The sequence below is a fragment of the Rhinoderma darwinii genome, chromosome 4, assembly GCF_050947455.1.
Source record: "Rhinoderma darwinii isolate aRhiDar2 chromosome 4, aRhiDar2.hap1, whole genome shotgun sequence".
NCBI lineage: Eukaryota > Metazoa > Chordata > Amphibia > Anura > Rhinodermatidae > Rhinoderma > Rhinoderma darwinii.
In genome coordinates, this window is record NC_134690.1 from 354,846,039 (window position 1) to 355,068,007 (window position 221,969).

General features: G+C 42.5%; 3 protein-coding genes across 7 annotated transcripts; 1 reads left to right on the forward strand and 2 right to left on the reverse strand.

The window, feature by feature from the left end:
• The first annotated feature begins 1,338 nt into the window (after nt 1-1,338).
• Nucleotides 1,339-28,825, forward strand: CFAP36 (cilia and flagella associated protein 36). Of its 4 annotated transcripts, none has more exons than XM_075864501.1 (11): nt 1,339-1,682; nt 15,657-15,721; nt 19,499-19,600; nt 21,352-21,466; nt 21,615-21,702; nt 22,378-22,420; nt 22,564-22,639; nt 22,833-23,000; nt 24,900-25,057; nt 25,352-25,501; nt 28,631-28,825. In XM_075864501.1, the coding sequence occupies exons 1-11, from the start codon at nt 1,580-1,582 to the stop codon at nt 28,718-28,720; spliced, it is 1,158 nt and encodes a 385-aa protein (XP_075720616.1). In that variant the 5' UTR covers nt 1,339-1,579; the 3' UTR covers nt 28,721-28,825. The 4 variants fall into 4 exon arrangements, with proteins under 4 accessions (XP_075720616.1, XP_075720615.1, XP_075720617.1 ...); XM_075864500.1 differs by having other exon boundaries at nt 1,345-1,682; nt 28,628-28,825; XM_075864503.1 differs by lacking the exon at nt 1,339-1,682 and adding an exon at nt 13,464-13,560 and having other exon boundaries at nt 28,628-28,825.
• A 24,344-nt stretch (nt 28,826-53,169) lies between these two features.
• On the reverse strand, nt 53,170-107,809 carry PPP4R3B (protein phosphatase 4 regulatory subunit 3B). Of its 2 annotated transcripts, none has more exons than XM_075862981.1 (16): nt 107,239-107,809; nt 91,882-91,937; nt 90,877-90,975; nt 89,294-89,917; nt 78,615-78,692; nt 78,193-78,309; nt 77,450-77,566; nt 69,569-69,718; nt 69,148-69,250; nt 66,132-66,173; nt 64,738-64,896; nt 63,584-63,753; nt 61,892-62,031; nt 60,728-60,912; nt 55,721-55,923; nt 53,170-53,869 (listed from the first exon to the last, which is right to left on the reverse strand). In XM_075862981.1, exons 1-16 carry the CDS (start codon nt 107,378-107,380, stop codon nt 53,771-53,773), a joined length of 2,484 nt encoding a protein of 827 aa, XP_075719096.1. In that variant the 5' UTR covers nt 107,381-107,809; the 3' UTR covers nt 53,170-53,770. The 2 variants fall into 2 exon arrangements, with proteins under 2 accessions (XP_075719096.1, XP_075719097.1); XM_075862982.1 differs by having other exon boundaries at nt 69,587-69,718; nt 107,239-107,808.
• Nucleotides 107,810-114,521: 6,712 nt separating this feature from the next.
• PNPT1 (polyribonucleotide nucleotidyltransferase 1) lies at nt 114,522-184,443 on the reverse strand. Its single transcript, XM_075862983.1, has 28 exons — nt 184,228-184,443; nt 179,544-179,604; nt 176,797-176,871; nt 170,626-170,731; nt 169,238-169,287; nt 169,076-169,139; nt 168,392-168,439; nt 164,391-164,504; nt 163,856-164,042; nt 160,032-160,083; nt 154,393-154,450; nt 153,515-153,611; nt 153,324-153,426; nt 152,111-152,181; nt 146,017-146,053; nt 144,904-144,970; nt 143,005-143,094; nt 135,100-135,153; nt 130,673-130,782; nt 127,953-128,024; nt 127,784-127,847; nt 126,481-126,564; nt 124,829-124,912; nt 123,251-123,357; nt 123,111-123,166; nt 119,812-119,890; nt 119,007-119,054; nt 114,522-114,794 (listed from the first exon to the last, which is right to left on the reverse strand). The coding sequence occupies exons 1-28, from the start codon at nt 184,389-184,391 to the stop codon at nt 114,648-114,650; spliced, it is 2,349 nt and encodes a 782-aa protein (XP_075719098.1). The 5' UTR covers nt 184,392-184,443; the 3' UTR covers nt 114,522-114,647.
• Nucleotides 184,444-221,969: the final 37,526 nt, after the last annotated feature.

A 221,969-nucleotide genomic window follows, 5' to 3' on the forward strand; every position in this document is an offset into this window, starting at 1 on the left:
ATTGAGTGATATGAGGGCTTATTTTTTGCAGGGCAAGTTGTAGCATCTATTGGTACAATTTTGGGGTACATGAGACATTTTGATCACTATTTATTCAATTTTTTGTGTGACTCTGGCATCTTAATTTTTTACGCCGTTTACCGTGTGGACTAAATAATGATATATTGTAATAGTTCAGACTTTTATGGAAGCATCGATACCAGTTATGTTAATTTATTTTTATTTTTTTTACATTATGCTTGGGGGAAAATGTTTGTTGGGAGTGTAAATAGACATTGCGTTCTGGCTGGAGGTGATGTCTATTCACTCTCAAGACACTTCGGTAACGTTAATGTGGGTGTATGTGACAGCACATCATGATCACACTGTGCTGAGTACAAATGGACATGAATGGACAGAAGTGTATGACGCTGATCACTGATTGGTCAGCGTCATACACTTTTCTCCACAACGCCCACTTGGTCAAAACGTAAAATCGCCCAGTTGTCCATTAAGAAACTAATTAGCATAAATCGAAAATTGCTCATAACTTGAACAAAAATGATCGTTTTTAAAAATAAAAACCACTGCTGTTATCTACATTACGCGCCGATCAGATTATGTAGGAGATAGGGCACTTATAATCTGGTGACAGAGCCTCTTTAAACTGTGGACTTCTGTACAAGGCATTATTCTCTATTTTGAAGTGAGAGAGAAGAAAAACACCACTAACCCCAAAAATGGCACACACCAAAACCCTGGGGGAGAATTATCAACTGTTCTGCGCCAGTTTCTGGCGTCAAAACGTTGCAAATTTGGAAATAGCACAAATGTGGGTGCAGCTTAGTAGAAAGGGACACATTTACAATAATTTATGCCAGAATATGGTGTCAATTATAGTGCAAATCTATTTCAACCGGTGGCGTACGGTTATCCAAAGATGGAACAAATGTATCAGGAGTGATGCGTCTCTTAAAATCCACATCTTCTGTGCGCCGCTGAGTAAAAATCCCGGTAGCCCCATAGAAAGTGAATGGAGTGGTGGCCGAGGATGCGCAGAATCACTCCATTTATAAGGGGCGCATAGGGATGGCCAGGTAAGAGTGATATCGGGATCGTGGGGGCTCCAACGGTCGGACCACCACCCAAAAAATATTGATTATGGGAAAACCCCTGTAAGACTGCCGTATGAAACGCCAGTATTTATAAATCCCCCCCCCCCCCTAATGTATGTAGAAATTCTCATATTTTACTCTAGACCTTCCATTAACATCTGGCCAAAGCTGCTATCAGGAAAACACAGCTACACACATAGCAGAGCTCTACGTTTCAGTTTCTTTATTATTATATGATGACAAGCTCAGCTCTGCTACTTCTGCAGTTCACACACCACATCAGGCAGAGATTGCAGGATGCGCGTTCCCGGCTTTGTTTAGTACATCGCGGTGACGCCGGTCGTCCTGGAGACGCACCCGCCCTCAGCCCCTGCGCGCGCACGGTCCATCACACTTCATCCGGGGTCCTGACTCCGGTGCCACAGCCAAGCGATAGAGGAGGAGCCGGTAGGCCGGCCCGGTGTGAGGCTGAAGAGTGCTTCTCAATGGCCGACGACGTAGAGTGGGTGCTGGAGAGTGTGCTGGCTTACCTCAGTTGCCCCGCCTGGACTGCGCCAGTGTGCGGCTTCATAGAACACAAATGCTCAGGTACCGGAGCGCGTCCCTCTCCCGTGATGCTTTGCTGGGTCATGTCTGACTGTACAGCTGTGTGTACACCGAGTAATGAGTAGAGGGGGCGCTACTGGGGCTCTGTGCCCTGCATGCCCATGGTCTACCTATGCCTGGGGTAGTAAAGCGTGAATGTACGAGAGGGGCAGTGATTATGGTATAACCCTAACAATCCTGTGGCTTGTATATCAGTCTGTGTATGAAGATAAACGCCATATTTACTAACATTGCGCCATTTCTAGCTGAATGCTGAGATCTTCACAATGGATTACTACTTGAAAGAGGGGCCAGGGGTTGTCTAGTAGTTATATGGATGTAATGGGGGAGGGGGGAGCAGCTCTTCTGGTCACTTCTGTGTTTTACAGTAGGTGCTGTGTGATGCTTCAAGGGGGTCCCCCAAAAATCATCTGTGCACTGGGGATCAGGAGGAATAAATGTCTAGGACATGATGCCTTTTATTACCGCGACGCAGTTTTTTTACTCGTGGAAAAAAAACTCGTCCAACTCCCATTGAAATCAATGGGAGGCATTTTCGGGCGTTTTTTGAGTTTTGTTGTGCGGTTTCCGCGTCAAAAAACTCAGTGTGAACAGGGCCTAAGGGGACACTTGTTATTGTGTTCCTACCATTAGATTTGGAACAGTCTCATAAAGGCCACACTATCCATACAGCCTAGGACGGCCGGGGGTTTCTGAAGCTGGACCCCCGGTGATTAACTGTTGTCTGGGCCGGCTTCAAATCAATAAGTGATTGTCTTCATGAGAGATTTGAATGGGGGTAATGAAAATAACCAAATTCTTTGGCTATATCCAATGTCCCCATTCACGTCTGTGGCGGTAACTTCGGTGCTTTCCAGAGGTTCCCATTATCTGTGTTCTTCAGACTCCTTTATCAATGTAGAGCTTGATAGATCGCACCCAAATAACTTGGGGCAATGTCTAGCAACCAGCGGGGGTGACCATTCTGAAGGAGAAGAATTGTGTAATACTGGTCACTTTCATACAGAAGAAGTGATGCCAACTCCACCAGGACCCATAAACCTTCCGAACTAGATGGTGCTGGATCTGTATATGTTAGATGAGTAATAATACTAGTAGTAGTATTAATATTGGGTAGAGGGGGGACAGGCAGACGTGACCTTATCTCATCTTTGTGGAGGAAGAGTCCTTCCTTAGTAAATGAAGTATCCATGGTAACTACTTGGTAGCCATCAGCTGGCCATTTGGTGTACTACTAGAAAATACACAAACACGGTGACCTCTATAGTGTTGATCTCAGTGACGATTAAAGGAGATCTCCTTCAAGAAGCATTCACATATCCATAAGGCCTTATTCACACAAACTTATTTTACGTCCGTGATACGTGCGTGAAAATCACGCGCCTCGCATGGACCTATGTAACTCAATGGGGCCGTTCAGACAGTCCGTGATTTTCACGCAGTATATGTCCGCTGCGTAAAACTCACATGTCCTATACTTTGCCGTTTTTCGCGCATCACGCACCCATTGAAGTCAATGGGTGCGTGAAAATCGCGCACGGAAGCACTTCTGTGTGCCGCGCGTAATTCGCGCTACAGTTGCATGAATGAAAGTAAAAATAAAAGCACCTCCTTTTATGTTTCTAAACATAAAAACGGAGTGTCCTAACGATGCTATATGCGCGAAAATCACGAAGGCACGCAGCAAATACTGCTGACACACGGAACTGCTACGCGCGCAAAACTAGTTTTTTGCACGCGCAATACGCACACGTTTGTGTGAATAAGGCCTAAGAAAGGGTATAAAAATGAAGAGGCCCCCCCCCCTGTATTCTTCTCTATATACCGCGCATATGTGGCCAAGTCTTTCGCGAAATCATTTATAGGGAATTCATTCTTATGATGGATGGGAATCCCAGTGGTTGGATCTATGATTGTTTCTCATGGGAATACCCTTTTAAGGTATCTAAATTGTTGCATTTTATAGGTCTTAGGCTGGATTTACACGAGCGTGTGCGTTTTGCGCGTGCAAAAAACGCTGCGTTTTGCGTGCGCAAAAGGCACTTAAAGAGGCTCTGTCACCAGATTTTGCAGCCCCTATCTGCTATTGCAGCAGATCGGCGCTGCAATGTAGATTACAGTAACGTTTTTATTTTAAAAAAACGAGCATTTTTGGCCAAGTTATGACCATTTTCGTATTTATGCAAATGAGGCTTGCAAAAGTACAACTGGGCGTGTTGAAAAGTAAAAGTACAACTGGGCGTGTATTATGTGCGTACATCGGGGCGTGTTTACTACTTTTACTAGCTGGGCGTTGTGTATAGAAGTATCATCCACTTCTCTTCAGAACGCCCAGCTTCTGACAGTGCAGATCTGTGACGTCACTCACAGGTCCTGCATCGTGTCGGCACCAGAGGCTACAGATGATTCTGCAGCAGCATCAGCATTTGCAGGTAAGTAGCTACATCGACTTACCTGCAAACGCCGATGCTGCTGCAGAATCATCTGTAGCCTCTGGTGCCGACACGATGCAGGACCTGTGAGTGACGTCACAGATCTGCACTGCCAGAAGCTGGGCGTTCTGAAGAGAAGAGGATGATACTTCTCATCAGAAAGCCCAGCTAGTAAAAGTAGTAAACACGCCCCGATGTACGCACATAATACACGCCCAGTTGTACTTTTACTTTTCAACACGCCCAGTTGTACTTTTGCAAGCCTCATTTGCATAAATACGAAAATGGTCATAACTTGGCCAAAAATGCTCGTTTTTTTAAAATAAAAACGTTACTGTAATCTACATTGCAGCGCCGATCTGCTGCAATAGCAGATAGGGGCTGCAAAATCTGGTGACAAAGCCTCTTTAACCCCTTAAGGACGCAGCCTAGTTTGGGCCTTAAGGCTCAGAGCCCATTTTTCAAATCTGACATATTTCACTTTATGTGGTAATAACGTCGGAATGCTTAAACCTATGCAAGCGATTCCGAGATTGTTTTCTCGTGACACTTTGGGCTTCATGTTCGTGGTAAAATTTGGTCGATATATTCAGTCTTTATTTGAGAAAAATTGCAAAATTTAGAGAAAATTTAGAAAAAATAGCATTTTTCAGAATTTAAATGCATCTGCTTGAAAAACAGACGGTTATACCACCCAAAATAGTTACTAGTTCACATTTCACATATGTCTACTTTAGATTAGCACCTGTTCAGTTCTGAAGTGGCTTTGAGGGGCCTATGTATTAGAAACCCCCATAAAGCACCCCATTTTAAAAACTAGACCCCTCAAAGTATTCAAAACAGCATTTAGAAAGTTTTTTAACCCTTCAGGCATTTCACAGGAATTAAAGCAAAGTGGAGGTGAAATTTGCAAATTTCGTTTTTATTTCTGAATTTCAATTTTATTCTATTTTTTTTCTGTAACAAAGAAAGTTTTACCAGAGAAACACAACTAAATATGTATTGTCCAGATTCTTCAGTTTTTAGAAATGTCCCACATGTGGCTCTAGTGCGCTCGTGGAATAAAACACAAGCCCCAGAAGCAAAGAAGCACCTAGTGCATTTTGGTGGTGCTTTTTTATTACCATATATTTTAGGCAGCATGCCAGGTTTGGAGAGGTGTTGAGGTGCCAAAACAGTAGGAATCCCCCAAAACTGACCCCATTTTGGAAACTGCACCCCTCAAGGAATTAATTTATGGTTATTGTTACCATTTTGACCCCGTAGTTTTTTCACAGCGCGTATTTGAATTGGGCTGTGAAATTAAAAGAATGACAATTTTTCCAATAAGATGTCATTTTTGATCAGAATTTCTTATTTTCACAGGGAACAAAATGCCCCATTTTGTTGCCCAATTTGTCCTGAGTGCGGCAATACCCCATTTGTGGTGATAAACTGCCGTTTGGGCCCATGGGAGGCCTCAGAATGAAAGGAGCGCTATGTGTTTGTTGGAGTCCAGATTTTGCTGTATTGGTTTTCGGGTGCCATGTCGCATTTGCAGAGCCTCAGAGGTATCAAAGCAATGGAAACCCACCAAAAGTGACCCCATTTTGGAAACAAAACCCCTCAAGGAATTTATTTATGGGTGTTGTGACCATTTAGACCCCACAGTTTTTTCACAGAACTTATTTGAATTGGGCTGTGAATTTAAAAAGAAAAACTTTTTTCCAATAAGATGTAGTTTTGGCTCAAAATGTCTTATTTTCACAACGAATAAAATACCCCATTTTGTTGCCAAATTTGTCCTGAGTGCGGCAATACCCTATTTGTGGCCATAAACTGCCGTTTGGGCCCATGGGAGGTATTAGAAGGAAAGGAGCGCTATGTGTTCTTTGGAGCAGAGATTTTGCTGGATTGGTTTTCGGGTGCCATGTCGCATTTGCAGAGCCCCAAAGGTATCAAAGCAATGGAAACCCACCAGAAGTGACCCCATTTTGGAAACTACACCCCTCAAGGAATTCATTTATGGATGTTGTGACCATTTAGACTCCACAGTTTTTTCACAGAATTTATTTGAATTGGGCTGTGAATTCAAAAAAATGAAATTTTTTCCAATAAGAGGTAGTTTTGGCTCAAAATTTCTTATTTTCACAAGGAATAAAATACCCCAATTTGTTGCCCAATTTGTCCTGAGTGCGGCAATACCCCATTTGTGGTGATAAACTGCCGTTTGGGCCCATGGGAGGCCTCAGAAGGAAAGGAGCGCTATGTGTTTGTTGGAGTCCAGATTTTGCTGTATTGGTTTTCGGGTGCCATGTCGCATTTGCAGAGCCTCAGAGGTATCAAAGCAATGGAAACCCACCAAAAGTGACCCCATTTTGGAAACAAAACCCCTCAAGGAATTTATTTATGGGTGTTGTGACCATTTAGACCCCACAGTTTTTTCACAGAACTTATTTGAATTGGGCTGTGAATTTAAAAAGAAAAACTTTTTTCCAATAAGATGTAGTTTTGGCTCAAAATGTCTTATTTTCACAACGAATAAAATACCCCATTTTGTTGCCAAATTTGTCCTGAGTGCGGCAATACCCTATTTGTGGCCATAAACTGCCGTTTGGGCCCATGGGAGGTATTAGAAGGAAAGGAGCGCTATGTGTTCTTTGGAGCAGAGATTTTGCTGGATTGGTTTTCGGGTGCCATGTCGCATTTGCAGAGCCCCAAAGGTATCAAAGCAATGGAAACCCACCAGAAGTCACCCCATTTTGGAAACTACACCCCTCAAATAATTTATTTATGGGTGTTGTGACCATTTAGACCCCACAGTTTTTTCACAGAATTTATTTGAATTGGGCTGTGAATTAAAAAAAAAATTATTTTTTCCAATAAGAGGTAGTTTTGGCTCAAAATTTCTTATTTTCACAAGGAATAAAATACCGCATTTTGTTGCCCAATTTGTCCTGAGTGTGGCAATACCCTATTTGTGGTGATAAACTGCCGTTTGGGCCCATGGGAGGGCTCAGAAGGAAAGGACCACCATGTGGCCTACTGGGAATTTTCTGGTGCTAAGTCGTGTGTGCAGAAGCCCCTGAGGTATCAGTACAGTTGAAACCCCCGAGAAGTGACCCCGTTTTAAAAACGACACCCCTTAAGGAATTCATCTAGAGGTGTAGTGAGCATTTTGACCCCACAGGTATTGTGTAAAAGATAATGCGCAGCAGATGGTGCAGAGTGAGATTTGCAATTTTCTATATATATGCCATGTCAGTGTCCGATATATTGTGCCCAGCATGTGCCACCGGAGACCTACACCCCATAAACTGTAATGTTGGCTCTCCCGGGTACGGCAATACCCTACATGTGGCTGTTATCAGCTGCCTGGGCACACAGCAGGGCTCAGAGGGGAAAGATGAGGAGGGGTAAGCTGTGCGAAGTGGATCAGAGCGAGTAAAACTGGGGTAAATTAAAAATAAAGGGATGGATGATAAATTTGAAAACACTCTTTCATACAGAGCTCTGGTTTTTCGGGACACGCGTCACATTGATATATTGTGTCCTTCCTTATCCCCCTCTTATAGCAGACTCTGCACCTCTTTTGACTTTTTCCCTTCTTGCCAGTTTGGGGAACTTCTCCTAAAAAGTGTTGCCCTGGTATGATGCCTGTGGCCCCGCTTCCAGAAGTACTGTAAGGCTTCAGGACTTGATCTGACAAGTCCACCCCTCCCATGTACCTATTGTAGTCCAGGATGCAGTCTAGTTTGGGGGTCCCTGTACTGGTACCTCGTACAGGTACATGGGTACTGGTGTGGCATCTCCCTGGTCTTGTACTTGACACACAATATGTTGCTGCTAGATTGTGCCCTGCTCTCACCCCTTCTGAGTGTTTGCCCAAGCAGAGTCGTAGGGAGGCCTCTCATGTTTCTTCTAGCAGTGCCGCATGCCGCAGGACTTCTGGAAGCGAGGCAGTTGAAGAGTGGGACGCTGGTATAAAAATTATCCAGGTAGAGGTGGTAACCCTGGTCCAGCAGTGGGTGCACCAAATCCCACACAATTTTTGTATTAACTCCCAGTAAGGGGGGACATTCTGGGGGCTGAGAACTGGTGTCCTTCCCTTCATATATCCTAAATTTGTAGGTATACCCTGATGCACTCTCGCACAGCTTATACATCTTCACGCCATACCTTGCCCTCTTACCCGGCAGGTACTGGCGGAATTGAAGCCTCCCTTTAAAATGTACCAAGGACTCATCATTAGAAATACACTTCTCGGGGGTGTATGCTTGGGCAAACCGGGCACTGAAACGGTCTAATAGGGGTCTCCGTTTATACAAACGGTCAAAACTGGGGTCATCTCGGGGTGGGCACGGCTCATTATCAGTATAATGTAAGAAGCGAAGTATTGCCTCATTTTTATTTTATTTTTTAGTTTCCAGCTCAGTTCTGAAGTTGCTTTGAGGGGCCCATATATTAGACACCCTTATCAAACACCCCATTTCAGAAACTAGACCCCTCAAAGTATTCACAACAGCATTTAAAAAGTTTATTAACCCTTTAGGCGTTTCACAGGAATTTAGAGCAAAGTAGAGGTGACATTTAATTAATTTAATTTATTAGGCACCATGTCCGGTTTGAAGAGGTCTTGTGGTGCTAAAACAGTGGAAACCCCCCAAAAGTGACCCCTTTTTGGAAACTAGACCCCTTGAGGAATCCATTGTAGTTTTCTTGGGGTGCATGCGGCTTTTTGATCAGTTTTTATTCTATTTTTAGGTGGCGTGGTGACTAAAAAAACAGCAATTTTACTATTGTTTTTTATTAAATTTTTTTTACAGCGTTCACCGTGCGCTATAAATGACATATTCACTTTATTCTGCGGGGCGATACGATTACGGCGATACCAGATGTTTATAGTTTTTTTTTATGTCTTATGGCGTTTGCACAATAAAATACATTTTGTAAAATATAATTTATTTTTTGTGTTACCTTATTCTAAGAGCCATAACTGTTTTATTTTTCCATCAGGAAAGCCGTGCGAGGACTTATTTTTTGCGTAACGAACTGTAGTTTCGATCAGTACCATTTTTAGGTACATGCGACTTTTTGATCTCTTTTTATTCCATTTTTTGGGAGGTGAAGTGACCAAACAATTGTGATTGTGGTACGGTTTATTATTATTTTCTCTTACGGCGTTCACCGCGCGGGATAAATAACGACATCGTTTTGTAGTTCAGGACGTTACGGACGCGGCAATACCAATTATGTATAGTTTATTTGTTTATTTATATATTTTTATTAATAATAAAGAACTGATAAGGGAAAAAGGGGGACTTTTACTTTTATTACTTTTAAATCTTTTATTTTCTTATTTTTACACAACTTTTTTTTACTTTTTCACACTTTTTTTACTTTGTCCCACTAGGGGACATGAGAGCAGGAGGCTCTGATCGCTATTCTAATACACTGCACTACATGCGTAGTGCAGTGTATTAGAGCTGTCAGCTGTTCGCTGACAGCAAGCATAGTGGGTCCTGATTTTGTCGGGACCCACTAGGCTTCCGTCGATGGCGTAGCCAGAGTCCATTGTTAGGATTCTGGTTGCCATAGTAGCCATCACGGCCCGCTATCGTGTAGCAGGCCGGCGATGGCAGCTTAACCCCTAAGAAGCCGCGATCGCTATTGAACGCGGCTTCTAAGGGGTTAATCGGCGGGGACCACCGCGATCGGTCCCTGCACACTAAGCTGTGATAGCCTGCTGTCGGAAACAGCAGGTATCACAGCTCAGACATGCGCCGGGGAAAGATGGCGCCGTGTTTACTAAGGTCAGTAATAGTACTGACCTGAGCGCGAACGTTCTACTTAGCAGGACGTACTATTACTGACCTGAGCGCGAAGGGGTTAAGTGTGTTATCACATAGGATGTGCGGCTGCGTGCTTTTCGCGCAGCCGCCATCATTATGACACTCTGTTTGTATGTTTGTAAACAGAAAAGCACGTGGTGCTTTTCTGTTTTCATTCATACTTTTTACTGCTGTTGCGCGAATCACGTGTGTCCCACGTGATGTGCGAGAAACGCACAAATATAGGACATGTCGTGATTTTTACGCATCGGGAACACGCTGCATAAAAATCACGGACAGTCTGCATAGCTCCATAGACTTTTATATAGGTCCGTGCGAGGCGCATGAAAACCGCGCGCGTTGCGCGGACGTATATCACGTTTGTCTAAATAAGCCCTAATTCACATAACGTTTTTGGCCTTCGTTTAATGTTTACAGACAAAAAAGGCGTATACACTAAACATAGGCTGCGACGGATGCCTAACAGTGGCTTCAATCACCTATAGACTTTTTCATCCGTTTAACATATACATCATAAAATGATCATGACTTATATGTTAAATATGCCTGTGCCGGATGCTATACGGTGGCATGAGTCTCCCATAAGCACCCAAAAATGGGCAAAAATCGTGGCAAAAGCCACTAATTGACTGCGACGTGTGAACACAACCTAACCCTATTCAATAATTGCAATCCCCTAATCTAATGTGATTTTTTTTTTTTTTTGTAGAACTAGTTGGAAAATATTGTTTACGACGACTGTCGGTGGCTTCAAGTTTTGTTTCTGACGGACGGAAATCTTTCTCATCCATCAGAAATGGATTAGGGCTTGTCCGTTACGGATGAAAGCAGAAAATTTCCACAGCATTTACGCATCAACTAGCAGACGATGCACTGCAGAAAATTCGCACCGTTTAATGCATTTTTAACTGCGGAAATTAGTGCGGATTTCTGCTGGTTTTTTGTTGTTTTTTTGGTGCGTTTTATTTCAAGGGCTGTGTGATGGTGATATTTCTTTTTCCTGTTATGTAATTTCCACCCCCTGTAAGAAATTCTGCAGCAGGTTACGGAGTACATCAGAAAAACGCAGGAAATCAGTCCACTTTCCACAGCAATAATTGACCTGCTGCGGAACAAAAATTACGCACCGCAGATTAATTTCTGGACTGAATTTTTACACCGCGTGTGGATGACATTTGTTAAATCTCACCCACTTTTCTGCTACTGTATTTCGCTGCATATTTTCCATCCGCAATTCCGGAAGGAAAATACACAGCAATTCCGTTACGTGTGGACAAGCCCTTAGACATTCCTCTCAAGTGATATTCATTATCCCGATGACTAGTGTGTTATGGGTATTGCTACAGAAGCGGTCAGCAGATTTTAAACTAAAGACCTGGTGTGGACAGGATAGAGACAGTGTAAACTTCATTGATGTTTGAGTGTGTGCGTTTGGTTTGACTTTTTTTAAGCTGCGATCCGGTTGCTGGTAAATGTTTGGGTTGTAAAGTCAATAAATGGCTGAATTAAGTGCAGAGGTGTTATTAGATTCGCTACTGCTCCTCTTCTTGCTTTAAAAATAAAGTACCAATCCATATGTAACTCAGGGGGTAATAACCTGAACTAAAGTTTCCAACCCATGGGGTCATCTATAGTCATACAGGGTCAGAAGGAGGATAACAGATTCTCCACCCCTCCCTGTATGTCACCAGCTTGTCCCTCGCTGCTCTTCCTCTCCTCCTTTACACAGGTGGAAGTGAGAGCTGCAAATATATGCACTTCCCACTTCAACTTACTCTAACTCCGGCTCGATCGCAGAATTATCGCAATCTATGTGGCAAATTTACTAAGACTGGAGTGTCGTACTCCAGTTTTATCTCTCTGCTCCGCTGAAGTAAGATGCGACAGATTTATTAAGAGGCGCACACCTGTTCATAAATCTGTTGCATCTTTAAACTGGCCATGTGGCGCAACGACTCTGGCTATGCGCCATCCATCCTCACCGGATAAAAAATACTCATACCAACTTCACCGCTCCTCTTCTCCCCTCCAGCTCCCTCAGCGTGCGGCGGCATCAGCAGTTCTGCATCGCATACAACGTCCTGACGTTGCCCGCAGTCAGGACCTTGTATGAGCTGCCGAACACTGGGAGAGTATGTAAAGAAGTGGTGCGGTGAGGTTTTTTTTTTTTTTTTAGCATAATCTATAATTTGTCAGACCTCTGTGTCTGTCCCCTTTTGCAGAGCCATATCTTCTTCCTTAAAGTGGCGAGGACAGTATAAAAGGGCAGAAAGTCCCAATTTACAATGCAAATTGTGACTTTTGAACACTTAGCGATTTTATTTACGGCAGAAAACTGGCAAAGAGACGTTAGTAAATGACTCCCTATGTCTTGTTTTAAAGCCAAGAGCTCTAGTTGCGATCTAGTGTGAGCTTATAGGCACAGTCTAAAGGTAGAGCTGCAATTATATGCAGCTCTTACTTCAACCTGTTACAACTCGGGCTGGATCGCAGATTCTTGGCTTTAAAACAAGATCCAGATCACATATCTCTTTGCAATCTAACCTTAGCTAGAGCCTTTAGTAGTAAGAACGTATCAAGTATAAACTTTGCTACTGAAGTGCCTCCCTGCAAGTAAGTATGAGATATGTACTTGGCAGGGAAAGTACGGGAGTATCTTTTTTTTTTTTTTTAATAAACTTTCATCTCACATGCTCTAGTATGGTACATTTGCGTTGTTCCAATGCTTTGTTTGCCCTCTAGTGCTACTGTAGGGAATAATTACCAATGTGGTTACCTCTCCCCTAAATCGCCCTTCCACCGAGGAAGCCTACTATCCACACATTATATTCAAACATGCTATTTCTCATGGGTCCGTCTTAGGGCTGGGCAATTAATCGATGAAAAAAAAAAAAAAAAAAAGCTGAAATTCAATGCAATTAACCGACGTCATCTTACGCGTTTTCGCTTTTTTCTTTTCCCCCGGTTTAAACTATATCTGCATCTTCAGGACGCAGACACAGTTGAATCGAATGGTGGAGCAGGGGGCCTTAAGGACCTTGCTCTACCATTCACTATGTATTGCCGAACGCGAGGCAGTGATATCTTTGCGCCGAGCTGCACAGACTGGATGACCAGAGGGATCTCCTCCACTCCACGGAGTTAGGCGAGTATGTATATAACTATTTTTATTGGGGCTGTGTGGGGGCATTCTACAGCGTGGGGGCAGCTATGGGGCATTTATATTGTGGTGACCGCTATGGGGGGCATTATACTGTGTGGGGGGCAGTGTCATGGGGTATATTATATACAGTACTACACAGCAGGCTCAGGGGATAAATATTAATTTAGTGGCATGCAAAAGGGGTGTGGCCTAAATAATCATTCATTAGTTGTAATCGAGGTTACATGTTCAATTAATTGTGATTTTTATTTCGGACATCATCGCCCAGTCTTAGTCCATCTATTTTTTTATTTTTTTTACAGATATAAAATGATAAACACCATATTCCCCTGGTCATAATCCTACATTTTCTTTTGTAATTTGGCACCACTTCAGCTGAATCCAGTTGAGACAACTAATCTTGAAGGAATTGTCTTGTTTACATCGTGTCTATGGTAACGTGTTTCATTGTGTAACCTTATGAGCGCCCAAATTAAATAGCAGCACTTTAGGCTGTTTTGACTGGGGAGTTAATAAGTGTAGAGGTGGATGAGTAGAAATGAGATTTTATATATATATATATATATATATATATATATATATATATATAATCTCTCTCTCTGCGGTGACTTGTAGAATATACATTAGTGGGTGAGTCCACACAGGGTAATAATCCTACTACTAATATTATTAAATTTAGGAGGTGGTGGATGTAAATTTACTACTATTATCTGGCCAAAATTATGTGGACAACTGACCATCACACCTATATGAGCTTGTTGGTCATCCCATTCTAAAATCATGGGTGTTAACAGTCTCCACTCTTCTGGGAAGGCTTGCTACAAGATTTTGGAGTGTATCTGTAGAAATTTGCCCATATATCCAGAAGAGCATTTGTGAGGTCAGGCACTGATGTTGGACGAGCGGGCCTGGCTTGTCATCGGCACTCCAATTCATCCCAAAGGTGTTTGGTGTAGTTGAGATCGGGGCTCTGTATGGACCAGTTAAGTTCTGCCACACCAAACTCACCTGACCATGTCTTTATGGACCTTGTTTTGTGCACTGGTCATTCTGGAACTAAAAAGTGCCGTCCCAAAACTGTTCCCACAAAGATGGAAGCGTACAATTGTCCAAAATGTCTTGTATATGCTGTATCATTAACATTTCCCTTCACTGAAAATAAGGGCCTAGACCAAACCCTGAAGAACAGCCTTAGACCATTATTCCTCCTCCACCAAATTTTACGGTAGGCACTATGCATTCCTTTAGGTAACGTTCTCCAGGCATCCGCCAAACCCTGATTTGTCCATCAGACTGCCAGATCGTGAAAGAGAGCCATCACTCCAGAGAATATGTTTCCAGAGTCCAGTGGCGCCGTGCTCTACACGACTTCAGCCGACGCTTGGCATTGCGGATAGTGATCCTGGCCTTGTGTGCATCTGCTCGACCATGGAAACCCATTTCTTGAAGCTCCTGACGCTCACTTTTTGAGCCGATGTCCCTTCCAGAGGCAGTTTGGAATTCTGTAGTGAGTGATACAACTGTGAATAGGAGAGGTTTCCCCTCACACATTTCAGCAGTCTGCGCCCCTCCTGTGTGAATTTGCGCAGTCTACCTACCGTTGCGTGGTTGGGTTGTTGTTACTCCTCAACGCTTCAACCTCAGAATAATAGCACTTACATTTGACTGGGGCAGATCAGAAATTTCACAAACTGAATTGTAACAGAAGCGGCCAAAACCACGCCGACATGTAGATCGGTGCGTTTGTTAAATTGACTGCAGGTAAAAGCACTTTCATTGTTAATGGCCCCGCGGTAAATTGCTATTCATCTACATAACTGCATGGCCATTAAAAATGAAAGTGCTTTTACCTGCTGTCAATTCGCGAACCGTCCTGATCTACATGTCGATGAGGTTTTGCCTAAAAGCAAAGCCTTGTTTGCGACCTATAATTGCTAAACGAGAGGGGGAGGGTTATAGTGAAGAAACAAGGATGTAAACACATTTATAAAATTAAACTTTTTAAAACCGGTGCAAATCAGAAAAATAATGACTTTTCCACTCCACATGGACCCTGGCGTTGAAAAAGTGCCATCATTTTAGCCAGTGTGAAAGTTAATGGCATTGATGTATGTTGTGACAGATTTATCACGTAAGGGCCTATTCACATGTGCAGTGGCAGCTCCGTTAGGCCCCCCCCCCCAGATCCGGCCCAAAATACCGGAAACAAGTGCGCAGCGGAAACCTTTTTTATTTTTCACTCTTTTGATGCATTGATCTGATCTAATGTAAAGGAGTTTTTATAGGGTTTAATAAATGTTTTCGATCATATTATTTGTTTAACTAGGTCCCCGAGAGCTGATGTCGGGGGGGAGGGGAGGGGGGGGGGGCTTCATGCAGGGATGATGTCTGTACAGAGAAGCTTTATGGATGATCACTCCTTTAAGATTTTCATCGGATCTATTTGTGACCATGAATTACTAATATTTCTGTATATTACTTTGTCCATTATATACTGGATCTGCTGACACCCTGACATTTCTGATTGCAGTGTTTGATGATGAAGAAGAGAATAAGTTGTCGTACACAGACATTCACAATGAATACAAGGAACTGGTAAATACAAATCCATTACTACTGAAATAGAAATAATGATATGTTTCTTTTAGTTATTAGGAGCCCTGCTGCTATAGCTGTGCGTAATGTAGTTCATTTCTAACCTATAGGTTATTTGAATATATAATATTTCTATATGTGCAGATGTCCAATGATTTCTTAGTAATCATAAAGAGTTTTAAAGGAACACACCAGGAAAAACTGATACAGTTACATAGTTCGTACGGTTGAAAATAAGACCAAGTTCAACCAAGGGAAGGGAAAAGGGAAGGTAAAAATTTCTACACATTGGAGCTAATATTTTTTTGTTCTAGGAAATTATCTAACCCTTTTTTTGCAGCATCTACTGTCCCTGCTGTGACCAGCTCCTGCGGTAGGCTATTCCATAGATTCACAGTTCTCACAGTAAAGAAGGCTTGTCGCCTCTGCAGCTTGAACCTTTTTTTCTCCAGACGGAGGGAGTGCCCCCTTGTTTTTTGAGGGGGTTTTACACGGAACAGGATTTCACCATATTTTTTGTATGTGCCATTAATATATTTATATAAGTTAATCATGTCCCCCCTTAGTCGTCTTTTTTCAAGGCTAAATAGGTTTAATTCTTTTAATCTTTCCTCATAACTTAAATTCTCCATGCCCCTTATTAGCTTCGTTGCTCTTCTTTGTATTTTTTCCAACTCCAGGGCATCCTTTCTATGAACTGGAGCCCAGAACTGAACTGCATATTCTAGATGAGGCCTCACTAATGTTTTGTAAAGTGGTAATATTACATCCCTGTCCCGCGAGTCCATGCCTCTTTTAACCCCTTAGTGACCAGCCCATTTTAGGCCCTAATGACCAAGCTATTTTATTCGTTTTTCTATAGTCGCATTCAAAGAGCTATAACGTTTTTATTTTTTCGTCTACATAGCTGTATGAGGACTTGTTTTTTGCGGGATTAGTTGTGCTTTTTAATAGCACCATTTTTGGGTACATATAATTTTTATATTAACTTTTATTAACCTTTTTTGGGGGGGATTATAAACAAAAAACTGAAATTCCGCCATTGTTCTATGCGTTTTTAAATTGACGCCGTTCACTGTGCAACGTAAATAACACATTACCTTTATTCTATGGGTCGGTACGATTACGGCGATACCACATGTGTAGAGGTTTTTTTTATGTTTTACGACTTTTGCACAATAAAAACACTTTTGAACTAAAATTATTTGATTTTGCATCATCGCTTTCCAAGAGCCGTAATTTTTTTATTTTTCCATCAATGTAGTGATTTTTTGGGCTTGTTCTCTGCGGAACAAGACGTAGTCTTGAATGGTACTGTTTTGGGGTGCATGGGACTTATTGATTCATTTTTATTATGACTTTTTTGGGGGGCAATGGAAAAAAATTGCAATTTTCGCCATGGTTTTTTGCGTTTTTTTTTTACGGTGTTCACTTTGCGGTTTAAATTACATATTAACTTTATTAATGGAGTCATTCCGGTCGCGGCGATACCACATATGTGTACTTTTTTTTTTTTTTTTTACACTTTTACTAAATAAAACCACTTTTTATGGAAAAAAATGGTTTTATTTATTTTTTTACTGTACTTTTTATTGATAATCTTTATTTCACTTTGATGACTTATTTTATTAGTCCCACTAGGGGACTTTACTGTGCGATGTTCCGATTGCTGCTATAATGCTTTGGTATACTTCGTATACCAGAGCATTATTGCCTGTCAGTGTAAATCTGACAGGCAATCTGTTAGGACGTGCCTCCGGCGCGTCCTAACAGGAATATGTCCAGGGCAGACCTGGGGGCTTTTATCAGGCCCCCGACTGCCATGACACCCCATCGGAGACCCGCGATTTCATTCGCGGGCCGCCCATGGGTGACAGAGGGAGCGCACTCCCTCTGTAAACAAAGTTAAATGCCGCGGTCGCTATTGACGGCGGCATTTAACGGGTTAAACGGCCGCGATCGAAGTAAACTTCGATCGCGGGCGTTGGAGCAGGAGCTCAGCTGTCATCAGACAGCAGAGCCCCGGCTCCTGCCTGCACGGGAGACCCGTGCAGGACTTAGACTAGGCTGACGTGAAAAGGCGTCAGCCTAGCCTAAAGCCCATTAGTGAATCACGTAAAAAGGCGTATTGGTGGTCACTAAGGGGTTAATACACGACAATATCCTGCTGGCCCTTGAAGCAGCTGATTGACATTGCATGCTGTTATTTAGTTTATGATTTACAAGTACACCCAGATCCTTCTCAACAAGTGACTCTTCCAGTGTAGCTCCCCCTAGGACATATGATGCATGCAGGTTGTTCGTACCCAGATGCATAACTTTACATTTATCTACATTAAACTTAATTTGCCAAGAGGACGCCCAAACACTTAGGGCTTATTCAGACGAACGGGATATACGTCCGTGTAAATCGCGTGATTTTCATGCGCGTCGCACGGACCTATATTAGTCTATGGGGCCATGCATACAGTTGCGTGATTTTTACGCAGCGTTAGTCCGCTGCGTAAAAGTCATGACATGTGCGTTCTTTGAGCGGTTTTCGCGCATCATGCACCCATTGAAGTCAATGAATCGTGAAAACCACACATGTCACACGGAAGCACTTCCGTGTGACCAGCGTGATTCGCGCAACAGCTGTGAAAAGGATGAATGAAAACAGTGCTTTTCTGTTTACAAACATCAAAACGGAGTGTCATAATGATGGCGGCTGCGCGAAAAGCATCATATGCTGAGGCCACGCGGAGCTGTTAAGTGTATTTTGCACACGCAAAATGCCGCGTTTTTTGCGTGTGCCAAACGCACACTCTCGTGTGAATCCAGCCTTAGTTTGTTTAAATCCGCTTGCAATTCATGCCCAGTGCAGGGTCTTTGGGGGCGATTCATAATATTCAAAGATTTCCAAAAAACTGTCATTTGGCGAACTGCAATAAGAATAACCGTGCATCAGTTTTTCCAAGATTGTTTGTTAAATCTTTTATAAGGTCTGTTTTAGGTAGAAACTTCTGCTTGGAAAAAAGGGCCACGCAACTTTTATCACATGTTTCTTACATTAGTATTATGGCTTTTTTCTTTTTCCTTAGTTGCAATTTTCTAAACGTAAAAAAAAAAAAAAAAATCTCCACTGTCGCAGTTGCACAAAATTTAGGTCCATTAAACTATAGGCACTTGAGGCGGTATGGTGCGACAGATCTGAAAATTGTTCCATGCAAACGGCTCCAAGCAGGACTGAAATGACAGATTGCCCCAAGCACTTGTAATTGTCTGGGAGTGCTGCCTTTTCTAATTAAAAAATGATTATAATATAGTCCAGCAATGTTTTCGGCTTCAGGAGATGTACAACTCAGAATAAAATATCCACAGTAACCCCTGTTGGATAGTAAAATGTTGTGTTTGGCATATCAACTGTAGTATGATGGTAAGTGGTAGAACATATTGGCTTCCTCCACTGTGGCTTGTTTTTGCTGTACATAGATCCCCGCTATGGAGGAATGTGGTTTCCTACTGTACATTGTAAGTATAAGTAAAAGAAAATGCCTGTGAAGACCATTGTGGAGAATCCTCCTGATATTGTGCGGCGTCCTTAAAGCTGCCAAAGTAACGTACGTGTTTCACTAGAGCAGAGAACATCACAGAAAATGCAAAGACTAAATCTTCTACAATGACTTGGGTCTTGTGTTATTCCAGATGAAATAGCAGTTCTGTGCCCGATCATTAGATTTAATGTGTCTCACGATTTATGTAACAAACCTTTCCCTGGAATTCCTTCTAATCTTGCAGGTGGAAAAGCTCATACAAGAACATTTGACTGAAATGGGGATTAGTGAGGAGCAGTTTCAACAAGCGTGCTTATCTTCTATTGCGCATTCTCCTGACATTAAGGTGACCATTTGCTTAGAATTCTCTCCAGCGTTTTATAAACCGTTTATAATGGTCTCCGTCATTTTGCCAGACAAAATGGCTATATACAGGGTGGGCCATTTATATGGATACACCTAAATAAAATGGGAATGGTTGGTGATATTAACTTCCTGTTTGTGGCACATTAGTATATGGGAGGGGGGAAACTTTCCAAGCTGGGTGTTGACCATGGCGGCCATTTTGAAGTTGGCCATTTTGTATCCAACTTTAGTTTTTTCAATGGGAAGAGGGTCATGTGACACAACAAACTTATCGAGAATTTCACAAGAAAAACAATGGTGTGCTTGGTTTTAACGTTACTTTATTCTTTCATGAGTTATTTACAAGTTTCTGACCACTTATAAAATGTGTTCAAAGTGCTGCCCATTGTGTTGGATTGTCAATGCAACCCTCTTCTCCCACTCTTCACACACTGATAGCAACACCGCAGAAGAAATGCTAGCACAGGCTTCCAGTATCCGTAGTTTCAGTTGCTGCACATCTCGTATCTTCACAGCATGTGTCGGGGTGTTAGGTCCGAGCATTCCTAGATGAACAGTTTCCTAGAAAGTGGATTGGTAGTCGTGGGCCAGTTGAATGGCCCCCTAGGTCTCCCGATCTGACCCCCTTAGACTTTTATCTTTGGGGTCATCTGAAGGCAATTGTCTATGCTGTGAAGATACGAGATGTGCAGCAACTGAAACTACGGATACTGGAAGCCTGTGCTAGCATTTCTTCTGCAGTGTTGCTATCAGTGTGTGAAGAGTGGGAGAAGAGGGTTGCATTGACAATCCAACACATTGGGCAGCACTTTGAACACATTTTATAAGTGGTCAGAAACTTGTAAATAACTCATGTAAGAATAAAGTAACGTTAAAACCAAGCACACCATTGTTTTTCTTGTGAAATTCTCGATAAGTTTGATGTCACATGACCCTCTTCCCATTGAAAAAACTAAAGTTGGATACAAAATGGCCGACTTCAAAATGGCCACCATGGTCAACACCCAGCTTGAAAAGTTTCCCCCCTCCCATATACTAATGTGCCACAAACAGGAAGTTAATATCACCAACCATTCCCATTTTATTTAGGTGTATCCATATAAATGGCCCACCCTGTATATATATATATATATACATACAGTGGCAGAATAGAATAATACTCTATTATAATAATAATGAAGGGTACATCAGGCAAAAGGATCAAATGTACAAATCTTTAGTCCAACATCCGTGGTGCGGTGAGTGTTAAAATATAAACGTCAACGCGTTTTGAACAGACAAACTGTCCTTAATAATGACATAATGCAAATGACAAAACCGTTTACATTTCTCTAAAAACCTACCAATAAAAATCAGTATAGGTGAACACATGACTCCAGGAGACCTAGAAAACAAGGTTCAGGAATATTTTAAAAATAATATTTAATAATAAATATGTATTGTTTCCAGTGATGATGAGGCAACGTATGCCGTGTTTTCTCTTGTCATAAATCTTTCCGGACAGTCTTTGAAGGATAATGTAGATTAAGAGATAATACAACTGTAATCCTCCTATTGACCTTAGGTAAATTAATCTACGCGGAAATTGGTGTGTGCCGCTGCTTTCTGAACTGCCATAAACAAAGCTTTAATTGATGTGAGCGGGAATTATTGTAGAATAGACGTAAACTTCATTTTCGTGTCCCAATAACTTTAGTGGATGAACCTAATTTGTCTTGTCCTTCTTTGTAGAATATGTTGCAATCTGTGGTAGCTGTAGAAGATTTTGTGGTCTTTAAAGAAATGATGCTGCAGAAGAATATTGAACTGCAGATACAAGCAATTCAGATAATACAACAAAAGAATGGTAATACATGGAGATGTCCGCTGTTTATTTGTGCTTTTCCTTCAAAATGCAACGCATTCTCTATATTTCTCCCTCCAAGGCTCTAATCTTTTATTTTACCATGTTTCCAATATACAGGTATAACAGTTTTAATATATTTTGGATATAGGTGACCTTCCAGAATGCCTGAAAAATGGCGCAGATTTTATTTCTGACCTTGAACAACAGGAGATAAAAATGATCACTGAAGCTTTAAGGTAAACAGGATAGCCCTAATCTTTTATACTATACATCTATTTGGCTTGGATTAGACCCTAAGCACCATGAAAGATTGGTACTGGGGTAGAATTATATACCTGCAGATAAGAACATGGGTCATACTGTATAGCAGAGGTAAATGAATTTTGGGGGAAGCAGTACAATTAATATTTCATGTCTTAATTTCTATTAAAGGCTGGTTGGCTACATAGGGAGTAGGTCATGTGTCAGATCTGCCACATTGCTATAAGCTAGTGGCTAGTCATCTTAAAGTTTAGAGGTCACAGCTTTAAAGTGGTTGTTCCATCGGGATACCACTTTTTAAAATGCAGACTCGCTAGTATTGGATACCCCTGGCAAACAGCTGATCTTGCTGGTGGAAGTTGCACACAGCCACACATTTCCCCTGCAGTAGTGTTACAAAGTGGCCACATGATTGGATGATCGACTAGTGTTTTGGCTCTGGCTATGAAGTCCATTTGCCGTAATGTGGATATTGAAATGTTTTGTACTGATGGAGCAACCCCCTAGCTTCTAAATACGTGTCATTTACTTTTTCTATACATTGTGTCTGTTGATCTACTTACCAATGTACTGAGTAAAAATGTGGACACGGGATGAAAGTAGGTTTATTGAAATTAAGTAGTGAATTTATACTGGTTTTTTTTTTGTAGGATATCAAGAGAGGAATACGAACAGGAACAGTTGCGCAGAAAGGTTTGGAAATTCCTCCATAATTTTTTTTTTTAATTAAAAATTATAATTTCGATTGAATTATGAGCTATAATGCAAATGCCGTGCAACTCAGACATTTTTGTAACTTTTGCAAAGAAAATTATTTAATTTTTTTTTATTTACAGGAAAGAAGTGAAGCTAACGTAAATAAAAATCTCCCCAAATATTCCACACATGACAAAGTGACAACTCCAGAGACAGGTAATAGTAGAATATTTTTGATATCCCGGCAAAGCAGTGCTTGAAAATAAAAGAAGCAATCCAGAAATCGGACAATAACCTAGTGCTGCCTCTCCAGGCACACAGATACACATCGAACATATTTTTACCATGGTTAAGGTGCAAATGCACTTTAACGAAACCCTCAGACTTGTTCTCTAATATTGATTCCCAGATACCGGAGTGTCAAAAATAAGAGCTGATAGTGTTAGGAGGGCGAATGCAGTTTACTACGTTCTCCTTCACCTAAAAGACATGCATCCGTTTTGTTGGCTGGAAGATTATCAGATGACATTTAAAATTAGTAATCCCAAACTAAAATACAGTAATCCCAAAATAAAAGGTGAGCGGCTGCCAGTCATATTTAGCATTGTTTATATTCGTGAAAGGAAGGTAGAGATTTAAAGCTTCCCTCAGTGATCCACTTTAAAACCTCTTTGGATATGCACCTTTGTGGGTAAATTCAAGTTTCTAATCTAGAAGTAGAAATGAAATGCTCTATGCTGATTTTTAGCTTCATTTTCTCACAGGCTACATACTCCATTCATTTCAATATGTGAGTAGGAGAAGACTTGAATTACTTCAGCCCTTTACTTCCTCCCTTCTGAGAGCGAGAGATATATCTCAATTAAAGGGGGTGTTACGCTGGCCGATTATCGGGCAGACGAGCCTTCATAGAATTCCGATTGCCCTGTGTTAAACAGGGCAGTGATCAGCAGATGAACGAGCAAACGCTCCATCTGCTGGTCATATAGTTTTAAAAAAAGTAAAAGATTATCGTTGTCGGTAGCACAGCAAACAGGGAGATGCACTGCCGACATGATAATAATGTATGGGGTCGAGCGATCGAAGTAAAGACTGCTCATCCATCCATAGCTCCGTGTGAAAGGAAACTTGTAATTCTTTGTTTAATAAAGTTCAGTTGTACTTCCTACTTCACTGAGGGAGGATCTTTACCAACAACTCTCTGTCTGGTATATTCCATGCATGCCCTCAGTTTCCAATTTACAGAGGTGGTTATTCGATGTGGAAAGGAACCGTGTCAACAGGAGCAAGCGAGCTCCGATCAACGTTGCCTCGTTGGCCGATGCAGCGAGCGCCGATCAAGTGTCAGCCAGTGTAAAAGGGCCTTAACTCACCCGGATATCATACCCATACAGGGAATTACAAGCTATCTGTAGAGGGAACGTGTTATATAATAACGTCTGTAATCTACGCAGCCTCTGTCTTTCTGCAGTATGAGGGAGGGGGAAGTGTAATGTGAATTGGCAGGCTTGTAGGCAGTGACTGGTGAACGAGCTGCTGCTTTACTGTAAGGCTCTGTTCACGTATGTGTTCAAAGCCTCCTTCAGGGTTTACATCACCTCCTTTTGATGGCAAGTGTAGCGCAGCATACAGCTGTCAAAATAACTGCAGCTCCCATAGAACTCTGACAAGTTAAGTCAGTGGGGCCTGCTGGTAATCATCTGGATCGGTCACCGCATAATGGGTTGCGTTATAAATGGGAGACAGAATGCTAGTGTGAACAGAGCCTTACATGGCAATGATAACAACTTCCTGTTGTGAGTCAGAAAGAAGTAAAGGTCTGCAGCATCAGACACCGCCAGACACATTCGATATTCTGTAGGTCCCTCCAAAAACCGCAGGGTATTCTGACGGCCATATAATGTTGTTTGGGGGGACCTAAGGCTGCATTCAGACAGCCGTAGTATGTTCTGCGCCATATTTTTAGTGCCAAAAATGTGATCATATCCTGTCGGGACAAAGCAGCTAAAACTTTTCCCAAAGGTTTTGTTTGGGGAAGTTCTCCCTGCTTGGTCCTTATTGGATTGGATCCCACTCTTGCCGCTAAATATACCGCTTCCATATGAAGCTGTATCACAGAGGTTCGAATATGGCCTTCGTCCTTTCCAAATGCCATATTTTTTTTTCTTTCTTTTTTTTTTTTTTCTTTTTTTTTCTTTACAGACCTTTTGAGTTTATGTGCAATTGTATGAAAATATATTCTCTAGGTTTGAAGTAAGTGCCTAAATTGTGGCATAAGTATCTGACACTAACTCTATGAAATAAAACCATGTGGCAGCATGGCAGGATTCGTCTATTATATAAGAATACATTGGTAACTAGACATCATTTTCCAAAACCTTTTTTTTTTCGTATTTGTCTGAAACCTAATTTTAAATGTACTTTCTATTTTCACGTGTCACTTGTACTATACATTCATTGCACTACTTATCTCCAGAACAAGTCAAACCTCTTCAAGCCAAGAAGCAGTCCTTAAAAGAAGAACTTCCATACAAACCACCGTCTGTCCGATTTAAAGAGCATAGTAGTACAGAAGCAGCTGAGGCCTGGATGGAGCAAGCTAGGAAAGAAGCCGGCATACAGGGCACTTTAACTGTAAGTACTTTACATTTAAAAAATGAATTCATTAATGACATCATGAGGACTAAAACCGCGGTAGTCCCTTAGGTAAAAATGACCAAACGTGCACTGCCACCTCTTTATTGAAGTTTGGAAATCTACAACTGACTGCACGTGTTTGTTCTCAACATTGTGACTCATAATATGTCTAATTGAGATTCTGTAATAGGAAGACCCTATTAACCATGTTTATTATTGATTTAATTGCCCATTGTGTATGTCATTAAATATGACTGTCTCAGACTTTCATGATAAAAAATAATTTTCTAGAGCTTGACGCAGACAGAGAAGGAACAACTCCGAGAACGTGCAGAGTATCTCAAGCAAAAAAGAGCAGAACTTTTAGCGCGGAAAGGGGATTCGAAGAAAGAAATCCTAAATTCTGAAGAGAACACAGAAAAAGCATCATGCTCAAGACAGGTAACCTGCTTGTACTGGTAGTTATCAAAGGAAGATCTATCCACTCCCAAAGGTTTCTACACTTAAAGAGCACATCTTTAAAGAGAATCTGTTAGCTATTTTGAGACTTAAAAAAAATGCTGAAAGAGGGATACAGGGGAGTGCATTGTAAACATATATTTTGTCTCAGCCATGCAAGTTGCATGACGGAGAAACCGATGTTTGATTACATGGCGCAGTGGTCGCAAGTGCCACTCTGCTGAGTGACTGCTCTAACGGTCAATCAAAAGACTGTTAGAACCGTCACTCAGAGCAGAGGGGCAAGGCTGGCAGCGTCTAGTCAGGAGAATCCCAGGAGCACTTCTACATCAGGTGCCCACCTCAGTGGCACTTGCAACTGCATCGCCACACGAATTACACATCAAGTTGCATGACCGAAACAAAAGGTATGTTTACAATACTCTCCACTATATCGCTCTGTTAGCAGTTTTAAGGCCTCAAAACTGCTGACAGATACCCTTTATATTAGGGCCTATTCACATCACCGTTTGCTTTCCGTTCCGTCTGAGGTTTCTGTCGGGTGAACCCCGCAACGGAAAGTAAAACTGAAACCACATTTTCTGTTTCCGTCACCATTGATATCAATGATGACGGAAACATTGCTAATAGTTTCCGTTCGTCACCATTCCGGCAGGTTTCCGTTTTAACGACAGAATCAATAGCGGAGTCGACTGCACATTCCGTCGCGATGTTTCCGTCACCATTGATATCAATGGTGACTGAAACGGAAGCTATGGTTTCAGTTTCACTTTCCATTGCAGGGTTCACTCAGACGGAACCCCGGAACGGAAAGCGAATGGTGATGTGAACAGGCCCTTCGGCCATGTGCTCGTTACTAGAGGATGAATCCGTTCCCCAAATTGAATGTAAAAATACCATAGAACAGAGTAACGGCACCAGGACTTCAGAGTAGATGAAATCGGTTGGATTTATTCACCTCAAGTGAGCGACATTTCGGTTAGTCACAGAACCTTAGCTTGAGAAAGGTTCTTTGACGAACCGAAACGTCGCTCACTTGAGGTGACTAAATCCACCCTATTTCATGTACTCTTAAGTCCTGGTGCCGTTACTCTGTTCTATGGTTTATATATATATCTTACATTAGTTGCATGTCGGGTGAACCCACCAATTTCGGCGGGACTGACCTTCTAATGTGCATGGCGGCGTCCTGATTCTTCCTCCAACGGCAGATGTTGGGGGAGAGAAGGGTCGGTCATGTTGGATTCCAACATGCCCGATCCTTCTGTTTGCAATGACATAAGCCACTGCGAGAGGAGTCTGTCAGCGGCCTTACTCCTTCTCCCTATTGAGAACACATGCGTGCTTGGCCGAGCATGGGGAGTCGGTAGGACTAGATGTCGGCCAAACGACACCACAGGAAAACTTTAAGCATTACACAGTTCTATTTCAGGTCAATGGATGGCCTGTGTAATGTAGGACAGGACAGGTCCTCTAGAACGTGAGACGTCCTTTTAGCCACTCTCCACTCCGGCCAATAGATAGGTGTCCCATGTTCAGGATCCTTATCTAATAACCCAGGACCATGCTATTTTTAGTTTAGAAGTGTTGTGTACTGATTTTGCTAATAAAGTTACCTGTATATTTTATGTAATAGCGCCTAGGTGAAATCCTTTATCTACACTGGGAAACACAGCGTGTCCCGTATCCTGACGAGTGGACTCATCGGGCACCCTTCCGCTAGCGTGTATATTCACATCCTTTTACGGAACGGGGTTAACCCAGAATTTCCCTTATAGGGTATATGAAAACTGTTTTTCTTAAAGGGGTTATACCAGAATCGACAATTATCTACTACTTACAGGATAACTGATATGTCTGATCCAAGGGACCCCTACCGATCTCGAACGGGTGTCCTGAACCACCCATTCCTCCTGACTGCTAAACCTCAGTGAGGAAAACTTTAAATGGAGCGGCGGTTGAGCATTCGTCCGCTGCTGCTCCATTCAAAGTCTTTGGGACTGAAACAGTCGAATACAACGCTCCTCTGTTTCCATCAGTCCCTTTAGACATTGAATGAAGTGACAGGCACGTCCATTCAAATTCTTCCTTTGCAGTGAGGCGAAACGGGGGTTCAGAACCCTCGTTCTCCTGATCAATGGGGTCCAGGAATCACACACTTAAGATAATTATAAAACCTAAAGAAAAAGACGCCAATGAACTAGAGATGTAAGAAAATAGAAAATACTTTATTGAGAATAACAAATGAATGTACAATGATTAAAAAGAATCCACAACCAACAGGTTAAAAAAAGACATACAAGTCATGCAACTCACTGCAATGAGCAAGCCATATAGGCAGAGGATAATAATAGATGCCTAGTGGCAAGACCGAACACTATATGCATCAATGGATTATATCATGTCCGCAATAATTAAACGGAATTAAATGAGCATGTGCCATATGAAATAGTATAAAAGTAAGTAGCACAATGCATGTGGGAATGACACCAAAAAGTAGATAATGTTAGCACATGAAACAATATCAAACCAAATTGCAGCAATAAAGCATACCCATGATAGGTCCAGGACTGAGTGCACAGCAAGATGTCTGCACCAACGCGCGTTTCGGCGCAAATGCCTTAATCTGGGGGTCACTTAAGATAATTGTTGATACTGGTACAACATCCTTAAGAAGACAACCCCTTTTCATACGCAATGAATACCCACCTAGGTCCTACTGACAATCCGGTGGGTAGGGAGCAAATTGGATAGTCATAATATCCTCATCCACAAATCAACTCTTGTGTTTTGGAAGCAGGGGCTTTGTGGCATGTTCTGATGCCACCACTGCTAATACTGCAGTTCATTAGATTGTATATTTTGATTGCCCTTAGGCTTTGCCTCATCAGATGAACAGCCTTGGCAGCGTGTCTGGTGGTAGGCGCTAGTCCTTGAATGTCAACCCTAAATTTTGGCACTAATTTAAAGCCGATCATCTTTCTCAACAGCAGAGGCATTCGGGCATTGGGATCAATAAAGGCTTGTGACTCACTTTCTTTGAAAAAGCTTCTTGTCTGGAAAAGCCCTTATTCCTAGATTTGTCTTTCATTTTTTTATTTTTTGCAGCAGCAAAATGAGATGACTGAAGAAGAATTGAAGAACTTGCAAAAAAGAAAGCAACTTGCAGAAAAGCTTAAAGAAGAAGTAATTAACAAGTGAAATTCTGCGGCTGATTTGCACATTCTTCCATTTTAACTATTTGCCAAAGCTATTCCACATACACATTTTATAAGCCTTAAATAAATACTTAGTACCACCTCTAAATAGACTAATTTTGGAAGAAACGAAGCACCTGATGGACTGTTTGGAGCAAAACAAAATTTACATTAGCTTAAAACATACTGTGTCTTTTACAATTTTGAGCTTAGACTAAAGCTAAAATTTTTGTCATGGAACAGGAGCGCTTTATCTTCCGCCTTCAGATCAGACAATGTTTACTGTCAGCACTTTGTCCAACAGGGTGACTGACATTAAAAGTTGCTTTAAGGAGGCTCTGTCACCACTTAATATTGTACATGATACTATAGCAGACTTAAAGAGGCTCTGTCACCACATTATAAGTGCCCTATCTTGTACATGATGTGATCGGCGCTGTAATGTAGATTACAGCAGTGTTTTTTATTTAGAAAAACGATCATTTTTGACGGAGTTAGGACCTATATTAGCTTTATGTTAATGAGTTTCTCAATGGACAACTGGGCGTGACCAAGTGGGCGTTGTACAGCGGAGTGTATGACGCTGACCAATCCGTGACCAATCAGCGTCATACACTTCTCTCCAGTCATTTACACTGCAGATAGCGATATAGCTATATCGCTATGTACAGCCACATAAACACACTAACGTTACTGCAGTGTCCTGACAATGAATATACATTACCTCCAGCCTGGACGTGATGTGTATCCAGAATCCTGACCACTTCTGTAGCGTCTGTGTGAGACTACAGCACAGCACAGCAAGATCTCGCTGTGAATGACATCTTACAGCGTAATCTCGCGAGACGACGCCTGCTATGCTGTAACTCACAGAGACGCTACAGAAGTGGTCAGGAGAATGAATACACGTCACGTCCTGGCTGGAGGTAATGTATATTCACTGTCAGGACACTGCAGTAACGTTATAGTGTGTTTATGTGACTGCACATAGCGATATAGCTATATCGCTATCAGTGTAAATGAATGGAGAGAAGTGTATGACGTTGATTGGTCAGCGTCATACACACCTCCTGTACAACGCCCACTTGGTCAAAAAGTAAAACACGCCCAGTTGTCCATTAAGAAACACATTCGCATAAAGCTAAAATAGGTCATAACTCCGTCAAAAATGATTGTTTTTCTAAATAAAAAAACACTGCTGTTATCTACATTACAGCGCCGATCACATTATGTACAAGATAGGCCACTTATAATGTGGGGACAGAGCCTCTTTAAGTCTGTTATAGTATATCCACAGGATATGCCATAAATGTCTGATAGATGGGGGGGGGGGGGGTCCTAACCGTCGGGAGAACAGGGGGTCCCTTGTTTCATATTCTGCAATGCAACCAACTGCCACCTCTCCATTTTGTCTACTCCTATATACACTTGGTGCCGAATGGCTCAAATTGATGAACAGAGGTCAGGGGACCTGAATGGTCAAAGGGTGCCAAAGCCGTGAAATACGCTACATGTCCTTTTACAGGGGAGCTTTGACCAAGGCTCACTTGAGACAATTTCCCCATATGACCTACTTGCTCTGGCAGTTCAGCATTGGCAGCAGTACATTGTGTGGATCCAAATTCACCAAAAACTCTTTTGCTGCCAGGTGTTCTGGACATTTTGCTCCTTGGGTAGCCAGGACAATTTACACTTTTGACATCTACAAATAACACCTATAAAAATCATACTAAACCACCATATATTTTGGGAATGTAGAAGATACCTGACATATTGTCAAAATGCTCTTTATACACACAGGCACCTTTGTGCAATTTTGTATCACATTGTAATTTTTTTGTTAAAAAATCATATTTGTGGCTAGAAGTGAGACTCCAGCAGAAAATTCGATACACAACACGTCCTAAAAGTAAAAGTTCAATATATGCAATGTTCATACATGCCACTTATGTCCATTCACCGATCTTCCTAAAATTACCAGAACTAGAGACCAAAAATCTGGTTTTAACTTGGAAATTTAAAAAAGTAAAAACATATAAATCAAGGGCTCGAAAAGTGAGTGTATCCCTCAAACCCTGTTTATTTCCTGAAATCCGACAACCTTACGATTGCAGTTGTCTTGCCTTCCTGTTAACAGCCATCTCCACCTTCATGTAACTTTGTACCAAACAGGAATTGTATTATTTATTTATTTTTAAATGCATTAAATCATACATTTGCACACTTCGCAAAAAACATTGAAAATACAGAGCTGTTTTCAAGTGAAAACAGCCTCTGATTTTCAGGCGTTTTTGAAGCTGAAAATGAAGCTTCTTTTAATGTGGAGCTTTTTAAGCTGTGTTCACACAGAGTTTTTTTGCAGGAGGAAAATTCCTCCTGCAAAAACTACTCCAGACGGTTTTTGCACAGTGGTTTGACAAAAACTCGTCAAAACACTCGTCGAGGCGGTTTTTTCCTCTTTGATTGAAATGGGGTTTTTGGAGGCGGAAACCGCTTCAAGATGGGTCATGACGCTTCTTTTTACCGCGACGCGTTTTGTTTTTTTTACTCGCGGTAAGAAAACTTGTCCAACTCCCATTGAAATCAATGGGAGGCATTTTCGGGCGGTTTTGTGAGGAGTTTTGCGGCGCGGCTTTTGTGTCAAAAAACTCAGTGTGAACAGTGAGTCTTCTTTTCAGGTGTTTTTTTGAGGCGTTTTTCATAGTGTTCAATGGAAAATCAGCTCCAAAAAAATGCCTCAAGAAGTGACATGCTACTTCTTTTTACGGAGCGTCGTCTTACACGCCCCGAAATACGCCTGAAACCACTGCGTGTGAACATACCCTTACACTCACAAGCTCCACGCTGTGGTTTTGCCACGTAGCTTTGCATGGTGGACAGCTATTACATTTACTGTAGTGCATAGAGCAACGTACAGAATTAACCCCTTAAGGACGCAGCCTAGTTTGGGCCTTAAGGCTCAGAGCCCATTTTTCAAATCTGACATATTTCACTTTATGTGGTAATAACGTCGGAATGCTTAAACCTATCCAAGCGATTCTGAGATTGTTTTCTCGTGACACTTTGGGCTTCATGTTCGTGGTAAAATTTGGTCGATATATTCAGTCTTTATTTGTGAAAAATTGCAAAATTTAGAGAAAATTTACAAAAAATAGCATTTTTCAGAATTTAAATGCATCTGCTTGAAAAACAGACGGTTATACCACCCAAAATAGTTACTAGTTCACATTTCCCATATGTCTACTTTAGATTGGCATCGTTTTTTGAACATTCTTTTATTTTTCTTGGACGTTACAAGGCTTAGAACATAAACAGCAATTTCTCATATTCTTAAGAAAATTTCAAAAGCCTTTTTTTGAAGGTGCCAGTTCAGTTCTGAAGTGGATTTGAGGGGCCTATGTATTAGAAACCCCCATAAAACACCCCATTTTAAAAACTAGACCCCTCAAAGTATTCAAAACAGCATATAGAAAGTTTTTTAACCCTTCAGGCATTTCACAGGAATTAAAGCAAAGTGGAAATTAAATTTCCAAATTTAATTTTTTCTGCTGAATTTCAATTTTATTCAATTTTTTTTTAGTAACAGAGAAGGTTTTACCAGAGAAACACTACTAAATATGTATTGTCCAGATTCTGCAGTTTTTAGAAATGTCCCACATGTGGCCCTACTGCGCTCGTGGACTAAAACACAAGCCCTAGAAGCAAAGAAGCACCTAGTGCATTTTGAGGCCTCTTTTTTATTAGAATATATTTTAGGCAGCATGCCAGGTTTGAAGAGGCGTTGAGGTATCAAAACAATGGAAACCCACCAGAAGTGACCCCATTTTGGAAATTACACCCCTCAAGGAATTCATTTATGGTTTTTGTTATCATTTTGACCGCACAGTTTTTTCACAGCACCTATTTGAATTGGGCTGTGAAATGAAAAAAATGATATTTTTTCCAATAAAATGTCATTTTTGATCAAATTTTCTTATTTTCACAGGGAACAACATACCCCATTTTGTTGCCCAATTTGTCCTTAGTGCGGCAATACCCCATTTGTGGTGATAAACTGCCGTTTGGGCCCATGGGAGGGCTCAGAAGGAAAGGAGCGCTATGTGTTTGTTGGAGTCCAGATTTTGCTGGATTGGTTTTCGGGTGCCATGTCGCATTTGCAGAGCCCCAGAGGTATCAAAGCAATGGAAACCCACCAGAAGTGACCCCATTTTGGAAACTACACCCCTCAAGGAATTCATTTATGGTTTTTGTTATCATTTTGACCGCACAGGTTTTTCACAGCACCTATTTGAATTGGGCTGTGAAATGAAAAAAATTATATTTTTTCCAATAAGATGTCATTTTTGATCAAAATTTCTTATTTTCACAGGGAACAACATACCCCATTTTGTTGCCCAATTTGTCCTTAGTGCGGCAATACCCCATTTGTGGTGATAAACTGCCGTTTGGGCCCATGGGAGGGCTCAGACGGAAAGGACCACCATTTGGCCTACTGGAGCTTTTCTGGTGCTAAGTCATGTGTGCAGAAGCCCCTGAGGTACCAGTACAGTTGAAACCCCCGAGAAGTGACCCCATTTTAAAAACTACACCCCTTAAGACATTCATCTAGAGGTGTAGTGAGCATTTTGACCCCACAGGTACTGTGTAAAAGATAATGCGCAGCAGATGGTGCAGTGTGAGATTTGCAATTTTATATATGTATATGCCATTTCAGTGTCCAATATAGTGTGCCCAGCATGCGCCACCGGAGATATACACCCCTTAAATTGTAATGTGGGTTCTCCTGGGTACGACAATACCCTACATGTGGCTGTTATCAGCTGCCTGGGCATACGGCAGGGCTCAGAAGGGAAAGATGAGGGGGGTAAGCTGTGCGGAGTGCATCAGGGTAAATTGAAAATCAAGGGATGTATGATACATTTTAAAACAATCTTTTATACAGAGCCCTGGTTTTTCGGGACACGTGTCACATTGGTATATTGTGTTCTTCCTTATCCCCCTCTTATAGCAGACTCTGCACCTCTTTTGACTCTTTCCCTTTCCACCGGTTTGGGGACCTTCTCCTGGAAAGTGTTGCCCTGGTACGATGCGCCCCCCCTTCCTGGTCCCTAAAGATTAGATCTTGAAATTCCAGGAAAGTTCCCCTCTGGCCTGCACATCGACGTAGCACATACGCATTGTACAAAGCCATCTGTATGATGTGCCCGGCCAGCTTCTTATACTACACCGCATGGCGCTGTAGGGCTTCAGGACTTGATTTGACAAGTCCATCCCTCCCATGTACCTATTGTAGTCCAGGATGCAGTCTGGTTTGGGGGTGGCCTTTCCTTCATATATCCTAAACCTGTAGGTATACCCTGATGCACTCTCGTACAGCTTATACATCTTCACGCCATACCTTGCCCTCTTACCTGGCAGGTACTGGCGGAATTGAACCCTCCCTTTAAAATGTACCAGGGACTCATCAATAGAAAAACACTTCTCGGGGGTGTATGCTTGGGAAAACCGGGCACTGGAACGGTCTAATAGGGGTCTCCGTTTATACAAACGGTCAAAACTGGGGTCATCTCGGAGTGGGCACGGCTCATTATCAGTATAATGTAAGAAGCGAAGTATTGCCTCATTTATTTATTTTTTTAGGTTCCAGTTCAGTTCTGAAGTTGCTTTGAGGGGCCCATATATTAGAAACCCCTATCAAACACCCCATTTTAGAAACTAGACCCCTCAAAGTATTCACAACAGCATTTAGAAAGTTTATGAACCCTTTAGGTGTTTCACAGAAATTTAGAGCAAAGTAGAGGTGAAATTTACTCTTTTTATACCATTTTTTTTATAACACAAAAGGATTTATCAGAGAAACGCAACTCAATACTTATTGCCCAGATTCTGCAGTTTAGAGAAATATCCCACATGTTGCCCTCGGGCGGTAATGGACTGAAGCACCGGCCTCCGAAGCAAAGGAGCACCTAGCGGATTTTGAGCCCTCTTTTTTTATTAGGCACCATGTCCGGTTTGAAGAGGTCTTGTGGTGCCAAAACATTGGGAACCCCCCAAAAGTGACCCCAATTTGGAAACTAGACCCCTTGAGGAATCCATTGTAGTTTTCATGGGGTGCATGCGGCTTTTTGATCAGTTTTTATTCCATTTTTAGGTGGCGTGGTGACTAATAAACAGCAATTCTACTATTGTTTTTGTATACTTTTTTTTTTACAGCGTTCACCGTGCGCTATAAATGATATATTAACTTTATTCTGCGGGGCGATACGATCACGGCGATACCAGATGTTTATAGTTTTTTTTTATGTCTTATGGCGTTTGCACAATAAAATACGTTTTGTAAACAATCATTCACTTTTTGTGTTGCCTTATTCTAAGAGCCATAACGTTTTTATTTTTCAATCAATAAAGCCGTGCGAGGACTTATTTTTTGCGTAACGAACTGTATTTTCCATCAGGACCATTTTTAGGTACATGCGACTTTTTGATCTCTTTTTATTCCATTTTTTGGGAGGTGAAGTGACCAAACAATTGTGATTGTGGTACGGTTTATTAATATTTTTTTTTACGGCGTTCACCGTGCGGGATAAATAACAAAATAATTTTGTAGTTCAGGCCGTTACGGACGCGGCGATACCAATTATGTATAGTTTATTTGTTTGTTTATATATTTTTATTAATAATAAAGGACTGATAAGGGAAAAAGTGGGACTTTTACTTTTATTACTTTTAAAACTTTTATTTTCTTATTTTTACACATCTTTTTTTAACTTTTTTTTTACTTTATTACTTTGTCCCACTAGGGGACATGAGGGCAGGAGGCCCTGATCGCTATTCTAATACACTGCACTACATGCGTAGTGCAGTGTATTAGAACTGTCAGCTACTCACTGACAGCAAGCATAGTGGGTCCTGACGTTGTCAGGACCCACTAGGCTTCCGTCTATGGCATAGCCGGACGCCATTGTTTGGTGTCCGGTTGCCATAGTCACCATCGCCGGCCGCTATCGCGTAGCAGGCCGGCGATGGCAGCTTAACCCCTAAAAAGCCGCGATCTCTATAGAACGCGGCTTTTAAGGGGTTAATCAGCGGGGACACAGCGATCGGTCCCCGCTGTAGGAGCTGTGACAGCTGCTGAACAAGACAGCAGCGTCACAGCTCCTGTATGTGTCGGGAGGACGGCCGAAACGGCCGTTACTCCCGAGACGTACTATTACGGCATGGAGCGCGAACGATACAGCTGCCATGACGTAATAGTACGTCAAGGAGCGGGAAGGGGTTAAAAACTACTTATAAGCCACATGGGTCCATTTGTGGCTCATCTGTACTGTTCTCCACCTGTGCATGGGCGCTTTGGTCCGCACTATGTATACACCGCACACTGATAGCAAAGCAGTCTTCACGCGTTTATTAAAATCAACTATAAGATCCAGCACCCAGTTTGTATCGTGTTTGGCTAGCCTTCATTTTAAGTGCTTCACTGTGATCAACTGTATTCTGACACCGATGAGTAAGGGTATGTTCACACACACTAATTACGGACGTAATTCGGGCGTTTTTGCCCCGAATTATGTCTGAAAATAGCGCCTTAATAGCGTTGACAAACATCTGCCCATTGAAAGCAATGGGCAGACGTTTGTCTGTGCACACGAGGCGTAATTTACGTGCCTCTGTCAAATGACGGCGCGTAAATAGACGCCCGCGTCAAAGAAGTGACCTGTCACTTCTTTGGCCGTATTTGGAGCCGTTATTCATTGACTCCAATGAATAGCAGCGCCAATTACGTCCGTAATTGATGCGGCGTTCAAGCGCCTGCACATGCCGTTACGGCTGAAATTACGGGGATGTTTTCAGGCTGAAACATCCCCGTAATTTCAGCCGTTACGGACGCCCTCGTGTGAACATACCCTAAGGGTGCCTGACACCTAAAATGTGGGAGCGTTGTATTTTGTCTTGTGCTGGATTTTATGATGGATTTCAGTAAACTCTTAAAGATAGCGTTTGCCAACCGTGTATTACTATTTACCGTGTACTCTAAAAGTGGCAATTACAGGGGTATTCCCATGTTCTAATATTACGATATATCGACCGGATATGCCATAACATGATGGGTGGCCCCCACTCCTACCTAAAACAAAGAGACGTTCTCCTGCACAGTGGCACTCCCTGCTACCCGCTCTCTTGGGAACTGCAACGCAACTCCAATTTAGTGAGTGTGGCTGTGTTTCCTGCACAGAGGGTGACCAGGAGTGTCAATGTTTGGGGAAAATCAGTGAAGGATTCTTAGCATAGGCCATAACTTTCTATAGTGGGAAGATATGGAATTGATAAGGATGGGTATTTGGATCTATACAATGACACTTCTCAATGACCAGTTTACTCTGCAACATCAAATACAAAGTAAAGAGGGATTTTGAGAAATCTCCATTTAAAGCAAGATATGCTTCATATGGTCTAGGATGATTTGATAAATATAATATACAGTATATAATCACAACACCAAGAGTAATATGTTCTTGTTTTCAGCATGAGCTGCCTGTTCTGTGACGCCATTTAAAATCACATTTATTAGAGTGGATACATATATACATATAGTTATATTTTAGCTACATTTTTAAATATACAATTCCCTTTTGAATGTGATTTAAAGTAATATACTAATACATATCTTTCTTACATTACTAAATGCATCGTGTAAAAGATAATTGGTGTAAATGGATGTAGTTCCAAAAATAATTCTTGCTGGTTTTATTTAATATAAATGTATCTTTACATTTATTTTTATTTTCTATTTTTAAGACCTCATGGATTGTATATGCACACAAGCAATAAATCTACAGCATACTGTAATGAGCAGATGGTTTTGTTTTTTTTAGACGCAAAGGTTTTTGGTTTTTTTCTTATACTTATAGATTTTAAAGATGTTCTAGTACTGCACAATGTACCAGAAAAAGACAAATATTCCTATTGCTCATGTTTCAAATTATCCCAGAAATTGTAAAATTTAGACTTGACTTCCGAAAATGACCTGCGGTGAAGAGTTTTATTCGGCAGTATGTGAGTTGTATTTGTGTAAACGATGCTTATTTGTTGCGGGTTTTCCCCATTGAATTCGCAGCGATTCCATGGCAAAACCCGCAACTCCATGGAAAAAAATAATCTTATACTTACCCAGAAGTCTGTGTTCCTCCAATCCAATCACAGGCTGCAGCTGTCTCCTGGGATGAAGTTGCCTAAGTGCTTCAGTTTTTCGCAGCGGACAATCCGGGCGAAAAACTGCACCACAATTTGGTGCGATTTTTTTTTTTTTGCCTGGAATTTCCTGCGGCGCACAGGGTGGATATGCTGGGTGCTTTTGCGCAGAATATTCCCCCCCCCCCACCCGTGTGAACTCAGCCTCAAACTGACAATGATGAAGGTTGTCAGCAGACATCGTGTGGTATATCACCTGTATTGTGTTGGTATAAAACCAGTCATTTATTGGGTTTGCACTTTTGGAAGGTATCAAATTATAAATTCTCTACCTTGTGTTGTTTCTTTCACGTGTTGAAGCTGATGACTGAAGATAATGACAGGCAGCAAATATTAGTATAAAGTATACCTCCATAGTGGTACAAGCATATAAAGAAAAAAGCAGATGAGGTAAGTTTTATATCAATTCTATCAAAACAAACAAGTTTACATTATTTGATTTCAAAATCCTAAGCAACAACATGGACAGGTCAACGTGGCCTTGGTCTTTTGGGTGATCCGTGTTAGTGTGTTTTTGTTTTTATTGGATCGCTTGTTGGGTCTTGGCCACTGATGAAACCATATCCCCAACATTAACATTAGCCTCCTATTTCTCCTCTATAATAGCACGAAAGGCTAAAGAGTGGAACCAGGAGGCTGGTGGGGGCTATACTAACTGACGGAAGCCCCCACAAGCATTCACCCTCTGCTTAGGCTGCAGGCAAGCTGGACAGCTGGGTCAATATGTCCAATGCCGGCAAGTGTGAAAAGTTGAGTATAACCCTGCCGGCCTCCCAATATCACTTTCCAGCGGTTTTTTTCTGCAGAGGGCAAATGAGGCATTTTCTAACGCAAAACTAGTCTTCAGGTCTACAGAGAAAACGGCATGTCGTGAGAAGGGGTTGTTGTTGGGTGGAAAGGTTCCTATGGAAACCGTAGAATGGCCAGGCTTTACCTGCATAGGTAATCACTTCGCACAAATCTCATACCTATGTCAACTGTACACCAAACCTGCAATCTTATTGGGCAATACTACCAAATAAATTCAAATCACTTTATTATTAAACACAAAGTCTCACAGGACACAAGTATTTTGGTGGGAAATAGAGGTCTCAACCACCTACATAGGTTGCTAGAGATAAGGACTCTAACGATAATATATATAAACTAGAGAAAAAAGGGTTCCATTACTATCAGTTTTAACAAAAATGGAAAATTTCTTTATTGTAAACAAAATAGAGAATCTAAAAAACAAGTCTATATCTGGATCAACGTTTATATGCACATTGTCAAAAACCTGTACAAAGAGTATATATCGCATGATTTTTATATCCGGATTAGAGATGTATTTACTCAAGTAGATACATGTCAGAAGAGAGAGTGAATAACTTATAGTGAGAGTTGAGTAGTTAAGTAGCGCTACCTCACCTTCTGGGTCACGTAACCACGCCACTTAGCATGGGTAAGTGTACTACCAAGGTCTTGTTGGGTCCTATATATATACCTACCGTACCTGTCACTTTAACTACTCTTAAACTCTCACTATAAGTTATTCACTCTCTCTTCTGACATGTACCTACTTGAGAGAATACATCTCTAATCCGGATATAAAAATCATGCGATATATACTCTTTGTACATGTTTTTGACAATGTGCATATAAACGTTGATCCAGATATAGACTTGTTTTTTAGATTCTCTATTTTGTTTACAATAAAGAAATTTTCCATTTTTGTTAAAATTGATAGTAATGGACTCCTTTTATCTCTAAATCACTTTATTAGCACGCAAAAAATAAAAAAACATTGCGTATCACTATAATTCATAATAAATACACATCATAAAGGAATGGACAAAAAAGCCATATAATAAACCATTAAAATATAGTCCCTCTGTACTGTATATAGTAGAAAAAGTCACAATGATGCAGGTAATGTGATCTAAAAAAAAAAAAAGCCTCATTGATATCACAATCCGTGTGAAAAAAACACTGAAAAGTTGCGCAGAATTACTGTAATTAATGTTACTAAAGCCCATAACAGTCACAATCATTCCCAATGAGAAATATAAGTGGTTCACGACTTCCAAAAAGGCTAAAGAACAATTTATTTCACATGTAGTTTCACAGGAACAGTACAAATAAGGGACTTAAAATCCCATAATTTACCACATAATTTTCCGTTACTGCCATTGACTTCTATGGGAGTTCCGAAAATAGCGTAGCTCAGTGAGCTACGCTGTTTTCCTGATCACATGGTCACAAAGGTAGAACGGGGTTTAGGGGGACCCATTCTTGAGATAGATGCATGTCCAACCTCTGTGACCCACACCTATCTGACATTTGACATATCCAGTGGATATGCAAGAAAGGGGTTTGCCCATCAGGGACATTTAAGAGGTAAATTATGGGATTTTAAGTCTCTTATTTGTACCCTTCCTTCGAAACTTCATGTGCAATAATTTGTTCTTTAGCCTATTTGGAAGTTGTGAACCAACTTCCAAAAAGGCAGTGAGAACCAGGAAACTTAGAATGGGGTTTAGGGGGCCACGTTCTAGAGATAGGTGTGGGACCCGCACCTATCTGACAGTTATGGCATAACCTATGGCTATGCCATAGATATTGCTGATGGGCAAACTCCTTTAAATTCATAATGCAAAATGACCACAGCGATCCACAAAGGCAAAGACTGCAAAACAGCTTTACCTGCATAGGTGCTCAGGAGGCCTGTTTATCCAACAGTTTCAATTTCGGCCCTGTGCACATCACATTTTTGGCCTACGTTTAATGTGTATTTTGGTAAAAGCCTCCAACAGATACCTTGAGGGTAGGAACACACTAGGCAGATACGCTGCGTAAAACTACACATTTCCGCCCTGAAACCGGCAGGGAATTCCATCTGAAAAAAACGCACAAAATTGTGGTGCAGTTTTTATGGGCGACATGTCTGCTGTGGAAATCCTGCAGCAATAAAAAAAAAATGTATACTTACCCTGGCTGTATTCATGGCGACGCATTCCTCTCTTCTGAGCGTAGCCTGCCCTCCTGGGATGATGCTGTAGTCCTTCTGACCACTACTTCCTTTAAATGGCTGCAGCAGTCACATGGCATGAAACGTCATCCCAGTAGAGCGGGCTGTGCTCAGAATAGAGGACTGCATCGCTAGGACTATGGCCAGTGGTAAGTATAAGTTTTTGTTTTTTTTTTAATTATTTGAAATAAAAAAAAAAATAGCTTTTATTCTGCAAAAGTCGCAACACCTACCTCTCTGTTGCGGTTTTACCTTCTTACTGAATTTAATTAGAGAGCAGCGATTCCACAATGGAATCCGTTAGGGTAGGAACACACGTAGCATAAACACTACTTTCTAGATCAGTGGCATCTTTCACCATAGGGTTTAATGGTATTCGTTAAACGTATATGTCATGAATTCTCATGACCCTGTTCATCATGTATACATTAAACAGATATCATTATAGTCTATGGGCGACCGATGCCACTATTAGGCATCCGTTTAATGCATATGTCGCCCGTAGACTACAATGGTGTCTGTTTAACGTAAACGTCATGAAAGGCTCTTGAAAAGCCCATGACCTATACGTTGAACGTGTGTGTGCGTGCGTGCGTGCGCCATACAGTGGAATGCGTCACTCAGGATTCCATATTAAAAAAAAATGTATACCGTGCAGAATCTCTTGCAATGGAAAACTATTCTACTATGCTATTCCATCCTCCAATAAAAAGGTATACCGACATGTACCAGCTCGACAGAGGTCAAAAGGATACGCTTTTTGTCCTCTATTGGGCTAATGAAGTCCTATGGACACATTTAGCGTGTACGTCAGGAGCTTTCCCGACATACATGTTAAACATAGGGCCAAAACGTGATGTGCAGATCTGCTCAACTATCAGACTGCCACCCAGCATTTTTAAGTGCATAGCTGAAGTCAAGTGTAGCTCCTTATCAACACTTCAAGGGTTTATTCACACGTTGTCATAATGCAGTTTTTTTCTGCTATTTTAGCTAAATAACAGTCCCTACTATTGAATAACATTCATAAAGGGTCATTATAATTTTCGACAACCAGTGTGTGAACTGAGAGCATCGAGTGCCTTTCAATCATACAGGTAAAAATGCGGGCGGTATGTAGAGAGCCTTTATAAAAACCTGTTGGATTATGCTAAGAAATAAACAATTTTGCATTGATCCAATGCTTTAAATATTCAACTATTAGCACAACTCCATTTCATATTATATGAAAATAGAGATAATTGAAAACAAAAAATTTGGGCAGTCCTGATGGATGGAGGAAGTTAGGGGGTAAGAACAGGAACAAAATTGGGAGAAGGATGTGGCATGGAGAAGGAGCACTATGGAAATGGAGCACTATGGAAATGGATAGGGTCAGTTTGGGTGGAGGTGATGCACAAGAGGAGCATCCCTAAGCCTGGCCACAGCCTAGAGTTAGGCCCCATGCACACGGATGTAAAAACGCCCGTAATTACAGGCCCATAGACTTCTATTGGCCACGGGTACCTTGCCGTTTGCTTACGGAAGGTGCGCGGGCCGTTGAAAAATATAGAACATGTCCTATTTCAGGCCGTAATTACGGCGTGGGCAGGCCCATAGAAGTCTATGGGGCGCCTGTAATTACGGGAGTGTTGCTACGCATTGTACTCACTGTCCAGGGTGCTGGAAAAGTTAAACGATCAGTGCTGGATAGAGCATAAGGGCTGCACTGATCGTCACGCTTTCAGCACACTGAATACGGTCGTGTGCATGTGGCCTTATTCCAGGCATTGGGTTTGCCGTAACAAAAACATAGGATACAAAATCACTCTGGACTCTGGGTTGCGTCTGGTGACAGCAAGATGTGTTCTGTATACGAAAAAATCCATGTCAACCCTCTGGAAAAGAGGAGAGAGCCTTGCTTTCTATTTTTAAGCTGCCTCTTCATTATCCAGAGGGTTCTTCTACTGCGGATATCGAGTGGCCATAATTAATGGTCCTGCCAGATCTTCTGGTTCCCCCTGCAGTTTTGTTTCCTCTGTAGCTTGTTTTGGGGGTGGGTGGCTTTTCCCCTTTGCTGCTGTTCCTCTTCCACTTCTGGAGGCTTTGACAGGCAGTTGCATAAACGATAATGGCCTTCAGATCTACAAAACAAAGTAAAAAATAGAAACAAAATTTGGATGAGGGACGTTACTTGAAAAAAATGTATCATTTATCTAGGGCAGTGACAAGGGATTGTAATCCTACTTACATTCAGGGTTTCTGAGGACATTTTGGTAGTCAGGAGCGACAGAACACATTTCTTTCCTTAGTGCCGAGGCACTTGGAGAACAGATCCCACACAGTTTTCCACCTTGTCCGCACATCTTTCCATAGAAGTTTTAAAAAGATCTATAAATACAGTCAGGTCCAGAAGTATTTGGACAGTGACACAGTTTCTATTATTTTGCTTCTGTACATCACTGAAATAGATTTGATACAGAGCTTTTAAGATGTAATTGAAATGTAGACTTTCAGCTTCAATTACTGCCTGAAGTCTGGAACTCATGGACATCACCAAATACCAAGTTTCCTCCCTTGAAATGCTTTGCAGGGCCTTTCTGCTACCACCTTCAGTTGGTTGGTTTGTGGGCCATTCAATGAGTCAAGTTGTCTCATTGATTAATATAATTCATTTATTTGCCTTAAAAAGCTCTCGGGTTGCTATTGCAGCATGTTTAGGGCCATTATCCATCTGTACTGTGTGTATTGACAAAAGTATTGGGGCAGCTACAGAAGCTTTTATGACATCCCATTCTTAAGCCATAGGCATTCATATGGAGTCCCGTCCCCCCTTTCTATAAAATTTTGGAGACCCTGATGTTGGACGAGGGTGCCTGGGTCGCAATATCCATTACAGTCCATCCAAAAGGTGTTCGATGCAGGCCAGTCAAGTTCTTCCACACCAAACCATGCCTTTATGGACCTTGCTTTGTGCACTAGGGCACAGTCATGCTGGAACAGAAAAAGGCATTCTCCAAATTGTTGCCACAAAGTTGGAAGCCTACAATTGTCCAAAGTGTCTTGGTATGCTGAACATGAAGATTTCCTTTCACTGGAACTAAGGGGGCCTAGGCCAACCCCAGAAAAAAAACAGCCCCATAGCGTTAGCCCTTCTCCGCCACGCTTTAGAGTTGGCATAATGCAGTCAGGCAGGTAACGTTCTCCTGGAATTTGCCAAACCCAAATTTGGCCATCAGACTGCCAGATAGAGAAGCGTGATTCGTCACTCCACAGAACACGTTTCTACGGCTCCAGAGTCCAGTAGTGGCAACGTGCTTAACACCACTCCATCCGAAGCTTGGCATTGTGCTTGTTGATGTAGGGCTTGCATAGCTGCTCGACCATGGAAACCAATGCCATGAAGCTCCCAACACAGTTTTTGTGTAATGTTAATGCCAGAGGAGGTATGGAGCTCTGCAGTTATTGAAGCAGCAGAGCATTGGAGACTTATGTACTATTTGCCTTTTTACTTGACGAACTCTCTCTGTAACTTCACGTGGTCTGCCACTTTGTGTTTAAGTTGCTGTGGTTCCTAAACGCTTCCACTTTGCAATAATACCATTCAGTTGATCGTGGAATATCTTGGAGGGAAGAAATTTCACAAACTGACTTGTTGCAACAGTGGCGTCCTATTAGGGCAAAGCCCCACGTGGCAGAATTGCTCTGGAATTCCGCTGCGGACACTCCGCAGCATTAATCCGCAGCGGACCCGTTTCTCCATTGCCTTCCACTGCTTTTTAGTAGTGTTCGTTTAGACTATGTGGAAAATTCCGCTGCGGAGCATAGGCTGCGGTGCGGAATTTGGTGTCCGCAGCATACAATGGATGTTGCAGACTCATTGCAGAAGTTCTCCATTGACTTCAATGGAGATTCAAAATTCCGCAATGAAGTCCGCAGATGTAATGTACATGGTTATGTGTGCTGCGGAGCGTATTGGTTTTTTAACTTGACATTTCTTAATTCTGGCTGGACCTATGTATTTCTAGGTCTACAGCCAGACTGAGGAAGTCAATGTGGCTCCCGTAATTACGGGTGACTACGTGTGTGCGTGTGTGTGTGCACACCCATAAATACGGGTGACTATGTGTGTGCACCCGTAATTACGGGAGCGTTGCTAGGCGGCGTCAGTAAATAGTCACTGTCCAGGGTGCTGAAAGAGTTACGCGATCGGCAGTAACTGTTTCAGCACCCTGGACAGTGACTTCTGATCACAATATACATCAACCTGTGAAAAAAACAGAAGTTCCTACTTACCGAGAACTCCCTGATTCTTCCTCCAGTCCGGCTTCCCAGGATGACGTTTCAGTCCAAGTGACGGTTGCAGCCAATCACAGGCTGCAGCGGTCATATGGACTGCCGCGTCATCCAGGGAGGTCGGGCTGGATGCCGAAAGAGGGACGCGTCACCAAGACAACGGCCGGTAAGTATGAAATTCTTTTACTTTCACTAGGGAAAGTGCTGTCCCTTCTCTCTATCCTGCACTGATAGAGAGAAGGGAAGTACTTTCACCTCAATACGCAACGGCCAGTCCGCATCAATTTACTGCACATTTTGGGCAGATCCGCAACAGAATCTGCAACGCAGATTCTGTGCGGCATTGATGCAGCAGAAATACGCCACGTGGGGCTATGCCCTTACAGTACCACGCTGGAATTCAGCAGAAATGGTACAGACTTACGCTGATCAGCCATAAAATTAAAACCACCTGCCTAATATTCTGTAGGTTTCCCTTGTACCCCCAAATGAGCTCTGAACTGTTGCGGCATAGACTCCACAAGACCTATGAAGGTATCCTGTGGTATCTGGCACCAAGACGTTCGCAGCAAATGCTTTAAGTCCTGTAAGTTGGGTGTGGGGCCTCCATGAACTTCCATCAACACCTTAAACTCTGTCATATAATTCCTGAACAATTTTTTGCAGTGTTGCAGGGCACATTATCCTGCCGAAAGAGGCCACTGCCATTAGGGAATACCGTTATCATGAAGAGGTGTACTTGGTTTTGGTAGGGTAGCTAGAATATCCACATGAATGACAAGACCCAAGATGCAAAATCAAATTTGGCATTAAAAAATCTATTTGATTATTTCGGATTAAGAAAAATTTTGAAAGCTTTAAACCTACTTACGGTAAAAATCATTCAAATGTGGGCGACATTAAAGCGTAAACAGTTCAACAGAACATATTACACCCTGCACCTAGTCACTTACAGTCTAAAAGAAGTATTCCATTAACATAGCAAATACATTTCCTCTGTCTAGCGATGTCTTGTGAAGTGTAGGTGTCTCGTGATGTGTTGGGGTCTTGAGAAAGTCTTGGTGTCTGATCTCAGGAAATCTTATAAAGAAGGTACTATGCACACCAGTGGGAGTCATTTCCAAGAAAGGTATTTATTATTTTGCCAGTAGTGGTGCAACGTTTCGGTCAGATCCTTGACCTTCATCAGGCACTATAAATTCATGGATATAAATTAAACCCCATGTACAACAAATCATAATGTCAGTAATCGTGTAAAAATAGCTTATATAGTGTGTAATTATACAATATACAGCACTTCTCATCCAGAGAAGTAAAATGCACTCTGTCACAATATGCATAAAAGATAGCAGTACATGCTAAATGGTGCACGTAATACAGAGGAAGCTACAGAGAACAGGAAAAAAATTGCAGAAACTGGCATATCAAGGAGTCGTGCTCAAACCGCGGTCCATCTCTTTGAAAAATTACATCTACGGATAATTGTGGCTCCTGTATTGCGTGTACCATTTAGCATGTACTGCTATCTTTTATGAATATGTACCAGACGTCATAGTAGTGCCATATATATGTGTTATGGATTCAACAAGATCGCTTTTTCATTTTTATTTTTTTGAAGGGAACCTGTCACGTTGAAAATGCAGCCCAATATGGGAGCAGCATGTTATAAAGCAGGAAGAAATGAGCAGAAAGATGTTTATTTTTGTAGCAAAAGATTCAGTATAACTTGTCATTTATTTAAACCTCTACTCATTCTGGGCCTAGGTGTCCAGTGGGCGGTCCTAGTGATTGGAAGCTATCCAACAGCCTTCCCTGTAGGAGTGTGAATACAATCAGTCATTAGGACCACCCACTGGACACCTAGGCGTAGAATGAGTAGAGGTTTAAATTAATAGATTACAAGTTATACTGAATCTTTTGCTACAAAAATAATCAATCTGCTGCGCTCCTCCTGCTGTATAACATGCTGCCCGCATTACCAGTGTGACAGGTTCTCTTTAGGCCTGGATAACCCTTTTAAAGAAACTGCAGCTGCTTTCACAAAAATCAGGGTGAGAAGCTCCCATACATACCCGGGGTATCCTCCTCATGATGTCACGCACAGGTTTGAGAGCTTTATATAAAACCAGAAAAGTTGAAGATCCAACACATAACGAAGCTACATTCACACAAACTCAAAAACGTCTTAAAATACAGAGCTGTTTTCAAGGGAAACCAGCTCCCGATTCAGACGTTTTATTAAGCCACTCGCATTTTTCGCGGCCGTTCTTGAAACTTTTTTCGATAGTCAATAAAAAACGGCTCCAAAAACGTCCCAAGAAGTGACCTGCACTTTTTCGCGGCCGTTTTTTTTACGCTTAAAAAAACACTCCATCGGAACAGAATGCTGTTTTCCCATTGAAATCAATTGGCAGATGTTTGGAGACGTTCTGCTCCAGATTTTTCGGCTGTTTATGGCCCAAAAACGTCAGAAAATAGGCCGTGTGAACATACCCTGACAAACCGCAATGCACATGTAGCTAAAAACAGCCATGCAGTTTTGAGGACAGATTTTAATGCAAATCCGCACCAAATTTGCAGATTTTGTTTCAGACTTCGCAGCGGATTTGTCACAAGTTGTAGCATATGCATAGCACAGGATGAAATCCAACAGCACGATTTGCTTTCATCGTGGATTTTTTTTCTGGTACATGTTAATGGGGTTTTTAAAACCCCATCCGCTTGTATTGTACTGTAAATTTCTGCAAATCTGCGATGCAGATCCCGCATGGAAAATCTACCACGTCTGAACGTGCCCTAAGGAACGAACAAAGCTTTACCAGGGCAGCTGATCAGAAACAAAAAACAAACAATGGACTATATATGGACAGGGACATCAGGGGCTCCCTCTAGGTGCGGAATCTCTGGATAGAATGTCGGCAACGCTCTGGCCGGGAATTCCGCTCCTGGAAGAGCCATGACGGAAGCGTAAAGCACCCGGTGGTCGAGTTTCTGAGTCGGCGTAGTATTTATTTATTTTTTGTAATGAAACCATTTTGGAGTACGTACAATGTATTGATCAACAAATCTCATCTACACACTGGGTAAATACTGAGTGGAAATACCGCACAGAAATTTACCTGTGGTACGGAAATACATTCCGCAGCATGTCAGTTCTCTTTACTGAAACGCTGCTTATATATTGTGGGATTTCCCCATTGAACTCAATGGGGATGTAAATCCCACATTAAAGAACAGTTCAGTTTTCTTGCAGCAGATTCGCATTGATCCCGCCACAAAAAAACGGAACTCAGGAAAAAAAAAAAAACACTAATAAACTTACCTAGGAGTCTGTTACATCCTCCTGGGATGACCCTTCATCTCATGTCACCATCACTGCAGCCAATCACAGGCTGCAGCGGCGGTCACATGGATGAAACGTCATACCAGGAGGCCGGCCTGGATGACGTCAGAGGGCCGGCCTCCTGGGATGACGCTTCATCCCATGTGACCGACACGGCAGCCAATCACAGGAGATCGGCCAGCTTTTTGCAGCGGACATTTCGGGTGGAAAACTGCACCAGTTTGGTGCTCATTTTCGCCTGGAATTCACTGCGGCAGACAGGGTGGATGTGCTGCGTGCTATTACGCAGTGTATCCGCCATGTGTGAACCCAGCCTTAAGCCTGAACGCACATGGTGCATAATTTAATGCAGGAAAATACGCATCAAAACCACAGGTATATGCACGGAATACCACAGCTAAAACCGCATCTAATGGTGCGGTTTTACACCTTGATGCGGAAATAGGCAAGTTTTTCTTTAAAACTAGACAGATACAATTGGCAAGTGGAAACGCAAGATAAATTGACATGCTGCGGATTTTAAAATACGCACCACAAGTCAATTTACGTGCAGAATAAATCTGCACCGTGTAGATGACATTTCTTGAAATCTCATTTACTTTGCTGGTACTAGATTACGCTGTGGATTTGCTGCACGCCAAACCGCACGTAATACGCATCGTGTGCACTGACCCCAAGGCTGGATTCATATGGACGGACGTATTTCGGGTGCAAGTCCCGAACCGAACACACTGCTGCCTCGCTGCGGGACAACTGTCCCGTACTGTAATCATGTTTTCAGTACGGGACAGTAGTTCCACGGAGAGGCAGGGACTCCTAGCGTCGTACATAACTATGATGCTAGGAGCCCGGCTCCCTGCACTGTGTCCGGTCCGGGACTTGCGGCCGAAAAATACGTTCCGTCCATTACGGACCGAACATGCTCGTGTGAATCCAGCCTAAAGAGGACCAAATCGGTTTTCAGAAAAACCCAAAACGTGTCAGAAAACGTCAAACTTTTTTCAAATGCAACAGCGGTTTTCTCTCAGTATTCAGCCTTATTCAGACAAGCGTAATATACATCCGTGTGCGGTCCGTTAAAAAAACCAACAGCACACGGACCTATGCAATTCAAAGGGGCTATTCACGAATCCGTGGTTTTTCACACATGGTTCCGTTGTGTGAAACTCCCTGTGGACCACGTTGCCCATTGAAGTCAATGGTTGCATGAAAAACACAAACATCTGTGTGCGGTCTGTTTTTTTTGCACCAGTTGTTAAAGAAATGAGAAAAAACAAAAAAAAAAAAACAGGAACACTAATGCCACACAGAATGCACGCCGATACCACAAAGAACGGAAATGCAAGAAATACGCTCCGTTTTTGCAGACGCAAAATACTAGTTGGTTGAAATAAGGCCTTACAGGTAGTTTGTTCAGTTCAGCAAAATAAGGTCTAAATTCCACAAGATTCTCTTCTTCTCTGTGCGATACCAACTGTGCCATTCAGACGCTGCATAGAATCAGTGGAGCCTTGTGCTCAGATCCGGCCAGGATTAGGGGTGAGCGAATCTATTCAATTTACCATTTTAGTCGGTGGAGTGGTCCATTTAATACAATATGAGAAAGCGATTTAACTAATTTTAAAGCTTAAACCTGATGAACTCCCCAATTGTGTTTTATGAGTCATGTAATAAAATGAAAGCAGCCCAGCTAGACGAGGAGATGCTACTTGTAAAGGCTACGCTCACACGTTCAGTGTTTGCCATAGATAAATCCAAAATGGTTTTTGGTTTTCTTTATGAAGAATCTGTAGCAGAAATCTGAGGCCGACACTTGAAATTCGGCTGCAGATTTGCAATTTAGGCATCACGGGGTCATAATATTGCAGCACTTTGCGGGACATAACCGCTCTCTACACCGTATGATCACATAGCAGGGTTAACTTTAGATTATACAAAACAAATTTAAAATTGGAGTTGTGTAAAATTAAATGGTCCGGTGTCTAGATATTGCTGTTATATACTTGGTGTTCCTTTCAATCCCCTCTCGAAATGTCCACCTGATGTGCCCAGTGTCTGAACGCCCTGTTAATGAATCTGTCACATACTGCACTAGGGGGGGCGACGACACTGGCACATCCTTTGTATGGCGTGATGGTATAGGACACATCTCAAGTGTCTAGTGCTGGTTCTGAGGAAACGGCATCACACCCATAGACCCTGCACTATTCATAACAGTAAATCGGTTTTACCCAGAGTACTTCTTTAAGTTGCCTAAAATAGATTTGTAAGTTACAGTGCCCCCATGGCATTGACAGTCAGCGTCTCCAAAACAGTAATAGCCGTCTCCCTCATTAATGCAAACCAGTGGCCCCAAATGGTGCCACCAGTGACAGTTCCCCACCCATTACCTTTCCCCGTTTTCAAATCGCTCCTGACTGTTAAGAGGCGTGGTCAAAAAGGTTTTATTTTATGCAATTTAAACAAAGATTTGGCCACACCGTTTGAATAAGCCCTTAAGTGCAGAACCTGGAAGACGCAGGCAAGAACTCTTTGGCGGCTCACACGATTTCCAGGTCCTGCAGCATAGAAAAGAAAGTAGCTGCCGTATAAGACAGCCCTCCATTCTCGGTACAGAAAGATGGTCTCTGCCCCAATGGTGGCGGGTAGCACAGAGTTAATTGTGGGAAGAGTTCAAAGATCTGGAATCAGTCTGTGGCAAAACTGGTGGGAATTCTATCTATGTAGAGGGACACGAATCCTGGTGTGCCGTTGTATCCTGGTTTCCCATGTATTACACATTGGCATGCCTTTTTTTAAATCTACTAGAACGCAACAAATGCTTACAGGCTAACTGGTGGCTGTAACTCATCCTTGCGGGTTGCAGATCCCATCACTAGGGCATTTTGTACATGATGGGGTGCAGTTCACATTTGTGGATTGTATATGGATAAAGATTTTGATGTCACATATCTGTGGCAATGAAATATACCAGCTCCAATTAAGGAAAAAAAAAAAAAAAGTGGTCAGTTCCAGTGAGATGGAGCTGCAATGCCACACAGCCCACGGACTAAAGTGCTGAATTTGACTACAAATAAGAACTTTTGGGCAACATATCTATGCAATGGACTGCGTTACTATTTGTATATAGTTTGTTTGGGTCTGACACCACCAGGTGCATATTGCTTGACCATGTTTAATACCCTGATAATTAACCCTTCCCTATTCTGCCTCTGTGTAGCACTCATTGGGCATTCAAGGGGAGAGCGGTGTAACAGTTGCTATTTCATGTTCTTACCTCCCTTCCAGTAATATTCCGGTGTATAGTATCGCCTGTGTTATACTTTGGGAGTTTATCTATAACTCCTTCCTTGTAGACCACAACAGCATAACTACATATTCCCTTGTCCAGTACATACATAGTGCAGATGCTCAGCGTCCTACATAGAGGTGGCACAGGAGAACAAATCAAAGCAGCAGTTACACAGCTCCACAATGAATGCTCTAAAACGGCAAAAAAAACGACTACTCAAAAACCAAGCGAAAGCAAAACATCTGGAATTACAGGGTCACATTTTAATTCCTGAATTTTACAGTTCAGCATTAATATCACCACATGTATACAAATGGTGTAAAACAAGTACAGTGGTATTTAATACAAAATAAACTTCTGTATTTTTATGGAAAAAAGAACTATACTTCATATCTACACAGACAGCCCATCTTTCCAAACAATAGCTAAAATTATAATTAACTACAAAATCTCCAAAACTGGGAAACTGCTTCAACTATCATCAGGAGAAACGGATCTAGAACCTGTCACAAGGGCGACTTTCAGAGAGGATTGCAGCTGGTCTGAGTCTCCGAACCGTAAATTCAAGTGAAGGAGGGAACACTTTTCTTCAGCATGATCTCAGATCATATATGGGAGAATATTAAAATATATACAGTTCAGGTGCTACTTTAAAAAAAAAAAAAAAAAATCAAAACAAAAATTGTATTCCTCAACTACACGGTCACTGTGTATCAGCTGCAATTCATTTACATCCATGGAATGTGCTCTGAATTGCTATGTATAAAACGTGTACCAAGAGCGGAGGCGGCAGCGGCTCTCCCTTTACACCTCTGCCGGGAAAAAAGAAAAAAAAAAAAAAAAGTGGTGCATAATATATATATATATATATATATACACATATATATATATATATATACACATACATACATACACATATATCAGTCTTCCCCGACACTATGAAACAAAACGGCTGATGGCAACTCATTGCTTGCTGTGTTAACCCCTTTGGTATATTTGATTCTTGTATAGCCATGATGGTTTCAGCACAGAAAAATAATTGGAATATTTAATTCATATGGACTAAAAACAGCTAATGGCATTAAACCAAGGAAGCTGAATGCTTTAGAGAAAAAAAAAAAGAAGAAGCTTAAAACACACTGTTCATATAATTAACACAAAAATAGTAACACTGCAAGAGATTGAGGCACTGGTTAGGAGGTCAACGGGCAGTTTCCAGACTAGTTTTGGAAGCTACTGATCCTTGGCATCAGTATTTCTGGAAGTGCAGTATGCAGGACGGGCTACTTATTACATCTGTCCATTCTGACTTCAGATTTTAATAAAATACACACTGAAAGTTTCTCATTTGTTTGTTTTTTCTTATAGTCAACATGCACTACAATGCGTCACCCATCCCCCTCCCTACTATCGAAGACGGGAATCAAATTTACAAAGAATGGTCCCAAAGTTAGATCAGAATTCATTCCCTTCAATTTCTTTTTTTTTTGTATTTTTTTTTTTATAAAATAGGCAATTAATAAAACATTATGGCCAGCACCATTAAAAATTAGGATTACCGGTGTGCAACTGAAAGCTTTGAGCTTTTTATTTATTCTAGTTGACTTACATCTTGGGGAAACCCTGCAACAATAAAACGTGTCTAAGTGATCCAATCTGTCCCCTTCCCCAAACACAAGATGGACTGAAGTATCTTGTCATAGCGAATCAATCATTCTGAAACCCTACAAGAATTCATAAACACTTGTGGGGCTTCCATGAAATCTTGGCATTTGCACCCTTCTAGCGGAGTTTGGCTACTTCCATATTATTCAAGGGAGAAAGCTTCCTGACTCACACTAAGCTCAGACATCAGTTGCTGTATTAACCCAAAACTAAGTTTGTCAATTTAGGATCCCAGCCTAGGTCTTTTTCTTGGAGATGTGTCTTCCTCCTCCTCTTCTTCCTCATCATCAGGATAATCCACCAATCCGATCAGACTCCCCTGCTGCAAAAACAGAGAATGTTAGTTCATCAGTCGATTATAACATAGGCTAAAGCTACATGCAATGCTACTACCAACAGCTTCTTGCTGCTTTGGGATCTTCTAGAACAGAGTTTCTCAGCACCAGTCCTCAAGTCCTCCAACAGGTTGTTTTCAGGATTTCCCTATTATGCAGGTTATGTAATTGTCAGAGCACCAGGAATTACCACAGTTGTCCCCCCCCCCCCCATGGCAGGGGTCAGCAACCTTCAGCACTCCAGCTGTTGTAGAACTACAAATCCCAGCATGCCCTGAACGCCAAAGGAATTATTAGTCCAGCAAAGGCTATAAGAGTATGCTGGGAATTGCAGTTTCACAACAGTAGGCATGTCGAAGGTCGCTGAAACCTGCTCTATGGCATAACCTCAAATCACGACCTGTTGGTTGCACTAGAAGACTGGATTTGAGAAGAACTCGTCTAGAAGAAGGATGCAGCCGGCCTGTTTCACCCTACGAGAATCACACTTGTCTTTAGGTCATGGTTGAAGAGGAGGTTTCCCCATCACAAGCAGGAGTCAATATTTAGCCCTGGAAAAATCAGTCATACTGTAGAATAGTGATCCCATTTTGTTTTTATTATTAAAACTAAGCAAGATCACATGAATTTCCGCTTAGAAGAAGTAGGTTCATGTAGGGGTGGGCAAAGCATTCTAGATTTCTTGGTTAGCATTATGTTGTACCTGAAATTTGTTGACTGCCCCCACACCAAAGCATCTTTGAGCAGAGTAAAATTAGATTAGCAATGACTACCTATGCTCTAGTATAAATCCTTGCCTCTAGCAAGGCTTCATAATAGATCACAGAAGGCAGTCGGAGGCCTTCAAAAGGCCTCCAGCTGCCACAGCGACCGATAAGCACCCCGCAACTTTGCCGAGGGCTGGGGCCGATCAGGGGGATAGAGGTAGTGCCCTCCCTCTGCCTCACTGCTCAGATGCAGAGGTCACCATTGGCTGCAGCACCTGAGAGGTTAAATGGGAATGATGTGAGTCATTGCCGATCAGAGCTAGGCTGCTTTCTTCCAAAAACAGTGCCACGCCTGTCCACAGGCTGGTACTACAGCTGAGCTGCAATATTATACACAAACAACCCATGGACAGGTATGGCACTGTTCTAGAACAAAGCAGCCATGCTATATTTCTATGGAACATATAGTACGGACAGGGGGGGTTCCAGCTAGTAAAGTGCATTACTAAGGTTTTAAGTCCTTTGTCATATTACAATCTTAACCGCCACCTTTGAATACAATAGTTCTCATTTATAAAACGGTCTAACTTAAAACCTGGCCTTGCTGCTCATCGCAACCACAGTGCAGATGTCATGTTTCCACAAGTTTAAGAAATGAATGGCGGGCTCCAAATTGGTTATGGGCAACAAGGCCAGTTCTTTGTTACATTTAATAAACGGAGGTCCAGTGTGTATATATTTGCTACATAAAAAGCCAAGCAACTTTGTAAATGCCGTTGATCACTTATTATAGTCCGGAGCTGCATTTACAATTCTGGCTGCTTTTGGAAACCCTAGACAAGCTTGTCAGACATAGATTACTAACAGTGTATGGTGTAAAGAAGGAACAGAGAACGCAAGACACCAGAGCAAGCAAGGTACACTGGACGATTTCAGCTCTGAAGTATGCAGGATTGTGAACGCAGCTCTGAATTATAATACAGGATGTGATTCGGGATCAGCGGGAGATTAGTAATACCAAGTACTCACAAAGTTTGGTTATGTAAATGGTAAAATGGTGGCCGAAGGATATATACGGGAGCGTTTTAAGCGGTGAGCAATATTTAGGACTCAAGCGTAATATTGTCTCACCTTGGTAGAGGTTACTGTAGTTGATAAACTTGTGTTTTTAGATGATGATCCATTAGAACCTGCTGGTGGGGTCTGAGCTGCCACAGACTTGCTGTTTGCACCATTTGCTCCATTAGCTGAACTGGCAGAGTGAGAAAAAGTGAACTTGAACCCTCCCGCTGCAGTCCTCTTTGGAAGATTCTCTTTGTCCTCACTTTCTTTAGCTTGGAGGGGAAAAATATAAAATTAAAAAAATGATAGGAACATAAATAGCTTAATTTAAAGAGGCTCTGTCACCAGTTTATAACTTCCTATAAAAATTATAAATCTAAAAATGATCATAACTTTGTAAATAAACGTTTTTTAACCCCTTCACGACCAGCCCACGTAGATTAACGGGCTGCTGTGCTGGGCTTTTCTCCTGCAGCCCGTTAATCTACGTGGTGTCAGAACAGAGTGCACAGCGCTCTCCCTGTGCTCTGAATCTCTCAGCACACGCTGCTACTAGCAGCCTAAGTGCTGAGAGAAGACATCAGGACCGGATTGGTGTCGGTCCTGATGACGTGATCACCATGATAAAGCTATCATGGTGTTCACAGCAAAGTTTGTTGCAGCAGCAAAGTTTCGTGCTGTTTGTTACAATGTTTCTCCTCCCTCCCTGTCAGATCGTTCTGAGACAGTGGGGGAGAAGAAGCTGTGCCGAGCAGCTTCTGTGTGTCTCATATAAAGACACAAGGACTGTGAAAAACACACAGAAACCACCTCCACATAGTTTAGTGTAGGCAGCTAGCTATAGTTTAGGTAGATAGTACTCAGACTAGGACAATTAATTAGTTAATAATCAATTAGGGCTTATGTGTGTGTGTGTGTATATATATATATATATATATATATATATATATATATATATACATACATATACATACATATATACATACACACACACACATTAATTATATATATATAGATATATATATATATATATATATATATAGAGAGAGAGACAGATATATATCGGTCTCTCTCTATATATTTACATCTATAAAATTATTTAGATATATATTTATATACTGTGTATATATATATATATATATATATATATATATATATATATATACATATACACACACACACACACACACACACACACACACACACGTAATATATATTATATATAGACATATATTTGAAATTTGTTAACACTAAAAATTAATAATTAGGGATGTTGTATATCTATATCATCATATAGATATATACGTACATGTAATATATACGTATACACACATATACTTATATAAATCTCTTCATATATTTTACACGTCTGTAAATTCTAAATACATTGATTCATTGTTAGGCTGTGTTCACACGGAATTTTTTGCAGGAGGAAAATTCCTCCTGCAAAAACTGCTCCGGACGTTTTTTGCACAGTGGTTTGCCAAAAACTCGTCAAAACACTCGAGGTGTTTTTTTTTACCCTTCTGACTGATTGAAATGGGGTTTTGGAGGCGGAAACCTCCTCAAGATAGGTGATGTCGCTTCTTTTTACCGCGATGCGTTTTTTTTGCTCACGGTAAAAAAGTTCATCCAACTCCCATTGAATTCAATGGGAGACATTTTCGGGCGGTTTTTGACGAGTTTTGCGGAGCGGTTTCCGCGCCGAAAAACTTGTAAAAAAAACTCTGTGACCAGGGCCTTAGGGTTGTTCATAAATTTATTGATCAATGGATTAGTGGACTTTTTCTTTGTTACTTTTATTAAAACGGTTACAAAAAATAAGTAAAAAAAAAAAAATACGTAAAAAATGGCACGCAAGTTATATACCACTGAAGAGGCATTTGCTCTCTTGGATTCTGATAGTGAATGGGGTCACTTTTGGGGGGTTTCTGCTGTTTTTGTCCCTCGAGGGCGTTGCAAATGGGACATGGCACCGAAAACCATTATAGCAAAATTTGAGCTCCAAAACCCAAATGGCGCTCCTTCCCTTCTGAGGGCTGTAATGTGTTCAAATATAAGTTTATGACCACATATGGGGTATTGCCGTAATCAGGATAAATTTCTTTACAAATGTTGGGGCGCTTTTTCTCCTTTATTGCTTGCAAAAATTAAAAAATGTCTATGTTTCTTCAGAAGAAATGTAGATTTTCATTTTCACAGACTAACGCCAATAAATTCAGCAAAAAACCTGTGGGGTTAAAATGCTCACTATACAACTAGATAAATTCCTTGAGGGGTCTAGTTTCCAAAATGGGGTCACTTTTTGGGATTTCCACTGTTTAGGCACCACAAGACCTCTTCAAACCAGACATGGAGCCTAAAATATATTGTAATAAAAAGGAGGCCTCAAAATCCACTAGGTGTTACAGAATTTTTTCTATTACAAATGAATTTCTGCAAAAATAATTACATTTGTAAATTTCACATCTACTTTGCTTTAGTTCCTGTGAAATGTCTAAAGGGTTAAGAAACTTCCTGAATGCTGTTTTGAATACTTTGAGGGGTGAAGTTTTTAAAATGGGGTGAATTATGGGGAGTTTCTAATATATAAGGCCCTCAAAGCCACTTCAGAAGTGAACTGGTCCCTGAAAAAATAGGTTTTGGAAATTTCTTGAAAATGTGAGAAATTGCTGCTAAAGTTCTAAGTCTTGTAACGTCCTATAAAAATAAAAGGATGTTCAAAAAACGATGCCAACATAAATTAGACATATGGGGGATGTTAACTAGTAACTATTGTGTGTGGTATTAATATCTGTTTTGCAAGCAGATACATTCAAATTTAGAAAAATTTTTTGCAAATTTTCTATAAATTTTGGTGTTTTTCACAAATAAATATTGAATTTATCGACCAAATTTTTTTACAGACGTAAAGCACAATATGTCACGAGAAAACAATCTCAGAATCGCTTGGATAGGTAAAAGCAATCCGGAGTTATTACCACATAAAGTGACACATGTCAGATTTGAAAAAATCGCCTGCGTCCACAAGGCCAAAACAGGCTGTGTCCTGAAGGGGTTAAAAAGAACTAAACAAAAAAACCCTGTCGTTATCAGCATCAAAGCGCCTATTAGATTAGGAGACAAGTTATAGTTTTTATAGGTACCATTTTTGGATACATGCGACTTTTTGATCACTTTTTATTTTAATTTTTGATTGACCAAAAAAACAAAAATGGCAGTATTTTTTAGTTTTTTTTTTCCGGCGTTCACTGTGCGGGATAAATAATAATATTTTTATAGTTACGGTAGTTACGGTCGCAGCGATACCAAATATGTATGGCTATTTTTTTTCAATAATAAATGATTTGATAAGGGAAAAAGGGCAATCATGTTTTATGTTATTACTTGAAACTTTTATTGTATTTTTTACAACTTATTTTTACATATTTTTTTACACTTTTTAGTCCCACCAGGGGACTTGAAGCTCCAACTGTTTGTTTGAGGTTCTAATACATTGCACTACCTACGTAATGCAATGTATTAGAACGGTCAGTTCTTCACGGACAGCAAGCCGATCAGGCTCCGCCTCCGGACAGGGCCTTATCGGCTTCCGTAATGGCAGACAGGAAGCCATTGTTAGGCCTGCTGTTGCCATAGTAGCAGTAGCTAGCCTTGCCATTGCATGGCAGGCTGCCGATTTGCTACATACCACTAAGATGCAGCAATCGCATTGGATCACTCCATCGAAGGGGTTAATGGCAGGAATCGGCGCTAGCTCCGGTTCTTGCCGATACATTGGTGTGTCCACTGTTGCATACAGCGGACACCCACTGCTGATGACGCCGGCTGAGCTTCTGAGCCGACGCCATCTTGCCGATGGTACCAGAAGCGTTTAAGGCCCCGACAAGCAGGGCTTAGGAGGCTTTTGTTGCTGGCAGACTGGGAGGTAAGTATTAGGCCTCCGATCGCTTTTGCAGCCACCGGCAACGCAGCGATCACGTTGCTGGGGTGCCGGTGGCTAAAAACTCCTCACATGCTGAGATCTCTATTGAACGCACCATGTGAGGGGTTAATCGGTTGGATCGGAGGCTAGCTCCGGTCCTGGACGGATACCTCAGGGTGCCAGCTGTGACCTACAGCTGGCACCCAGCGGTGATTGTGCTGGCTCAGCTCCTGAGCTAGCGCCATCTCCTTCAGGTACAGTTACGTGGAAATGCGTTCAAACACCAGTTTCCATCAAGTAACTGTACGTGATTTTGCGGGAAGGGGTTAAGTACATAGACTGAACCTGTGGTGTACTTGGAGTTTGACAGATGCAGAAGCATGATCAGACTGAGGTGGAGCCGCACAGATAATAGATCATTTTGTGGGAAGATTTATCAAAGGGCTCACGCGACCTACTGTATTACAGCTCCCTACCTCTAAATGCCTTGAGGAGGATTCAGTTCTATTCCAAATGCAGGCTCTATCAGATGCTGCATTACTGCGCACCATAAGGGTATGTACACAAAGGTTCCTATTCAACAACTACAAGCAGAGATCTTGAGTTGATACATTGAAAGGAGTTTAATTGTTTTGGGCACCTTTATTATGCAAGTCAGCGCCACTTACATATAGATGAACGCTCCGGGAGGCAGATCGGCCATTCCACCATTCTCTTCAGTTATGTGACCACCAAGTGCCAGTTTTCTATCTGAGTATACTAAAATGGACGGGACATGAAACTCACACCCAGCCCGAAACCCTCTCCTCTTCAACATGACACCAAAACTCCTTCCTCTGCATGATGCCGCACTGGACAAACCGCACATGTGCCGATAACGGGGATACTGAAAAGAGTGGAGTCGTGGAAAACAGGTGGTTGTTACCACTGACTACCAATGTATAGACGTGGCTAAGCTAATCACGTGACTCAGAAGGAGAACAGTGGAACGGGATGCATCTGGCTGCCAGAGCATCGATCTATATATAGTAGCACTGACTTACATATTAAAAGTTGCACAATACATTTGCATGAAAAAACCCTTTAAGTACATTTAAAAAAAAATCAAAGCCAGAATACCCCGTTAAAAAAGGCGCGCCATCCATTTATACCTTTCTTTGTTTCCATAAATTTTTCATAACTATCAGGAAAGTCATCTTCTGTCTTAGACTTTTCGACAGGAGGTACAACGGCTTCACCTTCTTCCTCCTCGTCTTCATTAAACCATAGCTCTTCATCTTCTTCCAGAGCTCTTGCATCTCTACGGAATCTGTTGCTACGCAGAATAGACGGTACACTATGGGGAAAATATATTTAAAAAAGTGTCACCAAAATGCCAAATGAACGTTCGGTGCACTGCGCAACTACCGTGGTGCTCTACGCTTCTTACATAGCCCGGCCATTCTTATATTAAGTGAACGGACAACCATGCTACGTAAATAGGTTAATGTCGTAGCGTGGCACAAATTTGTTTGGCGCCTGTTACATCTGTAGATGTGATCGCACAGGAGTTGGACTCGATTGCTCAGGTCAGCTGCTGTATAATTGGGCACTGCATTCCCAGTCACAGGAAAAATTGATGTCAATCAAACTTCCAAATAACAGATTGTATCATCCAGATAAAGAGAAACACATTCGACAAAAAAATCCTTTATATGAATGTCTGTGCTTGAACATTTGTTGTTAATCTAAAATTGGTTCATTATGTATTTCTACACATCGGTTTAAAGCAACCTGCAGCTGCCACTAGAGGGAGCTCCGGAGTATACTGCATTCTGTATTTCTGAATTGAATGTATAAAAAGTTTTCTGCTTTAGAAAAGTCGCAGTTGCTGCAAAAGCTTAGCGACTTTAATTTTTACGCTGCCTACGGCTCTCAGCAGAGAAAGTGGGAGGGGCGGGGTCACCAGCGGCACTATACAATTCACTTTACAGCACAAATCTACACCAGCTCATAGCCGCCGTAGGTTTAACTTGCTGGCACTCGGATGGCCGGAGATATGCGCCTAATTTAATAAGAGGCACGCACCTCTTAACGAATTTGGCACATCTTACGCTAGAGTTTTTATTTCAAGACTGGTGTATGAGATACCAGTCTTAATAAAATTTTCCCAGTAGAGTTGAGCAAAAAATAAATAGACGACGCCTCAGGCGTCCATAATACAGCTGTTTTGTATGGTGCCGTAATAAGGTTCCCATTCCAGTGCATGAGGTCTTACTATATCTGCAGGAAAAATATCAAGATAGAAAACACTAGAATTTTTACAGCAGCCTCACCTGTTTAATTTTTGACTCTGTCTGTCTTTTTCTTGCTCATACTTGGTCTTCAGCCCCTTGAATGTTTGAACATATTCAATAGATTCAAGAGCTTTATAGAAGTTATCCACTATATGTGCCGTTAGAGACTTTATGTCTTCCTGCAACGTAAAAGGAAAGATCTGACTTGAAGATCCACTTGATTTACTGACGAGCGCTGGATCTATTATACTGGCAGCGGTGACATTTTATAGTGAGTTGCAAGTTTGAACAGTAAGAGGACTTTATGAAAGCACAAGAGGAAAGTGGATCTGAATGAGCCAAATGCAGTGACAGGAACAGGAAAAGCAGATACAGAAGTGATGACCCTATAACAGCAACATCAGCCCCCTTATTAATGGGGCTCGTACACCAGCTCCATGTTCTTACCCAACACTATTGGACGCCATTGCTATAGCCCATACTCTGGCATGCTCCCTACACCTAACAATATATGTCCTATTCCGACTGCTAGGACTTCTAGTCCCTGAATGTTCCTAAAACAATTTCCATTTAAAACCACAAAAAAAAAAAAAAAAAAAAGAGACCCCCCCCCCACAGTATTTAACCCCTTAAACGACTCAGACATTTTTGGTTTTTACATGTTCATGTTTTTTATTTTTGGCGTGAGGGCTTTATTATTTTTTGCCGGAGCAGTTGTTGTTTCTATTGGCACCATTTAAAGTACCATATAATGTACTGGGAAACGGAGAAAAAATTCTTTGTGGGGTGGAATTGGAAAAAAACCTAAATTCCTCCATTGTTTTTTTGGGTTTTGTTTTTACGGCCTTCATCGTGCGGTAAAAACGACAACTTCAATCTGCGGCTCAATACGATTACGGTGATACCAAATTTATCACGTTTTTTTAATAGATTTTACTACTTTTACAAAGAAAAAACAATTTGTTAAAAAAATTTGTTCAGTTTCACCAAATTCTGAGAACTTTATTTTTCCGTTGATTGAGCGGTGTGAAGGTTTTTTGTTTTTTTTTGCGGGATGAGCTGTGGTTTTTATTACTACCATTTTTTGATCACTTTTTACTTCTTTTTTTGAACGCTAATGTGACCAAAAAACAACGATTCGGATGTTCAAGTTTTTTTTTTACGTAGTTCACCACACGTTTTATTAGTCCCCCTAGGGCACTTGAACCAGCAATAGTTAGACCCCCGGGCTACCATGACAACCATCGGCGCCCCCCGATCGCGTTGCGGGGGTCCGTTGGGCTGTCGGAGGTGGCAGCCACCCTCTGTCTTAACACCGCGGTTGCTATTGACTGTGGCATTTAACTAGTTAAACAGCCAGGAACAGCGCGATCGTTGTTCCTGGCTGTTTGAGCAGCGTGTCAGCTGTGATACACAGCTGACACCTGTAGCGTATAGAGGGGGCTCAGCGAGTGAGCCCACTCCAAACATCACCCTTCCCCATGACGTGGGCTGGGAAGGGGTTAAATTCTGCTCTCTATTGGAGATTCCCCCCCCATAGTAAAATCGCAACAGACCATCAGGGCTGTATGTAAAGAGTAATAAATTCCTCTCTCGAACACAGAACAAATGGCCATAGTAGGAGAAGTGCTAGAAACGGCCTTCCCCATACATAGTAAACGTGGCTTAGCGGGGCAGATATGAGCCTGTACCCCGGGATGTAAGCGCTAGTATGGTCAGACAGCTACTTACCACTCTGATGAATTCAAACAGTTCTATTATTGCAGAGTTTAGCAAGTTGTATCTGGTTCCATTATCCAGAAGTGCATTAATAACTGGTTCAAAGAGATTTCCCTTTATAATATAACGGTTGTAGAATTCATCCTTCAAACCAATTATTCGCCTCAAGAAACGCAAAGCACCTAAAATAAAGACATTGTATGAATAATACATCGCTACAAATATAATCATCAAAAACATGAAAGCTGCAAATATGAGCGTCGCTATATCATCCCTCAATAAAAAAAACAGCCAACATTTACACTAATAGCAAAATGTACACAAGGAGCCTTGTAAAAAGGACGATTGTTAGGGCATGTTCACACGCAGTGTTTTCAGACGTAATTCGGGCATTTTACGCCTCGAATTACACCAGAAAAAATGGCTCCATTACGCCTACAAACAAATCTGCCCATTGCTTGCAATGGGTTTTACGGTGTTCTGTTCCCACGAGGTTTCATTTTACGCGTCTGTCAAAAGACAGCGCGTAAAAAGACGCCCGCGAAAAAGTGCATGTCACTTCTTGGGACGATTTTTGGAGCAGTTTTTCATTGACTCCATTGAAAAACAGCTCCAGTAACGTCCGTAAAATAAAAAATGTGAGTTGCTACGAAAACGTCTGAAAATCAGGAGCGGTTTGCGCCTGAAAACCGCTCCTTATTTTCAGACGTTTATGGTCACTGTGTGTGAACATACCCTTAGGAAGCACAGCCACTTTTAGCAAGCCATAGATCAAAAAAACAAAAACATAATGGGATAAACCAATAGTTAATAAGAGCTCTAACCACCGTTTGTGGGGCAACATAATGTCGGTCATCCAGCTGAAAATGCTATTTGGGAAGTACATCGGTCATTCAGCCGCCGTTTCCCTGCAGCCACTTCACAAGTACACAGGCAAAAAGTTGGCTAGGATCGAGCATAACTAATAGGAGCTCATGCACAAACCAGTAACCAGTCTCTAGCCTATTAGTTACGTTGGCCTACAGGCATGGCCACTTCTCAGCGTCTGCAGTGGAATTGACTGTTCCACAGGTAGAGCCACGTTTTTTAAGTTATTCCACCCTGGTATAAAGATTCCGAAAATGTGTTATAGACAAAAGTTTTAAATAGGAAAGAAAAGGACTTACAAAGTGCCAAAAAAGTATGTTTTGAGTTCATGAGTATTAACACTCTTCGGAGCAAATCCTTGTTCATGATGTAGTTTTTGATGTGGTACGTATGATGTTCTACACAGAACGTCAGCAACTCCAGAATTAATGCAAGGAGTTGAGCAGTCTGATAGTTATCTGAAATACATAGAAGAAACAATGATCGTCAGCAATACACAAAGCACCCAAAGCCATTGTGAGAATATTCCATGCAAGAATTAGGCAATCATTATCTGGTATAAGACGTGTAATCGGTACAGAAGTCATTTTACTTCAAGCCTTCCTATAACTAGGAGATTATCATTCAGTTTTGTGCTAATTTAACACTGCATTAGCTTACTGCATACAGGTTATTGATTTCAAGGGGAGCTGTATAACTAGAAGTAGCACCTCCTAGTGGGGAAAATAAGTATATCTATCCATCTTAGATCAGGCCACCTTCTTCCATTGCTCCATTGACCAGTTCTGATGCTCAAGTGCCCATTTTGGACAGGGGTCAGCAGGGACACTATGATCAGTCTGCAGCTACGCAGTCCAAAACTCCGCAAGCTGTGATACACTGTGCATTCGGACAACTTTCTATCACACCCTGCAACTTTTTAAGCAATTTGCGCTACAGTAACTTCTTTGAAATCCAAGAAGGGCTAGCCTTCACTACCCACGTGCATCAACGAGCCTTGGGCGCCCATCACCCTTTTGCCGGCTCACCAGTTTTCCTTCCTTGGACCACTTTTGCTAGGTACTAACCACTGCATTGGCCACAGACCAGCAATTTTGGAGATGCTCAGACCAGTTTAGCCATCACAATTTGGCCCTTGTCACAGTGGCTCAGTTTTTCAACACTTCAATAACTGACTGTTCACTTTCTGCCTAAAAAGTTGTTTTGTTTACCAAATTAAAAAAATAAAAATGGTGCAAATTGTGTTTAAAGAACAAATATAGGATTTCATAACGGGTTTACTTACAGGGAATCTGCTCTTTAAAGCTCGTCTCTGCAGATACAGCTATTTATCTGCCATTATTCTGCACAATATTCCACTTGGTAGAGAAGTGCAGCTCCGAATTACAACTATTTCAGAGAACGGTCTTTGGTCACTCACTAGAATAAAGCCACAGTCCTCTACTCTAACCTCCATAGATCTGTCAAGGTAAATGCTCTGCTACACTAAAGCATTTACACGAGCAGATAAATTGGCGAGATTGGCACGCGCACAAGAATCATAACCGCTTAATGTTAATAGGTGTAGCGCCTGAACGACTAGAGAGAAAATGGGGTTCTAATCGCATAGCCAGAGGAAAATCCCTAAAAGAAATGTTCCACAAATGACTGAAGAAGTCAGTTACTTTAATAGACAGACACAAAATACACTTACCTGGACAAATCGTGCTGCCCTTTGTGGGTGTAATACTAGAATCTGAAGAAAAGCACAAACAAAGATCATTTCTAGTTCTCAAAGACAGAACAAGTCTTTATGGCATGGATTCTACTGTATACACAGTCTAGCTGTTTAGGACATACGTCAGATGTATACGGTCAAGGATTGTCTGTTACGTGGGTTAGTGGGAAGATCAATGAAATGGCACAAGTAAAACTACCGGACAGCACCAAAGTCTAAATACAACAGGCAGCGAAAAACAAAATCTATCGTAGGGTTAAACACTGCATGAAGAATTTGGGGATCACCCGACAGGACATGGATTTTTGTTGTCGTTTTGCTAATGTTATTTCTTTTAAAACTTTATCAAAAGGTCATGCACACTAGATACAAGAGTTGCATTGGTTTGCTTTTAACCTGCCCAATCCTTTGATTGTCTGCACCAGGTGATCGGCAGCAAACTTAAAGAGGCTCTGTCACCAGATTTTGCAACCCCTATCTGCTATTGCAGCAGATAGGCGCTGCAATGCAGATAACAGTAACGTTTTTATTTTTAAAAAACGAGCATTTTTGGCCAAGTTATGACCATTTTTTTAGTTATGCAAATGAGGCTTGCAAAAGTCCAAGTGGGCGTGTTTAAAAGTAAAAGTCCAAGTGGGCGTGTATTATGTGCGTACGTCGGGGCGTTTTTAATACTTTTACTAGCTGGGCGCTCTGATGAGAAGTATCATCCACTTCTCTTCAGAACGCCCAGCTTCTGGCAGTGCAGACAGCGTGTTCTAGAGAGATCACGCTGTGTCGTCACTCACAGGTCCTGCATCGTGTCAGACGAGCGGGGACACATCGGCACCAGATGATTCTGCAGCAGCATCGGCGTTTGCAGGTAAGTAGCTACATCGACTTACCTGCTAACGCCGATGCTGCTGCAGAATCAACTGAAGCCTCTGGTGCCGATGTGTCCGACACGATGCAAGACCTGTGAGTGACGTCACAGCGTGATCTCTCGAGAACACGCTGTGTGTCTGCACTGCCAGAAGCTGGGCGTTCTGAAGAGAAGTGGATGATACCTCTCGTCAGAGCGCCCAGCTAGTAAAAGTATTAAAAACGCCCCGATGTACGCACATAATACACGCCCACTTGGACTTTTACTTTTAAACACACCCACTTGGACTTTTACAAGCCTCATTTGCATAAATACAAAAATGGTCATAACTTGGCCAAAAATGCTCGTTTTTTAAAAATAAAAACGTTACTGTTATCTACATTGCAGCGCCAATCTGCTGCAATAGCAGATAGGGGCTGCAAAATCTGGTGACAGAGCCTCTTTAAATGCTGGGTGCACACGATACGTTTTTAACATAAGTTTGTCTTTCAATGGGAGTTCATCCACCAAAACAAAAGACATATGCTAGAAACACAGTGTGAACCCGGACAAAAGTGCGCGTGTATGGAGGAATCTGGACTGATAACTTGCGGTCAGTCAACAGCTCTCTTATGTATATGACAAGCTTAACTCCTTTGCGACATTTGACGTATCCATAGTGAACTCGCTCCATACGATGCCGGTGTCGGATGTTTGTTACAGCCGACACTTCAGAGTAACGAGCGGCATCGTACTCTAGAGCGCGATCCCACTCGTTTAACTCGTTAAATACTGTGGTCAATAGCGACCGCAGCATTTAAATAGAAAGAGGGGGCGACCCCATCTAACAGCTCCTCGCGCCCCCCGCAACGCAATCGCGCGGGTGGGGTGATGGTTGCTATAGCTGCCTGGGGGCCTAATGAACGCCCCCAGGTCCGCCATCTTTGTACACCTATTAAGCCTTGCCTCTGGCAGGGCTTAATAGATGCCTGTCAGAATCACGACATACTGCAATTCATTAGTATTGCAGTATATTGTGCAAGCGATCTAACGATCGCTGGTTGAAGTCCCCTAGGGGGACTAATAACAAAAGTAAAAAGGAGTTAATTTTTTTTACATAAAAAAAAAAAAACAACAGTTCAAAAAACACCCACTTTTACCATTTTCCCCCTAGAGCATAGTAAAAAATAAATAAACATAATTGGTATCGCCGCGTCCGTACAAGTTTTAACTATGACAAAATATCACTATTTAACCCGCACGGTGAACATCGTAAAAAATTAAATTGTAAACGCCAAAATCTCTATTTTTTGGTCACCTAATCTCACACAAAAAATTAAATAAAAAGTGATCAAAACGTCGCATGTACCCCAAAATGGTATCATTAAAAACTACTGCAAAAAATAAGCCCTCATACCACTTAATCGACGGAAAAATGAAAAAGTTACGGCTCTCGGAATTTGGCGACAAAATAAATTTTTTACACTTCGGTTTTTACTTGTAAAAGTGGTAAAATATAGAAAAAACAATATATATTTGGTATCGCCGTAATCGTATTGACCCGCAGAATAAAGTTAACATGTTGTTTTAATCGCACAGTGAATTCCGTAAAAATGGCGCGCAAAAAAAACCATGGAGGAATCGCTGTTTTTTCCATTTTCTACCCTACAAATAATTTTTTCCCGGTTTCCTAATACATTATATGGCAAAATAAATGGTGCTACGAAAAACTACTACTCGTCCCGCAAAAAAAAAAAGCCATCACAGGACTATATAGACGGAAAAATAAAGACGTTGCGGCGTCTGGAAGGTGGGGAGGAAAAAACAAAAATGAAAATCTGAAAAAGGGCTGCGGCGGGAAGGGGTTTTTCCATTATCATTATTTATCACCTATCCACAGGCGAAGTGATAAAGATCTGATCGGTGGGGGTCCAACAACTGGCACCCTTACCGATCACCAGAATGGTTTACACCCTGCTGTTCCAGGGATCCCCATAAGAATGGAATGGTAGTGTGCATACTCTATTATGGGAAAAACCCTTTAAGGCAACAAGTTTATCATGAAAAACAAAACGCATTTCTATTTTATCTATTTAGAAGATTGAGGGCAAAAATACGACGTGGCATATGCAGCAGTTGCTGGTAGTATACCTTTATCCGGTTTGTCTTCAGATGTGTTGGCCAGGAGAGGGGCAGTGAGGACTTGCATACAATGATTATAGAAGAAATTCAGGAATTCACTTTTCTCAGTTTTCTACAAAGAGGAAAGAAAAAAAAAAAATGCAGATATCAATATTGTAAAGCCACAAAAGGTATCTTCTACAGTCTTATGTGGACAGTGCTGTGGACTGCGGACACACACACACACACACACTGCAGGTAAGGTTAACAGTAACAGACCTAATATATAACAGGTTTCTTATGAAGGAAGAACATAGAAATGCTGGAATACTTGTAGCTGCCTAAACGGGCATGTAGGTTTCAGTCCAGTGTGTGCACCCAGTATTGCCACTGCACTATACTTTAGGTAAAGAAAAATAAAAAAAAAAAAAAAAAAAAAGGATGCTTTTACCCATTTGCATGTTCTTACATTAGCTGTCGCTAACATGTTCTCGGGGTCTATCAGTGTCCGCAGGAGTCCCATTAATTGAACGGCTCCACCAAGCTCGGGGTCTGTATCACAAATCATTTGCTCGATCACAACATTTATCAACAGAATGTCCTGTGGCAGAAAAAAAATATTTGTTACAATAACACAATATTACATAGTTATAGTTTGTACAGTTGAAAAAAGACGCATGTCCATCCAGATTATGAATACTTAAAGGGAATGTGTTGCCCGAAAAACATGTTTTTTTAAAAAAAAATTAAACATTTAGTGTGTGGGTGATTAAACATTGTTCAAATTTTTTTTATTTTTTTGCACGAGTCCAGGAAATATTATAAATTATTTCTAATTTATAATACTACCCATTTTTGGTCACTAGATGGAGCGGTTCCCAAAATTGCAGCATTGCAACGTTGGGTTAAAAGCCCTCGCTCTAGTGAGCTCTCAGCATCCCCCCCTCCTTTATCCTGGCTAGTGCCGGGATAAACGAGGGGTTTGAAAGGTTTAACCTCCTACACTGTGTGTCGCCATTTTTTGAGGTAACCCACAGTGTAGTAGGTTTACATACAGTAGTAAACACACACAAACACTAACATACATTGAAATCTCTTACCTGCTCCTGCCGCCGCGGCTCCCTCCGGCCCGTCCGCTCCCTTTGCTGCCGCTGTTCCATGTGCACAAGTCCGGAAGCCGCGACCGGAAGTAGTAATATTACTGTCCGGCCGCGACTTCCGGTCCACAGGAAAATGGCGCCGGACGGCGCCAATTTCGAATAGGACTGTGTGGGAGCGGCGCATGCGCAGTTCCCACACAGACGCCGTACACGGCAGTCAATGGGACGGGAGCCGTTCACAGTCCCTATGGGACTGGAGCTGCCGTGTTCCATGTCTGTGTGTGTCGTTAATCGACACACACAGAAATGGAACAAAAAATGGCAGCCCCCATAGGGAAGAAAAAGTGTAAAAATAAGAAACAGTAAAACACAAACACACAAATGAAAATAAACGTTTATATTAAGGCACTAACATCTTTAACATATAAAAAAATTATTTGTGATGACACTGTTCCTTTAAGCAAGGAGCAAATTGAAAAGGATAAAAAAAAGTTATCCATAACAAAATGGACCAAAAGATTAAAAAAAAAAATTCCGGAGCGCTTCTTTAATAAACCTTGGGGCTAGAGTCTCATTATTTTGCATCTGATAATTGCACACTCCTATGTTGGGCTGAATACACTACACATTGGATGTAATGAATGCGGCCTCATTTCTTTACAATGGGAGTTCAGGAAACCACTTCGTAAAAGGCACTCTGCCTGTTCCGGGAATACCCAGCCACCTCGTAAAACAGTGGCCAGAGCCCAGCGACAGAAGGTAGGACAAGACTCAGGGGGCCCCGTTCTGGTTATAGGTGGGGCCTTAATCTAATGAAGTGGGACCCACATCTATCAGACATTTATGGTATATCCTGTGGATATGCCAGAAATGTCCGATATGGGAATATCCCTTTAACCCCTTAAGGACGCAGCCTAGTTTGGGCCTTAAGGCTCAGAGCCCATTTTTCAAATCTGACATATTTCACTTTATGTGGTAATAACGTCGGAATGCTTAAACCTATCCAAGCGATTCTGAGATTGTTTTCTCGTGACACTTTGGGCTTCATGTTCGTGGTAAAATTTGGTCGATATATTCAGTCTTTATTTGTGAAAAATTGCAAAATTTAGAGAAAATTTACAAAAAATAGCATTTTTCAGAATTTAAATGCATCTGCTTGAAAAACAGACGGTTATACCACCCAAAATAGTTACTAGTTCACATTTCCCATATGTCTACTTTTCATTGGCATCGTTTTTTGAACATTATTTTATTTTTCTTGGACGTTACAAGGCTTAGAACATAAACAGCAATTTCTCATATTCTTAAGAAAATTTCAAAAGCCTTTTTTTGAAGGTGCCAGTTCAGTTCTGAAGTGGATTTGAGGGGACTATGTGTTAGAAACCCCCATAAAACACCCCATTTTAAAAACTAGACCCCTCAAAGTATTCAAAACAGCATATAGAAAGTTTTTTAACCCTTCAGGCATTTCACAGGAATTAAAGCAAAGTGGAAATTAAATTTGCAAATTTCATTTTTTCTGCTGAATTTCAATTTTATTCAATTTTTTTTTAGTAACAGAGAAGGTTTTACCAGAGAAACACTACTAAATATGTATTGTCCAGATTCTGCAGTTTTTAGAAATGTCCCACATGTGGCCCTACTGCGCTCGTGGACTAAAACACAAGCCCTAGAAGCAAAGAAGCACCTAGTGCATTTTGAGGCCTCTTTTTTATTAGAATATATTTTAGGCAGCATGCCAGGTTTGAAGAGGCGTTGAGGTATCAAAACAATGGAAACCCACCAGAAGTGACCCCATTTTGGAAATTACACCCCTCAAGGAATTCATTTATGGTTTTTGTTATCATTTTGACCACACAGTTTTTTCACAGCACCTATTTGAATTGGGCTGTGAAATGAAAAAAATTATATTTTTTCCAATAAAATGTCATTTTTGATCAAATTTTCTTATTTTCACAGGGAACAACATACCCCATTTTGTTGCCCAATTTGTCCTTAGTGCGGCAATACCCCATTTGTGGTGATAAACTGCCGTTTGGGCCCATGGGAGGGCTCAGAAGGAAAGGAGCGCTATGTGTTTGTTGGAGTCCAGATTTTGCTGGATTGGTTTTCGGGTGCCATGTCGCATTTGCAGAGCCCCAGAGGTATCAAAGCAATGGAAACCCACCAGAAGTGACCCCATTTTGGAAACTACACCCCTCAAGGAATTCATTTATGGTTTTTGTTATCATTTTGACCGCACAGGTTTTTCACAGCACCTATTTGAATTGGGCTGTGAAATGAAAAAAATTATATTTTTTCCAATAAGATGTCATTTTTGATCAAAATTTCTTATTTTCACAGGGAACAACATACCCCATTTTGTTGCCCAATTTGTCCTTAGTGCGGCAATACCCCATTTGTGGTGATAAACTGCCGTTTGGGCCCATGGGAGGGCTCAGACGGAAAGGAGCGCTATGTGTTTGTTGGAGTCCAGATTTTGCTGGATTGGTTTTCGGGTGCCATGTTGCATTTGCAGAGCCCCAGAGGTATCAAAGCAATGGAAACCCACCAGAAGTGACCCCATTTTGGAAACTACACCCCTCAAGGAATTCATTTATGGTTTTTGTTATCATTTTGACCGCACAGTTTTTTCACAGCACCTATTTGAATTGGGCTGTGAAATGAAAAAAATTATATTTTTTCCAATAAGATGTCATTTTTGATCAAAATTTCTTATTTTCACAGGGAACAAAATACCCCATTTTGTTGCCCAATTTGTCCTTAGTGCGGCAATACCCCATTTGTGGTGATAAACTGCCCTTTGGGCCCATGGGAGGGCTCAGAAGGAAAGGACCACCATTTGGCCTACTGGAGCTTTTCTGGTGCTAAGTCATGTGTGCAGAAGCCCCTGAGGTACCAGTACAGTTGAAACCCCCGAGAAGTGACCCCATTTTAAAAACTACACCCCTTAAGACATTCATCTAGAGGTGTAGTGAGCATTTTGACCCCACAGGTACTGTGTAAAAGATAATGCGCAGCAGATGGTGCAGTGTGAGATTTGCAATTTTATATATGTATATGCCATTTCAGTGTCCAATATAGTGTGCCCAGCATGCGCCACCGGAGATATACACCCCTTAAATTGTAATGTGGGTTCTCCTGGGTACGACAATACCCTACATGTGGCTGTTATCAGCTGCCTGGGCATACGGCAGGGCTCAGAAGGGAAAGATGAGGGGGGTAAGCTGTGCGGAGTGCATCAGGGTAAATTGAAAATCAAGGGATGTATGATACATTTTAAAACAATCTTTTATACAGAGCCCTGGTTTTTCGGGACACGTGTCACATTGGTATATTGTGTTCTTCCTTATCCCCCTCTTATAGCAGACTCTGCACCTCTTTTGACTCTTTCCCTTTCCACCGGTTTGGGGACCTTCTCCTGGAAAGTGTTGCCCTGGTACGATGCGCCCCCCCTTCCTGGTCCCTAAAGATTAGATCTTGAAATTCCAGGAAAGTTCCCCTCTGGCCTGCACATCGACGTAGCACATACGCATTGTACAAAGCCATCTGTATGATGTGCCCGGCCAGCTTCTTATACCACACCGCATGGCGCTGTAGGGCTTCAGGACTTGATTTGACAAGTCCATCCCTCCCATGTACCTATTGTAGTCCAGGATGCAGTCTGGTTTGGGGGTGGCCTTTCCTTCATATATCCTAAATCTGTAGGTATACCCTGATGCACTCTCGCAGCTTATACATCTTCACGCCATACCTTGCCCTCTTACCTGGCAGGTACTGGCGGAATTGAACCCTCCCTTTAAAATGTACCAGGGACTCATCAATAGAAAAACACTTCTCGGGGGTGTATGCTTGGGAAAACCGGGCACTGGAACGGTCTAATAGGGGTCTCCGTTTATACAAACGGTCAAAACTGGGGTCATCTCGGAGTGGGCACGGCTCATTATCAGTATAATGTAAGAAGCGAAGTATTGCCTCATTTATTTATTTTTTTAGGTTCCAGTTCATTTCTGAAGTTGCTTGGAGGGGCCCATATATTAGAAACCCCTATCAAACACCCCATTTTAGAAACTAGACCCCTCAAAGTATTCACAACAGCATTTAGAAAGTTTATGAACCCTTTAGGTGTTTCACAGAAATTTAGAGCAAAGTAGAGGTGACATTTACTCTTTTTATACCATTTTTTTTATAACACAAAAGGATTTATCAGAGAAACGCAACTCAATACTTATTGCCCAGATTCTGCAGTTTAGAGAAATATCCCACATGTGGCCCTCGGGCGGTAATGGACTGAAGCACCGGCCTCCGAAGCAAAGGAGCACCTAGCGGATTTTGAGCCCTCTTTTTTATTAGGCACCATGTCCGGTTTGAAGAGGTCTTGTGGTGCCAAAACATTGGAAACCCCCCAAAAGTGACCCCAATTTGGAAACTAGACCCCTTGAGGAATCCATTGTAGTTTTCATGGGGTGCATGCGGCTTTTTGATCAGTTTTTATTCCATTTTTAGGTGGCGTGGTGACTAATAAACAGCAATTCTACTATTGTTTTTGTATACTTTTTTTTTACAGCGTTCACCGTGCGCTATAAATGATATATTAACTTTATTCTGCGGGGCGATACGATCACGGCGATACCAGATGTTTATAGTTTTTTTTTATGTCTTATGGCGTTTGCACAATAAAATACGTTTTGTAAACAATCATTCACTTTTTGTGTTACCTTATTCTAAGAGCCAGAACGTTTTTATTTTTCAATCAATAAAGCCGTGCGAGGACTTATTTTTTGCGTAACGAACTGTTTTTTCCATCAGGACCATTTTTAGGTACATGCGACTTTTTGATCTCTTTTTATTCCATTTTTTGGGAGGTGAAGTGACCAAACAATTGTGATTGTGGTACGGTTTATTAATATTTTTTTTTACGGCGTTCACCGTGCGGGATAAATAATGAAATAATTTTGTAGTTCAGGCCGTTACGGAGCGGCGATACCAATTATGTATAGTTTATTTGTTTGTTTATATATTTTTATTAATAATAAAGGCCTGATAAGGGAAAAAGTGGGACTTTTACTTTTATTACTTTTAAAACTTTTATTTTCTTATTTTTACACATCTTTTTTTAACTTTTTTTTTACTTTATTACTTTGTCCCACTAGGGGACATGAGGGCAGGAGGCCCTGATCGCTATTCTAATACACTGCACTACATGCGTAGTGCAGTGTATTAGAACTGTCAGCTACTCACTGACAGCAAGCATAGTGGGTCCTGACGTTGTCAGGACCCACTAGGCTTCCGTCTATGGCATAGCCGGACGCCATTGTTTGGTGTCCGGTTGCCATAGTCACCATCGCCGGCCGCTATCGCGTAGCAGGCCGGCGATGGCAGCTTAACCCCTAAAAAGCCGCGATCTCTATAGAACGCGGCTTTTAAGGGGTTAATCAGCGGGGACACAGCGATCGGTCCCCGCTGTAGGAGCTGTGACAGCTGCTGAACAAGACAGCAGCGTCACAGCTCCTGTATGTGTCGGGAGGACGGCCGAAACGGCCGTTACTCCCGAGACGTACTATTACGGCATGGAGCGCGAACGATACAGCTGCCATGACGTAATAGTACGTCAAGGAGCGGGAAGGGGTTAAGTACCAAACCTATTTTTGTTTTTCCCATCATGCCTTTCAAGTGCCATAACTTATTTTTCCGACAACACAGACAGGTGAGGGGTTATTTTTTGCGGGACGAGTTGTAAATTTTAATGGACACATTTAATGTACTGATATATATATATATATATATATTCTATCTTTATAAAAAAATATAAGTATCTTTGCGGTGTGGAATAGAAGAGAAAATCCTGCAATTCCTCCACTATTTTTGGAGTTTTGTTTTTACGGCATTTACCGTGTGATAGAATTCTGCAGTCCAATATAAATTTTGTATCATTCTCAAGAGACAATTTATTTTGTTGCTTTGCGGAACGAGCTGTAGTTTTTATTGGTACCATTTTGAGGAACATATGACTTATCACTTTCTTGGGGGGGGGGGGGGGGGGGGGGAAGGAAGCGACCAAAGCACAAAAAGTCTGGTCTTTATTGCTATTTTGACGGCGTTCACCGTGCGGGATAGAACACATTATATTATGTATTGCAGTGTATTGTGCTTTTTGCTGGCTCCTATTAAGCCACGCGTCTGCCAGGGATTAGAGAGAACCTTTCACCAGCCCATACATGTGCAGCCGAGTGCACCACGTGATAGGCACTGCTGCACAAATCTGGTCTCACTTTAAACTGTTTCTAGCCTACTCCGTTATTTAGATATCGGTGCAGTTATATTTGCCACTCGATATGTAAATAACCCTCTGAACGGTCAATGGAGCGTGTCTTTTATTGTAAATGGCTGGGAGGCGTGATACTTAGTGCTCTAACACTGTCCAATCAGCTATGGACAGTGTGAGACCGGCTTGTGCAGTGTGATCTCTCTCGCGAGATCAGTCTTTGTCGCCCGTCTGTCGAGAGCTGAAGAGAGAATGAGAGCGTGCGCTATAATACTACGGTATTGCTTCTGTCAAAACGGTGGAACCCTTGCACAACGGAGCCAAACGGAAACCATTAGCACTGGATCCGTCACCATTGAAATCAACGGCGCTGCAAACTGAAACCTATAATTTCGGTTTGTCTCAGTCAGGGTTCAGTTCATGGGTTCCCTGACGGAAAGCTCAGATGGAACCCATGAACGGAGCCCTGACGCAGATGTGAACGAAGCCCAACGCGGCACTTTTTTTTTTTCGCTTTTAATTCAAATGCTCACCTAATGAACTCCTGCTGTTAAACACAGCGCCTGCACAGTTCTCTCATAACTTGCATTAAACGTTATATAATCCATGTCAGACCGCCGACTCCCGGCACCCCTGCTGATCAGCGGTTTTGAAGGGGCCACGACCCTCATGCAAGCGCTACTTCCCTTTCATTCCTGTCGATGCTCGTACTGTGAATTGCCGACACACTTGCAGCGGCGGTTCACAGTATTCCAGCCTCTTCCGTTCAGCTGACAAGTGAGTAGGTAAGGAAAGAAGGGAAAGCAACACACAAATAAGCACCACGACACATTCAAAATAGCGGATTATCGGGGGTGCCGAGTCTCAGACCCCCACCAATTAGATATTGAGGACACTACCCTTTAAGGTGATCTTACCTTACAGCACAAATAGCAGTAAAGGCATAGCCTATAAGCGGTGTACTTACATCATCACTCTGTTGAGCTTCCTGCATCACAAATTCCCGGACCATAGATGGACTAAATTCTACCAGATATGAAAATATATCGGTAGCAGCTGCTCTAACTTGCAAGTCGTCCATGCCCTAGAATGAACAGCCGAATATTACACAAATAAGGTATACAGATAAAGACAACTCATTTGTATTTGCTTTTTCCTATTACAAAAGCAGATCATTTCTGCTGCAGATATGTCCACAAATCCACAGGTTACATGCAGATTTTAGTTACTTGCATTGTACTCTGAGAATTGTTGGTGTGGGAATATAATGCAGCAACTGCAGTGGTTTACACACAAATCACAATCACCCATATTTGTAAGCGTAAAATTACTTTGAATCACCAAATGATATGGAAAATTCAGGCATTTTTGACCTGTGAGGAGATGCCAGGAAATAGTAAAATCACACCATTTGAGGACCCAGTTAGTGCGGCAACTTTAGATTGCTCAGGTCTTCAAGCGAGATTTGAGGGGACGACTGCGCTTAGCACTATTTTTCATATAGTGCTACTGCCAATGTACCATCGTGATGAAATCACAACCCCATTCATTTTAAACAATTGGACATCAATACTTATGGTTGGGGGAACTCCTAGAAGTAGTAAATGAATAACGAGATGCTGGTGTTTTATGTAAAATATATATGCACTTTATAAACACAAATTTAGATAGCAAGAAATCCAAAGCCGCACATGTCGGGCGGTTACATACCATGACAATTTCCAGGGCAGGAAGAATTCCTAGATTTGCCAAGGTTTTGAAAAAAGCGTCTCTATTTTGAGGCTGTAATGTTTGTGAAAACGCACAGAATTCCTTAAAAAAATTTACCTGTGGGAAAAAAAATAATAAATAGAAGAATACCTATTTCCTTTTACTGTGCAGCTGAAAGCAGTAGAGACTATAGCGTTCTTTAATTGAATTAGGAAGACATGAAAAATGGCTATTTTATCACTGATCACTACTTTACCCCGTATATCACAAGGCGTGCGACCGTTCAGGAGCAAATCCATACAGACATACATACATGTGAATGAGACTCGCAGCTCTTGTTATAAGCCACACTTGTATGAGATTTTCCAGCGTTCCTTTATGATATGTCACTACACATTGTAGGATCTGGGAACATCTCTTACCAATTCCCGTCTTTTATCATCATCTGTGGCTTCGTCCGTCAACTGTGCAAAAACTTCTGACAAAAACTTTTCATCTTCCTGTAGTGAACAAAACGTCAAATACTGTATTGCTGCTCATTCTAACTTGTAAAAACGACAAAACAATGCAATTCAAGGAAATCTAAAAATACAAAAAACGCACTATGGCGAGCAAAATACTATTACTTCAGGAATTTAGACATTTCTGGAGAGTTCAGGCAGAGATGGATCAACTGGCCTCACAGTTATGGTCTGCTTATATGCCGATTAGGTTATTTAGAATTAATAGGGGGGGGGGGTAACCCCTAGCTTGTGAGAGCCCTCTAGTATTAGCCAAAACATAGCCTTTTCCCCCTCTGGAGGTAAAACGGACCTAAACAGTACTCTTTCTGAACTATTCCCTTCTGTGTAGGGAAGGAAAGTCAAATCAAACCTCTCATTAGAACGCACTATACTACTGTGCACGGTGTCAAAAAGTAAATGGAAATTGCACTTTAAGGCTATGTTCACACGGGATATTTTGCCGAGTTTTTTTGACGCGGAAACCGCATCGCAAAACTCGGCAGAAACGGCCCGAGAACGCCTCCCATTGATTTCAATGGGAGGCGTCGGCGTCTTTTTCCCGCGAGCAGTAAAACTGCCTCGCGGGAAAAAGAAGCGACATGCCCTATCTTCGGGCGCTTCCGCCTCTGACCTCCCATTGACTTCAATGGGAGGCAGGAGAAAGCGTATTTCTCGCTGTTTTATGCCCGCGGCGCTCAATGGCCGCGGGCGAAAAACGTCGCGATAATTGCCGCGAAAATCGGCGTGCAGGGAGAGGAATATCTGCCTCAAAGTTCCAAACGGAATTTTGAGGCAGATATTCCTCCCCCAAAATACTCTGTGTGAACATAGCCTAAATCAGTTTTTTTTAGTGGAAAATAACAGGATCATCTCTTAGTCAAGCACCGTATCCTCATACGTGGAGGAATGATCAATAGTCTCAAGTATCTATTAGTAGATGACATCTTTCCTCAGTCCCCGGATCACCAGATCTTAACTTCCTGCAGCCGAGCAGGAACTTCAAGTTTTCAGTGGAGTTCGAGAACCTTTCACCTGCCCATACATGTGCAGCATGTAATGGGCAGGGCTGTGCAAACCCTGGGGCACTTTACATTATTGTTTCTAACCTCCTCCGTTATTTAGAGAACTAAATAACAGAGGAGGTAGAAAAAAAAAAAAAAAAAGTAAAGTGCCCCAGGGTTTGCGCAGCCCTGCCCATTACATGCTGCACATGTATGGGCAGGTGAAAGGTTCTCTTTAAACACTTTAACCCCTTAGTGACCAGCCCATTTTAGGCCCTAATGACCAAGCCATTTTATTCGTTTTTCTATAGTCGCATTCAAAGAGCTATAACGTTTTTATTTTTTCGTCTACATAGCTGTATGAGGACTTGTTTTTTGCGGGATTAGTTGTGCTTTTTAATAGCACCATTTTTGGGTACATATAATTTTTATATTAACTTTTATTAACCTTTTGGGGGGGGGGGGGGGATTATAAAAAAAACCTGAAATTCCGCCATTGTTCTATGCGTTTTTAAATTGACGCCGTTCACTATGCGACGTAAATAACATGTTACCTTTATTCTATGGGTCGGTACGATTACGGCGATACCACATATGTGAAGGTTTTTTTATGTTTTACGACTTTTGCACAATAAAAACACTTTTGAACTAAAATTATTTGTTTTTGCATCGTCGCTTTCCAAGAGCTGTAATTTTTTTATTTTTCCATCAATGTAGTGATTTTTTGGGCTTGTTTTCTGCGGGACAAGACGTAGTTTTGAATGGTACTGTTTTGGGGTGCATGGGACTTGATTCATTTTTATTATGACTTTTTTGGGGGGGGGGGGCAATGGAAAAAAATTGCAATTTCGCCATGGTTTTTTGCGTTTTTTTTTTACGGTGTTCACTTTGCGGTTTAAATTACATATTAACTTTATTAATGGAGTCATTACGGTCGCGACGATACCACATATGTGTACTTTTTTTTTTTTTTACACTTTTACTAAATAAAACCACTTTTTATGGAAAAAAATGGATTTTTTTACTGTACTTATTATTAATCTTTATTTCACTTTGATGACTGATTTTATTAGTCCCACTAGGGAACTTTACTGTGCGATGTTCCGATCGCTGCTATAATGCTTTGGTATACTTCGTATACCAGAGCATTATTGCCTGTCAGTGTAAATCTGACAGGCAATCTGTTAGGACGTGCCTCCAGCGCGTCCTAACAGGCATATGTCCAGGGCAGACCTGGGGGCTTTTATCAGGCCCCCGGCTGCCATGACACCCCATCGGAGACCCGCAATCCCACTCCCTCTGTTAAAGTTAAATGCCGCGGTCGCTATTGACGGCGGCATTTAACGGGTTAAACGGCCGCGATCGAAGTAAACTTCGATCGCGGGCGTTGGAGCAGGAGCTCAGCTGTCATCAGACAGCAGAGCCCCGGCTCCTGCCTGCACGGGAGACCCGTGCAGGACTTAGACTAGGCTGACGTGAAAAGGCGTCAGCCTAGCCTAAAGCCCATTAGTGACCGACGTAAAAAGGCGTATTGGTGGTCACTAAGGGGTTAAAAGGAATGTGTCATTAGAAAATAAAAATTTGATTTAAACAATAAATAGATATAGATCAGCAGCACAGGACCAAAGACTAGATTGGGTGAACGCCTCTTGGGTCAGTGTCCAAATGACCCTTCAATGTAGGCAGAAGAAAGTCAGGCAGCACTACCAAATATATGTGGAAAAAAAAATGATCCTTTTTTTTCTCACTTTCTTCTGATTTCAACAATAGGTTATGTTAAAAATCACCAAAAATTCTTATTTCTATGCAATTTAAAAAAATAATCTAAAAATCTTGCAGTTTTCACACTCGCCACTGAGCCTCACAATAGACTGACACTTCCTGTTCTGTATTGATCACTTCTCAACAGTCATCTCATCACAGGCAGGATTACAATGAAAGGTAATACATCTATATAGAGAACACTGGATCCACCATTTATAATAGGTGATGGACACAACTCCCCCTGCTATCCCTTCCTGCACAGGTCACAAAGCATGCCTAGAAAACTACCATAGAAGTCAACGGGTTCCCTCCTGTTCACAGGTTCTTTTACAGCAGAAATATGGAAATTGTCTGCTTGTAATAGCGTCCCCTGGTGTGCAAATGTATAGGTCTCTGCATGTCATTCAAGTAAAGCTTTGTTAGACGTGCAGCTTCTACTCTAACAGGGAAACAAACAGGGAGAAAAAGCCCAGCAGGGGCAGTAAAGGGTCATTCAGACGAGCGTAATACGTAACTCACAGCACACAAACCCATTCATTTCAATGGGGCTATTCAGACATGCGTGAGTTTTCACACAGCGAGTGTCCGTAGCGTGAAACTCACTGCATGTCCTATATTGGTGCGTTTTTGCGCACCTAGTCGCCGATTGAAGTCTATCGGTGCGTGAAAACCACGGACACCACACGGATGACAGCTTGCTGTCCGTGTTTCACGAATCCGTTGCATAAAAAAAAAAAAAAAAAGTGCTTGCATTGACGTGAAAAACGCATGCCATGCGGACATGAAATGTAGGAAAAACGCTGCGTATATGCGCACAAATCGGATACGCTCGTCTCAATGTAGCCTTAGCCTTTGTTCACATATCTGTTAGGGCTCTATTCTGACGTTCCACATGAATAGAGCCCTGACTGACAAACGGAAACCACAGGTTTCCGTTTATCACCATTGATTTCAATGGGGACGGATGCGGTCTCAATGGTTTCCGTTTGTCTCCGTTGTGCAAGGGCTCCGTAGTTTTGATGGAATCCGCACTGTAGTCGACGCTATTGATTCCATAAAAACGACGGAACTCTTGCATAACGGAGACAAACGGAAACTATTTGGACCGGATAAGTCACCATTGAAATCAATGGTGATGCAAACGGAAACCCATGGTTTTAGTTTGTTTCAGTCAGGGTTCTGTTCTGACAAAGCTCAGACGGAACGCAAGAACGGTCTCCTGACGCCGATGTGTATGAAGCCTAAGGCTCTATTCACACGACAGGGTCCGAGTGTCGGCCGATAAAAACTGACGTTTTGGTCCGTTCCCGGTTTACATTTTTAACCGGCAGATTTTGACCTGTTTACCTTGTTTTTTTTACTGGATATTGTGGTATGGGATAGAGCAGTCTACTACACTATTCCATACCTTTTTTTTGCAGTGTACTAACATATACTGCCTAGACGGATACACCTGTTGACCTCAGCTGGGTGAATGGGGGCCTATGAATACGTTTAACGTATACACTAGGCGCTTTCCCGGTGTATATATTATACATACACTAATCGCAGTGTGCACAGATCCTAAGCAAGATCTGGACTGACCCGAATCCTTAGACAGCATAGACCAAAGTCAAACACTGCAGAATAACTGCTGATCTACTAGTAGGTGACTTTAAACAGTCAAAAGCTATGTACACCTTTGTAAGCAAATGTTTTTTTTTAATTAAATGCATTTTGTGTTTTTTAACCAACTTTCAAATTGACTAAGGGCCTTCAGATTTCAGTTTTTCCGACGGAATCAATAGCGAAGTCGACTCCGCTATTGATTCAGTCGTTAAAGCAGAAACCTGCCGGAATGGTGACGAACAGAAACCATTGGCAATGTTTTCGTCACCATTGATATCAATAGTGACGGAAACGGAAGCTGTGGTTTCAGTTTGACTTCCCGTTGCGGGGGTTCACCTGACGGAAAACTCCTACGGAGCCCCGGAACGGAAATCCAACGCTGATGTGAACAGGCCCATATTCCAAAATGGTTTAACTTTTTAAAGATAGAGCTTCTGAATATCCTGTATACATAGAAGCTGTATCATTCTGTCCCAGCTGATTGTCAGATTAGGTGAACTGACAGCTCGACAGAGTGGGTCGAGTGTCTGACAGGACCCAGCTAATCACATCCAAGTTCATAATTTAGGTGTGACCGATATGAAATGCTTACAGAAGGTGAGCAGAGCCTTATAGGAAGCTATTCGCATCCTGGAAACTCAGTGGCTGCTCTGAAAACCACCATACTGACCTTCACCACTGTCACAAGGAGATCTAGTTAAAGGGGTTTTCCTAATCAGAGACATTTATGATATATCCACAGGATAGTCCTGAATGTCAAATAAATGCCGCTCCTACCTCTTGGACCCGCACCTGCCTCTAGGAACGGGGCCCCCTAATGGCGGTTCTAGCGCTCTGTGCTGTGGCTGAAGCATGTGATTTCCAACCATGAACCACGAAAACAGTGCAGCTCACGGAGCTACGCTGTTTCCGTGACGACCATTCAGTTCTATGGGACTTCTGGAAACAGCAGAGCTCAGCGAGATACGCTGTTTCTGTAATTCATGGTCGGGAATCAGAACAGCAGAATGGGGTTTAGGCGGCCCCGTTCCTAGAGATAGGTGCGGGTCCCAGAGGTGGGACCCGCATCTAGCTGACATTTATGACATAACCTGTGGATACGTCAAATATCTCTGATGGGAAAACCCCTTTAAAGAGGCTCTGTCACCACATTATATGTGTCCTATCTCCTACATAATGTGATCGGTGCTGTAATGTAGATTACAGCAGTGTTTTTTTATGTAGAAAAACTATCAATTTTGACAGAGTTATGGCCTATTTTAGATTTATGCTAATTACTTTCTTAATGCCCAATGGGCGTGTTTTTACTTTTTGACCGAGTGGGCGTTGTGGAGAGAAGTGTATGACGCTGACCAATCAGTGACCAAACAGCGTCATACACGTCTCCCCATTCATTTACTCAGCACATCGTGATCTTGCGAGATCATGATGTGCTGTCACTTACTCACACATTAACGTTACTGAAGTGTCTCGAGAGTGAATTGACATCACTTCCAGCCAGGACGCGATATCTATTCACAATCCCGACACTTTGGTAGCGTTTGTGTGGGACTTCCAGCACAGCACATCAAGATCACGCTGTGCTGTCATTTACAGTGTGATCTCGCAAGATCACGCTTGCTGTCATTAAGTCCCACACAAACGTTACCGAAGTGTCGGGATTGTGAATAGACATCGCGTCCTGCTGGAAGTGATGTCTAGTCACTCTCGAGACACTTCAGTAACGTTAATGTGAGTAAGTGACAGCACATCATGATCTAGCAAAATCACTACGTGCTGAGTAAATGAATGGAGAGAAGTGTATGATTCTGATTGGTCAGCGTCATACACTTCTCTCCACAACTCTCACTTGGTCAAAAAGTAAAAACATGCTCAGTTGGGCATTAAGAAAGTCATTAGCATAAATCTAAAATAGGTCATAACTGTTAAAATTGATCGTTTTTCGAAATAAAAAAACCACTGCTGTAATCTACGTTACAGCACCGATCACATCATGTAGAAGATAGGCCACTTATAATGTGGTGACAGAGCCTCTAAAATACAGCCGACTGCAATTTGACAGATGAGGACAACTGAAGGACTTTCATCTACTGGTGTTTTGTTTTTTTAGGAGAAATCGGCTCTTTAAATACTTTGAGCATCCTGACTATACAGATTGCTTGTGTGGGCGAGGCAGCAGGAAGGAGCGTGCTCGGGCTGACTTCTACCTGTACACTGTATTCATTACTTGATGTGTTTTCTGACAAATAATTGCATCACAGATTACATAACCACTCTGACAAACACCGCCTGCAGACGTCAACACGCACTCTTTTCTTACCTTGGAAAAACACTTTCTACTTGTACCAAACATGAACAACAATCATAGACTTTTCATGACTACATGCCAAGTAAACAGGACTCAATGTATTTACCACAGATACTGAAACCGCTTATAGTCAATCTACCCAGGAACACAGAAAAAAAAACTAAATAGCATTTGAGACAGTCAAAATACTACCCAGGTAAAGAACATTTCTAGTGGCAAGAAGAACTTTTATAGAAAACAAAAAACAGATGAAGTGATTTATACTTATTCCTATTTGAGCTAATGGAGCCAGAAAGACAGAAACCTATTGTCCTCTAGCTAGTCTTAAAGGGAATGTGTTGCCAGCAAAACATGTATATTTTTTTTTAGTTAAACATTTAGTGTGTAGGTGATTAAACATTGTTCAAATTTTTTTTATTTTTTTCACGAGTCAGGAAATATTATAAATTAGATTCTAATTTATAATATTTCCCAGTGCTGGTTACTAGATGGAGCTATTCCCAAAATTGCAGCATTGAATGTGGTAAAGCAACCACATTGCTTTTTGCTGCAAAATTGGGAAAAAAAGCCCTCGCTCTAGTGAGCTCTGAGAATCCCCCCCTCCTTTATCCTGGCTAGTGCCGGGATAAACGAGGGGATTGAACGGTCTAACCTCCTACACTGTGTGTCGCCATTTTTTGAGCTAACACACAGTGTAGTATGTTTACATACAGTAGTAAACACACACAAACACGAACATACATAGAAATCTCTTACCTGCTCCTGCCGCCGCGGCTCCCTCTGGCCCGTCCGCTCCCGCTGGTCCAAGTGCACAAGTCCGGAAGCCGCGACCGGAAGTAGTAATCTTACTGTCCGGCCGCGACTTCCGGTCCACAGGAAAATGGCGCCGGACGGCGCGCATTTCAAATTGGACTGTGTGGGAGCAGCACATGCGCCGTTCCAACACAGACGGCGTACACAGAAGTGGATGGGACGGGCCCCGTTCGCAGTCCCTATGGCTGCCGTATTCCATGTCTGTATGTGTCGTTAATTGACACATACAGAAATGGAAAAAAAAATGGCAGCCCCCATAGGGAAGAAAAAGTGAAAAAATAGAAAAAAGTAACACACAAACAAATAAAAACGTTTTTAATAAAACCCTAACATAAAACGGACATGAAAAAAAATAATTTTGGTGACACTGTTCCTTTAAAATGGTATAAATCTGTGTAGTCAGCGAGTCCGAACTAGCTGATCTCTAGTTAGGCCGGAGAATAACAACTTTTTGGTGCATATGTTAGCCATTTCCTAGGATTTGTCAAGCCGTAAATTACCATTTTTTGGTTTTCACACACTGCGTTTTTAAGAGCAGTTTTTTTTTTGTGCAGCCAGATGTTACATCAAAGAGTGTGTGCGTGTGATAAAATAACTTTCAGAAAACGCAGCTGAAAGCTCACAGAATGCCTTATTGGTGATGGTTTTGTGGTGTTTCACAATTTCCTTATGGGCTTCAATGGGCAAAAATCCAGCATTGAAAACTGCACACACAGTTTAGGAGTTGTGATTATGGTACAGCTCTTTGCAGTGTAAACTTAACCTTAAATGTAATATCTAAGGCACCCTGAACACGACCGTGCCCATAATCACGGCCAGTGATTAAGGGCATGGCCGGTCGCTGACAGCCGCCCGCATTCGCAGGCCATGCTCCAATATATAGTATGGGAGCACGGTTCGTAAAAAGCAAAAAATAGGACATGTCCTATCTTTTGCGGAGCCTTTCTACGGCAGAGACGTTCCAATAAATATACAGGAAGGGGTCAGTCGGCCATAGAAATGAATGGGTCCGCAATTATGGATGAAATCTACAGTCGTGTGCAGGGGGCCTAAGCATTGTAGATAAAACAGATCTTTAAAAAGGTTGGATCTCCGAACATAGAAGTGATGTGGCTGACTGCAGCCGCCACAGGGAGGACTTAAGGGCTATGGACATCTTTGCACGGAATTTTTTTTTTTTTTTGCCAGAAACCAATGGTGCCTGTTGGAATGTATTCCTTTAACCCTTTCCTGTCGCAGCCACATTTTTTTGAATTTTAGTTTAGATTTTTCCTCCCCACATTACAAGCCATAATTTTTTGATTTTTCCATAGATATTGCCATATGGCGGCTTTATTTTTGCGGGGCGAATTGTATTTTTTCACGGCACCATTTATTGTACCATATAACGTATTGGGAAACTGGGAAAAAAATTCTGTGGGGTGGAATAGGAAAAGTGATTAGTCAATATTTGAGGGGTTTCATTTTTACAGCTTCCACCTTACAGTAAAAATGCAGTGTTAATATTATTCTACCGGTCAATACGATTACGGGGATAACAAATTTATATAGCTTTTTTTTTAAAAATGTTTTACAAGGAAGAAACTAATTGTTAAAAATAAAATTTCTGTTTTGTCGCCACATTCTGAGAGCCGTAACTTTTATTTTTCCGTCGATTAAGCAGTATTAGGGTATGTTCACACACTAGACTAATAAGGTCTGAAAATATGTAGCTGTTTTCAAGGGAAAACAGCTCCTGATTTTCAGAAGTTTTTTAAGCCACTCGCTATTTTCATGGCCGTTTTTGTGGATTTTTTTCAATAGAGTCTATGAAAAACAGCTCCAAAAACGTCCCAAGAAGTGTCCTGCACTTCCTTTTCTCGGCTGTTTTTCAAAACGGCCACGTAAAAAAAACGTCCCATCGGAACAGAATGCCGTTTTTCCCATTGACTTCAATAGGCAGATGTTTGTAGGCATTCTGCTTCCGATTTTTCAGCCCGAAAACTCTGTGTGAACATACCCTCAAGGCGTATTTATTATCGGGACGGGCTCTAGTTTCTATTGGTACCATTTTGGGCTTCATGAGACTTTTTGATCACTTTTTTGTGGGATATGGAGGGACCAATAATAGTGATTGACTGTTTAATTTTTTACGACGTTCACCGTGCGCGTTAAATAATGTTATATTGATACCAATTTTGTTTATTTTTTACATTACTTAGGAAAAGTTTTTTTTTTCTAACTTAGTATATTTTTTTTTACACTACTAAAAACTTTATTAAACTTTTTTTTTTTTTTAATTGTTTATTAGTCCCCCTAGGGGACTTGAACCAGCTGGTGCAATACTAAAGGTATTTCAGTATATTGTCATTTTTACAGGCTCCTGCTAAGTCCATAGGAAGAACTTAACAGGAGATGAAGAAAGGCAGCCCTGGAGGCCTTCATTAGGCCCCTGGGCTGCCATAACAACCATCAGCACCCCGCAAACACGTTACGGGAGGAGGCATCACTGGCTAGTGTAAAGAGAAAGTTGTGAAGATACATGAGAGATAGGGAAGGCGGCAGGACCCTGGACACACATCCAGCATGTATTACTGAGAGGGACACGTCTACAGGAGAAAAGTCGTAAAACTACAGCAGCTTGCAAACTGAAGATCAAGGGGTATGCAAAGGGATGAAGCAATAGATTGGAAGCGTTAACTTTGCGCTACTTATTGAACTCCAAGTAACCACTAACATATATAAAATTCATTTTTCATTTCAAAGGGGTCCATAGCCTTCAACGCAGAGTGTAACTTTATATTTCAATAAACGAACAGTATTATGCAATAAGTGTCTGAGCTGCCTTAAAAAAAAAAAGCTAGAAACCTGTAGGAAAATAATCCTGATATACTTACAGTTAAAAACCTGCTGCCACTGGTCCTGCATATCCAACAGGCCTCTGTGACGCTGCATCCAGTGTGACCATGTACAGTGTGGCACTCTAGATGAAGTGTCAGAGGCCTGGATCTAGGGCGGATCCAGAGAGGAAACACCAGAAAATTAAACCACAACTTCAAGTACAAAAAAAAAAAAAACACACCTGTGAGGTGTTTAAGCTCTACAAGCACAGGAATATCACTTACTTGCAGCATGCTGACTATCTCCACTTTGTTGAAGAAAATGAAGGATGTGAGTGTAGAGAGAAAATTGTCTTCAAAGACAGATGGAGTAGGCAAGATGACATCTTGAATGTACTGTACCCTGTACGTTTGGTGAATCTTTTGTCTAAGTTCCGAGTCTGTTATGGGGATTACTTCCTTGAATTTCGCAGTTTTGGTCAGGAATTCCCGGTGTCTCTTTGGCTGGGCCAAGGCTGGGTCGTACTCCAAGCACCCCACAACATCCATAATACACTCGTCTGAAAACATCACCTCAAATAGAGTTGCTTTATTGAGAAATAAAATTCCTCGGATAATTTCATATAAATGATGCAAACCTTCTGCGTTATCCATATTCTCGCAGGATTGAAAGAGCTGCAACAGTTTCTTTATGTAGCCCTCATTCTCCAGGGCTAGTGCTAGCTTCTCTCTACGGATAGGTGATGACAGGACTGAGGTAACAAGGTCAGCAATCTCTTCAAGTTTACCGAGTTCACAAGTAGGAAGATCAATCAAGCTGCTGGTGTCCGGCATCTCCTCAAAGCGTTCCTCTTCGGATTCATCAATGGGGTCTTGTGTGACTTCCACAGAGGGGTCTTTTCCTTGAACCTATAAATTAAAATATATAAAATCACACCAGTCCTAATATAACCAACTCTGGGGCGTCTGATCATAAACAAGCTTACAATGCAGGTACATAATAGGAGTGATGTTAACCCCCGAATGACCAGAAAGGTATTAGGATTTGTTTATATGACAATAGGAACAGTGAATGAAGAGATGCATGCCTAATGACAGGATCCTGGCGTTGGAATAAATCATACAGATCTCAATTGTTCATACAGCAGTTAAATTAAAGCATACCTGTCATTTCATAAGCTGGGTGTGTGACCATTATATGACTTTTTTTAGCTTGCATCTTTTAGCACTTTTCCCCTCTGCAGGCGCGCTCTCCAACTCTGTGGTCTCTGAACGAGTGGGTAGAGCCTAACAACTATCATGTCTTCTATACACCGACAAGGAGAATACTGCTCTCCTATCTAGATCTATCACATATACATAGAAACTGCAGCAGCACGAAGGATAATATACAGCAGTGCAGCTGAGAATCCAGAACTGGGGTGAGACAAATTGCTGACGTTTTCTGATTTATACACAAGTATGACAAAACGTTGCCCTGTGAAAAGCAGGTCTTCAAGATCTTACTACTCAATTAGGAGATCCTTATTGGATGTGGCATAAGATATATATAATATAGGGGATATGCCATCAGGAATTGTAATGGACTGTCATTTTACAAGTAATATTGATGCTTGATCTTGGCCATGTGAGTTTAGGCACAGACCAGTTGCATTACCCAGATTACGTGATATTTATGCGCAAAGCAGGCAACTTCTTACACAAAGCGACCTGGAAAAAGTCATAAATCTGCCTTGGACCCAATACACTTCTATTAGTGTACAACAATCATACCAGCGTCTCAGATGAATATAAAGTGTAACTCAATGAATTAGGATATCAAATAAGTTTCAGTAGAAGTGATTGCGACAGGATCAAAACAACATTACCTGACAGATCTTTTCCCATATTTCATCACAGCCGGCTTTTTCTTGAAAGCTGAGAGCCAAGTCATAGTTTTCTGCTTCAGACCATACAATCAGAGTATCCTAGGCAAAAGCAAGCACATGACTTAGCTACAACCTTAACCCCTTAATGACCAGCCTAATTTAGACCTTAATGACCAAGGTATTTTTCATGTTCACTGTGCGGGTTAAACGATGTGATAATTTTATAGTTGGGGTCGTTACGGACGCGGCGACACCAATTGTGTGTAACTTTTTTTTACTTTATTTTGTTTTTTTAATAAAGCAGTTTGTAAGGGGAAAAAGTGGGTTTTTCCTTTATCTTTTTTCTTAAACTAGGGGACTTCACTATGCGATTCTCTGATCGCATTTATAATACACTGCAATACTTCTGTATTGCAGTGTATTAGTGCCTGTCCATTGAAAACGGACAGGCATTTGCTAGGCCATGCCTCTGGCATGGCCTACACTACAGGCAGACCTGGGAGCCTTTATTAGGCCCCCTGGCTGCCATAGAAGACACCGGCACCTGGCGATCTTATCGGCAGATGCCGGTGGGATGAGAGGGAGCTCCCTTCGTCTACCCAAAACCACTCAGATGCGGCACTCGCTATTGAGCACCGCATCTGAGGGGTTAAACAGGTGAGATCGATACGGATATCGTTCTCACCCGAGCAGGGATACCCCCAGCTACCTCTGACAGCTGAGAGCAGGCAGATTTAACAGCTGCCTGCTCTGTTTATTTATTCCGATGGAGCGCCGTAAAAAGGCTATTGCATCGGAATAAAGCCCGTTAGTGGCCCCCGTAAAAACACTATGGGGCGGTCACTAATGGGTTAAACATTGTCTTTTCCATTAGCAGAAAAAATTTAAAAAACGTAAACAATTTCTATATAGCTTTCAAAAACAATCTTAAAAGGACCTCTACCAATCACACTTTCAATCGAATGCACTTGCAGAGCGATAACTCGGGGGCGCACCAATACACACCTGCTGCTTCTGATAAGCCGTATTCGGATTTATCTTCGACTCTAAAAGCAACGAACCTGAGAAGACAGAACCATTAAGAATTAGAACAAAGTAGGGCTAGATCGCACCAGCACCGCTCTCTTCTAGATCGCACCACTGTAGCTCCCACTAGGAGCTGTATCCCTGGTCAAAGAGTCGGCAACCATTGCAGCCCCTAGTGGCAGCTACAGTGACCATCTACAAGAAGGATGGGAGGGAGTGCGATCCACATGTGGGGGTGCGATCTACAAGGGAGGGGGGGTGGGGGCACTATCTGCAGGGACATTGCGGCACTATCTACATGGGCACTCTGGTGTCTTCAGGGGATTGGGACATGAAAAAAAAAACCCTGACAAAGTAAACCCATTTAGAGACACTGGTGCAAAATGGAAATAAAAAAAAAACTGACTTGATCCGTTTTTAATGGCCATATTTTTTCACCGTCATGTGACTGCAGCCAGCAGTCCCGTACACATGTACCGTGTCTGGCCCGGGAAATCCAGCTGACACAGGTACCATTTTTCACAATCGTGGCCTTAAAGGGGTTTTCCAGCTTCTGACAACTGAGGACCTATCCACCGGATAGGTCCTCAGTACATGATCTGTGGTGGTCCGACACCCGGGCCCCGCACAGATCAGTAGGTCCGGTGTCAACGTGCACCGGACGTACAAGCCGGAAGCAGTTCGCTCCGGCCACGGAATAGCGGCCGAGCTGCAGTACTGCTCCTATTTAAGTGAATAAGAGCAGACCTGCAGCACGGCCGCTATGCTATGTACGGTGCCAACTGCTTCCGGGCTCCATACATAGCATTATGTGCCACAACATCCGGTGCCTGCAGGCCACCGGAGCGGCTTATCGGTGCGAGGTCCGGGTGTGGGACCCACACAGATGACATATTGATGACCTATCCGGTGGATAGGTCATCGGCTGTCAGAAGGTAGACAACCCCTTTAATGTCATTTAAACCTCCATGGTGGGGCCGTTACTGCACAGGGTCCTGCTCAGACCTCAGACACTATAATGTAATTTCACCCCAGAGTTCCCGCTCAGCGCTATCTGCCTGGCCCTGCTGCAATGTCGGAGACCGGCTGAGGTGGTGATAGGCAGAGGGGGATGTTAGTGCACTCCGCGCATCATTGATTATAATTTCTGTGTTCCCCCAGCAGGGAACAGGTTAACTATCAATTAGATATACATTTTTCCAATATTATTTCTGATAAAGTATTTGCAGGGGGTAAAAGTTGTGAAGTTACGTACAATTATTATAGTAATATATGTTAATAAATTATTTTCTTTATGTAAATAACTTAAGTGATCTCTTGGTACTTTGTTCAGTTTATTTAACAGTAATAAGGGGGAAAAAAAATAAGATATTATTTTTGGGCAAAAAAACAACAAAAACCGTCCAGCCCTAGAACAAAGCAACAATTAAACTTTAAACTTTGTAAACACAACGTTCATTATTATATAATTTTACATTGTACTAATTTTATTTTTTTAAACTCTATACACCTATCGGTTTTTTTTAAAACTGAAGCCCTACTCCTGTATTTTTTTCACTTACATTTTAACCCCTATGCGCACCACGACGCAACTGTACATCCATGTGGCCAGTGTCTTAAGGCACAGGGACGTACAGGTACTGCGTGGTTCCCGGTGCACACTGACGGCGAGTGTGCAATGGGAACCGGGAGGCCAGCTGTCCCTGACACTCCACTGTACGCCGATCAGCGGCTTATTTCCGCTGATTCCGGCAATTAACCCCTTAATTGCGGCGATCGATTGCAATCACCGCATTCAGGGGTTTCTAACACATCGGCAGACCTCACAATGAAATCGTGAGGTTTGCAGATGGCTACCATGCGATCGGAGGCCAAGTAATGGCCTCCGTGTCTGCCATGTACGGAAGCCTATCAGGACCAGCCTCCTGATAGACTTCCTGTCAGTGACGGGATGTCACTGCTGTTCGCGATGCACACTGTCGATGACCGTGTGCATCGGGAAGTCAGCTGTCCCTGTCCACTGTTGCCGATCAGCGGCTCATTGACGCTGATTTAGGCAATTAACCCGTTACATGCGGGGCTCGATTGCGATCTCCGCATGTACGGGGTTTGTAGCACATCAGCAGCCCCCATGCTATTGTGGGGGCTGCTGATGCTTGTGATGGCACCCGGGGGCCAGACAACGGCCTTCGGGTCTGCCATGTATGCAAGCCTATGAGGACTCTGGCTGGTCCTCGTAGACTAACTGTCAGAGTGACTGACATCACACTGACAGCTGGAATACATTACACTACTAGGTAGGGTCATGTATTCTAGCAGCGATCAGAGCTGCAGGTAAAAAAAGAAAGTGTAAAAAGTAAAGAAAAAAGTTAAAAGAAATGTTTTACAAAAGTGTAAAAATAAAAGATTTTTTTTCCCTAGAAGTCTATTATAAGGAAAAAAATGAAACCGTTAAAAGACAGTACACATATTTGGTATCACCGCGTTCATAATGACCCAATCTATAAAACTATAATGTTATTTTTTCCGCCCGGTGAACGCCGCAAAAAAAACCAAAAACTAAAAACAATGCCAGAATCACTATTTTTTGGTCACCACCCCTCCCAAAATATAGAATAAAAAGTGATCAAAAAGGTCGCATGTACCCGAAAATAGTACCAATAAAAACCACAACCCGTCCCGCAAAAAAACAAGCCCTTACACAGCTTTTTTTGACTGAAAAATAAAAAAGTTACGGCTCTCAGAATATGGCGACACAGAAAATAAATATTTTTTTATAAAGAAGTGATTTTATTGTGCAAACGCTGTAAAAACATTAAAAAAAAATATATATATATATACATCTGGTTTCGCCGTAACCGTACTAAACCCGCAGAATAAAGTAGAATTGTCATTTATAGCACATTATGAACGCCGTAAGAAATAGAATTTAAAACGCCAAAATCACTGTTTTTGGTCCCCAAAGCTCTAAATAAAATGTAATAAAAAGCGATCAAAAAGTTGCATGTACCAAAAAATGGTACCAATAAAAACTACAGCTCGTTCTGCCAAAAATAAGCCCTCACACCGCTCAATTGGAAAAATACAGAAGTTATGGCGTTTGGAAGGCGTGGAGTGAAAAACTAAAATGGAAAAGCAAAAAAGGATCAGTCTTGCAAAGGTTAATTAATTTCTATTAAAAAAATAATTTACCACCACATGTGGGGTATTGTCATACTCGGGAGAGATTGCGTTACAAATTTAGGGTGACTTTTTCTCCTTTATCCCTTGTGAAAATGAAAAAATTCAACATTTTAGTGGACAAAAATGTGTTTCTATTCATTTTCACGGCCTAATTCTACTAAATTCTGCAAATAACCTGTGTGGTATAAATGCTTACTATACCCCTAGAAAAATTCCTTGAGGGGTCTAGTTTCCAAAATGGGGTCACTTTAGGAGAGTTTCCACTGTTTTGGCACCACAAGACCTCTTTAAACCTGACATGGTGGCTAAAATATTATCTAAAAATAAGCAGGCCCCAAAATCCACTAGGTGCTCCTTTGCTGCTGAGGCCGGTGTTTTGGTCCATTACCATACTAGGGCCACGTGGGATATTTCTAAAAGCTGCAGTATCTTGGCAATAAATATTGAGTTGCATTTCTCGGGTAAAACCTTCTGTGTAAAAAATTTAATTTTTATTACAAATGAATTTCGGCAAAAAAAAGAAATTTGGAAATTTCCCCTCTACTTTGCTTTATTTCCTGTGAAACGCCTAAAGTGTTAAGAAACTTTCTGAATGCCGTTTTCAATACTTTAAGGGGTGCAGTTTTTAAAATGGGGTGATTTATTGGGGGATTCTAATATATAAGGCCCTCAAAACCACTTCAGAACTAAACTGGTCCCTGTAAAAATAGCCTTTTGAATTTTTCTTGAAAATGTGAGAAATTGCTGCTAAAATTTTAAGTCTTGTAACGTCCTAGAAAAATAAAAGGATGTTCAAAAAACGATGCAAATATAAAGTAGACATATGGGAAATGGTAACTAGTGACTATTTTGTGTGGTATAACTTTGATTAACAAGCAGATACATTTAAATCTAGAAAAACGCACATTTTTGCAAATTTTCTCAAAATTTTGGTGTTTTTCACGAATAAATATTGAATTTATCGACCAAATTTTTCCACTATCATAAAGTACAATATGGCACGAGAAAACAATCTCAGAATCGATTGGATAGGTAAAAGCATTCTGGAGTTATTACCACAAAGTGACACGTCAGATTTGAAAATAAATAAATAAATCGGCTGTGTCACAAGGCCAAAACAGGCTGCATCCTAAAAGGGTTAAATTATGGCTTCTCCCCATTGACAAAGAGTGTAGCAAAGAAAAAAAAAATATATAACAATGGAATAAGCCCTACATACTGTACGAGAACCGTTTCCTCTTGTTGCATCACAACGTGTGAATACACCAAAGTTACTCAACTTCAAGTAGCCAGTTATACCGGCTCATGAATTGGATTTCTGGTAGTTCAGCAACAAGAACTTATGGAATGGATACAGAAAAATCATTAGGAAAAGCAAAAAGTTAAGCACCTGCAGCAAATCTGGCCATTGATTTTGCCAGCCCTGTATCAGGGGTAGACAGATTACACCATTAGGGCTTATTTAGACGAACGTGATATATATCCATGCAACGCGCGTGATTTTCACGCGCCTCGCACGGACCTATATTATAGTCTATGGGGCCGTTCAGACAGTCCATGATTTTCACGCAGCGTATGGCCGCTGCGTGAAACGCACGACATGTCCTATATTTGTGCGTTGTTCGCGGATCACACACCCATTGAACTCAATGGGTGCATGAAAATCACGCGCACCACATGGAAGCACTTCCGTGTGACACGCGTGATTCGCACAACAGCAGTCAAAACTACGATTGAAAACAGAAAAGCACCACGTGCTTTTCTGTTTACAAACATATAAACAGTGTCATAATGATGGCGGCTGCGCGAAAATCACGGTCATCTTTTTAAATTGAGGGCGTATTCTTAGGACAGGCCATCAATATTAAATATGCCATCTACAACTACATGATGTACAGCTTTCTGATCCTGCTTTTAACCGGTTCAGGTCCAGACTATTTTGAGCTTTCAGGACACTATTTATTTGTTGGGGTAGCAACATGATTTTTGCTACTTTTTTTGTGAATGCAGGTTTTTTTTTTTACCTTTTCACACAGCTAATTATTCCTTATTTAGCATTTTAAGGCTTATAGTTTATATATAAAAAAAATACAAAAGAAGAAAAATAAGTGTTCTTTTTAAGTTAGTTAACTTTTTCTGATAATATAGAGTTACAAAAGTTTCCGAAGTGTCGGGATTGTGAAAAGACATCGCTTCCTGGCTGGAGGTGCTGTCTATTCACTCTCAAGACACTTAAGTACGTTAATATGTGAGTAAGTGACAGCACTTCGTGATCTCGCAAGATCACGATGTCTAAGTACATGAATTGGTCACTGATTGGTCAGCGTCATTCACTTCACAACGCCTACTTGGTCAAAAGTAAAAAACACGCCCAGTGGTCTTAAGAAAGTCATTAGCATAAATCTAAAATAGGTTATAAACTTGGTCAAAATTGATTGTATTTCGAAATAAAAACCACTGCGGTTATCTACATTACAATCACTGTAAGGACATAGGGCACTTATAATGTGGTGACAGAGCCTCTTTAAACACATTTGGTGTATGCGCCAGGAAAGCCAACCATATCCATAGGGCCCCTAAAAAAAAAAAAAAAGACTTCCAGCATATATAATAAATAAATATCTATCTAAAGAAAGCTATTGCACGGTATTCATGTTTTTGTTTTTTTCAAAAACAAACAAAAAAAAGTAGCAGGACATAATATTGAACTGAGGGCAATGATTACCATTTATTGGCCAGTAAAAGAGGCCAACGAGATAATTCCCACTAGTGAAAACGTACACGTGTCCAACCCTGCATGTTCACCAATGGAACCTAGACATTTCAGAATACACGGCTGGTGTTGCTGCAGAACATCCACAATTAGTTTTAATGGGAAGATTACAGAGAAGGTCCTTAAAGAGGCTCTGTCACCAGATTATAAGTGCCCTATCTCCTACATAATCTGATTGGCGCTGGAATGTAGAGAACAGCAGTGGTTTTTATTTTGAAAAACAATAATTTTTGAGCAAGTTAGGAGCAATTTTTGATTTATGCTAATGAGTTTCTCAATGGACAACTGGGCGTGTTTTTACTTTTTACCAACTGGGTGTTGTACAGAGGAGTGTATGAGGCTGACCAATCAGTGACCAATCAGCGTCATACACTTCTCATTGTTCCAGCCCAGCATGATCCACAGCACAGTGTGATTGTGCAGTGAAAGAAGTAAACACGCCCAGTTGATAAAAACACTAAACACGCCCAGTTGTCCATTAGAAAGGCTCATTTGCATAAATATAAAATTGCTCATAACTTGGCCAAAAATGATCGTAAAAACAAAACGTTACTGTTACCTACATTGCAGCGCCGTTCACATGCAATAGGAGATAGGGATTTCATAATGTGGTGACAGAGCCTCTTTAAGTTACTTTCGTCAATATGCAGGGCATTAAAACAAAGACACAGACCTCGTGTGATGCTCAATCCATGTCAGAGACTTTGGGGCCTAACAAAGAGGCCAAGCCAGAGACATTCACATCACGTTTCCCCCCTACGTTTAGTGTGGACGCTAGAAATGTTCCCGACTTACCCACTAAACATATCCATAGGGCACCATTAGCCCAACAGAGGCGGAGTTTTCCTTTTGCCTCTGTCAGGCTAGTTTCCCCCATTTTTTTTTTTTTGGAGTATGGAATAGCATAGTAGACCACGCTATTCTATACATTACCCATTAAAAAGAAAAAATAAAAAAAAAAAAAAAAACATACCATGCGGTATACATTTTTCATAACGGTAACCTACAGGTGAAGTATGCCACTGTATCCTGTATCTCATACATTTAACGTTTCCATCGTGGCCTTACCAACAGCTTTTCTTGACTTACACATTAAACGGATGCTATAATAGTATATTTGAGATGGATGCCACTTTTAGGCATCCATCATAGTCTAGGGTTGACGTATCGTCACAGCCATAATAAAAAAAATTATAGCGTCATTTAGGATGCTTATGCTGTTAAAATAAAAACAGCTTTCTTTCACTTATTAATGTGAGGCACGAGGTGTTATGAATTTTGAACCTCCATGTGCCTCACATTAATAGTAATTAACGCCATCATGCACCTCACACTTTAACCCATTGTTGTCCATTACATAACATATGTAATGGACATAACTCCCATACCTCTCTTCACTAATACATGTCTGGAATCCTCGGCCAGAGGCCGCTGCACCAAACCAGACGGGGGTCAGATATGCCATAAAATGTCTGAGTTGGGAAAACCACTTTAAAGAGGCTCTGTCACCACATTATAAGTGCCCTATTTTCTATATAAGGAGATCGGCGCTATAATGTAGGTGACAGTAATGCTTTTTATTTAGAAAAACTATATTTTAAACCACTTTGAGCGATTTTTTGCTTTATGCTAATGAGTTTAATGCCCAAGTGGGCGTGTTTTTACTTTAGACCAAGTGGGCGTTGTACAGAGGAGTGTATGACGCTGACCAATCAGCGTCATGCACTTCTCGCCATTCATTTAGTTATATCGTTATGTGCAGCCACATACACAAACACTAACATTACTGCAGTGTCCTGACAATGAATATATATCACTACCAGCCAGGACATGATGTTTATTCAGAATCCTGACACTTCTGAATCTTTTCTGCGAGATTCCAGCAAGGCAAGCGTAATCTCGTTTGAAATGAAAGGTTACATCGTAATCTCGCGAGATTACGCTTGCCTTGCTAGAATCTCACAGAAAAGATTCAGAATTGTCAGGATTCTGAATAAACATCACGTCCTAAAAATCGCTCATAAAGTGGATTAAAATAGATAATTTTTCGAAATAAAAAGCATTAGTCACCTACATTATAGCACCGATCTCCTTATATAGGAGATAGGGCACATATAATGTGGTGACAGAGCCTCTTTAAAGGGAAAGTGTCATGATTTTTTTTTATCATATTGCTTTTAATATATTTTCAAAATTTTTATTTAATAGTGTTCTCATGTTTTACTTTTTAATGTATTCTTACTTTTACTTCTCTATGGGGGCTGCCATTTTTATTTTCATCTCTCTATGTGTCGATTAACGACACATACATAGATGCTATACGGCACATACAACCCCATAGGGAATGCGAACGGGAGCCGTTCCATTCTCAGTTGCGTGTGCCGTCTGTGTGGGAACGGCGTATGCGCCACTCCCACACAGACCGAAACGAAGCTCATTCGCAGAGCAAAATCCAGCTCCATTTTCATGTGGACCGGAAGCCGCTGCCAGACAGTAAGATGGCTTCCGGCCATATGTTCAACGAAGCGAAGGCGCAAGGAAGAGGAGCGTAGACCAGCGGAGACGGGAGCAGGTAATTTATGTTAGTAAATAGAAACTGGGGAGGAAACCTCCAGCTCACCTTGCACACTCCAGTGTGGTGTGGATTGTGGGTTGCGCTCGGATCCTCGTGTCGGTACAACGGCAGGCTAGCAAGCAAAGAAGAAGGTAGGATCCAGCGCTGGGTGCAATTAAAATGGATTCTCTGTTCCAAGTTTAATGGAATGAAATTAAAAGGAAGTCCAGTTGCATAGGGTCCTGGGTGTGTGAAAAAGTGGTGGTGCGTGTCCTCGGGGCCCAAAAATTGACTGAGTATAAAACTGACAGCGCGCTCCATTTAAAAATCACTACAGCCAAGTTTAAGGACGCAGCAGACGTCCGAAACGCGTAGGCCCCGAGGACACGCACCACCACTTTTTCACACACCCAGGACCCTATGCAACTGGACTTCCTTTTAATTTCATTCCATTAAACTTGGAACAGAGAATCCATTTTAATTGCACCCAGCGCTGGATCCTACCTTCTTCTTTGCAATTTATGTTAGTGTATGATGTGTGTATTATGTTCGTGTGATACTGTCTGCTGAGCCCTGTATCTAATCCTCCTAGCACTGTGCAGTCGCTCAGAAAATGGCGGCACACCAGTGTAGGAGGTTTGAAGATACTGAAACCCCTCCTTCTCCTGGCACTAGCCAGAAGGGAGGGGGGATTGTGTGAGGATACAAGAGAGTGTCCACCCCAAATTTGCAGCATAAATCAATGAGGTTGCTTTACCACAGTGACCATGCTGCAATTTTGGGAACTGCTCCCTCTAGTGGCCAGCACATGGCCATGTTATAAATTAGAATCTAATTTATAATATTTCCTGACTTGTGAAAAAATTAAAACCATGTGTAATTACTTAAATAATAATTGTTTAACTGAAAAAAATAAGAATACATTTCTAGCGACACATTCCCTTTAAGGCTATGTTCACACGGGGTATTTTGCCGAGTTTTTTGACGCGGAAACCACGTCGCAAAACTCGGCAGAAACGGCCCGAGAACGCCTCCCATTGATTTCAATGGGAGGCGTCGGCGTCTTTTTCCCGCGAGCAGTAAAACTGCCTCGTGGGAAAAAGCAGCGACATGCCCTATCTTCGGGCGCTTCCGCCTCCGACCTCCCATTGACTTCAATGGGAGGCAGGAGAAAGCGTATACCTCGCTGTTTTATGCCCGCGGCGTTCAATGGCCGCGGGCGAAAAACGGCGCGATAATTGCCGCGAAAATCGGCGTGCAGGGAGAGGAATATCTGCCTCAAAGTTCCAAACGGAATTTTGAGGCAGATATTCCTCCCCCAAAATACTCCGTGTGAACATAGCCTAAGCATTGCTGTGACCGAGGCAGATCGCACCGCGTCCCTGTTTTTTATTTTTTTTGCTATGTTTGTGTATATAGTTCTTAAACATAGATTAAAAGGTTCTCGCATAACTGTGCTGCAACAGGCTTTCTTCAAGAATTGAAGGTCTTGTCCCCTCGCTCTAGAAACCCAGGGTCTGGAGTGACTTGACCCTAGTGACAGGACTGTGGACATCAGAGCAATTGTAAAGCAACCTTCTAGTCAAGGGGCCACTTTATGGAAAACGTCAGGTGCTGAGCTCTATTACGGATTTTTTATTCTCTCTCAAACATTAGACTACCACAGCGTCTTAAACGGCCTCCAAAAGGATGGGCTAACCCTTAAAACTACAAAGTCACCAACTGCATCTCCGACAAAGCTTTGCAAAATTGGCAGTGGGAGACAAAGTGGTCCGAGTGAAAAACCGTAAGGCTGGGTTCACAGAGTTTTTTTATGAGTTTTTTTGAGACGGAAACCGCATCAGAATACGCGCCAAAAATGGCTCCCATGGGTTTCAATGGGAGGCGGGGGAGTTGTTTTCCCGCGAGCGGAAAAAACGGCTCGCGGGAACAAGGGACATGCCCAATCTTCGTGCGTTCACGCCTGACCTCCCATTGACATCAATGGGAGGCAGAGAAAGCGTATTTTGCGGCGTTTTATGCCCGCGAGCGAAAATCCGCGTGCAGGCAGAGGAAAATCTGCCTCAAAAAACTGTGTGTGAACCCAGCCTAAGACGCCCAAAACCACTCCTAACCAGTCTTCCCCACAGGGAGCAGACAGGTGACGACATTCACTAGCATCTTCACGGCCAGTTTTTGGATGCTGCACTACATTCTACACGGAGTAAAATACCCTTTAAGGCTATGTTCACACGGAGTATTTTGGGGGAGGAATATCTGCCTCAAAGCTCCAAACGGAATTTTGAGGCAGATATTCCTCCCCCAAAATACTCCGTGTGAATAGCAATGATCGCGCCGTTTTTCGCCCGCGGCCATTGAGCGCCGCGGGCAGAAAACACGCTTTCTCCTGCCTCCCATTGAAGTCAATGGGAGGTCGGAGGCGGAAGCGCCCGAAGATAGGGCATGTCGCTTCTTTTTCCCGCGAGGCAGTTTTACTGCTCGCGGGAAAAAGACGCCGACGCCTCCCATTGAAATCAATGGGAGGCGTTCTCGGGCCGTTTCTGCCGAGTTTTGCGACGCGGTTTCCGCGTCAAAAAACTTGGCAAAAGACCCCGTGTGAACATAGCCTAAGGCTATGTTCAGACAGAGTTTTTTGCAGGCGGAATTTCTGCCTCAAAAATCCGTTCAGTAGTTTGAGGCACATTTTCCTCTCCCTGCACGCCAATTTTCGCTGCGTTTTTCGCCCGCGGCCATTGAGCGTTGCAGGCATAAAACGCCCCAAAATATGCTTTCGCTGCCTCCCATTGAAGACAATGGGAGGTCAGAGGCGTAAACGCCCGAAGATAGGGCATGTCACTTCTTTGACATAAAACCGCCTCACGGGAAAAAGACGCCTCCGCCTCCCACTGAAATCAATGGGAGGCATTTTCGGGCCGTTTTTGACTCGTTTTTTGGCGCGGTTCCGCGTAAAAAGAAACTCTGTGTGAACATAGCCTAAGAGGTAGGCTCAATATGTCCATTCCGTTTTAAATCAATAGACCATGTAATAGAGGATTGGGCTAAATCCGCCAGGTTCAAACTCCATAAACATACTGCAGAAGACAGACAAAAAAAACAGTGTGGGGATTTGAGATCATTCCGCTGATTTTTACATCCGCAGCATGCCCGCTCTGCTTCTGGATCTCACCAATTTTTGTGTGAAGGATGAAATCTTCAGTAAAATTCAGGATATCCCTACAACGGGGAATATATGCTGGGTATGCACAGTCTAAATATCTGGGTTGTCTTTACTAGCATCTGAGGAATACATCTTTTTATTGTTTCAGACCTTCTCTAACTGGCCCCCAATGTCTACAGTATTCTGTCCACCGTGCTCTAAACGATAAGTTTGGTTCCTATTTCAGGTTATTATTGAGCTGTACTTCATGTAGTAGAAGTGAAGACTGGTAATACCTGACTTACAAGACGAGAACATGTACACGGAACAGTTTATCATACAAAGGATCCATTTATGTAATCTAAACGTATCACGACTACGGAGCCAAACAAACAGGGCAGATACACAGATTATTCACACACGTATATAAACACACATGCATACAAAGCATACACTGTAATGTAAAAATCCATTAAAAACCACTCACATGTATGTTCCAGGCTTGCAGCCTTACATAACCCAGCAGAGAACATTACTATAGGTGCACAAGAAGATCTAGTTACATACGGCAGTGCAAGTGCTCATGTAACTGCGGCTTTTGCTGCAAAAAAAAGAGCCAATATGGAAAATGTTTACACAACCGCTCCCTACTGAAAAATAAGCAGCGGGACTATATAAAAAATGTGTGTAAACAAAGTCAACGGATATATATAAAAAGCCTACAGTGAGGACATGGTGTCATTTAAAAAGAAATGCAGCAAGCCATGATCGATCTATCTATCTCTCTCTCTCTCTCATATATCTCTCTCTCTCTCATATCTCTCTCTCTCTCATATCTCTCTCTCTCTCTCATATCTCTCTCTCTCTCTCATATCTCTCTCTCTCTCATATCTCTCTCTCTCTCTCATATCTCTCTCTCTCTCTCATATCTCTCTCTCTCATATCTCTCTCTCTCTCTCATATCTCTCTCTCTCTCTCATATCTCTCTCTCTCTCTCATATCTCTCTCTCTCTCTCATATCTCTCTCTCTCTCTCATATCTCTCTCTCTCTCTCATATCTCTCTCTCTCTCATATCTCTCTCTCTCTCTCATATCTCTCTCTCTCTCTCATATCTCTCTCTCTCTCTCATATCTCTCTCTCTCTCTCATATCTCTCTCTCTCTCTCATATCTCTCTCTCTCTCTCATATCTCTCTCTCTCTCATATCTCTCTCTCTCTCTCATATCTCTCTCTCTCTCTCATATCTCTCTCTCATATCTCTCTCTCATATCTCTCTCTCATATCTCTCTCTCATATCTCTCTCTCATATCTCTCTCTCATATCTCTCTCTCTCTCTCATATCTCTCTCTCAATCTATCCCCAGTGTGGACATGAAATGCTTGTGTACACATCTTTAGCCGCAATGATTTGCTTGATAATTTGTTAACAAACATAAAACAAGAACTGAAGTACACAGAAAGCAAAGAGATGCCCCCTTTGAAACTGAATAGCGAAAAGAACACAACCCACTAAGTGACAAACGCCGCCCACCCACCCGTTGGAAAAAAAAGCATCCTGCTTGGCCACAACATTTTAGCATGTTAGGTGCCATGGATGCACCCATATGATCACGCTCAACCAAGTAGGATACTTAATTTACACAGAAGGCACGCTTTCTTCCACCGCCCTGAATGGGAGTGTGGGTGTAGCGTCAGTTACATGCTCTAGGTGAGGTGTTTCTGAAGGAATTTCCCACCCATCAGCCTCAATTTTAAAGAGACATTCCAGTGATTTATTTTTTTCTTCAATGTGGCCCCTGTTTGTAAAGTACACCCGGTAAAAGGTAGGGCAGGTTATCCTCGTTGCCGAAATATCCCGGCCGCAATTACGTCACGTGACTGCACTGAGACCAGTTGATTCCTACATCGTCTGCTGTGTGAACTGGAAGTCTTTCACTATGCAGTCCTGTGAGATCCTCAATGTGAGTCTCATGGGAACGCATAGATGAAGACTTCCGGTGCACACAGCAGACGCTGTAGGGATTGCGGCTGGGATATTTCAGCAACAAAGCGCCCAGTAAGAGGATGACCTGCCCTTTAGAAGCCTAAAGGGCTTTTCCCACCAATAACGTTCCTGGCATATCCATAGAACCGATGGGGCCCTTGGTTGTTTGCTGAAAAGGGAAGCACGAGGAGAGGACCCGAGAGTGGGTTGTACATTCAGGGGCACTCTCCACTATAGTTTATGTAGGATACAGATCGCTGCAGCCAATGACTGGTCTCAGTGGGTCTACGGCACAGAAGCGCTGGGGTCAGTGCTTGGCTGCACCGATCATGTGGGTATATGGGCACGTCATCGTCAAAACACAGCGGCGGGAAGGAACGGAGCACCGGAACGACGGGGATCCGTGAGTTGAGCAATGGCTATAAAGATGTGATCTCATTTTGGACATTTATGGCATATCCACAAGATCTGCCGTAAAGGTCAAATAAATGCGGGACCCATTTCTAGGGCCCGCATCTATATCTAGAAAAGGGCCCCCTGAACTCTGTTCTACCTTGAATGGCACCCACTCCAAGATGGGAATACCTTTTTAAGTAACAACCAATATTAACCCAACCAGCTGTAACCCTTGTATTAGTTGGCAAAGTTCCCAAAAAACTTTTAGTCATTTAGCCTCATTGAATGAGGTCTCCAGTTTTTTACTGTCCGCAAAAGCAGATCAGACGGCTACAGACCCGTCGCCATTTGCAATGGCAAGAATAGGACGTGTTCTATAATTTGCGGACAATTTTTACGGCCCGGGCACATCCGTAAATATACAGAAAGGTGCCATGACCAATAGAAGTGAATGGGTCCGCAGTTTCATCCGTAATGAAGGATGAAAATCATGGCCGTGTGCACGGGGCCTACGGCGGTGTTCACACTGGCATCGCAATTCAGTCTAGGAGTAGAAGAATAACGGTGGTGCCAGATCAGTCACATGACAGAAACCTACGGCGCCCAACGAAACCTATTGACTTTAATGGGTTACTATCATTTTGCTAAATAAAATAGAGCAGGATGATGCCATTTTATGAAGGACAAATGGAGTCTGCAACGGTGGTCCCCAACGGAGCCTGCAACGCAGATGTGAACAGGGCCTTACACTGCACTGATTACATGCGTTTATAACTGAAGCCACAACACGGCGCCATATTAATCAGCCGGATCCAAACAGCACCGGATCGACCACATTGACTTTGGCTCTGTTCACACCGGAGTTATTTGCATTTTTCATCAAAGGAACAGAAAAATAACGAAAAGCGCCGGATCCGACATGACGAACACACACAGAACAATGACTTATGTGTTCGGATAGGTTTCTATAGTATTGGCGGACATTCTGCGCTACACAGCCTTATTATGGAGTCTGTCGCGAGTGCCGCCGTTCTGACGCAAGAATAGCGCTGACTGAAAAACATTCTGGTCAGGGTACAAACAGACCCTCATAATAAATACAGTCAGGATAAGCAGCGTGTGATCCTGAGGCCACTGGCCATGCTGGGACTTGTAGTTCTGCAGCTACTGGACGACTATTCTCTATCAGGGGTGTATGAGCCGGGCACACGTGTCCTGAACCTGCACACACGACTAGTATGTCCCCCTCCCCCGTGAGAACAACCTGGGGGGCTCCTTCCCTCACACACGCCGCCCTGCGCCCCCTCTCACCGTCAGCCTCGGCCCGCACCAGCAGCGACATCCCCTTGAGCCTATCAACATAGGTGGAGGACACATGCCCGGTGCCCCTGTCGTCCCACTGGCGCTCCTCATTCAGGGTGTAGACCTTGACCCGCCGCCTGGTGTCAGACATGATGCTGCAGCTTTGTGCCCTCGCTCGTTGTCGCCTCCGCTTTCTTCACAACCACCTTCACGAAAAGCCCCCGCCGCGGCTCATCCTTTGCCGGTTGCCTCGGGGACTGAAGTTGGAGTGGCTCTCTATTGGCAGGAGGAGACTTGGGCCGCCGGTTTCTTCTATCCCCCTCTATTCGTTGTTACCGTCCTCCTCCCGCCAGCGGCGATCCTCCACCTCCTCCTCCTCGGTTTTACTGGCAGATCACACAGCCGCCATCTTGTAACCCGATTCTCTCCTTTCTCTTCCTCCAACGATAAATGAAACAGGTTGTACTAGCTTGTTCGGCAGGGGCTACGGTGCCTTTCCAGGGACAAGAAACCCACCAAACACTTCCGCGAAACAGGCCTTACCAGCAGAGAGCGCCAGCCAAGTAGCGTTTACGGTGTCCTTCTAGGCTCAAAAAGCAACACAAAGACTTCCGCGAAATGGTGCTAGCCGGCAGAGTCATCCTAACAGGGCGGGGAGGTCAGTGGCGGCCATATTTTATGTGGGCAACACAATTATACATATCACATGTGTAATATAACTCGAGTCAAGTGGGATAGCAGCTTCTGAAATGTAAACAGCCGCGCCAAGGCGACACAATGCCAATTGTAATATAACAATTGGATGTAGATAGATAGCGCCACATTGGTCCTGATTGCAGCCTGTAGCAGAATGACCAGAAAGAAAAATGGCTGCTTGCTCTTCACAGCCTGCTCTTTCTCGCCCTCTACAGTTTCCTATTCATATGACATTGGCGTTACCTCGAACGTGTAAATAAATGGACAAGGTTTATCTTTATGACCCCAGGGAAACAGTAGGAAAACAAACTGCTGTCAGCCAATGAGGGGCGTCCAATGACAGTCCGCTCCAGCGCCGGGCTCGTGCCACTGTCAGGACGCAGCTGTTTCCATAGCGCAGAGATCACGTCCCCACAGCAAACACAAGGAGCAGTTATGTGACAATATGATGATCATCGTCCTCCATATGACTGCTGGGTGACAGCGCTGCGGAATATGCCGTGTTACACCCAGTGCAATAAGGGAAACTCTGCTTTTGAACACAGTTAAAATCGACATAAAATATTGGGAAGCTTTGGCTGGGCGTTTACATTGTGCGATTTTCTAAAACCACATGTTTTAACACCTATGCATTTTTACCTATACATAGTTGTAAGCCTATGACTACTAAATTCAAAACCACATTAGGCTAGGTTCACACGTTGCGTTCAAATGCATTTCTTTTTTAACGTGATTTTAGCAATTTTGCAGCGGATCGTGGCAAAAAAACACATTTTGACGGCAATGTGTGAACCAAGACTTACAGCTAAAATATTCAAAAAATTAGTTTATTCCAAAATCGCATGTTTTTTTTTTCTTAGACGAGCACATTGTGAACCCAGTCTTATAAATGATTTGTCTTGATGTTGGATAACTTTGTGAATTCTTGGTTTTGTGTTTTCTACTCCAGTCACATCCCAAGCTAAATTCCAGACTCACTAGTTTATGGCCAGTAACACAGACAGTTTTGCTTTTCCAGCCAACCACAGGATAGGACACAAAAGAAAGGAGATGTGTCAGTCTTTTCCTTCCTTCCTTTTGTTTCCACTTCTGGCTTTGGTTAAAAAAAAAACTGCATCGAAACTGTGTGTGATCCAGGCCCATAGCAGATTTCAGTCTGCAAGCTGTTTTGGAAAATCAAATAGCAATTATACACCTAGGCCTGGTTCAGTTTCACACCATTTTTAATCTATATTTTTTAAGTGAAAAGCTGGAGTAGATCTAAGGCCCTGTTAGAAACTCATATTTGCATAGCGTTGAAAGGTCCAGACTGGTTTTATTTTTTTTGATGAAATTTACCTGTAAGGGTATGTGCACACACACTAATTACGTCCGTAATTGACGGACGTATTTCGGCCGCAAGTACCGGACCGAACTCAGTGCAGGGAGCCGGGCTCCTAGCATCATAGTTATGTACGACGCTAGGAGTCCCTGCCTCTGCGTGGAACTACTGTCCCGTACTGAAAACATGATTACAGTACGGGACAGTTGTCCTGCAGCGAGGCAGGGACTCCTAGCATCGTACATAACTATGATGCTAGGAGCCCGGCTCCCTGCACGGTGTTCGGTCCGGTACTTGCGGCCGAAATACGTCCGTCAATTACGGACGTAATTAGTGTGTGTGCACATACCCTTAGGGTCAGTTCGCACAGTTATTTGCAGGCAGAAAATTGTGCCTGGAAAAATCAGTTCCGTTTTTATTTTCTTAAGTGGCTTTGTATCATACGCAGTTTTTGAAGTTTTTTTTAAGGCTGTTTTTCACGTTTTTTTAACCTATTTCTTCCCCAGGCAAAGGAAAATACCACGACCGTTCGTGGAAGTGTTTTTCGTCCCCCGTTTATTTCAGTGGGGTTTTTGAGGCAGAAAGCACCTCAAGAAAGGTCATGTCGCTTTTTTTTTAATTTTACCGCGAGCTCACAAAACATGCTCAGGAAAAGAAACGCCTTTGACTCCAATTGAAGTCAATGGGAGGAGATTTGGGAAGTTTTTTGGCGTGGATCCAGACACTGTTTCCACATCAAAATCAGTGCCAAAAAACACTGTATGAACAGAGCCTAAAATAACTATACTTTCAGAAACCGCTTGATATGTCAGACATATCAGAAGTTTTGATCGGTGGGGGTCCGCGTGCTGAGACCCCCCCCCCCCCCCATCGCTGAAATGAAGGCGCAGAAGCGCTGATCGCTCTGCACATTCAGCTGTGATTGGAGCTCCTCGTCAGCCTGAAGACAGGTTTATAGATGTTGTATGTGAGCAGTCTTCAGCCTGAAAAGGAGCGCCGATCACAGCCGAAGTGCAATAACGCTTTAAAACAGGGTTTAACTGTACGGCGCACGCTTCTTTTCCATCCTGTTTATGAGCAGGACGCGCAGAAATGCTGTTTTTTTCGTACAATTGAAATCAACGGCAATAGGATAGGCCTCCTGTTTTAAAGGTTCCTCTTTTCTAATCTTGGAAAAAATAAATAAAAATACAGGACATTTCAACAGGATGCAAAAACGTGGTGTGAACCTAACCTAAAACAGATATACACTGTCAGGGGTTCTGTTGTGAGACTCCATCGTTATCCCTGGCAAATTTGACTGAAAAAACAGTTTTCCATGCAGTCATATTCCTCCTGTCAAAACCCCAGAAACCATTCCAGAACCTAATAGACTTATTGTAATTCATTAGGGTCCGTCAGGCATCGGTGGTATCCATTGTACAAGGATCCAGCAGAGCGTTATGAACAGAAGCCACAATGCATATCTGACCAGAACACCTTGGGTTGTGTTCACATCAGGACTTCCATTCTTAACGGAAGCATAATGGCTATGACGGTATGGTTTTAAAACAGATCCCAATAAATCTTGGTGGATCCCATCCACTTCAATAGAGCGGAGATGCGATACCAGAAACAACCCATGGACAGGTGTAGCACTGGAAGATATCAGCCATGTTTTTTAATCATAGAAAAAGCATTGCAAATGCATTTCTATAGGTGCTTACGCTGGGTGTCCTCTTGCCCTAGACTTTGATTTTTAATATACAGTGGAACTCCGTGCAGTTCTTCGGACACCAGGTGATCCCACTCCCTCTCGGTCTGTCGATGACCCAGATGAAGGGGCTGGCTGCCTGGCTCAATTCATCAGTTAAGCTAGCCCCCTTCTGTCTCCGAATCAGCCGTTTTCATTTTCGTCGGACAACCCTTCTTAAGATCTGGGCAGTTTGGAGGCCAGGTCAACACTTTGAACTCTTTGCCATGTTCCACAAATCATTCCTGAACAGTTTTTGCAGCGGGGCAGGGCACATTATCCTGCTGAAAGAGGCCACTGCCATAAGTGAATACCATTGCCATGAAGGGACGTACTTTGCCTGTAACAATGTTTCGGTAGGTGAAACATCACAGTGACATTCACAAATGGCAGGACCCAAGTAACCCAGCAGAAAATTGCCCAGAGTATCACACTGCCTCCGCTGGCTCATCTTCCCATAGTGCATCCTGGTGCCATCTCTTCCCCAGGTAAGCAATACACATGCCCCCAGCCATCCAAATGATGTAAAAAAAAAACAAAAACGTAATTCAACAGACCAGGCCACCTTCTTCCATTGCTCCACGGTCCAGTTGGAATGCTCACGTGCCCATTGTAGGCACTTTTGAGAGTAGACAGGGGTTATCATGGGCACTCTGATTGATCTACTGCTACACAGACCTAAATGCAGAAAGCGGTGATGCACTGTGTATGCTGACACCTTTCTATCATGGCCCACAGTAACAGATCAACTTCAAGAACGGACTGTTCACTTGCTGCCTAATATATCCCACCCTTTGACAGGTGCCATTGTAACGAGATAAATCAATGTTAATCACTTGACCTGTCAGTTGTTTTTATGTTATGGCTGAATGGTGTAGATGCCATGCCTATGCATGGATAAATGTAACCAGTTCGTGACCGCCAATACGCCTTTTCACAGCAGCCACTAACAGGCTTTATTCTGATGCATACGCCTTTTCACGGCACTGCATCAGAACAAATCTGCAGCACCAGGAGCAGTTAAAACTCCGTCCTCCAGCGGGCGGATGGAAATCCGCCCGTTTAACCCCTTAGATGCGGCGCTCAATAGCAAGCGCCGAATCTAAGTGGTTTTGGGGAGAGGGCTGAGAGATCCCTCTCTCACCGCACTGGCACCCTGCTATGAGATCGCAGGGTGCCAGTGTCTTCTATGGTAGCCGGGGGCCTAATAAAGGCCCCCCAAGGTCTGCCTGTAGTGGTTGTAAACAGACAGGCAGTAATACACTGCAATACAGAAGTATTGCAGTGTATTATAAAAGCGATCGGATAGTGAAGTCTAGTGTGACAAGTAAAAAAAAAAAGTTTAATAAAGTTATTAATAAAGTGGAAAGAAATGAAAAACCCACTTTTTCCCCTTACAAAATTATTTATTATGAAAAACAAAAAGTAAAAAGTTACACATATTTGGTATCGCCGCCTCTGTAATGACCCCAAGGCTGGGTTCACACGACCATGTTACGTCCGTAATGTACGGAACGTATTTCGGCCGGAAGACCCGGACCGAACACAGTGCAGGGAGCCGGGCTCCTAGCATCATAGTTATGTACGACGCTAGGAGTCCCTGCCTCGCTGCAGGACAACTGTCCCGTACTGTAATCATGTTTTCAGTACGGGACAGTAGTTCCACGCAGAGGCAGGGACTCCTAGCGTCGTACATAACTATGATGCTAGGAGCCCGGCTCCCTGCACTGTGTTCGGTCCGGGTCTTACGACTGAAATACGTTCCGTACATTACGGACGTAATATGGTCTTGTGAACCCAGCCCAACTCTAAAACTTCTTATGTTATTTAACCTGCTCGGCGAACGCTGTAAACAATTAAATAAGAACCAATGCCAGAATTGCTGTTTTCTGTTCATTCTGCATTAGAAAAAAAAAAAAAAAAGTGAAAAAAAAACAAAAAACAAAAAAAAAAAACGCCTGTACTCCAAAATGATACCGATAGAAACTGCAAGTCGTCCCGCAAGAAAAAAAAAAAAGCCCTCATACAGCTGCATCGGCTCTTCAAATATGGAGACACAAAAACACATAATTTTGAAAAACACATGTTTTTAGTGTGTAAAAGTAGTAAAACAAAAGGAAAACTATATCAATTTGGTATCGTCGCAATCGTAACGACCCGCTGAATAAAGATGTGTTATTTATACCACACGGTAAACTGTGTATATGAAAGCCGCAAAAAAATTGCTGTTTTTTTTCTATTACGCCCCCAAAATAGTTAATCAATAATTGATATGTACCCCAAAATGGTGCAATTAACAAATACAACTGTCGATGCAAAAAAAAAAGAAAAAAGTTATAGCTCTTGGAATGAGACGATGGAAAAACGTAAAAAATAGCTTGGTCATTAAGATTTAAAATAGGCTGGTCACGAAGGGGTTAAGAATTAATTTTTGGGGTCAATTTTATTGATTGAACATTACTACCCTAGACTACACTACTACATTATCCGCTATGCATGGAATAATTTACAAATGATGCAGGACATGAATTAGTACCACCGATCCATTCTAAACTTCGATGTGATCGTTATTAGCTGACGAGCTTTCAGCCGGTCAGTCAGTACAGCTGACCTGACGTGTTCGGCTTTGTTTCTATGTTTACAGGACACATAGAAACTGTATCTTAGAAATTATTATTGTTTTAAATGGTTAAAGTCAATGAAAAAGTTACTTAAAGGTTGTCGGTCACCAGAAATCGGCCTATCAAAGCAGCAGCACAGTAATATAGTGTAGCCTCACCTGAATAGAACACGATTTTCCCTTTTTCAGATGCGTGGCTCCTTTGTAGCGATAACGTCATTCTTCATATGCAAATGAGCTTTTTGAAGCAACGAGGGCATCACCATTGCTCTAAACGGGTCTACCTTCTATCCCCAGTCTATCCCTCCCTTCTTTGATTGACAGGGCCAGGTAGCGTAGAAGCCATGATCACGCCTGGCCCCGTATTGTCCTGAGCGAATGCGCGTCTTGGCTTCTGAATCGGCGCAATGCGCAGTACAGCACCTGGGTGTGGTGTGACGTAATCAGAAGCCGAGCAGCAGGCGCGCTCAGGAGAATACGGGGCCAGGCGTGATCACAGCTTCTACACTGGATTGCCCTGTCAATCATATAAGGAAGGGAGGGACAGACTGGGGATAGAAGCTAGACCAGTGTAGAGCAATGGTGACGCCCTTGTTTCTGTAAAAAGCTCATTTGCATATATTGAATAAAGTGATTATCGCTGCAGCGGTGCCACGCATCTGAAAATTGAAAACCGCATTCTATTCTGGTGAGGCTACACTATATGACGGTGCTGCTGCTTTGATAGGCCAATTTCTGGTGACAGACAACCTTTAAAATCACCTAAAACACGGTTTTATTAAAAACTAAATAAACTTGAGTTCAAAAGGTGTACAAAGCCCTTACCTGCATATTCACCAGTTCAGTGGATTATGAACTGTACACGAACATGAATCTTTCCATACAGCATAAAAAAATAAAATAAAGCATCTCCGAGAGGAATACCGCAATAAAGCCATTTAATGAGACCGTATCAAATACAATTTTATCAGGTTAAAAATAAGTTATGTACAGAATATACAGACAGGAAGGGCGAGTTGCTTGATCATTCACAGTTGTCCTGGGTTTGTCTACGGTGAGGTTGAAGAGTTTGCTTCGCTCATTGTAATACTGTTCTTGTCACTCAGGGTTCTGGCCACAGTGCTAGGGGGGGACTGCAAGACTTTTCTAGACAACCTCATTCTACCATCGGTCGGATCACGGCCAAAGTATTTTACCTGTAAGTGAAGAAACAGGGCTGTAGGTTTTTTTGCGGACCATAACACTTATTCCATTGTCTTCTATTTACCTATAAGCCAACAAAAATGAAGCAGAACATAATAGATCTTCCTACGCCTATTTATTTAAAGTGATTGTTCCCCTTTTAATACCATGTCAATTTTTAGGTCCTAAATTTTGTGGCGATTAACTTCCTAATATATCTTCACAATTAATAAACAGTATGCAGGTGCTCCCCCTAGTGGCAGCTGCAGACAGCCAGAATGTGCATGCACCCAATGCCGCTCTCCATCCTGTTTGGAACACTGTTTGGAACACTAAACCCGAGCTGTATAACAGCATGCTGGTGGTTTAGTGGCTCCAAACTTACTGACTGGCTCGCTTTAACCTTTTCCCGCTGATAATCTGTATATTAATGTCAGGAAAGGGTTTTTGAATATGGCATGGCACCCACTCAGAAGCCGAGCGGGTGTCATAGCCGCCAGGTCTCTGCTGTGGTACACAACAGGGACCTAGCGCCAATGCTTGTGATCAGAAACATCTCTGATCGCAAGCATTTAACCCCTCAAATGCTGTGGTCAGATGTGACCACCGAAATCTGAGGTTTTTTTTTTTAATGCCCCTTTCACTTAGAGGCCAGTCACTGGCTTTCGCACGGCGGGATCCGGTGTATTCCTTTGCAGCTGTGAGCCTGCAAAAACACTCCCAGGCCTGCTATAGGAATATTGCTATAGAGATCTGCCTGTCGCAGATCTTAATAGCAATGTACCAATTTTGTCATAGACTGCAATACTGTAATATTGCAGTCTATGGCATAAGCGATCTAATGATCGCAGGTTTAAGCCCCCTAGGGGGGCGAATTATTATTTTTTTTTTATAAAGTACAAATTCAAATCACCCCCACACTTAAAGAGGCTCTGTCACCAGATTTTGCAGCCCCTATCTGTTATTGCATGTGATCGGCGCTGCAATGTAGATTACAGTAACGTTTTTATTTTTAAAAAACGAGCATTTTTGGCAAAGTTATGACCATTTTTGTATTTATGCAAATGAGGCTTGCAAATGTCCAACTGGGCGTGTTTACAGTAAAAGTACAACTGGGCGTGTATTATGTGCGTACATCGGGGCGTTTTTACTTCTTTTACTAGCTGGGCGTTCTGACGAGAAGTATCATCCACTTCTCTACACAACGCCCAGCTTCTGACAGTGCAGACAGCGTGTTCTAGAGAGATCACGCTGTGACGTCACTCACTTCCTGCCCCAGGTCCTGCATCGTGTCGGCCACATCGGCACCAGAGGCTACAGTTGATTCTGCAGCAGCATCAGCGTTTGCAGGTAAGTAGCTACATAGACTTACCTGCAAACGCTGATGCTGCTGCAGAATCAAGTGTAGCCTCTGGTGCCGATGTGTCCTCGCTCGTCCGACACGATGCAGGACCTGTGAGTGACGTCACAGCGTGATCTCTCGAGAACACGCGGTGTCTGCACTGCCAGAAGCTGGGCGTTCTGAAGAGAAGTGGATGATACTTCTCGTCAGAACGCCAAGCTAGTAAAAGTAGTAAAAACGCCCAGATGTACACACATAATACACGCCCAGTTGTACTTTTACTGTAAACACGCCCAGTTGTACTTTTGCAAGCCTCATTTGCATATTTACAAAAATGGTCATAACTTGGACAAAAATGCTAGTTTTTTAAAAATAAAAACGTTACTTTAATCTACATTGCAGCGCCGATCTGCTGCAATAGCAGATAGGGGTTGCAAAATCTGGTGACAGAGCCTCTTTAAGCAGGCTGATAAATAATTATATTTTAAAAAAAAATTAGATTTTTGTACTCACCATAAAATCCCTTTCTTGTTGAAGTCATTGGGGGACATGGGATCATGGGTATAAGCCTTTGCCACTAAGATGATCTCACTGGATAGGAAAAGTCTTGGCTCTGCCCAGGCAGGCCATGCCCTTCCCAAAAAAACTAGCTAATGCAGTTTGCACAGAAGCAGTAGGAGAAAACATAAAAATAAAACATCTCCTGGGAGAAAAAAAAAAAAAGCCAGCCGGAACAGGTCTTAGGCCTGGAAAAGAGGGCAGGATATGTGCCCTCAATTAAATCAACGCGTAAAAAAATAATCCAGGTTTCTCAGGTAATCTCATTGGGGATATGTGGAAAAGAAAGAAAAAAAAAAACAAAAAAAAAACAGGCGGCCCGCCTAACACACAACTGCCTGCAGCCCCGACTGGTATCAGAGTAGGCCAAAGAATGGATCTGTTGGAATTTTATGAAGGTGTGCACCAAAGCCCAGGTAGCAGCCTGGCATACATGAGCGGCCACCCAGAAGTCACCAACAATCCTCGTGGAATGAGCAGCGGCCCGAAGGGGAGGAAGTTTACCTTTGGACCAGTAGATTTCCAAAATGACAGACCGGATCCAAGATGCAACGGTGGCCTTGGAAGCCTCTAACCGCTCACATGGCCCTTCAGGATGACCAAAGAGTCGGAGCATCTCAACAACTCGGTCACAGCCAGATAGACGCAGAATGCTCTTACCACAGATAGGGAGGGACAAAATAATGGAAGGACTATCTCCTTATTGATGTGGAAGGCAGAGACCACTTTTGGGAGAAAAGAAGGGACTGAACGGACAACCACCTTATGGATGACCAGTAAAGGAGACTTGCAGAACAGAACAGTCCATTCCGAAACCTGATGGATGTAATAGCCACAAGGAAATTTCCTGTAATGGTTTGAAGGGAGGGAACTGAATCGTTAAATTAAGTTCCCAGGGTTCACAGAGATGTCAGAAAACCGGAACAGCACGGGACACCCCTTGCAGAAAGATTTTTAACACCTTAACACAATCGTGTAAATGAACGGCATGGAAAGGCAACCATTCGCACATTCCGCCATGCATGTATGTGATTGTGCGGGCACTGAAGCTGTGCCCGCATTACCACGGGAACCTAGATGTGATCAACAGCCGGGCATCCACCGCAATAGCTAGGATTAGAGAAATCTCCAATCTTGGCCATTTAACCCCTTAAATGCCACGCTCAATAGTGACCGCAGCATTTAAGTGGTTTACAGAGGAAGGGGGCTCCGTGTTTCACCAACAAGAGGCGCACAAAATGCGATTGCCAGTCGCCGATGGGTTGCCATGACAGCTGGAGGCCTAATGAGAGCCCCCAGGCATGCCCTGGCTATATGTCGATTAGGCCATGAAAGAGGCATGGCCTACTAGATTGCCTGTCAGTTTTACACTAAGGGCGGATTTACACGAGCAAAAAACGCTGCGTTTTGCGCACGCAAAAGGCACTTGACAGCTTTTCGCGCAGCCGCCATCATTATGACACTCTGTATGTTTGTAAACCGAAAAGCACGTGGTGTTTTTCTGTTTACATTCATAGTTTGACTGCTGTTGCGCGAATCATGCGCGTCCCTCGGAGGTGCCTCCATGTGGCATGCGTGATTTTCACGCACCCATTGACTTTAATGGGTGCGTGATGTGCGAAAAACGCCGAAATTGAGGACCTGTCGTGAGTTTTACGCAGCGGACTCACGCTGCGCAAAAATCAGACAGTCTGCACTGCCCCATAGACGAACATAGGTCAGTGCGACGCGCGTGAAAAGCACGTGCGTTGCACGGACGTATTACACGTTCGTGTAAATCCACCCTAAGTATACCAAAGCATTATTTCAGCGATCAAAAGATCGCATTTTGAAGTCCCTAGTGGCACTAAAAATAAATTAAAAAAGTTAGTTGAACGGCGGTGAGAGAAGCACAGTTAACAGGTCTACCTGGTATCCTAGGACCCACAGGGTGTTGCTTAGGCGGACAACCACCCTGCAGCTAAAAAATAAATAAATATATATATATATATAAAATTAGCAGCAGACCTGAGAATCATGTCAGGTCTACCTCCTAGGGACACTAAAAAACTATTAAGCGTGTCTGAGAGGAGGGTTTGGCCTGCTTGGGCGGAGCGAAGACTTTTCCCATCTACTGTCAGCATCCTAGTGGCAAGTGCCTATATCCATGGTGCGGTGTCCCCTGATCATATGGTCAAGAAATTCAGTTTTTTTTAACAAAGGGAGTTAAGACACGGATGATAAATTGTAGAATACTATCATTAATTGATAAACATCTGTACAGTGCCAAGAAAAAAAAAAAAAAAAGATCCATCTCCTAAGCATAAAAAGCCTTTAATACAAATACCTGGATCTGTTGATCAATTTCAAAACCCAATGCACTTGGATGCTGTATCTGAAAAACAATGAGTTTAATGATCTGAATAATTCTGACTAAGACAGGATGCTTACATGAATAACACGACATATTACTATTCACTAAAGGGTTTTTCCCACTAAGAACATTTATCAACTATCCACAGAATAGGTGATAAATGTATGATCGCTGGGGGTCCCACCACTGGGACGTCACCAATCACTAGAAAGGGGGTCCTGACACCAGTTCCTCTTCACTGCACAATCGCAGTGAAAAAGGATTTTGAATGGAGCAGTGGTCGAACATTACTGCTGCCGCTCCATTCAATGTCTTGAGGCTGTAAGGGAAACCAGAGTATAAGCATTTCTTAAAGTACTTCTATTTTTTAGCTCACATGGAGGAGGTAACTTCATAGACCGTCAAATTTTAAGAGCGCACTAATGCAGGCAGCTAACTATGGGAGTATTTAATTTAGCAAGGTGGACAACCATTAAACAAGGGTTTTCTAGGAGAATGTATAGTTATTAAGATGCACACTGTGTCCTTATACCTTGTAATAGAAACCAAATTGATGCAGAAAATCGATGAGCACACCGCCTTGATGGGCAGACAATTCCTCAGAACATATTTACTGGACTGATCGAGAGTCATATTGCCAACACACATTAGATGGAAGTCGACCGATTTTGGCGACACCGGCCGACTAATGTGTATGGAGGTTTAGACCTATTTAGCTGCAGATACACAAAAGCAGAAACAACTCATTTTACTATTAAAAGATTTAAAACAAACTTACTTTCCGATGATCAAGTTGTGAATTATGAAGCAAAACCGGAGTCATATTTGGATAAAGCTTTACCATCACTCCAATATCTCTGAAAAAATAGTAGAATAGAGTGATAAATGGGAAACAATAGTTGGGTTTAACAGATTAACTTATAAAACATTGCACTAGGGTTGCATGATGCATCAAGACTTCTATGCGGTTTCGATGCCGTGCACCCTCAAACGATTCAAAACCGTTAATTCATGTATTTCGATACTAGGCTGTGCGACCTCACAGCTTAGTATAGTAACACATGAACGTAGTCAGAGCAGGGCTGCGTAATACAGTCACTGCCCCGCTCCTGAGTCCTGAAGTGTGCGCGCGGTCAGCATGAGGTGATGCGACCAGCCTTGCACTAATGAGCGCCAGCACTGAAGACAGAACATGGCGGGCGCACTACAAAACACCCCCATGTTCTGTCTTCAGTGCCTGCACTGCCGCTCATTTGTGCAGCGCCGGCCGCATCACCTCATGCTGACTGCACGCACACCCTTATTGTCAGGAGCGGGGCAATGGCTGTATTACACAGCCGCAGCCCCGCTCCAAACGGCGGAGATCAGAGAAACCTCTGATCTCAGCCGCTATTGCCTTGAATGCTGCGACCAAAGCGGACCGCAGAATTCAAGGGGTAAATGAGAAGGGGGTTGCTCTTTGGATTGCGTTACAGGGAATGGGCAGACAGCCCAGGGTCCATTGAAGCACCCTAGGACTGTGACCATATTTCCTGTTAGTGCATACTTAGGTATGTCCTAACCACTGCCTGTCTACTATCAGCACACAGGCTAATGTACTGGCATATAGATATATGCCAGTACATTAAAGTAAAAAAAAAAAGAAAAAAGAAAAAGTGAAATAAAAAATAAAGAAATATTTAAAAAAAAATAATACTTTAATGTTTATTGTAAAAATGTGTAAGTCTCAATACATAAAACACATATTCGGTATTGTCGCGACCGTAATAAATTTATAGTGTCATTTATGATGTTTACGCGGTTATAAAATAAAATCTGCTTTCATTCACTTATTAATGTGAGGCACGAGGTATTATGAATTTTGAACCTCCATGTGCCTCACATTAATAGTAATTAACCCAATGTTGTCTGTGAGGAACATGATGGGGTTACTATTAATGTGAGGCACATGGAGGTTCAAAATTCATCACACCTCGTGCCTCACATCAGAAAATGGAAGAACTTTTTTTTATTTTTATTATTGTTGGCAAGTGTAACGTTTTGGTATAGAGTATCACAATACTACACGTAGTATCGGTACATAAGTCCAAATTCTGGTATCGTGACAACCCTACATTGCACATATTCGTTTTGTAGGTATAAAATTTGAATTGGCATAATATTAAATCCATCTTGTGACATAAGAGGAGAATAACCGCTCATACGAACTTCTATTGATGCATCGAATATTGTAAAAAAAGAAAACCAAGTTTGTGGGTTTGGACGAATTCTCATACCGTTAATCTTCCTAATAATGAAACTATTCCCTCCATATAAGACAATGAAACTTAAAATACAGCTTCCATTGCCATAATGGGGTTTTTCAATTGATTTTGTTAATCACTGGGGCCCTGCAGCTTTTCACTGCAGCACCCAGGACAGCGACGTGCTAACAAGTGTGGCTGTGCCTGGTACCGTAGCCCAGTCCATTCAAGTGAACAGCCGGAGCTGCAGTCACTGTGCTGGATATTGCAGCGAAGGCACCACGGCTCACTGCCACTCCTTCGTTGTTCGGTTGGGATCGAACCCCTACATAGACAGTATATCCTAAGGAAAGGCCATCAATGTAAAACCTGGGGGGGGGGAGGGGCAGGGAAAAAGGGTATTTTATTGAGTAGTCACCGTAAAATCCTTTTCTCGTCCAGTCCATTGTGGGATGCAGACTGTGGGTATATGCTGTTGCCACTAGGAAGTATGACCTCTTCCAGTAATTTTAAATAAAAGTCCTTTTTTACCCCATCATGGATTGGGTGACATTAGAGAGGTCATCGACTACCCTAGAAAGAGAATGAGCCTGTTCAGCAATAGGTGGGACAATGCTGGGGGGGGGATCTGAGACGGCTGGGCCTCAGGGCGGGCATTTACAAATGCTTAGCCTGGAGCTCGGCATGCATCGTGCAGAGAAGTAGGTTTCCCACATGAGAATTTTTGGCCACATGTAGAACAAGGATAGTGAGATGCATAAGGTACGTTTCCGGAGGATTCTCCTCTGGTCCTGACACTGAAGTATAGGGTCACAGTTTTTTTCCAAGTAACAACTGGGGAAAAAAAAACTAGTGATTATGAGCCCACTTAAGCTACTGTTAGAAACTAATTAGAAAAGACGTAATGGCCACCTGAGGTTAACTAGGATGTTCTGCAGAGTGTTAATAGCGATCCTAGTGCCAACAGCAACAGCTGCTTGCAAGAAATTCTGTGTGCGGTGCCCCTGGCTCGTCTCTGAGAAGACACCGCAAAGAGGAGGACCAGCCCCTTCTTCCTATAGCATTCGGTTGCCGGCAGTCACATGATGGCCGTGCACCAAACGCTGGCTAAGAACAAAACTTCAAGTCCCACCCCTACAGAGACACGGAAAATTGCAGCCGGGAGACTTGAGAGATTTGGGGACTTTATCTCAGAGGTCTGCCTGTAGTGGCGCTTGGAGGAAAAAGTGGAGCCAGACGTGGGAGTGTTGTGAGGGGCGGTTGGGATAATACTCACATGTCTAAGTTCAGTTCAAGTTCAACCCTAAATATGCAGGACCAGCAGTATCGCCAGTGTGCGGTCTGCAATGAGGTCAGACACTAGTGGGGAGCAAAGGGGAACGACCCTTAGGCTGGTGGGTGACAGAGGAGCTTTGCGCTCGTCTTCATGTGTGATAGGCGGATAAGAGTGAGTGGAAATACTGAGCGACCGCCAGAAGTTGAGAAAAGAGACAGCGTCGCCCCTGTTCCCGTTACAAGGAGAGAAAAATTGAAACGAATAAAAAAAGCAAAACACAGCCTTCTATATCAGCAGTTGTGTCGGCCTCCTACAGACACAAAGCAAAGACTAACTAGCTCAGTGCCTGTAGAACGGGTATATACTGTAGGAGGGGCCAACACTTTTATTCTTAATGTTATGCCACCAAGTGGAAATCGCATATACCCATGGTCTGAGATGAACGAGAAATTCTGAAGCATAATAGGTAGGTCATCAGCAGCAAACTTTCCACGTTTCACACTCTAATCATAGATGATAAAACCACAAGACAATAGCCACAACACAATAAAACCTTACCTAATTTCTGTTATGGTGGCTGTATATATTGCTCCAAACTCCAACTGAAAATCTTGCTGTAAAATAGAAAATTCTTTAGCAAGGAAATAACATAACACACCATAGTCATTGGTTGGAGCACTCATCGGGTAAACGCTTACATCATCTTTGCAGATATCAATGATGAACTCCCTGGCTTCTTGCATGGCACCAGGTGTTGGAGCAAAAACGGAAAATACCTCCTCATCTAATTGACTAACGGTTACTCCTGCAGAACAAGACACAAGGCTTTAATATAAAAGATATAGCCAATTCGGTTTACTTCGGATTACTATAATCATGCATGAATATACTCATTACATTGCTGCAACTACTGTATTATGTTTACTTACTACACACATATAGCAACAACTAAATGTGTTTTTTCAGGAGTATGTATAATTTTTTTTTGCCATTTGCTATTTCAAATGGTCTTCTTCTGGGCCACAAGAGGACACATCCTTATATCTGAAATTTCTGAGTAGCAGCAAAAAGATTTGGGTACTCTACAAAGAACTGAAGCCCCTCTTGTTAAGAGTGGCCAAACACATGGAGCCCAAACAATCTTAACAGGTCAACATGCCTTTTAAGGCACATCAAGTCTACAATGTTACCCTATGAAGGCAGCATAGGCTTGAGGGGGGAGACGATTATCTTAGGGATAACAAGAGATCTGTACTTGCTGTAAAATATATTTTTTGTTAAATCCATTGGGGGAGACCTCACCATGGGTATGTGCTCCTGCCACTAGGAAGCGACATTAGGTAGGAAAAAGACTTTCCTACGTGTAAAGAGACTTTCCTAACTAGTGTCGCCTCCTAGTGGCAGGACCATATAACCATGGTGCTGTGTCCTCCAATAATGAACTAGAAATATAGTTCTCTGGTATATTTTCCTTCCACGTAGAAGACATTCCCCACCCACAGAGTGATTGACAGCTGTCCCTGTATATGTACTCATACAAAAAGTTGTCACTATCACTCTGTGTGGGACTCATAGGCTCGCTCTGTGAGTCCTGGCAGGATTTAAACAGTCTTCTACAACAAAGTAAAATATACACGCTCAGTGTTTCCCCACTCTATTCTATGCTGCCCATAGATATACTAACATAGGGGACAGATCTTCTTTAAAAGGCAAAGTCCAGCAATAGTCTCCTCTTCAGATACAATATAAGGAGATCTGCTTTCTGTAAACCAATTGCCATTTTCAGTTCCTTGCTTGTTGGTTAGTCCAATCTGCCCGTTATCTCAAGCCATGAAGCCCATGATTTTGATGAAATACAAATAGCTTCTGCACTCTCTTATTGTGGCATCACCTGCTCGGCATGATTCATGCTAAACACGGGCAGCAGGAATATTTGGCTTGTGGAAAGGGCTGGACACTAAATGGACATAGGGTAAAAAAAACAAAACAATGGTGAATAAAGTTATGTTTAAACAACTGCCCCTTCTCTAGATGACCCAGAAACTTACTCCTGGGGGTCAGCAAACTTTGGTACCCCAACTGTTGGGAAACTATAGCTCCCAGCATGCCCGGACAGCCAAAAGCTTTATTATTCCAGCTAAAGACTGTCAGAACATTCTGGGTATTGTAGTTTCACAACAGCTGGAGTGCTGTAGGTTGCCGAGATAAACCATAATCGCCGGTGAAAAATTCACGAACACAATTCACGTACAAAGGGATAAAAGTTATGCACTGACCTGTTTCTGCTTGAAGTTTTTTTAAGTTATATCCTCCAGGTCCAACAAATCTAGTTCTCTTGGATAATGGTACTTGAACAGTTTCTAGGGAATAAAAAATAAATAGTTCAAATTCCTCAAATATCTATACCATGATGCTAACAAATCACCTATCAAGCTTCTCAAGAACAAAAGATCACAAAGTATGAATCATTTTTCCTAAATTCAGCATACCAAAAAAAAAAAATTCACAAAATAAAAACAGTATATGATTCTGCTTTGCGATAGGGTTTATAAACTACTCAGCCGAGAATTCAGAATCGAAGTATAAAACCAGTTCCATTTGGGGAGAAGTGACTAAATGTGAAAGGTTGGTCCTAATACCACTTTTTAAAAATCGAACACCTTTCTGAAATCATTACCTAATCTCTTTGCTACAACATGTCCATTAGAGGACAGGTCCATGAAGCCTTCTATCTGCAAGCTACTGCCACCACTATCAATTGGCTGACCTTCATTTTTAAGGCAACGCAGTAGAAACATCTGGTGCAGAGGAAAATGTGAGCATTTGCCTATAGCATCCAGTCAGATAACTCTCAATCTCCTGCATCACCCAGGAAGAACAACTGGTTCCCGACCGCTGGCTGTTTTTTTTACAGCCAGGGGTCAGGGTCCTTAAAACCCGTGCCATAGACTTTTTACGGCTCGGCTTTTAACTTGCTACTTCTGTCTTCTCCGATCTCTTGTACACAGCGCTCAATGAACGCTGTGTATAGGCATAGAGGCAGCGGCCGCGCCGCTGTCTCTATTCCTCCCGGTGATCATGTGACTGGTCACATGATCGCCGGGTGCCGTTAGTGACAGACTGTTGCTGGGTCTTACTAGACCCAGCACAGCCCTATTAGTGACAATCGTCACTATGAGAGGGCTGATTTCCCCTGTAACTGGGGCTGCTGTGCATCTCCAGTTACAGTGGAAAAACATGGCATAAAAGAAAGAAAAAAAATATATCAAGTTCCCCAAAGGTCTTTTTTGACCTTTGAGGGACAGACCATAGTAATAAAAAAAATATAAGTAAAGTGCAAAAAAATAATAATAATAATTCACATAAAATACCACCCCAAAAAAAAACGTCCCCCCCCGCCAATCAATGTTGTAACGCTAGCCCTGACCCAAATATAGACATGTAATATATTAAAATTGACAGTAGACAATGACTATCACAAATAAAAGGTCTATTTTAGGGTAAAACTATGTTATTACCAAAAAAAAAATAGCTGAAACGTAAAAAAAGCTTATTTTTTTTTACTATTATTTTCAAACTTTAAGAATAAAAATTCTAAAATAGCCAAAAGGAGGTTTATAAAAACGAAAAAAAAAAAAAAAAAGAAACCTGCATTGTCTATGGAAAAAACATCGCAAAAATCACGTTGTTAGCCCAACAAATAAAAAAGTTATAGCCATTTAACTGACACGTGCTAAAAAGGGCTAAACGGTGTCTGGTCCTGAAGACGCAAAATAGCCCGGTCCTGAACTGGTTAAAATAGTCACTTCTTTGGCTAGCCACTCTTCCATAGAACCTCAATTCATAGCATTTTACTTCTTTAGACTTTGAATTTACTATTCCCCATTTAAAACCGTGTCGCTTTCAACTAAAAACACAAATGTATTACCAATTACAGGACTGTTCTCTTTCCGGTTTTCTCTTGGCTTTGCGATTCTTTTATTCATGATCTGCAGGATTTCTTTTTTTGCAACTGTAGAGATAACAAGAGTATTAGGCAATGCAGGGTCAATTTTCAAGATAGATTGAAGAAAACATAAGTAAACCAAAATACGACATCTATACACGTTGAAGCCATGAAAGGCTGATAAGTGGGGGTCCAACCGCTGGAAGCCCTGGATGGAGCAGTGTAATGTAAAGCACGCCGCCACTGGACTCTGGAGCAGTGTAATGTAAAGCACGCCGCCACTGGACTCTGGAGCAGTGTAATGTAAAGCACGCCGCCACTGGACTCTGGAGCAGTGTAATGTAAAGCACGCCGCCACTGGACTCTGGAGCAGTGTAATGTAAAGCACGCCGCCACTGGACTCTGGAGCAGTGTAATGTAAAGCACGCCGCCACTGGACTCTGGAGCAGTGGAAACATGTTCTGTGGAGTGATGAATCCCACTTCTATATCAGCGGTCTGATGGACAAGTCTTCGTTTGGCGAATGCCAGGAGAACGTTACCTGCCTGACTGCATTATGCCAACTGTAAAGTTTGGTGGAGGAGGGATAATGATATGGGGTGGTTTTTTCAGGGTTACCTAGGCTCCTTAGTTCCAGTTAAGGGAAATTTTAATGCTTCAGCATACCAAGATATTTTGGACAATTGTAGTTTCCAACTTTGTGGCAACAGTTTTGGGTGCGGCCCTTTTATGTTCCATGACTGTGCCCCAGCGCACAAAACAAGGTCCGTAAACACATGGTTGTGAGAGTTTGGTGTTTTTTCTTAATATCATAATCCCAATTAAAGATGTTTGTACTGCTGTGCTCGGAAATGTATGCCATATCTTGTATTGCAGATAAGCTCCGTTTAAGCATTCACTAAAATGCCAGCTGTCCCAACCCCATATTAAGCAAGCTGGATTTCATGGAAGTCATCCAATTGCTACGTACAGGTGTACAACAGGGTGACATCCAGGTCACAAAAGTTCTTAACTACATCCACATAACACAGTTTGGAAAAGTCTATGACATTTCAATGGTCCACATGAGTAAGATGTGTTGGATGTAATTTCCAATACATTTGCAGCGATAAGCTCCATACAAAATAGGAACATCTGGTGCAATAAGTAATCTTAGCTGCATGAAGACAATATGCATGGCTGCATATTAAAAGCGTTGCCCAAGATTTTTTTTTTACATTTTCAGACCTGCAGTAAATGTTAAAAAAAAAAAAAAAGAAAAAAGAAGAATGGAAAATATTCATACCACTAGCCTGTTGGATAGCTTCCATAACAACTTTAAGAGGTAATCCTGGGATTTTAACGTCTGCCTATAAAAACAAAAACAGGAGGAGTTTTAAGTAACCTATAAAAAGTAAAACCAGGTAAAAGGGGGACCAAAATAAAAATACATAAATCACATAATGGTAACTTACTTGCAAAGCAGTAATACCTTTGCTAGTGCCGGCCATCTTAAAATCCATATCCCCCAAGTAATCTTCAATGCCCTAGAAAACGTGCAAACACAATGTTTTTGAATCAGTAGGTCAGGAGACAAATGCAAGGAGTGAACCTCGAGAGCATAGTCTTCATGTAGGAAGTTACTGTTTTTCATGCCCGTTCCCAGCAAAGTTTAATTAACAAGATGAGTGGTCATCCTTAAAAGCTTTGCCCAGAATTTTCAATTGGCCGAGTTTTCTTAGGATAGGCCACCAACGTATCATCTGCGTGCATCCAAACCACAGGATCCTGACCAATCCGTAAAACAAAGGGACCATAAAGCTAACTGGAGAGCCACAGAACCATTAATGTTTAAACCAGGCACATAGCATACAGGAGTGTGGCTGTGCCAGGTACTGCAGGTCAGTGAACATTGTAGCCCTTTTGTTTTAATGATTGCTGGGGTCCCTGTTTGACGTCCACCAATCATACGTTGGTAATCTATACTAGTCCTGGACAAACCCTTTAAATGTATTGGTATTAATAGTGTTAAAGGGGTTATTCCACCAAAACAGATTATCACCTATCCCAGTTCATACAGGGGACTCAGGACCCCCGTTCTCTGGATCGGTGGGGAACCCACAGCGATCAAACACTTTATCACCTATCTTGCGGATAGGTTATTCTGGTGGGATAACCCATTTGAAGGGGTTGCCTCACCTCGTACAATTATTTAATTAACGTACGTTATGTAAGCTGAAGCAAGAATCACACACTGCACACGCATGTGCATCCGTGTGCGGTGCGTGGTTTTCATGCACCCATTGACTTCAATGGGCGCGTAGGTTCGTGATAACGCACCAATATAGGACATGCAGTGAGTTTCACGCAGCGGACTCTCATTGCGTGAAAAATCACGCACGTGTGAATGGCCCTGATGAAATCAATGGGTCCATGTGCTGTGCGTTGTTTCAACGCACAGTACACGGACGTGATTCACGCTCGTGTGAATGGGGCCTTATACGGGCAGAAATCTGCGGGTGTAGAAGGACACAAACTTCTTATCTCTTTGCGAATTGCAGAAAGAGAAAATAGATAACAGAGGGAGGGTGGCACAGCCGCTCGGGTTCCACGACAGCATGGCTCAACAAATTAAACACAATGTGAAGATGCTACTAATAGGGCCTGCAGAGAGAATGGCATGGCTGGTACTGCGCTTGCATGTCCTTGATAGTGCACATCGGTAAGATGGAACCAGAAGCAACAAAGAAGCTTCCATGGATAAAATAAACATTAAAAATATTGTAAGATAAAACACATAAAAGGGTAGTGTCATCACAAGGAATACCCCGTGTAAGGATTGCACATTACCGCATAGGACAGTGGATTCTCCCGATTTTTAAAAAGTTATATGCCACATCACGCATCTAGTTGATGCATGAAAACATAAGAATGTAAGAAAACATGTGACAAAAAAAAATTAAAAAAAAATTATCTGCACGAGATAGAACATAAATTTGACACCAATAAGTGGATCATCATCTATTTACTGTAAATCATTGAACAGATGTAAGCTTTGCCTGACAGAACATTTATACTAATGCATCAACAACACATCCTGTAGGGGAAATGTCAGCATTTAGTCACAAGTCGTGGGAGGAAAAAGGATGAAGTGTCATTTACACACAAAACCAGGACATATGGCCAGGCCAACCATTAGGGAGAACGAGAGCTAGAATATATGTAATAAAGATGCTTCAGATCTTGCCTCCAAAGTCACCTGACCAACACTCCACCGTCTCATGAAGCTATATGGCGGTTGGATCCAAAAAAATCTCACGATTTGGATTCAGAAGACCATTTTATACAAATTATTTTTTTCTCCTTCAGTAGTGACTTCTTTGCAGCAATTTTACCATGAGTGACCGATTCATGCAGCATCCTCTGAAGAGTTGGTTGAAGTGTCTGCACCTCGATCTCAGGGAGATTTTTGTTTGGCCTCAAATTTTAGATGTTGCTCATGAGCAAATTCGGAGGCTGGCGATTAAAGGGGTTATCCGGGGAATAAAAATTGCAAAAAATTGCATTGCATTAATATGTTTATGTAAAAAGAAGTCACTTACTGATGTACTTGAATTTAAAAATCGGTATTAAATGTTGCCGTTCAAACCCGGTGAATTGTTCCCGGAAGTCCTGTAGCTTTTCTAATAATGATGATGATGCGCCAACACGGCCCCATGTGACTTAGGGCTTGCTTCCTGTGCTGTTCGTGTCGACGTGTTATCAGTGGCATGAGCGCAAGGGGCAGTCACATTGCCTATTGCTGGAGTCCCCGAGCAGAGCATCAACTAGCGCTTTGCTCGGGACTCCAGCACTGCTCTCGACATTTGGTCAGTGACTTCAGGGGTTTCTTATAGCTGGAGTTCCTGGGCAGAGCATCAGCTGATGCTCTGCCCGGGGACTCCAGCACTGCTGCCAACATCAGGGTCACTGTCCATATATGGGCAATGACGTCGGCAGCACTACTGGAGTACCCGAGCAAAGCATCAGCTGATTTGTACGACTTTGGCATAGGTTTTCACCATGTACCATAAAACTCCTTAAATGCTCCAGGCTGTCTGCAATAAAAAGTAAATTTACTATTCTCAAATGTTTTGGCATCAAAAATATTTTTCAGTTTGCCTTAAGCTAAAGTAGCAAAAGATTTTGTACTTACTAATATATCAGTCAGTATCCGATAATCTTCAATTTCTCCACATTTTTCTTGGCCGTATTTTGTAACCAAACCAACTGCAACGCCGGCAACAGGAGCAGAAATAGGAACTCCTAGAAATTATAACACAATTTATTTCACTGCAATCAAACATGTAGTTTCTAGTCCGATCCATAACCTGGAGTAGATATGGACTAGATCGAATTGTTACTGAAAAAATAAAACCATCCCTATCTCTTGCAGGAAATAATTGGAGTTTTGTACTCAACGTAAAAATATTAATTGGGTATAACAGCACCATGGGTATGGGACCTGCAATAGGATTGCTGACGCTAGGTAGAGAAGATTAGCTCCTCCTATGCAGGCTACACCCCTCCCTCCTACCGGCACCAGGCTTATCAGTTTGAGCAAAAGCAGTAAGTTATAATAAATACAATGACAAACTGGAGAAGCAAAAAACTAATACACAAACCAGGTCTTCCCGAAAACAAATCAAAAGCGGCAGAAGAGGGGGAAGCCGCGGCAGAAGAGGGGGAAGCCACAGCAGGGGTAAATCATACACATACATCAGCATACTCCGCATCAGTGTCGGTCACCACAGGGGAGAAGTGATACCTCATGGGCAGTAAATGGAGAAAATTGTACAGGAAGGAAGCTGCGTTAGAACATAGTGAGATAGTGAAGGCAGCAGCATACTAGAAATCACAGACCTCACATTCAGCATGTAGCACTGGGGGGGACATGTCCACATAAGAAGAGTCTGAAACTAGTAGCAGGTTGCAAAGTACATCTCAGGGCGTCTGAAAATGAGTGAAGGAATGAAGATTGCAGCCTGAAACTTATTGCAATTTTTATTTTTTTTAAAAATCCAAGTAACCTCTAACATGTAAAAATATTATTTTGTATGTCAAAAGGTGTCCATAGCTTTTAAAGAAAGCCAAGCTGAAACCTTGCTTCAGGCCAGACTGAAGAAAGGACAGAAGTCTGGGAGTGGAATACACCAGAGGATAGACCCTAGCCGCCTCACACCAACAGAAGAAAGCCTGCAGGCACGATGGAATACTTTTGTTTACAAGCCTTTAATATGGTCTGTATAACCAACTTGGAGAGGTCCCCCGAAATCTTGGGCTCAAATGCCATGTCATTTAATGAAGTTTACTAGAAGTAGGGTGGAATAATAATCCTTAAAAAAAAAAAGTTCGGGCACAGGGGTAGTTTGCAAGAAAACATCCGCATACCAGGCCTAGCGCAACTGATCTGGCACAACCGGTCCTTTGGGTTGACTAAGGCATCCATCGCGAGGATGAGTGGGACTTAAGGCTCCTCTGTTCGTGGTGAGGCCTGAAGTTTCAGACGGGATGCAAAGACGTCCATGTCCGGAGTCTCCAATTTGGGAGAAACGGATGGAGTGTCCACTGCCCTAGTTAGAGAGTTTCTCCTTTGGTTGAGAAAATGCACAGCCAAGCAATCCACTCCTGTGAGATGGACCACAGTGAGGGCTGGAATGTCTCTTCCACCCATAGAGGAATTCCTGCATCGAAGCATGACTGCTGGTGACCCCCTGGGGCTTTAAGTTTGCCCCTGCTGTGTTCTGTCTGGACATGGACAGGATGCCCCCGCAGATTATTTTTTTTTTGTCAGAGCCAAGACGGCGGCTCCCCCTCGGGAAAAACCCTTTAAGATAGGTCATGTCGCTTTCTTTCCCCGCGAGCGTTTTTTCCCGGTGGCGGGAAAAACCCCCCACCTCCAACCATTGAAATCAATAGGAGGCGATTTCGGATCTTTTTTTGGCATGGTTTCCATGTAAAAATTAGCACCAAAAAAAAAGTGTGAATTAGCCCTAAAAAGAGCTGTCTGGAGGCCTGTTGAGGCGGAAGACAATCCAAGGTTGCAGTTCTAGATTGCGAGAGCACAGATAGTTCACCTGTGGCCTAGGATAAGGGACCTTGCCCACTCAGGCGGTGCACCATCCTCGTCTGATGTGTCAGGTGATTTTGGACAGTCTTAGGAACAGAGCACAATAAGCACAATGGACAAGGTTGCCCACATGTAAAGAGCCCACCCCCTTGAACGTACCAAACAAGAAAGGGTGAAAAAAGAAAAACCCTGCCTGCACGCATCGGCGAGGGAAGGGGGGGGGGGGCGTGATTAATGGGAATATTTGCCCAAGTGTTTGGTGGGCAATCAAAAACCTTTTGCCCACATACCTATACTGCAATTCCAAGTAGTTTGAGAAAATCGCGTTTTTCTTATATGTAAATTACCCGAAAGTGCACCTTTTTTTCACTGGCAAACACTCCCTGCTCCTCCAGACTGACATCGCCAGGGTATGGTGACATCACAGGACTATTCATCCTAATATCACGCTTGAACAGTTACCCCTCACGGAGGGCTCATGCGCAGTACGCTCCCTGCTCTAGCAATCGCATTGTGCTAGAGCAGGGTAAGACCGTCCCCCTTTAGGCAATACCGGCCGCATGTAAATGGACACCACACCTGGGTGAGTGCCGTCCTCAGAAAACACTGACAGATAGGATAGACCCTTGGAAGCTGGCGTGCTGAAATTATGAACTAACAAACAGATGCCACTAAGGCAAGAAATAGCCTGATTTCCCAGCTACCATAAAGTTTTTTTAGTATTCTTTATTGTGCTTATTGTGTCCTCAGAAAACAACCTCCGGGATGGGAAAGGGCAGCACAGCAGAGCAAGAGAGGAGAATGTAACTGCTACAGTTGACATGTAGAAGCGCAGACAGCCGTGGTCGGGAGCGACTACCGTGCTCCCGGCCACAAGGGAAGGAGAAGCCGGCCTTAGGAAGCAGGGGAGACAAGAGACCTAGCAGGAATGGGTGCCCAATGCAGAGAGGTATGGAGATGGAGGCAGAACAACTTCCAGGGAGGAATATAGGAAACATACCTACCTCTCCAGCATCTTCAGATTACCTCACTCTTGGAGAAGTGGAGTGTGGTTACTTGTAGAAAGGGGAAGGAGAACTGGGTACAAAGTGCAGGAAAACTTTGCACCCCAAAGAGGTACGACTAGCATGGCAACCAAGCGCGGTCGTCAAACCTGTGTAAAGACGAGAACGGAACAGGGCTCTAACCGCTATTGCAATTACCACTAGTAAGGAAAAATGGAAAGTAAAAAAAAATGCAGCAGACCTGCTTAGTAGGTCGTGTCTGCTTCCTATGGATGCTAGGCTTAAACGGATTAGTCTAGTGCCTGTAGAAGAGGTAGCCTGCATAGTAAAAGCCAACCTTTTCTTCTAGCCGCCTAGTGGCAGGGCCTATACCCATGGTGCTGGTTATGAGACACCTCTAAATTGGAAATTGAACAAAACACATTATACAACCCATGGTATAACAATATTTGCAGTCCCTCTGTGTATAATGTATCACAGGGACACAGATTCAGCTCATACATCAAGTATTTTGGAACTTGAGACCCTACTTGACACCCTGACCTGACATGTGACCCAAGTTATAACACTGCGATTAAGACCACCACTCCTCCCCAGGAAGTTATCACAGACCATGTGTAATGCCAAGCTTCCATCTACAGCTTCGACAAATCCGCATGTTTTGAAAAATGGACCATCTTCATCCACCTGTTCCTTCTTCAGCCAATTGTCATCTTTACTCCCAGGTGTTGCGAGTTGTAATTTGGCACAAATGTGCAGATATAAGCGAATATTATATATGTATCTATACCTTTATAAATTATCCAATTACCCACAAATTGTCCAGTATTGTCCCCTGATGAACCAACTAGGTTGGGGAAACGCGTTGGGACGGTTATGAAGAGTCAGTGTTGTGGTCATTTTATGCAATATTTGATGCTAAGAAATTACACCAATTGTGTGTGATAGAATTTTTGTATCCCTGGAGTTTGTCCATAGGATGTGTATGGTACCACACCATCTAGATATCATTTGTACGCTAGGTGATAATTGTGGATTGTTTATTGATTCATCCCTGGGGTATTTGTGTATCAAAAGAATTACCTAGAGTATTTTAATCTGAATAAAGGTTATGTTTTATGAAGAGTTCCCACTGTGTGATATTACTGGTTTCTTTGAGCGCCCACATATTGAATTAGGCGATACTGTGATTAAGACAATATACTACTACCTCATTAACATGGTATTACTAGCATAACATTATACTACCTTGTTCACATCTGCGCTATTGTTTCTGGTAAACCTACAGACACCCCTACAGAACCCATTAAAGTCAATGGGTTTCCGTCGGTGGTGTCCGTGGTCCAACGGATCTAGCGCTTCCGGTTATTCCCTTGTTCTGGCGGAGCAGAACAATGGAAAACCGGACGCAGAAGTGAACTAGTCCTAACTCTACGCAGGAGGATCCCAAACTAACAAACGCATGATTTGCTATGCAAAATTAAAGTTAAAATAAAAATGCTATATTACCTGCATCCATTAAAGCTAAGGAACCACCACAGGCAGAGGCCATAGATGAGGAGCCTAACAGACATAAAAATAATTATGTTACATAAACAGCATTTGAAAACAAAAACAGTTTAGAAAATAGTTGCTGCTGTTTTCTTAGGCTATGTTCACACAGAGTTTTGACGAGTTTTTTGATGCGGAAACCGCGACGCAAAACTCGTCAAAAACGGCCCGAAAATGGCTCCCATTGATTTCAATGGGAGGCGGAGGAGTCTTTTTCCCGCGAGCGGTAAAACAGTCTTGCGGGAGAAAGAAGGGACATGTCCTATCTTCGGGCGTTTACGCCTCTGACCTCCCATTGACATCAATGGGAGTCAGAGAAAGCGTATTTCGCTGCGTTTTATGGCCGCGGGCGAAAAACTTCGCGAAAATCGGCGTGCAGGGAGAGGAAAATCTGCCTAAAATTCAGTTTGGAAGTTGAGGCAGAAATTGCGCCTGCAAAAAACTGTGTGAACATAGCCTTAAGCATTACGGTCACAGTTGTCTTGTAACGTATGCATAAATATTGGTGGTCACCACCTAATAAATTATATCAATATAGTGAGGGGTGCAAATGCACAAAAAAGTATGCTCCAATGAAAACGCAAAAGAAAAAGGGTGGGTGGGCATTGTGAAAGAAGGCACTCCACTTCTATTGTATCATACAACCAAAGATCATCTTTATTCATTACAATTCTAAGGCGGGATTCACACGACCGGGTCGCGTCCGAGCCCGAGTGCCGGCCGGTTTGCATAAAGTTATGCATCCGTGCCGGGCCGGGCAGATCCGGACAGTGACATCATCGGCAACTCCTGAAGGGGAATCCCCATGTGTTCGGGGATTCCGCTTCAGGAGTTTCCCCTGATGTCACTGCCCAGATATGGACAGAGACATCAAGCGCTCTGTCCAGGAGCGGAATCCCCGAACACACGGGGATTCCGCTCCTTCAAGGAGCTAAAGTGCGGCTAGCACATAGCAGAGCGGGGAGATACCTCCCCGCTCTGCTATAGTGGCGTCGCTACAGTAGTAGCAGCAGCAGCAGCTGCTGCAGCTGCTAGCGGCGCCATCAAAGGTGTCGCCGGGCCAGGGCGCTTTTAACAAGCAGGAGAAGGGAGCCAGCGCAGCGCTCCCTTCCACCTGCTGTACACCCCGGCCCTGCCACACCGTGTACAGCGATGCCATTCGTCAGAATGGCATCAACTCCTCCTCCTCACATGCACTCTGCGCTGTGAGGAGGAGGAGAGAGAGCGCAAGAGCCGGAAAACCCGGCCGTCACTCGGGACACATCCCGGTGATGGCCGGGTATTACCCGGCCCCATAGACTTCTATGGGAGCCGGGCGGCCGGGTACCCGGGCGAAAATAGAGCATGTCCTATTTTTTGACGGGCGGTTTTCCCGGCCGTCAAAAAATCGGCCGTGTGAATAGCCCCATTAGGGGTCTATTATTCCTAATGCAGCCGGGTGCCGGCCGATTTATGAACGGCCGGCACCCGGCCGGGAAACCCTGCCGTGTGAATGAGGCCTAAGCGGTACATTCTTCCCCTGAAAATAATTTTGTTGATAATAAATATCACAAGGGTATATACATAAAGTACAAAGAGAATAATAAAGTGCCAGGATGCCTGAATAGGCTATGAAACCAACAGTCAAAAGTATGGGCAATAAACAGCACCAGAAAACACTGTACAAACAATAGTTTCCTAATAAATATAACAAATGTACCTGCAGTGTGCCAGAAAGAAAAATTAGGGGGGGAACAATACATCACATAGGGATGAGGAGGCCCACACATATTGCTGCTCCAAGTGCTGACTTCATCAGGGGGCAGAATATCTAATGTATATGAAAGTTTCCCAACTTTCCCCCCCAACAGCGGAGGAAAGAAGGATCTTGTATGTTGGATTTCACTTTTAAAAAAACCATGCACGATCGTCCAAAATCCGGAACACTAGGATGATGCAAATTTTAACTTCCCTATTAAAAAGTCAATGGGGAAAATATGCAACTTATCTGTGCTCATTCTGCATCAGAAATGGATATGCTGTAGATTTAAAAAAAAAAAACTGCATCGCAGTAAACTTCCTGAGCATTTGGATGAGACGTGTTAAACTCTGATTTACTTGCCTGTTCCTGTATTCCGCTGCAGATTTTCTACAGCATTTCCATCCCGCGTGAATTCACCAGATGTCTTAGGCTACATTCACAGGAGCGTATCAGATTCACACGCGTGAAAAAAAAACACACATGAATCTGCTCCGTGTGTGTTGCGTTATACATCAGTGTGATTTGCGAGTGCCATTAGTTATTCACGCACTCGCAAAGCACATCTTTTTTTAATATTTTCAAATTGATGTGCAAATCACACACCGCACACGGATGTGCATCCGTGTGCGGTGCGTGGTTTTCACGCACCCATTGACTTCAATGGGCGCGTAGGTACGTGAAAACGCACCAATATAGGACATGCAGGAGTTTCACACAGCAGACTCTCGCTGTGTGAAAACTCATGCATGTGTGAACTGCCCCATTGAAATAAATGGGTACGAGTGCTGCACATGATTTCCATGCGCAGCATACGGACGTTATTCACATGAATGTGCCCCATGTGACTGAGGGCTTGCTTCCTGTGCTGTTCGTTTTGGCGTGTTATCAATGGCATGACCGCAAGGGGCTGTCACACTGCCTATTGCTGGAGTCCCCGAGCAGAACATCAGCAAGCGCTTTGCTTGGGACTCCAGCACTGCTCCTGACATTTGGGGACTTCAGGGGTTTCCTATAGCTGGAGTTCCTGAGCAGATCAGCTAATGCTCTGCTCGGGGACTCCGGTATTGCTGCTGACGTCACCGTCCACATATGGACAGTGACTTCAGGGGTTTCCTATCGCTGGAGTTCCGGAGCTTATGCTCTGCTCGGGAACTCCAGCGATAGGAATCCCCTGAAGTCACTGACAATGTCGGGAGCAGTGCTGGCGTCCCGAGCAAAGAGCTAGTTGATGCTCTGCTCCGGGACTCCAGCAATAGGCAATGTGATTGCCCCTTGCGGTCATGCCATTGATAACACAAACAGCACAGGAAGCAAGCCCTTAGTCACGTGGGGCCATGTCAGCGTGTCATCAATACTAGAAAACCTCCAGGACTTCTGGGAACAGTTCACCGGGTTTGAACGGCACCATTTAGTACCGAATTTTTAATTTAAGTATATTAGTAAGGGACTCCATTTTTTCATAAAAATATGGATGCAAAGCAATTTTTGGTCCCCGGATAACCGCTTTAAAGGAAAGCTGGGTAAAGGTCCTGACCCAGACCCGTTTGCAGGAAGGGCAGAATCCCAGGGGGTACAATATACCAGGGGATGGAAAGTGTGTTCACACGGACAGAAAATAGGCCTTTCACATGCAGTAATAAACCTCGGCCGATTGTGGTTTCCGGGCCTTGAGAAGAGTCTGGATGACCTGGTTCAGCAACACCACGGCATCTCAAAACCTCAGCTTTAACAGCTTTGTCGTTAAACAAAGCGGAGTTAAAGCCGGATGGAACAGCTGACCTTAAGTCGTAGCGTAAGTTGTTACTTTGCGTGAGAAGTTTGAATGTCAACGCACCAGCCATAGCGAGGCCAGTCTGTTACAGAAGGAAGGACTCTCCGAGTTGAAACAGAGCCCTGGGATCCTGAGCCCTGCCCATGTAGGTTAAAACCTTGTGGGCAAGACCAAATGCGAAGAGGTCCACATCTGGATTGCCCCACTCCTGGCAGACCTGGAGGAAAATCTCCAGATTGAGCGACCATTCTCTGGGATCTAGCTTCTCCCGACTGAGAAATTCCACAAGGCCAGGTGTCCACTCCTGGCACTTGAACCGCAGACAAAGCCGTAACATGAGTCTCTGCCCAGTGGAAGATCTAGACCCTGATGGTTTAGGTAGGCGACCATTGTGGAGTTGTCGTTCTGCACCCTTAACAGGCAACCCAAGAAAAGTGGAGTACAATGTGAGAGCTAGAAAGATGGCCCTCAAATCCAGGAGCTTGATCTGAAGCAGAACTTCCACTTCTGACCAAGTGACCCGAACCATGAGGTGGTCAAAAACTGCACCCCAAATGGAGAGGCTGGCATCCGTCTAGATGACAAGCCATTGGAGAGGCAGTAAGAACCGTTCCTGAAGGATGGCAGGGGTGGATTTCCACCGGAGCAGGAACTGACTAACCCAAATAGGCAGGAGGATTGGCATGTCCTGTGATTTGTCCGATTGCACTTTTTAGAGGAGAAGTACTCGCCCTGTTTCAATAGGTGGACGGGACCATTGACCGCAGGGAATACATCTAGAACCTTCAAGTAGAATCCTTGAAAGCGTTCCGACTGTGGAGCAGGGACGATCACTTCTTGAAGAAGTGTGCAAACACCCTGAAAAAATAAAAAAATAAATAAAAAAAGCCAGGTAAGAGTCAGGAAATCCATTTTGTATCCTGTTGATACCTCCTCTCAAACCCAGGTGTTCTCAGACATGGTAGGCTTGATGGGAAAAAAAATAAAAAGTTGTCTGCCACACCTAAGAGAAGACTCTAGCAGGAAAACACCTTCAGGTGAAAGAAGTTTTGGAAGTGGAGGGTTTGGGCAGCCATGCCAGAAGTGCTCAGGCATAAAGAATGGATGTACGGAGTCTTAGGGGCAGTTAGGCCTCATCTCCGGCCCCTCAGAGGAGAAGTTATGAAAAAAACAAAAACCTTTGAGTACATGGAGAAGGCTGCAGGCATCAAAGACCGTTCTGAAGCAGGAGGGAACTCATTCCTACAGTAGTCTTAGAGATACTTTCTATAGTAGTCTTAGACGGTTTTCCAAAGAGTCTACCCCAAGCAAAAGAAAAAGGCCAGTGAGGGTTTCTTTGGCTCAAATCTTTGTGTCAAACCCTGCTTCAAAACGGACCAGTGGACCGCCACCAAATTTGCTGCCGCACTTACAGCATAATGAGCAGACTCAAGGCAGGCATCACAGGAACTTGAAGGCATGGATGAGTTGAGAGGCTAGATCGGTTAGCTCTTCATGCAAAAGCTACCTCAGAGATGACCTGGTGAATTTTTTTAGCCAAGACAGAGCAGGCTTTGCTAACCCAGGAAAAGGTGAATGCGGGGGCGCAGGGTAGACTTGGCCGCCACAAAGGCAGATTTAGCTAGAGAATCCAATCTCTTGTCAAAAGGGCTGTGCTCTCAGACAATTGTGACAGACTGATTTGGAGATCAAATCCTCCTGAAAAGGGAAGATAATATCTGTCCTCTTTGACACTGACAACCATTTGCCTGAGTGCTAAATTCCTTAGACTGGTTTTCCCAAACTACATAGTGTTTATGGAACACCTAGGACTGGTGCTGGCGATAAGAAAGTTTCTCCTGAGAGTGAGTCATCTTTAACGTGTCCCTGACAGAACACATCGATTCCTGCATAGAAGATGCCAAACTAGTGTTTTGTTTAGACTCAATCTAAGCCAGAGGATTCCCCAGCGGAGACAGACTGATCCTGCAGGGAGGCAGCTTCTCCAAGGTGCTGGTTCTAACAGGGGATGCCAGTAGAGAACCAGAAGAAGAGTAGGATTTGTCCAATGCTCTACCAAGAGAAAGACTGCATTACCCCTAAAGGAGAGTTCTTAGGGAGTGTGTTAATTTTGTCTATTAGGGTTGGCAAGCGTTCCAAGGACTCAATCATTGTCTGGGTGAGCCTGGATAGGTCCACCATGGTCTGGGGAAAAGACTGAGCCCAGTGACGGGGGCCAAATCCAGTGCATTATCCTGTGTGACCCAGAGTTGCAGTCATCAGGAGGATTGCAAGGTAGGCCGTCCCCATGCAAATTTTTTATTGCAGCAATCGCAAAAATAGTGTGTCTTCACCACCTCCTGGGCTGATTGGAGACCTCCTGGGAGGAATACATGTTGGGAGATCAGGGCTTTTAGACAAATGTCAATGAAAGGTATGACTGGAGAAAAAATGGCCACCTGGAAAAAAAAAATAGACCACAGGACTGCCATACTGGACCCCTGGCACAGTGCCCCAGCAAGCTGGAGGCTGAGGATTCTTGGGTAGCAGGCTGGAGAAGGTTTGATAGATCGAACGTGAAAAAAGTGGATGGGGAAACCACCTGAAAGTGTTGTTGCCTCATCCACCGGAAAGGCGCAGACTAAATTAGTGAAGCCCTTCTAGTGAAAAACCAAAAATAGCCCAGGACTCCGCAGTGGCAGCATAGGAAGGTATCCTCCAGAGTGGCACCTAGACCACCCATGGTACTCTCACATCCTCACCCTGAGGTCTACAGGTGCAAGCAGGGTCAACTCTTCAGTAGCCTCTCACATATAGTGAGCTTACCGTGATGCCATCTGCGGAAGCAGAATATAGGTTAGACCTCATAAGTGTTTCTGCTCTCGTGCACTCAGTTGGCTACTGGGGGGACACCTAAAGGGGAGTTCATTCCATCTTTTCATTTGTTGTGGTGTCTGTTGCGGTGGTGCAGCACTTGTGGGGGGGACGTGGCCCAGAGCCAAGGTGGCTTGACCTGGCAACAGGGGTGCTTCTGGGTTGCTCCCTCTGCGGCTGCGGTATCGTGGTGGCGGGTGCTGCAACAGATAGAGTAGGGACCCACTTATCAGAAGTCGCCGTTAAGTGACAAGTGGGCTTATAAAAATTTCATCAAAACGTTAAGAACCTCATGTTCAATGATTAATATTGTGGATATGCAGTCCTTGTTTCTCCTCTTCAATCAGTATATAGGTTAGATCAGTGAAGATGGAGGAAGCGCAGTGCAGAAGATTGCCTGGTTAACTAGCACCCTCAGAGGGTTGACTAGGCTGGCAATCCAGGCTGACAAACCAACCTAAAGAAGTTAAGAAATAAAATAAAAAGCTCAAGAGACAGGATAAGGAGGTCGTGTCTGCCTCCTACAGACACTAAGCGAAAATTGAACAGTCCAGTGTCTATGGAAAAGGTATGGCCTGCCTGGGTGGAGCAAACACTAGTGGAGAGGGACTATACCAGGGGTGCGAGAAGGAATTTCAGTGGGTGAGACAGAGTGGCTAGTGTCCCTGAGTGACGAGTCGTCATGCTGCCAGTGTGTCTTGGGAAGTGGTGGTAGGTGGTTGTGTTGCGTAGATATTAGTTCCATTGCTTATTTAATCAAGAGGAAAGAGTATAAGAATTAACATAAGTAAAGTAACTGGATTGCTTTCAAAATCATAACGTATCATCTGATAATTCTTGTATATTGCTTCACTCAAATTCATAATCGCAAGAGTTCATTAACTATTTCATCCCTCGAGGATTCTCAGCTCGCCAGTCAGCTCTGCTCACATGAACTGTACCTCCCTGCGTCACTTGTGTTCACTCGGCCAGTCCCGTACTATAGACTTGTCTGATTGAGTAAAGCGGTTATTCCTGACAAACATAGCTTTTCGCATATGCGAATAGACAATAAAGTTTCACGTTTTAACAAAATCATAAAGGAGAAGCATAAGCAAAGTGGTCATTGAATTTTATGTTCAGAATTGGAATTCTACAATTTACAATTTTTGTCTACTAAAATCTTATTGCTCAATTTAGATTAGCATTTTCTGTATGGAGTTGAAAGCTTATTTTTTTTTATGTTCAATTTGTTCATCCGCAGTATTGTATGTGGTCCACATATTAAAAACTAAACTTCAAATATGAGAACGTTTGTAGGTGGTGAGAACATTAACCAAACATTTCCAAGGGGTGTGTGGTATAGAAAAGGTTGGGAACCACTGGCTTCTACCCATGGTGTGGTGTCCCTCAATAACATTAACGAGAAAGATCCAATATTACACTATGGTTGGCCATCGTAAGTACTGACAAAGAATATATATCAAATCTTGTTTTCTAGAATTCAGATTTCGCTTACCGTTAGACTCCAATACTTCTGCAGTTACTCTTATTGTGAAGGGAAAATCTTTAGGTATTACTGGTTTTAAAGATTTCTCTGCTAGCGCACCTACGTAGAAAACAAAAACAATCATTCACAGAATGACAGAAATGCTTAGAGTACATCTAATAAAACACATCTTAGCTACTTGTGGTCTATACTGAATTGTGACACTGCACACCCATCACTGCTCTCTTAAAGGACCAGTGTCACGAAAATTATTTTTTTTACATCAGTTTGATTTTAGTGTTTTATTAAAAACTTTTATATTTGTGTGTTTGTGTTTTACTTTTTTTTATTTTTTCACTTTTTCTTCCCTATGGGGGCTGCCATTTTTTTTTCCATTTCTATATGTGTCGATTAACGACACATACAGACATGGAATACGGCAGCTCCAGTCCCATAGTGAATGCGAACGGGGCCCGTTCCATCCACTATGCTGTACGCCGTCTGTGTGGGAACGGCGCATGCGCCGTTCCCACACAGTCGAAGTTGAACTGTGCGCCGTCCTGCGCCATTTTCCTGTAGACCGGAAGTCGCGGCCAGACAGTAAGATTACTACTTCCGGTTGCGGCTTCCGGACTTGTGCACTTGGAGCGGCGGTAGCAGACGGAGCGGACGGACCGGAGGGAGCGGCGGCGACTGGAGCAGGTAAGTTATTTCTGTGTATGTAAGTGTTTTACTGTGTGTTTACTAGTGTATGTAAACCTACTGTGTTAGCTCAAAAAATGGCAACATAGTGTAGGAGGTTTGACCGTTCAACCCCCTCGTTTCTCCCGGCACTAGCCAGATTCTGAGAGCTCACTAGAGCGAGAGAGTTTTCTCAAATTTTGCAGCATAAAGCAATGTGGTTGCTTTACCACATGCAATGCTGCAATTTTGGGAATTGCTCCATCTAGTGACCAGCACTGGGAAATATTATAAATTAGAATCTAATTTATAATATTTCCTGACTCGTGAAAAAAATTAGAACAATGTTTAATCACATATACACTAATTGTTTAACTAAAAAAAAAATACATTTGTTTCTAGCGTCACATTCCCTTTAAAACAGAACTGCCAAGTACCTTCCTTCACTTCCCCTATCTGTAACCAAAGCCGCAGATATACGCACGGAATTTTGCAGCTAAAACAGTTTTTTGATGCAGCATTTACATTTTGATGCGGAGATAGGTGCAGTTTTATGCTGCGTGTTTTACTTTAGTACTAGTCAGATACAATTCACATGTAATCATGTTTTCAGTACGGGACAGTAGTTCCACGGAGAAGCAGTGACTCCTAGCTTCATAGATAACTATGTCGATAGGAGCCCGGCTCCCGGCAGTGTGTTCGGTCCAGGAAATACTGCCAGCATACGGTCCGTATATCATGGACCGAACACGTTTGTGTGAATCCTGCCTAAGAGTGTCTTCAGCTCTGGCAGACCAAGTCCACCCATGCATTTTATGGTCAGCTGCTGCAGAGAAAATGAATGGCCAGATGTGACCTCCAAAAGGGTCAGTTCACACCGAGTTTACTGACGCTGATTTTGACACAGAAGCCACATTGGAATCTGCGCAAAAAAACCTGCAGAAATCGCCCATTGATTTCAATGGGAGGCAGAGGCGTTTTTCCCCCAGGTGACTTTTGGCCTTTAGATTGAATGGCTGTGGACAAAAAGCGCCGCAGAAAAATATGTGCAGGCAGTTCAAAATCTGCCTCAAAATTCCTGAAGGAATTCTGATGTAGATTTTTTCTGTCTGCAAAATTCAGTGTGAACAGGGCCAAACAGCTGAGCGCTAGGGATTAGAGAAGCCGGACCGGCTTTTATTACAAAATGGATTCTCTTCGTGAGACAACCCCTTTAATGTCAATATCGTTTCATGCAGGTTTACTTACCATGACCAAGTTCTCTCCGGTTCATTCCCATGACCTTGCCGATCTCATTTGTTGCATATGGGGGAAACTGAAAAGCACAACCAGCAAGAATGTGGAGTGTACAATCTACACATATGTATAGCATAACTCAGCATTTCCCAACCAGGGTCCCCACGGACCCTGGGGTTCCTTGGAACTTTAGCAGAGGGGCTCCTCCAAAAAAACAGCATTAAAAAGGGTTTTCCCATCAGAGACAAGACATATCCACAGTATATGTCAAACGTCCAATAGATGTGGGTCCCACACCTATCTCTAGAACGGGGCCCCCTAAACCCCCGTACTACCGCTCTATTTTTGTGGCCGACATGTGATTCCCGACTATGATTTACGTAAACAGTGTAGATTGGCGATTTACTTGTTTCAGTAAGTTCCATAGAACTAAATGGTAGTTACGGAAACAGCGTAGCTCGCATGCTACAATGCTTCCGTAACTGCTATTCACGACTATAGAGGTTACGGAAACAACGTAGTTCAGGGAGCTACGCCGTTTCCGGAATTCATGGTCGGGAATCACACGCGTCAGCCACAACACAGAGCGGTAGAACGGAGTTTAGGAGGCCCCGCTCTAGATAGGTGCAGGTCTCAGACGTAGGACCCGCATATGTCTCACATTTATGACATATCCTGTGGATATGACAAATGTCTGATGGTAAAACTCCTTTAACAAGTGCTGTTACTTTCACAACAGGGTTGGAAAACTTCTCAACTTGTTCAGGGATGTTTGGAAAAGCAGTCAACATATATAAGCCAGAACCTAGCGCTAGGCAAGAATTATAGATCGTTTAACCCACCACCCTACACCAAGCTTCTTTGGAGGTAGGAATTGAAGGAGTTTCTTGAAAGTGGAAACATTTTACAAGGATTCCCCCATGGTTGGGAATCACTGGCATTGCTTGTCATTTATTCTATGAGCAAGTTACAGTATACTTTTTTGGGAATATAGACATAAAAGCCTTCTATAGGACAAAACCAAGGTGACTGACGGCTGAATATGTCAACCAATCTCTCAGGTCTAGGTCAGTTTTAGAAGTTTCATTGTGCAGCGCGTGTTGAACACAATTTAAGACGTCTTACCTCATAATGCAGCATAAAGTTCTTATCTTTTACACCACTATAAAAAAAATGGAGCAGGTTTCAGGCCAAACGGTAAATGATAAATTGCATTTCTGAGTTACCACAATAGACTTTGTACATGATCCAATACAAAACAGCAATGTGCCTTTTCTTTACAAGGAAATATGAACTAAACGCATGAAATCCAGATAGTAAGCACCCACCCACTCCATTTCCAGCAATTACAAAACTCTCAAGTTAAATGTCAAATGTGTGACTACGTGATTTGTCACTATGTACCGCTATCTAGCATGATTTCTTCATATGTAACCAGTTCCACTGCATAAAGGAAAAAACTGGTAGCTCTGAATTATATTTTCAGTTGAGAAATGTTTCTTGCCAGGTATTTAATTTTGACAAAATAGTCGCTTTAGATATTACTCTGGCCATACCTTAACCCCCTTCCCTCTTTGGCCAATTTTGACCTTCCGGACAGAGCCTCATTTTTCAAATCAGACATGTTTCACTTCATGTGGTAACTTCAGAATGCTTTTACCTATCCAAGCAATTCTGAGACGGTTTTTTCGTGACACATTGGACTTTACGTTACTGGCAAAATTAGCTCGATACATTCAGTATTTCATTGTAAAAGACACCAAAATGTAGCGAAAAATTGCAAAAATTTAAGTGGCATTCATAATGGAAGTGAAGCGGTGTATTCATAACGGATGTAATGTCGCTATAGACGCATTTGCCTGTACTTACGACTATGTCTTGCTAAAGACGACGTTGTCCCGCATCTGTGCCATTAAAATGTCAATGTGGTCAGCATTCTGTCCTAATATAAAATCATCGTTTTAATCTGTGATACTTAATGTTTGTATTCCTTATAATGAAGAATCGATTGTGTTTTGCTTTTTTTGAGTCTAACCGCATACGAATGTGGATGTGACCTATAACCCTCGACCCGGTAGTCTTTGTTATTACCGACCTGAGCTTCGGTTATAAAAAAAGCATTTACCGAGAACTCACACATCATTTGTACTTAACCTGATGAAGAGGCGAGTTTGGCCTTGAAACGCGTCGTTCTTATCTGTGCAAATAAAATCTCCCTGTTTTTGCTCTTCATGGTTTGAAAACTGGACTGATACCATTACAGAGAAAATAACCTACGGCTGCGCCCTGGAATATTCCGCTGTTCTTCCCTTGATCTCCAGTATATACAATAGGGGCTGCCACAGCTCTCGTACTGGAATTTGGGCTGCAACCCTACCCCAAACATTCTACCTAGGTGGACGACTGGGGTATGCTATATTGGATGTTATGCTCCCAGCATAACCACACCAGGTCAGCATATTTGACCACTATTTCTTACAATCACTGTTTTATACTGGTTCATGCACTATGTGCGCTTTATTTTTTTTTCTCTGTTTAGCTAATATAAAAACAGTCAGAGAGGAAAAAAAAAACTGTACTGGAGTGACGGGCAATATCTTCCAAAAAAATGGAGGAAAATGTATCCAGCTATTTGGCAAACTCGAGTTTGTTCACAAGATAGTTGAACACCTGTAGTGCTGTCATGACAAGCTTTTTTATTTTCAGTGACTGGTTGTACAACGTCTCTTTAGCTCCATCAATCCCTATATGAGGGACGAGTGTGCCAAGAGACGCGGTACACCATAACAGGCCTCTGCCCGGCAAGGTAGGAACTGCTATGTGCACAAAACAACCAAATCGGTTAAAGTATATATAAAGGGGCAGTGTCCAAAACCATCTATCGGAACAGTAAAGGATCCCTAATCCCCAAAATGTCTGTAGAAGAATTGTCGGGTGTACTACGTCCAGTAAGTACCCGAACAAAGCCAACAAAGCCCATGGTGTATTAATAAGGAACAGCTTGATTATTAGACATCCTCCAAAAAAAAAAAATCAAAAAAAAATATCATGCCCAAATCACGGTACAGAATTAGGAATGTAACAGCCATATGTGGCAGGACAGTCATAAGAAAAAGAAAATACATCCTCAATTTATTCTTGTAACCATTGCTAAAATGCACGACTTCCACAAATTCAGGGGCGGCATAGGCTGCAGGTGTTTGATTTATCTACTAATAAATGCAATGCCCACATTTATTGTTTATTTCAAGAACACTTGTGGGCGTCCATGTTCTGAATAGACAGATGTGGGCTCCTGCACAATAAACTGTATTCATTTGTGAGTGATCAAGTCCAGGATTTAATTGTCCAAGAATTGTATAAAAAAAAAATCATAAAGGGGTAAAATTTGTTTTGCAGTCTGAAATAAATACACTTTACTACTTCCCCATGAGAATCCCTCCCTTGGAAAGCCCAAAAGTTGGGGGGGGGGGGGGGGGGGGGGGGAGGAGGAAGAATCTGCAGTATCCCACATTGCGGGAGGGACGGAGTTACTAGGCCCTGCTTCTGATGCTTCAATGGTGACAGATGCATCCCCCACCATAGGGCTGTGGGGTCCAGTTTCAAAAGCAGAACTTGTGTCACTTTCTGAGCAAAGTTCTGCTTCTGACACAGTGTCTGTATCGCTGCTGAAACTGCTGGAGCACAGTGACCATATGATCAGGGACCAATTATAACGGTCCCTGATCAGCTACTATTTACAGGCAGAATATCTCAATTAATTACAGTCACAGTGCATGCGTGCGCCATTTTCTTTCCGGCGGTTGGGGGGGGGGGTGGCACGATCGCTGGCAGCGGGGGCCTAACAAGCCGTTTTTATATCGCTCACCCAACATTCATGGTGAGAGGAGATAAAAAGCGGATTATCGCTTCACACATCATTGTAATGGCGATCGCCGGTTTGGAGACCGTAATACCGGTCCCCACAAGCCCTCAGCTACCGGAGCAGGGAGCTATCCCTCCACACGGCGCCACAAATTTATTCTGATGCAGCGCAGTGAAAAGGCGTATGCGTCAGAATAAAGCCCGTTAGTGGCCGTAGTGAAAAGGCGTATTGGCGGTCACTAACGGGTTAAAAACACTTGCCTAATATTGTGTCGCCAAAACAGATCTAACCACTTAAGGTGTCCTATGGAATCTGGCACCAAGCCGTTAGCATCAGGTGAGTTGAAAGCTGAATCAATGGATCAGACTTCTTTTTCCAGCACATCCCACAGATGCTTGATCGTATGGAGATCTGGGGAATTTTGAGGCCAAGTCAACACCTCGACCTTTGTCATGTTCGTCAAATCATTCCTAAAGAATTGTGTGTGTCCAGACACATTATCCTGCTGTAAAAGACGGCACTGACATTAGGGAATATCGTTGACATGAAGGGGAGTAGTTGGTCTGCAAAAATGTTTAGGTAGGCGGTACATGCCACAATAACTTCCACATCAATGCCAGGACCCAAGGTTTCCCAGCGGAACATTGCTTAGAGCATCATAGTGCCTCCGCTGTCTTGCCTTCATCTCATAGGGCATTGTGGTGCCATCTCTTCCCCAGGTAAGTGACACACACATGCACCCAACCGTCCACATGATGTAAAAGGAAACTTGATTCAGACCAGGACAACTTCTTCCATTACTCCATAGTCCAGTACGAACACTCACATTCCCATTATAGGCGTTTTGGCGGTAAACAGGGGTCAGCATGGATGATCCAACTGGTCTGGGGCTGTGTAGCCCCAAATTGCAGTAAGCTGCGATGCTCTGAGTGTTCCGACACCTATCATAGCCAGTATTAACTTTTTCTGCATTTGGTGCTGCAGTACCTCTTCTGTGGGATCGGACCAGGCGTCCATGACCCTGTGCCAGTTCACCACTTGACCTTTCTTGGACCACTTTCGTAGGTACGGACCACTTCATACCGGAAACAACTCAAAAGGATCAGACCGTCTTCTAGCCATCACAATTTGGCCTTTCATAGTCGCTCAAATCCTTACGTTTGGCCATTTTTCTGCTTCCAACACTGCTGCCTAATATATTCTACCCCTTGACAGGTGCCATTGTAACAAGATAATCAATGTTCTTCACCATCGGTCAGTGGTTTAAATGTTATGGATGATCAGTGTGGATGTGATCAAAAGTGAACGAATGACATTTTTATGCCAACCTTAGAGAGCGTTTGCATTTTAGCCTATAATATGGTGCACAACATCCTGTTGAGTACTGTATTTCGACCACTGAGTTCCGTGATTCTAGAGAAGAAGGCTATCCTATATAGGACATGGGGAGGTATGCATGGCCGAATTGAACTGCAGACACCCCTTTTTTAAGAGAGCAGGATAAAAAGTTTTAATTCCTGGTTCTGTGTAGGGTAGGGGAACTGGAAGCGAGAACAGAAATAAAAGGAGACAGTCTAATACTGTGATCGCTCTCCCTGTCCGGCTTTCCAGTGGACACAGGGATGTGACAAATACGGAGAGGGTACTATGATCATGTAGGGCAGGGGTCTCAAACTCGGCTGGGTAAGTGGGCCACATATAGAAAAAATGGGAAGTTGACCGGCCGCATTACTTTCAAATTTGATACAATACAAAATTATTGTTAATCAATTAGTTATTTAAACTACGATAACACTATATTACTATAATAATAATACTACATTACTATAATAATACCGCTAGGTTTAAAATTTGAGATATTTCTCCACATGCTTATTTCAACAATCCAGTTTTCCAGTTTAAGTGTCGCTAAATGCAGTCCGTCAGCTCAGTTAGCAGCGTTTGGCAGACACAAATCAAGATTGGGCAGCCCCTCGGTAGATGCTGCCACAGTGCCCTCGGTAGATGCTGCCACAGTGCCCAGGTGCTTTCCCAGAGCTGGAGTCCTCGGCAGAGCGCTAGCAGGCTATTCCTAGGACTCCAGCTGTGCTCCAGACATCACTGGGACTCCTGCTCTGGGGAAGTCCCTTACATCATTGTCGATGTATGGACACCGATGTCAGGAAATTCCAGAGTCCCGGAGCAGAGCCGATACTAGCGCTCTGCCCGGGACTCCGCTCTGGGGAAGACCCTGACACACCTTTTCATATATGGACAGCGATGTCAGGGAATTCCACAGAGTCCCGGAGCAGAGCCTGTACTAGCGCTCTGCACGGGATTCCGGCTCTGGGGAAGCCCCAGACATCGCTATTCATATGTGGACAGCGATGTCAGGGAATTCCAGTGTCTCGGAGCAGAGTCTGTACTAGCTGCTCTGTGTCCCGCGGGCCGCAGATGACAGCCCCAGGGGCCACATGCGGCCCGTGTGCTTGAGACCCCTGATATAGGGGGGAGGGTCTTCTTTCTTCTTCTTAATAAGAAAATGAACTGTCTCACATCTGGCCAACCCGTGCGCCTAATCATGTTCCCTCTAAATGGTAAAGTGCTGCGTAATATGTTGGCGCTATATAAATAAAGATTATTATCAGGACATTTACCGAGACGGACTTAAATGTTTACCGGTATTTGGATCGCAGAGATTTTTGACCTATTCAGTTATGATGATTTTGCAAAGATATAAGCACAAGCGGCAAAGTATAAACTCTGCACATCTTGAGCTTTTCTTTTTTAGGAGGTGTTGTGCGACTAAGGCTCTGCTTGGGCTGGACCTATAGCCACACAGTTTTTGGGTCTATTTTTTTTATTTTTACAAACATACAAAATTGCATGAATATGTCCATGAATGTGGGTGGTATTTTTACAATGTGCCAAGAGTCTACTTTCAGAAAAAAATATGGGGAGTATAATATATATATATATTATATATAATATTTTATATTTCAGATTTTATTTGTTAAACTTCTACCAAAACACTGGAAGCGAAAGTGTTAAATCTTATGAATTCCCTGAATGAATGTTTTACAACACTCCGTAAACACCTAGTCCCTCTTTGTTCTGAATGGGGATTTCAAAAAGCCAGGTGATTTCTACAGCTTATGGTCCTGCATGAAATGCAAGAAGACTTCACAAGTCAATGGCCTTTTATAGCTAGGATTTCATTGTATGTATCTCAGATTAGAGCGGTAGGAATATCTAGAAGCAAAAATCAAGTGAAGAAATAACGACATCATAAAGTGCTTTTTGTTTGGTTACATTTTAAACGCATAAACCCGCATCTAATGGCCAGTGCAAGATTAAGGGAAAGCTAGACCATACCTTAACGCGGTTGTGATGTGATCTGCTTTCATACTGGACTCAATGGAGTCAAAAGTAACCGTAGATAAAACCTATACAAAAGAAAATAAATGCATTTTATGGTTACAAACTTGATCATTTAAACAAATCAATAGATGAAAGCATACTTTACTCCTTAAGGACCCAGACAGTTTTGGCCTTACAGAGGTTGGCTGCTTTAGGAAAATCTTGAGTAATGAAGTGTAAACATAATAGTAATAAACTTAATATGTATTTATGCGGTTTTCGTGTGTTCGTAAGACGTGCCTCCTTGTTGTGACAGCTGTATCTTCTGCCCTCCACTCTAGTCCATAAAATTGCTGAAGATGGAGGAGCAGAGCATGTGACCAGACATGTCACTCCGCCTCCTCCATTGTAACACATTGCAGACAGGAAAGTAGCGCATGCGCAGTGTGTTGCAATGGAGGATGTAGAGTGACATGTCTGGTCACATGCTCCTCTATCTGCAACCATATTATAAGAAAGGAAGCAGTGGGCGTCCGGAAGATATAGCTGATGGAGTCGCGGGGGTGTCGATGGGCTGACAGAGGGAGCCTCCTTTCTCTGCCCAACTACTTAGACGACGAGGTCGCTATTGACCGTAGCATCTAAAGTGTTAAATAACCTGGATCAGCACTAGATCCTTTGCAGCAGGATGTCAGCTGTATATTACATGCACAGTGGCTTGAATTAACCTCTGCCGGCGCCGTTAATTTATGCAAAATGGCTTTTTATTGTAGTGCACATATCACGTATTGACTTTGGCCCATAAGATCAAGGCGTGCAGTGATAAAAAAACATTTTATCTCGAGGTCTTCATTAAAGATTAGCTACTTTTTTTTTTAAACAGTATGTTTAATGTGTATATTATTCATACAAAAAAAAAAAAAAAAGGCCCCACTGGTAAAAAAAACAAACAAAAAAAAACAAAAACTCAGGTGCTGTGGGTGATGCAACGTCACCTGACCATAGCGGCAACTAGTTCTCATACAGCTACTGGAGGATGCAATCACATGACTGACTTATGGTAGACAGGGGCTCTCTAGAAAATGTTTTCATGTGTACATGAGTAAATGCATTTCAATAGAAGGGATCCATTTATGTATGAAGGAGAAACGGGATAACATTTTAAACTAATATCGAGCGATGTATCACAATCTATATTACAGGAGAGGTCTTGCATAGAATAATCTACCTGCGTTTGTCCCCGCTGAAATAAAGCAGATCCATGGAGAGGTTTGAAAAGATCAACTTCACAGCTGATATCTCTGAGAGATGTTAAGTCTCTGCCGTCACACCTTCAGCAAAAAGGATACAAATGACATGTTTAAGAAAATGCTCGCTGTCGTCTATTACCATACAGGGGGCAGAATGTAGAGACAATACCTTCTGTATTCATTTAGTATGATGTTTCTAAAAACTTCTTTTGATACGGTATTAAAGGACTCCATTATATCAAACAGATCTGTACTTGGGAATTTTTCTAAAAGAAAGCAGGTTACACATAATAAAGGGAGATGTACATTTTTCAAAAATAAAATGTGACATTTATAAAATACACAAAATCTTTTTGCCATTCAAGTATTAAGATCAATATATGTAAAAGGTGTTATTTTATATTATATATAAATATAATGGTTTGTTTTTCAATCTTTAAATTTTGCTTGCTTCCATCTAGAGGCTGAAAATCATCCTGATCATTTCCAGCGGCCCGATAACTATCAAAGTATCTTGTAACAAGCTGGAAGATCAAGAGAAGGATTTTACCCTCTGAATGTAAAGAAGTTTAAAATATTTACTGACATCATGCAGAGGTCTTGAAAACGGAGGTATTGAGACTGCATCACAAACCTCAATTTAGTAACATAAAACCCCAATAAAGACTAACTTTATTTCAAATCTCCAAATTTATACTTTATGAAGAAAATTTTAAATTGGTGCCTGTGAAGCGATCAGCAGATCGTCGCAGGACTCGCTTCTCTAGCTTGGTTATATATGCAAGATGTAGATTCAAGTTCACAGCAGAATCCAGTTGGGAGCGTCAGCTATTCCTTGCCATACAGCAGATGATCGTGCTTGCTAATCGGACATGTATAGCCAGCAGCTTCATCATCTCTTGCGACCATAAAGGTCAATGATGAATGGTTAAGGGTATAAGATTTAATCCCCAGTTTATTGAGAGAAAAGTGAAAAAGGTGTATGAATAATATACACTGTGAGTAACTTTATGAATATCATTTATCAAGTGAATAATTCAGTAATACCTTTAAGAACTTCCTCAGTTTCTAGTCTGACCTTGTTCACAGATTCATCTCTAGAGATCTTCAAAAAAAAAAAAAAAAAAAGTTTGTGTGTACACATTCATTATTATGTACCATATTATAATCTAAGTACAGGTCATATGCAAAAGGTCAGCCACACCGCTAAGTAAAGGGCTATACTTCAAGCAAGCAAAAAGGTAGAAGGATATATATATATATGGCTGTACCATTTTCAATTTGCAAAATGTGCAGGAGGAATTGAACTGAAGTACAAGCCCCTGGATACAGTTATTACAAGAGGTACTGGACAAGCCTGCACTTCCATAATATATTGGAGCCAACACAGCTAAGTATGCAATACGGGAGAGTGCAAGCTGACAATACGTGAAGTGCTTTGTGTGGTCTGCGAAGGTGTAGTTCCAGCATGCAACTCCCAGAGACACAACATACAGATATTCAAGGATGGGAGGGAAGAAAAGGACACAACTTTGACATAGAAACTTAAACGCTCGAGGGAAAGAGTCTGGATTTGATTTATATTTGTGCATTTTTTTTTTCCTGTATCATTAAAAATTGGATTTCTGTACTCACTGTAGTGACCTTTCCTGGTTTAATTCATTGGGGACACAGCACCATGGGTATAGGCCCTTACCACTAGGAGGCTGACACTGGGTAGGAATAGAGTGATGGCTCTGCTCAGGAAGGCTATCCCCCTTCCCACAGACACCGGGCTAATCAGTTTGTGCAGAAGCAGTAAGAGAGAACTACACATCCGTGGTCCTGGGAAGTCCCAGGCACAGGAAAATGGAAGAGCGGGATCGGTATTCCCCGATTAATTCAGCAGGAAAGGAATCATACGATGAGTAGAAAAATCACATTTTCTCGTTAAAGTCATTGGGGGACAACAGCACCATACAAGTACGAAGGTCACAAAGCAGTCCCAGAGGGTGGGCAACACAAGGAATCTGCCATGTGACTCACCGAATGTACAGCAGCCTGGAGTACCTTGCGACCCAGGCGAAGTACAATTTCGTCAGAACTTTGTGAAGATATGCACCGAAGATGCGGTAGCTGCCTTGCAAACCTAAGACTGAAGGTTGGTGCCATACCACCTGGGAATCGCTGACAGCCCTCTTGGAATGGGCAGTTATCCCGAAAGATGTGAACCTTGCCCTTAAACCAATGGGATTCCAGAATCACAGACTTAATCGATCTAGCAATGGTAGCCTTGGAAGTCACCAAGCCCTCGTGTGGTCCTTCATGAATCTCAAAAAAAGTCAGAGTCTGAACAACTCAGGGGAGCAAGTAAGATGCGTACTGGAGACAAGGAACAAGGGTAGGATCCAGCGCTGGGTAGCGTTAAAATGGAAGACTGTTTTCCAAGTTTAATGATGTGGATTTAAAAGGAAGTCCAGTAGTATTAGGTCCTTGGTGTGTACGAAGTGGAGGGATGGTGTCCTCTTAGGCCTACGCGTTTCGGACGACAACTGCGTCCTTAGACTTGGCTGTAGTAGGTTTTAAAAAGAGCGCGCTGTCCTATATATGCTTTGTTAGTTGGGACAGCTGATTTGTTAATGGCGATTGCGTGTCATTGTTGTATTATTTTTGGAACGCAAACACCGGAAATGGATGTCAGGTAACCGTGACTTGGTATTTTTATGGATGTTTATGTGTATCTATATGTGCAGAATTTTATTCGAAAATCTGCTTTATATTTCCTTAATAAATTTCTAAGTCTTGTGGTTTTTTGGGGAGATCGTGTCAAATTGCGTATTTATATATTTGTTGAATTTTAGTTGGTTGGGTTGCGTTCCAGGACTCGTTTTGGAGCACTAAGGGAGAGACAACCACCGGCCCAGTCACACCTCCTTGTCAACTTCGTCAGACAAAGGAAGATCGTGAATGTCTTTATTGGCTGTCGGTCAGTATTCATATCAGGATGAATTTTGTAATAATGTGTAATGAAAATGGGATGTTTGCATATTATCACTGATTTGGATAGATTGAAAGAGTTATATTATTATTTATAAAGATAATTTGTTTAACAGAACTGATTAAGTCTCTCAGACTTTGAGTTTTTTTATATACAGTTATTGTCCCATGTATATCAATGTTTGTTCTATAGTTATTATTTGTTTGTTGTGTTTATTATTTTTTGTTTGTTGCGTGTTTTTTATTTATTAAAGCATATATATGATGAATAATAATTTGATGATACTTAGAAACAGGGCGCTAATTGCGTTGACGAGGATGGGATGTGAAGGGGTGTAAGATGCGTACTGCTCTCACCAAATCAAGACAGTGAAGGATGCGCACCCTTGGGTAGGATGGGGAGGGACAGCAGGAAGGGAGGACAATATTCTCATTAACCTGAAAAAGAGACGTGAACATGTCTGTTTCTTTGCCCAGTGGAGTATCCAAGGACTCTCACACTGCCGCTTGGCTCCTGGTGCAGCCTTGATGGTTCAGATAGGTGACCGCCGTGGAGTTGTTGGCCTGGACACTGACCGGACAAACCTGGAGAAGTGTTCTGAACTGTATAAGGGCCGAATATTGCCCCCGAACCAGAGGCTAGGATCAGTCAAGATGACCAGCCAATAGAGGGGCAGGAAAAACGGCCGGGGAGGAATCCCACCAGAACCACTCCTGAAGAACCCAGGGGGGGGGGGGGGGGGGAGTAGGCTCTACTTGTCCAGGGAATCCTCAGACTTTCTCCTCCGGGTGAATTCTAGCTGTCCTGGTGTAGAAAATCTTTCCCAGGAACTCCATGCGCTGGGCTGGCACGAGAGCCGACTTCCCACTTACGCAAGCGCCTTTGCGATAGGTATGTGAAGGTCGATGGCTGAAAAGGTACATTGGAGGCAGGAGGGAAGTCCTGCAGCCAGTGGCTTCAGAGAAAATTTCATCCAGACGCTTACCAAAAGTCTGTCCCAAAAAAAGGGAAAGACGGTGAGGGCCTTCTTAGTAGCAGGGTCAGCTGCCCAGAATTTAAGCCAAACTAAGTGGCGTATAGCCAACGAATTAGCGGTCACTGACAACGAAACAGGCCGACTCAAGAACCTGGAAGCATGGATAAGTTGAGAGGCCAGATCGGTCAGGTCCTCCTGCAAAATTCCCTCTGAAACACCTTGGTGAAGCTGTTTAGGCCAGATGGAGCAGGCTTTGCTAATCCAGGAAAAGGTAAAAGAGGTGCAGGGTAGACCTTGCTGCCAAAAAGGCAGATTTAGGCCCCATGCACACGACCGTAAAAAACATTGCGGGCTGTGATTGCGGGCACGGTCGTGTGCATGGGGCCTTAGCCAAAGAATCCAATCTCGTCAAGAGAATCACTAAGACGCCGCATCAGAAAGCAGTAGGGTGGTGCTTTAGTTCAGTCGCGATACAGGCGGATCAACCCAAGAGGAGCACATTTGGAAACCAAATCCTCCTGAAATAGGAAGGGCATATCTGTCCTCTTGGAAGCAGCCAAGCGCCTGTTAGGGTGCTTATATATTCCTTAGAGAGGAGTTCCTCAAACTCACTGTAGTTTGGGAAACCCGAGGATAGTGCTGGTGGAAGGACCCCTCTCCCTAAAACAGGGAGTCGTCCTGAACATGTAAGATGTCCCTGACATCACATATCAAACCCTGCATAGCAGCTGCAAGTTTAGCTACAAATGAGGAGATACCCCAGAGGATTCCGACTGATCCAGCAGAGATGCCATTTCTCCAGTGATTGCCCTAACAGAAGACACTTGCAAAGAACTTGAAGAAAAGCAGGAACTATCACTGGCGCTTCTGGGTCTCTTATGTGGCCTACCACATGAAAGAGCCTGCGCTGCTCCCTAAAGAAGAATCTAGGAGTATTGATCTGGGTCGCTATTTGGGATAGCATGCATTTCAGAGACTTAGACATGTTCTGGGAGGGCCTGGATAGTTCCCCTATGGCCTGGGAGAAGAACAATGCCTTATCAAGGGGACACATCCTGTGAGGATGTGCAGTCCTGGGTGGTCCTGGTTTGCAGGCACTGGGAGCATAACGAGGTAGGCAGAGACATTTCTAATTAAAGCGGCCCCAATTAGTCAGTCAGTCACCGCAATGGGGGCCGGTTGGAGTACTCCTGGGAGGAAAATATGTTGGGAGAGAGGGGTGAGGCAAGTATCAGTGAAAGGGAACCCCAAATGTGGGGGAAAAAAAATCCTCTAGGAAAAAAAATTGCCCAGTGTCCTGCCAGGCAGGACGGAAGGTAGGGGATACCTAGGAAGCAGGCCTTCCACCACCAGTGGCTGGCCAAAAAGCAGCTTCTGGAACCGGCGAAAAAAAACCAAAACGCCCGGGAGCCAGCAGAACATAAAAGCATCAATGGAGGATCTTCGACATAGGCAGGTGTGTGCAGAGTTACCTCTTCGGTAAACGGCATGCCACCTACGGAAGCACAAGAAGGGGTTAGGTGACCGATGGTGGATGAAGAGCAGTGCAGAAGTCTGACTGGTTTCCTGGCACCCTCAGGGTGAGGACTAGGCTGGAAGTCAAGGCTGAGAAAGCACCCTGAAGCTAAAGAAAAAAAAAAAAAAGGGAAATATAAAACTGAAAACGAAAAGAGCATCAGACCTGAGTAGCAAGTTGTGGTGTGGTGCAGTGTCCCCAATGAGAAACTACAACAACAAAACTCCCTCTATTTTAAAGTTTACCTCTTACTACGGAAAACCATTAATGGGAGCTTTTCATCAAAACAAATTGACAGCATAGCCTCAGGATACTGAAAAGAAGGCGCTGTGGCCCCTTCAATGTTTATCTTCCCTGTCGGTATGCCTGGTACTGCAGCTCAGTCCGATTGGGTGAAAACTGCAAATTGATTAGTTGCTAAGGGTAACAGAACAGTTTTTCTTTTAGACTTATTCAGTTGAGGACCATGCTAACGAGCATATAGAGGACTGTCAAAGTAGCTAGCTTATTTAAATTACGGTATGGACATCTCCCTTGGATATCAGAAATTCACAACATATATTTACCCTTCCAGATGAATGAAGAAATGATTAAGATTTGGTGACGGATACTGGGCAGTGTGTTGTTTTCTTCTCTTTATGCATGCTGGCCTGTACAGCTAATTCTATAGACAAGCCAAGTTCATACAGATCAACGTATGAAGCTCTCCTACAAAATCAGCTAAACACACGCTGCCCGTATAACACAAGATCTCAGCTCAAAGACTACATGTTTTAGTTACAATATATTACCAAGTGCCATAAAAGAGTTTTCCCCACAACATATATATCATATTTATTAGCTATTGATCTCGAGAACAGGGGTGCCCGATCAATTGTACCGGATGTAGAGGTGGCCGTTCATGCTCAGTTACTCCTCACGTAAGTCAATGAGAGTAAAATAAAAAACGACCAAGTAAGTGCTCCTGACTATATCGGCGTGCCCCAAAGACACTAATGCAGAGTAAACATGCAGGTTAGGAATGGAGCGTACAGCCACATTTATGGCATATCTAAGAGGAGCAATAAAGGAGTGCGATAGGAAAACCTATTTAATATTCTGTGTAATGAACAAGAGTGAAACTCAAAGGACTAAGGATCTGGAGATTAGGTTTGCGTCCCTGACTGAAAAAGCGAATGACATTAAACCTGAAAAAAAATTACGTTTTTAACACTTACTTTGTCATGGGTGAAATCTGAAAAAATTGCATATAGCCTCTCCGATGCAAGCCTGAGAAAAAATAAATAAATACTAAAACACTGGAGAGTAACCTTAAAACGGAAATAGTTTAAAGAGGCTCTGTCACCACATTATAAGTGGCCTATCTTGTACATTATGTGATCGGCGCTGTAATGTAGATTACAGCAGTTTTGACGGAGTTATGACCTATATTAGCTTTATGCTAATGAGTTTCTTAATGTACAACTGGGCTTGTTTTACTTTTTGGCCAAGTGGGCGTTGTGGGGAGCAGTGTATGACGCTGACCAATCAGTGACCAATCAGCGTCATACACTTTTCCCCATTCATTTACACAGCACATAGCGATATAGCTATATCGCTATGTGCAGCCACATACACACACACACTAACATTACTGTGCAGTGTCCTGACAATAAATATACATTACCTCCAGCCAGGACGTGATGTCTATTCAGAATCCTGACACTTCACTAACGTTTCGGTGAAATTTACAGCAAGGCAAGCGTAATCTTGCGAGATTACTTAGTAAACTGTCATTTAAAACGAGATTACGCTTGCCTTACAGTAAATCTCACAGAAACTTTAGCGAAGTGTCAGGATTCTGAATAGACATCACGTCCTGGCTGGAGGTAATGTATATTCATTATCAGGACACTGCAGTAACGTTAGTGTATGTGGCTGCACATAGTGATATAGCTATATCGCTATGTGCTGTGTAAATGAATGGAGAGAAGTGTATGACGCTGATTGGTCACTGATTGGTCAGCGTCATACACTTCTCTCCCCAACGCCGAGTTGGCCAAAAAGTAAAACAAGCACAGTTGTCCATTAAGAAACTCATTAGCATAAAGCTAAAATAGGTCATAACTTCGTCAAAAATGTTTTTTCTAAATAAAAAAACACTGCTGTAATATACATTACAGCGCCGATCACATTATGTACAAGATAGGCCACTTATAATGTGGTGACAGAGCCTCTAACTTTTTACTGAGAATATTTTTTTTTATTCTTTATACATACCAAAAAATTCCCAAATATATTATATAACACAGGATTAAAAATGATGCTGCCATTTTGCATATAGAAGTATGCTGCATAAAATAAATGCTAGAAGCCATCAATATATTCTTATTACAAATTAAATCACTATCGCCCATTATGGAACGCAAACAACGCAGCCTCACATGTAATGTCACATAGAAAAGAAACATATGGAACGTGGCAAAATAGGAGCAGCACACTATCAATTGTTCTAGATGCAGCAGTTAGTCCAAAACGGGCTAATTCTCACCAATCCAATAAATATATCAAAGATTGCATGAACGCCAGAATTCCTGCAAAATTTAAAGACTATGGACACGTTTGGCCCTGTTCACACAGAATTTATTGCAGGCAGAAAAATCTGCCTCAATATTCCGTCTGGAATTTTGAGCAGATTTTGGACCTGCCAGCACGCCGCTTGCCGCGGTTTTTTTTTCGTCCGCGGCCATTGAGCGCCACAAACAAAAAAAACAAAACGCTACGATTGTTGTCAATGGGTGGTCAGAGACTGAAACGCCCGAAGAAAGGGCATGTTGTTTCTTATTCCCGCAAGTGTTTTTTCCACTCGCAGGGGAAAAAAATGCCTCCGCCTCCCATTGAAATCAATCGGTGGCGGTTTCTGCGGCAAAAAAACTGAACAGGGCCTTTAGGTGTTTATTTTTTTAATGAAATTAATTTATTGTGTTAACTTTTGTAATTTACTTTTATTTTTTATTTTTTTAAATGAAACCGTATCACAGTACATAGACGCACACGGATCCACTTGGACTTGATCAGAACTTGGAAAAAAAAAAAAAGAAGATCGCTCAGGAGAAGGCAGGAGCCGCTGTAGAAGGAGCCGACAGAGCAGCGCTCTGTTGGATTCGGCTAAGACCGGGATTCGGCAGCATAGAAGTTGCAGAAGTAAAACGGTGCATTTTTTTTAAATTAAAGTAAATTACAAAAAGTTTCTTTTTTTAAAAAAAAACAAAGACCCCAAAAATATAGCTTTTAATTCTATGTTAATGCATAAATTCTTGCACCTAGTAAAGTTTTGGCTTCCAAGAAGCCTCTCAGGCTTAAGTTTTGCAGGAATGCTGATTTTCATGCACTTTTGTTTTGATATGTAGAATGACATGTCACTCATGTGCAAAATTTGTAATCAGCACTTTTTTTAAATCAGCACATTTCTATGGCTCAAGAGGAAAAAAATTTAAACATTTAAGTAGAAATGCTTTCTAGAGCGAGAATAGGAAACACATTTAAATTTTTTAAATAAAAAAAAAACGAAAAAAAAACCAAACATTATCTAATGGAGATTCTAAATCCAAAAAAAGACTGGATACAAAATGCTTCTAAGGTATCATGGAGATATTAACCCATTTATCTCCCTTTTGTTGTTTTTTTAAGTTGTAAATTTGTTTAACAGAGATCTAATGGAACAGTTAAAATGAAACACACTGTCCGATAAAAAAAACAAAAAAAACATGATCGTATATATTGCAGCTTCCTAGGAAGCAACATTTTTTGTAAAGAATACAACAGTTAGGTTTAAAGACATAGCATGATTAAAATCTATCATTCAAGAATGGAAAAAACGGGCGTCTCCATCCACCTTTTCTGTGTGACACTGCTTTTTTCTTTTTTTAATTAAAGAGTGTATGGTGTTTGGTGCAACTTTGTAATGTACTTTTATTAAAAATTATTTTTACTTTTTCAGATACATCATCTTTGTATCCTGGATACACAGCAGCTGTATCTAGCGCTGAAACCTGGGTGCGTCAGGTTAGCGGCACTGACGGGTTCAGTGACCGTAGGTCCTGCATGTCTCTGAAACGCAGGTTCCATCTGTTATCGATCACATCTAAGTTGTGAACTTAGATGTGATCAGTAACAGCGCGTTCCTGCGTGTCAGAGACATGCAGGACATACGGTCACTGAACCAGTCAGTGCCGCTAACCTGACGCACCCAGATACAGCTGCTGTGTATCCAGGATACAAAGATGATGTATCTGAAAAAGTAAAAATATTTAAATAAAAGTACATTACAAAGTTGCACCAAACAAACTGATGCACTATTTTTTATTTATTTTTTTAAAAAGGAGTACATAGCCTTTATCATTTATTCTGATACCAATCGCATAAGGACTAGATCTCTTAAGAACAGCTGGGGCCAAATCATTATGCTATTTGGCTACAGTGACTCAAATTTATGGGTCGTACTTTTTACTAGGCCTATCGTCCAATTTAACTTTGTTTATAAACTGCTGTACCACAGAAAGTTTCATAGTAATCTATCCGAGTGGGGAATGGAATTAAAATGGTTTCTTCAGGACGCTCAGGACCCCACCCCCCACCTATGAGGCAGCAGCGCCACTTTTATTAAAGGGAATCTGTCATCAGGTTTATGCTCCCCTATCCGAGGGCAGCAAAAAAGTAGCGACGGGCACCCTGATTACAGTGGTGTATCACCGCATTCATCATGGTGTCTGTCACTATTTTATGCTGCCCTCAGATAGAACAGAATAAATATGGTGACGGATACACCTCGAAGGGGCTGTCTGTCATAAGACGACCTCTAATGAAAGTGAACGGATGGTGCAGAGGACCATAGTAAAAGTAGATTTGGTCATAAACATTTTAAATAGTTTATGCATCCGATCTCTTGTATGATTAGGGAATTGCTGTAAGTTTGTGTAATTGGAAAAAAATAATTACCACCTATGGATATTCCCAACAAAACGTCATTACTAGGCAAAGGGGTAAAAATGGGTTTACTCACAATTTTGCAGCTTCCACAATCTCATCAGGAGGTGTAAACATTTTCTGTACAGTACGTTTTGGCTTTCCGTGCTCTTTTGCTAGTTGTTGTATGCAGTTGATTATTTGACTTGTTTGTTTCACTCCCAGTTTAACAGCATGACAAAATTCTTGTTGTAATACATTTTCTGCTGCAGCCTCAAGCATGACTACAAAAAAAAAAAACAACCAAAAAAAAAAATGGAGCAGGTCTTTGAACAATGAAGAAAAAAAACCAAAAACAAACAAAACAAAAAACGAGCAGCAACACTGAGCAAATATGGTGGTACTACCACAGGGTTCACACAGTGCAGCTTCAGTGGATCCCAGAGAAGGGCGAAATATATAGGAAGCTTTATCCTTCCCCTTTTGGATCTAATCCTGCAACGTGTGAGATGTGTAGTCAGTCTTAATATGCCTATAGTAACTACATACAGTACATCATCGGCTATACATACAGTACATCATGGCTAGGAATGCAATGCAGGAAAAAAATAACATGTAAACCGTTTACTTACCTACTTGGTTTTGGGCAGAACCAGTGACTACCAAATTTAATAAACTCGTTGACATTTCCTTTCTGTTAGGGTTAACAATAAACTCTCCATTGGTTAGACCAATTCTAACAGCACCTATAAGGGGGGGGAAAAAAAAAGAAATATATTTGCTTAGGAAAAAAACAAATAAAAGTTAACTATAGCAAGAAAACAGTATCAATCGCACCAATTAGATTTTGCAAGCTGGGCACAGGGCGGTTTTTCATACTGATGACCTATCCACAGGATAGGTCATCAGTATATGATCGGTGGGGGTCCGACACCGGGACCCCTCACCGATCAGCTGTTCCAGCTGCCTTCAGCACCGAAAGTCATGCAGTTTTCGGTGCCGGAAGCAGCTGGCTCCGTACACTGTAGCACGGCCGCTATACTGTGACTAGAGCCATCTGCTTCCGACACCAACCCCTTCCTGACAGAGCCTAATTTTTCAAATCTGACATGTTTAAATTTATGTGGTAATAACTTCGGAATGCTTTTACCTATCCAAGCGATTCTGAGATTGTTTTCTCGTGACACATTGGACTTTATGTTACTGGCAAAATTTGCTCGATACATTCAGTATTTAATTGTGAAAAATTGCAAAAATTAGCATTTTTCTAAATTTAAATGTATCTGCCTGTAAGACAGGCAGTTATAAGACAAAATTGTTGCTAATTAACACCCCCCATATGTCTACTTTAGATTGGCGTCGTTTTTTGAACATCCTTTTATTTTTCTAGGACGTTACAAGGCTTAGAACTTTAGCAGCAATTTCTCACATTTTCAAGAAAATTTCAAAAGGCAATTTTTTCAGGGACCAGTTCAGTTGTTTAGTGGCTTTTAGGGTCTTCTATATTAGAAACCCCCAATAAGTCACCCCATTTTAAAAACTTCACCCCTCGAAGTATTCAAAACAGCTTTTAGAAAGTTTAACCCTTTAGATGTTTCACAGGAATTAAAGAAAAGTAGAGGTGAAATTTACAAATGTCAATTTTTTTTGTAACAGAACATTTTACCACAAAAATGTAACTCAATATTTATTGCCCATGTTCTGCAGATTTAGGAAATATCCCACATGTGGGCCTTGTGTGGTAATAGACTGAAGCAACGGCCTCAGAAGCAAAGGGGCACCTAGAGGATTTTGGGGCCTTCTTTTTAGGTTTGAAGGGTTCTTGCGGTGCCAAAACAGTGGAAATCCTCCAAAAGTGACCCCATTTGGGAAACTACACACCTCAATGAAATTATCTAGGGGTATAGTGAGCATTTTGACCGCACAGGTTTTTTGCCGAAATTATTGGAATTAGGCCGAAAAAATTAAAATCTACATTTTTTCAAAGAAAATGTAGGTTTAGCTAATTTTTTTTTCATTTCCACAAGGAGTGATGGAGAAAAAGCACCACATTTGTAAAGCTATTTCTCCCGAGTAAAACAATATCCCACATGTTGTCATAAACGGCTGAATGGATACACGGCAGGGCTCAGAAGGGAAAGAGCGCTATTTGGTGCTGAAATTTAGCAGGAATGGTTTACGGAGGTCATGTCACATTTGCAAAGCTCCTGAGGGGACAAAACAATGAAAACGCGCAGAAAGTGACTACATTTAGGAAACTACACACCTTGAGGAATTCACCTAGAGGTGTAGTGAGCATTTTGACCCCACAGGTGTTTCATAGAATTTATTAGAATTGGGCAGTGAAGATAAAAACAATCACTTTTCTTCAATAAGACGTAGATTTAGCGCAACATTTTTAATTTTCTCAACAAATAAAGGAAATAAAGAACCCCAACATTTGTAAAGCAATTTCTCCCGAGTACGGCAATACTCCATATGTGGTAATGAACTGCTTTTTGGGCACACAGTGGGGCTCAGAAGGGAAGGAGTGCCCCAGAAGTGACCATATTTTGGAAACTACATTCACCTAGGGGTGTAGTGGGCATGTTAACCCCGCAGGTGTTTTGCAGAAATTGGTGTGCACTCGATGTTTCAGAGTGAAAATTGGATTTTTTTTCCCATAGATATGCCAATGTGTGGTGCCCAGCTTGTGCCACCATAACAAGACTGCTCTAATTTTTATGCTGTGTTTCCCGGTTTTAGAAACACCCTACATGTGGCCCTAATCTTTTGCCTGGGAATTTGACAGGGCTCAGGAGTGAAAGAGTACCATGTATAATTGTGGATGTTTGGGAGGAGCACATTCCTCTTTTACCCCTTCATTATAAATTCCATTATGTCCCCCATAGCTCCAACATGAGATCGAAAGCTTTAGAAGAAGGGGCTATATATCGCTCTACTAGTGGCAATTTTTTTTATATTGAGACATTGGCTGCAACCGCAAATTCCGACATTGGCAGAAATAAAGGGCACAATCAAGAATATAATGGTTCTGGATAAAATTGATGCAGAAAAGTGTAAAGATAAAGATACGGAACGGTTTTTCAGGAAATGAAGACCGTTTGTAGGACATGTTCTGGAAGATTCTGAGATTCAGACATTAATGAGCACATTTAAATACACAGCCTGGTATAACAAAGAAGATTTAAGTGGGACGCTGGGCAGGTTACAGATTTCTGACTTGGGGTCTCGGATGACGGGCGATGAGTGAAGTATAGGGTGGGGGGGATGTTTATTGCACAAACAAAACAAAAATAACAAGAGTACCATGTAAAATTCAGGCCTAATTTGGTGATTTACAAAGTATTGGTTCACAATTGCAGAGGCTCTGATGTGAAATAATAAAAGAAACCCCTGAGAAGTGACCCCATTTTGGAAACTGCACCCCTCAAGACATTTATTAAGAGGTGTGGTGATCATCTTCACCCACAGGTCTTTTCCATAAATGATTGCGCTGCGGATGGTGCAAAGTAAAAATTTCAATGAAAATTGAAAGTCCCACTAGGGGACTTGAGGTCCAACAGTCAGATTTTTTTTTTTTTTTTTATGCAATATAAACCAGAGAATTTTACTCAAGGAAGTGTTGGATTTAGTTTTACTTTTTCCAGTAGTTTTAGTCGTAGTTTTTGTCCTGATCACTGAATACGCCCTTTAACCCCTTAACGACCGCCCACCGTCTTTTGACGGCAGCTGGTGCATGTCCCTAGTCTACAGCGACATATTTTGGGGTCGCTGTAGATGAGGCTGATGAGCGCTCATCCTCTAAGCAGGAGCTGTAACTAACCGCTCCTAATCTTAGAGCAGCCTGCTGAAAACAGCTGGGGTCGGAAAACATTTGGATCCCAGCTGTTTAACCCTTTGATCGCAGCAGTCCGTGACCGCAGCAAGATCAAAGGCAACTCCCCGCTTTGATCTAGTCATCGGAAACCCGGTGATGTGATCAAACACCAGGGAATCCTTCTGCAGTCAGCCCATGGGACCTAGAAAGGACCCCAGGGTTGTCTGTTCAGTTTGCCTGCTGTTCAGGCACACTATGTGCTGCCCTAACACCAGCCTGTGTCATAGTGACACAGTATGATGTATTAGCATACAGGAGCATGCCAATACATTCCAAGTAAAAAAATAAAAGGTTATAAATAAAGCTATCCCTTAATGGGATTTAAAAAAAAAAAAAAAAAGGCCCGACATTTTTTACAAATTATTTTGTATAAATAATATATTGCCCCTACGCTAAATAAAACAAAAAACCTACACATATTAGGTATCTGAACGACGTAATAACCTGAAAAATTAATCCAACTGGTTATTTAGAGTGAAACATGAAGGGCATAAAAAAATAAGAAAAACTATGTAGAGAATCGCTTTTTCTTATATTCTCGCCATAAAAATGATTTCTTTCTACCTCCAAAATATGAAGAAAAAATAAATAAAATTTCTCCCGCATAAAACAAGGTCTCTCATGGCCACGTCAATTAAAAAATTAAAAAAAATTATGGCTGCTGAAATGGAGAGGTAAAAACTGAAAAACATAGCTGGTCATTAAGGGGTTATACAAGCCGCTCAATTACCTTCCATAACAATCTTAACTTACCTACAGGACCATTCCAAGGTATATCTGATAAAGCCAGTGCAGCTGAGGCTGTAAAGATACACAGACAAAGATATAAAAAGTCATATATACAAAATGCAGCATGCGGTTATCATAAACAGAAACGCCAGATCATCCAATGATCGTTCAATTTAGATTAGACTTTTTAGACAGTTTGCAATCCAGACATAACTGAAGTACATCTTTAATTGTGCTTAGTCAAGCAAAACGGTCATAGTTGTGCGAGGCTGGAATCAAACAAGCAAACGCAGGAGTGGACCCAAAAGAGAGAAGTAGAAGGGCTTGTCCACACAACGGAATTGCTGCAGAAAATGGTGCGGATTTTGCTACGTTTTTCACAATGCTGGGAGGTGGCGACAAACGCAGCAATTCAGTCCACTTTCCGCAGCAGAAATTGACATGTTGCGGTACGAAAAATACGAACCGCAGGTCATTTTCTGCTCTGAATTTTTACGCAGCGTGTGGATGAGATTTGTTAAAGGTCACCCAATTTGCTGCTACTGTATTCTGCTGCGTATTCTCCGTCCGCAATTCCAGACAGAAAATACGCAGGAATCCCGCGATGTGTGGACAAGCCCGAAGTCTTATTTATGCTTTTGTTTCTTTTTGTATCCACTCTTGGGCTTCGCTAAAGAAAAAAAGAAATAGCTGATGTAGAATGACTACCTCCATTTATTGCCAAGACATCAGGCTCATTGATGCCGTCCACTGCTAATAGGTTACACAGGATCTAAAGTTAAGAAAATAAACATTGCAATAACATTAGTTCTCATGTATAACGATGACTAGAACATGCTGGACAGAAACTTAAATACGCATAACACTCACCTGTGTATCATAAAAATAACCAGCGGGAAATAGAGGTCGAATTGAACGATCTAGGAACACAAAATATTTCAGAAAACTGTGCCAGTGTTGAACCACAGGGTTACATTGCAATAAAGTTAAGGTAAACCTGCATCCTTTCATGCAACTAGTCAACAAATACAGGCAGTAGGTGTAATACCCCCACCACTAGGTTAGTTACATATTTTACTGTAAGGCTATGTTCACAGGCAGCGGATTAACAACTTCAGTACAGAAGAAAGCATGTGAATCCGTGTTAGGGTATGTTCACACGTAGTCAACAAAAACGTCTGAAAATCCAGAGCTGTTTTCAAGGGAAAACAGACCCTGCTTTTCAGACGTTTTTTTACCAACTCGCATTTTTCGCTGCGTTTTCACGCCGTTTTCGCGGCGTTTTTTACGTCCGTTTTTGGAGCTGTTTTCATTGGAGTCTATGAGAAAACAGCTCCAAAAACGTCCAAAGTAGTGTCCTGCACTTCTTTTGCCGAGGCTGTATTTTTACGCGTCGTCGTTTGACAGCTGTCAAACGACGACGCGTAAATAACAGGTCGTCTGCACAGTTCGTCGGCAAACCCATTCACATGAATGGGCAGATGTTTGCCGACGTATTGGAGCCGTATTTTCAGACGTAAAACGAGGCAAAATACGCCTCGTATACGTCTGAAATTTGGCCGTGTGAACATACCCTTAACAAGACCTTATACAGATGCTACAGTAAAAGTCGCAGCAGATTTAACGGTATGCTGACTATTTTTAAACCATGGCATGCCCGGTCACAGATTTTTCCTAGATGTGCAGAAGATGACACTCATTGCATAACAATCCATGGCAAAATCCACACGCAAGGCTTTGTTCACATCTTTGTCTGAGCTTTCCGTCGGAACGGAGCCCTGACAGACCCAAACGGAAACCACAGGTTTCGGTTTCCATCACCATTGATTTCAACGGTGATGGAACCGGTGTGAATGGTTTCAGTTTGTCGCCGTTGTGCAAGGGTTATTACGGAATCAATAACGTATTGATTCCGTCAAAACGACAGAACCCTTGCTCAATGAAGAGAAACGGAAACCATTGGCACCGGATCCGTCACAGTTGAAATTAATGGTGATGCAAACGGAAAACTATGGTTTCCGTCTGTCAGGGCTCCGTTCCGACGGAACGAAGTCTAACATAGGGACGTCAAAGGCGGGTCCCCCGCCCTAGGTCCCATACTCTATTGGCCAGAACGGAGTGTAGATGCCGCTCTGGCCAATTTCTAGCTGGTAGCAGCTTGCTCTGGTCAAATCAGTGATTGTCCTCGGTGAGACAACGCCTTTAACCAAAATTGGAAAGAACGGAGCTCATAAGACTTGATAGAATTTTTAAAGTACCTATAACTCGGCTTGTAAGAATTTCATACGGAGTGGAGCCAAGTTCCCTTCTTAGATGATTTGTAGGTATCCTTCCTGCAGCAGCGGCTTTCTGCCTATAGTCAACCTGTAAAGACAGGTTAAAAATATTATTTTGCAAACCCTGTTAAACTATTAACCCCTTCCCTCTTTGGCCACTTTTGACCTTCCTGACAGAGCCTCATTTTTCAAATCTGACATGTTTCAATTTATGTGGTAATAACTCCGGAATGCTTTTACCTATCCAAGCGATTCTGAGATTGTTTTCTCGTGACACATTGGACTTTATGTTACTGGCAAAATTTGCCCGATACATTCAGTATTTATTGTGAAAAACACCAAAATTTAGCGAAAAATTGCAAAAATTAACATTTTTCTCAATTTAAATGCCTCTGCTTGTAAGACAGGCAGTTATACCACACAAAAATGTTGCTAACTAACATCCCCCATATGTCTACTTTAGATTGGCATCGTTTTTTGATCATCATTTTATTTTTCTAGGACGTTACAAGGCTTAGAACTTTAGCAGCAATTTCTCACATTTTCAAGAAAATTTCAAAATGCTATTTTTACAGGGGCCAGTTCAGTTGTGAAGTGGCTTTGAGGTCCTTAGATATTAGAAACCGCCAATAAGTCACCCCATTTTAAAAACTGCACCCCTCAAAGTATTCAAAACAGCATTTAGAAAGTTTCTTAACCCTTTAGACATTGCGCAGGAATTAAGGCAAAGTAGAGGTGAAATTTACAAAGTTCATTATTTTTTTCCAGAAATTCATTTTGAATCCATTTTTTTTGTACCACAGAAGGTTTTACCCAAGAAATGCAACTCAATATTTATTGCCCAGGTTCTGCAGTTTTAGGAAATATCCCACATGTGGCCGTAGCGTGCTACTGGACTGAAGCACCGGCCTCAGAAGCAAAGGAGCACCTAGTGGATTTTGGGCCTCCTTTTTATTAGAATATATTTTAGGCACCATGTCAGCTTTGAACAGGTCTAGTGGAACTAAAACAGTGGAAACCCCCCAAAAGTGACCCCATTTGGGAAACTACACCCCTCGAAGAATTTATCTAGGGGTGTAGCAAGCATTTTGACCGGCCAGTTTTTTTGCAAAAATTTTTGGAACTAGGTCATGAAAATGATAATCTACATTTTTTCAAATAAAATGTAGGTTTAGCTAATTTTTTTTCATTTCCAAGAGAACTAAAGTAGAAAAAGCACCACAACATTTGTAGAGCAATTTCTCCCGAGTAAAACAATACCCCACATGTGGTAATAAACAGTTGTTTGGACACACGGCAGGGCTTAGAAGGGAAAGAGCGCCATTTGGCTCTTGGAGCTCAAATTTAGCAGGAATGGTTTGCGGAGGCCATGTCGCATTTGCAAAGCCCCAGAGGTGACAAAACAGTGGAAACCCCCAACAAGTGACCCCATTTTGGAAACTATACCCCATGAGGGAATTATCTAGGGGTAGAGTGAGCAGTTTTACCCCACAGGTTTTTTACAGAACTTATTGTAACTAGGCCGTAAAAATGAAAATCTACATTTTTTCAAAGAAAATGTAGGTTTAGGTATTTTTTTTTCATTTCCACAAGGACTGAAGGAGAAAAAGCACCACAACATTTGTAAAGCAACTTCTCCCGAGTAAAATAATACCCCACATGTGGTCACAAACATCTGTTTGGACACACGGTAGGGCTCAGAATGGAAGGAGCACCATTTGGATTTTGGAATGGTTTCTGGGTGTCATGTCATATTTGCTGAGCCCCTGTAGTACTAGTACAGTGGAAACACCCCAAAAGTGACACCATTTGGGAAACTGCACCCCCTGAGGAATCATCTAGGGGTATAGTGAAAATTTTGATCCCAAAGGTTTTTTGCTGAATTAATTAGAATTAAGCCATGAAAATGAAAAATATTTTTTTTTCCCAACAAGATGTAGTTTTAGATACACATTTTTCATTTTTACAAGGAATAGAGAAGAAAAAGCACCCCAACATTTGTAAAGTAATTTCTCCCGAGTACGGTAACACCCCATATGTGGTTATAATCGACTGTTTACATATATGGGAGCATTCAGAAGAAAAGGAGCGGTATTTATCTTTTGGAGCGTAGATTTTGCTGGAATGGGTTGCGGATGCCATGTTGCATTTGCAAAACCCCTGATGTACCAAACAAAAGTGACCCCGTTTTAGAAACTACACCCCTAAAGGCATTTATCAAGGGATGTAGTGAGAATTTAGACTCCACAGGTGTTTTTCAGAAATGAATACGCAGTGGATGGTGCAAAGTGAAAATTGCAATTTCTCCACTAATCTGCCCATTCACCGCACAAGATGTTGTGCCCCTAGAGAATCTTACCCCATAAATTGTTAAGCGGGTTCTCCCGGGCATGGTAATGCCTTACTTGTGGCCATAAATTGCTGTTTGGGCACACTGTAGGGCTAAGAAGGGAAAGACCGCCATTTTGAGCATGGATTTTGCTTGGTAATAGTTCTGTTTGGGGTTTTGCTGGTATTTCAGCTTATAATGTGGTGGCATATGTAATCTGTGCGGAGTATATCAGGGCATAATAGGACGGTATAATCATGGGGTAAATAATATAATTATCCATAGATGTGTGTTACGCTGTGAAGTGATCCGTTATGCACAGGCCGGTGTCACACTGATAAAACGGTTTTCTTTCTTATCCCCCTTCTGTAACGCTCTGCACCTTTTGGGGACATTTTCTCCTTCGTAGTTTGGGAAATATTGCTGGGAAAGTTTTGCGCCTGTATAATACGGGCACCCTCGCTTCCAGCGGATGTGCTATGTCCATTCCCTTTCCTAGTTCCTAAATACCATGGCCCTGAAACTGCAGGAATGTTCCCCTCCGGCCTGCGCATTGAGATGTTTTTTCATCACCGCATTACTAGTGCCGTAACTTTTTTATTTTTCAGTTGATTGAGCGGTGTGCGGGCTTGTTTTTTGCGAGACGGGCTGTAGATTTTATTGGTACCATTTTAGAACACATACGACTTTTTGATCACTTTTTATTTCATTTTTTGGTAAAGGAAATTACCAAAAACAAGCAATTCTGGAATAGTTTTTTATTGGTTTTTTTATCGGCATCCACAGTGCGCCCTAGATTACATGTTAGCTTTATTCTGCGGGTCGATACGATTACGGCGATACCAAATTTATATAGTTTTTTTTATGTATTGCGGCTTTTGCACAATAAAATCACTTTTTTTATAAAATCATTTGTTTTCTCTGTCGACATTCTAAGACCCATAACTTTATTATTTTTGCGTGCACAAAGCGGTGTCAGGGATTATTTTTTGCGGCACGGATTGGCGTTTTTTATTAGTACTATTTTGGAGTAAATGTGACTTTTTGATCACTTTTTATAGCATTTTTTGGAAGGAGATGTGACCTAAAAACAAAGATTCTGGCGCTGTTTTTCATGTTTTTTTTTTACCGCGTTCACCGTGCGGGATAAATTACATAATAGTTTTGTAGTTTGGGTCGTTACGGAAGCGGCGATACCAATTATGTATAGTTTTTTTTATTTTTACGGTTTTTCCCATAATAAAATACTTACTATGGGAAAAAAGTCAGTTTAGCTTTATTTTTATTTGAAATGTGTGTGTTTTTATTGTTTTACCACATTTTTATTTACTTTTTTTTACTTTTTTTACTTGTCCCACTAGGGGACATGAGGGCCTGATGCCCCGATCGCTACTCTAATACACTGCACTACATACGTAGTGCAGTGTATTAGCGCTGTCAGTTATTCACTGACAGCAAGCCTATGAGGACTTGCCGCAGGCGGGTCCTCATCGGCTCCCGTACAAGGCAGACTCGGACGCCATTTTCTGGCGTCCGATTGCCACAGCAACCCAGCGATTGCATCACTGGGTTGCCGATCGGGTGAAAACCTATCAGATGCTGCGCTCTATTGAGCGCAGCATCTGAGGGGTTAATCTGCCGGATCGGAGAGTAGCTCCGGTCCTGGCAGTTACAGGAGGGTGCCAGCTGTATAATACAGCTGTCCCCCCGCAGTGATAGTGCCGGCTCTGCTTCTGAGCCCGCACCATCACTGCGCCGTATATATACGGCGCTTTGCGGGAACCACCTCCCGACAGCGCCGTATATATACGGCGTATGTCGGGAAGGGGTTAAAGAGAAACAATACAAGCATACCAATTCTGCAGCTTTATAGTTTACCAAGAGTTAGAGGGCCAAGACTCATTAGGCTCGCTCACGTTTTTGCTTTATCTTTTTAACCCCTTCCCCCTGCTTGCATTCTGGGCCCTAAATGACCAAGCCATTTTTTACGTTTTTCATCGTCACATTCGAAGAGCTATAACTTTTTTATTTTTGCGTCGACATAGCTGTATAAGGTCTTGTTTTTTGTGGGACAAGTTGTACTTTTTAATAGCACCATTTTAGGGTACATAGAATTTATTCATTAACTTTTATTAACTTTTTTTTTGGGGGGGGGGGGGAGATAGACGAAAACCTGAAATTTCCCCACTCTTTTTTTGCGCCCTAAATCTACGTAGTTTACTGTGAGGTATAAATAACACAACTTTATTCAGCGGGTTGTTACGATTGCAACGATACCAAATGTGTATAGATTTTGTATGTTGTACTCCTTACACAGTAAAAACACTTTTTTTTCAAAATTACTTGTTCTTGCGTTTCCATATTTGAAGAGCCATAACTATTTTATTGTTCCGCCGATGCAGTTGTACGAGGGCTTTTTATTTGCAGGACGACTTGTAGTTTTTATTGGTACCATTTGAGAGTAGATGCGACTTTTTGATCACTTTTTAATCACATTTTTTTTAGGTCATGATTAACAGAAAACAGCATTTTTTCCATTGTTTTTTATTTTATTTTTTACGGCATTCACCGTGCGGGTTAAATAATGTAACAGCTTTATAGTCGGGGTCGTTACGGACGCGGCAATACCAAATATGTGTAACTTTTTTGCTTTATTGTGTTTTTTGTAATAGTAAAGCATTTTGTAAGGAGAAAAAGTGGGTTTTTCATTTTTTTTTTATTAACTTTATTCAACTTTTTCACTAGTCCCACTAGGGGACTTTAATATGCGATCATCCGATCGCTATTATAATACACTGCAATACTTTTGTATTGCAGTGTATTACTGCCTGTCCGTGTAACACAGACAGGCATCTGCTAGGTCATGCCTCTGGCATGATCTAGCAGGCATTCACTCCAGGCAGACCTGGGGGCCTTTATTAGACCCCCGGCTGCCATTAGAGACACAGACACTCGGCGATCGTATCGCCGGGTGTCGGTGGGGGAGAGAGGGAGCTCCCTCCCTCTCTCCAAAACCACTCAGATGCGGTGCACGCTATTGAGCACCACATCTGAGGGGTTAAACGGGTGAGATCGATACTTATATCGATCTCACACGGCAGAGCAGGGACACCCCCAGCCCTCAGCTACATCTAGCAGCTGAGAGCAGGGAGATTTGACGGCTTCCTGCTCTGTTTACTTTATCCTGATGAAGTGCCGTAAAAAGGCATATGCATCAGAATAAAGCCCGTTAGTGGCCGCCGTTAAAAGGCGTATTGGCAGTCACTAACTGGTTAATATTCTAAAAATGTATAGAAACTTATACTGCAATGTTCCCACAGGTTTCTACAAGATGAATGTACATTGGTAGCTTCTGCATGCTGGGCGGTACAATTGCTGCGGCAATCGCACGACACCCATTAAGGATTGGACCCGTGCATGATACTCTGGACATCGTATGGTATCTGCGGAAACTGTATCGCCCAGCGTGCTGGAGTGTCTCCCTACGCCCGATGTCAGGACGGACAGGAGATCACAAATGGAGGTACATACTGGCCGATTAGGGCGTATGAAAGTGTTGCGGGACCCATAGTTCTAACAATAAGCCAGAGTTGGTGAAAAAAGTGGCCCTCATTCTGGAGGAAGCTAAGGCCCTTGCATAAAATAACATGGTCACTGAAGGGCAGGTGGGTGATCAGCCACCAATCCCACCACAATTACTTAATCGCTGGGGATCTGGGCTGATCAAAAGCAGTTAAAAATGCATGTTGACACTTAACTGCAATAAGGGACAATTTTAGAAGATGCTTTAATTCTGGTAGTGACGTTAATGGATATACACTCACCACTAATGGCATGAACTGGGATGGAGAAGGCTTTGTCTTACTCACGGCTGTCACCATTACAGAAGTATCACCTAGCTTGATTAAAAAAAAAAAAAAAAAAAAGAAGAATGATGTTACACAAACTAATTTACAATTGACATTCATAATTCACATAATATATTCAGTCATATTAAAGTGTATTTAGATTGACAGTAATTGATTTAAAGAGGCTCTGTCACCAGATTTTGCAACCCCTATCTGCTATTGCAGCAGATAGGCGCTGCAATGTAGATTACAGTAACGTTTTTATTTTTAAAAAACTAGCATTTTTGGCCAAGTTATGACCATTTTCGTATTTATGCAAATGAGGCTTGCAAAAGTACAACTGGGCGTGTTGAAAAGTAAAAGTACAACTGGGCGTGTATTATGTGCGTACATCGGGGCGTGTTTACTACTTTTACTAGCTGGGCGTTCTGATGAGAAGTATCATCCACTTCTCTTCAGAACGCCCAGCTTCTGGCAGTGCAGACACAGCGTGTTCTCGAGAGATCACGCTGTGACGTCACTCACAGGTCCTGCATCGTGTCGGACGAGCGAGGACACATCGGCAGCAGAGGCTACAGTTGATTCTGCAGCAGCATCAGCGTTTGCAGGTAAGATCGACTTACCTGCAAACGCTGATGCTGCTGCAGAATCAACTGTAGCCTCTGGTGCCGATGTGGCCGTCACGATGCAGGACCTGTGAGTGACGTCACAGATCTGCACTGTCACAAGCTGGGCGTTCTGAAGAGAAGGGGATGTTACTTCTCATCAGAGCGCCCAGCTAGTGAAAGTATTAAAAACGCCCCGATGTACGCACATAATACACGCCCAGTTGTACTTTTACTTTTAAACACACCCACTTGGACTTTTGCAAGCCTCATTTGCATAACTACAAAAATGGTCATAACTTGGCCAAAAATGCTCGTTTTTTTAAAATAAAAACGTTACTGTATTCTACATTGCAGCGCCTATCTGCTGCAATAGCAGATAGGGGTTGCAAAATCTGGTGACAGAGCCTCTTTAAGACTCCCCAGCAGGGGGTAAAGTCCATAGGAAACAATGTCTCAGGAATCTCTGTGATGCCTTACTATAGAGCCCCACGTGCTGCAATTATGTCTTATGTAAACAACTATTTGGAATCTAAATCAGATGAACCCCGAATACGCCGTCAATGCATTTTTTATATGGTTATGTATACCACCATATTTTCATCCGAAAGTTTACGCAGAAACACGGACTGTATCATGCCATAAAAACGACCGTTTATAATGTTTCGGGAATGCTAGTGAAGTGCTGAATACTTTCCTTGCAAATGTCGGCTGAGACAAGTTTGCTTTGGGAATAGAAAATAATTAAATTACATGTGAGTCACGTTATTATGACCACCAGCTAATATCCAGAGTAACCGCCGTGTGCAGCACGGACAGCAGCTAGACGGGCACGGACAGCAGCTAGATGGAGGTCCCAGATGCTCAAATGGGTTAAAGTCTGGCGAATTAGGGGCCAGTGAAATACTTGTAAGTCTTGGCCATGCTCGTCCAACCACTGTCGGACATTTCTAGCCGTGTGACATGTCGCATTGTCTTGCTGGAAGATTCCATGTACCCCAGGGAAGACAAACAGCCTGTATGGGTGGACGTGATCTGATGGATTCATACCCAAATCGGTTCAGAGTGCCTTCCACATGGATGAGCGGGCCCAGAGATTGCCATGAAAAAATTCCACAGATGAGAACGCTGCCGCCACCAGCTTGTGTTCTTCCAGCAATAGTTGCAGGATGTTTGTTCTCTGATGTTTCTCGCCTGACACACCAACGTCCATCCGTTCGATTAAGCAGAAAATATGACTCCGAGAAAGAAACCCTTTGCCGATCATTGGTGGTCGAATTGCGATACGGTCGTGTAAATTTAAGCGTTTTTTCTGATGCTCCTTTGTTAGTATAGGAGAAGTGACCATCCGTCTGTTTCGGGTTCGCTGAATTGTTCTTTTAGACACACATCTGATAGCCCCCTGGTTGATTTTCACGGTGAGCTGCTCCTCTGTAGCATGTCGTTCGGCCCTCGCGCACCCTCGTAGCAGACGTTCACCTCTTATCAACGACGCGTGGTGCTCCGCAGTTTCCACGTCGGTTATTCCCAATGGTGCCATTTGTCCACTCACGATACACTTTCACCACAGCAGCACGCGAACACTTCACAAACTGCGCTGTGTGAGAAATACTGTCACCCTTGGCCTGAAAGCCAATAATCATCCGTTTTTGCAACTCTAAAACAACGGCAACAACGAGCGATGTGTGTTCAGACCGTCTATCGCACACCGTATATACCCACGACACATCACTTCCTTCATGGGCTACGCGCTGTCGACGTCAAAAGAAGGAGGTGGTCATAATAACGTGACTCGACTGTGTAAATGAATGGAAAATATCTAAGCGGCTGTATAGCATTCGATTGGCCATCACTGTCTCTCCCAAGTGAAGCTGCCAGGAGCCGAGAGGTGCACTGCCCCTTAGTTCTATCAAGAGGAGGGGGTCCGTGCACATAGATGAATTATAGCGGCTTAGGACACATCAGAAGATTGCTGTACTTATAACTTTAGTCCCTCCACTTGCCCTGCAGGCCAATGATGAAGGCAGCAATTCCAATAACAATATTATATTAGACCGTAGTTCTGGGTGAAGCTTGTGACCGTATTTTGTAGAAATAGATTCTGTAGATTGCGCTTACCTTTACTACAGCACATCCATCTGCAAAACGGGCCAACTTCCCACAAGTGATTTCCAATTTTCTGAGGGCACAAAGAAAAATATAACAAAAGTGTAAGCAAATATATTTCAGCAACTCACAAAACATGAGTATTAGGCTGCGTTTACACCAGGTTTGAACATTACGTCTGATGTATGTGACGGGAACGATCCCAGCGCATATCCCAAATGTATCCATAGGGTCAATTGACCAGACATATGCGGTGTCCTTTTGACATACGTTGGGGAGGCATTTGTCATTACACTTTTTTATTTTATTTATGTAATAGCATAGCAGACATGCGGTTCCATACAGAGGCATCCCGTAAAAAAACATGTACCGCGTGGTATACAAATTAGGACCTTTCCGGTGATGTATGGTATTGTATGGGCATAAATCAGGAAATACCTCCGACTCTTTACCACCAACATAAAACGCAAATGTTACGTGAACAGAGCTTCAAAATTATTTCCTAAAGAGGGGGGGGGGGGGGGAAGGAGTTTCCCGCTGCTTTTAGGAGATCTCCGTAATACCGTGCAGTACGGAGGCACAAGGAATGTGCATGACACCTAAATGTCTCACTATACATCAGGGATCTTTACTACATCAAGTAATATTTTTTTTTAATGTTTTAAATGTATAATGTTTTCTAATCATTTTTTTTAACCCCTTCAGGAAGAAGCCATTTTTTGATCTCTAATTTTTCACTCCCTGCCTTCCAAGAGACATACCTCTTATTTTTCCGTCAATAGAGCGGTGTGAGGGCATATCTTTTGCGGGAGGAGTTGTAGTTTCTATCGGTAGCATTTAAAGTACCATATAATGTACTGGGAAACGGAAAAATAATTATTTGCGGGCCATTGTTTTTTTGGTTTCGTTTTTATTGTTTTCACCTTGCGGTAAAAACAACAACTCAACTTTATTCTGTGGCTCAATACGATTACAGGATAACAAATTTATATATAGTTTTTTTTTTATATTTTACTAAAACAACTTTGTTAAAAAAACAAAAAATAATGATGGTTTTGTTTCACCACATTCTAAGGCTTTATTCTATGCAAATCACGCACGTAGCACGGACCTATATGTGTCTATGGGTCCGTGCAGACATGTCCGTGATTTTTCATCAGCGTGAGTCCGCTGAAAAAAAGTCACGACATGTCCGTTCTTTCGGCGTTTTGCACGCATCACGCACCCATTGAAGTCAATGGGTGCGTGAAAAGCACGCATGCCGCACGGAAGCAATTCCGTGCGAACTGCGTGATTCGCGCAAGAGCTGTCAAAAGGATGAATGTAAACAGAAAAGCACCACGTGCTTTTCTGTTTACAAACATCCAAACGGAGTGTCTTTGAGATGAGCGAACCCGGACAACCGAACCGAACTTCACTGGGTTCGGCCGAACTCGGCAAAAAAATTTCCGGTACGTGACGTCAGGAGATAGTCACTGTCCAGGGTGCTGAAAGAGTTAAACTGTTTCAGCACCCTGGAGAGTGACTTCCGATCACAATATACATGAACATGTAAAAAAAAAAAAAAAAAAAAAAAAGAAGTTCTGACTTACCGATAACTCCCGGCTTCTTCCTCCAGTCTGACCTCCCGGGATGACGTTTCAGTCCAAGCGACAGCTCCAGCCAATCACAGGCCAAGCACAGGCTGCAGCGGTCACATGGACTGCGGCGTCACCCAGGGAGGTGGGGCCAGATGTCAAGAGAGGCGCGTCACCAAGGACGCGTCACTAAGGCAACGGCCGGGAGGGAAGTTCTCGGTAAGTACGAACTTTTTCTTTTTTTTTTTAACAGGTTTCTCGATATTGTGATCGGCATTCACTGTCGAGGGTGCTGAAAGAGTTAACTGCCGATCAGTTAACTCTTTCAGCACCCTGGACAGTGACTGATGTCGACTAGACTCATCTCTATGATGGCGGCTGCGCGAAAATTACGCAGCCGCGCATCATACACGGATGACACACGGAGCTGTCAAGTGGTTTTTGCGCGCGCAAAACACCGCGTTTTTGCGTCCGCAAAAACGCCACGCTCGTGTGAATCCAGCCTAAGAGCCATAACTTTTTAATTTTTTTGTGGATTGAACGTGAAGGGATTATTTTTTGAGGAACTAAAAACTTTATGTATTGCAGCCTATTGTTATTTTTACCGGCTTCTGTTAAGCCCTGCCACAGGAAGGGCTTAACAGAGGCAGAGTGAAGGCAGTCCTGGGGGCCTTCATTAGGCCCCTGGGCTGCCGTGACAACCATAGTCACCCCCGATCTTGTTCCGGGGGGGCAATGCGCGCTTTTCAACGCCTCAGATGATGCGGTCGCGATTGACTGCAGCATTTGAGGGGGTTAAACAGCCAGGAACAGCATGATCGCTGTTCCTGGCTGTTGGTCCAGGGTGTCAACTGTAAAACACAACTGACACCTGCTGAGCATGGAGCACGCGTAGCGCGTCAGCACGTTTCATATATCACCCCCCACACTATGACGTACCTGGTACCTTCAGCAGTTTATTGAAATTTTAAATTAACCTGACAAAAACAAAGCCAACCCCCTCCCTCCAAAACCGACCATGAACAGAGACTTGAAAGCCCAACCCGGGTATTCTAACTTTAGACATTTACGGCATATCCATGGGATATGATTAATAGTTGCGGTTCACAGGCCTGAGATGCGACGCATCCAGCCACTGAATGAATAGAGAAGTGGCCGCACTCTCCATTGATTACTGTGGGAGATACAAAAACAGTCGAGCTTCACAAGGTGGATTGGTGTCGAGTGACCCCCGCTATGGAGATAGGTGCGGGTCCCAGAGCAGAGATCCACATCCATCAGACATTTATGGCATATGCCATAAACATCAAAGGTGGGAATACCCCTTCAACGTGTTTATTACATTGTTAAATTGGCTCTGTCACCACATTATAAGTGGCCTATATTGTACATGATGTGATCGGAGCTGTAATGTGGATTACAGCAGTGGTTTTTATTTAGAAAAACGATCATTTTTGACAGTTATGACCTATTTTAGCTTTATGCTAATGAGTTTCTTAATGGACAACTGGGCGTGTTTTACTATATGGCCAAGTGGGCGTTGTGGGGAGAAGTGTATGACGCTGACCAATCAGCGTCATACACTTCTCTCCATTCATTTACACTGCAGATAGTGAGATAAAATAGGTCATAACTGTCAAAAATGATCGTTTTTCTAAATAAAAAAACACTGCTGTTATCTACATTACAGCGCCGATCACATTATGTACAAGATAGGCCACTTATAATCTGATGACAGAGCCAATTTAAAGACTATATACTATTTGAAGCCCTTTTTTTTTTTTTAAGTTATGTGATTAGTGATTTAATTTTTTTTCTCGAATATACATTAAAAAATGTATTTTGTTTTAGCGTTGCAGCTTCTCTGAATCCACTATACATAGAAACAGAAAATGCGCTGCAAGCCAAATCTGTCAGTCAGCTGGACTGACGGCTCGGTAGACAGCGGCTTCTATGTGCCTGTAACACACAAAGCTACGTTGGTCAACAGATTTGATCGGTATTGGGGTTAGATTGTGCGTCATAGGCACAAAGGAGCCGCTGTCAGCTGAGCCGTCAGTTCAGCTTACTGACCGATTCGGCAGCCGGCGCGTTATGCAGCTTCTATGTATAGTGGATACATAGAAGCTGCAGCGCTAAAACGAAATAAAATGTTTAATAAACCTATATTCAAAAAGTGTTTCATTTACTAAACACAAATAAAATAATAAAATACTGCAAATGTTTTGATTTTAACCTGCCTGCACTTTCTTGCCTCAGTTTTTCGGCTGCAGCCATTGATTCCAATGGGAGGTCAGAGGCGGAACCGCGACAAGAAAGAGCATGCCGTTTTTTTTTTGTTTTTTTTAACGCGATCAGCTAATAGCCACCATGGGAAAACAAAAAACCGCCGCCTCCCATTGAAGTGGGAGACTATTTCGGCCATTTTCTGCTGCTGATTCCAAAACTGTTTTCGCGTAAATAAAACTCAGTGTGAACTGGGCCTAAGGGTCAGTTTAACATATATGGCGACGTGAAAAGCTCTCTCAACGTAGATGTTATTGAGATACTATAAAAGCCTATGGGCGACGGATACCACTATTGGACATCTGTTCCAGCCTCTAACATACTGGGAGCTTTTCCTGGCGTATACATCATAAACACAGTGTGAACATAGCCTTATTTATACATTTCCAAGAGGAATAACAGAGGAACGGCTCAATACAGAATTCTAAGAACAGATGCTCCAGAATTGTTATTTTATGGGGCACACAGCAAAAACAGACACGTCAGGGAGCTCTTCTCTATTCTCAGCAGCGCTCCCAATAAGATTTAGGAGTGCGATGAGTGTTTTCGCCATTGCTCTGCACATTCATCAGCAGATATTTGGCACAGCCCTGCCTCAGATTACTCGCACATTACTCCTGAAGATAAAGGGAGCAACTCCAAAACTAACCCGATATTAGGGGAGTTATACAAGCAGTTCCCTAATGTATCCTACTGAACAAACAAGCAGAGACTGGACTGTCATGTCCTCCATTATACTACAATGATAAGACTTCAGATTCACTCCAGACCTTACGTCAGTGACTACATACAATGTACAGGCAGGTCTGTCTCACGTGTGCCCCAGGAGTTACCTGCCCGCCAGCTCCACACACACAGAGCGGCTAGCTGCCCTCACTCCTCCATACAAGTGTGACCAGGGCAGAATGCAGCGTCTCTTCCGACACCCGGCAGAGCTCCATGTCCTACACAGCACCCCACTCATCATTTCGAACCGGCAACTCAAGGAGGCAGCCATGACAGCTGTCTGCCACACTCCCAACAACGTGCGTGCTCATTGGTTAGTGTTCCTGCCTACGTCACTTCAACCTCTGCACGAGGATCTAGTTTCAATTCTCACGTCTTGGGAGGAGCCTGTAGAGGTCACTCGGTGCGACTGCTGACGTCATTCCCTGCTGGTTGTACAGTGTAATGCCGCCAGAGGTCGCAGTGAGGCGTTCGAGAATTATTACCACTAGGCTATTACGGGTGCTATTCAATGCATTCTGCTGAAATAAGCAAAAAACAAAAATAGCTTACATTCATTTCTGGGTATAGAGCTGCAAGGAGTAGCAATATAGTTACAGAAGAAGTAGCATACCGCCTATACAGGGGCAACTGACACCCACACTTTTGGTTTCAGCAGGTTGGTGCATTTTGGTGTTTCCAACTTGAACTGTGTGTCAGATGTCATTGACGGGGGTTAGGGCCTGTTCACATCTGCCTTCAGCTTTCTGTTCTGCTGTCAGGAATGATGTAAGCAGAACAACGGGAATGCCACAAGCGCCAGTTTTGTTGAACGTCGGAAACCACCAGCGCCCAACGGAACCCATGACTTTCATGGGTTTTTCGTGTGCGCTATTGTTTCCGGTAATTTAAGATCTGCAACAGAGGCCCTTAATGGAGCCTCCAATGCAGATGTTTGCCCATCCGTTATTAACAGATCCGTCAAATTTAACGGAAAAGGATGCAAAAAACAAATGTCAAACTGAAACAAACACAAGGTGCACTTTCAGTTTTGTTTTGTTTTTTACAGATTTTGTTTGTTTCCGTTTCACATCCGTTATATTCCATTTTTTAACGGATCTGTTTTTTCTGTATTAATATTTTTTTCCTTTTGTGGATGTAGGAAGTGATGCGCATGCGCAGTAGAAAAAAGGTGATCCGTTAAACGGAATAAATACAAACGGTAGACATGCCGTTTGTATGTGTCATCCATTGTCTTCAATGTTAACAACACGGAAAGCTCCTTTCAGTCATCTTGGATGGAAAAAATAGCGCAGCAGACCACGCTATTGTTTCTTGCAAAAAGATGTAAACCTGGCGGAACGGAGCCAAACTGAGGCTAAAAAACCCATTGAAATAGATGGGTACTTTAGCAGAAACTTTTTTTTCCGTTCTTCTGTTCCTATGACGGGATATAATAACGTAAAAAAAACGCAGATGTAAACAGAGCCTTACTGAGCAACATATATTCACACCAGTGGACAGGTACAGATCAGGAGAAACAACGTATAAGGATTTTCCAACTTTGGCAAGTGATGGCATACGGCTAGAATTTCTAGAATAATCCTTCACTTATTGATCAGAGGTGGTCGAGATTCTGTATAGAGCAGCTGTAGGTCCGCGGGACTAACGGGTTCAATGTCATTGGGTCAGAAACGCAGGATCCACCTGTAATCTATCACATCTAAATTATGAACTTAGATCTGAACGGTAACGGGTCAATCCTGCCCCTGACACTGGACCTACCAGTCCCGCGGACCTGACAGATACAGGATTCAGCGCTAGATACAGCTGCTCTGTATGCAGTATACAAAGCAGCTGTATCTCAAAAAGTAACAATAATTTTTAATAAAAAGTATTTTGAAAGTTGCACCAATCACACTGATAGACATTTTTATTTATTTAAAAACCACAAAAAGACTATTTCAAAGGTTTACATAGCCTTTAAGTGAGTGTGCATTACCAGGGAGATCACTTGGACGTAGCAGCACTGTACCTGGTAAAAGTTTGAGGGGCATAGAGCACTGCATCGCCTTCATCCTAGTGATCATTGAAGGTGTAAAATGTGTCCTAGCTGGTATACGGCCACTGCAGGAAAGATGGCATGAAGACAGGAGATGTAGTTACAAAGTTAAACTTTACGATAATTTTTATGCCAGCACCAAAGGTGCACATGGCTACACATATACTCAGTTCTTCCTAATGTGGGAGGCACAGTGTTTTGACATGGCTCAGGTAGGCAATGATGGCTGACTTGCTGTAGACCAAGTGCGCCTCTTCCTGGTACAGGGGTTGGTCCAGCAATAAGTGTAGTAGGCCGCAAAATTGGTGCTCCCTTGCTATTTGTGGGCCGGCTTCTGCCCTCACCCATTACTGCTTACCCAAATGGACACCACACACTTAGCCCCATATTCAGTGACAATCGTAAAGGCCCCAATGCAAAGTGATAGCCATATGGCCCCATATACAGCCCCCATAACAAGACAGCTCCACCCTACAGTATATACAGACTCCATAACCAGAAATAACTTTTCCCTCCGCCAGTCACCTACAGTGCAACTCAGAGCTCAGGTGTTAATCTCCAGACCAGAGTTCAAGTCCATGACAGGAGCTGGATAATGACTTTATGCATTGTTTTATATGATGTTTTGTCATATTAACCCCATTAAAGTGGTTTTCCCTGTTGTAACAATAGGTTCCTGATTGCATAAAACGTAAATATAAAAAACTTTCTAATACACTTATCTTACCGATTCCGTTCTGACGTCACCACTCTCTGCCAGTCCCTGGTGTTCTTTGTTTTGACATGAGCATAACATGCCGTCACTGTCGACGAAACATCAATACTACAGGCAGCTAATAGCATCACTTTATCATGCCCATCGTAAAAAAAAAAAAAATGTACAATAGACTGGCAGTGCCACTCTGTTGCATTGCAGTACCTTTATATTTGGCTATTCAGTGTTTTGTATAGAGGTCTGATTTGTAGACTGTTCAAAAAAACAAAGCATAAGGACATAAACATTCTATTTTTTACGTCAAACAATTTTATATAATGCTTTATATTTCAGCATTTTACATATATTTTTATTACCATTAGATGGCACTAGTTAGCTGATAAATAAATACACAGAGACAAACCTAGTCAATTTAGCTGGTTCATACTGTAGTGCTTGTCACATCCACGGGGAATGTGAACCCACTGGGCTAACCGAGTAATGAAGTAGCTGCTGGCCGGAAAAATATATGACAGTCACTGGTCAATGGTACCTTAATGGCAGGCTGGTTCCGGATTACTGGAAGCTGTCTTGTGCTGGATTATCGGAAGCTAAGCTGGTCACGGACACTGGACACTGGACACGGATACAGGACATGACACGGACACTGGACTCAAGATACAGGACTGGGCACAGATACTGGATAGTCACAGACACAGGTTACAGGGAACTGGATACGGAACCTTCGCAGACTAACGCTGGGTTAGAACTAACATTGCTCAGGCACTGAGGAATAGGGCAGAGTTCCGCTGGGGTGAGACCCGAGGCCGCCTGCTCTACAGCACTAATACTAATGGTTAGCACTAACTTCTCATCTGTCAGGATGTCTGTTTGATTCTATCTATCTATCTATCTATCTATCTATCTATCTATCTATCTATCTATCTATCTATCTATCTATCTATCTATCTATCTATCTATCTATCTATCTATCCATCCATCCATCCATCCATCCATCCATCCATCCATCCATCCATCCATCTATCTATCTATCTATCTATCTATCTATCTATCTATCTATCTATCTATCTATCTATCTATCTATCTATCTATCTATCTATCTATCTATCTATCTCATATCTATCATCTTCTATCTATCTATCTATCTATCTATCTCATATCTATCTATCATCTATCTATCTATCTATCTATCTATCTATCTATCTATCTATCTATCTATCTATCTATCTATCTATCTATCTATCTGTCTGTCTGTCTGTCTGTCTGTCTGTCTGTCTGTCTGTCTGTCTGTCTATCTATCTATCTATCTATCTATCTATCTATCTATCTATCTATCTATCTATCTATCTATCTCATATCTATCATCTTCTGTCTGTCTGTCTGTCTGTCTGTCTATCTATCTAGTCACGTCTTTACTTCTGAAAAATTTTCAGCTGTCTCTTGAAGCTATTATCCATGTGTTAAAATCCTGTTGGTTGTGTCCACAATTAGAGACATTTTAGTTTGTCTTCTAGAATTATTTAATATGCGGAGACCTGCGCAATGCAGGCAGTGGAAACTCTTGGTCCTCTCACAGCAACTCAGCCACGAAGTAGCAGTCCCACGTAAAGTTACAGAGCAAGGTCGCCAAGTGCTGAGGCTCCCAGTGCCTTAAAAGTCGCCAACGCTCTGTCGACTCAGTAACTGCAAAGTTCTAAAACCTCCGCTGGCATTAACATCTGCACAAAAACTGTGCGCCGGGAGCTTCATGGCTTGGGTTACCATGGTCGTGCAGCCGCATGCCAGCTTTACATCACCATGCACAATGCCACGTGTCGGATGGAGTGGTGTAAAGTCCGCCGCCACTGCTGGACTCTGGAGCCGTGGAAACGTGTTCTGTGGAGTAACGAATCATGCTTCTCTATCTGGCAGTCTGATGGATGAGTCAGGGCTTGGTGAATGCCAGGAGAACGTTACAATGAGATTGTGGTTAATATGAGCTTATGCAAAAGACTGAATTAGAGCAATTTGTTGATGTTGGCTGTGATATAGCAACAAGTAAGAAGATTTCTCTCAATAATAAAAGCATTTGAACCCAGTGTCTTTTAAATTTAAAGGTACCAGTGATACCCCAACATACAATGGCTGTAACATGCGATTCATTTTCAATTTGAATGTTGAAAGCCTCAACTTGCGATTCCGCCGAGCACCAGTGATCAGTGGCGCACGCAAATGGCTGGGCTGGGATATCACACGTGCAACTGGCTGAAAGATAGCAGCAGTATTACCTCTGGTTTCTCCTGCAGCCAATCAACGTCACTGTTTTACCAAAGTGTAAACGCCGATTGGCCGAATAGTGGCGCCTATACAGTAACGATAGCTAGATTGCTCCTTCAATTACAGTGGAAAACGGTGAGGGTTCCTGCCGCTACTATAGTAGAGTGTAAAATGGTACGTGTTCTGCATTAAGTACAGTACTGTACACATACCAGAACAATTTATTGCACAATACTATACTGTATAAGCAGCCCCAAAATCAGGCTTACAGTACAGTACAGTAATGTATCCCCAAAACACCTTTCCTCCACTTATCTCCCCCCAAAAAAACCTCCTGTTTATCCTGTGCACAATGTTACAATTTACAGAGAAGAGTGACTTAAAGGGGTATCCCCACTGCTCCTGGGAATCCTATTCTTCCCTGCACAGCGGTTCTCCTGGTTACCCACCTGTGTAACTGGGAACTGCAGCTGGCCCCAAAGACGGTCAGTATCAGTAGGGTTCCCAGAGGTCAGACCCCCACTGATGCTCCCATCTTTGGAGAAATCGATTAACCAGTTTCCAGTTGCTCCTTCTGATTGTTAAAAGTAAAGGACTTGCTTTATCTGTATTATTTTTCTGCTTAATGTTCTACATTCCTTTTTTCCTTCTTATCTCCGGTTGACATTTTGGGGGCTTAGGAACCAATTACAAGTTTTCCATAGAGTTATGGTTTCAACATACAACTATCGCACCCGGAGACAAATAATATTGTATATTGAGGGACCACTGTATTGTGAAGAATTATGAGTGATAGGTTTCCTTCTTATTAATGAGACACATCATTCAATGGGGACATCGCTAGCTGGCATAGTCCCTGAATAGAAGGAAGCAAAATGTCACACTTATATTTTATCTGATGCAAAACTTCATTAATTACATAGCGTTTATTAGGATGCCCGTGACTAATACAGTCCTGGCCAAAAGTTTTAAGACTGGCACAAATTTTGGTTTTCACAAAGTTTGCTGCTTAAGTGTTTTTAGATCTTTTAGTCAGACGTGTCTTATACTGAAGTACAATTATAAGCATTCCATACATTTTGTAACTTTTATTGACAAATACATCAAGTTGTTAAGGATCTGCCAGGCACATCTTCTGTATCCACGCCCATAGGTAATCAGTCTGCACCTGCTTCTATGTCTGTGAGACTGACTCCATCTTCCACCACTCAGGATGGCAGGCTTAGGAGTGGGATAGCCTATCACAGCCTGGCCAGACGGAGCTAGCTCCCGCCCTCTGTCTATTTATACCTGCCTTTCCTGTTCCTCCTTGCTTGTGATTCTTCTCTGTTGGTTTCCTGGCCCTGCTGCAGCTTCTTGAACTACTTGTCCCTGCTTCGTATTGACCCTGGCTTACTGACTACTCTTCTGCTCTGCGTTTGGTACCTCGTACTCTCCTGGTTTGACTCGGCTCGTTTACAACTCTTGTTGCTCACGTGGTTGCCGTGGGCAACTGCCCCGTTTCCCTTTGTTCTGTGTTTCCTTGTCTGGTTGTCTGTCGTGCACTTACTGAGTGTAGGGACCGTCGCCCAGTTGTACCCCGTCGCCTAGGGCGGGTCGTTGCAAGTAGGCAGGGACTGAGTGGCGGGTAGATTAGGGCTCACTTGTCTGTTTCCCTATCCCTGTCATTACATAATCACAAGCCCATATACCTACTCTACCCTGGTCCCTCACACCACTATGGACCCCCTTGAGACCCTGGTTCAGCAAATGCAGGGTCTCTCCCTACAGGTCCAGGCCCTGGCTCAGAGGGTCAACCAGCCTGATGCTACCATGGTAGTGCCCCTCACCTCACCTCTTGAACCCCACCTCAAGTTTCCTGACCGGTTCTCAGGGGACCGGAAGACTTTTCTCTCCTTTCGGGAGAGTTGTAGGCTCTATTTTCGTTTAAAGCCCCACTCCTCAGGTTCTGAGAGCCAGCGGGTAGGTATAATTATGTCCCAGCTCCAGGAAGGGCCCCAAGAATGGGCCTTCTCCTTGGCTCCTGACGCCCCTGAACTTTCCTCTGTTGATCTTTTCTTTTCTGCTCTCTGACTCATTTATGACGAGACTGACAGGACTGCCTTTGCCGAGAGTCAGCTGGTGACCTTACGTCAGGGTAAGAGACCTGTTGAGGAGTATTGCTCTGACTTTAGGAAGTGGTGCGTAGCTTCTCGGTGGAATGACCCTGCCTTAAGGTGCCAGTTTAGGTTGGGTCTGTCGAACGCCCTGAAAGACCTGCTAGTTAGCTATCCCTCTTCTGACTCCCTAGACCAGGGTATGGCTTTTGCGGTACGACTTGACCGACGTCTCAGGGAACGACAACGTGAACGTTTATGTGTTTTCTCCTCTGACTCCCCCATGATGCCTCCCAAGGTTCCGTTGCTTCGTTCTTCCACGGAAGACTCGGAGGTACCTATGCAACTCGGGGCCTCCGTGTCCCCCCAACAACATAGAGAGTTCCGCAGGAAGAATGGTCTCTGCTTCTATTGTGGGGATGACAAGCATCAAGTGAACAACTGTCCTAGGCATAAGAATAAGCAGCCGGAAAACTTCCGCGCCTAAGTGATCATCGGGGAGGTCACTTGGGCGCACAGGTATTTCCCGTAAATATGAAACGTAATAAAATCTTGCTTCCCTTTCAGGTCTCTTTTGGTGATAGGTCTGCTACCGGCAGTGCCTTCGTGGATTCAGGGTCGTCTGCTAATATCATGTCTGTGGAATTTGCTATGTCTCTAGCTATGCCTTTGATTGATTTGCCTAAACCTGTCCCGGTAGTGGGTATCGACTCCACTCCTCTTGCTAATGGTTATTTTACACAGCATACCCCTGTTTTTGAACTCCTTGTTGGCTCCATGCATTTGGAGCAGTGCTCTGTACTGTTGATGCAGGGATTATCGTCCGATTTGGTTTTAGGCCTTCCCTGGTTGCAGTTGCATAATCCCACGTTTGACTGGAATACTGGGGATCTTACCAAATGGGGTAATGAATGCTTGACGTCATGTTTTTCTGTTAATTCTATTTCTCCCCCTGAGGAGGTGAACACGCTATCTGAGTTTGTTCAGGACTTCGCTGATGTTTTCTCTAAGGAGGCCTCCGAAGTGTTACCTCCTCATAGAGAATATGATTGCGCTATCGATTTGGTACCAGGAGCTAAGCTCCCTAAGGGTAGGATATTTAATCTCTCTTGTCCCGAACGTGAAGCCATGAGAGAGTATATCCAGGAATGCCTGGCCAAGGGTTACATTCGCCCCTCTACTTCTCCGGTAGGTGCTGGCTTCTTCTTCGTAGGGAAGAAGGATGGTGGTCTTAGGCCATGCATTGACTACCGTAACTTGAATAAGGTCACTGTAAGGAACCAGTATCCCCTGCCTTTGATTCCTGATCTCTTTAATCAGGTTCAGGGGGCCCAATGGTTCCCTAAGTTTGATCTACGGGGGGCGTATAACCTTATCCGCATCAAAGAGGGGGATGAGTGGAAGACTGCGTTTAACACGCCCGAAGGTCATTTCGAATACCTCGTCATGCCCTTTGGGTTGTGTAATGCTCCCGCGGTCTTCCAGAATTTCATAAATGAGATTTTAAGAGATTACCTGGGGGTATTTCTTGTAGTGTACCTTGATGACATACTTGTGTTTTCCAAGGACTGGTCCTCCCACATTGAGCATGTTAGGAAGGTGCTCCAGGTCCTTCGGGAAAACAAACTGTTTGCGAAGACCGAAAAATGTGTGTTTGGGGTGCAGGAGATACCATTTTTGGGTCAAATCCTCACTCCTCATGAATTCCGCATGGACCCCGCCAAGGTCCAGGCTGTGGCGGAATGGGTCCAACCTGCCTCCCTGAAGGCGTTACAGTGCTTCTTGGGGTTCGCTAATTATTACAGGAGATTTATTGCTAACTTCTCGGTCATCGCTAAGCCTCTTACGGACCTCACTCGCAAGGGTGCTGATCTCCTCCACTGGCCTCCTGAGGCTGTCCAGGCTTTTGAGGCCCTTAAGAAGTGCTTTATCTCGGCCCCGGTGTTGGTTCAGCCCAACCAAATGGAGCCATTTATCGTGGAGGTTGACGCGTCTGAGGTGGGAGTGGGGGCTGTCTTGTCCCAGGGTACCAGGTCCCTCACCCATCTCCGTCCCTGTGCCTACTTCTCCAGGAAGTTTTCGCCCACTGAGAGTAACTATGATATTGGCAACCGCGAACTCTTAGCCATTAAATGGGCATTTGAAGAGTGGCGCCACTTCCTGGAGGGGGCTAGGCACCAGGTAACGGTCCTTACCGACCACAAGAATCTGGTTTTCCTAGAATCGGCCCGGAGGCTAAACCCGAGACAAGCTCGATGGGCGTTATTTTTTACCAGATTCAATTTTTTGGTTACCTATAGGACTGGGTCTAAAAATATTAAGGCTAATGCACTGTCGCGTAGTTTCATGGCCAGCCCTCCTTCGGAGGAAGATCCTGCTTGTATTTTGCCTCCAGGTATAATCATTTCCTCTATTGATTCTGATTTAGTCTCTGAAATTGCTGCTGATCAAGGTTTAGCTCCCGGGAACCTTCCTGAGAACAAGCTGTTTGTTCCCCTGCAATTCTGGCTAAGGGTACTTAGGGAAAATCATGACTCTACACTATCTGGTCATCCAGGCATCCTGGGTACCAAGCACCTCATTGCCAGAAACGTTAAGGCCTACGTCGCCGCTTGTGAGGTTTGTGCTAGGTCCTAGACTCCCAGGTCCCGACCAGCGAGCTTACTACGTTCTTTGCCCATTCCCCAGAGACCTTGGACCCATATCTCCATGGATTTTATCACCGATTTGCCTCCATCTCAAGGCAAGTCGGTGGTGTGGGTTGTAGTAGACCGCTTCAGTAAGATGTGCCACTTTGTGCCCCTTAAACAACTACCCAATGCTAAGACGTTAGCTACCTTGTTTGTCAAACACATCCTGCGTCTCCATGGGGTCCCTGTCAATATTGTTTCTGACAGAGGGGTACAATTTGTTTCTTTGTTTTGGAGAGCCTTCTGTAAAAAGTTGGAGATTGATCTGTCCTTCTCCTCTGCCTTCCATCCTGAAACTAATGGCCAAACCGAGAGGATTAATCAGTCTCTAGAACAATATTTAAGGTGTTTTATCTCTGACTGTCAATATGATTGGGTCTCATTCATTCCCCTCGCTGAATTTTCCCTTAATAACCAGGTCAGTAACTCGTCAGGGGTCTCCCCCTTTTTCTGTAATTTTGGGTTTAATCCACGGTTCTCCTCCGTTTCACCTGGTAGTTCCAACAATCCCGAGGTAGAGGTCGTTCATCGGGAACTGTGCACAGTCTGGGCCCAGGTTCAGAAGAACCTAGAGGCGTCCCAGAGCATACAAAAAACTCAGGCAGATAGAAGACGTTCTGATAACCCCTTGTTTATGGTCGGGGATCTGGTGTGGCTATCGTCAAAGAACTTGCGCCTTAAGTCCTCAATCCTGTCTCCTTCCGACTAGAGTTGCCCCCATCTTTTCGAGTACACGACGTGTTTCATGCCTCCCTCCTTAAACGCTGCTCCCCGTCCTTGGCTCCCTTGAGGAAACCTCCTGTCCCCGTTCTCACCCCTGAGGGGGTAGAATTCGAGGTGGCCAAGATTGTGGACAGCAAGATGGTCCAAGGCTCCCTCCAGTACCTGGTCCATTGGAGAGGATACGGGCCTGAGGAGAGGACTTGGGTACCCTCCCGGGATGTTCACGCTGGGGTATTGGTCAGGAGGTTCCACCTTCGTTTCCCCAATAAACCAGATCCATCTAGAAAGGGTCCGGTGGCCCCTCATAAAAGGGGGGGTACTGTTAAGGATCTGCCAGGCACAGCTTCTGTATCCACGCCCATAGGTAATCAGTCTGCACCTGCTTCTATGTCTGTGAGACTGACTCCACCTTCCACCACTCAGGATGGCAGGCTTAGGAGTGGGAGAGCCTATCACAGCCTGGCCAGACGGAGCTAGCTCCCGCCCTCTGTCTATTTATACCTGCCTTTCCTGTTCCTCCTTGCTTGTGATTCTTCTCTGTTGGTTTCCTGACCCATTCTGGTAATGTATATATGTACCGAGCTGGGTTCTAGGGCTGTATTTATGTACTGAGCTTGGTTGTGGTACTGTATATATGTCAGAGCTTGGTTCCGGAGCTGTAATTATATAGGATATATTTATAATAACAAAATTGAAGGGCAGATGGAATTGTTCACAATTCATTGTATATTTCATGGGAATTTGTCTGGTAGTTTTAACCCCTTGAACCGCCACCATGCGATAATACATGACCTGACAATATTTCCAAAGATTCCCTTGTATGTTTTTTTCAGATGCAGCAAAATCTTTAAAATCCACTTTTAAAATGGCGCACGCTATATGCTAATCACTCATTAAAGGGTCATGGGGCGGTGCCGCTATCCTGAAGAGGCTCTATCTACAGGGGGCTGAGTGTGGTGCAATCTACAGGGGTCTGTGTGTAGCACTATCTACTAAGGGGGGCTGTGCTGCACTATCTACTAAGGGGGGACTGTGTGGCACTATATACAAGGGAGGGGGGCTGTATGCCACTATATACAGTTGGAGCTGTATAGCGCTATATACAGGGGGCATTACGGCAATATCTACTGGGGGCAGTATAGCACTATCTACAAGGGGGGTGAGGGAGCGCTATCTACAAATGTCACTGTCTATAGGCAGGGCTATATAGCACTGTCTACAGGGGGCTGTATGGCACATTCTACAGGGGGCGCTATCTATAAGGGGGGCTGTTTGTGGCACCCGGGGGGGACGACCGGTTAAGAGTTTGCTATGTTGCCAAGTCTTTCCTAGTTACGCCCCTGTATAGTATATAATAGAAAGATACTGCTGCACTGATTCTATATGCTGAGAAAATTTACATATTGCGACCATTTACTATATTGTATATAGAGTCAGTGCAGCAGTGTATATATACTACTAATGTACATACACTGCAGCACCAGTTCTATAACCAATACAGTATGCAAGGCAAGAGGTGTGGAAAGTTTGTGCCATTGTCATTATAAAATGTTGTAGGTTGTGAAAATAATCGGGGGGCACTTATGAAATTTTGCACTTAGTCCGCCAATGTGTTTAAATGGCCCTGCCCACAGCTATAGTTGTTTTTCCTGCTTGGATGTATTCTCAATGTGTTCCCACATACTCAATTTATATATAATTGTTGTGCTTTATAAAGCTTTACCTCACATGGGGGAATTTAACAGAAATCTTCATTTGATGAGATCAACCACGGAACAAAGTATCAAATGGGAAGGGACACATTAATTACATTATTCCATTGCTTCATTTGCGTTTACATTACATTCGGCTTAATAGAGCATTGCAGAGGTATCTCCATTCCAGCGCAGCTGAATTTACACACTAATGTAATCCAATTTCTTACTTTTTACAAAATACTGTGAAACTCATCCATCTCATTTAACCCCAAAGAATCCAAGAATAAGTTTTAGATATCCCTGTGCAAAAAATAATCTTTATGTACAATAAACCATAAGGCCATATGATGCAATAACCCACATATGGCATAGTATGAATAAGGAAGAGTAACATATCATACCATATCATAACAACATCATAAGTTTTTTTTAAATGTTTTGTCCCAGGAGGAGATGATGATCCATAGCCAAATTTTCTTGTTGCACTTATTTCATAAACTCTGAATTTTTCATTTTTCCCTTTAGATATGTTTAACCTCTCCTTTGGAATCTTATAAAGTCATAATGTTTTTCTAATTCATGCTCCTTAGTGTTGTACCATCCAGAGGCGTAACCTGAACTTCACAGGCCCCAATGCAAAATCTGTAAGAGGGACCCCACCTACCATGTGCCATTTATAATACTGGTATCTGCTTATGTGGCAGAGGGGCATTTGTCCCGTCCCCCCTAGGGCACCAGGGCCTAGGTGTAAATACTACCTCTACACCCCATAGAACTAAGCCCCTGGTACCACCTTGAACGGGTTTTCCCATAATCAATATTTATCACCTATCCACAGCATAGGTGATAAATATCTGATCAGTGGGGGTCCAACCGCTGGGACTCCCACTGATCACGAGAACGGACTTACCTCGCCGTTTCTGGGAGCCTCATAGGAATGGAGCGGAAGTGCGCATTCTCGGCCACAGCTTCATTCATTTCTATGGGGCTGCCAAAGTTATCGCTTGGCAGCCCCATAGAAATTAATGGAACGGTGGTTGAGCATGCACACTACTGCTCCATTCCTATAGGGCTCCCAGTAACGGCAAGGTAAGCCCGTTCTCGTGATCGGTGGGGGTCCCAGCGGCCGGACTCCCACCGATCAGATATATATCACCTATCCTGTGGATAGATGATACATAATGATTATGAGAAAACTCCTTTAACCCCTTAGCGCACCAGGACACACCGGTACGTCCTGCATTGAAGTGCTTTAAGGCACAGGGACGTACCGGCGCGTCCTGGCTAATTTCTGTCACCCTGTCAAAGGACAAGGTGACAGAACTGTGCCGTCAACTGTTTATGACAGTTGACCGGCACAGTAAGACGGCAGGGGACCATTCACAGCGGTCTCCTGCCGGCGATCGCTGTGATTGGTCAGTCAAAGCAGACTGACCAATCACAGCTCCATGACGTGTGTATGTGATGGCGCTGGCTCAGAAGCTGAGCCAGCGCTATCACCGCCGGGAATCAGCTGTCCGACACCCATCTGCAACTGCCAGGACCAGAGCTAGGCTCCGATCCGGCCGATTAACCCCTTCAATGCATCGATTAACGTGATCGATGCATCGAAGTGTCTTGTAGCCTGTCGGCAACCATGATGGTTGCCGCGGGCGCGGGTGTCAGCTGCTTGTCACAGCTGACATCGTGCCCTAATGGCCAGGACCGGAGCAAGGCTCCGATCCGGCCGATTAACCCCTTAGATACAGCTATCGCTGCATCTAAGTGATTAGATCGTACCCTATGGTTGCTAATGACAACCATCGGCACCCGCGGGTGTTCCGATGGTTGCTATGGCAACCATAGCCTAACAATCGCTTCCTAGTACGGAAGCCTATTAGGCCCCGCCGGGAGGCGAAGCCCAATAGGCCTGCTGTCAGTGAATAGCTGACAGCTCTAATACACTGCACTATGTAGGTAGTGCAGTGTATTAGAATAGCGATCAGGGCTTCATGCCTTCAAGTTCCCTAGTGGGACAAAAAAAAAAGTTAAAACAAGTTAATAAAAATGTTGTAAACAAGTAAAAAAAAATAAGTTTCATGTTAAAAAACACTATAACAGAATTTTTTCCTATAATAAGTCTTTTATTATAGGAAAAAACAAAAAACATAAAAAAAAGTACACATATGTGTAACGACCCCAACTATAAAAATATCATGCTATTTTACACGTACGGTGAACACCGTAAAAAAATTAAATAAAAAACTATTCCAGAATCGCTGTTTGTTAGTCGCTACCCCTCGCAAAACAGAATAAAAAAAGGGATCTAAAAGTTGCATGTACCCCAAAATTATACCATTAAAAAACGCAGCCCGTCCCGCAAAAAACAAGCTCTCCCACCGCTTTTTTGACGGAAAAATAAAAAAGTTATGGCTCTCAGAATATGGTGACACAAAAAATAAATTATTTGAAACAAAAGTGATTTTATCGTGCAGACTCTTCAAAGCATAAGAAAAACTATATACATCTGGTATCACCGTAATTGCACCGACCCGCAGAATAACGTAAAATTGTCATTCATAGCGCATGGCGAACGCCGAAAAAAAGAAATAATAAAAAACATCAGAATTGCATGTTTTTGGTCACCTTGCTTGCCAAAAACATGAAATACAAAGTGATCAAAAAAATCGCATGTACCCCAAAATGGTACCAATGAAATCTACAGATTGTCCCGCAAAGAATAAGCCCTCACACGGCTCCGGTAGAGAAAAAATAAAGAAGTTTTGGCTCTCAGAATGTGGCGATGCAAAATGTGCAAAGTGTCCAAAAGCAGATAAGATCGGGCGCCATTTATCAGTGTGACACCGGCCACACATCTGTGGATAATTATTTATTTACCCCATTATTATACTCTCTTATTATACCCCTGATGTTCTCCGCACAGCTTACATATGCCCCCACATCATAACTGAAATACCAGCAAAACCCCAAACAAAACAACTAGCGAGCAAAATCCACGCTCCAAAAGCCAAATGGCACGCCCTGCAGCGTGCCCAAGCAGCAGTGTACGTCCACATATATGGCATCGCCATACCCGGGAGAACCCGCTTAACAGTTTGAGGTATTTGTCTTCAGTGGCACGAACTGGGCACAAAATATTGTGCACTAAAATGGCACATACCTGTGGAAATTTTCCCTTTGCACCCTCCACTGAGCATTCATTTCTAATAGGAAAAAAAAAAACCTGTGTGGTCAAAATGCCTTGAGGGTTTCAGTTTCCAAAATGGGGGTCACTACTAGGGGGTTTGTTTTACTATTTGACCTCAGAGCCCTGCCATTGTTGGCTAATGCTGCGAAAATCACCAAAATAGGTCTCACATGCGCCTTTCACTCCTAAGCCCTGTAATATGTCCAGGCAAATGATAAATGCCTTGAGGGGTGTAGTTTACAAAATGGGGTCACTTCTCAGGGTTTTACACTCTACTCTGGTACCTAAGAACGCTCTGCAAATGCGACATGGCGCCCCTACACCAGTCCAGCAAAATCTGTGCTCTAAAAGCCACATGGCACTCCTTCCATTTTGAGCTCTGCCATGTGCCCAAACAGCAGTTTAGGGCCACACATGGGGTATTGCCGTACTCGGGAGAAATTGGGTAACAAATTATGTGTTGTTTTTTCTCCTATTACCCCTTGTGGGAAAAAAAATTGGGTGCAAAACTACATATTTTTGGGAAAAAAAATAATTTTTCATTTTCACTGCCTCATTCTAAAACAATCTATGAAACACCTGTGGGATCAAAATGCTGAGTACACCCCTAGATGATTACCCTGAGGGGTAAAGTTTCCAAAATGGAGTCACTTCTCAGGGGTTTCTACTGTACGGGTACTTCAGGGGCTCTGCAAATGCGACATGGCGCCCAAAAAACAATCAACCAAAATTTACATGCCAAGTAGCACTCCTGCCATTCTGAGCCCTGCGGTGTATCCAAGCAGCAGTTTATAACCACATATGGGGTATTGCCGTACTCGGGAGAAATTGCTTTACGATTGTTGGGGCGCTTTTTCTCCTTTATTCCTTGTGAAAATGAAAACAATTCAACATTTTAGTGGAAAGAATGTAAATTTTCATTTTCACTGCATAATCCCAATAATTCAGCAAAAAAACTGTGGGGTCAAAATGCTCACTATACCGCTAGATAAATTCCACGAGGGGTATAGTTTCCCAAATGGGGTCACTTTTGCCGGGTTTGCACTATTTTGGCCCCTCAGTGGCTTTGCAAATGTGACATGGGGCCGCAAACCATTCCAGCAAAACTTGAGCTCCAAAAGTCAAATGGTGCTCCGTTCTTTCTAACTTCCGCCATGTGTCCAAACAGCAGTTTATTACCACATATGGGGTATTTCTGTGCTCAGAAGAGTTTGCTTTACAAATATTGGGGTGTTTTTTCTCCTTTATCTGTTGTAAAAATGAAATAATCTGAGCTAAAACTACATTTTATTAGAAAAAAAATTAGATTTTCAATTTCACGGCATAATTCCCATAAATTCAGCAAAACCCGTGTAGGGTCAAAATGCACACTACACCCCTAGAAAAATTCCTTGAGGGGTATAGTTTCCAAAATTGGGTCACTTTTGGGGAGTTTCCACTGTTATGGTCCCTCCAGGGCTTTGCAAACACGACATGGCACCGAAAACCATTCCAGCAAAATTTGCGCTCCAAAATCCAAATGGCCCTCGTTCCCTTCTGAGCCCTGCCGTGGGTCCAAACAGCAGTTTATTACCACATATGGGGTATTGCCGTAATCAGGAGACATTGCTTTACAAATGTTGGGGTGCTTTTTCTCCTTTATTGCTTCTAAAAACTAAAACATCGTATGTTTTTTCAGAAAAAAAGTAGATTTTCATTTTCACAGACCGGTTCCAATAAATTTAGCAAAAAACCTGTGGGCTAAAAATGCTAACTATACCTCTTGAAAAATTCCTTGAGGGGTGTAGTTTTCAAAATGGGGTCACTTTTGGGGGGTTTCCACTGTTTTGGCACCATAAGACCTCTTCAAACCTGACATGGTGCCTAAAATATATTCTAATAAAATAGAGACCCCAATATCCACCAGGTGCTCCTTTGCTTCCGAGGCCGGTATTTCAGTCCATTACCACACTAGGGCCACATGTGGGATATTTCTAAAAATTGCAGAATCTGGGCAATAAATATTGAGTTGCATTTCTTGGGTAAAACCTTCTGTGGTACAGAAAAAACTGTATTACAAATGAATTTAGTAAAAAAAAATTTTAAATTTGTACATTTCACCTCTACTTTGCTTTATTTCCTGTGAAATACCTAAAGGGTTAAAAAAAAATCTGAATGTGGTTTTGAATACTTTGAGGGGTGCAGTTTTTAAAATGGTGTGTTTTATAGGGGGTTTCTAATATATAAGGCCCTCAAAGCCACTTCAGTACTGAACTGGTCCCTGAAAAAATAGCCTTTTGAAATTATCTTGAAAATGCGAGAAATTGCTGCTAAAGTTCTAAGCCTTGTGAGGTCATAGAAAAATAAAAGCACGTTCAAAAAACGATGCAAACATAAAGTAGACATATGGGAAATGTTAACTAGTAAATATTTTGTGTGGTATTACGATCTGTTTTACAAGCAGATACATTACAATTTAGAAAAATGCAGATTTTTGCAAATTTTCTCTAAATTTTGGTGTTTTTTACAAATAAATATTGAATTTAACGACTAAATTTTTTCAGTATCATAAAGTACAACATGTCACGAGAAAACAATCTCAGAATCGCTTGGATAGGCAAAAGCATTCCGGAGTTATTACCACATAAAGTGACACATGTCAGATTTGCAAAAATCGGCTGTGCCACAAGGCCAAAATAGGCTGTGTCCTTAAAGGAACAGTGTCATCACAATTTTTTTTTTAATATGTTAAAGATGTTAGTGCTTTATTAAAAACGTTTATATTTATTTGTGTGTTTGTGTTTTACTTTTTCTTATTTTTACACTTTTTTTTCCCTATGGGGGCTGCCATTTTTTTTTCCATTTCTGTATGTGTCGATTAACGACACATACAGACATGGAATACGGCAGCCACAGTCCCATAGGGACTGCGAACGGGTCCCGTCCCATCCACTTCTGTGTACGCTGTCTGTGTGGGAACTGCGCATGCGCCGCTCCCACACAGTCCAATTTGAAATGCGCGCCGTCCGGCGCCATTTTCCTGTGGACCGGAAGTCGCGGCCGGACAGTAAGATTACTACTTCCGGTCGCGGCTTCCGGACTTGTGCACTTGGACCAGCGGCAGCAGACGGAGCGGACGGGCCGGAGGGAGCCGCGGCGGCAGGAGCAGGTAAGAGATTTCTATGTATGTTCGTGTTTGTGTGTGTTTACTACTGTATGTAAACCTGCTACACTGTGTGTTAGCTCAAAAAATGGCGACACACAGTGTAGGAGGTTAGACCGTTCAAACCCCTCGTTTATCCCGGCACTAGCCAGGATAAAGGAGGGGGGATTCTCAGAGCTCACTAGAGCGAGTGCTTTTTTCCCAATTTTGCAATGCTGCAATTTTGGGAATAGCTCCATCTAGTGACCAGCGATGGGAAATATTATAAATTAGAATCTAATTTATAATATTTCCTGACTCGTGAAAAAAATAAAAAAAATTTGAACAATGTTTAATCACCTACACACTAAATGTTTAATTAAAAAAAAAAAAAACATGTTTTGCTGGCAACACATTCCCTTTAAGGAGTTAAACTAAAGAACTGTCTATATTTAATTGATCAGAATATATATTAAACTGAATGGCTATCTGAATGTAGTAAAGCTTTGGTTGTCATTTCTTTATCTCTTCATCATTTGCAGATCATCTTATGGACAAACTTCTAGATCAAAGAATTCCATCAGTATTAAACATACATGGTGAACCTCAAATTCAAATCATTGTTGATAAATAATTCCAAGTTCTAATCATCTCTGACTACACCACAATGATGCTAAAAATATTCTTATAATTTTTTGATAACTTAAATTAATATATTTATGATATAGAAATAGAGGCCAATTGGTGAACTATGAGCCAAATAAATTCACTGCAGTTCCTGCTTCTTGATAGTACAAAACTCCAACATGTACATTTAACCAAATCCAAGTCGTCGTCCCTCCATAATTTATATTTATGTATTATGTCTATTGTATATTGCAGAGGTCACAAACTCTTGTCCAAACTTTTAGAGCAGTACACTGTCTCTAGATGTTACTTTGTAATGAAAATCTGTGTTGTGGGGCCAGGAATCTATATCTACAGTTGCAGCACCTCCAAATTATTTGCCTCTTGATAATCACTATCTACGCATGACAGTATACATCTAAATATTATAATTATACAGTTATTAAATAATAGCACTATACCAGGAGGGCCAAATATTACCACCATACATTGATTAAATATTTCCACCATACTGTTATTAAAAAAAACAAAACTATACAAAGACTGATATTACCAATAATACCACAATACAAGGGACAAATAATACCTCCACACCATGACCACATATTACCACCACATAGTGCTTGAATAATGCTACTATACATATAAAAAACACTGTACAAAGTCCAATATTACCACCATACACTGACGGTGTAGTGGTAGATTTACATTGTATCATAACTACGTATTAGTGAATTCAGTACAATTAAATCCAATAGCTCACAGTTGACCTCCTTGATTGTAGTCATTAATTTTCCCTTTTCTTCTCTATCCAGCCCAGAAGACTTTTCTAGTACTCAGCACTGCAGAGTGTGCTGCCTAGATTTCTTTGATTTGTTGCTTTTCCAACATCCTCCCCACCTTTTCACCACCCTCTACACAAACTTCCCATCTTGCTGTGACCCCCAATGCTGTGCCTATTGCTACCTGATTTACACACTTTCACATTTCCCCCAATGTACTTTAGAAATAATAGTTTCAAAACTATAGTTACCCCAAAAATAATAGTGCCAGACAGATAGTGCCCCACTTAGTTCCCTAGACAGTAACAGTGCCCCACATAGTGAGTGCCCCAAAAGTAGTAGTTCCCCAAACAGTGCCCCACACGGTAACAGTGCCCCCTTTTGTGCACCACAGTTATAGTGCCCAGTTTAGTCCTTAAACAGTAATAATGCTCCAGTTAGTGCCACCACGTAAAAATGGTTCTCCCTTTGTTCCCCACACAGTAACAGTACCCTCTTTTTTCCCCATATACAGCAATAATTTCCCCTTTATGCCACCTACATAGTAATAATGACTCCTTTGTGCCCCCAAACAATAATTATGTCCCCCTAACCCTGTGACCAGCCTGTGACATATAGATAATATGCCCTGAATGCCTGCTGCTACTGATGCCACTGGTGGTAGAGAACGAGGTGAGAAGGAGAAGATCATAGAATGAAGACGACTAAGAGGTAAAATAAAGGAGGGGCAGATATAGGGATGAAAACCAAAATAACAATACCCTTTCCATTTCCTGAACACCTATGTTGCTACTGATGGCCATAGAGCACTGGTACTTTTACTATGACTTGCTGTGGGTGTCCATAGTTACTTGTCATGCCCATGACCTTGCTTCACATGATATAAAGTCCAAATAAATATAATCCAACTATACATTTCAAAAGGCATTTTATATCACAGAAAAAGCAAAGTATTCGTTGCATTCCAAATTATGGAACAATAGTTACATAGTTAGTATAGTTGAAAAATAACAAAAAACCATGTCCATCAAGTTCAACAAGGGGAAAGAAGAGGATGTAGATCAAGGGAAGTGGCAGGGGGAAAATTTAGAACATTTTTCACTCAATTGATTTAGAGCAAGGTAAAAAACCAAAAGGTAATTGCCAATCTGCCAAACATTTCCCTCCTGATCCGGAAGGCGATCAGACTGGATCAACATTCAAACAAGAATTCTATACATTTACATAAGTATTTATCTTATTCTGTTCTAAGAAATCATCAAAACCTTTCTTAAAGCCATCAACTTTTTCTGATAAAACCAGCTCCTGACTTGACTATTCCACAGATTGACAGTTCCTATGGTAAAGAAGGCCTGTCATAACTGGAATTAAACCTTTTTTTCTCCAGATGGAGGAAGTATACAGTACTGTGCAAACCTTTTAGGTAGTTATGGAAAAATGCTGCAAAGTAAAAATGCTTTAAAAAAAAAAAAAAAAGAAGTGTTATTAGTTTTTTTTTATCAATTAACAAAATACAAAGTGAATGAACAGAAGAGAAATCTAAATCAAATCAATATTTTGTGTGACCACCCTTTGCCTTCAGAATAGAAAGCAGAAAGCAGAATAAATCCTTCTAGGTACACGTGCACACAGTTTTTGAAGGAACTCGGCAGAGAGGTTGTTCCAAACATCTTGGAGAACTAACCACAGATCTTCTGTGAATGTAGGGTTCCTCAAATCCTTCTGTCTCTTGTAATCCCAGACAGACTCGATGATGTTGAAATCAGGGCTCTGTGAGGGCCATATAATCACTTCCAGGGCTCCTTGTTCTTCTTTACGCAGCAGATAATTCTTAATGACCTTGGCTGTATGTTTGGGGTATTTCTCAGCATTGAGGACACCATTAATCCCGAGCAAATCCCCAACTCCATTTGCTGAAATGCAGCCCCAAATATTCAAGGAACCTCCACCGTGCTTTACTGTTGCCTGCAGATACTCATTATTGTACTGCTCTCCAGCCCTTCGGCAAACAAACTGCCTTCTGTTACAGCCAAATATTTCAAATTTTGACTCATCAGTCCAGAGCACCTGCTGCAATTTTTCCTTTATATTTCTGCATAGTTGAGTCACTTGGCCTTGTTCCCACGTCAAAGGTATGACTTTTTGGCTGCAATTCTTCCATGAAGACCACTTCGGGCCAGACTTCTCCAAACAGTAGATGGGTGTACCCGGGTCCGACTGGCTTCTGCCAGATCTGAGCTGATGGCACTTCTAGACATCTTCCAGAAGGGAAGTAAACATTATGTGTATTTGATCTGCTGCACTAAGTTTCCTTGGCCGACCACTGCCTTTACGGTCCTCAACATTGCCTGTTTCTTTGTGCTTCTTCAAAACAGCTTGAACAGCACATCTTGAAAACCCCAGTCTGCATTGATATCTTTGCCTGGGAAAAACCTTGCTTATGCAATATAACTATCTTGTGTCTTGTTGCTGTGCTCAGTCTTGCCATGGTGGACCTGCGACATAATACTGTCTTCCACAACCTCACCTTTGTAGCAAAGTTTGACTGTTCCTCACCCAGTTTTAAGACTCCTACACTGCTGTTTCTGTTACAGTTAATGACTATGTTTCAACCTACAGTACTGTGCAAAAGTTTTAGGCAGTTGTGGAAAAATTCTGCAAAGTCAGAATGCTTTCAATAATAGAAGTGTCCATGTTTTTTTTTTTAATCAATAAACAAAAAGTGAATGGACAGAAAAGAAATCTAAATCAAATCAATATTTGATGACCACCGTTTGCCTTCAAAATAGCATCAATTGGTCATAGTACTGTATATAAAGAAATATAAAGGCAACATTGTTTATTTCTTGTATAAATTCCCCCCTAACCCTACTTCCAACTATTACATATAACATGGAACAGTGACTTGTTATGAGAAACCCTGCTTTCATTCACTTCTTTGTATAAATGAAACCTATGTTACACTGATAAAAAAGGAATTTAGCAGATTCTAAGCAAGATTGTTACAAATATTTCTAGGAATAATTTTCACCTCAATACTGTGAATTCTGAGTCACTGACATACAAGGTCACATAAGGCCAACACTTCCTCTCTTCAGTATACCCATAATAACATTAGTTCATCTTTGGACTCATCGGTCTCTAGAGTCCATAATATGTTTCCTTTACTTTGTCACTTATTTCTCATTTGGCATTGAACTACTGCAAAATCTATGATTAATATGTGTCCAGCTTTTTTGGACATTTTTGAGATCTCACTTGCGGTCACAGTGATTGCATCGCAGCATTATTTAACAGATAATCCTCACACAGAGGCCAGCTGGAGACACTACAGTGATAATCTCCCGGGCTGTGTCAAAATTCCAATTTTATGCAATTAATGTTTTAACTATTTATGTTTTTTTTTTTTAATTACTTAGCAAGTACATTATTCGAGTTGGCTGCTTTGCAGGTGTGCTGAGTACATGACTAAGCATGTGTGATATCAGATTTATAGTACTATGTTGGAATGGAAAGGTATTAGATCAGCGTCCAGACAAGTTAGAATCACCGAACTGTACCTTTCACCTCTTCGTTGCTCATATCGTAATACAGCTGATCAACTCTTTTGCTATAAGAGTTGTATAAACATTTATTCTTTTTCTGTGTTTTCAGAAAATCAACTAATTCCCAGCTGTAAAGAAATCTTTCCAGCAAATGATTAATTGGCAGCGCTAGTGGAAATTATTAATCAGATGCTTAGCTTTTGTTTGCGACCTGATTAATAGCACAACTATTTCTCTTCTTAAATGTCACGTCCAATACCGACTATGTTTTCCTACGGCAATCACAGCAGTTAATAAAGTGTCTCTTGTATTTTGTGTTGAAGTCACACAGATGACCCTAAATCAACATCTGCAAATTTCTATTTTTACCAGCGAGTATTGGGAATTACATATTTTTATTTAACTGTTTTCATCCTTGAAATAAAACAGACTACATTGACAGGCAGCTGTATATAATGTCCAGTATACTCTCTCTTTTAAAAACAAACCTGCACTATTTACCAGCATTTGGATTTCTGCCTGCCATGACTATGAGTTTCAGAAGGTCTATGACCTATACTTTACTGCATTCTGCGCCAGTCCTGGCAAAGGTTCGCTCGCCTCCCAGCAATCTAATGCACGGCCTGTCTCTCATTCTCAATCATGTAGCATTGTCATGGCAACCCAAATTATGTAATTCAGCGACAGGTTATTTTGAGTTAGCCCAATCATGCATTCACTGCCGGAGCTTCTGTATTTACCTGCCTTATCTAGCCTTTATTTTATGCTTACAATTGTGATGTCTGCTTTGTTTTTGGTCCTGATCTTAGTTCACCCTCTGGTTCTATCACTAGGATTTGCTTATGAGTTCTGGACCATCGCATGGTCCTTACTTCCATATCCTGATTGTCCTTTCGCCTGTTGATTCTAGTTCTTGGCTGCGGCTATATACTTGACTACTCTATGTCTGCAAATTTTGGTAGAATTGTCCGACAATCTAATGTATATGGGGTAACCCAATGGAAATAGGGGAGCAGAAGGAATAGGCATGAGGGATTCCAACATGCTCGATCCTTTGTTCTCCCAGGTGTTAAAGGGAATGTGTCGCTAGAATTTTGTATTTTTTTTTCAGTTAAACAATTAGTATTTGAGTGATTACACATTGTTTTAATTTTTTTAATTTTTTCACAAGTCAGGAAATATTATAAATTAGATTCTAATTTCTAACATTTCCATGTGCTGGTCACTAGAGGCAGCAGTTCCCAAAATTGCAGCATGGTCACTGTGGTAAATTGATTTAACTGCAAATTTGGGGTGGACACACTCTCCTGTTCATGACACCTTCCCTTTAAGTGTTGTTAGAAGTAGCTCCCCATTGAAGTAAACATACAATTTAAGGCCTCATTTACACGAACGTATTATACGCGCGTGCGATGCGCGTGCTTTGCACGCATGTCGTACGCACCTATATTAGTCAATGGGGCTGTTTAGACGATGCGTGAATTGCGCTCATTGCGTGTGCGCAGAAAAAAACTCACGACATGTTCTATAATCGTGCGTTTTTCGCGCACTCACGCACCCATTGAAGTCAATGGGTGCGTGAAAACCACGCATGCCGCACGGAAGCACTTCCGTGCGAACTGCGTGATTCGCGCAAGAGCTGTCAAACTCCTGAATGTAAACAGAAAAGCACCACGTGCTTTTCTGTTTACAAACATCCAAACGGAGTGTCAAATTCGAGATGAGCGCCCCGAACTTCACCGGGTTCGGCCAAACTCGTTTTGACCGAAACCGGTAAAAAATGTTCGGGTACGCGACGTCAGGAGACAGTCACTGTCCACGGTGCTGAAAGCGTTAAACTGGTTCAGCACCATGGACAGTGACTTCCGCTCCGAAAATCCATGAACCTGTAAAAAAAAAAAGACGTTCTGACTTACCGATAACTCCGGTCCGACCTCCCGGGATGACAGTTCAGTCAAAGTGACAGCTGCAGCCAATCACAGGCCAAGCACAGGCTGCAGCCAATCACAGGCCAAGCACAGGCTGCAGCCAATCACAGGCTGCAGCGGTCTCATGGACTGCGGCGTCATCCTGGGAGGTGGGGCCGGATGACAAGAGAGGGACGCGTCACCAAGGCAACGGCCGGGAGCCCGGACTGGGGGAAGCAGGAAGTTCTTGGTAAGTATGAAAGTCTTTTTTTATTCACAGGTTGGTGTATATTGTGTTCGGCATTCACTGTCGAGGGTGCTGAAAGAGTTACTGCCGATCAGTTAACTCTTTCAGCACCTTGGACAGTGACGGGCGTCGACTAGCCTCATCAATATGATGGCGGCTGCGCGAAAATCACGCAGCCGCGCATCATACACGGATGACACACGGAGCTGCCAAGTGCCTTTTGCGCGCGCAAAACGCAGCGTTTTTTGCGCGCGCAAAACGCACACGCTCGTGTAAATGAGGCCTTAAGTTATTCTTTTGAAATGGAAATTTTAGTGGAAAAAAAGCTAATAAGGATTATGTAAAAAAACAACAACAAAATAAACATGCACACTCGAAATCTAGTTTGTGTATGACCAGCTTTAGGGCCCTGCTAAATCTCTTCTCAGAATATCTTTTTAGGGGATAGACCTCTATGTTACACAGCTCTTAATCTCGTACATTCCTTCACACAGCCCTAGATTTCAATGATAAAATTCTTCCTGCCTGCAGCCACCACTGCGGGGAGATTACTGAAGACAGATTTATACAGCTCCCATTGAAATCAATATTAACTTCATGTATAGTTAACTCTTAAGCTTCCTCTAGTACTGGCTACATGCATTCAGAATTATATCATTTAATGTCATGACTCGGTAAGAGAATTTAGACCAATTTATTAGATAAATAAAGGCCCTTTTACACTGGCCAAGTATCGGGCAATCGAGCGTTCACAGAACGCTCGTTCCTGTTAATTGCCCTCTGTGAACAGGGCAGTGATCAGAACATGAACGAGCAAACGCTCGTTCATCAGCTGATCGTATAGTTTTAAATGTGTAAAATATTATCGTTGTCGGCAGCACATCTCCCTGTGTAAACAGGGAGACACGCTGCCGACATGACACAAATGTATGGGGACGAGCGTTCGGAATAACGATTGCTCATCCCCATACTAGCTCCTTATAAATGGTCATAAATCAGTTTAGCAGATGAAGAGAGAGTAAGAGACTAGAGAACGAACCATCAGACAACCAGTCTGATGGTTTTGACAGTGAACACATTCTGAATTGACGGTTTTGACTGTGAACGCAGTCTAACAGAGCACAGTTTTTAATAACAACCAATTGTAAAAGTGTTTGTTTTTTTTCAGCAAATAATACACACAATGCAATTTTTTTTAAATTGCCCCAAGGGTGTTTTACCTCGCAAAAAATATTACCATGATGTATGAATAATATGCAGCTTTCATTAGACCTAAATAAAATTCCGCAAATTATGGTATATTTCTATTTTAACAGTTTTAACCGTATATATAGTGCATTCGGAAAGTCTTCAGACCCTTTCACCTTTTTCACGTTTTGTTATAATGAGGCGTTGTGCTAAAATAAAGAAAAATTGAAGTTGTTCCCCATTATTCTGCACTCCATACCCCATAATGGCTTAGTGAAAACAGAATTTTAGAGATCTTTGCTAATTTATTAAAAAGGAAAAACTAAAATATTGCATTGACATAAGTATTCAGACCCTTTTCATCAGTACTTAGTTGAAGCACCTTTGGCAGTGATAACAGCCTCCAGTGTTTTTGGGTATGATGCCACAAAGTTTGAACACCTTGATTTGGAGATTTTCTTCAATTCTTCTCTGCAGATCCTCTCAAGCTTTGTCAGGTTCGATGGGGACCGTCGATGGACAGCCATTATCAGGTCTCTCCAGAAATGTTCGAATAAGACTCTGGTTGGGCCACTCAAGGACATTCAAAGTTGTCCCTAGGCCACTCCTGGGTTGTCTTGGCTGTGTGCTTAGGGTCATTGTCTTGTTGGAAGGTGAACCTTCGGCCCAGTCTGAGGTCCAGAGCAGGTCTGGATCAGGTTTTCATTAAAAATATCTCTGTACTTTGCTCCATTCATCTTTCCCTCAACCCTGACTAGTCTCCGTGTCCCAGCCGCTGAAAAACACCCCCACAGCATGATGCTGCCACCCCCATGCTTCACTGTAGGGATGGTATTGGTCAGGTGATGAGCAGTGCCTGGTTTCTTCCAGACATTACGCTTAGAACTGAGGCCAAAAAGTTTAATCTTGGTTTCATCAGACCACAGAATCTTGTTTCTCACAGTTTGAGAGCCGGAATCGCTGTTTTTAGGTCACTTCATTTCCCACAAAAAATTGAATAAAAAGTTATCACAAAGTCTCATGTACTCCAAAATGGTACCAACAGAAACTACAGCTCGCCCCACAAAAAATAAGTGCTCATACCGCTCAATCGACGGAAAAAAAAGTTATTGCTCTCAGAATATGGCGAAAAAAGTCAAATTTTATTTTTAAAAAACAGTTCTTCCTTGTCAAATTTGGTATCGCTGTAATTGTATTGACCCGCAGAATAAAGTTAACATGCTGTTTTTACCGCACAGTGAACGGCGTAAAAAGTAAACCCCCCCAAAAATTTAGAATTCACAGTTTTTCTCCCATTCCACCCCACAAATACATTTTTTCCAGTTTCCCACTACATTATATGGTACAATAAATGGTGCCATGAAAATCTACAACTCGTCCTGCAAAAAACAAGCCCACATATGGCTATATCGACGAAAAAATAAAAACTTTATGGCTTTCGGAAGGTGGGGAGGAAAAAACGAAAGTGAAAATCCAGGAAGGGGTTAAAGAGTAAACATGAGCGTAAAATCACATGAAAACATACGTGTAAGTACGTGTAAAAAGTGTCTAAAAAAACATTACATTTGGTGCACACCACGCAGAATACTAATGTATTTGCTTTGTAAATCTCCCCATTATGCCGTATATATTGCAGCTGAATTGAATTGTATGTTAAAGTAAATGTCCAACATTTTATGCTGATTTCTTAATATTTATTTATTATGCTTACTGCATATTCTTTATATTAAAGACAGTAATAAAACTGTATGCCGCAAGCTCATAAGTTACCTCTAGTGGTCCCTCTGCAGGCACCCAGAATTTTATCAAGATTTAAAGTTTTGTAAAACTCAAAAAATATATTAAACAAATCAATCAGCACAGAGTTTTGGAATCATTTAAATACTAAAAAAAAATATATGGTGTTCACGGAGCAGAAGTTCTCTTTAAAGTTGAGATGCACCACCTATAACTTTCCAGCTGTGAGGAAACAACATCTCCAACAATGTTACGCAAGACATGCCTGATGTTCTCACAATAGCTAAAAAAAAACAACATTTGTTATTCAAGGCTGTTAAAAAATAAAATTTCCATTGTCCCCAATATAGAATTCTGAAGTATTGGCAACAATCCGTATGCAGCCAAATTACAGTATGTGATTATTTGTCCAATTGAAGATTTTTACCTATAGACTAACAACAGACCACTAAGGACTGCTATGACTACGTCATATTAAGGCTATGTTCACGGAGATCGCGTCGCAAAACTCGTCAAAAACGGCCCGAAAATGCCTCCCATTGATTTCAATGGGAGGCAGAGGCGTCTTTCTCCCGCGAGCCGTAAAACCACCTCGCGGGAGAAAGAAGGGACATGCCCTATCTTCGGGCGTTTACGCCTCTGACCTCCCATTGACTTCAATGGGAGGCAGAGAAAGCGTATTTCGCGGCGTTATATGCCTACGGCCGTCAATGGCCACGGGCGAAAAACGCAGCGAAAATCGGTGTTCAGGGAGAGGAAAATCTGCCTCAAACTTCCAAATGGAATTTTGAGGCAGAAATTCCACCTGCAAAAAAACTCCATGTGAACATAGCCTAAAATTGACTTGATTCCATGGTTATCCTGAGGGAGCTTCATGTCCCCCAATGTCCATCTTGATGCAAAAATGCTCTTGTTCATGATGTAGAAAATACTCCCATTATCATCCACTTCATTCATGCAAATAAAGACATAGGAGATTTTCTTTATCACCAAGCATGGCCTGCCAAAACCGTCAGGAGGTCGTCTTTGCTTACAGAGGTATGAACAATTTCTGTTTTGTTGTGGCAGCCATATTAGTAAAAGTGACAACAGGAAGTGTATTGGTCGTCACTTTTGAATTTGCTTTTGAAACTAATTCCATAGTGATAACCAATATGGCTGTACTTCCTGTTGGCACTTTTAAAAAAATGGCCGCCACAAGAAAGCAAAAAGAAAATGGCAATATCTCTGTAAGTAAATAAAACAAGCTTTCCAAACTTTGGCTATTGCTCTTACTCATAATTTACTAATATATGACCAATTTAATATTTTGAGCAGAAATCCTCTCAAATGTGGGGTCGATTTTATAAGAAGTTCATAGCTGAATTTACTTTTCTGTCATTATTCATTTCCTCAATAAAGTATATTCACTATAGCCTTATACAAAATGATTAAATGACTCAATTACTTTTATCCTACAATGCATTTATTATTAGTATAAGTTTATCTAAAGGAGCAGCGTGCCATGCTATCATAATCCAAACCTTGTGATATTCTATTGTAATCACGCTGCTTCTGGGAGGAAATCCAGACTAAACATTATAGAAATGAGGAAAACATTTTAATAAACTCTTTTGCACAAGGTACTGATGAGTTTTTGGCTAAGTCCCATATTTCGAATTTAGTAGAAGAGGAAACCACACCTGTCCTCTTTACCTGGCCAGCTTTAGTTATCAAATAATAAAATGTAATCTAATCACTTACAGCAACCAGGCCTTGTCTTCTTTATTCATTATCACTGAAATCATGAGTGGTCCACAGTGTCGAAACATTGGCTCTGTAAACTACAAACAGAACATATTTTTCATACATGCAGATGGGTAAATTGGGGGTTATAAACACGGAGCAATATGATAATTATGGTTGATGGAAGTCATTAAAACCAGAATCGGTGCAAAATGTTGACTTTGAGCTTGATCATTATTGCAAGCATCCAGCAGCTCCCCTGGTATCTCTGTAACTTTGCATCCGTTACTACAAAAAAATAAATAGTTTCTACATCAAAGAACACAATGTTTCTGTTTTTTACCATCTACCAATTAGAGAAGATTCAGCAAATAAAGTTTAGAATTGTGGAGCACAAATTTCCATTTTTTTAGCTACAGCCACAAAGGTAAAACTGTTCTGATATTGTAGCTTGGGATATACTAGTCCGTCTCAATGAATTAGAATATCATCAAAAAGTAAATTTATTTCAGTAATTCAATTCAAAAAGTGAAACTCATATATTATATAGATTCATTACACACAGAGTGATCTATTTCCAGCATTTTTTTCTTTTAATGTTGATGATTATGGCTAACAGTTAATGAAAACCCCAAATTTAGTGTCTCAGAAAATTTGAATATTATATAAGCCCAATTTAAAAAATGATTTTTAATACCGAAATGTTGTCCTACTGAAAAGCATGTACAGTATATACACTGAATACTTGGTCGGGGCTCCTTTTTCATGAATTACTGCATCAATGCGGCGTGGCATGGAGGCGATCAGCCTCTGGCACTACTGAGGTGTTATGGAAGCCCAGGTTGCTTTGATAGTGGCCCTCAGCTCGTCTGCATTGTTGGGTCTGGTGTCTCTCATCTTCCTCTTGAAAATACCCTATTGACTCTGGACTTGATATAACACCAGCAGATGATATGGTTCCCCAAACCATCACTTACTGTGGAAACTTCACACTCGACCGCAAGCAACTTGCATTGATGCCTCTCCACGCTTCCTCCAGACTCTGGGACCTTGATTTCTAAATGAAATGCAAAATTTACTTTCCTCTGAAAACAGGACTTTGGACCACTGAGCAACAGTGCTGGTCCACTGTGTTATATCAAGTCCAGAATCAACGCAGCCGTCTACCAGGAAATTTTCGAGCACTTCATGGTTCCCTCTGTTGACAAGTTTTATGGAGATGATTTCATTTTCCAGCAGGACTCGGCACCTGCCCACACTGCCAAAAGTGCCAATACCTGGTTTAATAACCACAGTATCACTGTGCTTGATTGGCCAGCAAACTTCCCTGACCTAAACCCCATAGAGAATCTATGGGGTATTGTCAAGAGGAAGATGAGACACCAGACCCCAGGGGCGTAGCTAGGGGGGGGGGGGGGCAGGCAGGGCATGTGCCCCGGGCGCATCCTCCTGCACTATAATCTATAGGACACAGGTACAATTAGAAGCATGAATGGCCGGGTATGTTCCGTGCCCGTCCATTCAGCTCTTTTGTACGAGTCGCGCTTCCGTCGCTGAAAGGCGCTGAATGGCAGGCAACGTCATCCTGCCCAGCCAATCAGCGCCTTTCATAGATGCTTCGTTCAACCCCCAAGAGACCTGCGCAGAAGAGAGCAGGTCTCCATTGCTGCCGGCTGGCGTGGGAACGGGATTAAGTTGAGTTTGAATAGTTTGGTTTTTTTATTGTAATAAAAAACTGTGTGGCTGTATCTACAGGGGGGGCTTAATCTACATGGGGGGCTTTATCTACATGGGGGGGGCTTTATCTACGGGGGGGACTTTATCTATGGGGGGGCTTTATCTACGGGGGACTTTATCTACAAGGGTGACTTTATCTACGGGGGGGCTTTATCTACAGGGGGGGGTCTATCTACAGGGGGGCTATATACTGGGGTGGGCTATCTATGGAGCACCATATACAGGGGTGGGCTATATCTACAGGGGGCTATATACAGGGGTGGGCAATCTATGGAGCACTATATACAGGGGTGGGCTATATCTACAGGGGGGCTATACACAGGGGTGGGCGATCTATGTAGCACTATATACAGGGGTGGGCTATATCTACAGGGGGGCTATATACAGGGGTGGGCTATCTGTGGAGCACTATATACAGGGGTGGGCTATATCTACAGGGGAGCTATATACAGGGGTGGGCTTTCTGTATAGCACTGTAGGGGGAACTATTTGTGGGATACTATATACAGGGGTGGGCTATATCTACAGTGGGACCCTATACAGGGGTGGGATATATCTACAGGGGGGCTATATACAGGGGTGGGCGATCTATGGAGCACTATATACAGGGGTGGGCTATATCTACAGGGGGGCTATATACAGGGGTGGGCTATCTGTGGAGCACTATATACAGGGGTGGACTATATGTGGAACACTATATACAGGGGTGGGCTATATCTACAGGGGGGCAATATACAGGGGTGGGCTATCTGTGGAGCACTATATACAGGAATGGGCTATCTGTAGCGCACTATATAAAGGGGTGGGCTATATCTACAGGGGGGGCTATATACAGGGGTGGGCTATCTGTGGAGCACTATATACAGGGCTGGGCTATATACAGGGGTGGGCTATCTGTAGAGCACTATAGGGGGAGCTATTTGTGGGACACTATATACAGGGGTGGGCTATATGGGGGCACTATCTACAGGGGGCTCTATGGGGGCACTATCTACAGGGGGCTCTATGGCAGACACTATCTACAGGGGGTACAGTGTGTGTGTGTGTGTGTGTGTGTGTGTGTGTGTGTTTGTGTGTGTGTGTGTGTGTGTGTGTGTGTGGTACACGGTGTATGGTGCTATTATAATTAGAGGTGCAGTGTATGGCGCTATTATATTTAGTGGCGTTGTGTGTGGTATAATGATAAATTCATCTTTATTTATAGGTGTAGAAATGTTGGAAAAGTGGGAAGCTGAAGACATCTGAGCGGCAAACTGCAGAAATGGGCTGTGACCGGGAGAAGTCATCATAGAGGTCTGGACCGGATGGAGAAAAAGAACTGGAATCTGAGACGTCACCAGTGAGTCACTTAATCTAAATGTTTATACTGACTCTAATCAGCACTGTAGTCACTGTATGATCTGCAGCGAGATGATGGGTGGTATGATTATGATAAGATTTATTTTTTGTGAAACAGCATCTCCCAGCATATCTGTAAAGGATCTGCCAGGCACAGCTTCGGGGTTAACTCCCAGAACTAATCAGTCAGCACCTGAGAATACATCCCTGAGACTGACTCCTGCTTCCACCATTCAGGCTGGCAGGCTTAGGAGTGGGAGAGCCTATCGTAACCTGGCCAGACTCAGCTAGCTCCCGCCCTCGGTCTATTTAAGCCTGCACTTCCTGTCCCTCGGTGCTTGTTATTGCTTGTGTTTCTTTCCTTGTGGTTTCCTGGCCAAGCTACAGCTCCTGCTATTTTTGATCCTGCTCCATACAGACCCTGGCTTACCGACTACTCTTCTGCCTTTCGTTTTGTACCTCGCACACTCCTGGCTTGACTCGGCTCGTTCACCACTCTGGTTGCTCACAGTGTTGCCGTGGGCAACGGCCCCTTTTCCTTGCTTGTGTTCCTTTGTATGTTTTTCGTGTTTGTCGTGCACTTACTGAGCGCAGGGACCGCCGCCCAGTTGTACCCCGTCGCCTAGGGCGGGTCGTTGCAAGTAGGCAGGGACAGAGTGGCGGGTAGATTAGGGCTCACTTGTCCGTCTCCCTACCCCCTGCCATTACAATATCCTTATCATTGTTCGGGCCATGCTGGGAGCTGTAGTTTTGCGCCGTACAAACCTATACAGCAGGGGTTGCACTAAATTGAGCTGTATTTGTGCTGGTGCTGTATATATGTATTGAGCTTGGTTCTGGGGCTGTATCTATGTACTGAGCTTGGTTCTGGTGTTGTGTATAGAACTATATTGCTTGTAAAATGTACAAATGTTTTTATGCTTGAGTTAGTTAAAAAGAAATGTGGAAAAGAAATGACACGTCATTGATTGGTAGAGAAAACAAACACGGCGAGGGGGAAGGAGATGTCGGGAAAGAGGTTGGGGGGTGCCAAACTGAATCTTTGCCCCGGGTGCTGGAGAACCTAGCTACGCCTCTGCCAGATCCAACAATGCAGACGAGCTAAAGGCCGCTATCAAAGCAACCTGGGCTTCCATAACACCTCAGCAGTGCCACAGGCTGATGGCCTCCATGCCACGCTGCAATGATGCAGTAATTCATGCAAAAGGAGCCCCGACTAAGTATTGAGTGCATATACTGTACATACTTTTCAGTAGGCCTACATTTCGGTATTAAAAATCATTTTTGAAATTCGGCTTATATAATATTCTAATTTTCTGAGACACAAAATTTTGGGGTTTTCATTAACTGTTAGCCATAATCGTCAACATTAAAAGAAAAAAATGCTGGAAATAGATCACTCTGTGTGTAATGAATCTATAAAGTATAAGAGTTTTTGAATTGAATTACTGAAATAAATTAACTTTTGGATTATATTCTAATTCATTGGGAAGGACTAGTATAGGTTTCACATAAGGAGTTTTCTGGTATTCTGATTAACCCCTTCACGACCACCCCACGTAGATTAACGGGTTGCAAAGCTGGTTGTTGTGCCTGCAGCCCGTTAATCCACGTGTGCTCCTAACAGAGCACACAGACGCTCCCCGCAGCCCGGCATCTCCCAGTACAGGCTGCTACTAGCAGCCTTAGTACTGGGGAAAACATCGGGTCGGATCACAGCGGTGATCCGAACCGATTAACCCCTTAATTGCGGCAGTCAATAGTGACCGCCGCATTTAAGTTCTTATAGCAACATCGGCACCCCGCTACGCGATTGCGGGGGCCGATTGTTGCGGGGGGGGGGGGCGATTGCTATGGCAAATGGAAGCCTAACAAAGGCTTCCTATCTGCCATTACGTTAGCCGATTAGGCCCCGCCCGGAGGCGGAGCCTCATCGGCTTGCTGTCAGTGGACAACTGACAGTTCTAATACATTGCACTACATGGGTAGTGCAATGTATTAGAATGTCAAACAAACAGTTGGACCTTCAAGTCCCCCAGTGGGACTAAAGAAAAGTGTAAAAAAAAAAGTGTAAAAAAAGTTAAAATAAAAGTTGTAAAAATACAATAAAAGTTTCAAATAATAACACAAAAGACAATCGCCCTTTTTCCTTTATCAAGTCATTTATTATTGAAAAAAATAATAAAGCCATACATATTTAGTATCGCTGCGACCGTAACTACGTGAACTATAAAAATATTATGTTATTTATTCCGCACAGTGAACGCCGTAAAAAAAAACTAAAAAATACTGACATAATTGCTATTTTTTGGTCACTTTGTCTTCCAAAAATTGAAATAAAAAGTGATCAAAAAGTCGCATGTACCCAAAAATGGTACCTATAAAAACTATAACGCGTCTCGCTAAAAATAAGCCCTCATAGAGCTCCGTCAACGAAAAAATTAAAACTGTTATGGCTCTCACAACATGGCGACAGAAAAAATCCATTCTCTTTACAAAGGTTATTTTATTGTGCAAAAAGTTGTAAAACATAAAAAAGTTCTATAAATTAGGTATCACCGGAATCGGACTGACCCGCAGAATAAAGGTAACGTGTAATTTATAACGCGTGGTGAACGCTGTATGAAAAGAATTTAAAAAATAATGTCAGAATTTCTGTTTTTTGGTCACCTTGCCTCCCAAAAAAAAAAGGATAACATGTGATCAAAAAGTTGCATGTACCCCAAAATGGTACCAATAAAAGCTACAGCTCGTCCCGCAAAAAAAAAAACAGCCCTCATACCACTACGTCTATGAAAAAATAAAATTAGTTAAGGCTCCAATAAGCCAGGAAATAAAAATATGCAGTTGTGCCGGCCCGAGGGAAACATTTCTTCTGTTTCAAGTGGCGAATTATCAAGGCCCCTAAAATTAGGGAACCAGGAAGGGGAGGGCCCAAACATATCTGCTGGAAGTGAGGGTGCCCGTATTATACCAGGACAACACTTCTCAGCAAAATTCCTCAAACTGCAAAGGTGCGGAGTGTGGACCAAAAGGGGGATAAGAAAGGACGCCATTTATCAGTGCGACACCGGCCTGTGCAGAAAGGATTGTGTCACAGCGTAACACACATCTATGGATTATTTTATTGTTTTTGTTTACCCCATTATTATACCACCTGACTATGCCCCTTATATACTCCGCCCGCCTTACATGTACCCCCACATTATAAACGGAAACACCAGTAAGACTCAATACAAGACTACTACAAGCAAAATCCACACTCCAAAAGCCAAATGGCTCTACCTCCCTTCTGAACCCTACAGTGTGCCCAAACAGCAGTTTACTTCCACATATATGGCATCGCCATACCCGGGAGAACCCTTTTAACAATTTTTGGGGTGTGTGTCTCCAGTGGCACAAACTTGGCGCCACATATTGGCATATCTATAGAAAAAAATCCCATTTTCACTCTGCAACATCGAGTGCACACCAATTTCTGCCAATCACCTGTGGTGTTAATATGCTCACTACACCCCTAAGTGAATACCTTGAGGGGTGTAGTTTCAAAAATGGGGTCACTTCTGGGGGGGATCCACTGTTTTGGTCCCACAGGGACTTTGCAAATGCGACATAGCGCCCAGAAACCAATCCAGCAAAATCTGTACTCCAAAAGCCAAATGGCGCTCCTTCCCTTCTGAGCCCTACTGTGTGCCCAAACAGAAGTTTATGACCACATATGTGGTATTGTCGTACACAGGAGAAGTTGCTTTACAAGTGTTGTGGTGCTTTTTTTCATTTATTTGTTGAGAAAATGAAACATTTTCAGCTAAAACTACGTCTTATTGAAGAAAAAGGATTTTTTTTATTTTCACTGCCCAATTCTAATAAAATCTATGAAACACCTGTGGGGTCAAAATGCTCACTACACCCCTAGATGAATTCCTCAAGGGGTGTAGTTTTGTGAATGGAATCACTTTTGGGGAGTTTCCACTGTACTGACACCTTAGGAGCTTTGCAATAGTGACATGGTGTCAAGAAACCAATCCAGCAAAATCTGTGCTCCAAAAGCCAAATGGCGCTCCTTCTCTTCAGATCCTTGCCGTGTGCCCAAACAGCAGTTTATGACCACAAATGGGGTATTGCCGTACTCCAGAGAAGTTGCTTTACAAATGTTGTTTTTTTTAATTCCTTTATTTGTTGAGAAAATGAAAAATTTTGAGCTAATGCTACGTCTTATTGGAAAAAAAGTATTTTTTTTATCTTCACTGCCCAATTCTAATAAAATCTATGAAACCCCTGTGGGTTCAAAATGCTCACTACACCCCTAGATGGATTCTTCAAGGGGTGTAGTTTCCTAAATGGAGTCACTTTTTTGGTGTTTTCACTGTTTTGGTCCCTTAGGGGCTTTGCAAATGCGACGTGGTCTCCGCAAACCATTCCTGCTAAATTTGAGCTGCAAAAACCAAATGTCGCTCTTTCCCTTCTAAGCCCTGCCGTGTGTCCAAACA

Coding starts and splice junctions, on each gene's coding strand:
- CFAP36 (XM_075864500.1), top strand. CDS start 1,580: ATGGCCGACGACGTAGAGTGGGTGCTGGAGAGTGTGCTGGCTTACCTC. Junction 19,601..21,351: donor CGCATTCTCCTGACATTAAG/GTGACCATTTGC, acceptor CCTTCTTTGTAG/AATATGTTGCAATCTGTGGT. Junction 25,502..28,627: donor AAGCATCATGCTCAAGACAG/GTAACCTGCTTG, acceptor TATTTTTTGCAG/CAGCAAAATGAGATGACTGA.
- PPP4R3B (XM_075862981.1), bottom strand. CDS start 107,380: ATGTCTGACACCAGGCGGCGGGTCAAGGTCTACACCCTGAATGAGGAG. Junction 89,918..90,876: donor TATGGGAAAAGATCTGTCAG/GTAATGTTGTTT, acceptor TTTAATTTATAG/GTTCAAGGAAAAGACCCCTC. Junction 64,897..66,131: donor GGGCAGCACGATTTGTCCAG/GTAAGTGTATTT, acceptor TATGTATTTCAG/ATAACTATCAGACTGCTCAA.
- PNPT1 (XM_075862983.1), bottom strand. CDS start 184,391: ATGGCTGCCTCCTTGAGTTGCCGGTTCGAAATGATGAGTGGGGTGCTG. Junction 169,288..170,625: donor TCTTACAAGCCGAGTTATAG/GTACTTTAAAAA, acceptor TTGTGTTCCTAG/ATCGTTCAATTCGACCTCTA. Junction 119,891..123,110: donor GCCACCATAACAGAAATTAG/GTAAGGTTTTAT, acceptor CTATTTTTTCAG/AGATATTGGAGTGATGGTAA.